Source organism: Taudactylus pleione, unplaced genomic scaffold (assembly GCF_031769625.1).
Source record: "Taudactylus pleione unplaced genomic scaffold, aTauple2 ptg000251l, whole genome shotgun sequence".
Lineage (NCBI taxonomy): Eukaryota > Metazoa > Chordata > Amphibia > Anura > Myobatrachidae > Taudactylus > Taudactylus pleione.
In genome coordinates, this window is record NW_028284653.1 from 684,536 (window position 1) to 972,893 (window position 288,358).

At 43.0% G+C, this 288,358-nt stretch overlaps 2 protein-coding genes across 2 annotated transcripts; one reads left to right on the forward strand and one right to left on the reverse strand.

The window, feature by feature from the left end:
- Positions 1 to 50,216: 50,216 nt before the first annotated feature.
- GRAMD4 (GRAM domain containing 4) lies at positions 50,217 to 224,817 on the reverse strand. The gene is made up of 19 exons (XM_088480161.1): positions 224,479 to 224,817; positions 184,684 to 184,891; positions 169,040 to 169,160; positions 133,344 to 133,464; positions 130,170 to 130,228; positions 124,053 to 124,188; positions 122,844 to 122,869; positions 122,119 to 122,210; positions 120,268 to 120,359; positions 86,085 to 86,133; positions 75,982 to 76,053; positions 74,926 to 74,969; positions 74,720 to 74,829; positions 74,228 to 74,382; positions 66,625 to 66,772; positions 65,244 to 65,337; positions 64,798 to 64,882; positions 59,911 to 59,979; positions 50,217 to 56,795 (listed from the first exon to the last, which is right to left on the reverse strand). Exons 1-19 carry the CDS (start codon positions 224,505 to 224,507, stop codon positions 56,694 to 56,696), a joined length of 1,812 nt encoding a protein of 603 aa, XP_088336287.1. The 5' UTR covers positions 224,508 to 224,817; the 3' UTR covers positions 50,217 to 56,693.
- Positions 137,766 to 141,983, forward strand: LOC148515239 (uncharacterized). The gene is made up of 4 exons (XM_088480246.1): positions 137,766 to 137,775; positions 139,194 to 139,600; positions 140,276 to 140,449; positions 141,972 to 141,983. The coding sequence occupies exons 1-4, from the start codon at positions 137,766 to 137,768 to the stop codon at positions 141,981 to 141,983; spliced, it is 603 nt and encodes a 200-aa protein (XP_088336372.1).
- Positions 224,818 to 288,358: the final 63,541 nt, after the last annotated feature.

The following is a 288,358-nucleotide window of genomic DNA, read 5'->3' on the forward strand; positions in this document are numbered from 1 at the left end:
GAGATGCTGTGGTTGCTAAGTTACCAGGAAACTTGGCACTTTCGCATGCATCCCAAACACATGTCACACAGACACAATAATTAACTGTGTGTGTGCTTACTAGCCACCAAACCTCCAACATCAAATGTGTGAAAGTGATACTTAAATACATTTAATAAATGAGAGTAAATATGAAGTGTCTTGCCATGCAAACAAGTTAATAATTTTATTATTACTAATATTATATCCCTCAAATTAGGGCTTCTTCATATATTCTTCATCAATTAATTTAATTCCATAGTTTATTTTTTATGGCACTTGCAGATATACTCTGCAGGTAGGGTATGCTTTGTTGATAAATAACAACATATGTGCCACAAATTATCTATGGGTTATGTCTCTACGTTTCCAATTTCTTTAACCAGGATACAGTATTTCATCTGTTGCCTGTACTATGTAGATTAGAAGATTCTCCCCTTGTGCATAAATCAGCATAATGTGGACCATTTACTTGAACTCATGATCATAAAATAAGAAATCTAATGTTAAAATAGCAACACCCAGATATCACACAAGCCTTCTGGTATAGTCAGGAAAGCCACATAAGCTGAGACAGGTAGGTTACAGGGACAGCTTTCTTCTCACTTTGCACAGCATCCTTTTAATTATTGTTATTTTATAAATTAACAACTTAGTATTTGTATATTATTAATATCCATGTAACCAGTGTGAGATCATCCTCAGATGTTGGTGGGTTTTTGCATATACTTACGGACTCTGCTGCTTAAGTGTTACGCAGGTGGCAGGCAGTGATAAATGACATCTGCTCTGTTAATTCCAGCAGCCAAGCAACGCGCTCTAAGTCACTGAGTCTGTAACGGACAGGCTGTGCGGTGCACGTCATCACGTTCAGTGCTGTGCGCACAAATCGGATCTGTTCTGCTTGTCTTTATGAGAGTAACAGACATGTATGTAAATCACAAGGCCAACAGGCAGGTGTTTGCTGGTAAATTTGAGTGTGCACACACCACTGGCTCATAGTGCATAAGCAGCAGCCACCTAATAAGATCATTTTAGGTACCTAGAAAATTACAGTTCTACTTAAGTATATTTTAAGGCTGGTTGTATGCCACTTAAACCCATGGCACTCCAGCTGTTTTTGAACTAAAAGTTGCAGTGGCATCGCTTAGTAGTTCCAGAATGTTGTAAACCAAAAGGTACAGCAAAAATTAAGCATCACTGTTTGAAGGTTCACCCACCTTGCAACTTGTAATCTGACCTGGCTACTCCAGAGAAGTGCAGATTAGTGGAGTCATTCCAGGCAGGAAGTTTGCATTGCTATCCAAATATGGAGAGCCAGGATGGAAGCTGAGGGTGGCCATGGAGAGACACAGGGGTGAGCTAAGGAAGGCCATAGAGAGACACTGTGGGAGCTGAAAGAGGCCATGGAGAGACACAGGGTGGGAGCTGAAGGATGCCATGTAGAGACACAGCTTGGGAGCTGATGAAAGGCATGGAGAGACATAGGGAGGGAGCTGAGAGGCCATGGAGAGACACAGCGTGGAAGCTGAGGGAGGCCATGGAGAGACACAGGGAGGGAGCTGAGTGAGGCTATGGAGAGGCACATGGTGGGAGCTGAGGAAGGCCATGTAGAAACACAGGGTGGGAGCTGAGGGAGGCCATTTAAAGACACAGAAAGGGAGCTGAGGGATGCCATGGATGAGACACAGGGGGAGCTGAGGCCATGGAGAGTCAAGGGGAGGGGCGAGATAAGGATGCTTGAGAGGCAACAGGGGGAAGCTGAGGCAGCTGGAGAGACATGGTGGGATGAGAAATGGGGAAAGTGGGGGGCTGGTAGAAAAGTGGGGGACACTTGATTGCATTTTCCACCCAGGCTAAAAGTTGCCAACCAGTCCCAGGACATATTCCTTGCTTTGTTCAGCCACTGTCTGAACAAAATCTTACAGTCAAATCAAACAGTAAATGTAAAAATGCTTAACTGCTTTTCAAAACCCAAAAGACTCTGTATGGAGAGTATAAAAACCATTCTCTTTCTACTAGACCAGAATGGGTTCTGTGTACAAGTAGACCTCCAGGATCTTCAGAAGGTTATAATTTTATTGGAAAGACCTACTGCACCAGTGTTCTGTAATGTTATCTTGACTCTCAAACATGCCTAGTACATTCTCCAGTGTAACCAAAGTCCCAAGCAACTCTGCTAGCATCGGACGACTTTTTTTGCTGAAAAAGTTGCGGCTTTGAAGCACCAGGAGACTGTTTATTAATTTGATATGTGACACTTGTATGGTAAGCCTGGACAATTTGCTAATAGCAACTTTGCAACTACAAACCTTAATATACCACAGGGTCATAATCTTATTTCTCTTCTCAATAGTTTCTTTTATTTTTTTTTTCCATAAACAGCCTCTAGATGCAAGATCTATCAGTTTGAATCCTGACAGAGATGTCCCTTCTTTCTCTAAAGGCACTTCTCCAGAGAAATGCAAAATAATAGAGAGTTTAGCTTTGACTTTCTTGAAAAGCCCCCTTTTTCTACTAATACTTTAGTGGCATTAATTGAGACAACTATACCCCTTTATTCCATGTTCCAATTCTATGCAAGAACTCACAAGCTCTCCTTATATCTTTTCTCTAAAGATTTGTAAGAAAATTCTAAGTAGTACACATTGTGCATTAAAAAAGACACAGCAAGCCTGGGAACACTCCTCAGGCCCCAATGGACCCACAGTTAGAAACAATATAGAAATATAGAAAGTAGGTGGGAGCGTGCACTTGGCACTATAGGAATATAGGGGTTAAAGTGGTGCATATTCGGACATCCATTGCCGTTTATGGTCCACATCCCCAGGGTGGACACCATGAGAAAAAAAAAACAGCCAGATGGGACTAACACATTTTTTAGATGACACCTTTGGATACAAGGTAAAAAGAACCTAACACTTGATATTCAAAGGTAAGTCTCCTTTTCTACATCCCTCTGTGTGCTATATTCCTATAGTGCCAAGTGCATACGTCTACCTACTTTTTATATTTTTTCTTACAAACCTGTCACAGCTGTCCTCCCATGTCATAAGAAGTTTCCATTTGCGCTTCACTGCCTATTCCCACTTACAAGCCTGTGTTAGACCCCATTAATAGCATCTGATGGATCTTCCCTAGTTTGGGAAGCTTTCTCCCAACACAGCGCTATATGAGATAAATGTTCAGAGGAGGAATCTCTTCTTCCTGAGAAACACAATGATCCGGTTCTTATCTGTTTGGACAATATAGTAGCTATGTATAGGCTTACCATACTGTCTCTTTAAACTGGGACACTTATGAATTCCAGTACCGTGCGGTGAGGTCAATGGCTGGGGAAGCACACATGGAGATTGGTCAGAGTGCTGGGATCCTGTATCACCCCATACTCACTGTAACTATCCTCTCACTACACTAAGCTTCAGTGTCCATTGATTCTCCTACCTGCATCACTGCGTCTTCTCTTGCTGCTGCTAACTGAGGTCCGATCTTTAAACACTGCAGTGCACTTCCTGGTCACATGCCTCATCTCTCATCTCCCTGCAGTCCCAGGGAGCTCCATAAAGCTGTTGAGAGTTTACTATAAAAAGATTACAATAAACAAAGATGATGTTTATAAAAGTTATAAATATCTGCTTTGTATTATTATAATAATTTTTATATCACATCTCAAGAGTATGACAGGGGAAGCTCTGCCTACCCTGACTCCATGTCCCTGATGAATTTTACAGGTTCTGTAGTTTGCTGATTTCAAGCCTTCATTTTACCTGGATTTAATCAGCCACAAAACCTGTGGAATTCATGTGCATCCTGGTTTAAAAGGATAGTATGGTAAGCCTAGCTATGTACTACATGAACAGTATAGAAAAAGGGTTAATTTCCAGCTCCTACCTCTATACGGATTGACTTTATACCTTACGGCTTACTATTACATCCTACTACCTAGGAGATCCTGGTAATTGACTCGGGCCCTGAGTCTACCCAATACAAAGGCATCAAGGTGGGTGGAAGCCTGCAGCGGTGTGATACAAACAGCCAGTACAGCGGACACACGAGGGGGGCAGTACGCCATGGTCTCCACTCACTGCAGAGAACCGGCATCCTTAACAGCCGTAGCACCACTGCTGAAACACAAGGTTCTCCACAACCAGCTGCACACCATGGTCCCCAGATACAGTATACCAGAGGACCGGCGCACTACAATTACCATACTGCCGCTGTCATAATATAAGGCTGTTTGTCTACATCGGGCAGGTTTTTTATGAACCAGTTCATATGGGACTGACTTTTTGATTATTAATCAGTAGTACAAGCTCTACAAGGGCAGCAGTGTGCTGCTTATATTGTAACAATAATATACCTCATGAGTTGTCAGATACATTTTATCTATTTATATGCAATGTATATTGTGTTTGTGGTTCAATAAATAACCTTCTTTGATTTAGAGAAGCCTATTTATTAAGATCAAACAATCATCCATATTTATTTATATTCACCATCAGCACTAGCGCAGTCTTTCTTCTATATAGATCTCCTTTGGTGTATGAGTGTCAGCTTGGCAACTGACCTAGACTAGCAGCACTGCTGAATTGTTAGTATTACATAATTTCTATGAACTTCTATTTTTTTACTTACACAAGCGCCAGGATTTATAGCTACCAGTGTTTCACTGAATAGCTATAGTTATTTTCTTTATAGTTAATTATAAAGAACCAAATTATTACTTTGTCTCCTGTTCATCTACAGCAATGGCCAAAAGTTTTAAGAATGACACAAGTATTAGTTTTCACAAAGTCTGTTGCTTCAGTTTTTATGATGGCAATTTGCATATACTCCAGAATGTCATGAAGAGTGATCAGATGAATTGCAATTAATTGCAAAGTCCCTCTTTGCCATGACAATGAATTTACAGTAATCACTGTATCATGCTGATTGAGTTAGAATAACAGACCGGAAGCTCTAAAAGGAGGGTGGAGCTTGAAATCATAGTTCTTCCTCTGTTAACCATGGTTACCTGCAAGGAAACACGTGCAGTCATCATTGCTTTGCACAAAAAGGGCTTCACAGGCAAGGATATTGCTGCTAGCAAAATTGCACCTAAATCAACCATTATCGGATCATCAAGAACTTCAAGGAGAAAGGTTCAATAGTTGTGAAGAAGGCTTCAGAGCACCCAAGAACATCCAGCAAATGCCATGACTATCTCCTAAAGTTGATTCAGCTGTGGTATCGGGGCACCACCAGTGCAGAGCTTGCTCAGGAATGGCAGCAGGCAGGTGTGAGTGCATCTTCACGCACAGTGAGGCGAAGACTTTTGGAGGATGGACTGGTGTCAAGAAGGGCAGCAAAGAAGCCACTTCTCTCCAAGAAAAACATCAGGGACAGACTGATATTCTGCTGAGGACTGGGGTAAAGTTATTTACTCTGATGAATCCCCTTTGCAAGGTGCTAGTAGCTGCTGCTGATTGATCCGACTGGGGAGAATTGCAGATACAGTATCTCCTTCAGGAACAACCTGATGCTAGCAAACAGCTGCTATCGTGACGAGAGAACTGATCAAGAGGATCAAAGATAAACAACACTTCTGCCAGTATCCAGTTGTCAATGTCTGGCTCCTAGTTGTCACAATCTAAGATCTGTGTGCAGTTTGGCATTGAAGTGCAGTAAACTATACCGTGACAAGACCAGTTTTTCATATATATATACTGAGAAATTTAACTGCACGGAAGGAGGGCCAGTTCGAAGAATAACCACTAGGAGAATTGAAGTAACCAGATATCCTCAGAAAGAACGCAGACTTTTAATACAGAAGTATTTTGGACAAATTGACAAATATCTGTATGGTTTGAGAACTGTCGGTATTTAATACACATACAAAAAATGTTTGACTATTGAAGTTTATATCCTGTTGTTTGGAGCGCTTTGGATTATTCTCTTTTTTCTTGGTTCTAAGTGATTGGTGAAGATCACTATCAGTCTTCAGCTGCCCGACTGTGTGTCGATCGCAATTGTTTTATTTTCATACCCCTTTCAGATTGTTTGGGGCATCTGGAAAAACGCTTGCCCGGAGAAGGAAAGGTGAGCGCTACCATCAGTCCTGTGTCATGCCAACAGTAAAGCATCCTGAGACCATTCATGTGTGGGTTCGCTTCTCAGCCAAGGGAGTGGGCTCTCTCACAATTTTGCCTAAGAACACAGCCATGATTAAACAATGGTACCAAAACATCCTCTAAGAGAAACTTCTCCCAACCATCCAAGAACAGTTTGGTGACGAACAATGCCTTGCCCAGCATGATGGAGTACCTTGCCATAAGGCAAAAGTGATAACTAAGTGGCTCAGGGAGCAAATCATAGAAATTTTGGGTCCATGGCCAGAAAACTCCCCAGACCTTAATCCCATTGAGAATCTGTGGTCAATCCTCAAGAGGCCGGTGGTCAAACAATAACCCACAAATTTTGACAAACTCCAAGCATTGATTAGGCAAGAATGGGCGACCATCAGTCAATATGTGGCCCAGAAATTGATTGACAGCATGTCAGGGCAAATAGCAGAGGTCCTGAAAAAGAAGGGTCAGCACTGCAAATATTGACTCTCTGCATAAACTTAATGTAATTGTCAATAAAAGCCTTTGACACTTATGAAATAATTGTAATTTTACTTCAGTATACCATAGTATCATCTGACAAAAAGGTCTAAAACCACTGAAGCAGCAAACTTTGTGAAAACCAATACTTGTGTCATTCTCACAACTTTTGGCCATGGCTGTATTTACCTTGCACATACCCCACTTGTAATTATTCATTATCTGTAGAAAATCTTACCGTCCTGTGAGGCTCTCTACCCTCTAGATGATGGCTTGTTTATTGCATGACAGAGGCTGGTATTGATATTTCTCAATTTAAGGCATCTCCTTACAGGGTGCTGTTATATGCTGCATCTAAAGCTGCCTCAAAATGTTACCTCTTAAAACTATCAGGTATGCGGCAAGTTGGTCGTCTGCACATACATTTGCAAAAATTTACTGGAGACAAGTAGATATGAAGCTTCCTGCTTAAATCCTAAAATGGACAGAAAGAAAATGTTACCTCAGACTCTTATATATCCATATCTTTTAGAGACTAAAATATTGTGTTTGCAATAAGAATCTAAGGGGTAAATTTACCAAAGTGAGAGTTTTTAGAAGAGCGTTTTAAAAGTGATGTTGCCCATAGCAACCAATCAGATTCTACTTAACATTTAACTAGCACCTTCTAGTAGAAAATAGCTAGAATCTGATTGGTTGCTATGGGCAACATCACTTTTAAAACTTTCTTCTAAAAACTCTCACTTTAGTAAATTTACCCCTAAGTATTCAAGAAAAGACCAGGTTTCTCAGAGCAGCTTCCAAGTGTGTGGTAGTCTGCCCACCCGCTTTTGCTAGGTGGCAATCTCCTGAAGTAAAGGTAAAAAATGGGGTATTCCTGGGCGCTAAACTCCCACAGCAGCTAGTGCACTGCCACAAATCCTGTTCACCTCAGGATCAGAATTAATAATATAGTTAAAGAATACACTGGGCTAAGAGCAATCTGCCTCACATTTTTTAACTATACTATTAATCTCCTGAAGTAGTTTGCAGGAATCTGCCATCTGCAAACTTTTTTTGTTCTAGGGCAGTGGTTATCAACTCCAGTTCTCAAGTACCATCATGCAGAGGTGAGATAATCTTTGTTGCTGGATCAGTAATTATCCCACCTGCTTCTACAGACAGGAATTCTCAAAACATTACCTGTTGGGAAAACTTGAGGGTTAAGGTTGAGAGCCACTGTTCTAGGGAATAGGATTGCCACCTAGGAGCAACACCCAACCCTTCCCTCCCAAAAATTATAAAGTAACCGTTATTTACTGAGGGTTACTCTTCCAAGACACTTAGGGCTCTATTTACTACAATCTGCATTAAAACGAAGATTGTAGTGCAATATTACAGATTGAATTCACATTGCAAATTCAGGCAATATCACTAGGAATTTATAAAAATCCCTTGCAGGGACAGAGCTTACGATAAAGCTCTGACCCTACAAATCCCCTCCACAGCCTTATCACTGTTTTTTTCAGAAAAAATACAGTGACAAGGTTCCATGCATGTGCAACCGACGATCCCCCCCCCCTTAATTTCACTTACCTCCGGTGATCAGCTGACCGGTCACAGTGCAGGATGGAAGACCAGCTGACCAGAGCCACGGAGGGCATGACCGGAGCACCGACCACCGGCCCTGGACTCAGGTAAGTTTTCTATTTTTTTCTGCAGTGATCAGCTTGTGGACCACACAGCTGATCACTGGGGCCGGTTCCGGGCTCTGCTCTGCCTGTTAGAGCGGAGCAGGAGTCCAGTAACCGGGGTAAAGCCAGGTGTAACGCCACCTCCAGGTGGCTTTATTATCACAGGGCTTCCCCTGGTATTTTTTACCAATTTATTATTAGTAAATATCAGGCAGATCACATTTCCAATTACAATTATGGAAAATGCAATCTGCTTACTAAAAATATGTCATAATTAGGGGTTGGAGTAGAATTTTACGAATTGCACTCCAATTGCCCTTTAGTAAATTTAGATGAAACTAAAATAATGTGAAAAGGTTGTGAAAACAACATTTTTCATTTTATTTTAGTAAAAATAATGTTAATAAATAGAACCCTATGTGCAATATTTACTGTCCGTCATTTTGTAAAAAAACTCCAGTCGTCAACAGCTTTTATGGATAGTTTTAATATAAGGATAGGAATGAATGCTAAACTATCCTGATTTAGCACTCATTCCTATTGCCATATCAATACTATTGATTAAAACCATCAACGATCAGTGGCTTTGACAAACTGAGGGTGCCCCCATAGGGCTAGATGCATCAAGCATCACATTTTGGATGCAATGCATCCGACCCCTGATTGCATGCATAACGGCATTTAGTAATGCAGTTTGCATGTGCATTTAAGAAAAGGCAGATCTTCCTAGACCCAGGAGTCCTTCTGCGTATGCACGGTCATCGGCTAGCACATGCATGAGCCTTTGGGGGACTGCTGATGGAGCCTACCAAAAATATGGCAACTGCGAGTTTCATTACATACTGCATGTTTGATATGAAACCATTGCCATTGGCCCATAAAGCCCACTATAACAATTATTTTGTGCATATTTTTTTCTGGTTTTGGAAGCTGATAGTTGTATGAGAGCGCAGAGGCGAGAGCAATGTAGTATTTGGAGTTCAGTGGTTGGCTTTTGGCGAGTGTTCAATTGATACCTAACTGATTTGTATTGTCTTTGTGGATTTGTGTGCCTTGTTTCTTATATTTTTGTCCTTGTCCATTACTAACTGTTTATCTGTCCTGTCATATTTGTGTGTGTTAGGTGTGTTGTGAAGGGTGGTAGTTTCTGTTTGTTCTGTGTTTATTTTGTCAGTGTTATGTGTTATTTATCATTGGTGTGGTGGAGGATGGCGCACTCTCCATCCCAAATTTGTCAGTAACACACATTATTTTAAAGTATAGTTTTATTTTGATATACACATGCTAGCATTTTTTGTTATTTTTTATTTTAAAATATAACAATAGAGTCAGTTTTAAATAATGGGACATAATAAATTAATGTCATCATAGCACATAAAATGTGTACATTTGTACAATGATATCTTCTATAAGAACACTTTTTTTGGACAAAAAATTAAAACCCAACATCAAATATGACATACTGCTTTGATGTTGGAATATGTGTATTGTTCTGAAGGCTCTTCATTGGCCAAACACTAGAGTATTTTAGAAAAACATTCTTTATATAATATTGGCTTGTATGTGGTTCAATAAGCAAGGTAACAAAACCTCTCACGTGTGTAATGGTCTCTATTTTATTCTAATTTCCCATCAGACCAGAGCAGGTAGACCACTGCTTCCCCTTACAGCCAGTAGACTGCACCTCATATCAGTCATACTGTCCCAACATCAGTTGTAAGATGGCGGGGCTGGCAAAAACATGGTCATACATTGAGGTGTATAGTGTGAACAGATTTCTGCATCTAAAGCGCACATCATCAACTTGTCAAGGTGTACGGTGATAACATCATGTCACAGAAACAAGTTTGGGTTTGGTGCGCTGCCTTTGCTAATGACAGGACAGATATTCGAGATGAGCAGCGATCCAGCCGCCCAAACACGTCCACCATAGATGACATTTAGTACCACATTGAAGGTCTGATTCAGAAGTACAGGTGCATATATATATATACACACATACATATGAAGGAGAAGAGTAAGTAGTTACCAGGGTGCACTCGGACTGGATTCATTAATAAAAGTCAAACACTTTATTGGTATACGCTAAAAAATATTAATGACAATTTTTATTTTAAAATGTGAGGTATAAAATAAAGAATTGTGAAAAAGAATGAAAATAAGTGTAATAAAATTTGTTCTACACAAACTGGTCATTGTCTTTTTGTCGTTCTTATAATTAATATGAATTCTGATGGCATAATAGCCCGATTCTAATGATGTGCTTATTCACTGCCTTCAATTTACCAATTGTCGGTGTTACTTAACAGGTGATCTCAGTTTATATACATAATGTTTCAATTGCCCACCAGGACACTGTTACAGTGATGTGTCAGTTGTTAGACACTTTTGTAGCAGAATATTATATTGTAACAATCATAACACATTCTATTGGTCTAGGAGGGGGAGTGGAATGGTTGCCATAAAATATTGTTTAGATTAGGGGTGGGCAATGAGCGGCCCCCCAGCTGTTGTAGAACTACACACCCCTGCATACCTTGCCATAGTTTTGCTATTTGGCCATGCTAAAACTCGTGCAAGGCATTCTGGGATTTGTAGTTCAACAGCAGCTGAAGGGCCACTTATTGCCCACCCCTTGTTTAGATAGTTTTAAAGTAAGAAAATGCTTAGTGGTACTATAACACAGTCTTGGCATAGCAAATATTCAAATATTTTATTTATAAAGCATTCATCTCCAACATTATTTTTTTAAAGCACCCAATATTACTGTGTAAATGTTACATAAATCATTAGCCACATTCACTATTGTGTGATAATATCATATTCTATTTTTAGCTTAGTCTCCCCCGTCGTGTATATACTTAGTTCGCGCTGTGATACAGCCACATGTACAGGCCTATCAGTGATTTTCCTCAAAAAGTAATATGTAATGATGACAGTCACTGTTAGATGGAATCAGTTCGAGATTGTCCTGATGGTACTGAACATTGCGCTATATTTTACAGAGACAGCTTAACTATTCTCCAAAGGTAAGTACTGTATAGCGTCCATCCTGGCTGCTGTTTGGGAGCCGCACTGTGCCGTACTCACACTGCTGCACTAGTCCTCATAGACGCTTATATAATACAATGTACAAATTATTATTCAGATGGCACTTTGGGCAGTTTTTGAGTAAGCAATGCAGTAACAAGTCACATACATTGAAACACAGACAGCGGCCATTGGAGAACCCCAAAGGTAAGTATTGCATCCATCACAGCTGCTATCTGGGAGCTGCACTGTACTTTTTTAATGCTGCTGCACTCTATCCTCATACATGCATATACAATGCAATAATGTGTACCAGTACTTTTACTCAGAATACATTCATATAGTGCTTTGGGCAGTTTGTGCATAAACAGTGCAGTAACAAGTCACATCATAATCAATACATTAGAACCTGTACAACGGCCATTGAAGAAGCACCTGGGTGGTAGGCGATTTGCAACAGACTGAAGTTCAGCAAGCGCTATGTCCTGACACTGATTTCTTCTATGCCGGGATAGATGCCTTAGTGTACCGCTGGAACAAATGCTCAGACAAGTATGTGGAAAATAAACCGTACCAAGACTATACTATAGATTATACATATATGTACGAGTTGAATACATTTATGCAATGAGAGGTCTTGTTACCTTATTTTTTGAACGACCCTCATATATTACTACTGCTACACAAAAGAAAAGCTTCAGACAAAAGCCCCCGTCTGACAATCAATGATGGTGAAGCTGCTGGTGAGTCCTAAAATACAATACATAATACAATGGATACAACCAACTTAATGGTATGATTCAACGTGAGCAAAATAAAAAATGTAATTGAAACTAATGCATAACTTACTCCCCTAATATATTTTACAGCCTGTTCTCTATATCTCTGTTTTCAGCCTGTTCACTGAGACACAGAGAACAGGCTGAAAAGTCATCACAGTTATCACATTTCAAACTCCATCACCTTTCTGCAGGTATGCAGACCAGAGACAGAGGTGGTAACCAGAATTGCAGCCAAAGTTCAGAGGCAACTGGAGGATCACAGTTTACAGGTCTTGTCGGTCTGTGATAAAAAACAATTTGCTGCTTGAAAGAGAGTGTCAAACTCCAAATGCGTTGCCGGCTGTTGGAGGAGTGACTGACTGATTGACATTTAAGGGACCAGATCATTGCAACACGTGAAGTCGTGAAGGGGATTCCGCAAACCCTGATTTTATTACACGCCTGAGTGAAGCTAATTTCTAGTATAGTTCCCATTACTTAAAACATTCACATCCGCTGAAACGGATAACATATTTAAGCTTTCATTTTTATGTAGAGTCATTATTAAACTCATTTTATGTGGTAATGCACTATTATTTGTTATATGTTTGTTATATGTGAAAGTACCATGGATGCACAGACATTTAGTGCAGAGAGAGCAGTGACTCAGATAGAAGATGGACAAGAGGATCCCCACTTTTTAACAGAGGGAAGTTAGACATTCGTTTTAACTATTTTTCTCACTTTGAATCATACCATTAAGTTGGTTGTATTTATTGGGCTACGTACCTGTACCAGGATTGTCTAACTTTTTTATTTCCATTTATTTTTGTGGCTCGAAGGGTGGTGCCAAAAGAATAACCTGGCAGTGTGGTACTTGAAGCACCATATAGTGTTCATCCATTTCTATTATATAATATATAATACAGTTATTTAAAATCAGGTAATTTTTACTAATGGCATTAGAGGTTTACGATATTGAAGTCTAACATATACACAAATATTGTTAAATATTCTAATTCATCATCCATACTCCAATTTAATGTTGTCACAAATTTAACTGGCAAAGTATTGATTTACAATGTCACCCACTTTTGCAGCATCATAAAGCAGTATACCACCCAATTAATCTAGACACCTGAACCTGCTCTTCAATAGGCCAAAGGTGCGTTCTATCACATTCTGGGAGGCTATGTGAGCCTCATTGTATTTATGCTGAGCATGACCATGTGGGGGTCAACAGAGATGTCATTAGCTAGGATTGACACCCATATCCTAAAATTAAAAAAATTAAAAGTACAATAAAACAAAGACAACATTGTTGATGTAATACAGTATATATCAGCGTTGTTTAAGTTTGAACGGCAAGGAGCACTAACGGGTTATTTTTAGCTAACTCACATAAGATGGCGGGACCTCTCTAACTGTATAAAAATTTGCGGAGGCTCAATAGGGCACGCCCAGATACCGGTCCTGATGTGCCTGCATTTTTATAGCCAACTCCAGGTGCCTCCCCCAAATGCTGACTACTTGTCACTCACTTTGCTAAATTAATCCACACTGTGCCAACTAAACCCATTGCCAGAAGTGTGCAGTGTGGACAAAAATCATTCCACTGCTTCTTACATTAACTTTGCATCCACCTCTGAATCAAGCCAAAAGTTTTTTCCTGGGCATCAGTGGCTGTCGATACTTCTTTCCTTGATATTGCAGTGTACTAACTCTATCACTGCCAAATTCAAATAAGGGAGTGGGGATCTCACTAGGTTTAAAGAGGAGAGTAATCGGTTGACAAGAAAAATCTTACTTTCTTTGAGCTTTCAAAAAATGCTGCAGGTGCCATAATAGATTTGACACAAAAGATTGCCTGGCTTTCAATGGAAGTCCCAACCTTTCCAATACTTAGAACTATATATATATATATATATATATATATATATATATATATATATATATATATACACACCGTAGTGTTTGACATAATGGTATTTTAAAAAATATTTGAGCCAAGTACTGATAGCATTCTTCTGGCACTCCAGGTAAATACTTGGATACAATTGTATTACAGGAATGTGAACAAATTGATATTAATTACTTAATATTAATCATCCTCATGGCAGGAAACTTACACATTATAATCCATACTATTATACATATTTACAGTTTCAGCATTGTTTCCATAGTAACCAAATAATTTGAAATTCTTTGCATGGGTTTACTGTGTAAGTATGAATTTATATTTGTTATTTGTAATAATGTCATGAGCCAGGCAAGCAGCATTATAAATGATCAAGAATTACCTCCCTTACGTTTGAATATACAAGCACCTGCAATTGCTAATTTACACCTCTGCATCATATTCATCAAAACAATATTAAAAGGTTTTTTTGTGCTCTATGTACAGTAAGCCTGTAACAGGCAGATTATGTTCTGACAACTTGAACATTTTAGTTAAATAAAAAGTCTGATCCGAAAATGTATCGTGTCCCTAATGCCAGGAAATGATCCTACAGTCTCACCTGTAACATAATGTTGTGCATACAAACACACAAAGGTTTACAAATGGGAAGAATTGTCCCTGTAGAAAAGCAATACTGTTCAGAATATACAGTAATGTGGTTACACCGTCATGCATGTGTGTTTGTATATATATATATATATATATATATATATATATATATACACACACACACACACACACATACATACACATACACATACATACACACACAAATAAAATGATGGTTTTAGAACACCTCCATTCTTCCAGTTTTCTCTTTTGATCTGCAGATGTTAATGTTGCATTGTACACTTAAATGGTAACATAGAAGAAAATTGGAGAAAAAAAATAGAATTTTGTTCAACAAACTTTCATCTAAGTTTTGGACTCATCACAGTAGTTACCTACGGCAGATATAACCAACAAACACATTTGTGTCATTCTTTCTACTATGGAAATGAAATGTTGGGAAAGTTGTTACCAACACTGGGCATGATTCAGAGCTGGGCGCTAATGCCATCGCTGCTGCGGCTTTACAGGAGTATGCAAATGTTACAGCTTCCAGGATTTGTATTGAGATGCCCACCACAGCATGGGACGCAGATCAGTCAGTGATTGAATTTCAGAGTAACCCTATGGTTATTCAGAATGGCCGTCAAAACGGAGATGGCGGAGTCTTCGTAACGGCGTACAGGATCGCAGTTGCAGGCTGAGTTGCCACCCCCCGTTGCAGCCTACAAAAGGTCCCTGCCTATCAATCACTTTTCAAATAAATCCCCTCACTGTGACCTTCATTGCAGGATCATTGTGGCACCTGTGTAGTGTTACTTATACACATGCGCAGTAGAAAAAAAAAAAATCAACATTTCCAAAATAGGCATTGCATCCTTCTCTGAATCGAGAGGGGGGAAGGTTGCAATGAGCAATTGGGGAGCTGTCACTGTAAAGCAATGGGCAATGAATCCTGAGGCTGCCTGTTTCTGAATGGTGTTCTGCAATGTAGTGCATTGTGAGATATCAGACAGGAGGTGTCTGATCTGATCTACTGTAATGCTGATGATCACAACTAAAGGTAAGTAAGGGGGGGGACATGAAGAGGGGCAAATGGAGAGGGCAACGGGAGAGAAATGGAGGAGCAAAGGGAGAGACATGGAAAGGGCAAGTGGAGAGGGCAAAGAGAGAGACATGGAGAGGGCAAAGGGAGAGACATGGAGAGGGCAAAGGGAGAGACATGGAGAAGGGCAAAGGGAGAGACATGGAGAGGGCAAAGGGAGAGACATGGAGAAGGGCAAAGGGAGAGACATAGTGGGGGAAAAGGGAGAGACATGGAGGGGGGAAAAGGGAGAGACATGGAGAGGGGCAAAGGGAGAGACACGCTGGGGGCAAAGGGAGAGAGACAGAGGGGGCAAAGGGAGAGAGTCAGAGGGGGAAATGGGAGAAAGGTAGTGGGGACAATGGGAGAAACACAGAGGGCCCAAAGGGAGAGAGACGGAGGAGGCAATGGGAGAGAGATGGAGGGGTTTAAATACTTAATACGTTATTTTGTCCCAACTATTTTAAAAACGGGACTGCTCAGTAATTATTTTGCCTCAGGGATGCCTTTAAAAAATGATGGAGACCTGAAGGGTACCTTGAAATGAGTACGTTTGTGGACCACTGCATTAAATGATATGTGGTTAAAATGTTAAACATTTGTATTTTTTAGAGGCTATTCTGGTTGTGATTAGGGATATTTGTGAGACCAGATATGTTTTGAAGAAAAACAAACAATCTGTTATTAATAATGAATATGATTATTTTATATAGAGAAACAAGCACCACCTAGATGAAAGGGACCATGAAAGGGATCTGTGTTTGTTCCAATACTGATTTCTCAAGCCTGCAGAAAAGATGCTTTGCTCAAAGGCAGAGGAGCAATTCAAGGATTCTGGAGAAAAAAAAAAAAAGATATCACAAAATAGACAACCACAGATTAATATAGCACATCTCTAACATAAGTAGCTAGGTAGGTCTCAGAAATTGGAACACACTTACAATACCTTAAAACGCTAACCTCTACTTTGCCTCCCAGATTAAATGGTGCTTGTAGTGAGATGAGCCAGTCCAAGGCAAATTATTTAATTCAGCCTTTTAATCCAACAATTATAAATCTGATTTCAGCAATGCTTGTAATATCCTGTTATGGAAGGATACTGTAAAATCGCTTGGACAAAATTCTCTGTCAGTGTGACAAATTATCTGGATCACTGCTTAAAGTCAAAGACTCAGGAGTTACTATATACGGAATTATAATACAATCTAATTTTATATTTTATATATAATGGTAGCAGACACTGCGCCTTAGCATACGTGAGCGTAGGTCTGGACACACACAGACACATAACAGAAAAGAAGCAAACAACATAAAAGTAAATGTCTCACTCCCTGTGCTAATGTCTGTGGACCCTCCAGGTCCTGGCACCCTAATGTTAACCGCCACCCCCAGCCTATCGTCTGGCCAGTTTGTCCGGCATCAGGAGCAAGGAGCATCATGTGTGTGGGAGTTTTAAAACCTTCCTGTGCTCCAGTGATTATTCCAGCAGGGTCTGTGTAAATACCTGTATGAAAACCTGGAATTTCACATCTCCTCTGCTAATGCAGAGAGCACAGGTTTCACCCCAGCCTCCCTTAGAGGGGGAGGGGGAGGGGGAGGGGGGAGAGAGAGAGAGAGAGAGAGAGAGAGAGAGAGAGAGAGAGAGAGAGAGAGAGAGAGAGAGAGAGAGAGAGAGAGAGAGAGAGAGAGAGAGAGAGAGAGAGAGAGAGAGAGAAGATCCAAACTGCACTCCTGGGCTTTAACAAGTGTCAACTGGAAACTCTCCCTCTATTCCAACGTTTCAGAAATGTATTATTTCTTTTATCAAGGATAATACATAAAACAACGAGCTTACCTTAAATAGCCTCTCACCCAAGTGAAGAATCAGCCAAATGGTGTCCCCGCTACTTCCGGGGATGTACATGATGATATCACATCACACATCCACCTTCAGTTGTCAGGGAAACAAACAATCAACAAGGACGTGACATGAACCCACCACCTCAATAACAATACACGGCATCACATGACACAAATAAAACAGGTAATAATATAGACAGATCAAATGACATCAAAATACACTGACAATGGCTACAACAAGCAACAAGCCTGAACTTAGGGTATCAGCTGCCAATACTACGTACATGCAAAAGACCTAAAGAAAAAAACGCCAATTCATGTACTCCAGAGGGCAATTATGATATTATACGTGAAAGGGGATAAATTATCACACACATTGCGAATAATACAAATGAACAATGCAAACTAACCACCAAAATATATATATAACGATAAAGATGATGTAATAGAGCATGCCTGGAATGATATGTTACAACACTCAAATAAGACAAATCAATCACGACTCTCTAACACATAAAATGATGTTAATATACTTAGGGGTCTATGTACTAAGCAGAGATAAGTGACAGTGTGAAAAGTGATAAGTCTGTGATAAGTGCCAATCAGCTTCCAACTGCCATCTCACAGGCTGTGTTTGAAAAATGACAGTTGGGAGCTGATTGACTGGCACTTATCACTTTTCACTCTGTCACAGCTTAGTACATAGACCCCTTAATAACATATTCACCCAAAACACGAAAGCGACAGTTGTTCATTTAAACCATAGGGTGCAATTGTGTTGAATTTAAATATCCAGCGAGCCTCTAACTGCAATAACTTTCTAGCTGTCACCACCTCAAACTAAACAGACGTAGTATTGGCAGCTGATACCCTAAGTTCGGGCTTGTCGCTTGTTGTAGCCATTGTCAGTGTATTTTGATGTCACTTGATCTGTGTATATTATTACCTGTTTTATTTGTGTCATGTGATGCCGTGCATTGTTATTGAGGTGGTGGGTTCATGTCATGTCCTTGTTCTTTGTTTCTGTTTCCCTGAAGGTGGATGCATGGTGTGATGTCATCACGTACATCCCCGGAAGTAGCAGGGACGCCATTCGGCTGATTCTTCACTTGGATGAGAGGCTATTTAAGGTAAGCTCGTTGTTTTATGTATTATCCTTGATAAAATAAATACATTTCTGAAACGTTGCAATAGAGGGAGAGTGTCCAGTTTATATATTTTAAAGCCCAGGAGTGCCGCTTGGATTTCTTTGTGTGCATTAGTCGGATTGTCAGCACTTGGTGAGCACCCGGTAGTCTGCCTTATTGAAATGGAGTGCCGGTCCGATTGTGGTATATATATATCTATACAGACACACAAAAATATACAATCAAATGTCCTAACTAACTGACTGACTCACTGACTCATCAACGCCGAGCAGAAAACCCCTGGACCTACGAACATGAATATTAGGGAGAATATTCCTTTCATGACATAGAAGTACCCAATAAGAAGAGATTTTTTAAATTTGGCTCTTAAAGGGGGTGAAAAAAGCTAAAATGTTTCCTCCCCCTGTGCAATGTCCTGCCTGACTGAGTCATCGTGGCTGCAGCACAGTTCAATATTCAAACACGAACTGTCATCCCAAGTGCTGCCAAACATCACTGGCAGTTGGTGTGGCTCCCCTATTTGACTAGTGAGGGAAGGGAATGTGTTACTACAGAGGTGAGAGGAAAATGTGTAAAGCTGGGCACACACCTGAAAGATATATCTGCAGATGATGATTGTTCATACACACTGAACAACTATCACTGCCTTCTGGCCGGGGGTCGTGCCCCCTTCCCAGACGGCCTCTCCTGAAAGTGTACGGGCAGTCAGCTTACTGCCTGTACACAAAGTACGATGTGCAGATATATCTGCCATCGGCTGTGCTGCATAGTTGACGCGATATGTCTGTGATGACGTACACACTGGCCGTACACGATTTATGAGGTACAATGATGCACACAATTTATCGGCAATTCAATCGAACAGCAGTGAGAGGGCAATGTGTTACTATAGAAATGAGGGAGGGGAATGTATTACTATAGAGGTAAGGGAAGGGAATTTGTTACTACAAAGGTGAGGGAGAGGAATGTCAAATGTGTTACTACGGGGTGAGAGAAGGGATTGTGTTACAACATGGGTGAGTGAATGGAGTGTGTTACTACAGGGGTGAGCAGGGGTAATGTGTTACTACAGGGGTGAGCAGGGATAATTGTATTTCGGTACAGGTGAGAGAGGGGAATGTTGAATGTGTTACAAATGTGTTACTACAGAGGGGAGGGAGTGGAATGTATTAGTACACAGGTGAGGGAGGGTAATGTCTTACTATAGCAGTGAGGGAGGGGATGCATTACTATAGAGGTGAAGGATTAATGTTTTACTGGAGTTCACAGATGAAAATGTAAATATCTAAGGTCTACCTGGGTGAAACCGGGTACATCTACTAGTGTTACATATAATTGCGATAAGTGCAGAATTCGTGCTGGATCCTAAAGAGTCGGTGGAATCTTTGAGAATTCAGGCTCCCCGCTATAGCGCACATGGGGCAGTGTTGGAAATCCACCGCTGCTAATCCTGCAGGAATTGACGGACTCTGTTGCTATGGCAGACGGGGACTTGATCCTCCAGGATCCAGGACCGCCACCACGCCCACGGCCAGTGGCAAACGCAGGATTTCTAAAGGGGGGTTTCCAAATGCTTAATTTTACAAGTGTGGCCAGTCCATGAAGAGGGTATAATTAGCACTTATCCAGCTTTAATATGCATCATACAAAGTGTTTTGAACTTTTGAGTGTCATAACTCCAGCATATACAGGATCAGTGATCACACTAAGCCAATAAATGCAGCAGTAGGACCATCCTGCCTGAGCTGAATGTTTTTGATTCAGATGTAGGCTCCATTCCAGAGTATGGGAGCAAATCCTGGAGTCTGGGGGAGAAGCAGCAGAAGAACCTAGCACTGCCCTGGACATATACTGTATGTACATATTGGTCTTGTTATGCGCTGGATAGTGTATTATTATATGGTATTAATAATTAAGCCTATTGATGGTCTATAGCAGTGCACCCCTAACAGTACATGTTTTCTAGATCTCCTAGTTGATGCACAGGTGTATTTATTACTGGCTAACACATGTTAAAAGATCCACAGGTTGTGTTAATTATTTAATTTGTGATACTTAGAAGATCATGCAGCATTAGTAATATTCTACTATATTACTATTTCTATTGTGGTCATGGTGTGGGCTGGGATGGGGGGTTTCCAGGCAACCGGAAACCCCCCCTGCATTTGCCTATGACGGCCATTGCCAGGCCCCACCGCATCAGTACACAGTACCAGGATCCCTCTGGATCCAGACGCATTGTCATAACTGGGGCCCCTTGTCGACCCCAACACCCCCAACCCAGGGTGCACAGCAGCAGGGCCAGTTACTGCACAAGTACACGGCACCCTGCTACAGTGGGCGTGCTTATGTAAAACTATATGCCTTCTGATCATTCAGAAAGATAGTGAGGATTGGAAGAAACAATTGTCTACTGTACGCATGAAATCGGATGTTTCCTCACAAGGAAAACCATGAGTTACATTGCTTCTTAAGTTGAGCATTGCATAGTGTGTACCCAGCTTATGATCTAAATATCAATGAAATACAGTTAATAGCATATACAGCCATGGCCAAAAGTTTTGAGAATTAGAAGTAGGGATGTGCAGGCTCGGTTTTACTCGGATTTACACGGTTCTTATCGCCACTTTACCGCAAATTCGGATTTATTATATTGGCTATCCAAAACACATGATAGGCGATAGCCAATAAAATGCCGTTTAAAGATCCGAGTAAATCCGAGTAAAACCGAACCCGCTCACCCCTAATTAGTATTGGTTTTCACAATGTTTGCTGCTTCACTGTTTTTAGACCTTTTTGTCAGATGTTACTATGGTATACTGAAGTAACATTACAAGCATTTCATAAGTGTCAAAGGCTTTTACTGACAATTACATTAAGTTTATGCAAAGAGTCAATATTTGCAGTGTTGAGTCTTCTGTTTCAAGATCTCTGCAATTCGCCCTGGCATGCTGTCCATCAACTTCTGGGCCACATACTGACTGATGGCCGCCCATTCTTGCCTAATCAAAACTTTGTGAAAACCAATACTTATGTCATTCTCAAAGCTTTTGGCCATGGCTGTACACTCACAATGAAGGAGGCTAAAATGTGACAATAAGGTTGAATTTCAAACCAGATCCATAAAACCCTTTGAAAACTGGCCAAACCTGTATTTGCAAGTGTGTTCATAAGCGTATTAGCTTTGGACAGAAAGAACCCTTCCAAAAGAGTAACCATTACTGTGAATAGTTCAATGGTTGTTGTAGTGGGAATGAACACACAATCAAGGAATTAAACTACATGATACAAATAGAAACAATATATAATTTTACTTATATGTGCTGTGGACAGGAGGTGGAGCACATGTAAGAAAATATGTTGATGAAGCAATTTGAATGAAATAGCTCAGATCTGAGTAAAGCGTGAGCGTGGAGCTGACTTTTATTCTACTCATGTTTTTCATCTCTTGGTGAAAGATTGCAATTTATGTTTAATAGTGATATACAATGCAAAACAGTGCCTAACTGGTTTATTCCTCTTGGTTGCTCGTTAAAACTTAATATGTAAAATTATATTAATCTGCTTTTGGAAAATAGAGTAGGATTAACTCATATTGAAAAGAATTGGAATCACGTATCCAGTAAATGAAATAAGGAATAAAGCATGTCTGCGGAGACGTATTCTGCTAATCAGAGTTTTGTCTGCTTTCTCCCAGCATAGCATATCACAAAACTAAATATTCACTATGAAATCCACCAGCAGTTATTGGGTAGAGAAAAATATTAATGTACAGACTTAGATTTCTTAGGGCGGAATTCAATTCTTTATAGCCGCTATCGCGCCCGATGGAGCTATTCAATTCTTGCTCCTGTCGTGCACAATGAGCTGCCAGCGCTACATTTCAGCTCGCAGCCCCTGGGGGATGAGAGCTGAAATGTGCAAAAAGTGACATGTTTGTGCGCCCAAACATCACTTTTCGCGATCACGCCCAGCACTTTGGTCGGGTTTAGCTGCTTTACGTGGCTAAACCTTACCTCTAAGGGCGCGATCAGCGCGAACATCTTGGACAATTGTATAGCGGCCCGTGATCTCCTGTCACTTTAGACGGGAGATGCGGGCCGCGAATACAATTGAATTCCGCCCTTAGAGGTCTGAATTTTAATACAATGGTGATCACTGTCATCTTTTAATTACAGGTACATCTAACATCACTCAGATATTTGTTATTTGCTGCCTGTAATCTTCCTCCATATACTGTATAAGCATTCTTATTTAGAAACAAAAGTGTAATGATAAATTAACCAACCCATTGATCACTGCAAAAAACTCTGCCAGCAGTTGACCAATCTAAGATGGACTGTTCTATAGACACCTAGGGGAGTTTTTTTTAAAAGTGGAGATGTTGCCCATAGCAACCAATCAGAATCTACTTAACATGTAACTAGCACCTTGTGGAAGATAATAGCTAGAAACTGATTGGTTGCTATGGGCAACATCTCCAACTCTCACTTTAGTAAATTTACCCCTAGAGGTAACTGAAAAGGAACAAACTTCTCTGTCACTGCCTTTAAGTCATTAAGTAATAAATACAAAATAATTGATTGGGTGGTGGGAAGAGTTATTCAATACTAAGGGTGCAATTCAATTAGCCACGATAAGCGGTTTTTCTGTGAAAAGTGGCTTATCGTGCAAATTTGTACTCATCACACAATCCTATTAGCCATGACTTTTCGTGGGTGCAAATTGTCCATACCATTTGCTGCGAAAGTTTTCACCACCTACTAGAGTAGGTAAAAAGTTTTGCAAAAGCCCTATTTTTGGCTAAAAATGTTGGGACTTGGTTCAGAACCACTGGGACACTCCCCTAATGACTAATTAGGCAAAACATTTTTCTAATTAGTTTATTTGGCCAATAATGACATGTAATTTTTGGGGTGAAAAAGTACAAACTGGAGGGGGTTAATTGATGGTGGACAGGTATATGGGCATGCTGTATGAATGGGACAGGGGTTTTTAAGATTGCAGATGGGTATAATATATACTGTGTTTATAGGTTTTTTATGCACCCCCAATTTAAAAAGAACATTTATGTTGACAAAAAACACTTGCTTTTTATCATTATTTCACTGTTTTAGAAACATGCATATAATAGCCATTTGATACATTTTAAGAACTCCAAATACTTGTATTAGGGCCACTTTTACACTTATATTATTAACCTATAGCAATTTTGCTTTTTTTTTTTGGGTACAGGCAGATTTCCCCAAATTTACCTATAATTATCGCTGGTACCTTCACATCTTTTGCAATAGGATTGCATGAAAAATATTGCCAACGTGCACAACCGCAATAAGTGAAAATAATCTGCAATAACTTAAGGAGCAAGACTTGCATATTTACTGTTGAATGCAAATATGGCGATTATATATATATATATATATATATATATATATATATATCCAAATCCAGAGTGTTTCCCAATATAGGAAAAAACAGAGGGCACTCACCAAAGTAGTAACACTTTTTCATATAATCATATAGCGACAATCCAAGCAACATCATAGTATCGTCATCAACGTTTCAGTCCTGTAAGACCTTTGTCAAGATTGCAGCATATTATGCATCATATAGCATCATATAGCCAACAGCAGCACACATGCAGCATGCTTGTCACACATACAGTATTATACTGCCGGATGTGTGCTGCTGTTGGCTATATGATGCATAATATGCTGCAATCTTGACAAAGGTCTTCAAGATTCAAACTCCAAAAATATAAAGCTTTTTGGAGCAGGTTTCCCCGCACCGGAGCAATGCTGAATGCTGACCCCCGATGATGAATAGACCCCCAAGAAAGAAACCTAACATATACTGTATTTCTATTAACAAAAGCAGTTACTTAAAGTACATGCTGATCGGCAGTAGAGAGGCTAATAGAGAGGCAAAAAGGCAAATGACTATGTAATAACTCTTTCATTAACAACTTGAAAAGGTAGTTCCCATTTTAATCGAAGGAAAACAATTTCTTTTCTTCTCAGAATTAACTCTGTTAGACGTTGTAGCACTATAAAGCATCAGACACACTAGCAGATATCTTAACTGTGGGACAATCATGCACACAATGGGCCTGACGCAAAGTTGGATTGAAATTGGGTGAATATACTCCCGAACTGCATGCAGGAAAAAAAATAGTGTACTTGCCGATATACAGAGTTGTATTTTGCAGCACGCCTGCACCCTAGGTGTATACTTGGTTTGCTACTTACCATTATCATTGTGTAGTTGCACATCGACACATACATCCAAATCTGCAAAGACCGCAGTTCCATCTTCATGCCTTCAATGAACTTCGCCTACTTGAGAACATCCAGTTATGCTTCTTTGGTCATTAGTGTAGATGAAATATGTACAACATTGCATTATACACACTTGTGAGAGTTCAGGTTTGGTAAATGTACAAGTGGTATTCGGTGTGGTAAGTGGATCAGTGTACTAGTGTGAATACAGGTCAGAGTTACCTTGGTGAAATACAGCACTGGCATTCCTTATTCTGTGGCAGCTCTTCACTGTACCATGCCTCAGTAGATAGGCAAGGGATTCAGACACAAATAAATGCAGAGATAGTTTTGCATAGGCCTAGGGCATTTGGAATGCCTAGGGACATGCATAGGGCCAGCACAAGTTTGGAGCACTTCGTGGAGACCTGCTGGATGCAGACGGCTGGGAGACACTCTGCTCTGGAGGGCGTGGCTACCTTGCCAGGCTGCGGCTACTGTAATCGGAGCTCTGAGCTCAGATTGGGCAGCTCAAACAGGCCAGAGAGAAGAGACAGTCAGCGGGGGCAGCAGGTAACAACAAAAATGGTCGCTGGAGGAGGCCTGCTGCGCAAGCCCAGCCACAGCAGCTCCTCCTCCCATGGGCCTTTACAGAGTCCAGCAGGCAGAGCACCTGCACTGACTCCTCTCCCTGCAGCCTGCCAGTGCCGGCCACCCCCACAAAGCGCTGCCCACCGGACTGGACACAGTGCACAGCCAGCCAGGTGATGTGCTGTGCTGGATCAAGGGTGATGGGTGCTGTGCAGGGAGAGAGGTGCTGAGTGAGGTGTAATGGGTGTTGTGCTGAGAGAGGGGTGCTGGAAGAAGGGTGCTGTGCTGGGTGAAAGGTGCTGTGCTGGGTGATGGGTGCTGGATGAGGGATGCTTTGCTAGGAGAGGGTTTCTGGATGAGGGGAGCTGTGTAAGGGGTGATGTGCTGGAAGAGGGGTGCTGTGCTGTGAGGGAAGAAGAGTGCTGGGAGAGGAGTGCTGGTTGAGGAGTGCTGGGGACTCTGCAGTGAAGGGAGTGGGGTGCTGTGAGGGGAGAACAGTAGTGTTAATCTACATTAAATTACTTTATTTTCAAACTTGTTGGGTTTGAAAGGAAATACTAAGGAATTTATTGGAGTGCAAATTTTCATATTGAATGCAACATTAAGCTTGTTGGTGTGATTATCTGCTAGGGGGACCCAGTAAAAATCTCGCCTAGGGCACCAAATTGGTTAGGGCCAGCTATGCATAAAAGGATAACTGTATTTATTCCACAACATGGAATTTTGAGGAATTGCTACAAGATCGCAGCACCGATGGGCAGGGCTATGTATGAATGGTTTGCCTGACCATTCCGCACTCTGCAGCCATCGATATCGACAGCTGCAGATGACGATGCCCTATCTCCAAAGCAGGGACAGTGCTTTCCGTGCTGCAGTGGCTGCTGGGAGAGAGAGACAGCACATCAGCACTAGGCTGATGCATTATGGTCTCTAGCAGGGATCGCTGGAGCGGGGGGGTTTTCACTCCTGCGATCTGGCTGATGAGATGTGAATATATCGCATCGTTAGCGCTTCCTGCTTCGCCTCGGTAAAGAGGCGAAGTTGGAAGCATTATAGTGGCACGATAAGTGCCGCTATAATACATCCACCCTTCTATGCATTGATACATCTCTCTCTATATCACTGCCCATAAGGAGTGGCTTCTATGGTTTGTCATAGAGGTGGTAGAGAAGGACTCCTGAACCCTTAAACTCTGCTTGCCCATATGGCTGTCCTCTTTGCTCCTTCTCACAGGACCCCTCAGCAGCACAGGTCCACTCCAGCACTCAGGTACCTCAGACTCTGCCTCAACCAACTGCCACTACTTCCCACTGTCACTTTCCTTCCTTTCTACCTGACACTGCTCATGTGACTTGCTTCTGACCTTTTGACTAGCTGCTGAGGCTGCTGGGAATTATCTGCCTGTGTAATCACATGCACTGTAGCGTGATGCACAGTGTCAGATGTAATACCTTGCACTGGGCCCAGGCGCCATGGAGATGTGCTCAGCTGCAGCCAAAGGTTTGGGAAAAGCTGAGGCACCACTGCAAGATAGCTCATGATGAGGTATCACACACACAACAGTATACTATATAATTATATATATATATATATATATATATATATATATATATATATATATATACATATACACACACACACACACATATACACATACACGCATGGAGTTCAGGAAAGTCCCTCCGCAGTGACTGTGTTCTAGGTGTGTGACAGTCCAAAATTCAAATAGAGGAGCCACACCAACTGCCAATAAATCCCAGTATGCGATGTTTGGTAGCATTTAGGGTGGCAGTTGGTGTGGCTCCCCTATTTGAATTTTGAACTATATTGCAGACCCACCTCTGGAACCGCTACTGGATAGATTCCTAAGTACTGGAAATAGAGATCCTCATTGATATGTAAATTGTGCTCAACCCTTACAGTTGTATAAATGTACTAGAGATGTGCACAGACCCCGTGTTTTGGTTTTGGTTCTAAATCGTTGTCGTGTTTTGGTTTTGACAAATCACCCTCAAGTGTTTTGATTCGGTAAAATCATGTCATTTGGACCTCTTTTGTTCCTTTAGTATTATCAACATCAATAACATTAATTTCCAGTAAATTTTATCCACCTCACAGCACCTGAAATCATGAGGGAGGGACTAAAATGCAGTTAAAAACACGCAAGAGCCGATTTTTAAATCCAAATTCTGAATTGCGAGAAGAGCAGAGTTAGGACTTGGTTCTACTCTGAGCCCCAAAGTGATTCCGAAGTGGGACTTGATTCAAACCCCTAAGTTTGTGTGTGTTTGGTTTTCTGAAAAACCGAACCACTCATCTCTAAAATGTACAAATGCATACCAGTTGTTTTCCATATGACATAGGGAGGAGATATACATGTACAAAAGAGGCAACACACCCTTATGGTGCATACACACGATCAGATTTTTTCTTCAGATATGGACGATAACGATTTAAAAATCGTTCAGTCGTTCATATCTGATGGAAAATCGTTCATATCTGACATGCCTGAACGATGGACGATCAACGATGCGCGTTCCCGTTTGTCAGATAACGATATCTGACATCTGATGGGTTTGCAGTCAGACTTGGACGATTCCATTCATTTTAATGCAGTCAAAAATCGTTCAATCGTTCAAATCGTTCAAAACTTTGGTCAAATCGTCCAAATCGTTCAAATCGTTTAATCGTTCAGTCGTTCATCTGACAAATCTGACAAGTCTGACAAATCTGACCGTGTGTACGCTCCATTAGACTGCACATTTGTTCTCATTTCCCCCTCACAACAAAGCTACTGTATCCTGAGCAGAGCTGGTTTAAGCCCCCTCACCCTCAACCCCTGCTCCAAACCCAATACATAACCTGGTGTCCTCACAGAAGAAGATTAAAATATCAATGGCGCAGCAGTCAAGGCATAAAATGACAGCCACAAATGATATTTTGCATTTGTGAACATCACTTTATGCATGAGTGCAGCACCATTGCCAATACATTATATATGTGTAGCAGAGCGCATTATTCTGCAAATAGATGCTACTGTCATCAGGGAACACCATTGCCATGAAAGGGTTTACTTAATATGCAACAATGTTTAGGTAAGTGTTATGTGTCAGTAACATCCACATGAACGCCAGGACCCAAAGTTTCCGAGCACAACATTGGCCAGAGTTTCACACTGCCTCAGTCAGCCTTCTTCCTATAGTGAATCCTGGTACCATCTGTCCCCCAGGTAAATGATGCTCACGCACCTGATCGTCCACATGATGTAATAGAGACCATGATCCATCAGTCCAGGCCACCATCTTCCATTGTTCCAAGGTCCAGTTCTGACACTTATGTGCCCATTGTAGGCACTTTCGGCAGTGGACAGGGCTCAGCATGGGCACTCTGACTGTTCTGACACCTTTCTATCATAGCCAGCATTAACCTTTTCTGCAATTTGCGCTAGAGTAGTTCTTCTGTGGGATAAGACCTGATGGCCTAGCCTTTGCTCCCCAAATGCATCAATGAGCCTTGGGTGCCCATGACCCTTCACCGGTTCACCTTTGACCACTTTTGGTAGGTACTAACTACTGTATACTGGGAACACCCCACAAGACCGGCCGTTTTGGAGATGATCTGACCCAGTCATCTAGCCGTCACAATTTGGTCTATATCAAAGTCGCTCAAGATCCTTTACACTTCTCCATTTCTCCTGCTTCCAACACATCATCTTCAAGAACTGACTGTTCACTTGCTGCCTAGTATATACCACCCCTTGACAGGTGCCATTGAAACAAGATAATCAATGTTATTCACTTCTTCTGTCAGTGGTGTTAATGTTATGGATGATCAGTGTATATAGGTCAGAGTAGCCTGTACCACTCAGTCTCAGTCACTACTGGGCAGTAGGCTGAAGCATGATCCAGCTGTGATCCTGAGGAGAGCAGTGTTGTCTCATAAATACAATTCATTTTCAGCAAAATGTTCATATGTACTGAATGATCTCTTTCACCTCCAGTTAACCCCCAGCCTCCACAGACAGAAACAGGACCAAGAAAACTAAATTTTCATGCTTTAGGAGTCCGAAAAAAAATTCACCATTTTTTGGATACACTACATTTATTAATAGACAACTAACTGCATAGTTAACGTTAAGACACTAAAACCAAATGTCTGATTTGTTGCTATATTTTGGTACAGATTTGTACTTTTGATCAATATTAAAAAATAACACTCACTGAGGTAAAAATTGGTCATGTGCTAACAGATGGTATTTTAAAAAATATTAACTTCAATATCTCACCAGATACAAAATTAATTTTATTAGTATACCTGTAATTAAATAAACAGGGAATGCCCCCACCAGATCTGATCCTGAAGAGAACAAGATGTAAGAGCTACAGAGGAGAAAGGAAACAGCTCACTGTAATAGATTGATAGCCACGTTCTGTTCAGCAGTCTAGAATGGAGGTGTGAGATAAGATTACAGCACGACTTACTCCATCTTACAATAAATAATGGCTTTTCTTTACAGGGTACAGCAGACAGGCAATTATTTGTTTTGCTTTCAAAAATATTTTGTTGCCTCGTGCAGTCTATATTGGATTACAGGTTCATAATAATGTGCCTTTAAGGGGGAAAATATATTTCCAATGTTATACTAATCTAAATGGATAGCAAATCACAACATCACTAAGTTTTAATGATAAAAAAATACAATGCAATACACCCATGCATTCTACACTAAAGAAAACCTCTACAATTCCACCCTGGATTATTTCTCAGAGAACATTTGCACAAGTCAATGCACAACTGACTTAAGTAAAGTTGTCTTTGTTCTGACACCATAGGAGCAAAACAAAATAGTGGTCATTAGTCAGAGAAACACAGAAAACTAGTCAAGTGTCACTTCTATAGCAAACCTTTTATTTTCTATCAACAACACATTTATCATGGTTATATCAGGGCTGGTAGGAAATGAAACAGATGCCGCACTGTGTCATACTGGCACCTTCAGTTTACTACAGAATAGGAACATTTAGCAAAACTCATAAGAAGCAAAGATTTCAAAGCAGCAATTTTCCTATCATTTGTACGGTAAGATTTATGCAGTGATACTACTATAATATTTAATCTTTCGGTGTTAACATCACCCACAATACTTATCTTGTCTGTACATGCATTTATTATTAAAGCCAAAGTATTGCATATGTATGTTAAACTTTGACATTTAGAAGATAAATTAATATATACCTCTATCAGTGCATGAAAGAGTCTGCCTCCTCCAGGGCCATGGATGAGTCTTTTCACAATTGGAAGTGTGATTAGGGTGTCAGGAAGTCACTAGAGAGATTCCTAAGCCCAGCTAACTGGTTTGATGGGGGCAGGGGACTATGGCCTAAATACAGATATGTCCTTATTCACCTAATGTTTTTGCATCATAGACGCTTACAGATAATTCATTTCAGATTTATGCATTTTAGCGTTTATTTCATACCACATTCATACTGACCATATGGCCTATTGGTATTGAACCTAGGTGGTCAACAATAGGCACCAGTGGATTTGTGAAATGAGTGAAGGCCACACACTGGGCCTGATTACACACTGGGCCTGATTCAGCATGGATCGCTATTGCGATCGCAGCTCCGTAATTGCACGGAGGTCTGCTGCAAAAATATGCTAATGAATGCAATCGCAGAGCCATCGCACAGCCAGCATAGAGACGCCCACTACTACTATCTCACATTCGTAATACCGCTCAGTCCTGCATATACATCATAACATCGAGTAATATCGCCCCACACGCAGAATTACTGCAAGTCTTGTTGCACGCAGTGAGTACTCAAGCTGCATGTGCCATCTCAGGGGCTAATTTATGCACGCCCAGGAAATGGCGTCACCACCCCCAAGCGCTCACGGCCTGTCAATCACTCTGCAATGGCTCTCTGGTCTCCGTGATCGCAGTGCAATTGCAATAATACCTTCGTGCACTGTGATGCATATGCATGCGCAGTACGCAACAATCTTCTGCGTATGCTTTAGAATTTGCGATCCATGCTGAATCAGGGTCAGTGACCCTTAAGCAGACTTGCGGGTTTATTGAGGAACAGCGGTAACAAAGGTAACATAAAGAGCAGTGTTGTGACTATGCAGTGTTGGTGATATCAGTGGTAATAGCTGCTAACACCCCTAAGGAGCTAAGTGCTGCATGTCCGTGCAGCTCTGCAACACTCAACACCGTAAAGATGGAGCGGCTGAGCATGCGCAGTAACACAACTGGTCGCCATCTTGGTAAAGGTGTCTGGCTGGCTTCACTGCAACAGAGCCGCCCTAGAGGTACTGTGATGGGTGAGGAGTGCTGTGATGGGTGCTATGCTTGAAGAGGGGTGCTGTGATGTGTAAGGAATGCTGTGATAAGTGCTATGCAGGGAGAGGGATACTGCGCAGTGAGGGGAGAAGGGTGCTGTGCTGGTTGAGGAGTGCTACATAAGGGGTGCTGTGCTGGGTGATGGATGCTATGCTAGGAGAGGGGTGCTGTGCAGTGAGGGAAGAGGGGTGATGAGCTGGGTAAGGGGTCTTGGGAAAGGGGGTGATGGGGACATTGCAGTGAGGGGAGGGGGGTACTGTGGAGAGGGGTGCTGTGCTGGGAGAGGGCTGCTGGATGAGGGGTGCTGTGCAGTGAGGGGTGATGTGTGTTGTGCCAGTAGAGGGGTGCTGGATAAGGGGCACTGTCCTAGGTGAGGAGTGCTGTGCTGGGTGCTGTACTGGGAGAGGGGTGCTGTGCAGTGAGGGGACAGGGTGATGTGTTGGATGAGGGGTGCTGCATAAGGAGTGCTGTGCTGGGAGAGGGGTACTGTGCAGTGAGGGGAATGGGGGGATGTGCTGGGTGAGGGGTGCTGTGATGGGTGAGGGGTGCTGTCGAAGGAGGTGCTGGGGACTGCAGGGAGTAGAGGGGGTGCTGTGAGGGGAGAGGGGTGCTGTGCTGGGAGAGGGGTGCTAGATGAGGGGTGCTCTGCAGTGAGGGGTGATGTGCTGGGTGAGGGGTGCTGGATAAGGGGTGCTGTGCTTGGTGATGGGTGCTGTGCTGTGAGGGATGAGGGGTGCTGTACTGGGTGAGGGGAGAGGGGTGCTGTTGTGTGAGAGGGTTGCTGGATGAGGATTGCTGTGCTGGGTGAAGGGTGCTGTGCTGAGAGCGGGGTGCTATTCTGGGAGAGGGGTGCTGGATGAGGATTGCTGTGCTGGGTGATGGGTCCTGTGCTGGGAGAGGAGTTCTGGATGAGGGGTGCTGAGGACAATGCAGTGAGGGGAGGGGGGTGCTGTGAGGGGAGAGCATGGTGCACTGTGAGTGGAAAACAGTTGTGTTAATAAAAATTTATTTATATTCAATTTGTTTGGGTTTAAAAGGAAATACTAAGGAATTCATTGGCATGCAAATTTTCATATTGATTGCAATATTAAGCTTGGTGGTTGGATTATCTCTTAGGGGGCAGCAGCCAATATCTTGCCGAGGGCACCAAATTGGTTAAAGTCAGCTCTGCACTACAAGGGTATAGGAGACAATGCAGACCACACTCTTCTCCAACACCCAGGGCTATCTCTGGTTACATAAAACATACTTACCAGTCAAATACATTTTGATAAAGTTCTCCTGTAACAGAAAACATAAGGTTAGGTTTCAATTTCAAATAAAACAAGCAATGAAACATATCAACACAACATGTATATTCCAGTCCATATTACCTTAGGAAAAGGCTAGCAATTGTAATGTCAGTCCCTTCAACACCATATCAGCAGGATTAGCTACACTTGCTACAAAGGTTACACTAATAGACTTCTCCACTAGCTCATGAATGAACTAGTGACTAATAGCAATGTGCTTGGACTGTTCATGTTACTTGATGCTCAAGGACAAGTCATTTGTTCCATTGTTGTCACACTCCATGCCCAGCTGACGGCTGCACAAACAGATATCCTGTGTATGAACAACAGTTCTGCTCATCTGATCCCCAGTCGGCATCACAGAAAGATTTTAATGTAGAATTCCCAGATTTGGAAATATAATTTAACAGGAAGCTGAATCCTTCAGTCATTTAAGGATTATTTTAAGTGCAGTCCAGTATTGTTTCCCAGGGATATTGGCAAATTGGCTAACCACATGTGTAATGTGTGGACGAGTTCCTATACTTACATTAAACTTCCAGTAGTGATCAGATAAGTAACCTTTTTCATGTCCTTTATCTCAACATCGCTTTTTGGCAACATGGCTTCAGTTAGTTTAGTGCCTTTGTCAATGGGAGTATTCACTGGTATTGCATCGGACATTCTATACTTTGTAAGTATTGCTTCAATGTATATCTATTGATCAATAATGACAGTTCCTATCTCCACTTTTTTGTAAGATACTCAAGCCTAACAGGTGACATGCAGGCCTTAGGTCTTCTAACTTGAATTTCTGCTCTAGCAACTGCTTGATACTTGTTATGTGCTACTCCTATTGTTTATGGTAGAGATCATGATCAGTTATCTAGCTTAATGTACCCACAATGACCATTCTGCTTTAAACTGTACACAGGGCTATCAAGAGCAGTGACCAGTCCATGTACCGGGAGGGAAAGTGGCCAAACAAAGGAGGCATAGTCACGCCTCTCCCAATTTTTTGTTTTTCCAAAAAGTATAATACGTGTCGCTGGGAAGGGGGGTGGATTTGTTCCTCTTGTCTAGTGGACAGATCTGAGGGGGGCAATCAACCCCCATAACACTTGCATGAAGAAAGAGGATCCTTTTTGGACCCTCTACAGCCCAGTAGGAAGCAATGTGTGCTGGGATATGGAGAGAGACTGCTGCCACTGCACAGCAGCAGTCTCCTCTCTCTCCCTGCCCAATGTGCTACTTATCCAGGCCACTCCAGTCAGCCAGGGCCTGGGTAAGTAGTATCCACTTATCCACCCCATCTCATATTGACTGCCATGCAAAGCTTTCTTCAGACAGACTTCTCCCTCTTGGAACATATTTCAACAGTAACGCTGAGGGGATTCTATGTAAATCTCTCCCAACAATTCTCAATTTAAGAAAGTTAAGTCAATGTCTAATTGGTATAGTAACAAACCATGCATGGCAGATATGGCAATGACTAAACAATGTACTGTACCTTGGATTTCTGTGTATATCCTTTTGTGACAAGACAGTCTTTATAACGAGCAATTGTTCTGTCTGCAGTCTCACTCAACTTGTTAACAACAGTTTGTGTATTGTTGTCATTCTATGATGCCATTTATTTATCTATTGTTGATTTCCAAACCTCCCAGTCATTGTTTCTTGGATATTTTGGGGTTCACAGATGACGATATTTGCAAACTCTTTATAATGTGGAACTCCTGCTCTGTGATTGGGTATCCATACTGGCAGTCTCTAACTGCTGGCATATCCAGTGTAACAACTTGTTTTGCCATTCTTGTCCCAGCCTTATTTTAGGCGGTGCAGTTTCATGAAATATAACATCCCTCGACCTTATAAGCTTTTTATTTGTAATGTCCCAGAGTCTGTGTACTTTACTTTTTTGGCAGTATCCAAAAAATGATACATTCCACTGATTTGGGATCCAGCTCAAGTCTTTTTTTCTTTAGGTATGTGAGCATATAGTTTGCCTCCAAACACTCTGAGATGATTGATGCATGGCTTACTTGCAGACCATGAATCTAATGGTGTTTTTACTTTCACAGCAACTGTGGGTGCACGACTCTGTAGATATACTACCGTAGACCATACTTTTGCCCAAAAACATTTTTCTAGGCCTGTGTCACTTAGCATAGTCCTCGCTCTTTCCACAACGTACAACACACTTGCCCTCTGTGAACTTGACCTTGAATCATTTTTCATCCAGGATACTTATGGCAGTGAGGGTTGTCCCTATAACTGGTACAAATAAACACATCTTGGATGTCTGTGACTATGGTTTCACCTCTTAATTGTAGGCATAATGTAATTGTTCTGACTTTTGTGGCTGTTAAGGACTTTGTCTCCAATCCCTCTGTTATAGGGTTCCACGTGCTTAGCAATGTAAACCATTCTGGATTGCAGCTGAAATGCCTTGTGCTATCCATACACTTGTTCAAATAGCAGGCATCGTTATCAGTGCACACTTGCACCAGAATTATTGAAAATCAGACAGATGCCTGCATATGTACAACTCAGCATAGACCATAATGCGAATGCCCCATAATCATCCAGATATGCCCATTCAGTCACAAGTAGAGATGAGATGTTTATGACTCTGCATGGCCTGTAGATGCATACACTCGGCTATGGGACATGCACAGTGCTAAAAATAGAAAGATCTGGGGCAACTGTGAATTATCCCCAATGTGTAGATCTATGCTTAAGGAGTTTGAAGGAATCAGTGTCAAAATAACAATTTTTTTTTTTAAGTTATTTTTTGCTATAATAAATAGATTCTTCCCACACAAGCATTACAAAATCAGTAAAACAAGGAAACATTGCAAGTGTATAAGACTGAAAAATACACCAGAAATTAAATAGATTTGCAGTAAACAAGAGGAGACCCATTCAATATAGTCCCAAAAAAACCTGCAGCTTCCATACTAGAAGATGCTGCTTCTCCTAGTTGTTTTCTAGTGCTCTAACAAGAAAGCCTCAGTAAATCCAGGAGAATTTAATGGTAATGAAATGTCACATTAAACATATATACAGTTTAATACATTTTGCAGCAGCAAAACAAGCTGCATTTAGGAAAAGCACCAATTATCATATGTACTAATGTTTCTATGATTTTGTACATTGCTTATTCTAACACTGTAAATAGTTAAATGCACGTTTTAAATGATAACAAATACACCAGCTTTGATGTCCAAATAAAATGTGATGCTAATGTAACACGGCTAACTCAGAAAATTAATTCTGGTTTTGAAAATAGGACTAATCAGCCCAAAAAGGCTTCCAGGTGATCTTTCCTGTGTAAAGATTGCCATCTAGTGGATTTCACTTTTCCTACTAGATAACAAATCTCTTGATGTGGTTATTATAGTGATGGATTACATAGAAGAGGCTGTAATAGCGTATAAAAAAAACATTGGTAATTCCTCTAAACAAATTCATATAAACACAAATCAGGCATGACTGTGAATGTGCCCATCAGAGCTCTACATTATACATGTTTACACACAAGAATAAATATTCAGAATTTATGCCAGCACTAGTTTTATGTTTACAGATGATGTGGAAATAGGATAATACATTATTATTAAAATGACGTCTCAAGGAAAATAGAAAATTCTGTACTAAACAACTGATATAGAATGTGCTGTCTATGCCAAAGATGTACATCTCAAACTATAACATCCCATTAATGTCTATATTGATGAACAATACCCATTGCCTGTCACGAGAATTCAATCACATTACATAAAAGGATTCTACCACTATGGTTTAGGACAGGTTCAATGAATTAAGCAACAGAATATTGCGCTGCACACACAGGAGTTTATAGTGGGAGAGAAAGCCTCGCTAATATAAGATGCATATTAGTAGCATGTTAAGCTGGGTACACACTTACCGATGTGTGCACCCTGCGATGCGACGCCCGACATATCGGGCGGCCGATACACATTACACAATCCGGTGTCCGACCAGCTTCATTCACCTGCCTGGTGTCGGCAGCTGGGTCATTCCATCGGTTCCACGGTATGTACCTAGAATATGGCAAAGGAAGGCTCTCCCGATAAGAGCTGTCCTTTGTAATGGCTCCAGAGAGAGGGACTTCTGGGTTTAACACCCAGAAGTCCCTCTGGTGACCTGCTGTGCATGTGCACAAGAAATCACTGGCTGCGCATGTGGGGGGGGGGTAATGGGAGCACAGGCTTCTATTGGGTAACGCCACCTGAAGATGGCGTTACCCATCAGGATGAAGTACCGGAATGCATCGCACTCTGGTGTTTAGTACATATGGTGTATGCAGTAAAACCCCCGAATATGCGGTTTTACAGCATATTTGCATTTAGAACATCCCACCCTGAAAGTGATAATCCAAAAATTTCCATATATATTAACCATTGGGCATGTAAAGGATAACTGAAGTTCATGTTCAGCGAATTTGCGGCTAGTTAACCTTTTATTTAGAAGGTGCTATTTTCTGGGATAAATATGTAATCACTTAGCTTGTAAAGTGCACTAGTGGTAGAAAGGATCTTGCTTACGAAACTTGCTTACATAGCCAGCTGTAGGTGTATGAGTCCCTCCAGTATATATGGCTGACGACCCTCAGTATTGGCACCAACAGAAAGGTTGAATCTAGGAGCAGCAACATGGTAATGAGAGTTGTCCATAGACTACACCTGAAAGGTAAGTAAAGGAAATTGGGGACAGCTCTCCCCTACTGATGTATTTCAGTATCAATTGACTCTTATCACATATATCAAATAATAAACTCATCAATTGACGCAGAAACACGTGAGAAAAGGAGCACGGTTTTTGTATTTATGGTCTATAATAGAATTTTTTTTTCATCCACTTACCATGGACGTGCAGTCAGGGTATGCAGGGGAGACAGAGCCTCTCGTCATACTCCTGATATTGATATAAAAATTATTAGAATAATACAAAGATGATATTAATAGCTTATAAACATAATCTTTGTTTATTGTAATCGGTTTTATAGTTAACACTTGCCAGCTTTGTGGAGCCCCCTGGGACTGCAGGGAGATGAGAGATGAGACAGTAACCTTGCTTCTGTATAGCCAGACACTGTTTGCAGAGCTGTGTGTGGGGCCACACCACAGGCAGTAAGCTGCACAGAACGAGAGCTAATTGAGGCATACCTCTGAGTATGGGTGTCGTGCCTTGAGCACTGATGGACACCTTGGATGTATCATGTGACCAGGAAGTGCACTGCAGTGTTTAGAGATTGGAGCTCAGTCAGCAGCAGCAAGAGAAGACACAGTGATGCAGGTAGGAGAATCAATGGACACTGAAGCTTAGTGTAGTGAGGGGAGCGTTACAGTGAGTAGGGGGTGAGACAGGCTCCCAGCACTCAGACCCACCTCCACCTATACCATTGTTAATATATTGTTTTTATCATCTCAAGCAAATATTCTAATCAGTGGCGGCTCCAGAGGTGGGGCTGCAGCGCAGTCCAAAATTCAAATAGGGGAACCAGGACAACAGCCACCACAAACATCGCTGGCCAGGACTCACTGGCAGTTGGTGTGGCTCCCCTATTTGAATTTTAGACTGCTCTGCAGCCCCACCTCTGGTGCCACCACTGATTATAATTATTCTTTAATCAAGGAATACACTGCATCAAGGTCAATTTTAGAAATTTTTTATACAATGCATCCGGAAAGTATTGACAATGCTTCACTTTTTCCACATTTTGTTATGTTATAGCCTTATTCCAAAATGGAATAAATTCATTTTTGTTCTACACACAATATCCCATAATGACGTGTACAAATTTTCTTTGCGATTTTTGCAAATTTAAAAAAAAAAAAAAATCACATGTACATAAGTATTCACAGCCTTTGCTCAATACTTTGTTGATGCACCTCTGGCAGCTATTACAGCCTCAAGTCTTTTTGAATATGATGCCACATCTATCTTTGGCCAGTTTCGCCCATTCCTCTTTGCAGCACCTCTCAAGCTCCATCAGGTTGGATGGGAAGCGTCGGTGCACAGCCATTTTCAGATCTCTCCAGAGATGTTCAATCGGATTCAAGTCTGGGCTCTGGCTGGGCCACTCAAGGACATTCACAGAGTTGTCCTGAAGCCACTCCTTTGATATCTTGGCTGTGTGCTTAGGGTCGTTGTCCTGCTGAAAAATGAACCTTCAAGAGTGCTATGAAGCAGGTCTTCATCCAGGATGTCTCTGTACATTGCTGCATTCATCTTTCCCTCTATCCTGACTAGTCTCCCAGTTCCTGCCACTGAAAAACATCCCCACAGCATGATGCTGCCACCACCATGCTTTATTGTAGGGATGGTATTGGCCTGGTGATGAGCGGTGCTTGGTTTGCTCCAAACATAATGCCTGGCATTCACGCAAAAAGTGTTCAATCTTTGTCACATCAGACCAGAGAGTCCTTCAGGTGCATTTTGGCAAACTCCAGGTGGGCTGCCATGTGCTTTTTACTAAGGAGTGGCTTCCGTCTGGCCACTCTACCATGCAGGCCTGATTGGTGGATTGCTGCAGAGATGGTTGTCCTTCTTGAAGGTTCTCCGCTCTCCACAGAGGAATGCTGTAGCTCTGACAGAGTGACCATTGGGTTCTTGGTCACATCCCTAACTAGGGCCCTTCTGCCACGATCGCTGAGTTTAGACAGCTGGCCAACTCTAGGAAGAGTCCTGGTGGTTCTGAACTTCTTCCAATTATGGATGATGGAGGCCACTGTGCTCATTGCGACCTTCAAAGCAGCAGATATATTTCTGTACCCTTCCCCAGATTTGTGCCTCAAGACAATTCCTTGGACTTCATGCTTGGTTTGTGCTCTGACATGCACTGTCAAGTGTGGAAACTTATATAGACGGGTGAATGCCTTTCAAAATCATGTCCAATCAACTGAATTTACCACAGGTGGACTCCAATTAAGCTGTAGGAACATCTCAAGGAGGATCAGTGGAAACAGGATGCACCTGAGTTCAATTTTGAGCTTCATGGCAAAGGCCGTGAATACTTATGTACATGTGATTTCTTAGTAGTTTGTTGTTGTTTTTTTATTCAATTTGCAAAAATAAAAAATAAAAATTTTTACACATTGTCATTATGGGGTATTGTGTGTAGAATTTTGAGGACAAAAATGAACTTATTCCATTTTGGAATAAGGCTGTAACATAATAATAATGTGGAAAAGGTGAAGTGTTGTGAATGCTCTACAGATGCACTGTATACCAAATTTCTAGTTTAACGTATAGAGGCTGTTGCAGAGTGAGTACCATCTCAGTGTGCATAGCATGTGTGTGTGATATTGCTCAGCACATGCCCAGAAAGAGAGCATACACATCTGACACTTATTATTCCATATGACTGAAGAGGTGTAATGGGGGATTAAAATAAGCCAAGTACTTAAAGGCATACAGTATTTATGTAAATGCATATCATACAGAAACAAGCATATATACTTGTCATTGAACATATTTTGCACCAGCTATAGAACATAATGATAATGATAAGTTATAAACAAGGTGCATACACTGATCATAGCATTAAAAAACCACCTGCCTATTATTGTGAATGTGCCCCTCGTGCCGCCAAAACAGCCATACCCGCTGAGACATGGACTCCACAAGACCTTTGAAGGTGTCATGTGGTATCTGGCACCAATATCTTTAAAGTCCTGTAAGTTGTGAGGTGGGACCTTCATGGCTCGGACTTATTTTTCCTGCACATCCTACAGGTGGTTTATTAGACTGGGAAATTTGGAGGCCAAGTCAACAACTTGAATTCTTTATAGTGTTCCTCAAACCATTCCTGAACGTTTTTTGCAGTGTGGCAGGGCGCATTATGCTGAAAGAGGCCACTGCCATCAGGGAATACCGTTGCCATTGAGGGGTGTATTTGGTCTGCCACAATGTTTAGATAGGTGGTACATGCCAAAGTAACATTCACATGAATGCCAGAACCAAAGGTTTGCCAGCATCACATTGCCTCCGCCGGCTTGCCTTCTTCCCATAATGTATCCTGGTGCCTTCGCTTCTCCAGCTAAATGATGCAAATGCACCCAGCCATCCACATGATGTAAAAGAAAACATGATTCATCAGACCAGGCTACCTTCTTCCATTGCTCCATTTCGGACGATCACATACCCATTTTAGGCACCTTCAGCGGTGGACAAGGTTCAGCACTCTGACCAGCCTGCAGCTACACAGCAAGCTGAAATGAACTGTGTGTTCTGAAAGCTATCATAATCACCATTAACTTTTTCAGCAATTTGTGCTACAGTAGTTCTTCTGTGGGATTAGACTCAGATGGGGCTAGCCTTCACTCCCCACACGCATCAATGTGCCTTGGCCAACCATGACCCTGTTGCTGGTTTACCGGTTGGCCGTTCCTTGGACCACTTGTGGTAGGTACTAACTACTGCATATCTTGAACACCCCCACAAGACTTGCTGTTGTTGAGATGCTCTGACCCAGTAATCTAGCCATCACAATGTGGTTCTAGTCAAAGTCATTCAGATCCTTACACTTGACCATTATTCCTGCTTCCATATACATCATCTTGAAGAACGGACTTCATTTGCTGCCTAATATATTCCACCCCTCGACAGGTGCTATTGTAACAAGATATTACCTTCACCTGTATGGGATTTTAATGTTATGGATGATCGGTGTATATTATTGATACATCTTGTACTGCTCTATATATGAGCGCAAATACAGTATTTTTCCATGCTGTTTTTTGTTTGTTAGTAAGAAAAACAAACTCATCTTACCAACAAGTTTACATGAGTCCCATAGTGAACATTTAGTAAAAAAGAAACCTCAACCCAAGTTTAAAAAAAAAAAAAAAGTGGTTGGCTTCTATGGATTTAAATGAAATCAGCTGACTTCCGCACAGAGGAGAGAAAAGCATGAGACGATTGCATATGTTGAGGATACTGGCAAAAATGTATATAACTTTGTGAGAGATGTTGCCATTCTAAATTTAACTAAATTAAAATTAGTCGTCTTTTATTTTTGGTGCAAGTCTACTACAAAACCAGAGCAGATGAAGCGATTATTGATAGATTAATTGGCACATTGGAGGAGGAAATGGAACTTTTGTGCAAGAGCATTTCTCTGTCCATTTTGACCAATGTAATAAAAACACACAGGGGCAGAACTATGGGAGACAATGGAGGCGCTTGCCGCCGGGCTCCAGCTCTGAAGGGGCACCTCCTCCATTGTCCACAATATATTCACCCCACTTAGGGCTGTAACTATGTACCTGGAGTGTACCGTCACGGCTGCCTAATACATGGCACTCCTTCCTTAGATAGATAGAAAGATATGCACCATATTTATTTTCCTTTTTTGGGGGGGGGGGGGTGCACCAAATTATAACTTGCCTCCGGGCGTCTGAGATGAACTTACGCCACTGAAAACACACATTAAAGTGACACATAGCACCAGTTCTTGGAATATACTGTAGTTATTAGGCAGTTGCCTTAGTTACCAGGATCTGGTGGGAGCCACTGAGTGTACCCACACTGTTTTCAGCAGGGATATCCCACCACACCTATAGAGTTAAATGATCAGGCCATTGCCTGGTGAGCACATTTGGGCTGAAGTTGATGGCTACAGTAATGAGGACAATGTCATGTGACTGCTGCAGTCACATGATACACTGTCATACTGCAGAGTGCAGCCTTGGTAGAGAATCAAGTAGTTAGAAGAGGCAATTTGAAAGAAAAGCTGCTGGGTAGGTGGGCATATAAAGGAATTTGAGAAAAAAAAATCTAGTGAGCATTAGACAGTATGTGACATGATAGTGGGCAGATATTGCTATGTGAGAGAAAAGTGGGTCGACGAAGCAGCAATAGGAAAAAGCTGGTGTGCAAAGGGATATGCAAGAGAAGCTAGTGTACAAATATACATCTGAGAGAAAATCAGGTGGATAGAAATGGTATGTGAGAGAAAAAGATCATGGGTGTCACACTCTGCACAATTGTGTGACTTACCTTGCCATTAGCTGAAAGGTCAGGATTTCTGCCTGACCTTGTTCAGGAACCATGCAGTGACATCACCATCATGCACGATATCAGCTGATAGCATTCTTCCAGTGAGAGTGCTCCTGCCTCAGCTGACCTGAGCAGCCTATCAGGGACTTGCAGCAGAGTCATATCCCTGTGAGAACTCCCACTGGTGCCTGAGCAAAGTGTTGCTTCCTAGAGTTCAGTTCTAACCTGTGGCTCCTTTGTGCAGAAAACCATCACTGCTATCAGGCTCATTTACCAGACTCCAGCGTTCCTGTGATATTCCGTTACCTGTTCATGATCTTGGCTTCGTTTGTGACCCTGATATCGCCTGACTCCTGGTACTGCATCTGATATCTGGTTTTGACTTTGGCTATCCCCTGTAACCTGTTTACACCTGCTCCCTGGTACCGTCTAAGTCCATTTGGTTCTGACCGGGCCTCTCGACTAAGCTATAAGTCTTCTCTGCTTCATCCAAAGTTTACCAGCACCTGTATAAGGGAACCTATCTTGAGGGCTGCGACCTGTGTCGGACGCAGCCAAGCCCATACCTTCTTGCGAGGGTCCCTGGTGAACACTGCCGGCACATTAAACTGAGTTTCCCTCAGCCCAAGCTGGCAGAAGCTGAATGTCAGCGGTGCAAGGAATTTCAACTGTGTCTTTACTGTGGGGGTCCTGATCATTTTATAAAAGACTGCTCTCTCTATAAATCAAGGAAGGGTGACAAGCCTTATAGGGGTATTCAATATGGGAGCGAAAACATAGTTTTTGCGTTAATATTGCACTTTTGACATCATTATCGCAGGTTTGACTTTTACACCGTATTCAATTTAAAATTTCAATTTCAAAGACTTATCGCAGGTTCGAAAAGTCTTTGATAAAAAACGGAGATAAGTTTTCACCATTGAATGTGTCGAAAAAAAGTGCAGAATTGGGGTTTAGGGGTGCAGACTTAAAAAAAAAATAGCCTGCACCCCTGAGAATGACATTTAAAAAAAAAAAAAGTTTAAAAAAAATAGGGACACCCCAAAAAATTAATTTCAAAATTAGGGTGAAAAAAGAAAATTGGGAAAAAATTAACAATAGGGAAATAGGTTCAGGGCTATTCTACAAGTATGCGGCAGGTGTTTTCTAGAATAGATTTATAGCGGCAGGTGCACAATTGCAGAATTTTTTAAAACTTACTTTAGGGACATCAAAATATGCTAGTACCCATTTTCATGTACTCCAAATTTGATGGGACCACTTAAAAAAACGAAAAAAAAAACCTAAGTGCTCTTCTGCACACTTCGTCAATGTTGGGAAAAAACACCTGCTGCGGCTATTTAAATCCCCGACTTTCAATTACAGGCTAAAACGGGGGTACCCATAGTGATCCCCCATGTTTTTACAACTTTAGGGGGGTCCTACAATTTTTTTAAGGAAAAATTCGTAACTTTACGCAAATCCAACTTCGGAGTCTCCCGTTTTCGTTAATTTCATATTGAATACGAGGATAAGTGGGCGCGCGCCCGATACTTTAACGCAGGTAAAAACTCCGATATGAAACGTAAATTTCGACAGCGAAGTTTATGTTTCATATTGAATACCCCTCTTAGTGTCACAGCGTTAATGCCAACAAACTATCTAGATGGTCACCTTCAGTTCCAGTTTCCACTACTCCAAATAGGAGTGCTGAGGAAGTTGCCCAAAAAGGAACTTCAGTTCAAGATTGGGGTCCTGTGATAAGAGCACCCAATTCCAGCTCTGGAAATCAAGAGAGAGTGTTAAAATCTCCCACCGTCAGTGAGAAGTCTGTTCCGGCATCTCAGTAGGAGTATCCGATATTGAAACTCCAGCAGGAGTATCTGATGTCCAGACCTCAGCAAGGGTATCCGATGCTTCAGTCCAAGCAGAGATATTCAATGCTTCAGTGCCAGTGGAGGTATCCGATAATTCAATTCCAACAAGGGTATCCGATGCTCAGACTCCAGAAGGATTATTCGATGTACAGACCCCAGCAGGGGTATCTGATGTTCTACCTGTAAGCAAGGTGTCCAATATTCCAACCCCAATGGGGGTATCCAATATTCCAGCTGCAAGAGAGGGATTCGATATTCAAGCCACAGCAGGGGTATCCAATGTTTCTCCTCCAACAAGGGTATCTGATGTTCCAATAGAAGCAGGGGTGTCCAATGGTTCAGTTCCAGCAAGGGAATCCTTTGTTTCAGCCACAAGAGACATACCCGATGTTTCACTCTCAAGAGAGGTATTCAACTGTTCAACCCCACAGGAGGGGTATCCGATGTGTTAACCCCAGCAGGGGCAGCCGATGTTTCGGCCTCAAGAGCAGTGACCGATGTGCTAGCATCAGAAGGGGTATATGACTTTCCAGCCCCAGAGGTGGCATCCAATTCTCTAGCCCCAGAGGGGGCATCTGATTCTGTAGCCCTAGTAAGGGAATCTGACTTCATAGCCCCAGAGGGGGCATCTGATTCTGTAGCCCTAGGAAGGGCATCTGAATTTGTAACCCCAGGAGGGTTGTCTGATTTTACAGCTCCAGGAAGGGCATGTGAGCCTCCAGCTCTAGGAAAAATGTCTGAGTTGCCAGCCCCAGGAGGGGTCTCCAGTGCCTCAGCCCCAGGGGGGTCTTCCAGTGCCTCAGCCCCAGGGGGGGGTCTCCAGTGCCTCAGCCCCAGGAGGGTCTTCCAGTGCCTCAGCCCGTTACCTGTTCCTAAACTTGGCTTCGTTTGTGGCCCTGATTTCGCCTGACCCCTGCTACTGCATCTGATATCTGGTTTTAACTTTGGCTATTCCCTGTGACCTGTTTATGCCTCCCCCCTGGTACTGTCTCAGTCCGTTTGGTTCTGACCCGGCCGGTCGACTAAGCTATACGTCTTCTCTGCTTCATCCGGAGTTTACCAGCACCTTTATAAGGGAACCTATCCTGAAGGCCGCGACCTGTGTGTCAGACGCAGCCAAGCCCATACCGCCTTGCGAGGGTCCCTTGTGAATACCGCCGGCACATTAGACTCCACGCATCAGGCCTAGGTCTAGCCAACTCCCTAATATGGGCCACATCCATAACCATCTGGGAGTTGTGACAGTTGCCAGTGAGGCATGTGAAGAAAAAGTCAGGTAGAGGGGTATGCAAGAAGCTGGTTGACAGATGGGCATCTCAGAGAAAAGCAATAGGGTAGGGACAGTATGTGAGGGACAAGATAGCGGGCAGTGGGGCATGTGAGAAAAGTTGGCAGACGGGGGTGAGGGGAAAGCTAGCGGGCAGAAAGGCATTTGAGGAAAAAGCTGCTGGGTAGAAGGGCATTTGCTGAAAAAAAGCTAATGGCAGAGGGGCATGTAAGAGAAAACTGTGGAGCAAAAGGGCAATTGAGGGAAAAACCTGCTTGGCAGAGGGGGATGTGAGGGAAAAGCTGCTGGGTAGAGGGGTATGCAATCAAAAGGAGCATGCAAGGGTAAAACTGGCTTCATGTTTTCAATATTTTTTATACAGACATATCACAGTGAAATTAGCTAGTTCTCAAAACTGCTGTTTTATTAAAAGGTAAAACTGTACGTTAGGATTGAAAACCTAGTTTTTGCACCGATTTTCAGCATTTCTTACTTTAAAAAGCCCATTCTTGGTAACCTGAAAGAAAAAAAAAAGGATAAAACTCAAGATCTTGAAAAGTAATTTTAACAATGTATGAGGGGAGCAGGTGGAGAGGTAGCAGAACAGAAACATTCTGAACTCTGAGTAGCATCTTGCAAAGCCTACATAAGAGGTTAAGGAGAGGTTAATTAAATCATGAGGTCCAGGATGGTCCAAAGTTTGACAAGGAATACAGCAGAGTTCCACAGAATGCTCGTGATATATTTAATGAAATAAATATACCACACACGATTGCAAACGGAGGAAAACAGAACAAGGAGATGGGTTCTCTCAAGATGCCGCTATCAAACAGGTCGCAGCACACATGTTGATATAATTGTAGACATGCTTGAGAACTCTGGAATAGGTATAGTGAGCATAATATATTTGGGGTCATGTGGGGTCTGCAAGTGGAGTGTTTGAAATGACCTCCTTCCAGAATGATTGTAGTTTAGGGCAGCTCCACCATATACAATATGCAGAAATAAGACAAGCTGAACACAATTCCCCCATCAAGGATCCAAGGCATCTGGGAAAAAGATGGATATATGATTTGAACTGTATAGCACCGGCAAGGTTAAATGAAGAACTCAATTTTTCTTGCCTTGTTTAATTCATCAATTATTTTTTTTACATTAATCTCCAGTTTATCAATAGGTGTTTTAGGTTTTGTGTATGTTTTGTTGTATGCATTATTGTTTATTTTTATTGTATATTCACAAACCCAGTGCGACACCATTACATTGCTTTCTCCCCATACATTGGTTCATAAAAAAATATGTGCTTAGTTTAGTACGCTTCTAGTTAGTGCACCATCGGACTTAATTTTCCAGTTGGTGGAATGCATAGACAGCATAACTTTGAGGCATATCATTTTTTATTTTTTTTATACCAAAGCACAGCAGAAAAGTAAGACATTTCAAAATTATCTTGAGTAAACAATAATTAAAAAGAAAGTGAAATTTCCCTTTTAAGTACTTGGTCCAGAATATCCCTGCGAGAAAAAAAGAGGGTGGGGAGGGGGGGCAAAATCAAACTCTATATAATATCTAGAGTATGACTTCAGTTGTGGGGAAAACATTTGGAGTTATTCAGAAATACATTACTGAAAATTATTACAGAAAATTGGATTATTACAGTTTCCAAAAAATAGCTTGTAAACTGGATCTTGGTAATTAAGTTCAAATCAATTATCTGGATTTTTGTAAAATTGTACAACCATGAATGCACATTATAAATGTGGTAGTACATATACTAGTATCGCGTGAGAAAATGCATTTTTAAGTATAACAACATACAATGGTTTTTAATCTTTTTGGGACCTGGATGTCCATCACCAAGTACCGGCTTGAATTCCTCTCAAATATTGATGTACCATTATTACTACATTTTCAATAGAGACCAGAGTTGTCATGCTAGAAGTCCATTCTTCAACGTAGCAATTCGACTTATCAACAGTACTGGCAGGACAGCATTTACCAACAATGGTTTGATTGTATGGTCCAATGAGACTGTTACATAAAAGAGAAGTGTCTCTATGCACAGTTGTTCAGCCCCAACACATTTTGCCACCCTTCTCCTACACAAACAGACTAAAGGGCAGTAGTAAACAGGATAAGAAATCATAAGGAGATCACAAAAAGTACATAAATGTCTGTACAAACTGTAAAAGAGGGGACCTGGGAGAGGAATGAGTGTTAAAGCTAGGTACACACTGGAGCGACGTCGTTACAATTTGGCCAAATTGTACAGACATACACCGTGTGTATGCACAATATGCGCGCTCCCGCAGTCGCTTGCGGCATTGTCAGGTTTGATGTGCTGCACATTAATCCTGATGATATTGCAAGCATCCCCATTCAGGTTAATGAAGGCCAGAACAAGATGTTGTTCCATTGTTCATAATATCGCTCTAATGTGTACCCGCGGTACGATACCGTATGTCAGCCCAACATATCGTCCCAGTACACATGGTCCAGTGTGTACCTAGCTTTAGTATTTACCTTCTACATTGTTCCAGGGTAAGTAAAGAACATTTATAGCAAAAGGATATGGAGAATTAGTAGGAGCCTTTATTCTCATGAGTTTATTGATACTCATTACACATACACAGGGTGATGTTGTTGCTTTTATTCCACACAGGACTTAACACAATAAAAGAAAAATAGATATAGAGTCCATCTATTCTCGTTTCCATGTTCCTATTACTGAAAATCAATTATAGAGTTGGTGGTAGAATAAATCAGTTTTCAAAACCAGGCATGCAAAGATGCAAAAAGAAAAAAAAAAATCTTTGTGGGGCACACTTTTAGGTATTTGATATTATTGTTAGATTAAGGGGGGGGATTAGTTAGGCGCAGTAATATACCATGGGCGAATTGAACCCCTGGGACTATTGAATTAACCCCGAAGGCAGCCAGCAGACTGCAGTTAATGGGACTGATCAGACTTGAAAAGAAATCTCTGATTAATAGCCTGTTAACAGGGGCTACAACTATGTTAACACACAGAATATGGGATAAGTTCCTGGACCTATGTGTTCATGGCCATTACCAGGGTAATTTAATCGGCTAGAAAAAGGTGCTTTAATTGAATAGCCCCAGGTGTTAAAGCCCAAGACCATCACCCTTTTTCATACCCATTAAAATAACAGGGCAATTTTTTTTTCCCCTAAAGTGTAACATTTATTAAATACTAACTCAAATATAATTTAAAATAGGATATTTTTTATTTGAACAAGAACACATTCGATTGTTTAAGACACAACAAAAAAACAATGATTAGATCCTTTAGGGCATGGTTCCCAAGCTTTTTCGAATCACGGCGCCCTAGAGTATCAACATTTTTTTCACGGCACCCCTGGGCCAAAAGTTTCTTATTGAGAAATTCAGCAAAAATTAAATGAAATAAATTGTGCTTATATATCACCCTTAGGTACAGTTATGTGGTGGTCGGCAGGGCTGCGCTTCTTTTTGTCCACATTTTTTGCATGGCAGCCATTAGCAGTGGTTTTGCCTATCACACTGACTAAATATTTATTTGGTACTGGACCACCAAGCCGAGGCACCCCTGCAAGTGTAATGAGGCACCCCAGCAGCACCCAGTTTGGAAAATATGCTGGTCATCCCTTGCGAACACCTATTTAAATTTATGCGCCTTTGTTTTGCATTTTACTTATTACACCCATCACCCCCTGAAAGTACAAAAAAATGTTTTTTCCCTTTTTAGGGATCACCACTTATTCTGGTTTGTTTCACGCCCTGAAGCTACAGTTTTAAGTCATTGTTATGTAAACTTAGTTTATTTGGATATATGTAGGTTTTTTTTTTAGTATGTATAGCCTATATAAAAAAAAAAAAAAATCCTTGAATATTTAAACCATGTAATAATAAGAAAAGGAAAACAACTTTCTTCCACATTCGTTGAAATTAGGTTTTATTTGTTTGTTTTTTTTAACAAGACTTTTTTTTGTTAAACAATAAAGATTCTTCTAAAAAAAATGTACAGGGTAAGTTTGTTACATACAAGTTTCTTGTTAGGAGATATAATTATTCACAAATTCAAAAATAGACTCTCAGACCTCAGACATAGAAATGGTAGCATCATTCTAATGCAGCCTCGGTACAAGAGATAACTGACCCAAATTTACAGAGTTTAGTAAAAACTAACAGTTCTATACAGAGCAGACAAATGTCAAAAATATAAATACAATTCTTTAAGTTTCAATAAACTTACATCTGTGATGCCCCTTCTCTTAATAATGTAGAAATTGAGGTTTGCCAATGTGTCCTTTCAATAATCAGCCAAATAATATGCTAAGAATAATGTAGTGCAGGACTATACATGTACCTTTACACTACTTTCACTTAGCTTACTTGAAGAGTAATTAAATAAATGTACAGAAAGAAATTATTTTATCAAATCTTGGTCAAAATTACATATTTTTACACCTTCCAGAACAAAGTTGTCTTTTCACCATTTGCTGAATCACCAGCCCAGCCACAGCAAAGTGTCTGAAAGACTTTCCCTATCTCGGCTGAATGATGGCCAGTACCTGGGGGTATCAGATAAACACCATACCACTGCTGAAATATAAAATACAGCATAGCCTCGTGAATGACCACATATTCTAGTTTATAAAATGCACTCCTTCATTTGGAGGGGGAAATCAGTTTAGCAGCATTACTCATCATAGTACAATAATGCTCACTTCATGTCCGGTTAGCCAAAGTGCACTTCATAAGTGATAAAGCTATGAGAGAATATAGTGCTTTAATCCAGTACATGTGCATCAAATGCAAAATCCACATTACATTCAACTCAGACAAACAATTCTACAGTTACAGCAAATTGTCAGCCTACCCAGTTGTTTAGCATAAATTGGAGACAAAATGCCAGGGTTTTCATGTGATCACTACATTTCATTTTAATCTACAGATCTATAGTAATAGTTTAGTCTAACTATGAACAAAGAAGCTCTCTGCCACCAACAGTATGTCTTAAATATACTCCCTTTTTTGGAAGTTTGCCACTTTGGTAAATATATTAAAACTGTTTTATACACAACAGGGCTTATTAAATAAAGGTGTAAAGGACTAACAGCACAATGTAATTTATACAACATATCAAATGAGCTTTCAGCAGTGAAAAATAAACTAAAAGCCAATATCTGATTGGTTCTTAATGTGCTTTATTGCTCTTTGCACCATGTTATTTAATAGGTTCCAAAGTCTGGCCTGCTCATTTCCATTCTGAAGTGCACTATGGTAAACAAAACAAATACAAAATGTGTCTACCGAGAGTGTATGAACAAGACTTCATGGAGATCATTAAGTCTGTTTGTCTGTGTTCATCCCCATGTTCCTTTGCCATTGCCAACCTTGAAATCACCCTACAGCCAGGAGAGAGTAGCAAAAGTAGTATTAAAATCAGGCTGTTTTCATTTCCCCTTACAATTGTAAAGGAACTCCAACAGGCCAGTGTGATTGCAAAGACACAAACTGCAATTAACAATACATTACAAAAACCTCCCATATAAAAAAAAAAAAAACCCAAAACGGCAAAGCAATATAAACAGAAATTCACATTTCACAGTTAAAAGTCAGCACTGCAAACAACCACACTGCTCATTTCTCCACATTGCTTTCTCTTAAACGTAAAATTGATGCAATTCCAGTGTCTTGGAAAATTTGGTCGAGATAAAGTTTCAAAACACAGGTCACAAAGCACTAGAAGTAAACACATAAGTTCCTTTAAAGTATCAAGTAGTTTCTTTTGTACAAAATGAATGCAGACACACAGATAAAGGTCTCCACTCTCCAACATTAAGTGAGATTTCTACATAAAGAGTACCAATTCAACGACCGCCACATCCCATCAAATTATATTAGAATAGGACTCCAAAGATTAGTAACACTGTAAAGTAACAAAGTGTAAACAAAAAATAGTTCCAAAAGGACAAAAATATAAATTGTATATAGATATGCATCCTTGAATGACAGGTGATCAAACCTCCTTCCCAAAACATGTAAAGTGCACATCACTCAGTACAGAGGAGGCAGTCATATTCATAACATTGATCATCTTGACAATGCAGCTTAAAGCTAGGTACACACTGGCAAATATTCTGGCCGATCAATTGATCGGCCAATATATTGTGTGCCCGTTGGCTAGTGCGTACCAGCGATAGGTCTGTGAACTAAATCTTTATAGAAATATTGCGTTGGCTGAGCTGCACAGCCGATTGCAGATTTATCTGTCCGCCAGCGGGACCCACGGCCAGATGATGGTTGTTCAGTGTGTATGAACAACCATCATCTGCAGATATATTTTTAAGGTGTGTACCCAGCTTTAGCATGTATGATGGCTGTTTCTGCCATGTCCAAGTGACAGTTGCAATTTAAAAAGACCTCATCATTTTGGTGGTGCAATTAGTCTGCCAACTACTGACATCTAACACAATTTTTAATGAACAGTGTGTTATTGTAGTTTACACTTAAACATTTAAATTTATACAGTTTAAATCTAATTACTTAAAAACCAGTTGGCCAGGAATGAGACAAAAAAGATCTCAAATTTCCAAAAAAAACAAAAACAAAAAAGTCTACCAAAATTTGTTGAATATGGAGATGTTAGAAAGCCTCAGTACCTGGGCCACTGATAATGTTACAGTTATGTTATTCTTCAAGATCTGGAAAACACACACCCAACACTTAATGCACAAATGATACCTGTGATCTAAGACACATTGTACCCTAAATAAATATGTGAATAGAAATGAGTGAGTGAGGTGACCTTGTGAAGTGTTTTAGCGCTGGTTTCCACTATTCTCTCTTTTCACGTTAATAAATGCATGGAAAACGCATTCAAAATAGATAAAGTATGTTAACTGTGCCGTTCCCACTATTGTTTTCTAAAATTTCAACAGAGGTTTACATGTAGACTACAGTACAATGTATCTCAAATGTTAAATAACGCTTCCAGTACAAAATATAGTATTGGGAAAACAGAAACAGAATCTGTGTTTTTACTCATTTATACTTCCTATGTATGAACCATACACTAAACCATTCATAATGCTCTGAAGTTTTTAGCCTAGTTACACACCTCTGTATAAAATCTAGCCATATGTTCACAATCCATGACCACAATTAGGGGAACATTTAAATCTTGTCTAAGTTCAGTTAATGCGTGTTTCAGGCATTTCTAGTACAATTAATTCTGGCATTTGATCTCATTTAAAGCAGTACAACTTCAATTCTTGTCATGAAATGGTCTCAACTCCAAATGGGTTGTGTCTTGTGACATGCATTACAAGCAGCTCAGGCATCTTACAGAGAAAGCTAATTCACCAACCAAAAGTCTAGAATTCCAGTCTGGAAAACACCATTATCACCAAAATGAATACATATGCGAATGACAATTGCTTTTTGCAAACAGAGCCAGCAGAAATGGATCTAAAAATAATAAAAAAAAAAAAAAAAAAACACCACACTAATTTTGACACTCATTAATCGAGAGCTTTGGTCACTTGGGATACAACGATCCTACTGCTACCTGTAATGATAAAAAATGTGAACTAAGTAATTAACCTGTTCTCAGATCATTCAATAATACCAGGGAAAACAATTTAAGGACTTGAACAGCTGTTGGGTAATTCTGCAAACAAAGTATTTTATAATTCCAACAAACACAATCAGATCATTAGGCTAAAAATCTAACAAGGTAACTAAAACCTAATTTCTGCCACTGGGCCAGCAAACTAAAGTCATGTGGGTTTATCATATCTAACATGTGTATATGCACTTGCAAGGACAGAGGAGAGGCATTATACACATATATTCCCAACAGTCTTATTCTTAGCAAGTCACCTTTAGAACGTCTTTCCACTTTCTGATCATGAGTAACAATTATAGAGAACGTTCTACACAAACAGGTTTTGTAATTATAGAAACATACAGTAGTAAGCTATTACTTGTACTGTAATATAAATGCATCCTGTAAGTGTGCACACCGATTCATATAATTCACTTAGAAGCTGTAACTGCTATAAGAAAACAATTGCTCTGGTGACCTGATCACTGGTCAGTAAAAGCCTTTATGTGGCATAGACAATACTTGTAATAATATTCCTATTAGGTTGACTACAGATCTGCTGCTATGAATATTTATTTGCATGTAATGTTCACATTGCAACAGTTTTACTTTTTAGTACTCTGCAGTCAAGACTGAAAATCAAAGAACTTCATAAAGCTGCATTAATCACACTCAAAATGCTGACAAGGTTGCAAAAAATGAATTACTAATGTATGTGAAGGCTTTAGTCAAAGACCTCTGTAATATGCAGGTATGGAAGGTATTGGCTTCAGCCTGACAATGAATAATATAAAATATCAATTTTAAATTTGCAATAATTTCATAATAAAATACATGTACTGCATATTTGGGAACAGACTTACAACAGGATGATTTGATCAGGATGAAATCAACAAGTTTCCTACTTCAGAACAAGACACCATGAAAATAAATTTATCAGAGCATAAGTCAAGTTGCTTTTCAATAATTTAAGGTGAAGATGGAACTTTCATACATAGTCTGCACAATTGAACGGACACTGAAAATACTTTATTAAACTGTGGAGTAATTTATTGGGGACACGGTAAAACATATGCAGTCTAGTGTTAAATTGACTTTTGTAAGCTTTTCAATGGTCAATCAGGAGTTATTTTTTAGCAGTGTGTAACCACAGAGCAAGCGTTGATAATTAAGAGCTGCATTTTGCAAATGGTTGCGATCCGAGGAGAAGGTCTCCCACCTGTGTATTAGCTTGGAGGAAAGAGTGGATAGTGTAAATTCCCCAACTCCAAAAAAATATTAAACCCATTTAACCTTATCAGAGTTGCGGAATCCTGCGGAGATTCACACTTAGGAAAACTTCAACCCCAACGTCTATTTTACCAAGAAATGTGTTCATCGGTGAATCTGACCCTTAATATTTTAGTGGCTCACACCCGAGACCTGGCAGTAGAGATGCTGAATTAAAGTAATTGGCTAAAGTGTATCAACAGGGCAGTGCCAGCAGACATATATAAACCGTTCATGCCATTGAGGCTACAAAATATTTTGCAGATTGACTTGTCTTCGGGAACTGAAAGGTTTTGTCAGCATTGGTAACTTCAGACATCAAAGCACGCTGTATAAAATACATATTGTTTATATTTTTTGTACTCTGTCAGACAAAGCTAAGTACTAGTTATTCTGGCCTTAAATTCGTTTGTGCAGATAACCTAAGATGCATTTAATAATCAATGTTTAGAGTCAGGCATTCTAAATACAATCTGTGTAACAGTGTGCTTGCAATAGCTTTAATTATTGGTTCAACAGGTTACTCATTAGGTTAAGACACAGCAGTAATATTTTTAACGGGTGACTAATAGGAATTAGAGGGACCCACGGCAACATTTTGAATAGGCAACCAAGAGCCATGGAGATAAACTCTTCTCTCCACCACTTTCCCCTATGCTGCTCACTGACCTGCATTTACTGCTCACAGAGGAAATTAACAGATAATTTCCCATGAGTCAATTTATCTTTGCAGCCTTAGAATACTGGCAAGTGCTTACACCATTCTGGATGTTCACATGCTTTGTCGAGTCAGTGATCAAACAGCTCATTAACCTCCCTGCTAACTCCAGACACTGCACTATTCTCAGCTGAGCGAAATGCCCAGAGGAGATGGCAGTGTAGTACAGGGCCCGGAGCCGCAGGTGTGGCACCTACACCTTGTGCGGCAGCTGAGTGGCACCGATAAGGGTCCTCAGTTGCTACCTCTGCATTTAGACCCATGTATTTTAGCAGTATTTCTAAGCAGAATATCTTCCAGAGCCTTTAAACTTCATTATTCCATACAGAAACATTAAATTATAGGAGAACAAAAAGTGCAGTTAATTATTTGGCAGTTCACTTTAGGGAATAATTAAGGTTATCGAACATTTTCCTCACTTAATGCACCCCACCAAAAAATAAAGTGTCCTACTGCCCTATGTAACAAGTTTAAAAAATGTCACAACTGTACGATTTTATCAGTATCGGTACTGAAAACCAATAGATCTCTTGATTTTCAATGTATGCACATTAAAAAATATGTATAAAAATAATAAATATATGTTGAGGGCACCACTGGATGGATTCACAAAGATGAATCACTATTTCATGTGTATTTTCAGTTTTAAAAAAATGGGGAGGACTGATGCTTTAAAATAACAGACAATTATATAAAACAAACCAACTGCTTCCAGTAACAGAAAAATATAACCCTCTATTCAGTAACATTATTGCAAAATAGACTTAAGAAGTGGAATGCAAAATGATGTTGTAAAGCTGGGACGATAGATGAATAATTAGCCTAGGTGTCACTGATCGTCACTGCAGATGTAATTTTGACATACTGGCTGAAGATGGTCTCAAATGCTTCATCTCTATGTACCATGGCACCAAAGATTAGTGGCTACAAAAGAAGCAAACATGTTGTATGAGATTACTAAGCAATGACACGATGAGAACATTTATTTATAAAAGTAAAAAAAAAGTAAAATACGTTTTAAAAGAGACATTTGCTCAGACTTTTAATGAGATTGCAGTGCACGCCTCCCTAACATCACCATTTTAAAGTGAATACTGTAAATAAACTTCAAATGGAGTTGATATGAGCAGCACCCAGGGCTCTGGCTAAGGGAAAAGCATGTTAGCAAAACTTTATAATCGGTGGCAGTGGAGCTTTCAGAAATGTAAAACAAATCAGACATTTTAATGTGAACCAAATTTTTAAAAAGTGTTTTATTCTCAGTAATGAACGTCATTGGCTTTAAAAGACTGCAACTGATGTAGATATGCGGAAAGAATTTGGAGAGGCAATGAAGCAGGTAGGCACACCATTCCTTCCACTTCATTCGCTGTACATGGTAAATAGAATGTGTAATAAAGTATCCCTACTTAAAGTACTGGATTACGTTCTAAGGTTTGTAATGATGTGAAATTTGGGCAACAGGTAGTTTAGAGGATGCGCTAGCCGTTTATTGATCAAAAAATATTAGTCAGAAATTGTCACCAGGTGGCAAAAAAAAACCCACTTAAATTGTGAAACATTTGTTTAACGAGTCCTCCATTGTGGTCATCAATAGTTTCCATTTGAAGAACAGCCTTCTCTATAGCAGAACAAAACATGTCAGGTGGAAAAGCCAGCACATATATCTAATGTAATCTTTCAGATCTGATAGGGTAGGATCTCTCTTCCTGACGCACCTGATTCTTCCAAAACCCCATAACCAAAAGTCACATAGGGCGAGGTCCGGATGGCCAAGATGTATGAAAGTAGAAGCCGATAATGTATTCTTCAGTAAAGTGTTGCTACAGCAATTATTGTACTATTCAAGAGAGACTGTTATTGCCACCTGGTGACAAAGTTACAAACATATATTTTTTCCTAATAAATAGCTAGTACATACTCTGAGCTACCTCACATCATTATGAGCCTGATAACTTGCTCCAGAGTGCACTAAGTAATGTTATTTTAAGTTTAACAAGTCTATTTCTGAAGGTATTTGGAACAAATAAAAACATTTTTCCTGTAGATATCAGATTCTTTTTGCTTATGTATTCTGTGTCGTCTTTGGAACACACCTGAAGTGTTTATATATTATTATAATATATACAACACTTTGTTTAGTTCCATTAAAATAACATTCCAGCACAATTTCAGTAACTTTATGTTAAAAATATTTTTTTAAAAGCGCTGATGCCAGTGTGAACATAAAAGGCCAACATTTATAGAAAAAAAAAAAAATCAATCCAAAACTCATCCTATTTTATTTGTCCCATCAGCCTACTATAATTCATCAAATAATGATCTTATTCTCATGTAGCCACTGCTGATAGGCCTGTCGCAGACAATGGACAATTGACAGTGGATAATTGGGAGGTATGTCAAGACATTAACCTCTTAGAGTGTTTAAAAGTCCATGATTAATAGAAGACATTTAGAAACTGTCTGCAGAGGCGAGGTTAGGGGGGGCAGTGAGGTGACAAGGAACAGTTGTGTTCAGTCCCTGGCTCCACAATCTCTAATTAGATGTTTTAGTAACCTCACTAAATATTTCCCCATGGGGGCATAGGCCAGGGAAGAGCAGAGGAAACGTGTATTGGTGTCAATTCCTACCCACAAAACAGTACTCTGGGTCTCATAGGCCCTTACTGAGTACACACCTTTTTGATCAGCTGCTGATTGGGTTAAACTCTCCCGACCAAATGAATGCTGTGGCCCCATCAGCCGCTTGTGAGCATTGTACACACAGTGCAGACATAGCACAATGTGTACGGGCTTCTATGCGATCGTGAGGTCCTGCCAACTAATATTAAGCTTATAAAATGCTACCTCACGATCGCTGCAGGAGCATTATAACCAGTTAAGCTGGCCACACACTAGAACAACTTACATCCAACTTGTTGATTGGTTGGAATGAAAATCTGGTAAGGAATTGGAGTAAATGATGGTCAGAAATTTACTCCTAAATGCCAGAAAACAGATGAAAATGGTCATCAGACAAGTTTGTTAAATGTTTGATTTAAACTATTTGTTTATACAACAGTTTTGGTCCATTTTTCAGCGTCTGGGAGCAAGTTGCTGATTGTATTCCTTACCAAATTTTAATTCCAACCAATCTACTAGTTGGCTGGTTGGACAGATAATCTTTAGATGTGTGGCCAGCTTTAGTCTGCTAATGCTCCTGCAACAGTATAGCATACACACCTATACAATCGTCGGCCCTATCACCTGATATCGGGTGATTGGGCAGAGGATTGTATAGGTGTGTATCCAGCTTAAGTCTCCAAACCCCAACTGGATAAGCTTAGCCTCCGGTTGTCACTGGAGACACACCTAATCAATAGCAAAGGTGTGACACTAGAGTCACTGGACTAAATTATTCTGACCAGAGGAATAACTTCAGCAGAGTTCATGTAAGCCTTTACAGTTCTTCATGGCAAAAAAACTACACAATTTACTTGTGGTTCCATATATGATAGAAATGTATAGTACCATTGGTGGACAAAAGGGGGAATTCAATTAGACCCATTAATTTAACAGGTTCGAAAAAGTGTGTTAGCCTCGGGCTTTAATGCCCGGAGCTATTCAATTAGAGCCCCTTTTTCACTCGAGACCCTTTTTAACACACGTTAAAATAACATGTTAACGGGCGTTAACACATAGAATACATGATAAATACCCGAACCTATTAGTTAACAGGGTCTTAGAACCCATTAACAGGCCATTTATCGGGATTTCTTTTCGGGTCTGCTTAGACCTGTATAAAAAAAATCTATGTTAAGTGAAGCCTGCGGTCTGCTTCTAATCGTATAGCCCTGGGGGATCAACTAGCCCACGGTAAATTACTGTGACTAATTGAATTCCTCTTGAAGTATCTTAAATCTGGTGATCATGTCATGTGTATGATCTCCGTATAAATATTGCACAAACAAATTCCAGGTGAAACGGCTATATTACAAAAGGGGAAATGTAAAATATTAAATTCAAACTGATATGTGTACAAGAGATATAGGATACATACCTTTTGTGTAGCAGGGGTTGAAACTGCAATGCCCATCCCAGATCCTGGGAGAACTGACAGAACCTTATACTGCAAAACACAAAAATATTATATGATTAATATACATTTCAGTATTATTATATAGATTATTAATAAAAAATAAATCTATTTCAATAACAACATTTTCAATATACATAAAATAAAGTCCCTGGTAGGCATCTGTCTGTTTGTTCAGGCTTATCTCGAGAACCACTGGATCCAGTTTTCACTATTCTATAGAGCATTTGTTGAGGAAGGTTTAGGTGTATGACACATTAATGTATGACAAAAGGGAGCCGAGCAGTGACAATTTTAGTGGTACAAGTTAATTTAAAAAAAAAACAGAAGTCAGAGTGCTTTCTTGGCTTCTGCTGCCTAAACCGATATATCACAACAATGGACTTTATTTTATATATGTAGAGATTGATTCATAATATCCAGTTTCACCAGAAAAATTGATGGAAGCTCTGCTAACTGATACAAAATTAAAGTTTTTCCCTTTTTACTGCTGCCATTTAATTTACGTGAAAAACTATTCTTTAATTTCAAATGAGTCCAATTCCCGTTAAGAGTCTGCCGAGGTGTCGTACGTTTTCAAATCGCCCCGTGTATGGCCGGCATTAGTTCTTTGTAAGGATATTATTATATCTATCCCAAGCATGTTTAAATTGCTATATTGTATTAGCCTCTACCACCGCTGATGGGAGACTATTCCACTCATCCTCTACCCTTCCTATTAAGTAATTTTCCTAAAATTTCCCCTGAACTTACTTCCCTCCAGTTTCAGTGCATGTCCTTGTGTTCTAGTACTTATCTTTGATATATCTGAAGGTTTTTATCATTTATTTGTATATTTCTGGAGATATGTCCTCCAGAACTGAACACCGTATTCTAGATGAGGCCGTATCAATGACCTACACAGTTGGCATTATTACTTCTTTCTCTGCCTATGCAATCAAGCATCTTACTTTCTTATAGCTTTGTCACATTGCTTACCGTATATACTCGAGTATAAGTCGACCCGAATAAGCCGAGGTACCTACTTTTACCACAAAAAACTGGGAAACCTTATTGACTCGAGTATAAGCCTAGGGTGGGAAATGGCAGCAGCTGGTAGTGCCCCCAGTAGTAATTCCCTCTGGTTGTGCCCCCAGTAGTAATCCTTCCTGGTAGTGCCCCCAGTGGTAATCCCCCCTTTCAGTGCCTCCAGTAGTAATCCCCCCTGGTAGTTCTCCAGTGGTAATCCCCCCTTTTAGTGCCCCCCATAGTAATCACCTCCTGGTAGTGCCCCCTGTAGTAATCGCCTCCTGGTAGTGCCCCCTGTAGTAATCGCCTCCTGGTAGTGCCCCCTGTAGTAATCGCCCCCTGGTAGTGCCCCCTGTAGTCCCCCCCCCAGTAGAGAGAGACGTAATAAGAATATAAAAAAAAAAATCACTTACCTGAAACTCCCGCTCCTGGTCCCGCGGCTAAAAGCTCCTCCAGCCGCTCCCGCAGTGGGAGCAGCAGCAGCCGATGAGAGTCTGACAGACTCTCAGCGGCTGCTGATTACAACAAACACACAGCTGCCGGTTCCGGCGGCTGTGTGTTTGTGCTGTGTAGCGCTGACCGAACTCCGTCCGGTCAACGCTACACTTCACTCGAGTATAAGCCAAGGGGGTACTTTTTCAGCACAAAAAATGTGCTGAAAAACTCGACTTATACTCGAGTATATACGGTACTTACCTTTAAAGTCACCTGAAATACTGACTCCTAGGGGTCAATCCAATTCGGAGCAAAGGGGAATGAATTGCCTTTGGAACGTCATTGAAACTCCTGCAATGGCATGGCAATTTGCCCCCCTTGCAGCCTGATCTTAGCATGGACTCTCATTTTTTGCGCACAGCCCTATGGGTCTGCGAACAGAGATGTGAGAGTCTAAAGATACTTTATGTGCTGCATAGAGCCACACTTACTCACAGAAGCATCTATTACAGTGCCAATACTATAATTTGTATAAAGGGCCAAAACGCTGTCTGAGAGCAGCTGGTAAAAGGGGTGTCAGCCCCTAAAGTAACTATGAATAAGAAAATGATGGGATATTAGCGCTAACACAACACTAAACTCTAATTAGAGTAGTCAAAATGGACGGTGTCTAAAAGGCTATATGTATTTATTTACAACAAATTAGAAAAGACATAAATTAATACCAATTAAAATAATCCAATTGGGTATAGAATAGATTGCATAGGACATCCAGATAAGAAACTGTTAAGTCTCAATAGTAATCAGTCATACTCCTTTGTAAGAATATGACCCAAATGAGCAGCAGAATGTTACCGGTTCAGGAATCACAAAGTTCATTCAGTCCTTAGCAGTGTTTACCGCAGAAGATTAGGCTGATGTAGATCCCCCGGATGTTCTTTATAGCTGTCAATAACTAGGGTAATTCAGTCCAAAGTCACGAATGTAGATCCAAACTGAGTTTAAAGTGGTATGTCCAAATGGCAATCGTGATATTGCGTTCAGGAGCATATATGCTCCTAAGGAAGCTGGACTTTAATCTACCCAGCGAAACGCGTTGAGCGAAACGCGTTGAGCGCAATATCACATGATTGCCACAATTTTATCTCACATCAAGCTTTGATACATATGCCCTTATATTTTAAATTGACTGTGGAGATCCATGTGGAAAAAAAATGGCCGTGCAGTGTGATGGAATCAACTGGGGAATCGGACTGCGTGCTGTGATTTAAAATTGCTGTGGAAAGAGTTAATATTTCCTTTTCCTTGGAATAAAATGCCTAAAGACTGTGCTCTAAATTGTAGATACAGGATGGTGCAGATAAAATATGCAGAATAACCCCACACTGTATAAAAGGGCTGTTACACAAGAATCCACTTTTTTAGATTGCTACTTGTGTAACAACTAGTGTAAGAATACCAATTACTGCGAAACAGTTACAAATTGAACCTGTTGTTACTATGTGTATTTTTTAAAGAGATTACAGCTGTGATTGTTACTCATAGATAATAGCCTGTTATGGGTTCTACAATAATAAGGATCTTGTGGTTATAAATATCAAGGAGGTTATTATCTTTTGAAGGTATAATATAAAACAGCAAATATTCTTCAGGTGTATTTTTTTCCTGATCTGTTTTTATAAATGGTGAATGTATGTTTTTTCAAATTACTTTGGCTCAGTAATAATTGCTAAATAGCTGGTAATATCCTTTCATTGTGGGAAGCTATCAATAAATTTATTTTTTGCGCTTTCTTTCTTCACCCCTTTCTTTATATATAAGAAAAAAAACATTTATTGATAGCTTTCCTCAATGAAAAGATATGTTTTCCAAAAACTGCTCAAAGATTGTCTTTTTTTAGGACAGAATTAGTTCAAGAACAACTTTTTAAAAACGTATGCAACACAATTTTAGGAAATTGCAATTTTTATGGTATGCTGTAATAATGGCCGATGGGTTCAACCATCAATAGAAACCATTGATTGTTTGAGGTCACAGCCACCATTGTTTCCTTAACATCGGTTTGCAAACCATCGATGGTCCCACACCCCTGCCATGGACGCCGCTGAACCCCTGCAATGCAAGCCGGACCACCAGGTATTGTAAATACTGAAAAAAATCCCATATTCGATATGCTCCTGGTCCCGAGCATTTCGGATATGGAAAACACTCGAGTATGTATGTATGTATGTATGTGTATACACATACATACACATATGTGTGCATATGTGTGGAAGCTGCTGCTTCTTTTACTCAGTGTTCGCTGTTGCTCCGGAGCTGCAGTGGGGAGGGTGTCCCGCTGGCGGCCTGGGTACATAGCAGCAGCCGCAGCTACTGCTTCCTACTGAAAGGGGGGTGAGGCCGGCTGCCTGATCACTGCTGACCACAGTGATCAGGTCACAGCAGCAGCTTCAATGGAAGTGCGCCGAGAGGAAGGTGCCGTCGGTGCCTGATCACTGTGGCCAGCAGTGATCAGGACATAAGGGAGGAGGATCCGCAGGTGTAGAGGTCCCTCTGATATAGGTGGCTACAGGAAGATTAGCTTCCTGTAGCCGCCTAGTGGGCATTTCTGACTGGTCGCAACCTTCTGAGGAGCTGAAAGCGGAGGTCTCGGGTTGAGGAACGAATCGGAGGCAAAGAGCCTGGATGTATATCCTTCTCTTATCCACAAGTACCGGATGTTGACTAGACCCAACCAAAGGTGCAGGGGATGCAGTCAGGAAGCCGGTGGTCGAAATGCCGACCGCTGGCTTCCGACTGTCTAAACACGGCAGGGGTCTAATGACAGGCGTCAAAATCCTGTGGCTCTGTCCACATTTTCCATATGTACTAAGCACCAGAATACATTGCTTTGTGCCGGTGGATAACTCAATCTTCAGATGGCATTACCCAATAGAAGTATATGGGCTTCTTATAGGGACGCCCCACCATGAAAGAGATCCAATCGGATCCCTCCCATCTTCCCCTGCGGCCTTCCACGTGTCAGAGGGACTTCTGGGCATTAAACCCAGAAGTCCCTCTATCCTAGGGCTTAGGAAAGGAAAGCTCTAATTGGGAGGGCTGTCCTTTGCAATTTTCATCGCATTTCTAAGTACATACCACAGTAATCAATCACGGTATGTACCCGATGAGAGGCTGGATGTACCGCATTGCGGATGCCATGCTTATACATCCTGCTCTAGCTATGCAAAGTATGAACATAAAACCACTTCTACTCTTGCAACTGTGTTCCATCCTTCCCTACTTAAAAAAGGCATGCAGGAAATTGCATCAGTGGAGAAAGGCTTTTGATATAACGCAGTGATAAAATAGACTGCATAACCTTGGATAAGTTTGTACAATAATCAGAAACCGCAGCTTTAACAATACCTTCTGAACATCCGTTATATCTGTTAGTTTTATGACTTTGTTTCTCTTTGATGACCCAGACTTCGAACTTTCAAAACATAAATAGCTGAAAAAGTAATGGTGATAAATAGAGCATTAGATAAAGCAAATTCCAGTAAATGCAATACAAAATGATTTTTCTTTTAATAAATAACTTTTATTTCAGTGAATTCAGGCTGACGCTTAATGCTTTACATTCATCCTGCAGCACCAGGCAAATTAATTAACCCTTAAAGAGTGTAAAACAGACAAGACTGTTTCATAAATTGCCCTAAAATGGCATATTAATCATCAGGTGACGCATGAAATCAGGGAGAACAGTCAGACAGCGGAAGAAGATAATATACAACTATTGTTATGCAATTTAATCATTAATCAACTTAAAGCATGTTTAACTATGAGAACAAACAAGAGGGAGCACTACTTACTTTTCTGTAACATAAAGCACACCATTTCGGATGTAGTCCGTAGGCATTTTCCTATCTCTGTTAATTAAGCAGCAACGCCAACCAGTGTCACAAGCTACAAGTGACAGGCAGAGGAAGAAACAAAGAAGTTACAATAGTGTTTACTATGCATTCTGCAGCTCCCATGTGCCCAGTTGTTGAGACTTGAAAATCTAAATCATAATTCTCCTTTCCTTAACTTTAGGTAAGGATACATTGTGTGATGAGATATTTGTTTTGCACACCCCCCCCCCCCAAAAAAAAATAATTGAAAATCACACAAGTGTCCCAGTTACCAATGTCACAGCTCTGTGCTGTATCTGTTATAGAACAGGTATGTCATTGTATGTTACATACAGTCCTTTGGGGAAAGAACATGTGGGCCTTTTTAATATGTCCGCGGACAATGGCTTATACCCCAAAGTAACAAACGTAATCAACAGTAAAACTAGGGATCATTAAAATCCAAAAGAAATGTGCCTCCTTTTCTGACACTTAACGAACCAAGAACATGGTAAAATATACTGTTGAATATTAATGCCAGCGTCTTTATACAGCTGTATACCGCCCATATCTCCATGTGGCAGATCGTCAGGGTAAATATTATAAGTGTAATGGAGACCAAGATTTATACGTCTTTATGTACACAGTACTTGCAAACATGACTGCATGTAACAAATAGTGAGAACACTGTATAACCAAGTAACACATTCAATCTATCTAAACCACAGGTTCTCAAACTCGCTCCTCAGGACCTCAAACAGTGCATGTTTTGCCTGTCTCCTCACAGAATCACAAGTGAAATAACCTGTGGATCTTTTAAACTGTCAGTGAGTAATGACTACACCTGTGCACCTGATCGGTGACCTGGAAAATGTGACCTGTGTGGGGTCCTGAGGACAGAGTTTGAGAACCACTGATCTAAACTATTGGCATGAAGATGGGAATACTACCATTGTACTTAGTATGACAAAAGTCATGACATAGGAAAGGCTACATTATAATAGGAATACTGTAGCTTTATAATCATACACATTTTACTATTTTTGCTATGGGCTGGAGAAAATAAACAGATTCTTTAAGGATTCAAATATATAAAAAAAAATTTTTTTTGTAACATAAGATTTTTAATTCGTTATTTTTTAGAGCTATACAACGTATACAAAAGTAAAATCATAAATAAATAAATGTAAAATGTACTATTGTGTCTGGCATCAAACCTTCGCTAAAGTGCATATGTTGGGTAAGCCAATACTCATTTATTTCCCCTGTATTTTCCTTTTTATGCAGTTAGTGCAAATCCAGAAATGTTTTCAGAAAATCTAAATTCTAAGAATATATGATTATGAACTAATACATTTACCTGGCAAAGGCCTTTCTGTTTCTGATAAATTGAAGACCTCGTGAAAACTGCTCTTTTTTGTGTTATGGTAGCGTCCTCCCTCTTCCTCCCTGCTCACTCCCTGCGGAGCTCCACTACACACGTTACTTCTGGATGATGTGGTTTGTACCTGAAAGGAAACACAAGAGATGCATGGTTTTATTTTTAAGTGCAGCTATGCTTATGTTTGCATGAACATTAAAAATAATACACTAACTAAAAATATGTAGAGTCTATAGTAGAAAGCCTGATGTTAGCCAAACAAAAACAAAACACTTCCTGCTTAGAAAACTTTCCATTTTTTGAAAGGCGAATGGAGGAGAGAAGGGTACTCAAACACATCAGATTTCTCTTAAGAAATATACAGTGCACTAGGGCTCCTAAATAAAGATGAATGCCAAGTGCCCAATCCTAAAGGCCTGCACACGTCAGATAGAGCATGGCGTTGTAACTGGAATTTGAACTTAAGGTGGGTGCACACTGACAGATATATAGGCTGATCAATTGATCGGCCAATAAATCTGGTGCCAGTCGGCCAGTGTGTACCAGCGATATGTCTGTTAACGACATAGTTCACAGACATATTGTGCCGGCTGTGCTGCACAGCCGATGGCAGACATATCTGTCCATTGGGCAGTGTACAGGCAGTCTGCTGACCGCCTGTACACATGCAGCAGAGGATGCCCCCCAGCCAGAAGCAGATGGCCGTTCAGTGTGTATGAATGACCATCATCTGCAGATATATCTATGCAGTATGTACCTACCTTTAGATCTAACCTCAAATTAAGCAATTTCTCTAACACTGCACCTCAGGAATGCTACTACTCTACCATCCTGCAACTTCCCCTGGTAATTCTACCCATAATGCCTAAAATTGTGTTTTACTATTTTGTGCAATTGGTCTTCACTTATTTTTTATTAGGTCACCTTTGTTATAATCGGTTGTTACCTAGTACTTAGCCCTGCAATATGCTGACTGCTTTCCATATGTATCCATACCACTACAACATGGTCCTTTCCCTGTGTTGATATTCATATTTTCTTTTTCCTATATTTCCCCATTGTATGTTATATTTATACTAAATGCTCATTCTGCCAACTGTAACCTATGTAGTTCACCCCACCTGGCTGCCTCTGTTGGTACTTTCATGGACATGATGAACAACACGTGGAACTATTCATGCAGTGCGTATCATATTAGACACCTCATTTACTTTTCTATGTCTTAATGCCACGTATTGCTTATCGCACATTATAACCTCTGTATTGCCCCCAACGGCTGCCTCACATGGCACTCTTGTGGGTGGAATGAACAATACATGGGTCTGATGATTTTTAAAAAAAATTTTTAAGGATCCTGCATTTCCCTTTAGTATTCTGTAGCTTCCCCATTTTGTCTCATCTCTGGCATTGCCTATTATGCCTAGTGTAACCTATGTGGTGCGCCCAAGATGCCTGACTTGTCTGTATTTTTGTGGTTAGGATAAATAATCCTTGGAATTAATGATACAAAATGGCTGCATCAACCCTGTAATAATAATAATAATAATAATAATAAATAATATTATTATTCAATTGTGTGAATCCATATCTACAGATTGATCCAATCATTGTAATGATAGGATTTACCTTTCCTCCGTTCGCTCTTCAAAAAACACAGCATGTACTTTATAACTTTTCCCCCTCCAGCAGCACCCATACTGCTCTGTGATGCTTTGCAGAATGGAATTCTATATCAGAACACGGATATATTATAAAAGGACACTCTGGGAAAGCATCTCTATCTGCCATTGGCTCTCAGTGGTCAGTACAGAAACACATACAGCAACAAACACAGTGATGGTAAATGGCAGATAAACATGTCCATGATGAATATTTGGATTTCTGTTCCAGAAATCATACCTGCACTGATATGGGACTCCAACTATTGTTATTTAAAGTAGATCAGATATGTATACCTAGGGGCAATCCAATTAGATGAGAGTTGGCTTAGCAAGCTGTTTTCAGGTCTAACTCGCATGGCGAATTGCATTCGCAATGCAATTCCAAACTCGTGATTACTTGTGCGCACCTCCCCTGGGGTAGGGAAAAAATCTACTGTATATTTTAGGGTAAAAAATGTCAGGACGCAGTGCAGAACCCCTTAGACAGTGCCACTAAGGACTAATTAGGCATTTAGAAGTTTTCAATTCGCTTAATTGACCCAATAGTAATATGACATTTGTGGGTGTTTAAAAAAATATCCTCAAATTACCCTCAAAAATCAAACTTTTTCGTTAGTTTAGGCACCCCAACTTTGATTACAGTATTTTTTGATTGGAAAAAAAATTCTTTATTTACATTTATAAAATAAATAAAATGAAAGTGGCATCATATTACTCCAAAATCACCTTTTTTGCATTTTTCATTTGAGATTAAACAAAAAAAAGTTTGCTGTTTATCTCTTATTTTGCAAAAAAATGCACAAATCAGCCATTTGACACCATCTAAAAACCTCCAGTACTTTCCTTATGCCCACTAACAGCCTTCTATATGGACCTGCTAACAAAAGTATCAGTTTTTGGAGGTCCAGTATTGTCTCCCCACATTTTTATGCACTTGTCCCATGTCGCATGCTATGGGAATTCGCACGCCCTCACTGAGATTAGTGAGAGTTGGCCTTTCTAATTGGATTGCAAGATTCTCAGGAGAGAGCACTCGTGCGGAGTGTGAGAGTTTCAGGAGATAAACTCGCACTTGCAAACTCGCTCCTAATTGGACTGACCCCTTAGACTACAACATGATCCATTACTATGTTCAACAGTCATCATGGGGGAAATAAACCTTGAAAAGTGATCAAATGGAGAAAGTACCAACCAATCAGCTCCTGTCACTTTACAGGCTGTTTGAAAAATGACAGTTTGGAGCTGATTGGTTGGTACTTTATCACTCTCCACTTTATCACTCTTTATGGCTACTCCCCGAGTATGTCCAACACATACTATGATCACAGATGTACTTCATTGTTTGAAGTACATCAAATACTTTCTTCAACATGGTTATACCTGGGCAGCATTACCTAGAAGTCATAATCGCCATGTACAATTGCCTACTAAATAAATGACTGATGCTTTGCCTGATTTGTACTAGATACAAGTTACTTAATTTAATAATTTTAGTAAATTTTAAGCATTTTTAATATTTCTAATCGGGACGCGGTCAATATTCCAGCAAAGGGTATGCTGGCACTTAGGAAACTGGCGCCGGAATCTCGCCACCTGTCAGAATCTCGATGCAGTCATCCCGAAGGTAAGTAGCGGGGTTAGGGGGAGGGTTATGCGCTAGGGAGAGGGTTAGGTTTAGGGTGCGGGAAGGGGGAGGGGGAGGTTAGGTTTAGGCACCAGGTAGGGAGGGTAAGGGTTAAGATACCCACCGACAGGTGTCGTCGGGATTTTGGCAGCCGGGATCCTTGTCAAAGTAAGATGGCAATATGAGCCTAAATGGCTAGTATTTTACATAGTATATTGTGACATTATGGAAAAACAATACAGCCTTGCAACTGCAACACATCAAAGTTGATTTAATTAATTCCAATTAAATCAAAGATCACCCTTTACAAATAGTAGGTTTTCTAAGAGCAGCAATTCTTATCCCGTATTTGATAAGTTGGAAATTAAGGAAAGGGATGTAAATAAAGTGTTTTCATGGCTACCCCTTTGTGGTGGACACTGATCCATTAAGTTATAATACACTTACTGCAAGTATCTCTGTGTGACTAAACCTGCTGAATAAATCAAGGTCCTAAAAAATAAACATGACGGTTATTTATCTTGAATCATGTAGAGGAGTAGGTACTACCAATCATCTACCACACAGGTTATTACATTTATAACTCTTCAATTCATGGTCTTCAGTTTCATGATTTTATGTTCCAATTTAAGACCCACTAAACGGTTTGGTTTAATACTATGGGCCAAATGTAATAGGGTGACAGTTCAGAAAATGAGAGTTCACACTTTTTAAACTCAGCCAATGTAATAGTCTGAGAAGATGCAAACTCACAATTTTAACTCTCATCCAGATGTTTTCCCATTTTGAAGATACAACTCGACCAATGGTAAGTATGAAAGATTACTGTTAAACTCTCCCATTATCTAAACTATCACCCTATTACATTTGGCCCAATATTTCACAGTGATTTTGTCCCCTTGACTCTATGCGCTAACAAATACGATAGGGGCTTGTATCATCTGCAGAAACCTGCAATCATCTGGCAGTGTGAACAGCCTCATGTCGCTCAATAGAAACTATATTTAGGACATGCTGTTGGAAAAAAATTAAAATTGGAGGTAGCAGTTAGTGTGGATAGAACAAATAGCTAGTAAATGAATGCAGAGTTTAGAGGAAGGGGTACAAGGCAAAATATACCAAACAGGTCTTATAACACAGAATGAATTAAGTGGTTAATATATACACAAGATGCCAAAACAAAACCATTTGCACTCTAAGATCCATACCTTGTCATGCCCTGACAGCTAGCAGGAAAGGAAACAAACACATATGTGACAGTGACAAAAAGAAAAGGTGACGTCTATTTTACAGCATTATCCTCACATTACACACAGAAAGTGAGTGAAAAAAAAATCTACAAACACAACGGATATGCACAATTACACTATGAACACTCTGCTACTATCTACTGCTGGAATTTTTTAATACTGACTAAAAAAACCCAAAAAAAACAAACATAGTTTGATGTATACCCACCATTACATCACCTCCTCCCCATTCCTACACCTCGGCTGAAGACGGCACAGTAGCGGATGATAAACTATACTGAAATTTCTATAGCTCCACCATATAACACTGCGCTGTACGGAGAATATTTATCATTATCAGCCTCTTTCCCCGTGGTGTTTACAGTTTAAAGTCACACACAAAAAACACCTGTGCGCACACATATGGGTACATTATAGTCTACATCTAATTAACCTACCAGTATGGATTTTTTTGGCAGTGTGTGAGAAAAATGGAGCACTCAGGGGAGATAAACACAGGGAGAACAAACAAATACCAGCTTAGGAAAAACTCCTGACCCCAGCGCCATGAAGCAGCATACCCTACTATCCAGCATTTAGTTAACCACATGTCAAACCAAGTTTTAGTCCATGATAGCATGTGAAAATTTCCAAATAACATGACATTGACTTGTGATGCTTTGTCTAATGAGTGCCCACAAGCCTAGACTTACATTTTAGGCTAAAGTTGGGATCTTCTGGCACTACATGTTTGTAACTTGTGGCATGTTTACTATGGACATTACAAAGACTATGATCAGTTTAGCAAGTATGTTTCATCACAGCCATACCCTTGAAAAGCCAAAAGAAATGTACAAGTATACCTCAGAGCATAACTCCTGTCTCCCAAGGGTACTGTGCCACTGTGGTGGAAGGCGAGTGACATATCTATCCCAAGCTATCATATCCTTGCTATCTTTGTTTGTGTGTGTGGTGGGGGGGGGGGATTTAATGGCCAAACACACACATAATAAAAATATTATAATAGATATAGAGATATATAGATAGATATATATCTATGTAACAGAGGGAGACATACACTGCATTGGACTGAAAAGAGTTACATTTATCGGTTGAAAAATATCCATCTAATTGTACCGGTAAAATCGTTACAAGAACTACTTAGCTTCTAAGAGCCTTCCTAGGAATTTCTCCCTAACAAGGGATGGAAATTAAGCTTATACCACTGAGTGTTCTAACCAGTTCCATATCATCGAGTGTTTATTCAGACCAGTTCCATTCTTGTATTTACCCCTGATGAAGTCCCGTATGTGGACGAAACGCATAGGGTCACCGCTTTGAAAAACCTGCACCTACCACATGAGAGGTCCACCTAAAAGCTCACACCCATAAGGGTGTAGGTGGCAGATAATATCCTTCTGTACTGGGGCAGGTTTACTAAAAGTTGTTTTATGCTATTTGTATTGATTTGTATTGTAAGTTGTTTTATACGTATAATTTTACCTCTGCTGATCTACCAAGAATAAACTATTTAGGTATAAGAATTATGGGCTGCCATAGGGCTTTTATTTTAAGAAAAATATCCAAAACATAAACAAATGGTGATTTGAAGAGTAACTAGAAGGTAGTGTTTGACTAACAGCTAATATTGCAATAAATCCCCCTAAGTGGTGGAAATTTCTACTAATCAATTAATAATCAAAGTTGTAGTGTACCAAAAGGTGTATGTGTGTGTATAAAAAATATATATATATATATATATATATATATATATATATATATATATATATATATATATATATGGAAATAGTAGTTCTTGGATCGCGCACAGTGTATTTAACCTGATTGTGACATTAAAGTGCAGGTGTCATATATATGAAAAGTTAATCGACCACTTGAATCCTTCAAATAAGAGGAGGCAGCAGTCCCTTCCGTAGGTCTGTATGGCAATCAGATGAAATAGTGATCTGGAAAATGGGGTGGAAAGGACAAGCGCCAAATAGTGTGATAAATTAAAAAATAATTGTGCCCGTGCTCAAATAATAATTTGCGTACCAAAATATAAATCTTTAAGGCTTATCTGTAAATCTTGTCAGTCGATTGAGTATACAAAGCTGGACCCGGGTTACTGGTGCCAGATAGGACCTTAGTAGGGAAAGGCTCTTGACAGAGCCAGGTGAAGAAGAAAAATAATATAGTGTAGTAATTTCAGAATACTGAGTCTCGTAATAAATGGTTATGCGTACCCGATAGATTCTTGTGTAGATGCATATAGTGTTAACCTTTGGTAACTTTATCCAGGTTTCTTCCTTATTTTTCAGCCCCAAAAGTACCCACATAAAGTGGTGATGGTCTGCTCACTCCCCTTGATATGCGGTCTGTCACCCTTGTCAATATACGAGCCAGAGAGGAGGACTTCATATATTATTTCATCTACTTATTATACAATCCAGGAACCACTTCTCCTTTGTTGCAGCACAGGACACAGCCAGACACAGTCTCTCTCCCAACCCAGTGTGTGTGCAATCAGGACATATATATATATATATATATATATATATATATATATATATATTTTACACACACACACACACAATATGACCCTGTGTAATCCTGGTTCCTCTACCTATGTTTTGGTTTCTTATAATAGTACGGAATAGTTATTTAGCAGCAATGTGTAGTCAGATTATATAGTCTGAGTTTCTTCTGCTTCCGGGATTTTGGAATCATAGGAGACAAGTAATGTTATAACGCCCCCTCTATTAAAAAGTCAATGCTAGAAGGTTAAAAAGCAACACTGAATAATGTCTTTTCCCAGATTTTTATGTGAAATGTTTAATTCTCCCACCTGATTAACTGTGGACTGTATTATAACCCTATACAAAAGAGTTACTAGAGGGGGAAGAATCCTTGTCTAGATTATAATTACTAGGTAAAATGTCACAGTGTTTTGGTGTGCATTGTTGATTGCAGTAGTGTTCATGGTCTGTTTTAAGTTCAAAGAGCAATGGTATCTTCTGCTACTAGTAAAATATGTATGGATATCTAAACTTAACACAAAGGCTTACCCTTCTAGACACTGTAGCATTTGTCCGCTCTTTGAGTTGTGGGTCTGTAGGCAGGTTAGTCCAGATAATATACGGAGTGTCGTACTTGGCTCGTAATCTTGGGCAACGTTTGAAAACAAAATCAATGAGGAAAAACTTAATGCCTGCATAAAGTCCTACGAGAAGAAAAATACAACAAGGTGATTATGGGGAACTAAGACACTAAATATTGGGGAGATTAAACATTTTATTGGTCTTTAGATGATGTACTTATTTCATTACTGACAATAGGACTATTGGCAAAAGGATAATTCTAATATCTGTATAAGTATTAGAAAATAATGGATTTACCAATTAATAAAAAATAGCAAATGGGCATTTCACAAAATGAGGATTTTACAAAAATGTGTGTAAAAATATTCTTTATAAATAAATGGGGGATCAAGAGATAGTCAAGCTGAACATATAACTATGAATAAAACACCCCAAAACACCAGAAACACAGGCGCTTACCCATGCAGAGTCCAATTAGTTTGTACGGAAAGAAGCATGATGCTATGAAGGCCGCCCATAAGCAAATATACAATTTTTGAGTAATTTCTGGCTGGACCCACATAAATAAACTAAAATTGAAATTAAACAAGAGAAGCATTGGTTACTTTGAGTTGAGTGTTTTTTATTTCCTTATCACACACAAAAAAACAAAACCACAAACCTACTTTTTAATTTTTTCCAGTATGTCTGCCATCTTTCCAAACAGGTTCTGTATTGAAAGAAAGAGTCCATTCAGAACCTACTTGTTTTTGGAATACTTGGTAATATGTTAAGTGGTTCCTACCAATGACAAACGTCCCAGCGGCAAACAGATGGTTACGTTTAACTGCATTATGACTGCTATAACAGTTATCTAAAATAAACACAAGGATAACTGATGTGGCATCAAAAATTTACCAGCTTTTTTACTTAAAAATATCATGAATAAACTATATATGGTGAAGACAGAAACATACAGCCGGCAGGGCCATGGCCTACTAGCAGATGACAACAAAACACCTTCGGGGCCTTCATTCAAAGGCAATAGGTCTCCAGCTCTACTACCAATACATTACAGGCCCAGTTAGAAAACAGAGGCTGCTGCCCCCTAAAGGGAAATCCTCCTAAACTGTGCATTGAAGGGGAGTGCACTTGTCAACAGTCAACAATGAAAAAAAAGGGAAGGAATTCACAGCCTGGAAACAGTACAGTATATAAAAGCCTAAAACCCACCCTTGAAACCGCCCATATCCCAAACCATTGGCTAATAGCATAACTAAAATTAACCATCTGACCAGCTTGCATTAGACGCTCAATCTGTCCCTAGCTCACACAAGGTGCCCTCTGTCATTATATCCTTTAGATACTGTAATTGTCATGGCTACATACTAGCATCATTAATTAATAGGTATATGTAGAAAATGCCTTCACATTGTGGTGTTTGTGAAGCTATGAAAGTAAAGGTTTTTAATATGGATGAGCTTCATAAATCATACTTAAAGAATTGTTGTGGTGTGCACTTTGGAAAATAGCAATTAATGTTATGTGCACTCTCATTAATGCGACTTTATTTTAGCTATATATTCTTATTACTCTTTCAATTGTCTACAGAAAACAAAAGGATAGCCTTAATTGCAAGAATGCAGTAATCCCTCATCTTACTTTTTAGGATCCATTATTATAATAAATCTTGTTTGCTCTTGGAGTGAAACAGCAGGGAGCAGATTTAAGCAGGGACAGACCTGTGCCTTTTGTGCTACATCAAGGACCAACTGGAACTTCTCAGAAACAGTAAGGTCTTCTTTTGGAGGCTCCTAAAAATAAAAAAAATATATATATATAAGCAGACTAGGCCACACATCTCTATTTTTATTGTCAGAGTTCTCTACTTATTAACCCTGACTTAGATTTAAAAAAAATATATTCAGAAATGGCATGACATGCAATGTAGGATGTTTGTAGGTAAATGATCTGCAAAACTCTGATTAGTGAAACATCCAATCACTTACAAATACTGTGGTTGGGCTCTTTGCCCATTAAAATTTATGTTACATGCAAAATTTTAATTAATGTAAAAACTTTATCAAAACAGTAGCTTTAAGTAGAAAAGCCTTTGAAAAGAGAGCAGGTAGAATAGAATATGTTAGGTGAATTAAAACATACTCAAGACAGATAACAGGCTACTTAAATTTGACAGCTGAAAATCACGACGCCTGAGGACTTTGGTAATATGTGCAAATAAGACGTGTGTGGTTTTTTTTTAATCAAGTTTCAGATTTTTGTAAAGAAAAAAAATGTATATATATATATATATATATATATATGCATATACATATATATACATATACACACACACATTTTCCATAGACAATGAAACCTTACGGTTTCATATGTCATATGAGGCTGCTCAGGCATGATCTGAAAATTCAGAAAACCTATTGATTTTCTGCCAAACTCCAAAATGCAATGAAATTACGATAATTAAGGCTGACGCCTTAATGGACGTGTTCCTTGCGCAATACAGATATGGTATGCCATCAAACCCTGTGGTATTCAGCACTCTCACAGAATGAGATAGCTGTCACTCACAAAATGGTGGAGCTGCTAATTCACAAAATTGTGTGCTCATGGAGAGACCAGCTGAAGAATGAAGATGACGGGAAGCCCTGGAAGTGCGGGGGCCGCGCAAAAGAGCTTACTGGCCACCGCGCTCCAGGTGAAGACGCAGTAGAAGTCCTGGATGGGCGACGGCCATGTAAAAGAGCTTAAAGGCAGTCGCCCTCCAGGTGAAGGTGAGGCATAATAAAATACTTTTAAAAACGGTGTTTGTTTGTTTTATTTAAATATTTTGCAGGGGTTCTATAGGTGCCAGCAGGCCCTTAATACCCCGCCTGCTGGTACTTGTAGTACTATTGCAGAAGACAATATTTACAATTTGTTATGCACCACACTATACATAATAAACCTGGCACCCACCACCCAGGGTGCCGGGGATAGCCCCGGGCTATCAGCCTGGGCCTGGGGTGCCCTGAGGAGGGGGACCCCATTATTGGGGGGTCCCCACCTCCCCAGGGATCCCCTGCCTGGGCTGACTAGCGGTCAGGGTTGAGGCTGCGGCTGGAGGACCCGGTGAAAGGGCCCTGGCTGTGGCATCACACCCCCCCCCCCCCCCCCCCCGCGCGCGCTAGACGGAGTCCGGTGCTGGTTCTGGGAAATACAGGGGGAGCCCTATGCATTTTTCCCCCTGTATTTCCAGAACAGGACCGGCTCAGAGCCCTGTGCTGGTTGCGCTAAATACGGGGGACCCCTACGTCATTTGTTACCTGTATTTTGGCAACCAGGACAGGTTCTCAAAAGCCTGGTGCTGGTTGTGCTTAATACAGAGGACCCCTACGTCGTTTGTCCCCTGTAATTAGCACAACCAATACTGGGACTCCAAAGCCCGGGGCTGGTTGTTTACTGGGGGGTGGGGCTATGCCATTTTTTTTTCTTTAAACACAGGCAGCCAGTCATGGTTGTGCTTAAATGCAGGGAAAAAATGACATAGGGTTACCCCATATTTAGGCACAACCAGCACCGGGCTAGTCAGAACCAGCCCTGGTTGCCAAAATAAGGGGGACAAGTGACGTAGGGGTCCACCATAGGTTATGCAACCAGCACTGGGCTCTGATCCGGTCCTGGTTCTGGAAATACAGGGGGGAAAAATGAGTAGGTTCCCCCCGTATTGTCCAGGACCAGCACCGGCCTATTTCTAACGGGGGGCTGATGCCCCAGCCAGGGGAGCCCTTTCACCGGGCCCCCCAGCCACAGCATGAACCCTGACCGCTAGTCAGTCCAGGCAGGGGATCCCTGAGGAGCTGGGGACCCCCTACTCAGGGCACCCCAGGTTGATAGCCCGGGGCTATCCACAGCACCCCTGGGCCGGTGGGTGCTGGGTTGATTGTGTTGTGTGGTGCATTTTAAAGAATATTTTCTTTTGCAGGTGAACTATAGGTCCCAGCACGTCCCAGCACGTCTCCCTGCATGCTGGTACCACTGCCACCTGTAAAAAAAAAAATATTAAAATAACACAACACACTTAAATATTGTAATATTTTATTTTACAGGTCTTCACCTGGGGGACGGCGGCCTTTAAGCTCTTTTGCATGGCCGCCGCCCCAGGACTTAGGCATGTTTGCCTGGCGGGCACCCACCCACCAGGGCTTCGACGACTTCACCTAGTGGACGGCAGCCTGTGATCGCTTTTTCGTGGCCGCCACCCACTAGGACTTTCGGTGTATTTGTCCGGCGGGCGCCAACCCGCCAGGGCTTCAGCGTCTTCACCTGGCGGGCGCCCACCTGCCAGGGCTTCTGACGTCTTCACCTGGGGGCTGGCTGCCACCTCCCCAGGGCTTCTATGGTCCTCTGCAGGTTCCGCCGCCTCCAATGACGTCACGAGTCGCGATTGGCTCGCGGCAGCCATCTTTGAAAATCAAAGATGGCCGCAGCGAGCCAATCACGGCTCGCAACATCATCAGCGGTGGCAGCTGCGGTACCGACCCGTTCGGGTGTCGGCGGCGGGCCTGGATCTGAGAAGATCTTGTCCCCGCCAGCCATTCTGCAGAGTACGGCAGCTGCGCCCATTTTAAAATTCAAAGATGGCCGCCGCGAGCCGTGATTGGCTAGCGGCGGCCATCTTTGATTTATAAAAATAGCGCTGAGGCGCCATTTTTGAAATGGGCGCCGCTGCCGTATTCGGCATAATGGCTGTAGGAGTCTGAATCCTCTCCGGTCCAGGCCCGCCGCCAACGCCCTCACCGTCGCTGGACCCTCCGCCGCCGCCGGACCCTCCGCTACCAACACCCGCGCCCCCGCCAACACCCACGTCCCCCGCCAACAACCGCGACCCGCCGCTGCTTTGACCGCTACCGCCTGCAAACGACGGCCATCTTGCTGCACCCAAGTGAAGCCACTATTACTACACCTGCTGGAAGCTCCTACTGCGGCTGCGCAACAAGTTGAAAAGTCCTATCTTTATAATGGCGCATTCTTGAGGTAATAATTTTAAAACTGTCACTTTCTAATTTACCTGAACCTCAAAAGCATGTACCCTGGCACAATAGCTACCTACTAAAACAAACCCAAAGTCTAAATTCCACCCCTACCCTGAGTTTTGCCTTCCCCCAAAAAAACCCCATAGACTACTGCACAAAAGTGTTCCTAATTGACAATGTCAGAATAACTGACAGTTGGAGCATTTAGATTACTCCCAAATCCTCATTTTTTATGTTTTTGCCCTGAAATTTGCCATCAGTTCTACCCGGCCATGCCAAGTTTCAGATCCATAACTCCTATAGCTTTTGAGGTGTAGCCCCTTGAACACCCTGCCCCCCCCCCCCCTTTCAGAATTCTCTATGGAGAAATCCGTTTTTTTTAGATGCAGCCTTAATATAATAAATAAATATATATTTATATTTAATATATATTATACATACACACACAGGGAAATTTGTATATCGCCATGCGCAGATGTTGGTGCACATAATTTGATTAAGTTAGTAGAAGAGAGTTAAAATCCCTTGAAACAGCATTTCTCCTCCTCGGGAGTCACTTCCAAATTTTCTATGCCAAAGAAAAGCACAAGGTGCACACCAAAGTGAATAATAAATCTAAATATTTATAGCAGTACACATAAAAACCTGCATCAAGGTGAAAAATAAGCATCATCAGCTTAGCATGCCAATTGGGGTGTGATGTCCACTCCAGGATATGTTCATTATACCGTCGCAGGGGAAGCCGGCGCTTAGAATACCAGCTCCAGAACCCCGGCGCTGGCATCCCGAAGGTAAGTAGTGGGGTTGGGTAGAGGGTTCAGGTTAGGCACTAAGAGGGAAGGGTTGGGCTTATGGTTAGGCACTAGGGGGGGCAGGGCGAGGTTAGGTTCAGGCATTGGAGAGGGAGAGGGTTAGAATACACCTACCGACAGGTGTCTGTATCCTAACTCTGTTGGGATGCCGGCATCTGGATTTTGACCACCGGCATCCCGTACCCATCCCTCCACTCCTCTATAGTGACGTCACCTATCAAAGGAAGTGAGAGTTATCTGCGGGGACTGGAGTGAGGAGGCGGCCGTTTCCAAGATCAAGCACTACAATATAACACTTTTGGACCGCTCTGTTTGAAAGCCACTATAGAGGAGATCCAGTAGCGTATCTATAATGGGTAATGGGTGCAGTGTGTGCGGGGCACATGGGCCTCCGTTTCCAGGGGGCCGCGCACCGCACACCCTGCACCCATATTACTTTAAACTTACCTGTACGTGGTCCCACGTCGGGTGTCAGCGCTGCTCAGAACACAGGAAAATGGCCGCCGTGGCCAGGTGGGGAGTTTGACTGGGGCGGTACACCTGTCAAACCGTAACGCAGGTGTCCTAAGGCGAGGACAGAAACCTCCCGTGGAGCAGAAGGGCAAAAGCTTTGACCACCGGTGTTCTGCGCATGTGCAGTAGACTCCGGAGTCTACTGCGCATGCACAGAACACCGGAAAATGGCCGCCGCGGCCTAAACCGAAGTGCCTAACCCTAAGTCCCCCCCGGGGGTGCCTAACCCTAACCCTCCCTCCCCCTAGCCTAACCCTTACCATCCCGGGGGGGGGGTGCCTAACCCTAACCCTCCCCGCGGCTGTCCGCTCGCGGCGCCCGGCATCCCTTCGATCGGGATGCCAGGCGCCTGTCTCCTGGCATCGGGGAAGTGACAGGCATCTAGATATAGACGTCCCGGCCTTTCACCCTCGCCGGGATATGACAGTCGGGAAGCCAGCTGCCGGTATTAAGGCAGCCGGTTTCCCGATTGTATACCGCGCAGTCTAGTGCCCGGTGTCTACTAAGGCTCCGGTGGTTGGCTAGCCGTGTCAGTCGGCTGCTGGCCACTGGGGAGAGAGGAGGGGGCACCACACGGAAAGTGCACATGGGGCCCCTCCTCTCTTAAGACGCCCCTGGATCAGATTCCAATTGGCAGGCTAAGCTGATGCTGCTTATTTTTAACCTTGATGCAAGTTTTTGTGTGTGCTGCTACTAAATATTTTGATTTATTATTAACTTTGGTGCGCACCTTGTGCTTTTCTTTGGCATAGTAAATTTTTAAATGACTCTTGAGGAGGGGAAACGCTGTTTCAAGGGAGCTGCAAAAAGTGATTATGAACCTAGTGCTAATTTGAACTCGCTACTACTAACCTAATCAAATTATGTGGACTAACATCTGCACATAGCGATATACAATCTCCCTATATATATATATATATATATATATATATACACACATATAATAACATACATACACACACACACACACACACACACTGTATGCATATCTCAAAACGGACACTCGTCTACCATCGTTCTTTTCCTCCCAATAGTGTCAGGGCATGACGTGTGCGTTCTTCCACCTAGATGCTTGGTTCCCATGACAATGCGCACTTGGTGGAACGCAGTTCAGTCTGCTCCACTCCTCCCTGGCATGCCGCCCCGTGGTGGAACACCCACCACTCCCGGGTATGCAATGAACAGCCGGCTGACCATTTCCGCTATCACTACACTTAAATACCAGTCATGGAGAGCTATTCATGTATGCCAGGTTACTGCGGGCTTGGAGACGTGGCTGAGACACAATTAGACGGCTGTATACACTGGCTGACACGTTACGAGATAGGAGCTCTGTTAAAAATTCAGCTTTGTTAGCAACTGTTCAGTTATTTGTCTGATCTTGAATCACGATGTCACATTTATTTGCATTATCACATATGTTGATTAACTGTGCCTCATGAACGAACGCTGCGGGGTAGGCTCTGACATTTAGATCGTGCCTTCATACGAAATTTGTGACATACGAGTGTAATGCCGTGTGGCTATTTAGAGTGGTATGTATGATTCTCTCGATACTAATGGTGATATTTTGTATGATACTGGTCAGTATTTTGTGATTGCACTATATACCTCGTATGACTTCCATCAGATATATAGTTGCCAGTTAGGAGAGTTAGACTCTTTTGGCTGTATTGAGATCATGGTACTTAGAGTTAGTTGTTCACCATGAGATCAGGACAACTTGTGAAGCCTGTGAGACATTTTTTTTTTTTTTTTCATCCACACATGTGTTTCCTCTACTTGTAAAAGCAAGTGTTGCTCTTTGTAGTCTGTCTTGAAAAAGGTACGAGATATAATATTAGCTGAAGCACCCGGCGTCGCTCATGTTTAAACCTTAAAGTTATTAAGTTTTATTATGTGATGTCGTCCAAATCCATCCAGTGGAAGGCCCAGAACAGGCTCCCTAGGTCAAAAGTTCTGCCTGGCGCACTCTGCCATGAGGTCTGACCGGGACCACCACCACTCCAGAAGGGATCCCAGACCAATTGAGACCGATCTGTGAAGTATTCATCCAAATCCATCCAGTGGAAGCCCAGAAAAGGCTCCCCGGGTCAAAGTTCTGCCCAGCATACACCAGCGGGAGGTCCGACCGGGTCCTTAACCCCCCTTAAAACCAGGCCAGGACCCAACTGGACCACCTCACGTTGGTTTCATCCTAATCGGTGCATGGGTGTCTGAATGCATAACCGGACAAACAAACAGACCAATGAATTATTTATATCTAGCAGTATAGTGAGGCAGAATCTGTAAACATTAACTAAAAATACATTAGCTAGGATATATTTTGTATTTAGCTAGACACTGCTTCAATTTCACAAAGATTTGAGATTAACACTACAATGTTGTAATACTTTTCTGTAGATGCTTTAAAAAACACAAAAAAAACAAATGTGTGGCAAGGTTAACTTAAAGATGAAATTAATGAGTTTTAGATTGCGCCACCTAATAAACCAATTTTATGAAATATATATATATTATATATGGTATACAATCGGGAAACCAGCTACCTTAATACCGACAGCCGGCTTCCTGACTGTCATATCACGGCGAGGGTGAAATGCCGGGCGTCTATATCTAGACACCTGTCATTTCCCCGACGCCAGGAGGCAGGCGCCCGGCATCCAGATCGAAGGTATGCCGGACGCCGCGAGCGGACAGCCGCGGGGGGGGAGGGTTAGGTTTAGGGCACCCGGGGGGGGGGACTTAGGGTGAGGCACCCCCCCAGGAGGGTTAGGTTCAAGCTAGGGGGAGGGAGGGTTAGGGTTAGGCACCCCCGGGGGGAACTTAGGGCTAGGCACCCCCCGGGAGACTTGGGTTTAGGTAGAGGGGAACGGGGGGGTTAGGGTTAAGCACCCCTAAGGAGGGTTAGGGGTAGGGGGTTAGGTTAGTTTATACTTACCTTAGCGACGATCGGGATTTCCAGCACTGTCAGGCTTCCGCTGTCGGGAACTCTGCTTTTGTCGGCCAGGCGCTGCCGATAATCGAACCATGCGGCCGGCGGTATTTCATAGCGATTCCTTATATATACACATACATACCCAGAATAAATAAATATATATATATATATATATATATATATATATATATATATACACACACACACACACACACACACACACACACGTACACATAGATATACACACATTCATACACAGTATATATATATTTATATAATAACACATACACACAATACTGTGCAAAAGTATTAGGCAGGTGTGGGCAAAATGCTGCAAAGTAGGAATGGTTTCAAAAATAGAAGTGTTAGTTTTTTTTATCAATTAACAAAATGCTATTAAGTGGTTGAACAGAAGAGAAATCTATATCAAATCAATCTTTGGTGTGACCAACCTTTGCCTTCAAAACAGCATCATTTCTTCCAGGTACACTTGCACAAAGTCAGGGATTTTTTAGGATTACAGTCAGGTTTATGATTAACCAATCATACCAAACAGGTGATAATGATCATCATTTTCATATGTAGGTTGAAACACAGTCATTAACTGAAACAGCTGTGTAGGAGGCTTAAAACTGGGTGAGGAACAGCCAAACTCTGCAACAAAGGTTAAGTTGTGGAAGACAGTTTCATGTCACATGTCAAACACCATGGCAAGACTGAGCACAGCAATAAGACACACGGTAGTTTATACTGCATCAGCAAGGTCTCCCCCCCAGGCATAGATTTCAAAGCAGACTGGGGTTTCCAGATGTGCTTCTTCAAAAACTTGAACAGCACAAGGAAACTGGCAACATTGAGGACAGTAGACGCAAGGTCGGCCAAGGAAACTTTGTGCATCAGATGAAAGACACATCATGCTTACTTCCCTTCGAAATTCTGAAGATGTCCACCAGTGTCATCAGCTCAGAACTGGCAGAAACCAGTGGGACCCAGGTACACCCATCTACTGTTCAGAGAAGTCTGGCCAGGAGTGGTCTTCATGGAAGAATTAAGGGCAAAAAGCCATACCGACGTGGAAACCAGGCCTAGCGACTCAACTATGCACGAATACATAGAAACTGGGGTGCAGAAAATGGCATCAGGTGCTCTGGACTGATGAGTCAAAATTTTAAATAAATATTTGGCTGTAACAGAAGGCATTTTTTTTGCCGAAGGGCTGGAGAGGGGTATAATAATGTGCAACAGTGAAGCATGGTGGGAGGTTCCTTGCAAGTTTGAGACTGCATTTCAGCAAATGGTTTTAGGCATTTGGTCATGATTAATGGTGTCCTCAATGCGGAGAAATACAGGCAGGTACTTATCCATCATGCAATACTATCAGGGAGGCGTCTGATTGGCTTCAGGTTTATACTGCAGCAGGACAACGACCCCAAACATACAGCTAATGTGATTAAGAACTATCTTCAGCATAAAGAAGAACAAGGAGTCCTGGAAGTAATGCTATGGCCCCCACAGAGCCCTGATCTCAACATCACCGAGTCTGTCTGGGTTTACATAAGAGACAGAAGGATATGAACAAGCCTACATCCACTGAACATCTTTAAGATGTTTGTAACAACCTCCCTGCAGAGTTCCTTCAAAAACTGTGTGCAAGTGTACCTATAGAATTGATGCAAAGGGTGGTCACACCAAATATTGATTTGATTTAGATTTCTCTTCTGTTCAGTCAATTTGTCAATCAATAAAAAAAAAACATTTATGTGTACACACACACACACATTATGTTTAATATGTTCTATCACACCTGAACATTTGCATTTAAAAATTAACTTGGATAACAGGACATTATCCATTGCTTATGAGCTAAAATCTCAATGACTACGGTAATCACATTGCAAGTTAAACGGATTGCTTGCACTTACGGCATTTTAGCACTGTACCAGGAGGTGGCAGTACAATCACAATAAACATTACACACAAAAAAATTATATAATATAGCTATAATAAGCATGTATTTAGATAGTTAGTATCATTAAACACAAGTGGAACAAAATATTGAAATACAAGTTAAAAATGCAAGTAAATACAGTTAGTCACCATAAACAAATATCATAGACAAAATCATACAGGAAATTACATTTCACAGGATTTAACACTGAACGCGTGGCTTTGGTTACAGATCTATCTTAGAAAGACAAATAAGTTCTACACAAAGTCTGACAATGGATTTTACTGGGCAATTACAGGGGTAACAATCTTTACATGCAAATAATTTCCCATTTAATTTCACCAACACAGATGAATAGTTTCAATCCATAACCCTAAAGTACATACTTGTTTTTTTCTTTGGTTCTATGGGATAATGCTAGGAGCTTTTATTGGATATAAAGCCAAAATATTCATAAACACATTACTTCCCAACTGGTACACCAGGACGCATTCTATTCTAATCAATTTTTATTTATTTATTTATTTTAAATCAGACCTGGAAGCCTCCAAAATTCTGCAGCAAATGGAATCAATATAAACAGACCTGCTACAGGACTTACTATAGGCTCTGAAACTTGAGGCACAATGCTCCACTGTATTCTCCAACCCCTATGTACAGATAGACAGACAAAAAAATTGTAAATATGACAAACTGCATAAGTACTGTTAGAAAAATTACACATAATTCCCCAACACAATGAACATAAATTATTTGCATGCCACTTTAATTTGCCCAGTTTGACAACAGTGTGGAATGCAATTTACAAATATACTGTTCTTTGATAAACCCTTACATGCAGACATGGTAACAATAGACTTAACACAAAATGAAAAACACACAAACTAGCAAGTAAAATAAGTACACAAAACTGAAAAAAAATGTTCATTTTCATATTTATTAAATGCAAGGGTTTAAGAAATGCTTGCAGCTTTGTAAAAGGATACACATTTTAAACCTTATGGCATTTATAACATTATAAACTGAGGCCTCCTTATGAACAGTCATTTTACGAAGGGGAAGAGGGCAAATCTTTACCAACATGCAACACCCAAATTTGTCAAAATGTAAGGAAAGGTGCACAATCATGGTGACTGACATTACAGAGTACAGAAGTGCACTTTACAGATAAAAGACACTAAATCACAATCAAACATTTGTGTATTAGACTCACTAATATTGCTGTAATATTAGTTCTAAAACAATGGGTCACAACCCCAAATTGGGTCTCGAGCACCATCTCATGGAGTTGTAGGGGCCTTTGGGAAAATCCAGACAAAATCAGTTAACAAGTTTTCCCTCCCTTCTCCATGAGTGCTATGTGATGGAGCTCAAAGAGAAGGGCTGTGATGTATTGGGGCAGAGGTACGCTCAGTAACACACTGTTGTGACAGTGTCTCTGAATGCCAAATACAAAAGTGCACTTAAGTGAACTGAAGGTTCTCGAAGCAGAATGCCAAATGCTATACTGCGCTGCATGTATGGGAGGGTCATTTTAGTTTGGTTAATAATACTACAGGGTTGGGGTAATGTTATAGTGGACATCATTGGCAAGAGTGATGAAGGGGGTAGGGGGGGTAAGGTGCGCTCTTCCTGCTTACCCCCCCTACCCCCATACGTTTTCAGTGCGGGAAAGGTACTCCCACACAAAGGTGCAGCACCCCGAAACCACAACACACCACTCCCTGGTCAACGAGAGCGCAGATCTACCGCCCATCTTCAAGAGTGATGAAGGGACCTATGTCCATAGAGGGTTGGGTACAAGATCCCGGCGGTCAGGATCCCGACCCAATTCGGTAAGTGTCCTTACCCTAACCCAGCTTCCCCACAGCCAAAGCAAAACCCTAACCCCCCTTCATAGTACACAGACAATATACACAAGGAGTAGCCCAAGAGCAAAGACATTTGATAATCTCTCTGCTATATGAAAACACTTACGAGTTTCTCCTTAGCAACCAATTGTTAGAATTAGGTCACCTTGTTGCAGTAGATAGATATTCACAATTTGATCAGAATGTGCACTAATCACAATTTTCAGTTATTATATAATGTAGCAATATTACAGCAGAGAACATTAAACATGAAAATAGCAACTTACAGATGTACAAGAACAAAAAGTTTAAGGTCACAAAACCTCTAGAGGGCAGCTTGGGCATTTTCCTGGACATTATACATTCTTGCATTGGACAACATATGTACAATATGGTGGTGATCCAGTATTGAGTAACAACTGAGTCACTATAACACATCACTGCTGTGTGTGAGTCATCCTGACTAATTAAATCTTTATGACAAAAGCTGTTTGCAGCACCTAAAAGTACACAGTATAATTTCACTGCATCTCTCAAGATCTTTGCCTTAAACAATATCTACAAAAACCACACAACTTTATCTTTACAGGAAAGGGGAGATTAGTTTCCTACTATATATGACTATTTTTAAACTTGCAACTTTTACTAAATACATTGCTACTCCACATGGTACTTCTATATATTAGTAAGTAGCTGAAGTACCCGGCATTGCCAGAGTTAAAATCTTCAAGTTACTAAGTTTCATCATGTGAAGTCATCCCCAGAACAGGCTCCCTGGGTCAAAGTTCTGCCCGGTGCACTGTGTTGTGAGGTCCGACCAGGACCCAAACCACATCATTAGACATCCCGGACCAATTGTCACCCTTTTGAAGTTTTCATCCAAATCCATCCAGTGGAAGGCCCAGAACAGGCTCCCTAGGTCAAAGTTCTGCCCAGCGTACACCAACGGGAAGTCCGACCGGTACCTCAACCCCCTCTAGTATGTCTTCTGGGATCCAATGTTACCACTCTGAAGTTTTCATCCAAATACATCCAGTGGAAGACTCAGAACAGGATCCCCGGGTCAAAATTCTGCCCAGCGTACAGCAACGGGAGGTCCAACCTGGACCCTAATCCTCCTAAAACCTAGCCCTCCTCGCGTTTTTTTCATCCCAATCGGTACATGAGGCTTCAAATGCATAACCAGACAAAAACAAACAGACCAATGAATTTTATAAATAAGATTAAACTTTGAAGTCTTGTTATAGGACACAAATCCTCTCTGAAAATAAATGAAATTTAAAATAAACTAGGAAAATACAAAATAAACAACGCTGATTTTTATAGATACAGCATGAAAAAGCACAGAAGACACGATGGCGAACTAATGACATTAACAGCTTTCGCGGGAGTGCAAACAGGTCACTAAAGTCAGGTCAGGTAAAGGTAGATGATGCTTTTATTTCAGGCAGCTCTGAGTTGTCTGTTCAGAGGCTTAACCCTTTCTTCTGTAATCACATTGATCTGTATTTCCTTTTGTTATAATGTATGTGCAATGTGCTTTCTGCTGTTTAAGGTAGCTGAAGGCAGCATATGCCTGATGCTACATAAGACTCTGTATATGGGGGTTAGAGAAGCTCATTGGGTGTTTTTCGTATCAATCTGCCTTATGATTGACAGGTCTAGGCTGGTTAAAACAGCCTATCACAAGTTCTGGTGGGGAGGGCCTTAGCTCACATACTTAAAAAAGGGGAAGCAGGGTTTACTTCCTCTTTGTGACTTGCAAATTGAAAGTTAAGTGCATTCATCATCTGTCGGCCATCTTGTTTTTCACTCTCATTAATTTAATTCTTTATATTCCTTTATTCATCCCTGACACTCAACACTACAATCTTCCTGCTATCACTTCCTTTTTCACCACTTTCTTCCCTGTCAATTCTTTCCATTCCCTCACCATGTATTTTCCCAGGCATTCCCCCCCTCCCCCCCTCTGTCCTGGCTGAACTTTCTCACCCACTTTCATCGTCCCCCCCCCCTCTGTCCTGGCTGAACTTTCTCACCCACTTTCATCGTCCCCCAGCCTCCCCCCTCCTTCCCGCATACCAGTTTTGAACAGCGCGGGCTCACGACCCCCCTTTGCCCATTCCTCTGCCCGAAGCGATAGCTGCGCTGTCCCCGCGCCGGGCGCCTCCAGCGGCCCGGTCGCACGCGGCCTGCCGGCTCCCTCTCCCCGCCAGCAGCGTGTGCTGCCGGGCGCTGCACTGACTCCCGGCCAGCCCGCCCCTGCTCTCCCGGCTCGCGGTTCACATGACCCCCGCCTCAGCCACGCCGATTCTCGGCGCAGCGTTCAGCGGGCTGCGCCCTCCCCCTCCAGCTCCTATGTTAGGCGCCCAGGCCCGGGCGCAGGTCCCCCACACGCAGGCCCCCCTCCCCCCTCACACCAGGCAGTCTCCACAGACGATGAGGGAGACTGCCTGGCGGCTGTCCCCTATCAGGCCCCCCCACAGCTCAGGCCTCAGGGGGGCAGCTCACATGACTCGCTGCCCCCTACTCCTGATCCGCAGCCCCCCCTGCAGGCGAACATTTTCCCTGCTCTCGCTGGTCTGGCCACGGTGCAGGCTCCTGCACTGTCACAGGTCAGTTATTCTAATACTAGCTTCGCGCCAGCTGCAACTTCCGCAATCGCACACCCGGCTTTCGTCCCTAACGCTCCCGCATTTTCGCCCGCAGTAGGTGTTGGGGCCCACCCTGGCCTTAGTGGGTCGGATGTTCCGCACACTTCACAGGTCACATCCCCATGGATGCATACACCCATGCCAGCCTCCTTTTTGCACGCACCGCAACACTCATTTTACCAGCCCACATTTTACCAGCCTTTGGTGCAAGGGTCTGCTGCGACGGGTCCTTACCCCTATTGGGCTCCTCCAGGTTGGGGGTCTACTACGCCGCCAAGTTCTAACCAACCCCCTCTCGTCGGCTTACACCCTGCTTCAGAGGGCGGGTCGTTAAATATGATTGAACAACCACAATCTGTAGGGACAGTTCCAGTTGCTAATACGACACACGGTGTTGGGCTTGTTGATACTGCTGATCCTCTTTCTTTTACAGCCCCTTCCGAAAATCCGGAGAACAGAGTGGAGAACTCGCTCGGGACCCCGCAGACACAAGCAACAGATAAAGACGGAAGAGCTACGACCGCGGTCGCCGGCGTTGGTGAGGAGGGTTATGATGATATTGTACCTGGCAGTGATAGCTCAAGCACCAGCGATTCTAGTTCTACCTCGGGTTCGCCTAGGAGGCCGCGCAAGCTCATGCGCATGCTAGAGCGGCATTTTAAAGGAAAGGACGCAGGAGTAGGGGTTAAGCCAGCCAGGGCGCCAGCAGCCTCTGCGGCTTCGGAGGCCGATTTAGTACATTGCTCCAATACGGCTATCACTAGAGGTGTTAGGAAGCGTATTAAGGAGAAGATTAACAAAGGTCGCTATGAAGACATCTTTACAATTACGGAGTTAGGCAGGAAAGGCTTAGCGTCAGCTAAAGCCGCGGGGGGAATGGGCGAAGAAGCGTACCGTTCTTATGACAATTGGATGACTGGCATGCTGGTTTTCGGTGCTTGTTACCTAGAGACAAGGCCGGCGGAGCACATTAATGTACTTAGGTACATTCATCTCATTCATGGCATGCAGGTTAAGGCCCGCGGCACAACCTGGCGTTCCTACGATGAAGATTTTCGTAGGAAGCAGGACGGTAAAAAAACCATGACTTTGGGTTTCAAGGACGTCGAAGTATGGCTCGACGTTACGCAGCAACGAAAATTTGTGGGTGACAGCGCCCCAAAGCGTAAGAATCCGGTCACAGGCAAATCGCAGGCCATTCCTTTCGTTAAAGGGAAATGTTTTGCCTTTAACAGTGGACAATGCGACAGGGGTGCGAAGTGTCGTTTTCGGCACTCCTGTACTAGCTGCAGCGGAAACCACTCCGCCAAAGATTGCACCAAGACAGTCGGGTCTTCAAGCACCCCTCGCGGTGACAGCGCCAAGTAGTCTGGAGTTAGCTCCGTCCCAGATTCGTTTGCCGGCATTGAGCAGATGGTTAAGTTTTTACCCGAATAGGGCATCCGCAGAGATTTTATTTCACGGTTTTTCATTCGGTTTTCGCATCCAGATTGTAGCACCTGTTACAGCTGTAGCTTCTCGCAACCTGCGCTCGGCCAGAATGTACCCTGATGTAGTCAGAGCAAAAGTGGGTGCAGAGCTGAGATTGGGTCGCATGGTCAGTCCTTTTTCTGAACCTCCCATTCCCAATTTGTGCGTATCGCCACTGGGTGTAGTCCCCAAAAAAGGTCACGGGTAAGTTCAGGCTCATACAACACTTGTCGTACCCTGTCGGCCGGTCTGTTAACGACGCCATCGAGACTAACATTTGTAGCGTGAGTTAGCAATCTTTTGACGATGCACTACGGCTAGTTAGAAGTTTTGGGCTCTGGGCACTAATGGCGAAGGTGGATAACAAATCGGCCTTCCGTTTGTTGCCATTACACCCCGAATCTTTCCGGCTGCTGGGTTTTAAGTTCGACGGTTCTTATTACGTGGATCGCTGTTTGCCTATGGGCTGCGCAGTCTCTTGCGCGTTCTTCGAGAAGCTTAATACTTTTCTTCAATGGTGCATTCAGACGGGTTCCGGTCATGCAGGTATTACACATTACCTGGATGACTTTTTAGTTGTGGGAACAGCGGGTCAGACCACGTGCGGCGATGTGCTTTTTTCAGTTAACTCATTGTTCCATACCCTTGGGGTGCCCATCGCGCAGGAGAAAACAGAAGGTCCAACGACGTGCTTATCCTACTTGGGCATACAGATAGACACATCGGCCGGTTGTTGTCACTTACCTGGGGACAAGGTTCAGCGGTTGAGAGAGCAGATTAGTCATTGCATAGCAGCAAATAAGGTTTCGTTACGGGAAGTGCAATCCTTGTTAGGGTTGTTGCATTTTTCATGCCGTGTGATACCAATTGGGAGAGTTTTTTGTAGGAAGCTGAAGAGGGCCACTTCGGTTATATATTTACCCCATTACAAATTGCGACTGCCTAGGGAAATCAAGGACGATCTGACTTTGTGGTTGTCGTTCTTGGACAAGTTCAATGGAGTTAGGATTTGGCCCTCCCCGCCCGTCGATAGCAAGTGTCTCCAGCTGTTCACAGATGCGTCCGGGGCATTCGGTTTTGGCGCTTATTTTGATGGCGATTGGTGCACCAAGCCTTGGCCGGAGGCTTGGCATGCCTCGGGTTTGACGGCTAATATGCTTCTATTGGAGCTTTTTCCAATAATTGTTGCCGTTGAGCTCTGGACCCACAAATTGAGTAATCGGAACATTGTGTTCTGGTGCGACAATTTGGGGGTTGTGCAAGCCATCAATAACCAAAAGTCGTCTTTCATGCCTGCTTTGCGCTTAGTCAGGCATTTGGTCCTCCGTTGTTTAGAGGCGAATATTGGTTTTAGGGCGTGCCACGTCCCGGGGACTGACAACTGTATAGCAGATGCATTGTCACGTTTCCAGTGGTTGAGGTTTAGGGGCTTAGCTCCGAAGGAGAGTTTGCAAGGTTTAATTTGACCTCCTGTGTGTCAGATGGTCGAGCCAGCATAGAAGGGCTGGCGACCATGGCCTTAGCGCCGTCTACGCGTCGCGCATACCTTGCGGCCTGGAGGGATTGGGAGCACTTCCTCGGGTCAGAGGTTGCTTCAGGTAAGACAGAAGAGCAATGTCTTAGCGCTTTTGTCTGGGGCTGTTACGAAGGAGGCAGATCCAGGCCATCCACTAGCACGGCCCTAGCGGGGATTGCTTATTTTTCAAAATTATATGGCAGAGCAGATCCAACTAAATCCTTTTTAGTTTCTAAAGCCATGAAAGGATGGGCTCGTTGCGACAAGCCCAAGGAGGATAGGAGGCGGCCCATTGACCTTTCGTTGTTGCGTTCGCTAGTTGAAATAGTCCCGACGGTAGCTGCGGATCCACACGAGGAAGCCTTGTTCCAGGTTGCTTTTTCAATGGCTTTTTACGGGGCATTTAGAATTTGCAAGCTGGTTGCGTCAACCAAAGGATCGTTGGATTCTGGAATGTTAGCGGAGAATGTAGTCATTAAGGCAGATTCCCTGTTGTGCAAAATTCACCGCTCAAAAACCGATCAGCTGGGCCGGGGACGATGGATCACCCTCAAGGAGCAGCATCAGTCAACAGCATGCCCCATTTCGTTGGCAGTTAAGTTCGCCAGTTTACGCCCCGACGGCTGTTCACACTGGCTGGCGCACGCTAATGCCTCTCCCCTCACAAAATTCCAATTTTCAGCTGTATTTAAGAGTTGTTTAATGGCCTTAAAATTGGATACGTCTGCGTACGGCACTCATTCTTTCAGGATAGGGGCTGCCACTTGCGCTGCGGAGGAGGGCATGTCAGTTAGCAGCCTTCAGTCGCTTGGCCGCTGGAAATCGTCCGCTTACAAGCGGTACATCCGGCCTAACACCAGCAGCTAGGAATGCGCTCCCTGCGGGGCTGACCCAGACTTTTACTCGTCACTATTGTGGGGGTGTGAAGGGATTTGGCCGAAAGTAATTTTTTTTACCTCGGGGGAAAGAAAGAAAGAAATGAAAATAAAATGAATTAATAAAGAAATATATAAAAAAAAAAAAAAACCACAAAGAAATGACAAAGAATTTATACCCCCGAGGGTTTTTTTAGATGGTTTTACCTTCGCCTGGGTCGCCTGCTCCTTTCTTCATTATCGCGCTACCCCTCCTTTCCTCCCTCCTTTCCCTCGGCTGCCCAATTTTGTTTCATATTGGTGTTGTTTGTTTGAAATTGTTGTATTGGCCTGTATGTCCTTGTTAATGGATTAGCATTAACTGTTTTGGGATTAATCTGATTACAGATACATCTCAAGACGGCTCGCCTATTTGGTTTATCGGGCAATCCTTCATTTACTGGGCGGGGCAAACTCATTTATCCACCAGGGCAGCAGATCTATTGGGCGGTCGGGAGGTTAGGTGGTTAGGTGTCAGGGGGCTTAGATGGGAGGGAATCATTCCACTCGTCACTGAGTCCATTGCAAAATGGGGGACACCCGGGTGCTTGGTTTTGCATGCCGGTGGCAACGATCTGGGGAGAGGAACAGGTATCAGCCTTATACTTCGTATTAAAGCTGATTTAGAAGAGGTGCAGTCTCGGTGGGGTCCCATTAGAATAATATGGTCTGACATCACCCAACGTCAAGTGTGGCGATGCCCTTACAGCGCAGCGGTCTTAGACCGGACGAGGAAGAAAGTCAATGCTTCTGTTGGTAACTTCGTTACAGCAAGAGGGGGTTCTGTCATTAAACACCCTTATGTCAAATATGATGACCCCAGTTTGTTTCGTTCTGACGGGGTGCACCTTAATGAAGCGGTATGCCTCTGTTTTTGCGTAGCATTTTATCCGCATTTGGGGTGGAATTGTAGTTTTGGTGGCGTGCTGCGGTTCTTTTAGACCTAGCTTTGGCGGAAAAGCATTGCTTCTCAGCGGCCCAACAGGGCACAAGTGGTAGTTGCTGGGCGCCTGCCTTTCCCAGGGCAAGTTGGCTCTGCCCTTAAGGGGGGACCTGGGCTTCTTCCTAGAGGTGGGGCTCAGTAGTACTAAGCCAAATGAAGGGGGTGTAGCCTATCGTAACTCAGGTTGCGTCAGAGGCCTTCAGGTAGCCTCATTTATAGTTTATTCGTGGGCTAGAGCTCGGAAAGCAATGCTTTTATTCGCCACCAAAGAGATGTGTATTTTAATAAATATTTGTTAAATTTTTGATTCCACTACAGTTGTCCGTGTCTTCATTAAGGTCAATTAAGACAATAACACCTGTGTAAGGATCTAACGCCTCAGGGCATAGAGGGCTTATTGTCCAAGACACTGCTCATCCTGTTATTTATCTTGGACACTAAGCTCTTGTTCCTTAGTTCAGAGGTCACAATTTCTCGGCTCTAGACAGCTCCTTAGCCTTTTATATTTGCTTAATTATCCAAGTTCCAGGTCTATTATGTGAGAACATACTACTCCACACTGCCACCTAATCATCTGCTACAGACAAACTTTACACAATGGGAGAAAGTCTTCTACTTGGTTCTGGCAGGTGTCCTCGATATAGGACGTTAAATTAAATCTACCAATTCATTTGTCAATATCTCCAAAACACTCTTCGACCCTGTAAGTCTCCAGCACATACAGTAACCTAGAATTCCATTATGCCATGGACTTTCCACATCACAATCTTGGATTAGGATACTATAACATTATTCAATGTCTATTTACTAGGTATCTGTACTGCTGAAGAAACTATTGCTAGAAAATTTGTGCATATAAAAGTAAGAAATTATTTGCAAATATTATACAATACTCAAGTCAAGAAGGTGTTAAACAAAAACAGGCGCATTACACATCTTTAGTGAGCCACTGCTGAAACAAATGACATTTAACATGATCACTGTTGATTTTTAATCGAATCCAAATAGAAGATCAAAACAAAAATACTTAAAGCCTCATTTTATATCTCCATCAGTTTCTCTCGGGGGATCTTATTTTATTACAAATTCACATATCTGTAGTTATTTTAAAGACTAGGTCATGTAAAATGCCACAAGTAACCTTAAGGAACCACTTAACCAAAACTATACATTGGCTTTTGTAAAAGCACTATAAATAAAATACATTTTTTGTTGACACAACTGGAGAGTACCACCACCACTGGTGTAGATTCACCATGCAAGTTACCAAACTCCAATTTCTGTAGTTAGACTTATTTTTACCATAATGAATATTGAGTATTGGTCTGTTTTCTACCCATAATGTCATATCTAAATAAACAGAGTCACTAAGGCAACTACATATATATTTTATAGATATAAATTACCAATGTTGTCGTCATCATATCACATTCTCCTCTTCTCCATTCCCTTTCTCAGACAAAGTGTCTGAGAAGGAATACACAGAAGAGAAGAATGTGATGATGACAACATTGGTAAGTCACATACAAACATCCATTTAGCTCATGATGGTCTGGCTATTAATGCCTACTTCCAAATTTCCATCTTTTGACCCAATTTCGAATCAACTTCATCATTAATAAATACTCAAGAGGCTAAACACAAATGTATTGCTTTATTCCTTTCCTATAAAGTAGACCATCCGTTTCAACTTGCTTTCATTTCATAAAATAAAAACTGTACAGCCTTCAGTCCTTTTACTAATAATCTGAAAAAGGCAACATTTGATTATCATGGCTAACAAATACATGAAAATAAACTATGAAGCAGTGTCCCTCGAGGACATAATCAACTCTGGAAAATCCATCTACTTTCTAAATTGTGCAGCATAGACAGCCTGCAAAAGAGACATTTTGTATATACAGTATATTAGAAATAAAGAACTGTTTGAATATAAACTATCAATAACTTTAATATCCATATTTAAAAAAATTTATCCAAATAGAAGATCAAAACAAATAAATAAATACTTGATTTTAGAATCTCATGCACCACAAACTATCTGTAGAAACATCAGAATATGGGCAAAATACTGTTAAAAAAAAAAAAAGTCAATAAGGAAAACAATGCCCCAACCAAAAAATATTGTGTTCCGGAGACACTGTAGAAATAAGGAAGAACTTTCCCCACCAAAATTTCTACAAATATTATAAAACCATAGAATGATACAGAGCAAAGAACACATGCATAACATAATAAGTGTGCCACCTTGACTCTATTAGAGGTCCTCTTTCTTCATTAATTATATGGTAGAGATAAATGTTATAAGGGATTGGTCACTTCCCTAAATAACTTAATAGTCAAATAGGGTTGCACTACAAAAACTCAATACACCTTTTTCAGAGGGGTGAATTGTTGATTTCTAGCTCCAAACTTTTCAAATGCAAATAATTACTTGTAATTAATCAAAATTACAAACCATATAGTATCATAAAAACTCCAAGTCAGTGGTGGAAACAGACAATTCTTTCCTTAGAAGACATTATACAGTCAGGTGCATAAATATTGGGACATTGACAGAAATTTCATATTTTGGCCTCTATTCACCACAATGGTTTTGAAATGAAACAAACAAGATGTGCTTTAACTGCAAACTTTCAGATTTAATTTGAGGTTAATTACATCCAAATCAGGTGAACAGTGTAGGAATTACAACGGTTTCTATATGTGCCTCCCACTTTTTAAGGGGCCAAAAGTAATGGGACAAACTAAACAATCCTAAATCTAACTTTCACTTTTTAATACTTTGTTGCAAATCCTTTGCAGGCAATTACAGCCTGAAGTCTGGAAGGCATAGACATCACCAGGTGCTGGGTTTCATCCCTGGTGATGCTCTGCCAGGCCTCTACTGCAAAAGTCTTCAGTTCCTGCATGTTCTTGGGGCATTTTCCCTTCAGTTTTGTCTTCATCAAGTGAAATGCATGCTCAATCGGATTCAGGTCAGGGGATTGACTTGGCCATTGCATAACATTCCACTTTTTAGCCTTAAAAAACTCTTTGGTTGCTTTTGCAGTATGCTTCGGGTCATTGTCCATCTACACTGTGAAGCGCCGTCCAATGAGTTCTGAAGCATTTGACTGAATATGAGCATATAATATTGCCTGAAACACTTCAGAATTCATTCTGTTGCTTTTGTCAGCAGTCACATCATCAATAAATACAAGGGAACCAGTTCCATTGGCAGCCATACATGCCCACGCCATGACACTACCACCACCATGCTTCACTGATGAGGTGGTATGTTTTGGATCATGAGCAGTTCCTTTCCTTCTCCATACTCTTCTCTTCCCATCACTGGGGTACAAGTTGATCTTTATCTCATCTGTCCATAGGATGTTGTTCCAGAACTGTAATGGCTTTTTTAGATGTTGTTTGGCAAACTCTAATCTGGTCTTCCTGTTTTTGTGGCTCACCAATGGTTTACATCTTGTGGTGAACCCTCTATATTCACTCTTGTGAAGTCTTCTCTTGATTGTTGACTTTGACACATATACACCTACCTCCTGGAGAGTGTTCTTGATTTGGCCAACTGTTGTGAAGGGGTTTTTCTTCACCAGGGAAATAATTCTTCTGTCATCCATCACAGTTGTTTTCGTGGTCTTCCGGGTCTTTTGGTGTTGCTGAGTACTCCGATGCGTTCTTTCTTTTTAAGAATGTTCCAAACAGTTGATTTGGCCACACCTAATGTTTTTGCTATCTCTGATGGGTTTGTTTTGATTTTTCAGCCTAATGATGGCTTGCTTCACTGATAGTGACAGCTCTTTGGATCTCATATTGAGTCGACAGCAACTGATTCCAAATGCAAATGTCACGCCTAGAATCAACTCCAGACCTTTTACCTGCTTAACTGATAATGAAATAATGAGGGAATAGCCCACACCTGTCCATGAAATAGCTTTTGAGTTGATAGTCCCATTACTTTTGGCCCCTTAAAAAGTGGGAGGGCACATATAAAAAACCATTGTAATTCCTACACCATTCACCTGATTTGGATGTAATTACCCTCAAATTAAATCTGAAAGTCTGCAGTTAAAGCACTTGTTTCATTTTAAAGCCATTGTGATGGTGAATAGAGGCCAAAATATGAAAATTCTGTCAATGTCCCAATATTTATGCACCTGACTGTATATTTTGAGTATTTTGATAACTGAAGCATAATCCATGAATTACATGACGTTATAATTGGCCTAACCTAGAAGGTTTCTCATTGGAAGCAGGCCTTGGAAACTTGACAATGACTTTTATTCTTCCAGCAAAGAGGGAGCATTCCCTTGCTGAAATGGCTTGCCCTAAATAGTTCAATTTAAATTACACAAGGTTCAGGCTTTTCCCCGGAAGCCTAGGGGTATGTTTACTAAAGGTCGATTTTAAAATAGATCTAAATTGATGTTTTTCAGGGGCTAAAATCACATATCTACTATCCCCTAGTGTTCCCTCTGAATGGGAGAGCCAAGACTGAACTGGCCATCTGGCATTTCTGGCAAATGCTAGCAGGGTCAATGTCCTGATGGGCTGCTGTTATCCGGAAGCCTGCCCGCGCAGCTCCGCCTCCCTGTCATCATGAAGAGAGATGGGGGTGTGCAATTAGGTCATGCACCTGTGACTCACTGCAAGCCGCCATGCCCATTTTCCGTATGAGTGCACACATGTGGATCCCGGGTTGTTCTACAGCCCCAGTCCATTCCGGGGACAGCAAACAGATGCAAATAAAACCAGTTAGAAAGCTTCCAAAGATGGCAAGTTAACTAAATGATCTAAATACGGCACAAGAACAGAACCTGCTGGAAAAATAATGCAATTTAGGTCTTTCTGTAAGGTGTGCAAGAAGAGGGAGCCTTTAGTGTAGATTTGCTGCATGCTGGTCCATGTATACAGGCATCCCTTGTTAGTGAATGCAAGTTGGCTGTCTGGGTGAACAGGTATAAAAAAAAAAATGTAGCACAGGTCAACCATCATGAAATAAGTGGACAGGATGAAGTAGTTGCTGTATTTGAAACAGGAAAAGCAGGTAGTACAAGTTTGTTAACAACTGTTCAGATATGAATAATTACAGGTTTGCTAAATAAGAGATCTAGGGGATGTTACAAGGAGATACCTGGCACCAAATGTAATAGGGTGCGAGTTCTTTAAAAGTGTGCTATGCTCGCACTTTTTCAGAACTCACCCAATGTTGTGTAATTCAAGAACATGCAAACTTGTATGTTACTCGGATTTCCACAACTGGCAATGCCGAAACTTTTCCCATGGAAAACATATAACTCGACCAATGTAATAGAGCAGTGGTTCTCAAACTCGGTCCTCAGGACTCTACACAGTTCATAGTTTTCCAGATCAGGTGCACAGGTGTATTCATTACTCACTTACACAATTAAAAAGATTCAAAGGTGGAGCAAATTATTTCACTTGTGATTCTGTAAGGAGACATGGAAAACATACACTGTTTGGGGGTCCTGAGGACAGAGTTTGAGAACCTGTGTAATAGAGTGCAAGTTTTTAATTTGCACAAAATTACTTACTTAAAACACGCAAAATAATAGACCTGCTTCAGGCTAGCGAGTATAGCCTGAGCAGGTATGAATTAGACAGAAGCCTTCTGTGTGAAAAAGCTTTGAAATGATTATTAAAAAAAACAAAAATCTTCAAAAAGTGATGTGGGATCCCTCCCTAAAAGCACAACCAGCACCGGGCTTTTTTGAACCAGTCCTGGGTGTGAAAATACAGGGGGGGGGGGGGAAAGACGGAGACATAAGGTTGGGGGAAGACTTAGGGGTTTACCGTATTTTCAACAACCAGCACAAGGCCCAGTGAGCCAGTCCTAGTTGTTGAAATACAGGGACTAATTGAGTAGGAGTCCCCCGTATTAGCTAAAACCAGCACCGGACTTTTGCTAGCGGGGGTGTAATGTCGCAGCCATGAGACGCTCTTCGTGGGGTGCCCCGACCAAAGCATTTGTACCCCACACTAGTCAGCCAAGGCCTGGGATCTCTGGGGAGCTGTGGACTCCCTAATAAAGGAGTCTCCCCTCTCCAGGTCACGAGAGGCCTGGGTTGAAATCAACCAGTCCCCCAACCAGCGCCTCTGAGTAGTGGGGGGCTGGTTGATTGTGTAAAAAATATATAAAGTAGAATTGTTCTTTACAGGAGAACTAGAGGTCCGACCAAGCCTACCCCGCATGGTGAACTACAAGTACCAGCATGCAGGGCATTAAGGGCCCGCTGGTACCTCTAATTCACCAGCGAGATAAATATTTAAAAAAAAAAAAAAAAAAAGATAGGACACACACTCAGTAACAATATTGGTCAATGATGGCACTCAATACAGAAATAAGTCTAACCAAAACAAGTGTGATGACCAACGTTTCAATGTTATTTCAACATTACCCTGACAAATGTGTGGAAATTTTTTTTTAACGTTGGTATCACACTTGGTTGGAGTGGACTTATTTCTGGATTGAGTGCCGCCATTGGAGGGGTAATATATTATATTGTATAGTAGCGACCCATCCCAGCTTCACACGGGAGCAATTTCATCACGCCCCTGTATCTCATAACAAATCCTCCTACTTTTTACTCCTATACCCTGCATCTCAAAAAAGCCTCCTGCTTCTCAATACTTCCCCCTGCATTTCACCACAGCAAACTATATTTCACCAAGGCACCTTGCATTTCACCACAAGCCCTTGCTTCTCACTCCTGCCAATGGTTCTTACCACAACCCCCCTGCATCTCACTCCTGCACCCTGCATCTCACCAGTGTCACCACAACCTCCCCTACTGCTGCCCTTGGATGTTCTGGGGAGGGCAGGAAGCTATGTAATGCAACAACCAATAGCATTATCAGCAGCATGTCTCTGGGGCACCTGTGCATATTTTCGCAGCCTCCATGTCCACCCCTCCCAGGCTGCCAAACATGGCGATTAGCAATATCCACTTTGCACAATGTACCATGTATTTCCTGGTCTTTCTGCTGAGCTTCCTCGCTGTGCTGCCCATCTGAGAACAATGGTAACTTCCATGGAAGGTGCCCCCTGTTCACTGAGGGCATGTGGCTCAGAAGGATCACCACGCTGGAGAGAGCGCACTTCACGGTGTAGGAGTGGTGGCCAGAGACTGCCTGCAGGTTCAGTGTAGAAGAGACATCGGAATCCGATGGTTACGAACCATCGATGTTTGTTTCCGATGGTAGTGTTTTTACCATTTTATGCTGGGCAGCTGTTTGCCACCATTGAATGGAAATCATTCGGTGGTGTTCCAATGGTTGGTTGTTTTTTTCCTGATAGCTATGCCTTCCCTAGCTCCTTTCTGTCTACTGTGTCTGCATCAGAACATCTTCATGGGTTTGTTGGAGGCCGTCTCTCACTCAGTCTGCCTCAGATATGACCCTACTCAGCCCCCAACTCCCTCCCCTCTCTAGGTTGCTGCTAAGCAACAGGGCACATTGCCGTCTCTTATTGGCTTTCACTGTCTCTTGCCGATTCAGCACCCTGGACAGCAGCTTGGTGCAAGATTTGTGTGTGTGACTTCACACTACTAAAATCATCACTGCTCGGCTTCCTTTTGTCACAGATGAATGGTTCAACCAAAGCTGTATCGAATAGTAAAAACCCCATCAAAATCCATCCATTGGTTCAAAATATATGTGTGTGGAAAAATGTATGGAGCAGCACCAAATAAATGACCTCATCCCTAAAAATGCATATACAATTCAAATAAAAAAGGCTAGAGTTTGCCTATAGATAAATACAATAAACTGCAGTGCCCCAAAGTGAGGGCGTCAGCTCACATCAATAGGAATAAAGTAATGGTGATTTACTAACTATGAAAGTGCATATAGTGGAATTGATAAATAGCGACAAGCGTGTTTCTTTAAAATTGAAATAAATGTGTAGTCATTGAAAGTGCAAAAATGATGTGCAGAGCATAAATGTTCGTAGAACATTTTAATCTATTACAATAATGACACACAAATTAAATAAAATAGATAAATAGCAATAAAAAAGTTCATCAAATAATTGTCTACTCCAATCAATCATAAAAGGACACAGTATAGGCAAGAAAAAATTCCCCTTGATGGTCCTGCTGAGACGAAACGCGTTTGGAGCTCCAATTTCTTGCCACATGAACTAATCTATTTCCTAAACTCAGATAAGCACTGGAAACCTTTATTGCTATTTATTTAATTATCTATTTTATTTATCCTTTTCTTGTGCGTCATTATTGTAATAAATGTAAATTTTATTCTACTAACATTTATGCTCTGCACGTCAGTTTTGTACTTTCAAAGACTACACATTTATTTCACCAAGACAAATTCTACATAGAGTCGGTGCTCATGTTACTTGCAAACTTTCAGTGTTACTGTAGGTTAAGTGGCTTGCTCACGAGTTAGTAGCCCCAAGGATCTTTTTGCGTTCATCCATGAAGGAAAGACATTTTGTGATCAATGTCTACAATATAAAATATACATCACAATATTAGACTCCACTACTATCTTTGTAAAATTAGTTCCACTGAGCAATAACAAACATCCATGTGAGCGAAGTTGCGGGCAAATACTACTTTTGAAATACATTTCCAAAATTCCCACAACTACCATACCAAACTAAGATACAATATGTCAAAATGCTATCAATAACAGCGATAAAACTTCAAAGTTACTGGTCGATAAATTTACTGTTAGTAACGTTCTAAGAAAATATATAGTCGCTGTTGTGCCTTTTTAACTATTGCGACAATATTTGAGGACTATGACGTCCTCAAATATAGTAACACCTATGAACTTAAAATCAATTACTCTCTCTACATCTAAGTTAATAGTTGCAGATTCAGCTTGGTTGATATTCTAAAATAAATAATTATCTCTTTAGGGTTTTTTGTGGATTTAGGACTAGATAATTATTATAACTCCATCTAATCAACTGACTAACTTCATCCCGATACGCCTTCTCATCACCATTAGTAATGAGACCCATTATAGCTGTATCATCAACAAACAATTGAATTAGATTTAAACTGTGGGACACAATCCTATGTAAAAAGAGAAAATACAATTGGACTTAAAAAACACACCTTACAGGGCAGTACTAATCCTAGCTACAGACAGACAGAGGGCCCTGCTTGCAACCTTACAATCTATGAGGAAAGATACATTGATACATAAGAATAAGTGTGACATATTGCATATTGATTCAGCAAGATTGCAGTGATTCTTCGTGGGCTGTATGATCCAGTCACACAGCAATGTTGGCCTGGTATCAGCGGGATGCGAGAGTGCACAAAGAAAATATTTAAAGCTATGTTTGGACAGTGTAGAGGGGAGGTAATTAGTCAAATAGTTTAGGGAAGTTATATGGGTGTTTCTGGAATTTGATAAGCTTGCGGAGGGGAGTTTCCAAGGAAGGTTTGGAGACTAGAAGAAAGTCTTGTTGTGCCTGGAAGGGCATTCATTGAATGGGTACAGAGTGAATGAGAGATGCAGATCTTGTGCAGAGCGGAGACGTCGAGCTGGAAGATATTTTGAGATAACTGAAGAGATAAATGTTGGTGTAGTTTAGTCAAAAATCTTATATATGCAAGTAGAAGTATTTTATATTGAATTTGGTAAAAACAAATGACCAATGTAGGGACTTGCAGCAAAGGATAAACATTTTACCAAGATGATCAGCCTAGTAGATGCATTCAAAATAGATGATAAAGTCTGTTTTGGGGAAGACCAGTAAGGAGACTACTGAGTGGATGAATTAAGTTTTTGCAGTGTCTTGTGTAAGATTTGGACATATTCTGGGTATGTTTCTCTGGGGAGCAAAGGACAGTTCAAAGACATGTATAACACCTAGGCGGTGAGCTTGAGGGGTAAGGGATTGTAGTGTTATCAATACCAACATAAAAAATATGGTTACTGACTAAAATACAGAGTTTGACATTTTATTTTTCCCAACCAAAAAAACACCACCATGCCCCAGGACTTCCACTATAAAAAAATATTATGCTGTGCATCCTACCCCCTGCCAGCCCTCAGTGTGCAACTTATTTTTGTAGAAAAATAGCACTTTTTCTGCTCTTTTGGTTTCCTGCACAGGCTATGTACATGCCAGGAACCCATTTTTGTCCACCATAGTTTGTTCCCAATTGTTTGGCTACATAAGTCCCTCCTTTCAATTTATATAGCTTGTATCAGTAAAGAAGGGCATCCACTATACAATTTTCTGTCAGATATCTGTCCACTCTGGCTGGTTGGAATGAAAACCTGGTAATGTATGGGAGCAAATGACAGTCGATCATATGGTTTTAAACACTGAAAAAAGGACAAAAAAAATAGTTCCAATTGGTTAAATTTGTGTTTTAGCCAATTTGTCTGAACAACCATTTTTGGCCATTTTTCAGTGTGTGTGAGCAAATGGACGATTGTCATTTGCTCCCATACATTACCAGGTTCAGTTCAACCAGCCAGATTGGACAGATATCTGACAGAAAATTGTATAGTGGATGGCCTACTTAAGTTTCCTCAGTATAAGTCCTAGATCTGGTCAGTGAGAACACTACTTTCATTCAGCACAGTACTTTTCTCATGTCACCACAAGCATGCATTTGCCAACATGTTTTCTATTACTCTGTAGTAGCAATCTGTACTGAATATCAATAATATCCAATTCCTAGCAGAAAGCCAACTTCAAAATCTTAACAAATGTGAGTCCGGACAGCCCAGACAAAAATGAAATGTAGCCAACTGTAGTACCAAGAGGAAATTGCAGGTCCGGCCCCAGGTTTAAAGATAAGGATTTGAAAAAGGTCCTTTACATTTTTTCTGGTTCTGGTATACCCAGCAATATTCCAGCTGTACTTATCCCACCTTTACCCAGTGGAGTAAGTTCATCCCAGGAACCCTGAGGCAGGGCCGCCATCAGGGGGGGGGGACTGTCGGTACTGGAGTAGCGGGCCCGAACAGTCGGGGGGGCCTGTCCGGCGCCTGCTACATACTGCCCGCTACTAACCCCCTGGCCGTAAGTGGCAGGCCTGGATGCATCCTCTACTATACCAACGGCCCCGCCACTGCCGCACATAAACACAGTTAAGTGACTTGTGAGTCACCTCACCCAGCCGGACCCGGCAGCCGTCGTCCCGCTCCGCCTCCCATCTTACTGGATTGGCCAAACAGCAGTGTGCCTCCTGCTGTCAATAAAGTTTTTCTAATATCCCTGAAGCCGGCATGCGTGACTTAATTCCACGCCCGCTGAGTACAAGAGGAGCTGCAGAGGGAGAGTGGTGTGAGGACTGAGGAGCCACCCGGAGCATGAAGACTGACAGAAGAAGTATGGAGCGAGCGAGGTAAGGTAAGTTGAAGTGTGTGTACCTTGACTTCGCTAAAACATGCACAGTAAAAATATATATATTATAAATATATTTTTTTAGTATGAATCCGGCACTCACAATTGATGTAACAGCCACTTGTGTGCCTCTGCTATAACATATATAAAGCTGACCTACTGTGCTACAAGGACCAGTAAAGATACACGGCACTCCAGGGTTTTAGCCAAAGAAAAGATGATATTTATAGGTTCATCATGTGCATTAAAAATACATCGTAATCCTCATATAAATGTGTCAACGTTTCTAGGCCGATCCAGGCCCCGTCATCAGACAGAGAAGATGTATAGGGAAAACCCACAACATCTCCTCCGTCCTGATGACGGGGCCTGGAACGGCCCAGAAACGTTGACACATTTATATGAGGATTACGATGTATTTTTAATGCACATGATGAACCTATAAGCACGTTTAAAAATGTAATGCATATGATGAACCTATGCATTTTAAAAATGTAATGCACATGATGAACCTATATATATATATATATATATATATATATATACACACACACACACACACATATATATATACACATACATATATAAGCAGGGGAAGGGGGTTGTGGAAAGTGGTGGGGGTTTGTGAAGGTTGAGGGGGGCCCTGCCTATTATGACAGTCAATGGGCCCAACAATTTCTGATGGCAGCCCTGTCCGGAGGCAAATTATAATTTGGAGCCCCCCTTTCGTCACAGCTGCTGACACTAATGTAGCATTTAGCATGCAGATACACACACAGTTGCATACAGGATATAGGCATGCCACATATAAGTTTAATCAGAAGCTGCTTGTGCATTCTATTCACATCACTGTACGAATAAGACACATTTGAAGGGAAAACTTTGCACAAAAAGATGCTCGCGCTACAGAGTGCCTCTGCGCTCCCACGTTAGGTGTCACACAGAGGATAGATGTACTGTATGTGGACACATCTGTGTGCATTAGTCACAGATAAGATAGTTGACCTGTACAGTGCAATTAGCATGAGGCTCAGAGTCCTCCTGATGGAGACGAAAGCCTTCTGATGTGGGGTGAGGAGCCCTTCTGATAACCCTCAGAGGGGAAAATCACCTGATGTGGTGGTTTTGAGGACTGAGTTTAAGTCAAAATACTGCAAAACTGCCACTGTGGTGGGACTACAAATCACAAAATGCCCAGTCTACTGCCGACTGCATCATATGCCGGGAAGTTGCACCACCAAAGATCTGTCCCCCAGACTCAGTCGCTGGTGCTCCAGGCCCCCACCTCCCATGCCCTCTTACCCACAGCTCCAGTTCTATGCATCCTTGTTGACAGACCCCCAGGACTCCGCTGCACAGGTCCACGGCTAGGGCTGCCGCCATGGAGGAATGGAACGCACAGTTGTGGGTGTTGAGGGCGCCGGGACTGTTGCACGGGTCCACGGCTAGGGCTGTCACCAGGGATGAGTGGGATGGGAAATTGTTGGTGAGGGGATGCGCCAGGACTGCTGCACGGGTCCGAGCCAAGGCTAGTGCTGCCACCAGGGAGTAGTGAGGCAGATAGTTCTGGGTGAGGGGGGCGCTGGACGTGTCACACTGACATAAGAAGCTTCGACTTCAATGAGTAAGTACAGCCTATAGATGGACGGAGGCGGCAGCTGATGGTCTGACATGGAGCTCTCCACTAGTGTATGGTGGCTTCTCAGGTGTCGGGAAGAGGTGCCATGCATTGGGTGGCCGTGACGGTACACTCTGGGTTAGGGATGTGCAGGCTCGGATAGGTTCGAGTTTGCACGTGGAGTTCGGATTTTTCCCTCCAAAAAAACGGAACTCACAACGAGGCAAAACGTCATCTTACATGGACGAACATCATCATTCCTGGTCTTTTGTCCAGGAATGATGATGTTCGTCCATGTAAGATGACGTTTTGCCTCGTTCTGAGTTCCGTTTTTTTGGAGGGAAAAATCCGAACTCCACGTGCAAACTCGAACCTATCCGAGCCTGCACATCCCTACTCTGGGTACATAGTTGCAGCGCTGGAGCCCGGTGGCAGGCATTTCCGTTGTCTCCCATAGTTATGCCCTTGCCTTTACCAGTCTACATCCCACATCTAACACACTGTGGAATAGATTAAGAGGAAGAAAAAAAAAAGGAAGGAAGAAAGAAGATAATAAAGGACCAACTGTGATAACATTCGTACTTGTTTCCCCAAGATATTATACCAGTTTATCGCACATCTGAAAATCAAGAGTGTTTGGCAAATTAAATGTGCCCCCAACTTTGGGGGGACCCTGGGAAGTTAAAACTGGGAGCTCCTATGGTTTGAAAAAGTGTGTATATTTACAGACATACATGCATACAAACATACATACATACTCGTACATATCCAGATAATGGGCACTCCAATTCAATTAATTTAGGTCCAATTACTACAAGAAAATTATAAAACAAAAAGAGAAGCAGCGGCACTCTGGAAATTCTATGAACACTGAAAATTATTAAAAGCAAGTTAAATTACGTTATTGCATTTTGTGCCAACTTGACCCTTTCTTAAAGTTACGCACGTACGTACGTGAGAAATGGCAATTTTTGCGTGAATCATTGTATAATTTGATTCATTTTTAAAGTCTGGTGAGTGTCTCCTGCTTGCCCTTTTTTTATTCTAAATATTATATTAAAGGTGTATAATTAAAAAATGGTATATTTAAAAAACTAAGCAATGTTAAAAGCGGCAGTTTGGTCTGCTACAGATAGTGGTTCCTATCTTAACATTAAGTTTAAATTCACAGGAGTGCACTCATTGGGGTAGTAGTTAGGTACACCGTAAAGGTATTTGTAAAATAGTCTGTGCACTTAAATTAATAGCAGGCTTATTTTAGTACAGAATGGCCACCTTAGAAATGTATTTCCCAGATAATATAAAGGATATTTTATTTATTTTAATACTCTTTGCACACCAAGGGCCAAATGTAATAGGGTGAGAGTTTAGAAAATGTGAGTTTAGCAGTAAACTCACACTATTACATTGGTCTAGCTGTATCTTCAAAATGGGAAAACATCTGTCTGAGAGTTTAAATCATTAGAGATTTGTGAGTCTCAAAAACACGCAAGTTTGCAAGTTCACAGACTATTATATTGGGAGAGGTTAAAATGTGTGAAAAAACTCTAACCCCATTACATTTGGCCCCAAGTATGGACCGATAAAATGCAAACTGGATTCACATATTTGTAAAATAATTTTCCTCAGATCAGTTATACCAAGATTAAAGAAAGTATTTTTGAAGGCCCTCAGAAAGCTGCATTTCAAAAGTTTCTGCACAAACTTTGGGGAATTGCAAGCAGGCCCATAGACAGCAAGGCCCTGGTACTTTTCTGGTGTTTTCAGGGAGGCGTTATCGACAGTGGGTAGGTGTTCCTGAGGATCACCCATAACTGCTGCAGTGATGCCTGGGAGAGGGGCCGCTGGGAGCTGTGCAGAGCCGTGGCTACTGTGAGCAGATGCACTGTGACTGCTGAGCTAGGTGAGGGTGCCGTGGGCTTCCCGGTCACTGTGGTCAGCAGTGATCAGAACACATTGGGGATAGAGCCGCGGGTGCAGAGGGACCGGAAGGTCGCTCGGATATTGACGGCTGCTGAAACATTATCTTCCAGCAGCCGCCTAGTGGGCTTTTCTGAATGGTCACATCAGACTCAACCATGTTAGAAAAAGTCCAGCCTGGCTTGGTCACATCTGATGAAACCACACCAGGCAAGTGGTTAAAAAGGTTCATTTCTTGGATACTTACTTGGATTTTGTTTTTGTTTTTACAGAAACATGGGTGCGGTGAGTGACTAACACATTTAGCATTTTAATCAGGAAATTTCTAACATAGAAAAGTATTAATAAGGCAAGTACAGCAGAATACCCAAATTTTACTTTTTAAACTACACTTTTGACTTTTTGATCAGATTTTATTGAGAATGTAAATCCACCAAATCAGACATAACTTTAAAACCACTGACAGTGAACACTCAGTCTTGCTGTTGGAAAAAATTGGCAAGTGTAAGGATCTGAGAGACCAAATTGTGAGGGCTTGAAGATTTGGTCAGAAAAGTTAATGCTGGCTATGGTAGAAAGGTGTAAGACCAATCAGAGTACCCATGCTGACCTCTGTTCACCGCCGAAAGTGCCTACAATAAGCACGTGCGTGTCGGAACTGGACCATGAAGCAACGGAAGAAGGTGGCCTGGTCTGAAGAATCACGTGTTTTTACCTCATGTGGACAGCTGGGTGCGTGTGCATCATTTACCTGAGGAGAAGATGGTACCAGGATGCACGGTGTTAAGAAGGCAGGCCGGCGGAGGCAGTGTGATGCTCTGGGCAATGTTCTGCTGGGAAACCTTGAGTCCTGCCATTCATGTGGATGTTTATTTGACATGTACCACCTAACTAATCATTGCTGCAGACCAACTATGCATATTCAGTATAGTTCATCATTATAGGATAATTGTGTGTACATATTTCAATATGATGATTTGCATTTTGAGCTGACGACAATGTTATTTACATCACATTGGCTATTTACAGTTTACCAATCCCAACCAATTACATGCACATAGCTATGTTTACATCAGATGAACAACTGGCTAACAGACTGCGGCTCAGATCATGTGCTGTCTATCACATGACCATCTCTGACAGCCGGAAAGATATATTCTCCATGCTGTCATTGGTGCAGCACAACCTGTACTGGGTTTTAGTCAGCCGCACAGACCTGGAAACATTCATGCCAGGTACTCATTCTTATATATTTTTCTACATAATGACCATTATGTCTTTATTTTAGGACTGCCTCTCTGTATTCAATTAATTAGTATCACATACAGCTTGAAATTTTAATCTCTATGATGTACACAAGTGTTTTCTGTTTCCAAATATGGGTATACAAGACCGCTATAATGGGGGACTCCTCAATATGCTTCGGAATCTGCAACAACCTACCGCACCAAAACGCATCTAGATTTGAACTTAAAGACTGATATTATTTGGACCAAATTTACCGCCCATCCAAAACCAATTCACTGCAGACTCCATCAGCCAGCAAGAGGATTCCGACAGTTTCACATAAGTATCTCTGCCTATAGACTGTACCTCATTACGTCTGGTAAACCATTTTATGCTTATTACTGGGAAAATTAGAGTTATGGTATAACGTACCTTCGTTAACTCTTTATTCGAGGTCCATGGGGTCCACAGCCAATACGTTGGGGTATGAATCCCGGTCACCAAACAGTTAAACAAACGAGCTCTCTGCTCCCAGGATGCACAGTGTCCCTCCTTCATATACCCCGCCTCCGGCCCCAGGTAGCCAGTTCGTTACCAAGCTCAAGCAGGTGAAGAAAAAAAAAAAGACAAGAAAGAATAACCCATGCTCTCTAGACCAGTCTCTCAGAGAAAGGAAATTCTAGAGATACCCAAAACCACAGATGCGTTAGGGTGGGTGTCCTGTGGACCCCATGGACCTCAAAGAAAAAGAAAAAGAGTTAACCAAGGTATGTTATACCATAACTCTTATTTTCTTCTTCAGGGTCCATAGGGTCCACAGCCAATACATTGGGGATATCCCAAAGCAATAACCTTTAGGGCGGGACTGCTCCTGTGTCTCAGAAGAGAGGAGAATCCTGCGCCCGAAGGAGGCATCCTGAGAGGCAAAAGTGTCAAATGCATAGAACTTGACAAAAGTATGGACGGAAGACCATGTGGCTGCCCTGCACAACTATTCAGCAGAGGCGCCCCAGCAAGCCACCCACGAAGGTCCCACTGACCGTGTGGATGTACCTTACTGAATCCGGCACCACCAGACAAGCCTGTGTGTATGCCTGAGAAATTGTCATACGAATCCATCTGTCCAGCTTCTGCTAATCAGCTAGCCATCCACGCTTATGACAGCCATACACTACAAAAAGGGAATCAGACTTCCTCATGCTGTTGGTGCGATCCACATGAATATGCAGCGCACGGACAACATCCAATGGAAGCCTCACCTACCGAGAGGCTTGTAGTCTGAAAGCTGGGACCACAGTTTCTTCATTTATATGGAAACATGATACCCCTTTTGGAAGGTATCCCGCCCTAGTATGAAGTACCGCTCTATCCCGATGAATTATTAAATGGGCAAGCAGAAGGAAAGTGCTGCCAGATCAGAGACCCTACGGCCGAAGCAATAGCTAGGAGAAACTGTCTTTGCTGTCAACCACGTTAGGTCTACTGATTTCAGGAGTTTGAATAAAGGAGCCTGCAAACCAATGTCAGACCCCACGGGCTATCGGGGAGACAGAGGGAGGCTGACCCTCGGAACACCCTGAAAAAAATGTTCTAACATCAAGCCATGGGATGATCCTTCGCTAAACCAACCGAAAGTGCAGGAGCCTGAACTCTCAGGGTGGCCAGATGGAGACGCCAGTCTACACCAGTCTGACGAAAAGAACACACTCAAGAGACCCTAACCACCCTAGGGTCACATTTTCTCAGTTCACCCCGCTGAACATATGAGTGCCAAGTTTTGTAATAAATGCAGCCAGAGGTAGGTTTCTTGTCCTCTGAATTACAGCAATCCTTTCCCTTTAAGACGGAGGTCTGAAGAACCCTGCCGTCCAAAATAGATGAGGAAGGTCTGGATACAGACAAAAATGGCACTACTAGAACCTAGGTCTGGATACAGGAAGGGACCTTGTATTAACAGGTCCGACCTTAGCAGAGGAGGCCACGCAGTGTCTATGGAGAGACTCTGCAGGTTGGTGAACCAACAGCGTCTGCCCGTACCTGGGTACCCTGTGGTTGTGACTCAAGGCCATGAGGTCTACCTCTGGAAGACCCCATCAATCCACAAGGCTCTGAAATACCTGTGGCTGAAGAGCCCACACTCTCTGGCAAGTATATCCTGCTGGCTTAGGAAGTCCACTTCAAAATTGAGGACTCCTGGTATGAACACAGCCGATCCCGCTGGAAAATGACATTCTGCCCAAACAGAATGTCTGCCACTTCCGCCATAGTAGCCAGGCTCCCTGTGCCTCCCTGATGGATGAGGCAATCTACTGCGGTGGAGTTGTTAGATTGTACCTAGACCGGCCTGCCCCTTTAGCATTTCCTGAGCTTGAACAAGCGCTCCTGAATACTGTCCTTAGTTCCAGGACGATTTATGGACTGTTCCGTTGTCCTCCATTTTCCTTGAAAATGTGTGTCGACCTTTCTCTGCTACCCACCCGCGGAGGCTGGTATCATCCAGATCCAGAACGGACGACCCCTGTTGCGACAGTACTTCTTCGACGGATAGTCGCTCTTCTGGCGAGAGACAGATTGTCCTTGCTTTTATTTGGAACCCCGGCCGTACCATGGCCAGGCAAATAAAACCTCCTGACAGAGAAAGACTGCCTTGAGACTGGCTTCAAGTCTCTCATCAGTGGAACCCTTAAAGGCGAATGCCGATGGTACCGTAAAGGGATATAAGGCCTGAACCTTTCTGGTAAAATGGATTTTCCTGTCCGGAGAACTCTATACTTCCTCAAGTTCAGATCAGTTGCTCAGATTTGGGAAATTGAGCATTCACAACTTTCTGGCGTTAGAATACTGGAGCCTTTCCTTATACCGGCTCCACAAGCACAGCTTTGACCCCTCTGATCAGGGAGGAGACGTACTGTTGTAAGACGGTCTTCCTCTCTTGAGAGAGTGACTCTTGGGAGGAGACCCATGTATCCCCCTAAAAACCAGAAGATGTACCAGAATCTGAGGGCTGGACGGAGCGTGAGACCGACCGGCTATTGAATTTTTTTGGCTGTACTAGCCTAGCTGCTTGCCGTAGTTGCTGAAAAGCTGCTGAGGACGAAGTCACATTCTGACCCGAGTGAGCGCACACGTCCCTCCAGGACAGCCATAGGGGGCCTAAACATGGTAGGTTGCAGCTGCTGAAGGTACCCAATTATCAGGGCCGGCGTAGGAGCTGCCAATCTGTCCGCAACCTGCGCCATGATCTGATAGATTTGACTACTGTGGTGACTCTTTAGAACAGTGACCACAACATCCCACCTGTATTAAATCCTGTGAGGACACCCCCATCGCCCCTCTCTGTGGCCTGGTCCGCGTGAGGGGCCGACACAGTCTGGTCTTGGCTGCATAGATCTAGCAGCTTGTAGCGATTGTTGAACGGCTACTGAAGATGATGCCCTGCCTCGACCAGCACACATGTCCATCCATAATGGAACATAGAGGGCATAACCCTAGGGGGCTGCTGCTACAGGTCATACATGACACCAGCCCAGGGGCTCCAGCCAACTGTCTTACAGTTTCATTGGACATAACGTTATCCAATGTCTGAGTATCAACGTGACCATCGTTTCACACCCACTATATCCCACACATCTTTGTAGGGGGTTAAATGAGGAGAAACAGCAGTGATAGGTTATGCTGACAAGGCAGCATAGCCCAGCAGATTTCATAAGCCACATGCAATGCACACGGATATATAATTTGAGATATACATCTATAAACACATATCCACATGTACATACACACTAACCTCTCTAGTCAACTACCAAAACACCAGGTAGGACCTAGAGCTCTGTATGACCTCATCACCGCAGGGGAGGCATATAGGGACTGCCCCCACCTCCTGAGCAAATAGCCTCCACAAGCAGTGGCGGGCTGGGCCGGGGGGCAGGGTGCCATGTGCCCCCCGGGCCGCAGCGTCATACGGGCCGTGGGCACCACGTGTGTAGCGCTGACCGGACGGAGTTCGGTCAGCGCTACACAGCACAAACACACAGCCGCCGGAGCCAGCAGCTGTGTGTTTGACAGACTCTCAGCAGCTGCTGCTGCTCCCACTGCGGGAGCCATCTTCCGGCTCCCGCAGTGGGTAATGGGAGAGACGTCATGAGTAATGACGTCTCTCCCATACAAAGCGGCCGGAGGAGCTGTTAGCGGCGGGACCGGGAGTTTCAGGGAAGTGATTTTTTTTTTTTTTTTTTTTTACTAAGTCTCTCTCTACTGGGGGGGGGGGGGGGGAGAAGACTACTGGGGGCACTGCCAGGGGGGGGGGGATTACTATGTGGGCACTACCAGGGGGGGTTAATACTGGGGGCGCTACCAGGGGGGTGGATTACTACTGGGGGCACTACAAGGGGGGGGGGGGGGACTACTACTTATGGGGGCACTACAAGGGGGGGACTACTACTACTGGGGCAACTACAAGGGGGGACTACTACTACTGGCACTACAAGGGGGGCTACTACTACTGGGGGCACTACAAGGGGGGGCTACTACTACTGGGGGCACTACAAGGGGGGGACTACTACTAGGGGCACTACAAGGGGAGGGGACTACTACTAGGTGCACTACATAGGGGGAGGGGACTACTACTAGGTGAACTACATAGGGGGAGGGGACTACCACTGGGGGCACTGCATCGAGGGACCACTGCTGGGGGCTCTATATAAAGGGCAATACTGGGGGTACTGCATAGGGGGGAGACTACAACTGGGGCCACTATTTAAGGGGCATTGCATAAGGGTTACCACTATTGGGGGCACTGCATGGGGTGTGGACTGCTACTGGGGGCACTATATAAGGGGCACTGCATAGGGGCTACCACTATTGGGGGCACTATATAAGGGGCTTACTACTGGGGGCACAAGGGGCACGGCACAGGGGGGGACCACTACTGGGGGCACTATATAAGGGGCTTACTACTGGGGGCACTGCATAGGGGGGGGAACACTACTGGGGGCACTACTGGAGGCCTGCATAAGGGCGTTCTCTCCTGTAGCACACGGGGGCACTGCATATGGGCACTACGACAGGGGGCTGCCCCTAATCTTTATTTTTACCTTACATTAATCCCATATGGACCCACCTCCTCCCTGAAACATTTGAGGGGGGGGCGCCGTAGCACGCACGTTCTTCGGGCACCCTGGCTACACGCTACTCGTCTGCCAGGGCCGCCTGCATGCATTTGCCCCCCAGGCTAAAAGTTGCCAGCCAGCCCCTGTCCACAAACATCAGAGAGTGGTCTCTGGCTGACTCATATAAAGGGAGGTTCTCCCCTTTTACATATATTCACACACACACACACACATATATATATATATATATATATATATATATATATATACACACATACATACACACAACAAGTTTTTACTCAACTACTAACAGCTCCAAGGCTAAGTAGGACATCAAGCTCTGTATATGGCCATCCAAGGAGAGGTATACAGGGAGATGAACCAAGACTCCTGAAAACATTTGCAAGTAACCCACAACAAGTGTAGGGTTAAAACTGCCAAGTGACCACTTTCACAGAAACATGTGAAGAACTCTCTAACCCCTAACACTGCAGTTTAGGGGTTTAGGAAGAAAAAAGTAACACTTTCAATAGTAGCATAAGTCACCTAAAATCCCTGCCTAACCAATCAGTTTGGCAAGATCTACATGCACATTTTTGCTTCAAATATGTACTGAATCACAAGCAACAAAAGTTGGTAGGATTCCAATGTTCTACACCTTTCTAGTAATAAGGCATAATCAGGGATAGGCCAATTTCCCGCGCCCATCAGTACTGCAGCTGAGTCTTCCTAATTAGGAGAGAGTGGGGATGGACAAAGCTCTCACCAGTACATGTGAATTACAATTTAGCCCCTATACCCTGCAGCTGGGGGCCAGTTGGAGCACTTCCTTTACAATGGTAACAATGTAATGTGCTCACCTTCACATATATCTAGTAAATGTACCCTAGAAAACAAAGGCAGCATAACTCAGCAAAACTTAAAGCATTTAAGCAATATATTTGCCATAGGCTCTTAATCAACTACAAAAAGCACATCAGCTTAGTGTTGAGCTCTGTACAACCTGGCCACTAAGCAGAGGCATTTTAGTCCATAATCTGGGAAAAGGAAACCCAAGGGAGTTCCTGTCCAGAAGCTGGAAGGTTTGCCTGCTTACCACAGTGACCACATAATTCAGATTGTATGAAATCCTGTGGAGGAACCTCCGCTATGCAGGCCATACAAAACACCAGCACAGGCGCTTTTGCCACCTGTCTTTCATACTCTTTAGACATAATAATGACAAATTCTGAGTACACACGTGATTTTGTTTTGTTTCCCAAAATACCCACACACCTGTAGTAGAGGGTTATAGGGAGAAAACAGCAGTGATAGGTTACAAACTGACAGTTATTCAGGTATAAAAGGTAGTACCACACACAGCAAATTCAAAATCACATGCAATGCATAAAATACACCTTGTGAGCATATGCAATTTTAAGCTCGTCACTACGAACAGCCTTAGGCTTAGTAGGATAAAGAGCTCTGTATAACCTGATCCAGCAGTAGGAGAGGTATACAGGGAGACTGATCCAGCCGGAATACATACGAATTACCGCCAGACACAAGTCCGGCGGTTCAAATCCCGACAGCAGCAGGCCGACACGGCTGAAAATACCAATCGTCCCCAGGTAAGTATGAACTAACCTAACCCCCCCTAACCCTATTTAGGGGTGCCTAACCCTAACCTTCCCCCCCAGTGACTAAACCTAACCCCTCCTTCCCCGCCGCCTAAACCTAAGTCCCCCAGGGAGGTGCCTAACCTTAACCCTCCCTCCCCGTAGCCTAACCCTAACCTCCCGGGGGGGGTGCCTAACCCTAAGTCCCCCCCCGGGAGCCCTAAACCTAACCCCCCCCCCTGCGGCTGTCCGCAGCGGCGCCCGGCATCACTTCGATCGGGATGTCGGGCGCCGGTCTCCCGGCATCGGTAAAATGACCGGCGTCTACATCTATCCTCTATCCTCGCCGGGATATGACAGTCGGGAAGCCGGCTGTCGGTATAATGTCAGCCGGCTGCCCGATTGCATACCGATCCAGCCTCCTGAGTGTGCTGCAATTGAGAGCACCCGAGAGTGGTCTCTGGCTGACTCATATAGGGGAAGCTGGTAGGAGCAACCCACAATCGCTCTGAACTCTAGCTGAGCCAGCATGTGGATCGGGGAGGGGCCGCCGGGGAGAGCGAGCCTCCCCTATGCTGCCTGGCCGCCACCAACTAACCCCCGGCTTGTCAGGACCTCCTCTGTCATGTTCAGGTGGTCTAGTGTAGGACACAGGCTGTTCTGCCCTCCCGACTGCAGCGCACCTCCAGCCAGTCTCCACCACCTCATTTCATTCACAGAACATGCCTGCAACTGCGGCAATTACAGCTGCAAGTCGCTTTGGATAAGTCTCTATGAGCTTGCCACATCTGCCCCTGGGACTTTTGCCCATTCCTCAAGGCAAAACTGCTCCAGCTCCTTCATGTTGGATGGTTTCCGCTTGTGAACAGCAAACTTCAAGTCTGACCACAGATTCTCAATTGGATTGAGATCTGGGCTTTGACTAGGCCATTCCAACACATTTAAATGTTTCCAATAAACCACTCGAGTGTAGCTTTAGCAGTATGCTTCGGGTCATTGTCCTGCTGGAAGGTGAACCTCCGTCCCAGTCTCAAATCACAGGCAGACTGAAACAGGTTTTGCTCAAGAATATCCCTGTATTTAGCTCCATCCATCTTTCCCTCGACTCAAATCAGTTTCCCAGTCCTTGCTGCTGAAAAACATCCCCACAGCATGAAGTTGCCACCACCAAGTTTCACTGTGGGGATGGTGTACTTGGGGTGATAGGATGTGTTGGGTTTGCGCCAGACATAGCGTTTTCCTTGGTGGCCGAAAAGTTAAATTTTAGTCTCATTTGACCAGAGCACCTTCCTCCATACATTTGGGGAGTTGACCACATGCCTTTTGGCAAACTCAAATCGTGTCTTCTTATTTTTATCACTAAGTAATGGCTTTTTTCTGGCCACTCTTCCATAAAGCCCAGCTCTATGAAGTGTACGGCTTTTTGTGGTCACATGCACACATACACCAGTCTCTGCTGTGGAACTCTGCAGCTCCTTCAGGGTTACCTTTGGTCTCTGTGCTGTCTCTCTGATTAATGCCCTCCTTGCCCGGTCTGTGAGTTTTGGTGGGCGGCCCTCTCTTGGCAGGTTTGTTGTAGTACCATGTTCTTTCCATTTGATGATGATGGATTTGATGGTGCTCCGGGGGATCATCAAAGATTGGAATTTTTTTTTTTATAACCCAACCCAGAAGTGTACTTCTCAACAACTTTGTCCCTGACTTGTTTGGAGAGCTCCTTGGTCTTCATGGTGTGATGCCTCTTGCTTAGTGGTGTTGCAGCCTCTGGGGCCTTTCAGAAAAGGTGTGTTTATACTGACAGATCATGTGACACTTACATTTCACACAGGTGGACTTCATTTCGCTAATTCTGTGACTTCTGAAGGTAATTGGTTGCACCAGAACTTTTGAGGGGCTTCACAGCAAAGGGGGTGATTACATATGCACATGCCAATTTTCAGAATTTAATTTATAAAGATTCTTTTTTATATATATTTTTCTCATTTCACTTCACCAAATTAGACTATTTTGTGCAGATCCATCACATAAAATTCAGATAAAAAAATAAATAAAAAAAATTACAGGTTGTAATGTAACAAAAAAGGTAAAAAGCCAAGGGGGTTGAATACTTTTGCAAGGCACTGTATATTCCCTATCACATGCACACTAGGATGAATTTTTCTTGGAAGCCAATTAGTCTGCTTGCATGGGTTTCCTCCCACACTCCAAAAATATACTGGCACAGTGAGAATATACAAACTCCACACAGATAGGTTGTGGGTTCAATTCCCATCACTGCCCAAAGTGCTGTGAGGCAGTAATGCCAACCATTACACAGTCTGTGCTGCCCCACAGATGGTGTAATGGTTAGCATTACTCCACCATTGCCTTTATATTAGAAAGGGCTTTGACGGAGCAGCACATGGCCATGATTTGCTATTCGCATACAGGAAGGGAGGACACACAATTTTTTTCCCCCGCACTTAAGAGCAATCTGTCACGTGGTATTTTTTACTCAATAAAGACCACTGTCACTTGTGACAGTCCTCCTCTTTAAAACACATAACGTGCATTCCCATTTCAAAGAGTAGCAACAGAAATGAAATAGTTAACAATCATAGTTACCTGGCAATGAGGTAATTTAGAGACAACCTCAAAATAGCTAAAAATAAAAACATGGGAATGGCCCAGCCATGCCACACAGCATTCATGTAAATCTGAAAATAAAGGAAACATATTATAAATAAAGCAAGAAGAAAAATGTAAACATTGCATATGTAAACAATTTAACAATTAAACATACCCATAATATTATTGTATATATTTGTTGACACATTTATTTGTGGGAAATTTAAATGCAAATCAAGTTATTTGCAAGAAAAGATCCAAGTAGAACATTGCATATTGTATGCTGTAGAGCAGCGGTTTTCAACCGGTGTGCAGCGGCACACTAGTGTGCCGTGGCCGGTTGTGAAGTGTGCCGCGGGGCTGTCAGAGCCACCGGGCACATTTTACTGTACTTCAGCATCCCGGGCCGCTGAGCTCCTCTGGGAGACTCAGGCGTGACCGGGTAGTGACCTGCAAAGATGCGGCGGCGTGACATCACAGGTCATGCACGCCGCGTTGTCCACTGCCCTCCAGCCCGCTCTGCCAGCCAACGCCCTGCGCCAATCAGCCAGCCCGCGCTCTGTCCAGGCAGGCTCTGTAGCCTGCCTGGAAGCCCGCCCGCACGCGATCCTGCTGCAGTGTGAGTGACAAGGGGGGAAGAAATGTGGGTTTTGTGGGGACCAGACATTTTTTTTCTTCTTCGTGGGTACCAGCCATAGTTTATTTTTTTCGTGGGAACCAGTCATGTCACTTTTTTTAGTGAGAACCAGCCATATGTTATCCAGCCATATATTTGCCTATTTAGTGGGGAACAATGTGTTTTGTTTTGTTTTTTGTTTCTGTGGGGCCAGCCATAGGTTTCTTTTTCTGTGGGGAGCAATTCTGTGGGGCGCAATGTGGTATGGTTGTTTTTTTTGTGGGGAGCAATGTGTTTTTTTTTCTGTTAGGCCAGCCAATGGGATTGTTTTATTCTTGTGGGGGCCAATGTAGTGTGTTTTTTATTCTTGTGGGGGTCAATGTAGTGTGTTTTGTTCCTGTGGGAACTAATGTAGTGTGTTTTTTCATGGTCCGCGCACACCGCATCGCCGGATAGTGTGCCTTGGCAATTTTAAAATCTTGTGTAGTGTGCCGCGAGTTAAAAAAGGTTGAAAATCACTGCTGTAGAGACTAATTCCAAGAGGCAAGCCATCATAATTGCTTAATATACACATACAATCGGAACAGACCTTTCATGACTTGCCATCATGTTTGATCAGCAGTGGCAGCTGATCAAATCCTAGATGTGCGCGTACTGTATGTTGTGTGTATCAGCAATAATTTCTTCCTTATGAGTGACAAGTGAAACAGAAAAATGCAAATACAGATTCGATTTCAGCTTAGATAGCAGGTAAAGATACCATTGGATATCAATATATACCACTTTTGTAAATTAGCATTACAAATTGGGCGGGATGCATGACGGATAGCAATTTGCTATGAGTCATGCATCCTGCCACTCATCGCATGCATGCCAGCATTAATTATGCAGGTACGCATGACGAGAAATGCAAAGGACAGTTCTCCCCATAAGAGCTGTCCTCTGGCATCCTTCTGTGCACAAGGAAGCACGCGCCACGGGGGGTAATAGGAGGGATCTGATTGGATCCCTCCCAGGGAATAGTTGCCCAATAGAAGTCCGTAGGCTTCTATTGGGCAACACTATCTGAAGATTGTGTTGCCCATCTCATCTAAGCCCCGGAATGTATTGCATTCCGGAGCTTGCTGCATATGAGAAATGCAGTCAACCCCCTGAAAAGTGCATTTTCAGGTGTTTGACTGCATTTCTGATGTTGGTGCATCCTATATTTGGAGAACAATGTATATACTTACAATAAAGGCAATAGCAGATGTGTAGATAGAATGCCAGTCTGATAAGGCAGAAAGGTTCTTCACAAAATTTGTGACAGGTTTGGCACCTCTCTCTAGTAAGAAAATAAGAGGATTTAAACAAAGTACAAACACTGAATGACCAAGCATCAGGTATCCATCCTGTAATTACTGTGGTATAAATTGTTTATTTATTATTCCATTATTTTTAAATGGAACAGTACACAATCAAACAAATATTGACACGATTCAATTCACTGCTACAGGCAGACTATGATAGAGAATGGATGAATAAACTCACTATTTTCCTGGTGTGTGTGTGTGTGTGTGTCATGTGCTCTTATAAAGTGGTAGTTAGTTCATGTTAGGAGGCAAGATATACCATGCAAGTGCTCCCTACAAAAATGGAGTGGTACCACCAAGTTAATGCATCATGTTAACAGAATACTACATCAAATTAACATTTTGCTCACTACACTCTACTTCCAGAACAATACTGTATAAAATAAAAAAAGTTAATCGATTCTAATTAAGACGACCTTGTTACATATTGTAACAAGGTCTTCTTAATTAGATTTCATAGGTTCTGAAGCTGCATAATCATATTACATTTCTGATATATAAACTAATTGAATACAACATTGAACAAGTAGCCCTGGTCTTATTAAAATGAAAACATCAGAAAATATGCATACAAGAGGCAAACAACGCGAATGCTGAATACTCACTTAATCGTCTCATATTTTCCGTCAGCCTGCATAGAAATAAAAGCATACAGTATGTTGCATTATATTTATTAACAGGAAGTGTGTATCCTATAGGAAAGGTACAGTTTGATATTGTACCATGTATAAAGCATACTATAACAGATAAATAAAAGTGGAACTTCAATGCTTAATGTTATTGTAAAATATAAGCGGGATCGAAAAAGCGGATTCAGGTGTTAAAAAGTGTGAATTAATGGCACATGCATTAGTGATAAAACCGTTTGTATCTTGGACAGTGGTAAAACGCTTTACACAACAACTGTAAAGGAGAATACATCCCAGAACTAATGTAGACTTGCTTGGAATGCACCTGCTATCATTTCTATTTTAATGTGTATAATAATGTAACAGAAAGATCAATATTTTGTTTAATTGTATGCCATTTAACCATTTTAGTTATTGACTGATGATCACCAGACAATAACAACCTATACTACAGAAAAAGTGTTAAGTAGTCCAGATTGGGGGGTACAGATATACCACATCCTGGATTCAATAAGGCTATAGTGTGTTTTTCAAAATGGTAAGGCTTGTTGGGCTACTATATTATCCCAGTAGATTTTGTGTTTAAGTTAAAACTAGCAATATAAAAGCTTGTGTGTAAATTCTGTTTTGTTTTGTTTTTTAAAACGTGAATTAATGCTAAAGCAAGAACCTTTCTGGGTTCTGTTAGAAGAAAAACAAAATGTTTTTCCCTTTCTTTTAATAAGTTGCAATTTAAAAAATAAATATACATTTCTTATACTTAGTACGATATATCGTTCATACAGCTGATAAACGATATATCACTCGGTCGGCCAGCTGCTGCATTGGTCAAGTGTGTACCCCACATAACTGCAGTAATAATATGTGATAAAGATAAATGAATAAATATGTGCTGGCTTTGAAAAAGGAAATTCTGTTATGCACATTTGCAGACTGCCAAGCAATTCCCACCAATGTTTCACCAAATTCAAAGGTTTTGGATGTGATGGGCGAAGAGAAGCATTTTATTTAACTGCATAATTAATTCAATATTAACATTTATAGGTAATTGAAATGTGTATTACTCTTTTGATAATAACTTTCTAAACATAACAGTGAAAAGATTAGCAATAAACATCTGATCTACAACGTAATACAGACACTTTGCCAATAAATCGTAGATGTAGATGTAGGACATGAAATTACCTTCTAGCACTCAGTGGCTCTTCTGTTTCCACAGTGCTCTCTTCCGGCTGAAATCGGAAATCCTCAATGTACTCCCCAAACCGGTCATAAAACCATTTTTGAACTCTGGAGCATACACTTTTCTTTACGTGTTTATCTTAGGGAGGAGAGAGTCATATGCAAGCCTGATTAGTCATAGCACACAAATGATACAAGCAGCTTTCAGTCATAACACAAAACAGCCTGCATAAACTATTTAGAAAATGAGCATCTGGTTAAAAAGAAATTTAACATTTTATTAAAAGTACATTTAGATCAAAAAGTAGTTCAAAATTGGCGTGCCTTAAGAGAAAGACAATTTTTTGTGTTTGTAGCGCAGGTTCATTTTTTAGAGACCTCAAAATCCACGAGATGTGACAGTCTTCACAAATACATTGACCAAACAGGATATTAGGGGTCAAACCGTTCACAAGCAATGAGACATATGTACTATAGCGGCACTTATGGTGCATCTATAGCTCTTCCTGCTGTGCCTCTTATGGAGTCAAAGCAGGAAGCGATAACGCCAATATATCTTAAATCCGCCAGTGTCCTCCAGCCCTGCGCCGGAGGGAGACTCCAAGCCGGACACCCGCTGAGATTGTATTACCAGCGGGCGCCCGGCTCTTCCCTGCAGAGCCGTAGTAGCCGGAGTTCTCTCCTGAACTCCAGCTTCCGGGCTCTCCCCACGAGAACTATGGGAGAGAGACGTCATGGCGTCTCTCCCATAGTTCCGAGGAGCAGCCGGGCAGACCAGACGACGGCGCGGGGTTTAAGGCAAGTAATTTTTTTTCTGTAAGCAGTACTACAGGGGCATTACCATATGGGCACTATTACAGGGGCATTACTATGAGGGAGCCAAATTACTTATCTTGCCCCGGATGACAAAAATCCTAGTTTCGACCCTGGTGTGTATATATAATTAAAAGTACAAGGAGGCATCTCATAGTGCATTAAAAGACAATTTTATTATGCAGTCATACAAACAGGTCAAAGACTTGCGTACCAACGTTGGCAGTCAAAACACCACGGATTCAACAGCAGAAAACATCATACATAAAATGACAATGCAGCGATCTCCTTCACATCAGACCAGGAATACGCCAGACCACCCTCCCTATGCGTTTCGTCATCCAGACTGTCAGAGGGCTGGCCCAGAGTCATACCACATTCATTAAAATTGGAGTGAGAAGCCAATCAAATAATTATGTATTCAATCTAACATAATATCCAGAATGATGATACAAAGTTAACATTGTTATGCTGCTCTCCAAACTACAATTCAGACTATTAATAAAAGCAACTGTTTAAAACATTTCAAGAAATATTTAATAACAAAATAATTTAAATATTTAAGTCCCTAATGTGACTTGTGGAGAGGTAAGTAACAATCAGTCCTTCATATATTAGCTATAGCACCACAAACGTGACAATCTCAATGAGGCACAAGTTTCATAAAACAGATCCATATAGGCGTTTTACCCCAGAAAAGGGGAAATCTCAAACCCCTCATTCAATCCTTGTGGATACAATGTATTAAGGGTAATAATCCAGAATGTCTCACGTTTAGACAGGAGATTTCATCTCTCTCCTCCCCTCTGGATAAGGATAAGATGTTCCAAGCCAACAAATTTAAGTTTGTAGGGATTGGCCAGCTTGACACTGTTTAAAGTGTCTCGGCACTTGATGACTATGATTCTCCACTGCATTTTTAATGTTTCTTAAATAATAATAATAATAATAATAATAATCTATTTATATGGCGCCACAAGGTTTCCGCAGCGCCTTACAAAGTACATGAACAAATAAGTAACCAGTGACTTCCAATACAATACAAAGCAGGACATGTATAATAAACATTGCTATATTAGCATCCTTTACACCCACATAAGCAGCCGAGTGTTGGTTGCCCTAGTGGGGAGTAAGAGATAAATTAAATTACAGTAGGGAGAAGCACAAGAGGGTAGAGGGCCCTGCTCGAAAGAGCTTACATTCTTTAAGGGAGGGTCAGACGAACAGGAGTAACACATATGGGGTAGGCGGGGAGGAAGGAAGATGTAGCAGCAAGTTAGGATGAGAGCTGGAAGGCTTTAATGAAGTAGTGGGTCTTAAGCGCTAGTTTGAAAGATTGTAGAGAGGTGCAGAGTCTGATGGGGAGAGGGAGGGAGTTCCAAAGGTGGGGAGCAGCGCGGGCAAAATCTTGGAGGCGGGAGTGGGAGGAAGTAATCAATTGGCATGAAAGGCGGCGTGTATTAAGTGAATGAAGAAGGCGGACAGAAGAGTGAAGGGAGATGAGATCAGAGATGCAAATGGGAGAGGAATTGGTGAGGGCTTTGAAAGTGAGTGTGAGAACCTTGAATTGGGTTCTGAAAGGGAAGGGGAGCCAGTGGAAAGCTAGTAAGAAAGGGGAGGTAGATGTAGAGCGTTTGGAGAGGAAGATGAACCGAGAAGCAGCATTGAGCACAGACTGGAGAGGAGAGAGATGGGATTTGGGGAGGCCAGATAGGAGGAGGATACAGTAGTCCAATCTGGAGATGACCAGTGAATGTGTGAGGGTTTTGGTGGCATCCTGGGTGAGAAAGGGTCTGATCTTGGAAATATTCTTGAGATGGAAATGACAGGACTGCGAGAGGTTCTGAATATGTGGTTTGAAGGAGAGGGAAGAGTCCAGGATGACTCCAAGACAACACACTTTGGGACTAGATGAGATAGTTATACCATCTATTGATAAATAAATAGTGGGACTAGATGTTATGTGGGAGGGTGGGAAGACGATCAGCTCAGTCTCCAGGATTCTCATTTTTAACATTCTCCCAAGTACCTTTTCCCACACCCGCATTCCAACATATAAACTACAAAGTTGTATTGCAGTTAATTGCCCTTTAATTCCAAATTCTTCTTTTAGTGCTTTACCACCTTGAAAAACTTTTTCATCCCTTTCATATCATGGAGCAAACTCAGCAATTTCCACAGGTGTAGAAACCTTCAGTTACATGTGTCTGTTACCTATGGCAACAAGCTTGGGGCTAGATAATTCTTCAGACTTCAAGCTCATTTAAAAAAAACCTCTGGTTTAGCAGTTATATGTGGTGATAAAACACAATCCATTTTAATAATATACCAGTACTAATTCAATATTCTCCTTAGTTCTTCATTAAAGGCATATTACCGACTTATAAAATGGCAATTTACCTTCTCTCGCCAATCTCTTACAGTCATTTGGAGCTTTGTATTTAATTAACTCCTTCCTATCCAAACCTAGACACTGTTCTAGTGCACTGACTTTTTATTTACATCTCCTGGGAGACAGATGAGCGTGTGAGGGAGGTGCAATATCAGCAGACAAGCACTGGGAAGGGCTATATATAGTGTACATAAAAATATATACACTATATATACTGTGAAGAGATGTGGGATCAGCATCCGTATGCCCGACCTGCAGTTGGTGCATGCGCAGTACTATACAGAGCAGGATAGTCTCTTCAGCTTAACGAAAAGACCGACTGTAGGGACATCATAGGGACAGTGTGTTTACCCAAACACCATTCCCTAAAACGATTTCTGGAAGGGCAAGTAAAAGCTAATAATCACAACTATATTTGCAGAAAATATTCAGGACAATATTGCGATTATTAATAAATAGACCTTTAGGTATAATACACACATCAGCCCTGAATGATACTAAAAAAAAGCGACTCTAAGAAGTATATTTACTAGAGTGCAGGTTTTTAGAAGTGGAGTTGTTGTCCATAGCAGATTCATTATCGTCTAGAAGGTGCTAGATAAATGTTAAGTAGAATCTGATTGGTTGCTATGGGCAACATCTCCACTTCTAAAAATCTGCACTTTAGTAAATGTACCCCTAATAATTTAAATAATAATGGGGAGGTAACATGGTGCTGCAGAAAGTACATGGAGACTAACTGGCAGCTGCCATCTTTACAGATGTTCCTTAACTGAACAGAACAGTAAACAGTACCAGGAGGAGGGGAAGATAGATGGGCCGGAATGTTAGAGAATAGTAGGAGGCCTGGGGTAAAGAACTTATAGAATATATACAGGAGCCATTTAAATATATGATGAGCAATTGAGCAAATTTGAAGATTCTACATGCTCCTTTCCACCATGATCCAGAGAATATCAGTTCCACTAAACAACGCAAGTCATCTTCTAGATCTATTAATGCGTTAAATTAGTTAGTTACATTTCACAATACACAGGTCATCTATTTGAACCCTAGTGTTTGTGAAGATTAACATTAAACTATTAAATTTAATTATGTTTGAATACAATTTGAAAAATATAGCTAAGCAATTAAATGTTTAGCCACAATTTTTGAACGTAAATTTGGAATTAAATGGTATCTATTCAAAAGAAAAATATATAAATTGGGCTAAAGCCACGCAGCCAATACTCCAATACCAGTCTTCCGCCTAATACAAATAATTCCAATCAGTGCCGAGCACGGCAGGGCAAAGTTGTCACAGTGGGCCACTGTATGGTGGATAACATTACACATAGGATGGCTAAGACTCGCCTAATAAAGAACATCGCTGCACTGAAGCTGGTGTAGTCATGTAGTCAACGCTTTAGAAGCGTTACAAAGAAAAGGACCAGATAATATTTATACACAACTAGCGACCCGCCCCGGCTTCATACGGAAAGCAATTTTGAATTTACGGCAATAGTCTTTTTTTAACCAAGGTCTTATAATAATGCCTTATAGACTACATTAGTCATTTTTCTTCCTGGCGTCAAAGATTATGGGACAGATGTACCAAGCTCTGGAAAGTGATAAACTGGAGAGTGATAAACTGCCAACCAATCAGCTCCTAACTGTAATTTTTCAAACACAGCCTGTAACATGAAAGTTGGGAGCCAATTGGTTGGCAGTTTAACACTTTCCAATTTATCACTTTCTAGAGCTTAGTACATCTCCCCCTTAGTTTTGATGAGACACGCAAATGGCCACGTAAAGTTGTCCATGAGAAAAACACTGTCTCCACTTAGGTCAACTCCAGCCACTGTGCTTTATTTATTGCCATGCCAAAGCAGAGACACTTACTGGGAATTGGACTAGTTTGAAACCACATAAATGAAATAGGAACAGAAAAAAAAAAAAAAAAACTGAAATTTTGTATCAGTAAACAGGGCTTACATATATTTTTCTGGAGAAACAGGATAATACTGTGCGTATCCATCTCTACATAAAATAAAGTCAATCATTGTGATATATCTTTAATGGTTTAGGCAGCGTAAAAGCGCCCATCCACTAGGCGATATTAATGAGCTATTGAACGATAACGACATCATTATCATTCAATCGCTCATTAATCGTGCACTATAATGTCGAAACGACCAGCGATGCGCGCTCCAGCTGGTCGTTTCTGACATCAATCATCGCCTGAACATGCTGGTCAATCTGCCAATAACGACAGATTGACCATGTTCAGGGATGAGGGAGCGTGCCTACACTGAACTACATATCGTTCAGTGTAGGCACTGCAGGGGAAGAGGAACGACTGTACAATTACAATGTTGTAATCATACTGTCGTTCCACTATCTGCTAGTGGATGTGTCTCTTAAGCCAAGAAAGTGCTCGGACGTCCGTTTTTTTCATTGACTTGCTTCACTAAAATGGACACTGCTCGGCTCTCTTTTGTCAAACATGAATGTTTCATACACCTAAACCTTCCTCAACAAATGCTCTATAGTATAGTGAAAACTGCATCAAAATCAGACCAGTGGTTCTCGAAATTAGCACCGACAGACGCCTACCAGGGACTTTATTTTATGCTATATATAGAAGATCTAGCAAAGAATCCTCGCGGGAGAATTGTAACTAAGTATTTCTAATAAGACAAAGTGCAATTTATTTTACCATCCATAAAAATTTAATATTTGCAACATTGTAAATAAAACTGGAATCTTCTCACAGCTGTAAACTAAAAAGCAAATACAGACATGCACACAGCAATCTTCCACAACACACACTAATAAAAGAAGACATCAAACCAGTACCATGATATCTCCTAAGCAAACCTCTATTTCAGTGTGAATGAATGAGACCTCATCTGAAAGTTTTTCTGCAGAATTACCTAATCCATTGTTCTGAGACTGTCCTTTTGAAGGTTGCGGTGCTACAGGTTCTTCCGTTCTAATAGAAACAATAAACATATACAGAATAAATAACAATGTCATAACAGATAAAACAATCATGGCAATACACTTGCTCAATTTTCTTTAATGAAACAATAGCTTCAACCATTTTCTTCATGCATTAGCCACGCTTCAACTAATGAGAAAAGCACCAGACAGCCATAATATTGTGAACGCCTGCTACAGGGCTTTTCCTCTTACTGGGCTGAAACACAACAGTGGCTGTGGCACAAGCAAGGTCATGATTCCTAAACTTCCTAAGTTCTGCCTGCCATGGGCAGATTATATTTATGAATACTGTAACAGGGATAGCTTTGTTTCAGAGACCATTATATTGTCATTTTATTTCATGATCACAAAACTGCTATTTGCTTTTGAAACAGTTCAATACATCCAGCATAGGTAGGTCAAACTAATGAAAATCTTCCTATTATTCTGAAGCAGCAAGTTTTTTATGAGGTCCCTAGAATTAAAAGCTGCCATCCCTATACTAGTTAAATGCTTTTAGTAATGTTAAAAAAATCGTGGTAAAATATTGTTTTATTTTTTACTTGCTTACAACAGTCGTTAAACAGCATTTGGAATAATGTTTGCAGTAGTTTATCTATACATTGTTATAACACATACAAGTTATTTACAGAAGAACATGACATCTGGCACCTTTTATTTAATTTCATCCACCCAATGCTGCAGCATTTGACCCTCTCCTGGCATGGATGTGAACAGCTGCAGCTGAATCCTCAGTCTCAAAGTTTGTTAGGTCATCAAGACTTGGAGTCACTGCTCTAAGAAACTATATGACTGCCAGCAAACCTGGTCACCACACCGCACACGCCACTGTGCTCCCAGGAGCACAACACACTCGGAGAACTACTATGTTGTGTGATGAAAAAAAATTCTGCAGTTGCTAGCTATATATAAATCATCAAAGTACATGTGTATGCAGTGGAAAGGGGAAAATGGTGAAGGGGCAGTTTAACATGTACAACTATAGTCAGGTATATTTGGTAGTTTGCCAAGCTGCCCAGAGCTAAACCAGCCATCAGCAATACATCAACTGTGTACTAATCAACTAAAAAACATCAATATTTAAAAACAATAAATGATTACCCCTGTACTCAATCCTTCTACTAGTGTGATTCCCAGAGCTTGCCTTGGTCAGTCAACTGCATCGCAGCTAAACAAAAATGAGTGAATGCTGTCAGATCACCAGTGACACCTAGCTGAAAACTAAATGTGCATTAGCACAGATGTTCAGCCGATTCCCACATTTCTGAATGCATCTCGTAACAGAATAAAAACGGAAACATTTAACACATGACCACATGGTGCAACAGGGTGAATGCCCTAGTGGCCATACACATAGCTTGCAGTAGTATTTTCCCAAGAATTAATCCTGTGCTGATCAGAGCATTTGTTTCAATGGCTGCTCACTAGTATAGTATATTTTTTTGTCAGTGCTACAGCTTGGACGCAATGGCGCACAGTGCAGCCTTTGGAAACACTATTGAATTTAGTGTACTACAACTTCTATATACAGTCAGGTGCATAAATATTGGGACATTGACAGAATTTTAATATTTTGGCCTCTATTCACCACCACAATGGCTTTGACATGAAACAAACAAGATGTGCTTTAACTGCAGACTTTCAGATTTAATTTGAGGGTAATTACATCCAAATCAGGTGAACGGTGTAGGAATTACAACGGTTTCTATATGTGCCTCCCACTTTTAATTTTTATATAGTCAACATAAAAATAAATACATTTTAAGCGCAGACTATATATGGCGCATCGCAGCTACTCAAAAAGTGCATAAAAGAAAAAAAAAAAGGGAAATATACAGAATTTAAGTTTCCAAAGACCATATGAAAAGCAATTGAATATAAGAGTGTAATGTGTACAGCTGCATTTGGAGCAGGTCATTTGCAATGGCTTATGTCTTGTCTGCCCCTGTGGAAAACACAGTAGTGCTGAGCCAAGTTATTAGCAAGCAGATCTATTTTTACAGTGGATGTCTGACAAGGGGAGGTTATGAAGGAGAGATTGCATGAACTGTGATAACGGCTAGATGTTTTTGTTTCCTTGCTTCACAATCGCTCCCATCTATTCAATGTTGCATAATTTGCAATTGATGAAACATCCATTGGACAGGCCTAAAATTAACACACCATTTTTATTTATTTACTTATTAATTTTAAATACCTCATCTTTTGCGTTCAACAATGACAACTACTTAAAAGCCTTTTAAAGTTTATTATTGGGATCAGCTTACAATTTATTACTCATTAGCATGTTGGTCACTTCAAAGCCAGGGTAAATGCATACACTACCATTTAGTACCATTAAGTACATATTCAAAATAGGACATGGACACATGAGCAATACTAAGTTGTTCCTTCTGGGATGGCCAGCTCTGTCACATGAGAGTGCCAAAACATGGCATGAGGCCTGTGTAAATCCCCCCATACAGGATGTAGTCAGGAAGCAGACGGCCGCCAGCTTCCCGACACCCCCAGTGCCTAAACCTAACCACCCCTTCCCCGCTGCCTAATCCTAAGTCTCCCGGGGGGGGGGGGGGGGGGGGGTGTGCCTAAGCCTAACCTCGCCCCGGGGGTGCCTACCGCTAAACCGCCCCTTCCCCTAACCAACCCTAACCTCCCGGGGGGGTGCCTAGCCCTAAGTGCCCCCTGGGAGCACCCTAACCTAACCTTCCCCACACCTTTGATTGGTATTTGGTAAGACGGGTGTCGGGCTCCCGGCGTAGGTAAAATGACAGGCGTCAGGATTTATCCCTTGCCGGGATTAGACAGTCGGGAAGCCGGCTGCCGGGATTCCGTCCGTCGGCTTCCCGTTTGCTTCCCATCACAACACATCCCTTCTGCTATTCTGCACAGCAAATGGGACGATGCACTGAATGACCTGGTGCAGTTACATGCAGCATAAAACGATACATTGCAGTGTCAGACATCGAATCGTGCAATGTGTAGGGCACACGTGATGTAATGTCACATAATATTGCACCATCGCATTGTGTGTACCCATCTTTAAAGCTATTTAGCAAATGTTCTAAATTATCACTGAATAGTTTATAACCTGGTATTTCGGTTACCTTGTTTTCACTACTTCAGTAATTTTCTGTTCCAGCTCTACTCTCTTCTGTCTTTCTTTTTCCAGCTCCTGCTTTAATGTTTCAATGTTAGTCTCTTCCCGTAGCTTTCTGAGCTCTTCCTCTGACAGAAAAAGAAAATGAAGAATAAATATTCAGAATATAAGCACTAATATACCCAGTTACAGTATTACTAACGGTTATCCCAATTACACTACCCTGGTGAACCAACAATAAATAGACACTATCAAAATTAGTGGAAATAATTAAAGCAAAGTACATACACAGGAACTCTGCGCAAATTGTTTATGATGTGCAGGTGCTCCTGTGATCCTGATTGCCTAGGCTAACTGGCAAAAAGAAACCCATATTCAGAGTAACTAAAACACAGTAGCTTCATTACCACCTAGCTAAGTGTTTTCCTAAGGTAGACTGGGCCAGAAAGAGGAAGGGCCTTCTTAGGATATTTTTTCTAGGTGGTAATGCTTAAGAAAATATACTGGGTATGTATTGGCCCAAGGTAAGTTTATACATGTTATTAAGCTTCCACATGCATGGATACTGTGGCCTGGCCCCATTTATTTAAGGTTCTGGAGACTCGAGACTTTCACACTTCTTTTGTTGAACTTATTTGCTTCTTTTATTCTCAGCCTTAGACTACTTTATTGGTGAACGGGGTCAGGAGTGCTTTAGTCATAATGCAACAGGGAATGAGGCAAGGGATGCCCACTGTCACAACTTATTTTTTATTTATCTATTGATCAAATATTTAGACATCTACAATCTTGGTCAATGCTTTGTGGTATATCTGTAGGCACTGCCGAAGTAAAACTCAGCATTCGCCAATTCTATTCTCTTATAATATATAGCTCTTCATAGCTGATATTGCAGCAACTGCAGGACTATGGCAGCGTCTCAGGGTTTCCAGTGAACATCGCAAAGCCCACTGGTCTATATCTGCTTCCTAGGATCATAAGACCTGCATGGAGTGCTTCATTAGATTTAAAATGCGCAAAGAACCACATCACTTAATTAGGTTTTCAACTTTTAATCGACTTAATATAACTAGACCTATTTCTGTCATCTCAGCAGAGCCAGGTAAGTGGAGCCGTATACTTCTATAGTTTCTGGGTAGAGCCAGTCAAATTAAAATGGTTACATTTCCATGCTTTATGTACTTAATGTAATGGTTACCTGCTTACACTAGCGGATGAGCAGATATGCAATGCCCTTTTTCAAAAATGTATTCGGAAGGGTAGGCGCCCACGTGTTGCCTTGGTGAAACTGCAACAGTCTAAATCTGATGGGGGTATTATCATCCTTTATTTATATGGCGCCACAAGTGTTCCGCAGCGCCTTACAAAGTACATAAACAAATAAATTGACAGGTGACTTACAGTACAAAATAGGACAAGGACATGGATAATATACATTGCTACATTAGTGACCATAACACCCAGATATGCAACAGAGCATAAGCAACCAAGTGTTAGGTGCCCTGGTAGGGGTAAAGAAGTAGATGAAAGTAAAGTAAGGAGAAGCTCAAGAGGGTAGAGGCCCTGCTCGTAAGAGCTTACATTCTACAGGATATAGCAAGGGGTAGCAATTTCCCACAGGTGCTTCATTATAACCATGCTGTTATAAGGTGGAGGAAGGTGACAGGAAGGATGAGGAGGAAGACTAGGCTGACAAAGGTAGGGAGGTGGGGTAATGCAGGTTGTCTGTGACATATGTGAACCCTTTTCCTGTGTCTGGCAGTGCCGACAGTGGGGCACAGAAAAAGGAGGGTGTGGGGTAGACTGGGGTATATCTATGTCCTCTGTGTCACATGGGAAGAGAGTCTGGAATCGACAATGCAGTAAAGTGATGTGTGTTTGACTTTATATAATTTTATATTTGAGTTTTATATAAATTTTAATATATATATTTTATTCACTATTTTCCATTTGTATATTAACATTTATAGAACACACGATTATTGTAGATTTTTTTTGCCAATTTTTTTATTTATTTATTTTATTTTTTAAGATCAATGAGTTATTCCTTTAGATATAATTATTATTTCAGTGTTTATTCTTAATATCTGCATTCAAGTCTCCTCAGCAGTCTTTAATAAGTTTCTTAATAGGTTATTTGTACATTTTATATTTAGAAGCGGATGAAAAATTTGTGTTTTTTTTATTTATTGGTTAGTGATTTAACTTGCTAACAGCCATATAAATTGAAACACTGGTAGATGAGGTTATTAGTAGATGTTTATCACTGCCTTCTGAAGAAACCTTGCTATTCAAGGGGAAATGTGTGAAGGTTACTATACATCAGTCCTTCCCAACACTCTACTGTGAGCTGCTGGTTAAGGCTCTGAATAATTTTCACGTAACACTCTTTGGCTCATTATCAGGAGATGTTTCTCAACCTATTTCACAAAGGTTATTTTTTTTTCTAACAGACAATTTCTAGCAGTGCCGATTTATTAAACTACCTCTGAGGCTGCCCACTTTTGATGTACTCCAAAGATGTGCTCCAAACCAGGGGCAGACTGGGCCGGGGGGCTGGGTGCCATCTGCCCCCCGGGCCGGCACAATTTAAGCACTGGGAGGCCGCCAGCTGACTGCAGCCGTACGCTGCATTCACATGGCGGGCCGGTATAAGTGGCTGTAACCTCATCACCGAGGGGGAGGACTGGAAAGGTGGAAAGGAGAACCGCGGCTCAGCCTCCCCTCCTGGATGTTCCGACTCAGAGTTGCATCCCTAGGCCCGCCCCAAAACCACATACCCCTCTCCCTCCCGCATCCAGAATGGATTATGGGATTTTCGGAGCCTAGGGTCCACCTCTAGGGGGGCACCATGGCACGTGCCCACCGTTTAGGGAGGGGGAGGTTAGGTTTAGACACTAGGGGGCATGTTAGGTTTAAGTACTGGGGAAGTAGGGTTAGAGTTAGGGTAGAGAGAGGGGGAAGGTTGAGTCACTACTCATGGGCTGGTGCTGTGTGCTTGCCCCCCAGGCTAAAATTCACCAGCCAGTCCTTGCTCCAAACCTGGATTAGCACTGCCACACCAACTTTTAAAAGGAAAGTTGTTTCACATACATGGGAATAGTCAATTCCCGGCAAAATGTACTGTACTTCTTGCATGCTGGACTTTGACTACTTCACCTGTTTTCAATGCAAAAAAGCATAGCGTGCGTGCTCGCTTTTCGCCGTATTCAATTAGAAATCAGAGAAAAATCGGAGCCAGCGACATTAACATGCGAAAAGTCCTGATCAGCCCAACACCCCCCAAAAGATGCACTGACATTGGGGATCACCATAGATCCCCCGAAATAGGTCTGCTAATAGTATTTGGGGTACTTAAATGATCTCAACAGCTGCTAATTAGCGTCTTTGCAGAAGTGGTAAAGAATAGCATTTAGCAGGTTTTCTTTGCAGAAAGTAAGTAGCCCCAGCAAATTTGGTGTACCTGAAAATTGGTGCTAGCATATTTTGAAGTTGCTAGAGTGTACTTTCAAAAAAAACTCCACCTGCCGCAAGCGCCTGCAAATTTAAAAACACCTGGGGTATACTTGGGGACCCCCGTGGAGTCTATTTCGGTAGTTTTTAAGTTTTGTCCCCCAACTTTTGGACTGTTTCGCCCCCAAAACAAAAGTACTTTTTTGGGGAAGACTTTTTAAACTTTGACGCAGTTTACCTTTGGGGGACTGTCCCAAGGGAGCAGGGGGGTTCCAGCAGCTTTGCACCCCAAAACCCCAATTCTGCATTTTTTTTCGACACCTATTCATAGGCGAATCTTTTTCGAAGGTCCCATTGCAATGAGTTTCCGCACCGGCAAAAAGTCTTTGGAATTGAATATGGAGGAAACTTATTGCATGGCGAAATAACATCACTCGCGATACTTTTCAGCAGAAATTGACTTATCACGGCTTTTTGAATACGGCCCACAGTATTTAATATGGATTGGCTGGAGACCACATTGGATTGGATAAGGAGAGGCTAGTGTTGAGTTTTATTTTAAACCTTGGCAAGTTAGAGAGACATTCGTCCACCAGGGTTTAAGATCCCAATCTGCGGGATCCCAGGATTTAGCCTCCAAAAGCCCAAGACTTCACGATTAGTTAATACGCCACTGCAGTGTGCAATTAACTGAAGTCACAAACTCACAGCACTAACTTGTTCTTCTGGCTCGGGCAGCACTGAGCTCTTTCAGCGGCTCTGACACAGCCCAGCCATGACTTATAACAGCAATGCGCCAGTGTGACATCATAAGCCACGTAGCCGCATGTCAGTCCAGACTCAAGCCCACACCATGCACAAAGAAGTTCTGCAGAGTGCAGACACTGAACATGAAGTGGCTGAGATGGGCGAGGGAGCTCCTCTTTTCTTCCACTGATTCACGTCCATTAAAGTGGCTGAGCCTGAGAGAGACACCATGACTGAAGGTGAGGTCAGAGCCATTCTTCAGTGGAGAGCTTGGGAGTGATTAATGTGTATAATTATTATTATAATAATAATAATAATAATAATAATAATATTATTATTTTATGAATGTGTCTTTTGTTGTACAACTCAATTCCGGGAATCCCAGGCTTCTGGATTCTCCTGTCCCCCACCCAGGGAATCTGAGTGTTCCTCTGAAGCCACATGCCTGGAAGTGGCATGAGAAGGAGCAAAGAACTGGCCAACACAGCCAGCTGATTTTTTTTTCTGGGAGCTCCAAAGAGCTTCCCCTCGGCAGCCAGGACCTCTCTGCCTGGGGATCTTGCCTGGCTGTCCATGGAGCTCGGATTTTGGGAAAAGGAGTTTTCAAGGTCACCTAGCAGAATCCTGGAAGGTTTGGAGAGTACCATCTCTTCCCCGATCCCCCCAGATGTGCCAGCACTTTGGAGTCGATTATCTCTTATGGGGGGCATCCACTAAACGATTTTAGCAGGCGATTGAACGATAACGATATCGTTATCGTTCAATCGTTTACAAATCGTTTACACATTGTGCAGAAATAGTTTCTCACGATGCACGATGTGCGCTCCCGCTGGTCGTGTGATCGTCTCCTCCATCGAGTGAACATGCAGGTCAATTTCACTTGATCGCTTCTATATCGCTTGTAAATCGTTTGCACATTGTTTGCACATCGTTCAGGGTGAACGATCAAACGATGAACCACTCCCTGACACTCCCACACCACCATTTTGTTTATTATTCTGCCCTGACGGAGCGTCTGACAAGAGGCAGCATTTGGAGGACCACGCGGATCCCAAATAGAAGATCGGTAAGTATTTATTTGTACACCACTGTCCACCAATGTAGCACTCCCTGGGGACTGGCACTGGGAAGGGGTAAAAGAGGGGGCACACAAACGGGGTGTGGCACTTGGAGGGTGCTGCATAGAGGTACTTGGGGGTGTGCAGTGTAAAGGGCATACTGTGGGGGGGTGCTGGAGAAAGGGCATGGGGGTGCTGCATAAAGGGCATAGGGGGAGGCTGCATAAAGGGCATTTGGGTGCTGCATAAAGGGCATAGGGGGAGAGGCTGCATAAAGGGCATAGGGGTGCTGCATAAAGGGCATAGGGGGAGAGGCTGCATACAGGGCATAGGGGGGAGAGGCTGCATACAGGGCATAGGGGGAGGCTGCATAAAGGGCATGGGGGGAGAGGCTGCATAAAGGGCATAGGGGGAGAGGCTGCATACAGGGCATAGGGGGAGAGGCTGCATACAGGGCATAGGGGGGAGAGGCTGCATAAAGGGCATAGGGGGGAGAGGCTGCATACAGGGCATAGGGGAGAGGCTGCATAAAGGGCATATTGGGGAGGCTGCATAGGATAATGCATTTTTTTTATTTATTTATTTTTTCTCACTTGCAGACATGACTGGAACTCAATCCAGAGCGTTTGTGACCGGGTTCATTGAGATCTACCAGGCCAATGAGTGCCTTTGGAAGCACGCAGATCGGGACTACTCCAATCGTGACGTCAAGCTTCAGGCACTGAAGAAGTTGTTAGCATACAGTCGGGAGTGCGACAGCGATGTTGGCATAGACTGGGTGAAGAACAAGATCCAGGGGTTGAGAACAGTGTTCCTGAAGGAGCACAAGAAGTATGAAGATTCAAAACATTCGGGAGCAGGTGCAGATGAAGTCGTAAAGCCAAAATTATGGTACTATGACTTGCTCAAATTCGTCCTTGACCAAGAGCCAAAGACACGGGCGCGGTCTTCGCTGGTTCCCGAGGAAGAAGAGACCCTCGTGGAGAATGTGGAGGGGCAGGACCAGGTATGCCATTAAACTATTGTATTTTTTAATTGGACATTGGCCATGATTCAGAGCCGCTTGCTGCGACAGATTGCTAGCTCTGAATCAGGACCACTATAGCGAGCTGCCATGATGATGGTCACGATGGTCAAGACCATCGCGACCATCGGGCTTGCGATGAGACCCTTGTGGTAGGGTCTCTTGGCCGCAAGCACCAGAGAGATTTCGGCTCTAACAGAGCCAAAATCTCTCCCACTGACATAACTCGTGATGTCAGTGGGGCGGCACAAAACGGTAGGCGTTCACATGGGAACGCCTCCGTTTGGGCAGTAACCCCCTTGGCCCGCCCACCAAAGGGGACGTGGTGTCACTCAACATCGATAGCACGACCCCTTTGTTGAGAGACCCGGAGCGACTGAGTGGCCGTCGCTGTCCGGGTCTCGCGCATGCGCACGACGGAGCTGGCTGTCGTGCGCATGCGCTCTGGGCCACCATCGACCCCGTTGCGAGCGCTCACCACTTGCGTCCGGGTCTGATTCAGGCCCATAGTGTATAATTTTTTGCTAGGATGGACAGGATGGTGATGCTCCAAATGTTGTGATTTTTTAATTAAAAAACAACTTGTAAGGCACTGTATGTATGTTTATTTTGTTAATAGCTAAATACTTTTATTATTTGTTTGTCATTTTTCCAAAGGCGGAAGTCCTGGATGTGAATCCTGTCCCTTCAACCAGCGAGACCACAGAGGTTATGGAGTCTAGAATCGAGAGGCCGGCAGTGGCAGCACCCGCCAAGAAGCGGAGGACGGCTTCCAGGACTCCATCCTCTGGCTCGTCAAGAAGTGACAGATTTTTGAGTCACGCGGAGGAGGTATTACATGCACCCCCCGGTCCAAATCAAACTTTTGCAGCTCACATCGGCAACGAAATGGACAGCATGGCTCATAACCAGCTGCATCATTTCAAGCGTCTTCTATATAACGCTCTGTTACTAGCTCACAATGGAAATTTGGACGAGCATAGTAACATAGGGTCATATATGATGGCGCAGCCCACCCCATTGTCTTCTGACAATTTCCCTATCCCACCTCATAGACCCGCGTCCCAACTAAGGCCAATTCCTCCTCCGTCACATCCCCTCACCTATCATGCGTCGGGCGCCCCACAGACACCAGTTCCCATTCCCACCACATCCAGCAGTGAAGTGCGCTCATCATGGATGAGTGCACATGCCACGCTGGAGGCCGATGATGAGATTTATTTTAATTATTAGATATTTTTTAATGTTCGGTTTTTTTAAGTGATTCAAAAATGTGACACTTCTTTTTCTTTGGTTCTTTGTCAAGGCTGAATTTGAGCATGTACATAGTGCCTTAACTTTGGCAAATGTACTACATTTGCACCTGTTTTCCGAATGTTTTGATTTCTGCATACTTCTTGTGCTCCCATGGACACTGTTTTTGAACCCTATTTCTTGTTCTTCACCCTGCTTATGTTGACATCACTGTTTAGCTCCCGACTGTATATTACACTTATTTCAGTGCCTGAAGCTTCTCATGTTTGGAGTAGTCCCTGCTGAGGAGGCACTCATTGGCCTGGTAATATTCAATGAATCCGGTCCATTTTTTATTTTTTTTTATACTTATAAAAATTGTCAACTTCAATACTCTGGTCTTGTGGTTTACTTTATTGATGGTACATTCATGTAGAATAAATGTTTGGTTGTGAGTGTGATTTTCATTAACCTATGTGTGTGAATTGAATATGTGTACCATTCATTCTATGTATACTAACCCTGAATAATTTGTGAATTCAGGGCCTGATTCTGACAAGGTCGCAAGCACTGAACGCTCGCAACGGGGTCGATGGTTGACCACTGGGCATGCGCACCACGGAGCCGGCTCCATCGTGCGCAAATGCGCCAGACCCGGCTAGCGACGGGCAATCCGTCGCTCCGGGTCTCACACCAAAGGGGTCGTGCTGTCGATGTTGAGTGACAGCACGCCCCCCTTTGGCGGGCGGGCCGGGGGGGTGGAAGCCCAAACGGAAGCTTTCCTGCCGGAACGCCTGCCGTCTGGGGGCGGCCCCACTGACATCACTTGTGAAATTCCGGCTCTGTTAATGCCGAAAGTTCTCTGGGGCTTGCGATGGCCGAGACCCTACCACAAAGGTCTCATTGCAAGCGGGATGGTCGCCATGGCGACCATCATCCTGGCCGCTCGCATTAGTTGTGGGTGGTCACCCACAGCTATGCTAGGGGCCAGGAGGCCACTTAATTAAAAAAAATAAAAAAAAACCTGATTCTGATCGAGCGCTCTATCAGAGCGCCCGTATATGAATCAAGGCCACAATTTTCACACCTAATCATTGCTTTATACCCATATTATATCCAGATGTTGTTGTAAAACCAAAACAAAATCTTATTAAAAAAAAAACACTTTATAATATTTAAAAAAAAAAACACAATAATTAAAAATGAATTTATCTAAAAGCATAAGCAACTTTAAATTAGGAACATTTTGGTACATGATCTAATGACATTTTAGTAAATTTAATTCAAATAAGTATCCAAAAAGTCTGTTTGAAAAAACTTTTATTGTCATTTTGCAAATATTAAGTATGGGTAAAATAAACAATTATATGTAATTATCTTGCCATTCCACGGCACCCACACCATTGAAGAAATGGAGGTATTCCTCCCTTATTGCTTTTGCACGCCCTGACGCAACCTGAGGGACTCTGGATTGGGATACTGATGGCAAGAGTTCATTGTTCACCATTTGTTCGGGCCGCTCCAAAACAGAGGTAGGTAAGTGTGTTTGCGATGTAGCTTTACGCCGTAACAAGTTGTGTAGAGCACAGCACGCCATTACTACCCATTCAATTTTAGAAATTTCCAGATTAATAGGTGTATAGAAAATTCTAAACCTGCTGCACATGATGCCAAACGAATTTTCCACAGTACGCCTAGCCCTTGAAAGGCGATAATTAAAGATACGCCGCTCTTTGGTTAAACCCCTTTGGGGATAGGGTTTCATTACATTCTCCTTTAAGGCAAAGGCCGCATCAGCTACGAACACAAAGTTCAATTGATGCTTGCAATGTGAAACAGGCGGTAAATTGAGGGCTCCAGATATCATACGATGGTAAAATTCAGTGTCCTTAAATGATCCACCATCTGATGCACAGCCATTTTTACCCACATCTATAAAAATGAATTCGTAGTTGGCGTTGACAATGGCCATCAACACAAGGCTAAAATAACCTTTATAATTGTAGTAGAGCGAGCCACTATTAGCTGGTGGGACAATGCGCACATGCTTCCCATCAATTGCCCCGCCACAATTTGGAAAGTTCCACTTATCTTCAAATTGCTGAGCTATTGTTTGCCATTCTTCCACGGTAGATGGAAACTAAAACAAAATAATATAAATAAAAAAAATTAAAAAATGCAAAAAGAGATTTAAACACTTTGGGGTAGATGTATGATAGCGGCACTTACCGTGCCCTTTTCCGCTTCATGCTTCGCCTCTTTTCCGAGGCGAAGCAGGAAGCACTACCAATGAGACGTAAGAACATCTCATGGGACGGAAAGGGGGAGCCTTAAATCCCCCCTCCGGCACTAACCGCTGGAGAGCAGAGCGCATCAGCCTAGTGCTGATGCACTGTGTCTGTCCAGGCCGGCTCTTGCCAGTATCGCGAGATCCCCATGTGCAGCCCTAGAGCCGGCAGCAGCCCCAGAAGGGACAGTGCTGTCCCTGTTGTGGGCATAGGCTAGCGCCAGGCTGTAGCTGACCATAACGCCAGCTACAGCCAGACGAATGGTCATGCGGTATGGCCCTTATGCTCGGCGCTGCTATCTTGTAGATAGCAGCACCAATAATGACAGAGGCACATAGCGCCCCTATCAATTACCGTCCAGACCCCCCGATCATACATCGGGGAGAAGCGGTATCAGCGCACATAACATGCGCTGATACTGGTTTTGGGCTTCATACATCAACCCCATTATATTCCAATTTAAAACAGATTTTTAAAATAGGGTATGTGAAGTGTTTTTTAGCAAATAAAATATATCCTGCACATACACATCTCAGGTGGGGGGGGATAGTGGGGTCCTGCACTTACACATTTCAGGGGGGGGAATAGTGGAGTCCTGCAGCACATGATGTGTGACAGATTAGGGCAGACTGCGGGGACCTGCAAGTGTATACTAGGAGTCCTGCACATACACATTTGGGGGGGGGAATACTGGGGTCCTGCAGCATATAGTAGAGGGGCAGCACATGTGAGAGAGATTAGGGCAGACTGCGGGGACCTGCATGTGTATACTAGGAGTCCTGCACATACACATTTCTGAAGGGAGAGGGGGGTAATGGGTTCCTGGATCACTTAATAAATGAACAGTATAAAATGTGATTACCTTAAAATACTCAGCCTTCAAAACCATAAATATGGCTCGACAGGTTTCCGGAATGATGCGACCTAAAGTTTGCGCAGAGATGAGGGCGCCAAACTTTAAGTCAGCAAGGGATCTGCCAGTCGCCAGGAACCGCAGGGTAGCGATCAGCCTCTCCTCAGGGGGTATGGCCCTTCGCATCCTCGTATCCTGCCTCTCGATATAGGGCGTCACCAAACTCAATAACTCCTGGAAGGTGACGTCATCCATCCTCAGATAGTTTCGGAAGTCATCAGGGTTGTTCTCACGTAGTCCCATCAGCAGTGGCATGTGCGACAGAGTATCCCTCTGCAGCAACCACTCCCTGGTCCAGCATGAGTGCACCCTTCTCCGTCTCTCAGACCTCTCCCTATCAGCTAAAAGCACGACTCCAGCATATGCTGTCATCACACGATAGCGATAAGAAGGATCCATGAGGAAGAGAAATAAGTACAGTTTGTTTAAAGACAAGCCAAAAACAAACCACAGCAAATGAGCAATGCAACAGCGTTCAGCAGGTATAAACCAAACCAAACTAGCCACAGAGCATAAATGCAATGAGTAAAATGGCTGCCAGCTATTTATTCCCTCAGTATAGCCACGCCTACCCCTTTAAAATATCTGCCCACTATAGCTGAGAGCTGTCAATCACAGTTTGAAACGACATCGTTTATCCGCACATCGTTTGCACATCGTTTGCACATCGTTTGCACATCGTTTGCACATCGTTTGCACATCGTTTGCACATCGTTTGCACATCGTTTAGAGTGGAAGATCAAATTTCAAGGGAAAATTCAAGGGAAAATCGTTTAGAGGTTGGACAGGGCTAAAATCGTTTAGTGGATGTGCACCTTTAGCAAGTTACACACCCACTGTGCAGTGGGATGAGACAGTTACAGGCGGTTACTGGCAGTTATTCCAAGATCCAGGGGGATCAAAAATAATCAGTGATCGCCTGATGAGGCAAGGTCATCTGGTCACAAAGTATTTTAGATTTAATTTAGTAAAGTACAGAAAACAGAGCGCAGTTGCCAAAACAGAAAGTTTTGTAAAGACAATTAGTCTAGCTGCAGCATTTAAATTAGATTGTAGGGTGAAAGTATGCCTAGGGGAAAACCAGTAGGAAGGTATCACAATAATACACGCATTTATAATATCCTGCATTGGCTAAAGTTTATGTAGCATTTTGAGAGATCTGTGCACATGCTGAAAATGTTTTTTTGGAAGTATGTAACAGACTATGGATACAGAATAGATGTGGAAAAAAAATATACAGTTCTGAGTAAAACCTAGGCAGCAAGCTTGAGGGGTATGATTCATGGTCGTGTTGTCCACATATATAGCGATATCTGGTAGACAGTTTGTTGACTGGTGGGAATTTTATGAACTCCGTTATTGTAAGATTGAGTTTGAGGTGGTGCAAGTCTATCCAAGATGAAATGGCAGAAAGACATTCAGTAACATGGGCCTAAACAGTGCTGAATTCCAGGGAGGGTAGACAGATTTGTGTACCATCTGCATAAAGAGAATTGTAAAATCCAAAAAATGTTATTACATTTTTAAGAGAAGTAACATAAGGCCTGATTCAGCATGGATCGCAATTGCAAATGCGTACGCAGACCAGACGATAATGCGTACTGCGCATGTACCGCAGACCACATCAACAGCATCGCACTATGATCACGCATGCACACAGAAAGTCATCGCAGAGTGAGTGACGGGACATCAGCATTTGGGGGTGTTGATGGGGGAGTGGTCGGAGCAACTTAGGCATCTGTCAGTTTGAACGGCGTTGAATGGGTGTGCATAAATTAACCACAGTGACGGCCTACGCAGCTTGAGTACTCACTGCGTGCGACGAGACTTGCAATTTCTGAGACAGGTCAGAGCTGCCGTTGTGCGTGAGGGTCCGATGTTACCGATGTGTATGCAGGACTGCGAGGTATTACGGATGTGAGAAAGCAGTAGTGGGCGTCTATGCTGGCTGAGCGATTGCAAACATTAGCATATTTTGCAGCAGAACTGGGTGCTATTACGCAGCCGCGATCGCAATAAAGATCCGTGCTGAAGCAGGCTTGAAGCTATGAGTGTAGTAGCATACTTGTAGATACAATATACACTATACTGCTAGATGTAATCCACAAATACAGAATGATGGTCCGTGTAATTCATAAATTGTTTGAGGATTTTAATCAACATACCAATAGAACCCAATACTATGAACTTTACAAAGCTATGCACATTTCATCCGTTTAGTGATGCTGTGAATATCCATCAAAAGGACAACAGCAAATAAACTATACAAAGCTTTCAACACATGGTTTACCAATGTGCCAATTTCCAGAATAAATCAGGTCAATGAAGACATGAAAAAAAGAATATAACTTCCTTCCAACACTCTGTAATATTATTATTATTAATATGGCGCCACAAGTGTTCCGCAGCGCCTTACAAAGTACATAAACAAGTTGTAGACAAGCGACTTACAGAACAATACAATACAGGACATGGATAATATATATTGCTACATTAGCGACCATATCACCCAGATAAGCAACAGAGCATTAGCAACCAAGTGTTAGGTGCCCTAGTGGTGAGTAAGAAGTAAATTACACTAAAGTAAGGAGAAGCACAAGAGGGTAGATGGCCCTGCTCGTGAGAGCCTACATTCTAAAAAGGTGGGGGAAGACAAACTGGTTTGACACAGATGTGGTAGTTGGGGAGGAAGGAGCATGTAGCAGGGAGTTAGAATGATAGTTGGAAGGCTTTGATGAAGTAGTGGGTCTTGAGAGCCTGTTTGAAGAATTGCAAAGAGGTGGAGAGTCTGATGGGGAGTGGGAGAAAGTTCCAGAGGTGGGGAGCAGTGCGGAAAAAATCTTGGAGGCGGGAGTGGGAGGAAGTAATCAGCTGGCATGAAAGGTGGCGTGCATTAGTCGAACTAAGAGAGCGGAGATGAGCATGAAGGGAGATGAGATCAGAGATGTATATGGGAGAAGATTGGGTGAGGGCTTTGTGAGCGAGCGTGAGAACCTTAAATTGGGTTCTAAAAGGGAAGGGGAGCCAATGGAGGCAGATGTACAGCGTTTGGAGAGAAAGATAAGCCATGCAGCAGCATTAAGGACAGGCTGGAGAGGAGAAAGATGGGATTTGGGGAGGCCAGATAGGAGGAGGTTACAGTAGCCCAATCTGGAGATGACCAGTGAGTGTATGAGTGTTTTAGTAGCATCCTGGGTGAGATAGGCTCTGATTTTAGAAATATTTTTGAGATGGAAACGACAGGTCTGTGAAAGATTCTGGATATGTGGTTTGAAGGAGAGGGATGAGTCCAGGATAACTCCAAGACAGCGCACCTTGGGACTAGATGAGATAGTTATTCCATCAATTGATAAAGAAATAGTGGGAAGTGAGGTGATGTGGGAGGGTGGGTAGAATATCAGCTCTGTCTTGGACATATTAAGTTTAAAAAATCGCTGGGACATCCAGGAAGAGATAGCAGAGAGACAGTTGGAGATACGAGTCAGAAGAAAGGTGGAGAGATCAGGGGAGGAATTGTAGATTTGAGTATCATCAGCATAGAGATGATAATGGAGGTCAAAAGAGCTGATGAGTTCACCTAGAGAGGAAGTATAGAAGGAGAATAGGAGAGGACCAAGAACAGAACTTTGGGGAACATCTACTGTAAGAGGCTGTGGGGGGGGGGGGGTTGAAGAGGAGTCATGAGAGAAAACTGAGAAAGATCTGTCAGAGAGGTAGGACGACAGCCAGGAGAGGGCAGTTTCACGTAGACCAAGGGAGTGAAGGATATGCAGCAGGAGAGGGAGGTCCACAGTGTCAAAAGCAGCAGAGAGATCAAGGAGAATTAGAAGAGAGTAGTGGCCTTGGGATTTGGCAGCAAGGAGGTCATTGCTGGCTTTTGTGAGGGCAGTTTCAGTGGAGTGGAGAGAACGGAAGCCAGACTGAAAAGAGTCAAGGAGGAAGTGGGAGGAGAGAAAAGCGGTAAGGCGGTTGTAGACAATCCGCTCAAGGAGTTTGGAGGCAAAGGGGAGGAGAGAGATGGGTCGGTAGACAAGTAATAGACAAGTATCTTTGTAATACAAGCAGTTACAGCAGAAACATAAAAGGAAGAGTGGACAAGGATAAATGTGTGTGTTGAACAATTTGCTTAAGAACATTAAATTATAACAATCTGGCAACAATAATTCTGTAGAGAAACTGCACAATTAATCCATTTTGTTTCTTTATACCCAAAAGTGAACTACATTGACTAGTGGTGGCGAGGATCTGTTCTACTTCTGTGAAAATCTACCTCACCGTTCTGTTCCTTTTTACACACCAGGGGAAATTGGTCATTTGAATCCATTACGATACTACACGTCTCTTGTTGTTTCTCCTTTTTTTTTGTCATGTATTGACCATTATTAAATTTGGATCAAGTTAACAGAATCATTGCATGTGAAAACCCATGGTATAAGTATAATTTGTTTTAATTAGGATTGTGTTCCACTCTCTATATGTCATAGGGCTAGAATTAATTATCCTTTCTTTGTTCAATTATCTGCATCGCCTTTGATCCTTTTCTCTTTTCAAATGTATACCTATGAACGCGTGTTAAAGTGGACGTGTACTGCTACATCTGAGAGACGGGTCATAAAATTGATTTACATCCAAGTGTAAATGAGCCCCAAAGCAGTTCGTAAGAACTATTTATTGATGAAAACACAATAATACTTTACAGAAAATGCATGTAGCCTTTTAACCAATGCAGGCAAATTATTCTCATTATTTATTTCAATGTTTCCAGTTATTTATATAGCGCACACATACTCCGCAGTGCTTTACAGATAATATTTTGGCCATTCCCATCAGTCCCTGCCCCAGTGGAGCTTACAATCTATGTTTCCTCTTACTGCCGTAGTGCATACACATACACACTAGGGTTCAATTTTGTTTGGAGCCAATTAACCTACCAGTATATTTTTAGAGTGTGGGAGGAAACCGGAGCACCCGGAGGAAACCCATGCAAGCACAGGGAGAATATACAAACTCCACACAGGTAGGGCCGTGGTGGGAATCGAACCCACGACCTCAGTGCTGCGAGGCCGTAAAGCTAACCATTACACAGTCTGTGCTGACCATTACCCCATTTGAATGTATATATCTCTGTATTTTTTAATTTTTTTTTAAATAACAGCATCACAATGGGTGCAATCAGGGAGACTCCCTGAAATACTAGCAGAGTTGGCAAGTATGGTATAGTGGTTAACACACTTACCATTCGCTAATTATTTAAAATGAGCAGAGTTTGGAAGCAAATGTTCTAGTGGCAATTTATGTATATTAAAAAAAAAAATAATTCTATTACATACATGTGTGTGTGTGTGTATATATATATATATATATATATATATATATATATATATATATATATATATATATATATATATATATATATATATATATATATATACATACATACACACACACACACACACAGGAAGCTGCAAGAGAGAATGATAATAAACAGACATTTGACAGGCCAAACAGCGCCCCCTGAACTGTGGTGCCCTGTGCGATGGCACCAGCCGCACTACCCTAGCTACGGCCCTGGCATATACACACACACACACACACACACACACACACACACAGTGGGGCAAAAAAGTATTTGGACAGCCACAGATTGTGCAAGTTGTTGCACTTTAAAAGATGAGAGAGGTCTGTAATTTCCATCATAGGTACACTTTCACTGTGAAAGACAGAATCAGAACACAAAATTCTGGAAATGACATTGTATGATTTTTAAACAATTTGTATACTCTTGCGGAAAATAAATATTTGGACACCTACCAACCACCAAGAATTCTGGCTTTCATAGACCTGTTTTTAGGAAGCGCATCTATCCTCCACTCGTTACCTGTATTAATGGCACCTGTTTGAACTGGTTAACTGTATAAAAGACCCCTGTCCACACCCTCAAACAGTCAGACTGCAACCTCTCCACCATGGCCAAGACCAGAGAGCTATCTAAGGACACTTGGGACAAAATTGTAGACTTGCATAAGGCTGGGATGAGCTACTCGACAATAGGCAAGCAGCTTGGTGAGAAGAGATCAACTGTTGGAGCAATTATTAAAAAATGAAAGAAATACAAGATCACTGACAATCTCCCTCGACCAGGGGCTCCATGCAAGATCTCACCTCGTGGGGTATCAATGATCTTGGGAACGGTGAGGGATCAGCCCAGAACTACACATGGGGACCTGGTCAATGACCTTAAGAGAGCTGGGACCACAGTCACAAAGGTTACCATTAGTAACACACTACGTCGTCATGGATTCAAAGCCTGCAGCGGCCAAAAGGTCCCCCTGCTTAAGCCGGTACATGTCCAGGCCCGTCTAAAGTTTGCCCGTGACCATTTGGATGATCCAGAGGAAGATTGGGAGAATGTCATGTGGTCAGATGAGACCAAAATAGAACTTTTTTGTATAAACTCCCCACACCGTGTTTGGAGGGAGAAGAATGATGAGTGGCATCCCAAAAACACCATACCCACTGTGAAGCATGGGGGTGGAAACATCATGCTTTGGAGATGCTTTTCTGCAAAGGGGACAGGACGAATGATCCATATTACGGAGAAGATGAATGGGGACATGTAACGTGACATTTTGGGCAAAAACCTCCTTCCCTCAGTAAGAGCATTGAAGATGCAACGTGGCTGGGTCTTCCAGCATGACAATGACCCCAAATACACCGCCCGGGCAACTAAGGAGTGGCTCCGTAAGAAGAATTTCAAGGTCCTGGATTGGCCTAGCCAGTCTCCAGACCTCAACCCAATAGAAAATCTGTGGAGGGAGTTGAAAGTCCATGTTGCCCGGCGACAGCCCCAAAACATGACACATCTAGAGAAGATCTGCACTGAAGAGTGGGCCAAAATACCTGCTGCAGTGTGTGCAAACCTGGTCAAGAACTACAGGAAACGTTTGACCTCTGTAATTGCCAACCGAGGTTACTTTACAAAGTATTGAGTTAAACTTTTTGATTGTCCAAATATTTATTTTCCGCAAGAATATACAAATAAATGGTTTAAAAAACATACAATGTGATTTCCGGAATTTTTTGTTCTGATTCTCTCAGTTAAAAGTTAAAGTGTATCTATGATGGAAATTACAGACCTCTCCCATCTTTAAAAGTGGAACAACTTGCACAATCGGTGGCTGTCCAAATACTTTTTTGCCCCAGAGAGTGAGTGAGTGTGTGTGTATATATTTTTTTTTATTAGTGTATAAAAGAGGTGCACTGATTATAATGTGACACTCCGATTTACATAAAATAAATATTTAAATAACAAGAGATATGGTAAGAACTTACCTTTGTTATCTCTGTTTCTACGAAGTCCATAGGGTCCACATTGTGACCTTGGGGGTATAGCTGGATCCTGGATCCTCGGGCACCACGGAGTTAAAGCTTTCAGCTGCTCCCAGAATGCACTTGGGTCCAACCTCCCCTATACCCCGCCCCCGAGCCACAGGCACCTCAGTTGGTAAGCAGCCCAGGCCGGAGGAGGAGACGAAACAGAGAGAAGGAAGACTGGAACACACAAGAACCATACTCACAGAAATGGAAGATGGAAAACCGGTGACCAGTCACAGAGCCCATATGAAGCCAGGTGCGTCAGGGCGGGTGCCCTGTGGACCCTATGGACTTCGTAGAAACAGAGATAACAAAGGTAAGTTCTTACCATATCTCTTGTTTTCTACTTCAGGGTCCATAGGGGTCCACAGGGTGACCTTGGGGATGTCCCAAAGCAGTCCAACTAAGGGCGGGGACGCTCCTGTGCTGATAGGAGAACCCGGCGCCCAAAGGATGCATCCTGAGAGGCAAAGGTGTCAAACGCATAGAACCTCAAAAAGGTCTGAATGGAAGACCAGGTGGCCGCCTTACAGAGCTGAACAGCAGAGGCGCCACGGCTAGCAGCCCAAGAAGGGCCCACAGACCGAGTGGAATGAGCCTTAACAGAGGCTGGAACAGGTAAACCCTCCTGCATATAAGCCTCAATAATAACAGAACGAAGCCAACGGGCTAGAGTCTGTTTGTTGGCAGGCCAACCCCTCTTGTGAAAACCAAAGAGGATAAACAAAGAAACCGATTTCCTCACAGAACTAGTCCGGTCCACATAAACCTTGAGTGCACGGACAACGTCTAAGGAAGCCTCCCCAGCCGAAAGATCAGGCGACTGAAAGGCTGGTACAACAATTTCCTGATTAATGTGGAACCTGGAAACCACCTTAGGCAGGAACTCAGGACGAGTGCGAAGCACCGCTCTGTCCTGATGAAAAATCAGAAAAGAGGGACGACAAGAAAGCGCCCCCAAATCTGAAACCCTCCTGGCAGAAGCAATTGCCAAGAGGAAAACAGTTTTAAAAGTTAGCCACTTGAGCTCCACTGACTCCAAGGGCTCAAAAGGCGGACCCTGTAAGGCCCGAAGAACCACCGCCAAATCCCACGGGGCCACAGGTGGCACAAAGGGAGGCTGGATTCTCAAAACTCCCTGGAAAAAGGTGCATACGTCCGGCATAGCAGCGATCCTGCGCTGGAACCACACCGACAGAGCAGACACGTGCACCTTCAGCGAGGAAAGACGTAATCCTAAGTCCAAACCCGACTGAAGGAAAGCCAGAATACGCGAAACCCGGAACACCTGGGGATCATAGTTTCTGGCCTCGCACCACTGAAAGAAAGTGTGCCACACTCAGTGATAGATCCTCGCGGAAGCAGGCTTGCGCGCCCTCAGCATGGTGGTAATAACGGAGCTAGAAGAGCCCCGAGACCTCAGGACGGCTGTCTCAAGAGCCACGCCGTCAAAGATAGTCGACCCAGATCCGGGTGAAGACAGGGCCCCTGAGACAACAGGTCCCGCCGTTGAGGTAGGAGGTACGGAGCGTCGATGGACAGGCTCCGCAGATCGGAGTACCACGGCCTTCTGGGCCACGCTGGGGCCACCAGGATCAGTGTGCCTCCGTCCTGTTTGAACTTGCGCAGGACCCGAGGCAGCAGAGATATCGGAGGGAACAAGTAAGCCAGTTGAAACAGCCATTTCACCGACAGCGCATCTATCAGACTTGCGCCTGCTTCCTTGTCCTTGACCCGTACACAGGCAGCTTGTGATTGTGACGGGACGCCATCAGGTCCAGCTCTGGCAGCCCCCACTTGTCCACGAGTAGTTGGAATACCTCTGGATGAAGCGACCATTCCCCGGGATGCACGTCGTAACGGCTGAGGAAGTCTGCCTCCCAACTGAGGACTCCTGGGATGAAAACTGCCGAGAGAGCTGGAAGATAGCGCTCCGCCCAAGCCAGGATGCGGGACACCTCCGACATCGCAGCTCGACTGCGAGTCCCTCCCTGGTGATTGATGTACGCCACCGTGGTGGCGTTGTCTGACTGCACCTGAACGGCCCTTCCGTGAAGAGCGGTGCCGGACAACTGCAGGGCTCTGTATACTGCCCGCAGTTCCAGGATGTTGATGGGAAGAAGCGCTTCCTCCGCCGACCAACGACCCTGAAGTGACAAGGAGCCTGTCACCGCCCCCCAACCCCGGAGACTGGCATCTGTCGTGAGCAGAACCCATTCCGGGATCCAAAAGGGGCGCCCCTCTAGGAGATGAGCCGTCTGCAGCCACCAGGCTAGGGACAGACGCACCTCCGAGGACAACACCAGCATCTGAGAGCGGATCCTGTGTGGCAATCCGTTCCATTCCGAAAGAATCAGCCCCTGCAGGGGCCTGGAATGGAACTGGGCAAACTCCACCATGTCGAATGCCGACACCATGGACCCCAAAACTCTCATCGCTGAGTGCACCGACACTCTGCCAGTGCTCAGACAACTGTGAATCCGCAGCTGTAAGGAGGAGACCTTCTCTGGAGTCAGAAAAATCTGTTGCTGACGAGAGTCCAGCAGGGCCCCCAAATGAACCATCCGCTGTGATGGGATGAGGGAGGACTTCTTCCAGTTGATCAACCAGCCGTGCGCCTGTAGACAAGCGACCGTCAGGTGGAGATGCTGGATCAGTACCTCCGGGGAGCTAGCCAGCAAGAGGAGGTCGTCTAGATACGGTAGCAACCGTATTCCCTGGCTCCGAAGATGAGCCGCCATGACCGCCATCACCTTGGTAAATACCCTTGGTGCCGTGGAGAGACCAAAGGGTAGAGCCCTGAATTGGTAGTGGTTGTGGAGAATAGCAAACCGCAGAAACCGTTGGTGCGATGTTGCTATAGGCACATGGAGGTAGGCGTCCTGGATATCCAGGGAGACCATATAGTCCCCTGGTTCCATCGCCAGAATGATGGAACGCAAAGTTTCCATCCTGAATTTGGGAACCCTGAGAAACCTGTTCAGGGACTTCAAATTGAGGCTGGGGCGATGAGAGCCATTGGGTTTCTGCACCAGAAACAGCGTAGAGTAATACCCCATCCCACGTTGAGACTGTGGCACGGGTATAATGACCCCCGCCGTCAGCAAGGCCTTGGTTTTGTCCTGAGAAGGACTTGTGCAAAAAAACTGGCCAGGCGGCCTGTGCCGAAAAGACAGGGCGTACCCCTGGGAGACCACTTCTCGCACCCAGGCATCCGTGGTGGTATTGTGCCAGCACAGGGCGAATTGAAGAAGTCGGCCTCCCACTCTGGGGTCCCCCAGAGGAAGGCCCGTCCCATCACGCAGAAGGCTTATCTTCTTGCTTGGAAGAAGGGCGCCTAGCACTCCAGGCTTGCTTCTTTGGCTTTGAGGCGGTCTTGGGTGCGGACTGCCTCGGGAAGGACTGACCCTTTGCCTTGCCCTGAACCCGAAAGGAACGAAAGGCCGAGCTCCGGACCTTAGCAGGTGTAGTAGCTGAAGGGAGGAAGGCTGACTTGGATTTTGCCAGGGTATCTACTATTTTGTCCAGGTCCGGACCAAATAGTAATTCTCCATTAAAAGGTAAGGCCTCCAAGCCTTTCTTTGAATCCGCGTCTGCTCTCCAAGACCGCAACCACAAGGATCTACGAGCAGACACTGCTGCCGCCGAAACCCTAGAGGTCAACAGGCTAGCATCCAACGATGCTTCTCCAATGTAGGAGGCGTCCCTCTGGACGTCCGGAGCTTCATCCGTAAACGTGTCCTCCAAGGCGTTGGCCCACCCCTCAATGGCCTTGGCCACCCAGGAGATGGCCATGGACGGCCGGGCTACAGCTCCTGAGAGAGAATAAATAGACTTTAGACACGTCTCCACCTTCCTGTCCGTAGGATCCTTCAGCGAGGATATAGACGGCAATGGCAAAGTAGCACTCCTGATGAGGCGTGTTACATGGGAATCGACTGCAGGCGGAGTTTCCCATTTCTTACAATGCGCTTCCGGGAATGGATAATTGGACGCCAAGCGTTTCTGTGGCAGGAAACGCTTACTGGGTGTCTGCCAGGCCACCGCCATGTGATCAGTCAACTGATCAGACAAGGGGAACGCTGCAGAAGTAACCTTAGCTTTTTTAAAACTAGGATACCTCGACTTGGGAGCGGGTGCCTCATCCTCAATCAGAAGAATGGCCAGCACCGCCTTAACCAGAGCCCGCACATTGATGGAAGACTTAGTGTCTACCTCCTGGACTGAGGCATCTGAGGCTGAGTCATCCTGCACCTCACCATCATCCGAGGACCCCTCAGAATCCGAAAGATGCGCAGCCTGCGCCATGACTGAGCGTTTAGACGCCCTGGAGGGCACGTCACTGCGCAACATCGACTGAAAAGCCGAAGATGCTGTCGCCAAATCTTGGACAGTGTGGAAAAGCACATCCACCCAGGGTGGAGGAGCTGCCACAGGAGCCTGAAACGGCACCACAGCCTGCTGTGCCACAGGGGTGGACTGAATATACATTGGCAACCCCGCATAGGGACCAACAGGCTGAGACCCCGGGGGAGTCTGCAATAATTGTGGGACACCCGGGGAATGGGGGATGGCAGGCAGGGGCAACGCCCTAGTAGGGGCGGCAGTCGGGACCGACAGACGGTCCGCGATGGACACCAGCACCTGGGAAAACATCGCCCATGGTGGCTCCTGCGACATGGGAGGTTTAGGCATACCAGGGAGCGCCTGGCACTGTCCGCACAGGCCGTCCTGTGACAAATCCTCCCTATCCACTCCTGCAGAACAGCGCCTGCAGGAGAACAATACCGGAGCCCCGGAGTGCTCAATCTCCTCCTCAGACATGACTTAGGAAGAAAACGTGCGCACTCACCAGTGTGCTGAACAACAGCCCACAATATGGTACTGTGTAGCACACAACTGTATGTGACGGACCTCACAAATACGTGATTTATATAGGTGAGGCAAATTATTCTCATTATTTATTTCAATGTTTCCAGTTATTTATATAGCGCACACATACTCCGCAGTGCTTTACAGATAATATTTTGGCCATTCCCATCAGTCCCTGCCCCAGTGGAGCTTACAATCTATGTTTCCTCTTACTGCCGTAGTGCATACACATACACACTAGGGTTCAATTTTGTTTGGAGCCAATTAACCTACCAGTATATTTTTAGAGTGTGGGAGGAAACCGGAGCACCCGAAGGAAACCCATGCAAGCACAGGGAGAATATACAAACTCCACACAGGTAGGGCCGTGGTGGGAATCGAACCCACGACCTCAGTGCTGCGAGGCCGTAAAGCTAACCATTACACAGTCTGTGCTGACCATTACCCCATTTGAATGTATATATCTCTGTATTTTTTAATTTTTTTTTAAATAACAGCATCACAATGGGTGCAATCAGGGAGACTCCCTGAAATACTAGCAGAGTTGGCAAGTATGGTATAGTGGTTAACACACTTACCATTCGCTAATTATTTAAAATGAGCAGAGTTTGGAAGCAAATGTTCTAGTGGCAATTTATGTATATTAAAAAAAAAAATAATTCTATTACATACATGTGTGTGTGTGTGTATATATATATATATATATATATATATATATATATATATATATATATATATATATATATATATATATATATATATATATACATACACACACACACACACACAGGAAGCTGCAAGAGAGAATGATAATAAACAGACATTTGACAGGCCAAACAGCGCCCCCTGAACTGTGGTGCCCTGTGCGATGGCACCAGCCGCACTACCCTAGCTACGGCCCTGGCATATACACACACACACACACACACACACACACACACAGTGGGGCAAAAAAGTATTTGGACAGCCACAGATTGTGCAAGTTGTTGCACTTTAAAAGATGAGAGAGGTCTGTAATTTCCATCATAGGTACACTTTCACTGTGAAAGACAGAATCAGAACACAAAATTCTGGAAATGACATTGTATGATTTTTAAACAATTTGTATACTCTTGCGGAAAATAAATATTTGGACACCTACCAACCACCAAGAATTCTGGCTTTCATAGACCTGTTTTTAGGAAGCGCATCTATCCTCCACTCGTTACCTGTATTAATGGCACCTGTTTGAACTGGTTAACTGTATAAAAGACCCCTGTCCACACCCTCAAACAGTCAGACTGCAACCTCTCCACCATGGCCAAGACCAGAGAGCTATCTAAGGACACTTGGGACAAAATTGTAGACTTGCATAAGGCTGGGATGAGCTACTCGACAATAGGCAAGCAGCTTGGTGAGAAGAGATCAACTGTTGGAGCAATTATTAAAAAATGAAAGAAATACAAGATCACTGACAATCTCCCTCGACCAGGGGCTCCATGCAAGATCTCACCTCGTGGGGTATCAATGATCTTGGGAACGGTGAGGGATCAGCCCAGAACTACACATGGGGACCTGGTCAATGACCTTAAGAGAGCTGGGACCACAGTCACAAAGGTTACCATTAGTAACACACTACGTCGTCATGGATTCAAAGCCTGCAGCGGCCAAAAGGTCCCCCTGCTTAAGCCGGTACATGTCCAGGCCCGTCTAAAGTTTGCCCGTGACCATTTGGATGATCCAGAGGAAGATTGGGAGAATGTCATGTGGTCAGATGAGACCAAAATAGAACTTTTTTGTATAAACTCCCCACACCGTGTTTGGAGGGAGAAGAATGATGAGTGGCATCCCAAAAACACCATACCCACTGTGAAGCATGGGGGTGGAAACATCATGCTTTGGAGATGCTTTTCTGCAAAGGGGACAGGACGAATGATCCATATTACGGAGAAGATGAATGGGGACATGTAACGTGACATTTTGGGCAAAAACCTCCTTCCCTCAGTAAGAGCATTGAAGATGCAACGTGGCTGGGTCTTCCAGCATGACAATGACCCCAAATACACCGCCCGGGCAACTAAGGAGTGGCTCCGTAAGAAGAATTTCAAGGTCCTGGATTGGCCTAGCCAGTCTCCAGACCTCAACCCAATAGAAAATCTGTGGAGGGAGTTGAAAGTCCATGTTGCCCGGCGACAGCCCCAAAACATGACACATCTAGAGAAGATCTGCACTGAAGAGTGGGCCAAAATACCTGCTGCAGTGTGTGCAAACCTGGTCAAGAACTACAGGAAACGTTTGACCTCTGTAATTGCCAACCGAGGTTACTTTACAAAGTATTGAGTTAAACTTTTTGATTGTCCAAATATTTATTTTCCGCAAGAATATACAAATAAATGGTTTAAAAAACATACAATGTGATTTCCGGAATTTTTTGTTCTGATTCTCTCAGTTAAAAGTTAAAGTGTATCTATGATGGAAATTACAGACCTCTCCCATCTTTAAAAGTGGAACAACTTGCACAATCGGTGGCTGTCCAAATACTTTTTTGCCCCAGAGAGTGAGTGAGTGTGTGTGTATATATTTTTTTTTATTAGTGTATAAAAGAGGTGCACTGATTATAATGTGACACTCCGATTTACATAAAATAAATATTTAAATAACAAGAGATATGGTAAGAACTTACCTTTGTTATCTCTGTTTCTACGAAGTCCATAGGGTCCACATTGTGACCTTGGGGGTATAGCTGGATCCTGGATCCTCGGGCACCACGGAGTTAAAGCTTTCAGCTGCTCCCAGAATGCACTTGGGTCCAACCTCCCCTATACCCCGCCCCCGAGCCACAGGCACCTCAGTTGGTAAGCAGCCCAGGCCGGAGGAGGAGACGAAACAGAGAGAAGGAAGACTGGAACACACAAGAACCATACTCACAGAAATGGAAGATGGAAAACCGGTGACCAGTCACAGAGCCCATATGAAGCCAGGTGCGTCAGGGCGGGTGCCCTGTGGACCCTATGGACTTCGTAGAAACAGAGATAACAAAGGTAAGTTCTTACCATATCTCTTGTTTTCTACTTCAGGGTCCATAGGGGTCCACAGGGTGACCTTGGGGATGTCCCAAAGCAGTCCAACTAAGGGCGGGGACGCTCCTGTGCTGATAGGAGAACCCGGCGCCCAAAGGATGCATCCTGAGAGGCAAAGGTGTCAAACGCATAGAACCTCAAAAAGGTCTGAATGGAAGACCAGGTGGCCGCCTTACAGAGCTGAACAGCAGAGGCGCCACGGCTAGCAGCCCAAGAAGGGCCCACAGACCGAGTGGAATGAGCCTTAACAGAGGCTGGAACAGGTAAACCCTCCTGCATATAAGCCTCAATAATAACAGAACGAAGCCAACGGGCTAGAGTCTGTTTGTTGGCAGGCCAACCCCTCTTGTGAAAACCAAAGAGGATAAACAAAGAAACCGATTTCCTCACAGAACTAGTCCGGTCCACATAAACCTTGAGTGCACGGACAACGTCTAAGGAAGCCTCCCCAGCCGAAAGATCAGGCGACTGAAAGGCTGGTACAACAATTTCCTGATTAATGTGGAACCTGGAAACCACCTTAGGCAGGAACTCAGGACGAGTGCGAAGCACCGCTCTGTCCTGATGAAAAATCAGAAAAGAGGGACGACAAGAAAGCGCCCCCAAATCTGAAACCCTCCTGGCAGAAGCAATTGCCAAGAGGAAAACAGTTTTAAAAGTTAGCCACTTGAGCTCCACTGACTCCAAGGGCTCAAAAGGCGGACCCTGTAAGGCCCGAAGAACCACCGCCAAATCCCACGGGGCCACAGGTGGCACAAAGGGAGGCTGGATTCTCAAAACTCCCTGGAAAAAGGTGCATACGTCCGGCATAGCAGCGATCCTGCGCTGGAACCACACCGACAGAGCAGACACGTGCACCTTCAGCGAGGAAAGACGTAATCCTAAGTCCAAACCCGACTGAAGGAAAGCCAGAATACGCGAAACCCGGAACACCTGGGGATCATAGTTTCTGGCCTCGCACCACTGAAAGAAAGTGTGCCACACTCAGTGATAGATCCTCGCGGAAGCAGGCTTGCGCGCCCTCAGCATGGTGGTAATAACGGAGCTAGAAGAGCCCCGAGACCTCAGGACGGCTGTCTCAAGAGCCACGCCGTCAAAGATAGTCGACCCAGATCCGGGTGAAGACAGGGCCCCTGAGACAACAGGTCCCGCCGTTGAGGTAGGAGGTACGGAGCGTCGATGGACAGGCTCCGCAGATCGGAGTACCACGGCCTTCTGGGCCACGCTGGGGCCACCAGGATCAGTGTGCCTCCGTCCTGTTTGAACTTGCGCAGGACCCGAGGCAGCAGAGATATCGGAGGGAACAAGTAAGCCAGTTGAAACAGCCATTTCACCGACAGCGCATCTATCAGACTTGCGCCTGCTTCCTTGTCCTTGACCCGTACACAGGCAGCTTGTGATTGTGACGGGACGCCATCAGGTCCAGCTCTGGCAGCCCCCACTTGTCCACGAGTAGTTGGAATACCTCTGGATGAAGCGACCATTCCCCGGGATGCACGTCGTAACGGCTGAGGAAGTCTGCCTCCCAACTGAGGACTCCTGGGATGAAAACTGCCGAGAGAGCTGGAAGATAGCGCTCCGCCCAAGCCAGGATGCGGGACACCTCCGACATCGCAGCTCGACTGCGAGTCCCTCCCTGGTGATTGATGTACGCCACCGTGGTGGCGTTGTCTGACTGCACCTGAACGGCCCTTCCGTGAAGAGCGGTGCCGGACAACTGCAGGGCTCTGTATACTGCCCGCAGTTCCAGGATGTTGATGGGAAGAAGCGCTTCCTCCGCCGACCAACGACCCTGAAGTGACAAGGAGCCTGTCACCGCCCCCCAACCCCGGAGACTGGCATCTGTCGTGAGCAGAACCCATTCCGGGATCCAAAAGGGGCGCCCCTCTAGGAGATGAGCCGTCTGCAGCCACCAGGCTAGGGACAGACGCACCTCCGAGGACAACACCAGCATCTGAGAGCGGATCCTGTGTGGCAATCCGTTCCATTCCGAAAGAATCAGCCCCTGCAGGGGCCTGGAATGGAACTGGGCAAACTCCACCATGTCGAATGCCGACACCATGGACCCCAAAACTCTCATCGCTGAGTGCACCGACACTCTGCCAGTGCTCAGACAACTGTGAATCCGCAGCTGTAAGGAGGAGACCTTCTCTGGAGTCAGAAAAATCTGTTGCTGACGAGAGTCCAGCAGGGCCCCCAAATGAACCATCCGCTGTGATGGGATGAGGGAGGACTTCTTCCAGTTGATCAACCAGCCGTGCGCCTGTAGACAAGCGACCGTCAGGTGGAGATGCTGGATCAGTACCTCCGGGGAGCTAGCCAGCAAGAGGAGGTCGTCTAGATACGGTAGCAACCGTATTCCCTGGCTCCGAAGATGAGCCGCCATGACCGCCATCACCTTGGTAAATACCCTTGGTGCCGTGGAGAGACCAAAGGGTAGAGCCCTGAATTGGTAGTGGTTGTGGAGAATAGCAAACCGCAGAAACCGTTGGTGCGATGTTGCTATAGGCACATGGAGGTAGGCGTCCTGGATATCCAGGGAGACCATATAGTCCCCTGGTTCCATCGCCAGAATGATGGAACGCAAAGTTTCCATCCTGAATTTGGGAACCCTGAGAAACCTGTTCAGGGACTTCAAATTGAGGCTGGGGCGATGAGAGCCATTGGGTTTCTGCACCAGAAACAGCGTAGAGTAATACCCCATCCCACGTTGAGACTGTGGCACGGGTATAATGACCCCCGCCGTCAGCAAGGCCTTGGTTTTGTCCTGAGAAGGACTTGTGCAAAAAAACTGGCCAGGCGGCCTGTGCCGAAAAGACAGGGCGTACCCCTGGGAGACCACTTCTCGCACCCAGGCATCCGTGGTGGTATTGTGCCAGCACAGGGCGAATTGAAGAAGTCGGCCTCCCACTCTGGGGTCCCCCAGAGGAAGGCCCGTCCCATCACGCAGAAGGCTTATCTTCTTGCTTGGAAGAAGGGCGCCTAGCACTCCAGGCTTGCTTCTTTGGCTTTGAGGCGGTCTTGGGTGCGGACTGCCTCGGGAAGGACTGACCCTTTGCCTTGCCCTGAACCCGAAAGGAACGAAAGGCCGAGCTCCGGACCTTAGCAGGTGTAGTAGCTGAAGGGAGGAAGGCTGACTTGGATTTTGCCAGGGTATCTACTATTTTGTCCAGGTCCGGACCAAATAGTAATTCTCCATTAAAAGGTAAGGCCTCCAAGCCTTTCTTTGAATCCGCGTCTGCTCTCCAAGACCGCAACCACAAGGATCTACGAGCAGACACTGCTGCCGCCGAAACCCTAGAGGTCAACAGGCTAGCATCCAACGATGCTTCTCCAATGTAGGAGGCGTCCCTCTGGACGTCCGGAGCTTCATCCGTAAACGTGTCCTCCAAGGCGTTGGCCCACCCCTCAATGGCCTTGGCCACCCAGGAGATGGCCATGGACGGCCGGGCTACAGCTCCTGAGAGAGAATAAATAGACTTTAGACACGTCTCCACCTTCCTGTCCGTAGGATCCTTCAGCGAGGATATAGACGGCAATGGCAAAGTAGCACTCCTGATGAGGCGTGTTACATGGGAATCGACTGCAGGCGGAGTTTCCCATTTCTTACAATGCGCTTCCGGGAATGGATAATTGGACGCCAAGCGTTTCTGTGGCAGGAAACGCTTACTGGGTGTCTGCCAGGCCACCGCCATGTGATCAGTCAACTGATCAGACAAGGGGAACGCTGCAGAAGTAACCTTAGCTTTTTTAAAACTAGGATACCTCGACTTGGGAGCGGGTGCCTCATCCTCAATCAGAAGAATGGCCAGCACCGCCTTAACCAGAGCCCGCACATTGATGGAAGACTTAGTGTCTACCTCCTGGACTGAGGCATCTGAGGCTGAGTCATCCTGCACCTCACCATCATCCGAGGACCCCTCAGAATCCGAAAGATGCGCAGCCTGCGCCATGACTGAGCGTTTAGACGCCCTGGAGGGCACGTCACTGCGCAACATCGACTGAAAAGCCGAAGATGCTGTCGCCAAATCTTGGACAGTGTGGAAAAGCACATCCACCCAGGGTGGAGGAGCTGCCACAGGAGCCTGAAACGGCACCACAGCCTGCTGTGCCACAGGGGTGGACTGAATATACATTGGCAACCCCGCATAGGGACCAACAGGCTGAGACCCCGGGGGAGTCTGCAATAATTGTGGGACACCCGGGGAATGGGGGATGGCAGGCAGGGGCAACGCCCTAGTAGGGGCGGCAGTCGGGACCGACAGACGGTCCGCGATGGACACCAGCACCTGGGAAAACATCGCCCATGGTGGCTCCTGCGACATGGGAGGTTTAGGCATACCAGGGAGCGCCTGGCACTGTCCGCACAGGCCGTCCTGTGACAAATCCTCCCTATCCACTCCTGCAGAACAGCGCCTGCAGGAGAACAATACCGGAGCCCCGGAGTGCTCAATCTCCTCCTCAGACATGACTTAGGAAGAAAACGTGCGCACTCACCAGTGTGCTGAACAACAGCCCACAATATGGTACTGTGTAGCACACAACTGTATGTGACGGACCTCACAAATACGTGATTTATATAGGTGAGGTCTGTAGAAACACCCTTCCCCCGCACACCTGTAGGGCTTGTAGGAGAAGGAAAGGGATAGGTATAGGCTGACAGTAAGTAGAAAAAAAGACACAGACAGGAAGCACTAGCAAAAGTCACATACCATGCAGGAAGATATACTCACTGCACCTTTCTACTACAATCAACCTCCCAGATTCAGTGTCTGGGAGGGATATAGTGCTGTGTACACTGTCCTTTTGCAGGGGAGAGGTACACAGGGGGACCGGTCCGCGTGCTCCCTGAGAGTATCCGCGCTGCCACAGAGAAAATGGCCGCTGGAGACCTCAGAGGAGGAGTGGCCGAGTAGCTGCAGCTCAGCGACGCCAGACTCCGTGCTGAAAGGCGCGCTGAGCTGAGGGGGGGAGCCGCTAGACAGGGAAGGCTTCCTCCCCTGGCTAGCATATTTAACCCCCGGGTTGCCGGCATCCCGCTTGCCGCATAATTTACCCTGGTGGTCTAGTGGTCTGGCGGGGTATGCCTCCGCTGGAGGGGGGGCCGCCGCCACCGCTAGCGCCCCCGGTCTGTCCCCTAGACCGGGGGCATGGGACTGCAATTACAAGGAACCCGCGCACCGCCGCTAATCAGCGGTGCGCGGCTTACCTTAATCTCCCCGGCGTCTTCCGGCAGCAGTCCCGGGGGAAGCCAGAGTCCGGCTAGTACAGACTCTGGCTTCCCCCGCCGCGATCCCCAGTTCAGTGCTGGCATCGCGGCGCCAGCAGGGAGATGGAGCGGCAGCGTGGGCGTCTGTACAGACAGCCCATCGCTGCCGCTCTGGAGAAAAAAAACTAAAAGTAAAAAATAAATTTAACCTAGTTAAATAAAAAGCTTTAGGGGGCTGCTCCTGCAGCCCCCCCCCCCCCGCAGGGTGACCCGACTCCGGCCGGGCACCATCTTAAACTGAGGTGCCTGTGACTCGGGGGCGGGGTATATGGGAGGTTGGACCCAAGTGCATCCTGGGAGCAGCTGAAAGCTTTAACTCCGTGGTGCCCGAGGATCCAGGATCCAGCTATACCCCCAAGGTCACCCTGTGGACCCCTATGGACCCTGAAGTAGAAAATTGAATTACCATACGTGACACCTCAAAAAATCATTGAGTGGCTGCTACAAAATAGTGATAGGGTATGGCACCCAATAAATAAACTCTAATAAAGTGAAAAAGAAGCGCCTTCTAGTGTCTAGAAAACTTTAGAAAACAAACACTGAAAGTGAAAAAAGTCATGATAAATCTACTACTTATCTGGTGAGATGTTCTTCGGTCAAATGACTATTAGGGAGGGATATGGAAAGGAAAAAACAAAACATAAAACATAGTGTGTACCATCCTGTACTGTGTATTACTAATAATCAAACTGACCCTTTTAGGGATAATTACTTTCCCAAAGGGAATTTTCCAAGACACATGCCAGGGTCAAAAAAGGATTATTTTTAAAAAACAAAATTTTAATGACAGTATCCAACAATGGTAAAAAAAAAACACATACAAGAAATTTGGGAAAGAAATTATCCCTAAAAGGTTCAGTTTGATTATTAGACAGTATATAATACACAGTACAGGATGGTACACACTGTTTTTCTTTTCCGTATCCCTCCCTAATGGTTATTTGACCAAAGAACATCTCACCAGATAAGTAGTGGATTTATCACAAGTTTTTTCACTTTCCGTGTTTGTTTTATAAAGTTTTCTAGACACTAGTAGGCGCTTCTTTTTTCACTTTATTACATACACTCATATATACAGTATCAGTCAAAAGTTTAGACACCTTCTCATTCAATGGTTTTTGTTTATTTAAATTATTTTCAGCATAGTAGATTAATACTGAAGACATCAAAACTATGAAAGAACACATATGGAAGTATGTTGTAAACAAAAAAAAGTGTTAAATCAAAATAGGTTTTATATTTTAGATTCCTCAAAGTAGCACCCTTTTGCTTGGATGACAGCTTTGCACACTCTTGGCATTCTCTCAATCAGCTTCATGAGGTAGTCTCCTGGAATGGTTTTCCAACAGTCTTGAAGGAGTTCCCAGAGGTGATGAGCACTTGTTGGCTGCTTTTCCTTCACTCTTCTGTCCAATTCATCCCGACCCAAACCAGCTCAATTGGGTTTAGGTCTGGTGATTGTGGAGGCCAGGTCATCTGATGCAGCACTCCATCACTTTCCTTCTTGGTCAAGTAGCCTTTACATAGCCTGGAGGTGTGTTTGGGATCATTGTCTTGTTGAAAAACAAATGATGGTCCCAGTAAGCACAAACCAGATGGGATGGCATGGTGCTGCAGAATGCTGTGGTAGCCATGCTGGTTAAGTGTGCCTTGAATTTTGAATAAATCACCAACAGTGTCACAAGCAAAGCACCCCTACACCATCACACCTCCTCCTCCATGCTTCACAGTGGGAACCACACATGCAGAAACCATCTGCTCACCTTCTCTGCGTCTCACAAAGACACGGCGGTTGGAACCAAAAATCTCAAATTTGGACTCATCAGACCAAAGTACAGATTTCCACTGGTCTAATGTCCATTCCTTGTGTTTCTTGGCCCAAACAATTCTCTTCTTCTTGTTATTCATCTTCAGTAGTGGCTTCTTCACAGCTATACGACCAGGAAGGCCTGATACTCAAAGTAATAATGGACTGTCGTTTCTCTTTACTGAGTTAAGTGGTTGGTGCCATAATATGGATAACAACAGTAGTCAAATAGTGGTGTCCACTGTGTACTAACCCTACCTCTGCACAACACAACTGATGGTCTCAAACACAACTGTTAATTCAAAACCATTCCAGGAGACTACCTCATGAAGCTGATTGAGAGAATGCCAAGAGTGTGCAAAGCTGTCATCCAAGCAAAAGGGGGCCACTTTGAGGAATCTAAAATAGAAAACATATTTTGCTTTGTTTTACACTGTTTTGTTTACAACATAATTCCATATGTATTCTTTCATAGTTTTGATGTCCTCAGCAGATTTAAAGGTTATACCATGGGTTAACCGTTTTAACACTAACAGTACTGCAACTACTAAGATTGTGAAAGATCTTTGGTCTGTAGTAAACACTGATAATGAATTACCGACTTTAATGACTACTAAGGTAATGCCTTGTTACACTAGGCCGAGGAACCTTAAGGATCGGTTGGTCAAATTAGATGTGGCCAAAATAAAAGGAAAAGGGAAAGAAAAAACCTGTACATTTTTTGTCCCAAAAAAATGGGTACCACCGATGCTTGGGGTGCATCACCTGCCGATCGGTTATTTTGTGTGATACTTTTCACCATCCCTATACAGGGAGGAAATTTTTGATTACTTCACCTGTTACATGTAACACTATGTTTGTGGTATATCTGCTGTCTTGCCCATGTGGCCTTTGCTATGTGGGCAAGACGGAACGTCAGATTAAAGAACGTATGGCCTTACATCGTTCAGCCATACGTATTGGCCTGAGTACAGGTTGTAGTGAACAACCAGTAGCTAAACATTGGATTGCCTTGAAGCATGCAGTAACCGATTTGAGGTTTAGAATTATTGAACATATCCCTCAGAGTATTCGAGGGGGGAATAGGGCTAAGAGATTGTTGCAGGCAGAGCGTCGATGGATTTATAAATTAGATATGTTGGCCCCCAAGGGGTTAAATGAATCTCTTGGTCTACATTGTCTTTTGTAGAATGTTCTTGGTAGAATATATTTATTTATTCACATCTTGTATTAATGTATTATGATGTCCTTTATGCATTTTAGCACTATGTGTTAGAGATATGTTAATTATGCATTTAATGATAAGCGATGTATCTAATGTAGACATTATTAATGTGTCATTTGTAAAAGGATATCGTAATATGTTATGTGTAGTTGCTATGGCAACGGAGAATGCTCAGGTGACTAGGTGACGCTGTTGTCTCAGCCCTATGATGTCACGCAGGCTGCGACTCTCTGTGATGGACGCATGCTGTGTGGGGCGGATGTGAGGTCCCACAGGCTGCGACTGATCCCGATGAGTGTGCGCCGGGTGAGACGGATAGGGGCGGACACCAGTGAACGGAAGCACCTGAGTGAGGTAATGTTAATCATATGTGTATATATTTGTTTGTATGCACTTGTGGTGTTTGTATCCCAGACGAAGGGCGTTTGCCCGAAACGTTGGATTGGATTATGTATTCAATTTCTTGTGAAATTCATTGTCAGTCATCGAGTGCTGCCACTTTTTCCTGAGAGAGAGAGATATATATGATAGATTATATATATATATATATATATATATATATATATAATCTATCATACGGTATGAAAGTGACTCATTCATTAAAGTACTCATTGATTAAGTATAGTGGCGAAGATTTCAATATAAGAGGATAAAAAACATGATTTAACTTTTATGTCCTGGCACGAGTGACTTTGCTAGGTGGGCAACATTTGATGCAGCTGTTAGCACATTTATTGACTACACTAACGCTTGAGAGATATACAGTGGCGGAACTCCCGGAGACAATGGAGTCATTTGCCGCCGGGCTCCAGCCCTTAAGGGGGCACCTGGCTCCATTGTCCCCTGGGCCGTTCCGGGCACTGCTATGGAGATGGAGCGCCGCTGATATATATCTATATCTATATCTATACATACACAGACACACACACACACAGGTTTGTCTCTGCATACACACACAAAAAAATAAAAAATTAAAAGCCACAGTGCCTGCCAGAGTGCACATGATGAGATGTTGACTCCATTTAAATTGGAATGAAGAAACAAAAACATGCTATATGGAGGACAACAGATTCACTTTTGTGACATTTGAAAATAACAAATAAGGAAGTCGAGTTACTTTCACCTCTACTAAAAATGATGTCACAACACAGCCATAGGCAGGGTAATGCTGCAAATACACTTTGTAATCGCCTTTCCCTGTGCCGATTCTTGTCACAGCACACATCACATTATAAATTTTAGAAACAATTACTTCTATAAAGGCCACTTGGGATCTACAATAAATGCCAAACAAATCTACTAACCAGGATGGAGAAATCCCCCACAATTTGCCAACATACATAAAAACTCAGTATGTATTTCAAGAATAAATTGTACTTACGTAGAAAATGTTTTTCTAATAACGCAATTTCTAGATGCCCCTTCACCTCGTTCAATCGGTCAGCGTCTGTCCGGTTAAAATCCGGTATTCCAGAAGCCATGATGATGGTCCCTGAACCAGCCTAAGAAGGAGTTAAACAGTAACATAAGCCACTCCGAAAATATCAGGCCACACACTGCAGTGTGAATGCATTAACAACGCAAACTCTCCATGTGTACGCAGTAAAATAATCATTTTCTTCTGTATACAACTATTCAAATCATGAAAATGTGCTGTCTCCTCTAAACAAACCAGGGCTGACGCTCCTACAGCAAATTCGTAATAAGGCAGTATTAACCTTATTCCTTGAGCGGTGGTCAAAGCACAAAACCTGCAGTATCAGATAAATAATGGAAAGTAGAACAGCAGCATTCTGTTGAGGTTTGAACTACTGCACAAAGCCTTTTTTTTTTTTTAAAGAACCTGGAGAGTGAGAGAAATAGGACTCCTGAGTGTACGCAGGCGTAGACCTATACAGTCAGCATTCCTGCAGTAGTAAGAGAAGCTGCAACGTCACTGAGGCCTTAAAAAAAAAAAATTAAGATAGGGAGGGAGCCAAACACACTGCAGGGTTTCACATTTTCTCATAAAAGGTATTAAAAGAGCAAAAACCAATTCAATGGAATAAGAGATGCTCATTAAATCAGATGACCATTTTACACATATATTAAAATAATGAGTTTTTTTATTCAGATTGGGAAAATCAGTATGTAATCCTCATATTATAGATGGAAGCAATGTACAATCTGCCCCCTGACAGTGCTAAAGACGACAAAAAAAAAAAAAAACCACTGGGCTTTAGGCAACAAATTAGAGTAAAATAGGTTTATTTGTTTTAGTCATTGTGTTTGTTAGATTATTTTATTTTTTTTCCATTTCTTACACATAAATGTAATAAGTACATGTGGCAAGTTTCATTCAAACATATACTGTATACAGCTTTAAGTTCATACTGCATAGTTAACTGCGGGAGACTGACGAGTTTTCGGAGAGTCCCCCAGACCACCGGAAGAGCCAGTAGATCTCCTGCAACACGCACACTTCTTAATAAATTGGCTGGATGTAGAGAGAATACCACAAATTGCGGGTCCATGGGAAAGGGGGTGGTTAATTGCGCTTCTTTTTAGCCTTGTCCCTTCCCCACAGACCTGCAACTCACACCATTTTTATACACCAGGTGCGGTGCCCAATGATGTGAAGAGCACGGCCCCGCCCCCATAGTGGTCAGCTGCATCTCCTCTCCAAGCTTTGAGGAAAGGAGAAATATATTCAGCAAGTACACCCATCAGCCATAGCATCAAAACCACTGACAGGTGAAGTGAATAACATTGATTATCTTGCTACAATGACAACTGTCAAGGGGTGAGATCTTAAGCAGTTGATGTGTTGGATGCAGGAAAAATGATCAAGCGTAAGTATCTGACAGACTATGGCAAGGGCCATATTGTGATGGCTAGACGACTGGGTCAGAGCAGGTCTTGTGGGGTGCTCCCGGTACACAGTGGTTAGTACCTACCAAAAGTGGTCTGGGAAACAACAACCAGAAAACCAGCGACAGGATCATTGGCGGCCAGGGCTCATTTGCTGCTAGCCTGTCTGGTCCGATACCAAAGAACTACTGTAGCACAAGTTGCTGAGAAAGTTAATGCTGGCTATGATACAAAGGTACAACATGTATTTGCAAATGCATGCAACTAATATCTCTGAATTTCTATGACCATATAGTCTTCATATATTGTTGCAAGTACTATTCAGTGTGCTGAGGAACAATAGGGGGTTAAATCCCCCTCCTTTTTCTACTTATGATACAAAGGTGTCAGAACACACAGTGCTTGCTGAGTAGTCACAGACCAGTCAAAGTGCCCATGCTGACACCAGTCCCACACCGAAAGCGCCTACAATGGGCGTGCGAGCATTGGACCTGGACCATGGAGAAATGATAGAAGGTGGCCTGGTCTGATGAATCAAGTTTTATTTTACATCATGTGGACAGCTGGGCGTGTGTGTCATTCACATGGGGAAGATATGGCACCAGGTTGCAGTATGGGAAGAAGGCAAGCCAGCGGAGGCAGTGTGAGTGTCAGTCTCTACATCTTTTCATGACAGCAGTATTCCCTGATGGCAGTGGCTTCTTTCAGCGGGATAATGCGCCCTGCCATACTGCAAAAAAAGTCCAGGAATGGTTTCCAGAACAAATTCTAAGTCCTCCAATTTCTCCAGATCTCAATTGGAATGAACATCTATGGGATGTGCGGGAAAAAAAAAAAAGTCTGACAGGAGCCATGAAAGCCCCACCTCAAAGCTTATAGGACTTACAGGATCTGCTGCTGAAGTCTAGGTGCCAGATACCACAGGACTCTGTCCGCACCAGCAGTCATGGACACCACTGGCCTGCCACCAACACTCAGCAGGCTAATGGTTGCTGGTCTTCCCAATTAAAATCGCTAACAGTACAGAGCTGGGATCGCCTAGAGATGGTATAACACTTCTCTCCGGTGTATACACTAAACTCCAACACCCTGGGGCCTTTTAAGAGAGGAGGGGGCGCATGTGCAGCCTTCGTTTGGGCCCTTACCTCTCTGGCAGTGGAGTAGATTCTGGATTAATGTCAGAACCTACTGCAAATGCGTGGATCTCTGGGAAAATGGCACCGACACCTTATTCCCAGGGACATCTCTACTCATGCGCGAGACACCGGGAAACTGGCCACCACCATTTTCCCTGTGATTTTTGCCACTTTGGAACGACGACCCAGCACTGAACAGCAGCACTCGGAAGACTGTGGAAAGGGGAGCATAAATTAAATATGGGTGTGCGTTGTGGGCCTCCCTGGACTCAGGGGCCCATGTGCACCGCACTCCCTGCACCCTACATCAATATGCTCCAGCACAGATGACACAAGCAGGGAATCACCCATCAGCCAGCCACTATAAAAACCTGCTCAGTGCACTCCTCCAGTACCATAGTATCTATTGTGTTGTATATAGGTGCACCCACTCAAGAAATATATTTTTTCCTCCAGTGTTTAAACTCCAGGGCTCAGTTTCCTCAACAGCACATCCTAACCTGCTTTTCCATCTGTAGCATTTGCAGGCAGAGTCCTCACACCAGCTAAGTACTGGGAACCAACTACACTGGGACACAACCTGGGCCTTCACTGAGTAAAGTCTATATCGTTTTGCAGAGTTTCCTGGTGAAGTCCAGTGGGGTCTTTGGTTGAGCCAATTCCTCTGGTTTGCATTTATCTGCTGTTCGTGTGTGTACTGTTATACTTGCTGTTTGTTTTGAGCTCCAGTGTTATTGCTATATACTCCATGTATCTCTCTCTGCATGCTACACGCTGTTCCCACAGTGCCAACACATCTGTGCCACTCATTGCATGCCATGTGATTGTTCCACAGTGCCAACGCATGTATTTTGGTACACACTACACACTGTCCAAACAGTGCCAACACCCTTGTATACCCTATTACACGCTACGCACTTTGCAAACAGTGCTAATGCATCAGTGTATCTCGTGGCACGCTGCAAAAATCCCACACACTTTGCGTACTCAGTTGTAGTGTCAAAATTTGTACCTACTGTGTTAAACACCTCAGGTATAGTATATCCTGGCTACCACCTCTCAGTGTATTGTAGCTATACCTCTACAGACACCTTCAGAGGTCTTGCCGAGTCCATGCCTCGACGGGTCAGCTGTTTTGGTGGCACGAGGGGGGGGGGAAGCAACATAATATTAGGCAGGTGGTTTTAATATTATGGCACATCAGTGTATGTCATACAGTAAGCGTGTATTACAGCTAGTGTGTAAATAGTTGTAAAGGTGTAGTACAAATAAATAAAAAAATTTAAAAAAAAGCAACAAACTTCAAGACTAATTACCAGCAACACTTCAGCTACTGAACCACACATATTTAGGTACAGATTCAATTAGCCGTGAGCTGCCAACATATTTATGCGCCTTTAAAGTAAGCGGATTATGCTAGTACTTCCATAGGCTGCCAGCAAAATAGGCTTTCTGTAGTTTAGGTGCGAAAGCTTCCAGAGAACCCGTCCACATGGCTTCCACAGCCAATTCGATCGTCCCCTGCCTGTAGTAAATATATAAAATTATTATCTCTAATAACTGCACAAAATTGAACTCTCAAAACGATTTATGGAGCAGCAATATGAATGGCATAGCTATCTAGAAAAGCATAGTTTACAAGTAGTCCTGGTCCTTGCATGCCCCACTTTAAAGAGCTTCAGGGTACCTTCAAGGATACCAGGGGTAATGTCAAGCTCTCTTCAATCTGCCAACTAGTAGATCTGCAACATAACACTGCCCTGGTCTTCCCCATCACTCAACATTGTTCAAAACAAATAATTGGTAAAACACACCACCTTATATGTATCCATATATAAATACACAGCACATAACAGGAAAATGTAGACAACATGTGGGAGTTAAAAAAAAAAAAAAATACAAAGTACATACTTCTATAGGCTACCCCACAAGTTTCTTTGTCCCTTTCACTTTGTGGTGCAAATCTAAAACCACACGTCACTCCTTTAATAACACAGTAGGCAAGGAGCTTAATGGGATTTGGTATGAAATACCGGTTCAAATCCCGGCAGCTCCAGCCCGACGTGGAAGGAAATCCAGATCGTCTGAAAAGGTAAGTATGAACTAACCTAACTGTACCCCCTAACCCTCCTTTAGGGTGCCTAACCCTGACCTCCACCCCCTGTGCCTAAACCTAACCCCCCCACCCCTTTCCCCGCTGTCTAAACCCCCGGGGGGGGGTGCCTAACCGTAACCCTCCCCCCCCACTAGCCTAACCCTAACCTCCTGGGGGGTGCGTAACCCTAAACCTGCCCCCCCCCGCACAGCTGTCCGCGCTCAGGGCCCTGCATCCCTTTATTCGGAATGCCGGGTGCCGGTCTCCAGGCGTAGGTTAGTTAACTCACGCCGGGATTCTGTAGTCTAGATTCCGGCAGTCAGCATAGTGACTGCCAGCATCTTAAACGTACACCGCTTAATGTACCTCTACTTTTGGCTGGTACACAAAGAAAGCACACTTTATGGATGTTTCACTGTCACACAAGAACAATCTTGGACCAGTACAACAGGAGTAGTAAGGATTAAATCAACACTCACGCAATACGAGAGACAACCAGGGCCGTAACACGGGGTGTGCAAGCAGTGACACTGTACAGAGCACAAGGCTCCATGGGCGGCACCGTTGCTGCCCTGCAGCATTGCTTCTGGCTAGCATGGTGCCTAGAACAGCACCCTGCAGCAAGGAGTGCTGCCTGAAACAACCTTTAGACGATCCAGACATGCACCCTGCAGCCTGAACAGTCGATCGGAACATCCTGTAGCCCTGCCCCCTATGTGCAATGCACCATAATTATACCATGCGATCAGAGGTCGGTGCAGTCACAGATCTTAGTTAAGCTATATTACGGCACTGGAGACACCCTCTACTATGCATCAATTTTTTTCTTTAACCCTCAGACTCCCTGCAATATGTGGCTAAAGCAAGCAGGATGCAACTCAATGGGACTCTTTCTACCTGCATATACAGTGCCTTGCAAAAGTATTCAACCCCCTTTGCATTTTTCATGTTTTGTTGCCCCACAACCTGGAATTAAAATGGATTGTTTGAAGGGGTGCATCATTTAATTCACAGAACATGCCCACAACTGTGACGTTGTTTTTTTTTATATTGTGAATCAAACATTTACGACGACATAACAGAAAAATTTAGCGTGAATATCTATTCACCCCTCTAAAGTCAGTATTTGTCGAGCCAATGCGGCAATTACAGCTGCAAGTCGCTTTGGATAAGTCTCTATGAGCTTGCCACATCTTGCCCCTGGGATTTTTGCCCATTCCTCAAGGCAAAACTGCTCCAGCTCCTTCATGTTAGATGGTTTCCGCTTGAGAACAGCAATCTTCCAAGTCTGACCACAGATTCTCAATTGGATTGAGATCTGGGCTTTGACTAGGCCATTCCAACACATTTAAAGGTTTCCCCTTAAACCACTCGAGTGTAGCTTTAGCAGTATGCTTCGGGTCACTGTCCTGCTGGAAGGTGAACCTCCGTCCCACTCTCAAATCACAGGCAGACAAACAGATTTTGCTCAAGAATATCCCTTTATATAGCACCATCCATCTTTCCCTCGACTCAAATCAGTTTCCAAGTCCCTGCTGCTGAAAAACATCCCACAGCATGATGCTGCCACCACCATGTTTCACTGTGGGGATGGTGTTCTTGGGGTGATGGGATGAGTTAGGTTTGCGCCAGACATAGCTGTTTCCTTGGTGGCCAAAACGTTAAATTTTAGTCTCATCTGACCAGAGCACCTTCCCCCATACATTTGGGGAGTTGCCCACATGCCTTTTGGCAAACTCAAATCGTGTCTTCTTATTTTTATCACTAAGTAATGGCTTTTTTCTGGCCATTCTTCCATAAAGCCCAGCTCTATGGAGTGTTTGGCTTATTGTGGTCACATGCACAGATACACCAGTCTCTGCTGTTGAACTCTGCAGCTCCTTCAGGGTTACCTTTGGTCTCTGTGCTGCCTCTCTGATTAATGACCTCCTTGCCCGGTCTGTGAGTTTTGATGGGCAGCCCTCTCTTGGCAGGTTTGTTGTGGTACCATGTTCTTTCCATTTGATGATGATGGATTTGATGGTGCTCCGGGGGATCATCAACGATTTGGATATTTTTTTTTTTATAACCCAACCCAGAATTGTACTTCTCAACAACTTTGTCCCTGACTTGTTTGGAGAGCTCCTTGGTCTTCATGGTGTGATGCCTCTTGCTTAGTGGTGTTGCAGCCTCTGGGGCCTTTCAGAAAAGGGGTGTTTATACTGACAGATCATGTGACACTTACATTTCACACAGGTGGACTTCATTTCGCTAATTAAGTGACTTCTGAAGGTAATTGTTTGCACAAGAACTTTTGAGGGGCTTCATAGCAAAGGGTATGATTACATACGCACATGCCAAATTTCAGAATTTTATTTATAAAGAATCTTTTTTTATATAAATTTTTCTCATTTCACTTCACCAAATTAGACTACTTTGTGCAGATCTATCACATAAAATTCAGATAAAAAAAAAAATACAGGTTTGTACTGTAACAAAAAAGGTAAAAAGCCAAGGGGTGAATACTTTTTGCAAGGCACTATAGAGAGGCAGCTGCCAGGGAGTATATTACAATATGCAAAAAAAGGCATAACTACACAATAGAAGCAAACCACCATATAAGAAATCTACAATGGACTAAAAATAAATATACACATTGTTGGAACAAAACAATACAAGCAATTTTAAACACAGTTTGGAAAAGAGGGTTATACAGCAGGCAAAACCCCTAATTTTCAAGGTCTTCACATCCCCATCTTATTACAATATCTCATGGCATTTTAGCTCTTAATTTAAAAACATAACACAAGTACTCCCACTGGTTATACTTAAGGTCACCCTATTAGTAAAATTACCATAAAGTGCTGGATGCCTTATAATATTCGGAAGTGTGTGTAAATCAGCTTACTGAATTGTGTACACAAAAAAGTTAAAAAGTAGTATTCCAAGTGAAGGCACTCATAAGAGGTAGGTGCCTTAAAAATTAAGTTTTATTGGTAGGCATGAAAATTTAATCCCCAGGTAAGAAGGTGAAATATTTTATAAAAGTAAAATAATTACGTATGCAAGTATAGTTTAAAATAGACTGTACAAAAGATTTTTTTTTTTATATCTATATTAGTCTAGAGCAGGGGTGAGGAACCTTTTTTCTGCTGAGGGCATTTGGATATACAGTACATCCGGAAAGTATTCACAGCGCTTCACTTTTTCCACATTTTGTTATGTTACAGCCTTATTTCAAAATTGAATAAATTAATTTTTGTCCTCAAAATTCTACACACAATACCCCATAATGATGTGTAAAAAGTTTTTTTTGAGATTTTTGCTAATTTAAATTAAAAAAAACACTAAGAAAACACATGTACACAAGTATTCACAGTCTTTGCCATGAAGCTCAAAATTGAGCTCAGGTGCATCCCGTTTCCACTGATAATCATTGAGATGTTCCTACAGTTTAATTGGAGTCCACCTGTGGTAATTCAGTTGATTAGACATGATTTTGAAAGGCATACACCTGTCTATACAAGGTCCCACACTTGACAGTGCATGCCAGAGCACACATCAAGCATGAAGTCCAAGGAATTGTCTGTAGGCCTCCGAGACAGGACTATCTCGAGGCACAAATCTGGGGAAGGGTACAGAAAATTTCTGCTGCTTTGAAGGTCCCAATTAGCACAGTGGCCTCCATTCATAAATGGAAGAAGTTCGGAATCACCAGGACTCTTCCTAGAGTTGGCCGCCCATCTAAACTAAGCGATCAAGGGAGAAGGGCCCTAGTCTGGGAGGTGACCAAGAACCCAATGGTCACTCAGTGAGAGCTACAGCATTCCTCTGTGGAGAGAGGAGAACCTTCCAGGACGACAACCGTCTCTGCAGCAATCCACCAATCAGGCCTGTATGAGAGTGGCCAGACGGAAGCCACACCTTAGTAAAAAGCATGTGGCAGCCCACCTGGAGTTTGCCAAAATGCACCTGAAGGACTCTCAGACCATGAGAAACAAAATTCTCTGGTCTGATGAGACAAAGATTGAACTCTTTGGCATGAATGTCAGGTGTTTGGAGGAAACCAGGCACCGATCACCAGGCCAATACCATCCCTACAGTGAAGCATGGTGGTGACAGCATCATGCTGGGAGGATGTTTTTCAGTGGCAGGAACTGGGAGACTAGTCAGGATAGAGGGAAAGATGAATGCAGCAATGTACAGAGACATCCTGGATGAAAACCTGCTCCAGAGCATTCTTGACCTCAGACTGGTGTGATGGTTCATCTTTCAGCAGGACAACGACCCTAAGCACACAGCCAAGATATCAAAGGAGTGGCTTCAGGACAACTCTGTGAAGGTCCTTGAGTGGCCCAGCCAGAGCCCAGACTTGAATCCAATTGAACAGCTCTGGAGAGATCTGAAAATGACTGTGCACCGACGCTCCCCATCCAACCTGATGGAGCTTGAGAGGTGCTGCTAAGAGGAATGGGCCAAACTGCCCAAAGATAGGTGTGCCAAGCTTGTGGTATCATATTCAAAAAGACTTGAGGCTGTAATTGCTGCCAAAGGTGTATCAACAAAGTATTGAGCAAAGGTTGTGAATACTTAGGTGGCACAGACGAAGGATTTAGAGGCTGTGTTCCCGGGCTGGGTCTTGTATCAGTTTCGTTAGATCCGGATGCTCTCTGAAGGAGACTGGGTTTAAGGAAATTCCTAAGCATGAAAAGAGTACTTGATTAAAGAGAGATCGTTGAGAGAATGTAGAAGAATGATTGGTACACTGGTTAGGACCAGGAGATAACTGGACTCCAGATAATTGGAGGACGGCTGGTTCACTGGTTAGGACTGGGAGGTGACTATACAGTAACGTTTAGGGAGTGCAGGAGAGAGAGACACAGAAATCATACAATGTGATTTCCGGAATTTTTTTGTTCTGATTCTGCCTCTCACATTTGAAGTGTACCTATGATGGAAATTACAGACCTCTCGCATCTTTTAAAGTGCAACAACTTGCACAATAAGTGGCTGTCCAAATACTTTTTTGCCCCACTGTACATCTGTTATTTTGGCGTATCTTATGCACATGAGAATTCTTATACATTAATACTATAGATTCATGAATGAGTTTGGCTTTGTGTGTTATTATAACACATTCTTATTCAGCAGGAATACTCCCTACTTTATATACAATGAGGAATAAGAAGTTTTAAATCATTGTCAACTACTAGCAAATATATAATTTGCACCGATCTAAACATAGCAGGTGAACATAGTTTTTTTTTTTTATAAATTGCAACATGGGGTATAGAATTGAGGACTCCAGACAGGTACTAGGTAAAGCAGTGGCTTTTTAATAGCAGCAAACACTGAACCTTAGCATACGTGAAGTTAGGCCTGGACACATACAGGCACATAACATAAAATAAACAAACATAAAAGTCTCAGCACACCTTGTGCTAATCAGTAAGCAGTGGCTTGCAGCCACAATTTGGGCATACTCTCCCAGAATAGCCCTTGGACCCTCCAGGCCCTGGCACCCTAATTCTAACCATGCTAACCACCACTCCCAGCCTATCGCCTGGCTAGCTTATCCAGCATCAGGAGTGTGGGAGTTTTAAACCCTTCCTGCGCTGCTGACTTCCTGCTGGCTATGGGCGACCTGGAAAACAAGGAGTTCCATCTCTTTACTTTGAGCTTTACAGCACAGAAAACCCCGAATTCTAAACTTCTATTGTAACTGCAGAATGTGCTGCTCTTGTTTTCCTCTCCCTTGGAGGGAGCTTATCCCACCAGAATGTGGGCAATTCAGATGAGACAACCCCTCTCACCACACATTTCCCCCCCCCCCCCTTCGCTTTCCAAGCTTGGGGAAGCGCCCCTTTCCTTTCGCGACAGCAGAGACAATTCAGCCTTCTGAACCACCTTTCAAGGCATGTCTTCTTCATACCTCCTGAACATGGTGTGTTCTGCTAGAGGAGCAACCATACTTCTTATCTTGTGGAGACCAGGGTTATGCTAATTTCTACTGTCCTGCAGACAAAGTATCCTTCAAAAAGCCCGTGCGACTTCCGAGCAGTCTAGTGAGAAGTACAGGTACCAGACTTTCTTCTTGCTGGAAAGCTAGTCACCGTGCCTCAGGAATGCGATACGGTCGCTGCTTTCAGCCCACTCCTTCAGGTGTAGTTATCCCGTGCTGTATTAAGGCAGTGCTTCCTGGTAGAGAAGAAAACACATCCTAATTTTTGCAAATTAAGGATTTTGCTTCTTTTCGCCATTTTGCTGCAAGGTGTCCGCCAGCGGAACTTCTGTAGGGACAAGCGAACTACAGTGGCAACATATGTATTGGGTATGACACCTCTGCAAATACTTCTGTCTGGCCGTAACTGAGCATTTTGTTGCGGATTTCTTTCCTCAGACATTAATTGCGGAGAGGACTGGCTGTGCTTTTCCACTCTTCTCCCTTTTCGGAGGTAAGGTCTTGGAGACTTTACATTGGCGTTGTCTCTGTGGTTCTTTAAGAGCTCAACAAATCCTGGGAAATTGCATCCCAATATGATAGGGGAGCTAAGGACCAACCACAGCGACCACCTCATAAGCGTGCCCCATTATGGTGATGCTCACTTGCACTTGACAAAAGTTTTCTATGGATCCATGAACGCAGAGTACTTCAACTAACCCTGCCCTGGGCAAGACAGCCTCTGAGATCAGGGTTAGCTCACTCCCTGAGTCTATAATAAGCTGGGAGTTCTCAGCCATTCAGCACCAGTTTCCCACATTAACGGGGGTCTGGAATCCAGGGGTACCATCGTGCAAAAAAAAGTGTACATAGCGCTCATACTAGCAACCCCACACTTCATAGGCTCTATTTTTCTGGGACAGTCCAGTCTTATATGACCTGGCTCTCTGCACTCATTGCAAACGACCCTGGCATCTCCAGTGTAGTTTCCTTGAGGAGGGGGCGACAGTCAGGGGGTCACAGACCAATGGGTACCCATCTTAACGGGTCGCTCATTCTCTGGTTTCTTTTCTGGCATTTTTGTCATATTTCCTGCGGTCTCATACTGCTCCAACACTATTTATTTCCTCTAGATTTTGAGGATCAGTGTGTATGACCCAGCGCTGCATATTCTGCCCTAAAGTTCTTTTACACCGGCCAACAACCACCATCTCTACAATCTGAGCGGCAGTGCGGGCTTCTGGCTGGAGCCAACTCCGCCACTGTCTGGCAAGTTCTGCAACCTGCTTCCGAATAGGGACCCCTGGTATTAGGTCCAGTTCATGAAAACGCTGCGCTTTCCCAGAAGGAGTGTGACCTGCCTGGCCAGAATAGCACTTTTGACTAGGTCATATTTTTCTGTATCAGCAGATGATAAATCAGCATAGGTTTTCTGAGCCTCACCAGTGAGATAGACTTGCTGTGCCACCTTCTCAAATATCAGCAAAATACGCCTCTGGGTCATCTGAGGCAGACATTTTCTTCAGATGCCCAGTACCTGTTGTGTCCACTGACTGGGTCAGCAGCTTCAACATTTGTTCCTCTGTCTTTTGATGATAGGCCAGCAAAGTTACTAAAGAGGTGTACGCAAGTACTTAGCGGCTTTTAAATAAAGGGAAATGACAAGCCAGTTTACACAAATAAATCTTATAATTAACGTTTAAACACAGATATTATATATATTATATCTTTTCTGCAATGCAGGGGTTAAACAGAACACATGAAAAAAAATGGCTTTTTCTCTTCTACATAGACCTCAGTAATATGTGTGTGTCTTGTTCAGTCAACAGGTGAACTTAATTAGACAACATACTAGGTGGTGAAGATACTAATCAGCATTTGTAAAAACAAAGTAAATTAACTTTTTTCTCAGTACACAAACAGCTTTTACACAATGCATGGCAAGTTACAGTGTCCTTAATATAACTGCGTATACCGAACGTTCTGCCTTGTTAGTTAGTTTCTTTGCCACACTAGAAGCGGCTGGCGTATGTGCTGCGACAAACTAGCGCAGAAGTCCCCATACGGGCCACCACATGTAATACTGGGTATAGAAATGAGGACTCCAGACAGGCAGGTACTTGGCAAAGCAGTGGATTTTTAATAGCAGCAAACACTGCACCTTAGCATACGTGAGGTTAGGCCTGGACACATACAGGCACATAACATAAAATAAACAAACATACATAAGAGTCTCAGCACGCCTTGTGCTAATCAGTCAGCAGTGGCTTGCAGACACAATTTTGGCATGCTCTCCCAGCATAGCCCTTGGACCCCCCAGGTCCTAGCACCCTAATGCTAACCACCACCCCCAGCCTATCGCCTGGCTAGCTTATCCAGCATCAGGAGCATCAGGTGTGTGGAAGTTTTAAACCCTTCCTGTGTTGCTGACTTTCTACTGGCTCTGGGCGATCTGGGAAACAAGTAGTTCCATATCTCCACTTTGAGCTGTGTAGCCCAGAAAACCCAAAGTTACAAACTTCTATTGTAACTGGAGAATGTGCTGGTCTTGTTTTCATCTACCTTGAAGGGAGCTTATCCCACCAGAATGTGGGCAATTCAGGTGAGAGACAACCCCACTCACCATAATTATAGTATATTATATTAATATAAAGTCACAGACTATACATAGAGATAAAGGCACTCGCCAGAATGTTGAAGTCAGAAACCTAGTTTAAACTGTATTAGCATATACATAATCCATAGTTGCCAATGTTTCGGTTCCACACCAGAACCTTTGTCAATGCTTCATAAGAATACAAAAGACTAAAACAGAAAGAGATAATAACAAAGAAGTGTCACTTAAGGCACAGTAATGCCTCCCAGGCCCTTATCTGGTTATATATTAGAATTTAAATGTCAGTATGCAACATAAATTGTGTTATGCTGTAACTAAAATACTACATCAAATCACATTTACCAAATATCAAAAAAATGCAAATGAGATGAAAGACATCCTGTATCTGGTCTAGAGAATCAGTAAATCAATGCTGAACTTCCCTCATGTAGCAAATGCTTAAATAGCATATATCGGGATATGTTAGCCAGAGTGCAAACTCATTTATGTAGCAAAGGCATGTATGAGTATATGCTAGCCAGAGGGCCTGATTCAGACCCGCTCCTAAGCGGGTCGATGGTGGCCCAGTGCGCACGTGTGGCATGCACAAGCCCTGGAGCGAGCGCAAAAAGCACTCGCTCCGTGGCTCACTACAAAAGGGGGGCCGGGGGGTGGCTTCACAAACTGAGGCATTCCCAAGCGAACGCCTGCCGTTTGTGGGCAGCCCCACTGTTACCTGCCCCCAGCACTGTCCCAACTGCTTTCTGCACTTACCTCTGTCCCTACCCCCAGCACTGGCAGCCCTTACCCCCAGCTACCTCAGCTCTACCCCAACTGCTACCTGTCCCCAGCACTGTTCCAATTGCTGCCTGCCCTCCGTACTGTCAAATATGAGACTTCACATGGCGTATGTGTAGGGTATGTGGTGTGGTCTGATGCTATATGGGAGCTCAAAACAGAGGAGTAAGACACCAAATTTTTTAAAGTGAGGGGTCCTTAACCCAAATTTTTTTTAGCTGAGCGTGATCACACACACACATATATATATGTTGGGTATGGGGTGCCAGCACTCAGGATCCAGACTAGGTGAGAATTCAATACCTGCAGCCTAACCCTTCACTTAGTGCTTAACTCTAACCCCTAGCCCTCCCCCTAATACTTACCGTCAGGATGCTGGCACCGAGATTCTGACTGGTGACGGGATGCCGACACTGTGCACCGGTAACCCAACCGCCGGAATGCCAACTACATCCATTTATCCACACACATACACACTTAATATAATAGATATGCCACTCTTGGGTGTATCGTCACGCTTTGATATATATGCATGCCATGGTGTATGTTCAAACACCCAAGGCATGCATAGATCAGTGTGCGACCGCACACCCAAGAGTGGTATAGCTTATAAAATTGTCCCGTTCAAGTTATTTGAAAAGATCATTGTACCAGTCATCTTTGGTGAGGATTAATGTCAGATCCTTTGAGGTATGTGGTAATTCGGTCAGATATTTGTATTTTTGTCAGTGAGGCAGTGACGTGCTGCTATTCTTTGAGTAGCCTCTCTGTGAGTGATTTTATGGATTTACACTTTAGTGATACTGTTAAGGCTTTGATCAGGTTTGAGTCACAGTGGAAAGTAGATCAGGTGTGCGGTCATGCTGGAAGGTGTGTGGTCATTGGGAAATGATGCACGGTCATGTGATTTAGGGTGTCCAATCATGTTCATGGGATTTCTGTAATTTTAACACACCATTTTAGAATATAACACACACACACACACACACACAGAGTTACTGTCATTGTTTAAAGATCGACCTGTCCAACCATACACACCGTCTAGATCTGCTCAGGTAGGCTAATGTATATTTTTTCTGAAATCTATAAATTGCATTTAAGAATATAAAATCTATTTAATATAAGAGAAATAAAAATATTTTGCTCATTAATTTACCTCAAGAGGTTATTATTATCATCATCCTTTATTTATATGGCGCCACAAGTGTTCCGCAGCACCTTACATAGTACATAGAACTAATAAGTGAACAAGAAACAAGTAACTTACAGTACATTACAGTGCAAGACAAGGACATGATTTATATACATTGCTGCAATAGTGATTAAACACTCACAATAAGCAGCAGGGAGTTGGCAGCCATGTGTTAGGTACCCTAATGGGGAGTAAGGAGTAGAAGAAAATGTAAAGAGAAGCACATGAGGGAAGAGGTCCCTGCTCGTGAGAGGTTAAAACAGAATGCAAAAAACCCAAACACTTTTTAAACTGTGGATACTTCAAAAGACCCTAAATCACCCCTAATTCTGAGCTACCATAATAGTTAATTTCAACCTGTTCTAGAGAAAAATCTGTAAAATTGAATTTGAAGAAACAAAAGTGATTAACTATAATTTACAAAAAATGAGCACTCACAGGGTCCTTTAACTCTTCATTATCTTTTGTTGTCCGAGGCATTTTCAGAGGGATTTCATCTCCACATTCTGTATCGGAAGCATTTGGAGACTCTGCCAAGTCGGGGAATTCGTCTCGTTTCTGACCTCTGAACCTTATCTTGTCTAGCCTCCTTAGCATGTTCAGCACGGCACCTTTCTGCTTTACTTTAACATGACTGTTTTTGTCCCTGCAAGGTGGGAAGTAGGAAGACATTTAGCAAACAAAGCTACAGAATTTCACAGAGTCTTGGCAATACATACTCAACTTTCTAAACAACGCACCCAAGTAAAGCATGTGATAGATTAACATTGTCTGCAACTGTTAAAGAGCCAGTTTCTTTAATCCACAGAACGGTGCCATATAACAGAGGTAATGGGTAGGCAACTTGGCTTCATCAAATTACTGGTGCAACATGGTGACAGTTTAGCTTTTTATGTGCACACAGATTGCAGGTTTAAATGTACAGAATTTGCTTCTTTACAAAAATACATTAGGCATTATAATGCAGGTCTTTAGTCAACATACAGAGAACCCAATTGCATTACAATAATTTTCTTGTATCAAGTCATTTGGCCAGCTGGTCTATCTTGCACCGTGTTGTCATGTACATGTATGCAGAAATTCCCAGCTAGTGTGTTGCACAATCTTTTATTAAGATTACAAACAATAACTAATCTGGAGGAGTTTTCATGCACAGGCAATCTGCATGCTGCAATCCCCAAATAAAGCAGTCCTCTGGATACCACCCATGACAGAACTACAATTGTGCTACAGAATATGCTGCCACTATACAAATAGTCATAATAAACTATGCAATTGGATCACTTGTAGAACATTACAATCTTTGCATAATCCTTTACTAGACTAGTAGCATTCCTTCCAGCATTACGCATCATTTAAATCCATATGAACTTTAGTACACTTTTCAAGGGGAACATATTGAGAAATGCCAGAATGTTGAAATTACAAGGATTCCTGGTTTTAAAGACAACCGCAAATATAAAGCAAAATAAAATATTTATCTATGTTGTTCCCTTCATTATATGGTACTTCTAAAGTTATGACCGTGCTGGGATCTGCCAAATGCTTTAGTGTTATGGACCGTATTCAATTAGAAGCGAAAAGCCATGATCCGTGAAAAAAATATCGCCAATTGCGACTTTGCGCCTGTCAGAAACTTCTTAGTATTCAATTCCACCCGCTTTTCAAGTACACGGAAAGTCAATGTAATGTAATAGGGGAAAAAGATTAGTCTCTGAATAGCAGGAGAAAAGAAGTACAACATTTTTACTTTGGGGTGCAAAGGTGTGGAAACCACTCAGAACCCTTGGGACAGCCCCACAAAGGACAATTGCATCAAAGAGTTCCAGGAAAAAAGTAAACACCCCAAAAAAGTTCTTTGAATTTGGGGGCAGAAAAGCACAAAGTAGGGGGGGGGGGGGGGACTTCACAAACTAGCGAAATAAGGTTCTGGGGGTGCTTTAAGAAGGGGTCAAGTGTTTTTGGGATTGCAGGTGCTTTTATGAGGGAGGAATTTCACTTATATAAAAACTGCACTTTAGATACATTAAAAGATGCTTGCACCCATTTTCAGGTACCCCAAATTTGCCAGGACTACTTTTCACCAAAAAATACTGCTTTATGCCATTCTTCACCACTTGTGCAAAGATGCAAATTAGAGGCAATTGTACCAACTTAAGTACCCCAAACAGTTTTATTAGTGCTAATCAGGCACTACTACATTGATCCCCAATGTTACTGCATCTCTTTGGGGGGGTTCAGGCTGATTTCCACGTTTCTGACACCACTTTCAACCTGTTCTGTCTTCGTGTGTCGCAGTTTGAGTCTTTTGGAATTGAATAGGGCGAATAGCGGGTGCGTGCATGATAAGTTTCCCCTGCCAAAATATGAGATGTAGGCGAAAAGCCCGGCATGCAAAACTTTATCGCGGGTGCAAAACTAATTGAATACTGCCCTAAGTGTCTTTCCCTTGTCAAAGTAAACAACCGTCAGGGAAACACAAACAGAATACCATAGCCAGCTACACCTCACTTTCATTGAGACAATGCACTAAAATTTAAATTTTATTCAACACTACCAAAAAGGTGATTTTAACATGGAGAACCTAAGCAATGTGTCTGAAAAGTAAGCAATAGGCCAAAAATTTATTAATATCATCTTTCTCCTAATAAGACTCATATCTACTAGGCAGGCATATACAGCATGCTTCTCTTGCACCTTTTATTTTTTTTTATTTCTCTTACCTTTAAGATTACTATAACATACCATGCATAATAGTATAAATTATTGTATACATTGAAGAGTGAGGTTGATCAGCAAAACAGTGGAACAGGGGCTAATTAACACTCCCTTGCCAGCAGCCAAAATCTGGCTGGGCAGCATAAAGTGTACGGAGGACAGCTTCTTTATACATCACCTGACCAAAGAGCCACCAGTCCCTCACACAGGCCAGCCAATGAGAAAGGGCTTCAGCAGCTAAGAGCTCAAGCTGCGGCTTTGTACTATAAAAGAGCCAAGTCACAAAATGTCTACAAATGAGACGTTCTTTCTTAATTGAAGCTAGGATAGTGAGGAAATGTAGTCCTGTGTGGTGCACAAACAATTATCTTAAAATATAATGTATGAATTACTTTTAATATCAATATTAAAACCTGCAAAAAAAAATAAAGGGTATAAAAAGTGTGTGAACAGCTAGAAAATGTAATTAAAAATGCTCCGCACAGGGTGTCCGTTCAGGAATTTTCAGAATAAATCAGTTTTTGGGTTTTTTTGTACAAAAATTGTCCCATGTGTTAATTATATACATGTATGATTCCGCATGCGTGAAAACAGATTTTCTCTGTTCAGCAGTAAAAAAAAAAAGCCACTTACTTTTAATGGAGGCCAGAAGTGATATACAATAAACATAATGGGCCAAATGTAATAGGGTGTCTGTTTTGGTAAATTGCGAGTTTGGTGCTAAACTCGCAATTTTTCACAACTCTCCAATGTAAGAGAGTGTCTGTTCACTAAAACTCGCATTTTTCAGAGTTACTAAGACTCTCCATTCTCAAACTCGCATCCAGATGTTTTCACATTGAAAATAATCAACTCGCCCAATGTAATAGAGTGTCTGTTTCAGACTCGCAAAAAAAAAAGATTACCAAAAGTCCCCAAATAATAGACCTGCTTCAGGCTAGCGAGTACATCCTGAGCAGGTCAGATTAAGACAGAAACATGCACATATCCATGAGATATGTACATGTTTCTGTGTGTACTTATGTAAAATGTGTTTAAATAAAAAAAATAAAAATGATGTGCACCCCCTCCCCAAAAGCATAACCAGCCCCGGGCTTTATAAAGCCTGTTCTGGTTCTAAAAATACAGGGGCCAAAATGCGTAGGGGGCCCCTGTATATTAAGAACCAGCACAGGGCTTTGTTGAGCTGGTCCTGGTTCTGGAAAATCAGGGGCCAAAACGAGTAGGGGTCCCCTGAAAATTCCAGAACCAGCACCGAACTCTTTCTAGCAGGGGGGATAATGCCACAGCCAGGGAAAACCTTTCACCGGTTTCCCCGGCCAAAGCATTATCCCTGACCGCTAGTCAGTCCAGGCTGGGGATCCCTGGGGAGTTGGGTACCCCCCCAATAAAGGGGTACCCCCCTCCAGGGCACCCCAGGCCTAGACTGATAGCCCGGGGCTATCCCCGGCACCCTAGGGCGGTGGGTGCCGGGTTGATAGTGTAAAGTGTAAAAATAAGTTTTCCATATTGTCTTTAGTTGTAGAATCACAAGTACCAGCAAGCCTTCCCTGCATGCTGGTATTTGGAGAACCACAAATACCAGCATGCAGGGCATTACGGGCCCGCTGGCACTTGTAGTTCCACAACTAAAGAAATACGTAAATAAACAAACATACCCCGTCAAAGTAAAATTTTAATAAAACATACATGCACACTCACACATACTCACCTAGTATCCGAAGTAATCCATAGGGGTGTACCTGAAAAAAAAAATCCATATTCACCTCTCCTATGCGTTGATCACGTCCTCGTCTCCAAGTAGGCAATCCAGGGGTTAAAATTAAAAAACGCAAAAAAACCCGATCCATACGGACTGAGCAAAGGCATGTGTGTACACATACCTTTGCTCCGCGTAAGTGACCGGGGCACACGTGTCCCATTGATGTAACCACAAGATTAATCTCAATTAATCTTGCGGCTACGATGTAGCGGTTCCCACAATAGACGGCTATGGGGATTTCTCACCATAGACGTCTATGGGAGACACAGGCTGGCCGCATTCAGCCAATCAGGGAGCTGCTCCGACGGAGATGCTCCCTGATTGGCTGGCGGCCCCTTCACTGACGGGGCACACGTGTGCCCCGGTCACTTACGCGGAGCAAAGGTATGTGTACACACATGCCTTTGCTCAGTCCGTATGGATCGGGTTTTTTTGCGTTTTTTTATTTTAACCCCTGGATTGCCTACTTGGAGAAGAGAACGTGATCTACGTATAGGAGAGGTGAGTATGGATTTTTTTTTCAGGTACACCCCTATGGATTACTTCGGATACTAGGGGAGTATGTGTGAGTGTGAATGTATGTTTTATTAAAATTTTACTTTGACGGGGTATGTTTGTTTATTTACGTATTTCTTTAGTTGTGGAACTACAAGTGCCAGCGGGCCCGTAATGCCCCGCATGCTGGTATTTGTGGTTCTCCAAATACCAGCATGCAGGGAAGGCTTGCTGGTACTTGTGGTTCTACAACTAAAGACAATATGGAAAACTTATTTTTACACTTTACACTATCAACCCGGCACCCACCGCCCTAGGGTGCCGGGGATAGCCCCAGGCTATCAGTCTAGGCCTGGGGTGCCCTGGAGAGGGGTACCCCTTTATTGGGGGGGTACCCAACTACCCAGGGATCCCCGGGCCTGGACTGACTAGCGGTCAGGGATAATGCTTTGGCCGGGGAAACCGGTGAAAGGTTTTCCCTGGCTGTGGCATTATCCCCCGCTAGACAGAGTTCGGTGCTGGTTCAGGAAACTTCAGGGGACCCCTACTCGTTTTGTCCCCTGATTTTCCAGAACCAGGACCAGCTCAACAAAGCCCTGTGCTGGTTCTTAATATACAGGGGCCCCCTACACACTTTGGCCCCTGTATTTTTAGAACCAGAACAGGCTTTATAAAGCCCGGGGCTGGTTATGCTTTTGGGGAGGGGGTGCACGCTTTTTTTTTTTTTTTTTTTACACACACCCAGAAGCCATCACGGATCTCACTGATCTGTGATGGCTTCTCTAAAACTCGCACCTTTTAATGCTACTCGCATTAAAAAGTGTCAGTTTACATGCAGTAGCCTCGAGCTGAAAAGTTCGCAGGCTATTGAATTTGCGAGTTTCAGTACAAACTCACACTTTTTAAAAGTGCGAGTTTGTACTGTTACTAAAACTGACACCCTATTACATTTGGCCCAATATTTCTATATCAAATTCACCATAAATTCATATATTAAAAGTAGGGATGTGCAGGCTCGGTTCTACTCGGTTCCGTTCGTTTTTTTTTACCGAATCTTACTGGCTATCCAAAACTCGTGACAGCTGATACCCAGTAAGATTCGGTAAAAACAAACGAACGGAACCGAGTAGAACCGAGCCTGCACATCCCTAATTAAAAGCATATATCCTACTATAGACTATCCAAAAGATAAATATCTGTTAAACAGTATTAATGTTCCATATACCCACAATGAGGTCACTTCCGGTTCTCTAATGCTATTGCTAGTGCTGGTGACAGTCATCCTTAATCTAGATTGTAAGCGCTTACGAGCAGAGATCTCTTCCTTTATGCAATGTACACTCTAGGATTGTTTTAGGGCAAGATGCTGATTATTGAGGAGGGCAGGGCATATTTTACATTTGAAGGACACATTTTTGATGTGATGATTTGTGTCACTAAAGCTACAAGTACTAGTCAAGCGCACAAAGAACAGCACACATGTTCATAGTTTTTATACATATTCTTTTCCCTTAGTGTATCAAATACCCCTACGTACATATAGGACACCCATATAACACCAAACGTCTCTACCAAGAAAAATACTGTATATGTCTAGTCTTTATAGATCGGCATATAAATGTGTACTCTATTGCTAGAGACCAGAGTTAAAAATAGATCAATAGTTCCTGTTTTTTCAGGAGGAAGTGTTCAAATACTACAGTCATTAGGATTAGTGCAAAATGAAATGTTCTTCTACTAGGGAAATCCTGTAAGCAGTACTGTTCACTCTTCAGCAGAGTGCGGTGCTATGCAGGCAGTCACACAGAGTGCTGTGCTGCAAGTTACAGTCCCTCCTCGGCAATCCCATTTGCAGAGGATAGAAATTGTGTTCTGTATTCTTTACAAAAGAGAGTGACTAATGATCCTGCAGGGTGCTTTTTACATTTCAAATATGGACAGGGTGAGGCACCCTGCTGAAACTGAAGAAACAAGAGTAAACAGTGCTCTAGTGACAAATATAAAACAAATTTAATAAATAAATGCAATAATCATAACCTCTATAGGCAAATAAAAGAAAAATAAGAAAACAATGCCACACAAATCACTCCTAAAAAGTCTCGTAATGATCCCATCTCATGGGAAACAATGAATCCATATATACTGAAAAACTGTTGTAGAGAAAATGGGTCATGTCGAATAATTACCCAGTCCTGTTGATGACAGAAAAAATTGATCCACTTCACAATGTGGATGGAAGTTGGCACATTGGCGCCCCGACAGTATCTTTACTGGTTTTTTTTGTACCCTGCTGAAAACAGCTTAGTAGAAACCCTACTTATGTGGTTCTCTCTCCCTCAATTACAGATGTGTCCTTATGCAATAATGCCGAAGTGACGTCAAACAGCCTTTCTCGGCGCACCAGGTCCAATGCAACGCGGCTTGCTCAAGCGTATTTTTCGCTCGAAAATGTGCATCGTAGTCACACAAATGAAACAATGGAATGTGACAAAACTGCTCAATGAGAATGCACCGAATAATCTGATGATAAGCGACACTTGTACATCTGTGTGTGAATAACTCTGAATTTGTATGTGATGCGCTACAATCGCTGCTCTTTTTCATGCCAAGTCCTGCTGTGCTTCATCTGTGACTTTGTACATATTTATAACAAATTCCTGTGTACTTAAAGTAGCAGCCTGAATGTTGTGCTATTCGCTGCTTTTGTGTGAATAAGATGCAATTTATTTTTATTTTTTTTAAAAAGGACGCACCACATGTGGCATTTTCAGGTTTGGTGTTGAGAACACATCTGTATATTATCATCTCCTTCCCAGTGCCATCAATAACTCTGACCCTCTGGCTTCAGCCAGCACAAATTTGCAGATTAGTGACCGCATGCGCAGCACTGGTTATACAGCTAGTATCCCATGTTCTGCAATATTTCATACTGATAAGCTGGGTACAGACTGAACAAATATCTACAGATCGAGTGATCTGCATATATATCGGATGATGATTATCACTCACACACTGAATGACCATCTGTCTCTGGCCGCGGGTCCCGCTGGCCGGGAGGTGCGTCCCGTCCCCCTCCCAGTGGCCTCTGCTGCATGTGTATGGGAGATCAGTAGATCACCCATACACAATGCCCGATGGACTGATATGTGCATATATATCCATCCATCGGCTGTGCAGCAGAGCTGACGCAATATGTCTGAATGACGTCGTTCACAGACACATCGCTGGTACACGCTGGCCGATGGGTACCCGATAAATTGGTTGATCAATGGATCGGCCAATATATCTGTCAGTGTGTACCCAGCTTAAGTCTTTTGCACTCTTTTTCTGGTTTGGTTTGCTCTGCTTCTATTTATGTAATAAGTAAAGTGCTGTGGACCCATTGTGGCACCATATCATTAAAGATAATAAAAAAATACTTTGCACTTGACAACCTAAAAATCATGTGACTTTCTTATATGTATAAACGAGTCGGTGTCCCAAGCTGTATCTGCACGCAAATAGACAAAACGCGCCTTAACTGCTGTACATGGCCTAAATTAGAATGCACTGTACTTCCCACGCCCTGCACCTCAAAGCGCTGGCGGGACTAAGGGCCTGATTAGGAGATGGACGCTAATAGACTTTCACACAGATCGAGCGATTGATTGCCATCGCGCATGCATATATGCTGCACTGTTCATGCGCAGCAATCGCATTGCAATTACGGATGCACAGAGATTCCCATCACAAAGTGACTGACAGGTTGTCAGCGTTTGGGGGTGGTAACGGGGAGTGGTCAGATAACCGCAGGCGTGCCGGTCTGTTTAAACGCAGTTACATGGGCATACATAACTTAGCCACTGCAAGTGCATGTGCAGCTCTGCGTGTCAGAAGAGCTCCCAAGGCTGTGGGAGGTCAGACCTGAAGGAAGGGTAAGATGGCCGTCGATGTTACTGATGTTTACGAAGTTATGAGTTATCATACGCAGGTAAGAAGGCAGCAGTGGGCGTCTTTATGTTCAGGTGATCTATGCTAACATTAGCATATTTTCGCTGCAGCCGTGCATATGAAGTCGCAGCTGTGATCACATTAGCGTCCATCTCTGAATCAGGCCCTAGATGCCTGCATAGATGGACAATCACACTTCTGCAGACTTCAAAGGAGCATTAATTATGAAGCAGTGCTCAACATTGACGGCGGATGCAACCAGTCAGGAAGAAGCGGCTGCTTCTTAAATAAATCCCAGGATCTTCTATGCAAACTGACAGTACTCTATACCTCAGCTATGTGAATAAATATAAATGCCACCTTCTAAAAACCAGAATTATTATTTTTTTTTTTAATGGCCTGGTAATAAACCTTACAGATGACTAATTAACACCCCTCTATTGAACAGCTACAATTGACACTCTTCCCATGTTACATAAACACAAAAAACAGGAGTGGTACTATGCTACAAGAAAAAGGTGTAAGCTTATGGGTGGTGCAGCTGTGGCCTTTGAACTTCTTGCATTAACTCCTCTCCAATTACAGATATTGCTATTTTTACGTAAATACTGTACATGAGATTTTATACTACATGGTTAGACCATATCTTGCACCCAACACTGGGCAGGAAGCACTCTGAACTGACATGTATCCAGCAAGACGTGTTAGACAAGACTGCAGCCACTCCTGTTTTGCAGAACAGAAAGCAAAAGCCAGACCTGACTGTACACTCACATAAGAGGCAGAGAGAACCTTTTTTTTGCCATTTTTGAATCTGCAATATGAAATGTAAAATATGCTCACTGTAAGTGGATGTCCAGTAAGGGGGGGGGCATATATTTATATATACACACACACTTACTGTTACTAGTTTACACTTACTCACTAATACTGTACACATACATACTGTACTCAATAAAGCCACCTTTCACTAGGCTGAAGTGAATATACTGTAAAGCTTCCGTCAGTCTATAGCTTTTACCTCTTTTAAAATGCCATGACCTATCATATATAGAAAATTCATTGGTCTGTCTGTTTATGCATTTGGACACCCCTGCACCAATTGGGATGAAACCAACACAAGGTGGTCCAGTTGGAGCCTGGCCAGGTTTTTGGTAGTCTGCACTACCACTAAATATTATCCCACCGCAATTTCAACCCTTAATGGGTATGATGAATTAGTACAAGATACACAATGTATAGTGTACAAGAGCTGGTCCAAAATAAAAAGGATAGGACAGTAAGAAATGTATTTAAAATCAACCCATGTAGATTACCCAACAAATCACTTAAAAATAAACAATGAACATAAAATAAATACAGTTTCATCTGTATAATATAAATGAGAATGTTGCATATTAAACTATTTAGTAATGTCGCTGATCTCTAAAATCCATTCACTGGTTAATAACAGAAGCAATTCCTTTGCGCATGTTCTAAATAGAACGTCTCTAGGATAATAACAATCACCACAATAAGTCTGGCAGAAAATGTAATATACTGACCCTTCCCAAAATGTAAGGCTTAGATCAATATGATCAAAGGGTCACTCCAACGTATGTATTGACAGCATTCACATTTGGTATTGTTTGACGTCAATATCCAGATATATGCACACTGATTGACCTTCATAAGTGTGTACATCAAATATTCAGAGTGCTCTCAAACCTCTCTTTGACCTGTGGCAATAAGCAAAGCTTCGATGCCGAATGTAAAATAGCCGATCGATCAGGCATGCAACTTCAGCCACACTCAGTACATGTGTCTCCGATATCAAGACAGTGTTCGTCTGCTGTTTTGCATTGTACTCACAGGAAACTTGTAGGACGTTGTGGGGGCCCCCATTTGTTTTAGTATCCAGAGTCCCGTTTAGTTAGCCAGTGTGTTTGAGGCTGGCCGGAATCATTGTGAATGAGGCATAGATCAATGCAGCATTGCAGTAGTGTCAGAATAGCTTCCCTACTAACGCGTTTCATCACAGACCATGTCTCTTTTTCAAACAGATATAGTATTAAGCCTTGACGAGTTTCTCTCGGTCAAACAGCTCCCAATTTCCTCATAAGGCACAAGGCTAAATACTAGATCTGTTCTGGATCCAGCAAAAAGCCACTTTGTATTGCTGCAATACTGCTGTTCATGGGATTTAATCCTACTACCGGGTGTCTGTTACCTTCTGCCACGGCTGTTACAGCGCCGCACTCCAATATTTGGAGAGATACAGCCAATTTAGAGACCACGTGGGACTGGTCTCGCTGTTAGAACTGTTCCGGCGCGCTGTTACCTCATGCGGCTTGGGGATTAAAGCACTGCAGGAGGGTCTATCCGGGTCTCTGATTACAGTATGAGTACCACCTCCGTTCCATGGGCATCTTTACAAGCAGCCCCTGTGCAATCACATTCATTTACAACATGAAATTTGAACTTTTGCTTCTTTAAAAGCCACCCTGGTAGCGGTTCGCTTTAAGCGAACCACTACCTATTTATGTTACTGCAGCCTGAATGGCTACATTCTTGCTAACTTTTATACACTGTATACTTATGTGGCTTGCTGGCCCATTATTTTGATATTCATTTATTGATTACTTTTTCTTGTGTCATTGCAATTGCTTTATCAGTATTAAAAATATATATATTTTTTTAATACTCATCCGAGGTTTTGGTTTATTTTTATTTATTTTATGTTGATTGTTTATTTAACTGGTTTGTTGGATAATCTAACTGGGTCGATTAAATTAAAAAAATTTTACTGTCATATCCTCTTTATTTTGGACCAGCTCTTATACACTATACATTGTATATCTTGTACTAATTCATCATACCCATTAAGGGTCGCAATTGCGGTGGAATATTTAGTGGTAGTGCAGACTATTGTTTATGTTCATTGATGCGGAGATTGCAAACCTACACAGTTTGTTCATAGTTTATGCTGCAACCATTAATAACCCCTACACGAGAGGATTGATATTGGGTACTGGTGCCGGATTACAAGTTATTAGCTCTCCCTGTTCCCATCTTGCCCTCCTCTTTCAATTTCTCCCTCACATCAGACACAGTTGCCTCTGCTTTCAAGCATGCCCTTGTCGCAACAATTCTTAAAAAACCCATCTTAAATCCTAACACTAAATTACCGTCCCATCTCTCTCCTCCTATTTTCCTCCAAACTTCTATGGAAATGTATCGCGTGCGTGCCCGCGTATCCAATTTCAAAGTACTCGAAAACGGGACCCAGCAAAACTCAAAGAGAAAAGTCCTGTCAGATTTGGGGAAATTAGCCTGACACCCCCCAAAAGATGCTCTGACATGGGGGTTAGCTATGGTTACCCCCGATTTGGCTTGCTGAAGGTATTTTGTGTTTTTAAACGAGCTCAATAGCTGCTAAATAGTGTTTTTGTATAAGTAGTGCAGAATAGTATTCAGGAGGGGGTTTTTTTAGAAAAAAACTTATCCCAGCAAATTTGGGGTACTTGAAAATGGGGGCCAGCATATTTTAAAGTTGCTAAAGTTAAGTTTAAAAAATCGTGAAAAATCCACCTGCTGTAAGCCCCTGCAATGAAAAAAAAAAAAAACACATGGGGCATACTTGGGGACCTCCCCAGAGTCTAGTTCGCTAGTTTTTAACTTTGTACCCAAACATTTTTTTTTTCCGCCCCCAAAATGAAAGTGATTTTTTTGGGTGTTAAGTGTTTTTGAAACAATTTTGATGCAGTTTACCTTTGGGGGACTGTCCCGCAATGTTGCACCCCAAAACCACAATTCTGCACTTTCCCACCTGCTATTCATAGGCAAAACTTTTCCGCCTATTACATTGCACTGAGGCGGAAAGTCTTTCAAATTGAATACGGCGATACTTTCCCGCCTGGCAAAAGGACGTCATCGGAGAAACTTTTTCTTCGATTCCGGCTTTTCGCTTCAAATGGAATACGGGCCTTAGGCCCTCATTCAGATCCACTCGCGAGCGGCTGTCCGTTCGCAAGTGGGTCGATGGTCTGCACTGCGCATGCGCGAGACGCGACGAGCGAAGGACTTTCCTTCGCTCGTAGTGTCTCATCAAAGGGGGCGTGCTGTCGATGGTGACTGACAGCACGCCCCCTTTGGTGGGCGTGCCTGCCAGACGGAGGCATTCCCAAGGGAACGCCTACCGTCTGAAGCCGGCACCACTGACATCCCTAGTGATGTCAGTGGGAGTGATTTTGGCTCTGATAGAGCCAAAATCAATCCTGGCCTTGCGGTTGAAAAACTCAACCGCAGGCTTTTGCTCGCAGTGGCGATGGTCACGATGGTCAAGACCATCGTGACCATCATCCTGCACGCTCGTATATGCTGTGGGTGGCGACCCACAGCTATACGAGCGTCCAGGAGGACGCTCCATATTAATGGAGGTGGGCCCTGATTCAGAGCGAGCGCTCTGGTCACAGCGTCCGGCTCTGAATCAGGGCCTTAGTGTCTTATTTTCCTCCCACTCCCTGCTCACATTTCAGTCTGGCTTCTGTCCTCTCCACTGAAACTGCCCTCACAAAATTCAGCACTGATCTGCTGCTTTTGACACTGGTCTGCGGATTACTGCCCTCTCTTTTCTGTCCTCCTACCATTCTGACATTTCTTTCTCCATCTCCCCCTCATGACTCCACTTCACCCTCTCTTTCACTAACAGTAGGTGTCCCCCAAAGTTCTGTTCTGGGACCTCTCCTATTCTCCCTTTATACGTCCTCATCACTTCTTTTGGTCTCAAATATCGTCTCTAAGCGGATGACACTCAGATCTACCTTTTCACCCACCCCCTCTTTCCTCACTCGTACTTTCAACTGTCTCTCTGCTATTTCTTCATGGATGTCCCAGCGCATTCTTAAACTTAACATGTCTAAGATTGAGCAGAATATTGTCCCACCCTCCTGCATAACCTCACCTCTCTCAATTTCATCATCTATTGGCAGCACAACCATCCCCATCTCAAAGTGCGTGGTCTTGGAGTTATTGTCAACTCCTCCTCCCCCTCTTTCAAACACACATTCAGTACAGTTTGCGGTCCTGCCATTCCATCTCAGAAATATTTGTAGGATAGGACCCTCTCTCATTCTGGAAGAAACGAGGCACAGCAGTGTGAAGAAAACCATGCAAGCCATTGTTAATAAATGGAGAGGAGCTTGGACAGTGGACAATGTAATGAGTATAGGGACTTCTTTAGGATTTAAAAAAAAAAAAGTAATGCTAGTTGGTTCATAGCATACTGTAAACCAAGATCCATAAGGACTTGGACACTAGCAAGTCTGAAATGTGGTAAAGTGAACTTACATGGCTTCTGGAAACAGACATGCCTTAATCCAGGCATATATTCAGAGGAGTATGGAGTATGGCTGACTACTGAGTGAACGGTGTCAATTATAAGCAGTATGGAAACAGTCAATTAACTCAAAATGAACTTAAAATACACAGGGGACTTCAATTAGAAGGAAAACATTAACATCTGAGAAGTTTTCGCACACTTCGTGTCCTGGTGCGATATTTTTGCGTCTTTTGTCTATGTGCGCTCCCGTTTTTCGCACTACCCAATTACAAAAGATGCGAAAACACATTTGCATGAAAAAAGTTTGGAGTAACCAGCAAAAAGTACAGCACCTTTTGTGGAAATCTGTACTCTATAAAGAGGCCAACTGACATAGGAAAACAATTTAGAAGTGTATTTGTGGCCCTAATAAAAGTATTTTGTGTTCAATGGCTGTTATGTAAATTTGTATAACATTTGAAAAATTATATAATGACCAATAAATGCTGAAGTAAAATTTGGGGTATATTAAAATGGGTGCAAGTATATTTTTCAGTTACAAAAATGCACATTTAAACAAGGTTAAAAATACAACAGGTACAGCCACCTCCAACGTTTCAAACACATGTACCATCCATACAGCCCTCAAAATACCTGACCCACTACTTTAAGCCCATTTTCCAACACTTCATTTTTTTCACCCCCCAAAACTGACATGTCATTATTGGGCAAGTTAAGCCAAGCAAAAAAATGTTGTCAAATTTGTCATTAGGGGGAGTATTCAAGGGGTTCTAAACCAAGTCCCCACATTTTTAGCCTAAAAATAGGGAATTTGCACAACTTCACCGGCTCTGAGATGGTGAAAACTTCTGCAAAAGAATTGCAGGATAAGCATTTTGCACAAAGTTAGCACATGCAAAAACAGCGTGGCTAATTGAACCAATGATCGTGGGTCCCTATAGTAACCTGGTCGATATCGACCAGGTTGACCTACATGCACGGGCGATGGATGATATAGTTATCGCCCATACATACCCGCGCATCGCAGGTCGTTGGGCACCAAAAAATGCACGATATGAATAACTATATAATTTAATCATCGTTCATATTATCCATTTTAATCGTAGAGTGTGTATGCACCATAAATCGCAGAATGGAATCTTAGACCATGTCATACTGTTAAAACCTGTCAATGCAGTTGGAATGTACTGGTATGGAAGAATGTACGATGTTTTTAGCAGTTTCTAGTTTGTTAAAAAAGGGATTAACATTAAATATATTTTCATATATTGCTTAAAACATAGCGATACAAATAAGCAAAAGTATTTACTTAAAAAAATAAAAAAAAACACAATCTAGTGTCACACAGGTATGATAATAGCAGACTTACTAAAGAGACTTGCATGTAAAAAAGTTAGTCAAGTAATTCTCTTTACGTTAATACAAAGTGACAGTTTATTACACCAAGAACAGAGACCATAGACCACAAATAGTAAAAGAGGATTCTACAGCTACATCAAGGACAGGGTTATTTGAGCACTGAAACCTGACAGTCAGAAAATACACATTATTCTGCATAAACCATTCGGGTCTATATTAAGATGAACCAGCAGATCCATTACTACATGCTTATTGATAACTGAAAAAGGCTCTACAGTTGTTCTACAACACTTTAAATGGTTTTCTAACTATTCATTATGCAATATTAGACAGATAGTCATTGCACCCTCTGCTATAGATACTTAAATAAGTGTGTCATAAAAATGCTGACACTAATGCTGGCCATACACGCTGCAATTATCGGGACGATCCGCCCGATATCGGCGGATCGCCGCGATAATTGTAGCGTGGGGGGGGTGACCGAGGGTTAAATATTGCTCGGTCGGGCATGCTGGATTGTCCAGCATGCCCGTCAGATGCGATATTTACCCGGTAACTGTCGGCCGCATCGGGCAGTGTATGCGCAGCGCGGCCGACAGACAGACATTTCCTGTGTTCCTTCCTACGGAAGGAACAGGGAAATGTCTCCTCCCCCGGGGGCGGAGCGCAGATGTCGGGCTATACACTGAGATTTCTCTCACAGTGTATGCCGCGGACATCTGCGGCTGACAGCCGGCCAAATAAAATGTCTGTCGTTCTGACAGACATTTTATCTTGCCGTGTATGCCCAGCATAAGGGGTACATTTACTAAAGTGAGTTTTTAGAAGTGAGTTTTGGAAGAGATGTTGCCCATAGCAACCAATCAGTTTCTACTTAACATTTAACTAGCACCATCTACAAGATAATAGCTAGAATATGATTGGTTGCTATGGGCAACATCTCTTCTAAACTCACTTCTAAAAACTCTCACTTTAGTAAATTTACCCCTAAATATGGCTAAGTCAGTTTAAAATGTAAGTAAATCAAACTGAAAGAAAGCATGCAGCTGCTGTACTGTTACTTTGTACAGCTTTAGCAAAAATATATCCAGCCTCAATAAGGTATATAAGGAGGAAAATAGTCATACAAGTTCCATAAAACAGACCTGTGGCATTAAAAGTTTGAGCAACCCCCCCTCGTCCCTTAATACATCTGAAGTTTAGAAGTATTTCTGGGAGGGAATTCAATTAGGTGCAAAGTTTTTGCACTTTTCTAGCGCAAATTCCACTTATCGCATCTATGTGTTCTTCACACAATGCAATCACAAAAATCACAAAGTTTGCAATTGCACAAAAATTCTTCCTGATTTTACTGGCGAGAAGTATAGGTGAAAATGAGGAAATCTGCCTGTACCCCCCAAAAAAGGCAAAGTGATATAAGATAACAATATAGAAGTGTATTAGTGGCCCTAATAAAAGTATTTGGGGTTCTTAAATTGTGTCAAATAGCTGTTTTATGCATATTTCTAAAACAGTCAAATGATAGAAAGCGGGTTTTTTTTTTTTCAAAATAAATGTTCTACTTAAAATGGGGGTGCATTAATTGGCCTAATTATATATGTCATTTAAAGACACTTAAAATAACCTTCAGAACACCTGTCCCATTCACACAGCACCCCCATATACCTGTCCACTATCCATTAACCCATTTTCCTGCACTTTGTACTTTTAGACTCCAAAAATTACATATTATTGGCCAAATTAAGCTAATTAAAAAATAATTGCCTAGTCGTTAAAGAGTGTTCCAGTGGTTCTGAACCACATTTTTTGCCAAAAAAAACTTTTCGCAGCAAATGGTATAAAGAATTTGCACCCACGAAGACACGTCTAATAGGATTGCGCGATAAGTTAATATTTGCATAAGCTATTTTTCGGGGAATAGTGGCTTATCGCACCTATTTGAGTTTCCCCTTTATGTCCTTGTGTAGTGTTTCTGTTCACAAACTCACAAGGTGATTTCTTCCCTCATTGCTAAAGTATTTATTGCTCCTGCTTCCCCAACAGAACCCTGCTTGGTGTGATGATAATATTATTGTGCCACAAGTGATGAGGACAATGATAAATCAAACAAAGAGCCTTAACATCCATTATTTAGTTTTAAGTGATGATAATAAGTCAGACTCTGCATCAGGAGATAGTGATGATATAGAGCTGTTAGTGACATCTGGATTGATAGATGTAGGGAGGATATGATGAGAACAAACAGTTGTAAGTGCAAATTATACAATGAATGTTCTTTAAAATGAAAAGAGAACAATAGAAAATAAATAAAAAAAAAACAAAACAACAAGAATGTGTTTCACAGAGTGAGTCAGGTATTTCCAAATCCAAACACGAATAACACCCTCCGAGAATCAACTCACCAAGTGTGGGTGCATGGACATATACGCAAAATTTTTATTGGAATTTTTAGCCTTCCATTTTTCAGACTATTATTTCATACTATTATAATGCTTTATAGAGTTCCACAAGTGCTCTGCAGTGCCTTACAGAGTGATACATAATCTGTGCATATATCAATCAGCCATAACATTAAAACCACTGACAGGTGAAGTGAGTAACATTGATTATCTCATTACAATGGCATCTGTTAAGGGGTGGGAAATATATTACAGCAACACTCAGTTCTTGAAGTTGTGGCTTGGAAGTGGGAAAAATTGGGTAAGCGCAAAGATGAGTGATTTTGACAAAGGCCAAATTGTGATGGCTAGGATCAGAGCATCTCCAAAATGGTAGGTCTTGTGGGGAAGAAGGAAAGTCAGTGCGGTGCTCTACGCAATGTTCTGCTGTAAAAACCTGGGTCCTGGCATTAATGTTGATTTTACTTTGACCCATATCACCTACCTAAAAATTGTTGCAGACAAAGTACACTACTTTAAGGCAACGGTATTCCCTGATGGCAGTGGCCTCTTTCAGCAAGCTAATGCTCCCGGGTACACTGCAAAAATTGTTCACGAATGGTTTGAGGAACATGACTAAGATTTCAAGGTGTTGACTTGGCCTTCAAATTCCCCAGATCTCAATCTGATCGAGTATCTGTGGGAAGTGCTAGAAATACAAATCCAAGCCATGGAGGACCCACCTCACAACTTACAGGACTTAATGCTGGTACACACTAGACGCTGCTAATGTCTTGGTGCCAGATACCACAGGAAACCTTCAAAAGGTCTTGAATCCATGGCCCGACAGATCAGAGCTGTTTAAAGCAGCATGAGGGGGACCTACACAATACCACTGGAACACTCTCCCTCTGCCTATCCGACTCCATCCAACTCCACGTTCTACAAAATTTAAATGGGCTCTCAAGACCAACTTCTTTATCAAAGCCTTCCAGCTCTCATCTTAACTTACTGCCCTATGCCCTTGCTCATTGTTTGTCCACTCTGCGTCTTCCCGGTCTGTCTGCCCCCTCCTTTACACCTTTAGCTCTCACAAGCAGGGCCCTCTTCCCTCATTTGCTTTTCCTTCTACCACCATATCCTGCCCACTGTCTACAACAGCACCAAACATTTGGGTTCTGACACCCCGCTGCCTATTTGAGTTCTATGACTGCTGATGCAGCAATGTTTATAAACAATGTCCATGTTCTGCAATGTTCTGTATTGTAGGTCACTTTCATTCAGGTGTTTTTTGTTCATACTGTTCCTGTACTTGTGGCGCCATATAAAGGATAATATTAGGCAGGTGGTTTTAAGGTTATGGCTGATCTTTGTATTTTCATTGTATAGCAAGTGCATTTCGCTAGTATTCTAACAAATTTGTTAGAAAGAAAAATTAATATACCTAGTTACATTAAGGGTCTGATGCAGAGTTGGAAGAAAATTGTGTGCATGCTGCTCCTGAACCATGTGCATGGAAAAACATGTGTATTCGTTCACATGCAGCGTTGTACACATCTTATGGTGCTGTCACCCCTCCATAAACATTTGGGACTCTACTCATCATAAGTGCGAACTTGCACATACCATATTCTAGATGCAGAAGATATTCATGGAAAAGCGTAGGTGCCATATACATTTCACGCACATCACTAGCGTTAACCCGCTCCTGGTTTGACCTGTACTCTATGTACCCGCACTGCATTAACCCTGTGTTGACTCCATCCTGTGTTTGACTAGAAAAAAACAAAAAACAGTAGGCGTTTGAAATATCTGGACAGTAGGTAAAAAAAGAAACAGTTTAGACTAAGGAGTCAATCCAAGTATGTGCGAATTGCGAGTTTCTTGACACTCAGAATTCTCCAATCCAATTAAATGCCTATTCACACTACTCGCAGGGGAAGTTTGTGAATTGACTGCCAAATGGGCTGCGAGAGAAGTGCATGAAAGAGTGGGGAGACCATCCTGGATCCCCTAAAATTGATCATTTCGTTAGCAGGACTGTATAGAAGGCTGTTTATGGACATTAGGAAGGTACTGTAGGTTGTAAATGGTGTCAAATGGATGATTTGTGCTTTTTTTAAAAAAAAAAACGCAAGAAAATTATTCAACTTTTTTCATTTCATCTCAAACGAAAAATGCAAAAAAAAGCAGGAAAAGAGGTGTATTTGGGGTCATTTGAGGGCACCTTGAAGAAAGAAAATAATTATTCTTCAATTAAAATTATTGTAATTAAGTTTGGGGTGGCTAAACTAACGAAAATTTGATTTTGGGATAATTTGAGGACTTTTTTTACCCCCAAAAAATGACATGTAATTATTGGACTAATTAAGCTAATTGGAAACTACCAATTGCCTAATTATGATTAGGGGGTGTCCAAGGGGTTCAGCACAGGGTTCCAACATTTTAACCTTAAAATTAAGATTTTCCTTTCCATCTCTCACCCTCAGACAGGTTCGAATGGAACGATGCAAATTCAGTCAGACTGATTCAGTGCAAGTTGCTAATTTGATTGCAAAATTAATTTGCTGTACGAATTCGAAGAAACAATAGCAACTCACATCTAATTGGATTTATCCCCTTAGTGGAAGCTCTCTCTTTTAGGGAGATGTGGGCTCTCAGCATAAGATAAACCGTGTAGAACGAATAAAGTGAAGCGCTCAAAAAGTCTAGTTTCTACAATGATGGACAGATGGTATAGAAGAAAAAAAATTTAGATTGTTACACTATTACCAATCAACACATCGTAGGACACAAAAATTCAGTAGAAAAAACAGAATAGCAGATTCTTGTATAAAAGCAGTATTGTCACAGGACACCTCCTTGTGACCAATTTTTTAAAAACATAGGTTATATATAGCAGGAAAAAAAAAAAATCATATATAGTCAGTTTATAAAGACAATTTAATTGGCCACAAAAAATCCAGGTCACATTAGCAAGTCTGTTGTATATTGGTTCTATTGTCAGTGCTCTTCGTGTTCAAGCAAGGCAGCAAGTATAAAAAGTATCCAATGCTTCTGACGTGTAACATCCAGATTGAAATAAGGGAAACAAAGTGTCAGTGTATGGATAAAATAAAAATAAAAAGTTTATATATCTCTCTCCCCGCACTAAAAAAAGGGGGACATGTGTATGACCATAATTTAATTTACTGTACTGGGTTAAAATCGGGGTTCTGATGATTATCGCAGGCTTTTATAAAGCCCACTGTTCTTTAAACCAGTGTCTGTAAAAAAGGGCTTAACTTGCCTGTATCTTGTCCCACTTTCGTTATACCCGCATTAGTGTAAACTTGACGGGCAGCGATGCTCCGCCTGCAGTCTGTTACGAGGGAGGTAATGACTGATGTGTTCAGATGTTGCTGAACCTCTAATGCCAGCGTTGGTGTAGATGGCTTTGCAGAGTCGTCAGATATCAAGCAGCGGCTAGAGTATAATGAGGAGAGATTAATGCTTCATGTCGCGTGCCGTGGACACGGAACAGGACTTATCGATGACATTTTGTCACAGGATCATGGACAGGATACCTCTAAGGCAGTCACAGGTTCATTGCTTTGACGCGTTTCTCTGCCTTCTTAACTGAGAGTTTCTCAGACTGTTTTAGTAACCTGTGGCTTGCCAATTATCTATTTGTATTCCTATGAGAGCAGGTGTATCTTGTTCCACCCTTAGCAGACAAATCGTGGACATGTTAAAAGGCGTAGGAGATATGTTAAACTTTTTACTTGCCACATGATTGACCTACCAAAAAATGGTGAATAAAACTTCATCTTGTATTTTGCCCAGGAGTTTTTTCTACATCAAATATAGTAGTTCCATCCCCAGTAGCATATTTAGAATTAAGGCTATATCTAAAAAGTTATTTCCTCATGATAAGTGCTAGTAAAAGATAGGTTGTATTTGTTATTGTTTAAGTGAGCGATACATTTGAGAATTAACCAGATTTGCTCCAAAGTCACTGCCCCAAACATGTTCCTCCTCAAAGTCGCCAATGTATACGTTGGCTCGACTTGGAGCAAACCTGGTCCCCATCGCTGTTCCGAGAATTAGCAAATTGTATTTACCATTAAATATGAAGTAATTATGTGGTGTTAGTATGAACTGAATACAACTAATAATGAAGTTCCATTGTGTCTCTACAATCGCATCATCTTGGGAACTGTCTCAACTCCCTTCTGGTGGGGGATGTTTGTATCAGGGATGTGTAGACAGGGGAGGCAGAGCCTCCCATCTCATACTCATGAGATTTGATATAAAAAAACACAACAACTTACCTTTGTCAACACTTTCTTCGAAGTCCATAGGGTCCACAGGGATACAATGGGGTGTAGGTGGGGCTTTGGAGGACTGGACACCAACAGCAAGCTTTTCAATCTCAGGATGCTTCGGTCCTTCCCTCTTTACCCCACCCACAGCCAGAGGGCAAACAAGCCCAAGGCAGCAGCAAGAGAGGAGAGAAGGAAAACTGGTACACTGAAGAATCACACTCACACTGAGAAGGGAACAAGTGACCAAGAGAAGAAACCTGTAGAAGCCAGGAGCATCAGGGCGGGTGCCCTGTGGACTTCGAAGAAAGCGTTAACAAGGGTAAGTTTTACCATAACTTTCCTTTTCCTCTTCAGGGTCCATTAGGGCTCCACAGGGAGACAATGGGGATGTCCCAAAGCAGCTGTTCAAAGGCAAAAATGCTCCTGAGCCGATAGGAGTACCCTACGCCAGAAGGAAGCATCCCAAGAGGCAAATGTAGCAAAGGCATAAAACCTAAGAAATGTGTGGAAAGACTACCAGGTGGCCACCCTGCATAGCTGTTCAGCTGAGGTGCCACGACATGCTGCCCACGCGGGTCCCACAGAGAGTAGAATGAGCAGATACTGTAGCCGGCACAGGAAGGCCAGACTGCGTGTAAGCCTGTGAGGTAGACAGACAGACTCTGGCAGACTGTTCTATGGATTCCACAAGAAGGAGGAATTGCCAGCTAGGATGAAGAGGGAGTCACATTTCCTGATGGAAGTAGTAAAAAAAGGGGGAGACACATGAAAGTGCCTGATTCCATAGGTTCGAATGGAGGTTCTTCAAGTGCTTGGAGCACCACTGCCAAATCCCAGGAGGAACATAGGGATGCTGTATACATAGAACACCTGCAGGAAGGTGTGAACATCTGGTAAAGGAACAAGTCTGTGCTAGAACTAGATGGATAAAGCGGAGACCTGCACTTTTAGAGAAGCTAGACGGAGGCCTAGATCCAATCCAGCCTGAAGAAAGGCAAGAATTCTAGATACCTTTAAAAACTTGGTCATAGTTTCATGGAGCACACCATTGGAAATATGTATACATATTCTGTGATAAATCATGGCTGAGGCCAGTTTATGGGCCCTGAGCATGTTCTGGACCACAGAGCTTGAAAATCCCTTAGCCATTAGAAGGGATGTCTCAAAAGCCAATCCATTGAAGACGGATGGGCCAGGTCCAGATGTAGACATGGACCCCGAGACAACAGGCCCACTCAGAGGGAGTTGAAGAGGAACGTCTATGGAGACTTTGAAGACCGGAGTACAAATGTCGTCTGGGCCAAGCCGGAGCTATCAACAGGACTGTTCCCCCTTCCTGCTTGAACTTCTGAAGAACTCGAGGAAGCAGGGATATTTGGGGGAAAGAGGTATGCCATATGGAAGGTCCGTTTCACTGACAATGCGCCAACGAAGGCTGCGTCGGGGTCCCTTATCCTGGAAGTTTGTTGTTGCGTCTTGAGGCCATGAAATTCACAACCGGCAGACCCCATTTGTCCACCAAGACTTGAAAAACTTCTGGATGTAGAGATCACTCCCCTGTATGCACATCATGTTGGCTGAGGTAATCTGCTTCCCAATTGAGAACTCCCGGGATGAATACTGTGGAGATGGCGTTCGGTCCATGTGAGAATGTGGGACATTTTTGCAATTGCTGCCCAACTCAGAGTGCATCCTTGGTGAATGAGGTAGGCCACTGCCGTGGCGTTGTCAGACTGTACTTGTACTGGCTGCCCTGAAGATTTTCCTGAGCCAGAGCTCTGCAGATGGCTCGAAGTTCTAAGACATTGACTGGTAACTTTGCCTCGACTGGGGTCCAGTGGCCGTGGAAGGAGTGCTGCTCAGTCACTGCACAACACCCTTGGAGGTTTGCATCCGTGGTGAGAGCCCAATCTGGGATCCAAAAGGAGAGACACTTGTCTAAATGGAATGTCTGTTGCCACCAGGCTAGGGACAGGTGAACCTCTGGGGGGAGGCCCATCATCTGGGATCGAAGTAGATAGGGTAGCCCATTCTACCTGGAGAGGATCAGGTATTGTAGGGACCTGGATTGAAACTGAGTGAACTCCACCATGTCGAATGCGGACACCATTGATCCCAATGTCTGCATTGCAGCATGAATTGACACACTGCGCACTCGGTGTTGTATTGATACTAATAATTTTTTTAATTATGCGAGTTGTCACCATATTAAATGGAAAGAAAACATTCCAAAAGGGTCAATATCTTAGGCTGAAAAGGAATTGTTCTAATGACTATTTTCAGAAACAGGCAGATAAGTTGACAAGAGCTTTCCTGGACCAGGATCAGATAGATCTTCTGAAAAGCTGTAGGGAAGAGGTTAATTTTATTGATCAAGAAACTATTACAACAGAATAATACGACTGATACGAGGAGAGATACACGTGACAACATTGTTTTACCATTTGTGACAAAATATAACGTGTCCAAATGACATTAGGAAGATCATTAAAAAAAAATAAAAAAAAAAAAAACTTTATAGGGTTCTCTTACCATGTCTAGATGAGAATGTGGTCATTATATTGTTAGTTCATTATTCTGTAGAATTAGAAAAGGGTTGTCAGGATCTGCAGTTAAGGAGATCATATTGGTTGCAGTTTCCAGCCTGAGGCACTGCATTAATTACTGCCCGTCTGTGTGCATAGTCAGGTGCACACTAATTGATTCTGCTGTTTGTGCACACTGGTCTTTCGTTATGGGAGACTTGCTCTGGTTGGGCCCCATTTCTGTTAAATTCCACCCAGCCCTTCACTCCATGCCGGTGAGAGTTCTTTGTGCTTCTGGTTATTCCAGTCTCCTGTCTGTCAGTCGAGTTCCAGAGTCCTGTCTGTTGAGTTATATCACTACAGTTTGTTTCACCCAGGCGGCACGGTCCGCACACCATCTGCCACGTGCTGCTTGAGTCATCGAGGTTGCACAGTGCGCATCTCTGCCGTAGTCCTGTGTGTCATCTCAGCAGTGCAGAGTGCTCTCCATCCAGGAAGCAGGTCAGCGTCAGGCGGCTTGTGTCAACCCGGTGACACTGGTCGCATCCCTGCGTCCCAAGTGTGCAATCCAGCACACAGTCGCCAGTGTCATCCTGGCGGCACTGGTCGCATCTCAGCGTCGCAAGTGCGCAATCCAGCGCACCGTCGCCAGTGTCATCCCGGCGGCACTGGTGGCATCTCAAGTGCGCAATCCGGCGCATCACCATTAGTGTCAACCCGGCGACCTTGGTAACTGCTTCCTGCCTTGTTCACATTACATCAAAGACTTATCAGCCCAAAGGCTGCATCCCAACCTTGGCTAGGCTACAACTAGCCAAGACAGACCAGCCCTCAAGGCTGCATCCAAAGCCCAAAGGCCACGACTAGCAAAGACTAATCAGCCCTCAAGGCTGCGTCAACAGCCCCAAGACTGCATCACATGCTTAACCCTTGGCCACGACTAGTCACTGCATTCCAGCCCTCAAGGCTGGCACCAGACATTCACCTGCCGATCCCACTTTAACCATTAACACTGCAGCAACGAAAGACCACTCAAAGGGGTACCCCCATTAACTTCCTACTCAAATCTCCACTCTACACTATCTTAGTCGATTCCAGCATGGAATCGCAACAAGGGTTTGGAGAGAAGAGAAATAATTTTATTACTGACTCAGCAAGATTTGAACTCTGGTTGGGCTGTATGCCAGTCTAGAGCACTACCACTGATCTATTGCTCTTTATAAGTAGGAGTGCCTATTTAGCAATATTTCTCTAGCAGATTTCACCCCTTTTCTGAAGAGATTGCATTCGTGTATTTGTTTATTAACACCCTTGAATGCCATATGTGTGTATTTTAATTGATTTTTGTTAAACTTATCTATGTAGGATTCTAAAATTCTATGATGTCAACATCTTATTTTATGTGATTAAGACAATGTTACAGAGAACCACACACAGGTGGAGTTTTAATTCAAATTAACTGTTTAGTTTATATTGAATTGTGAAAGCTATTGGTCAAGTCCGGTATATAACCACCCTTCTGGAGAGTGACTACTTCCTCTGACGAAACCGCTGCTACAAACTAGTGGAGAAATGCTTAAGGACTGGATAGTGACAGGCTACAAATGTTATTTACCTTGGAGCGCTGTCCTGGGAATCTTCCTGTGTACACAGACACTTTGGAAGCAGATACAAAGTACTGGTGACTGCGGCTAGCTACGCTGCATGTCAGAATACATCCTCCGCTCGATTGAGACAAACTGTGGAATTGAAAGGTATTCTCGACAAGCAACAGATCCCTACAAAGTACCCAGCGGCTTTAAAAGAACCAATGTGTCTTTTTCCACAGATGATGCCTCATCCCTATTTGTGGACACCTACTGCAGAAGGATTAGAGTGCCAATATTAGGAGATTTTTCATATGCTTGTGATCATTTAGCCATATGTGGATTATGATTGATTTAAAATTTTCATTTTTGTGAGCCTGTCCTGATCAACTTGACTATTTATTCATTTTATTATTTGGTTTTATATATTAATTGTATGTGGAATTTAGATGTAAGCAGAAAAAAGGCTGCCGCGCATCTGTGGGACGGAGGAGCAGCTCAGGGAACGGCTAGACCGCAGTAGAATGGCGCCCTGAGCTGGGGGATGGGCTGCAGGGAGAGCACCTTCTCCCTGTGTCAACATTAACCACCGGATCCCCTGGCTGTTAATTTTGCCTCTGCGCCAGTATATTAATGCTCCGGTGGTCTAGTGGAGTCGTGGGTGCACCAGTGTCCACATCAGCACCTCCGGTCCATCTCCTGAGTCCTGAGGCTAGACTGCATAAAGACGCAGGTCCCCCTTACCTGTCCCCTGGATTCCGGGCTGGGGTCTGGGGAGCTTGCTAGCATGTCGTCGTCCCCAAGAGCCCCGCCAGGAGTACCTAGCCAGCACTTGGTGTCACGGCACCACAGAGGGATGATGTAGCAGCAGCGCAGACGTCCAAGGGATAGTCTTCTGCTGCTGCTGAGTTTTAAAACACTAGAAATAAAAATCATACAAATAAGCTTGGGCTGCTTGAAGCAGCCTTAATGTTAAAAATGGTGACCTAGCTCATGCTGAACACCAACAAAACTGAGCTGTCCTCAGGCTGTGGGCAGGGTATAAGGGGGGGGGGGACCGGAGCATCCTGGGATTGAAAAGCTTTGCTGTTGGTGTCTGGTCCTCCAAGGTCCCACCTACACCCCATTGTCTCCCTGTGGAGCCCTATGGACTCTGAAGAAATTATCATCATAATTTATTTATATGGCGCCACAAGTGTTCCACAGGGCCTTACAAAGTACATAAACAAATAGGTAACCAGTGACTTACAGTACAGTACAATACAATGCAGGACAAGGACATGGAAAATATACATTGCTACATTAGCGACAATAACACCCACATAAGCAGCAAAGCATAAACAACCAAGTGTTAGGTGCCCTAGTGGGGAGTAAGAAGTAGATGAAAGTAGGGAGAAGAGGGAAGAGGGCCCTGCTTGTAAGAGCTTACTTTCTAAAATTGAGGGGCAGATAAACAGGTGACACACAGATGGGGCAAACGGGAAGGAAGGAACATGTAGCAGCATTATATAATCACATATTTATATTTCCAATATATGTCTAGTTAATAAACCAGCTAAAATATGAATATAAAACATTGCACATAAAATGTCTTCCAAAGGTATCATAGCATGTAACCAGCTCATTTGGAGACCTCAGTTCTGACTGTTGAATTGTCAAAATGATGACTAAAAAAATAGTTCAGAAGTGTGCAGAGACACTCCCTAATATAACAGCCTAGGTAATTTCTGGGTGGCACCCCACCACCAATATCAAATAAAGAGTTTTAAAAAGACCCTTGGCGCTATTAGTGTTTCATCGGTTCTAAGTAGGGGAAAATCACAAGTTCCTAATTGAAGTCTCCCATGTGATTGGTATATCCAGATGAAATCCTATCAGCTGTGAGATAATATTCTTAATCCAAATAGTTAGAGACTCACATGGGATTTCATAAAAAATAAAGAAAATAGCTCATATAGTGTAGTAATTTTTTAACATTTATTATATCAATTTATTCACATATCTAAAAAAATCAAAGCATACATGTAAATAGAATTATTGTCCTGGAATGTCTCTCTCCAGCTGGTTTGAATAAAGGGCCTGATTCAGACCTGCTTGCGAGCGCTGAGCGCTCACAAGCGGGTCGATGTTGGGCCAGTGCGCATGCGCACGACGGAGCCAACTCCGTCTTGCGCATGCGCAAGACACTGATACCGACGGGCAAACCATCGCTATGGGTCTCGCTACAAAGGGGGCATGCTGTCGATGGTGACAGCACGCCCCCTTTGGTGGGCGTGCTGAGGGCGTGCAGATGAGAATATCCAGCCCTGAGGAAAAATCCACAGATTCGAAACGCGTTGGTTGTTTGGACACATCTGCTAAACCACATAGGGGACACCCGGTGAATGCCCCAGCGACGTGCCACTAAGGGGAGAAGAAGGATTCCGGAAACTTCCTATTTTGACACTCACCTTGTTGCTCCTCGTTAGGAGCTGTACACGGTCCCTCATATTAACAAAAGATTCCAGGACAATTATTCTATTTTCATGTATGCTTGTTTTTTCAGAAATGTGAAAAAATTTATATCAAATAAAAAAAAAAAATGGACTACACTATGAGCCATTTTCTTTCATTTTTATGAAATCCCATGCGAGTCTCTAACCATTTGGATTAAGAATATCTCACAATGATAGAGGATTTCATATGGATATACCAATCATGTGGGAGACTTCAATAAACTCTATTTGAAAAATGATGACTAAGCCTAGCCCGCATAATCACAAATAATCTTCGGAAAGGTACATGCTAGATTTGGTATGTGTACATAGCAAACAATTAGACTTCGACATGGATCTACATTAATAAACATTTACCATTTGTCTTTATAACATTTAACTTGGGTCACTAATCTTGAATGCCAGTGGATTTAATAAAAACATCTTGTGCCATTTATAAAAGTTGCCATAGTCTGAGTTAAGGATTTCACATTTTGCATTTATGTGATCTGAGACCGAAGCAACAGTTGTGTTTGATTATCAATCATGTTGGGCTTTTAGTGCCTGCCTCCATTAACCTTCAATAAGCTTTCAGACAGGAAATGTATATCAAATAAATAAATAAATGATATGCCAGTTTATTACTATAATTCAGTATTGACACAATGCCAACACAGCTCACTGACTTATTCACCAGTATTATGGGACATTCACAAAGAATAGTACAGTGAAACACAGAAATAGAACTGTCCTTGCCCCATGAATACAGACTAAAAAAAAAGTAAAAAAACGACATGAAAAGGGAAGAATGTGAGTGGGATAGGTCTTCCCTTTATAAACCTACTTCAATTAAAACGCCAAACGTTCTAGAACATCATGGCTGCCAGGTAACATTTCAAAGCTTCTTAGCATGCCGGTTGTGAAGTCAGCAGACTGAAGCAGTTTAACTAAGCAACAAACGGGCCTGATAATACTCACCTTCAGTCTGCTAAACAGATTAAGGGGAAATCAATTAGCCGTGGTATGTTACCACAGGCTTATTGACCGCCCACGGCTATCCAATAAGGCCCGAAGCCAGGATTTTTTTTTTCTTACCTGCCTCAGTGGGTTGGAAAACAAATCCCAAATAACTCAGGGGTTAACAGGTGCTGCAACCCTATTAACGCACAAATCCATGAACTTTTCACAGATTCTGTGACTTAACCTGGGTTAAAGTACTGTGTTAACGGGCATTAACAAGGTTAAAAGGGGAAGTTGGGAGGCTAATTGAATAGCCCCATGCATTAAAGCCTGAAGTCACCTCCTGTTATTACCCGCAGTAATAAGATATTGAATTCCCCACTAATTCTGGGTACGCACTTGGCCAAATCAGTGGCCGACTTGGCAATTTGGCAAGCTATACACACTTACCAATTGGCCGTTTGATATGTCTGGACAAACATCACAACTGGGTGGGCATTTAAACTGCCTGCCCAGTTGTGATGTCAGTGTCGGTGTTTCCTGCAGCCAGTGTACGGGTTAGTTGTCGGGTTGCCCGTGCACACAGGCAGATGATCTGATATATCGGCAAGAGATATTCGCATTGGCTGTGCTGCAGGGCCAACTTGATATGTCTGAATGGCATTGTTCACAGATGTATCTTCTGTATACACTGACAGAATCAATTCGCAATATGTCGTTCGACGGCTGTACAAACGACATTGTATGGTGTGTACCCAGCTTAAGACCAGTTTTATTACAGATTCTCATGGTGTGAAACTAGTGGCCACAAGGTTTGAAAATACCATTAGTTCTTTTGCTCCTAACACACCAAATGAAATTTACCCAAAATAGCTAAAGTGCTTATTGAAATTGGGAAAAAAGTGAACTAAAAGCACATTTACGGAGAGACATAGGAGTCAATTCAATTAGGAATGAGTTTGAAAAAGTGAATTTGCATTAAAAAAAAAAAAAAAAAAAAAACTTTCACACATTGCTTGAATGTGCGTATCTGAGAAATACGCGGAAGTTGTGTCAAAGTTGGGTGTCTGTTCTACAAAAAGTGACCTTGAAGAAGGGTAGGATAAAGTAGGAAAACCATTCTGGACTGAAAAAAATTAAACTGAGATAGCAGGACCATATAGAATGCATAAGGAAAGTGCTGGAGGTTTTTAAGATGTGTAAATTTGGAGTTTTCAGCATTTTTTTTTTCAGCAAATTAAGTCTACAATATTGTGAGGTACACAGAAATGTACGTAAAGTGATTGTGTTTTTATACAAGTTTTAATAAGTTTGAAAAAAGCTCCCATTTTCAATCTAAAAAACAAATCCATTCCCACCAATACAATACCTCAATATAGCCATCCCATATTATTTACCCATTATTGAGCGGTTTAGAAATATTCACATGAAAACGGACATGACTTTATTGGCCAAATTATGCAATTTAAACTCCTCCAAATGCATGATTTATTGAGGTGCACCAGAGGCTATGCACTGTGTCCTGATATTTTTACCTTAAAATGAAGATTTGCCCTATGTTTTCACCTGCTCGGGGGCTCCCCACAGAAAAAAAAACAAACAAACAAAAAACATGAATTTCATTGCAAAATGCAATGAGAGTTTGGAATTGCATTACAAATGCAATTTGTGATGCGAATTTGATTTGAGAGGTCCCAACTCGCTCCTAATTGAGACAACCCCATAGTTACATTAGTTTTCCTATAACGGAAAAAAAACGAAACAGATACTCTATGGTTCTTGCTTTGACGTTACGCTACCTTTCCAAAACAGCAAAAAGTAGTATTCTATACATAGGTTTTCAGAATAAGATCTGCACATAAGTTACAATGCATATTTTTCTGATCGTATTAATGAACTGGGAAAAAAAAAAAATTATATATTATAATATATATATATATATATATATATATATATATATATATATATTTAAGTTATTTATATAGTGAACACATTCAGTACACATTACAGAGATTGTTTGTCATTCACAGCAGTTCCTGCTGCAGAAGAGTTTACAATCCATATAACCCATCACGTGGGCAATGTAGACTTAAGCATGGACATCCTTAAAACCTGGACTGTAATGGCTGAGTTTGGGAAACTCTGGCCTAATGCATCAGCAGCCTGTGGTTATTTAAACAGAATTAGAGAGGTCTGGGTATTACAACGCCACCATCTCTGTACTTTATAATACTTTGTAGTGAAGAGTGTGATCACCACACAATACTTACTAAGGGGCACTTGAAATGCTAAAGACATTTTTCCTTATTCAATTGAGGATGCCCCAGAGTATATTGGCTCTAGTATGGGAGAAAGTGGGCAAATGAGTGCCCCTACCCATCCCCTTGCTTAGCTAGCTTTTATCTCTACATAGAAATTCCCCAAAACTAAAGGTCGTATTTACCTAAATGGTAGCATTGATTTCTTTACCAAAAGCATTCTATTTTGTTTCCAAATACTGCTCAATGCTGTCTTAACAGTTGTCCAATCGTTTTAAAGCTATTTTGGTTGTGGTTTATAAATCATCCCTTTGACACTTATTATTCTCTCTATATGTGAGGTGAGAGCATTTGCTTTTAACTGTATTTGTTATGAATGTGTTGTTTGAAGCACAGATGTTAGTGGAGGACATGCAAACAATGAGGATCTGTGATGTTGGTTGCAGGCTTAAATATTTTACTCAAATTATGAATACCTCAAACTTTCATTTTACTAAATACATTCAGATTACCAATAGATAGAACAAGCGCTGACAGCTGTTTTTTGTTTGTATACATATAGGGCATTCATATTGTCATACAGGTGTCAGCTGGTACCCTGGACAGCGTGTGATTAAACTAGCAGCTTGTTTATTTTAGATTTTGTTTCTAGCCTTACATTTATGTAAGGAGGACACTAATATAATCATGACCTCTACATTGTGCTCTGGCCTTGCTGAGTTTTTTTTTTTTTTTATTCTGTCTCCATAGTCTCCTGAGCTCTGCTATGAAAGTTGGCAGTGGAAAGGCAATACAAGTGGTTAAGCAGTAACCAGATACAGAGCAATTGGAGGTCCTTAGAGGCCTAAAAGGATGGTAGAAGCTGAAATAGCAATGCTTGAGGCAAAGGGGGACCAGTATGGATGGCCTCAAAAGCATTTCTGCCAAGTGATTATAGTAGGTTTTATTTGTATTGCTATTTAAAAAAAAAAAAGGAGTTTAGTTTAAAATCAACAATCTTATAAGAAAATAAATATTTTGTATAAGCGCTAGATATCATTTGTTAAGCTGCAATGCTTTACCTGGTCACAAGAGGACAGACTTCCCAAAAATGTTACAGGGATAGGTGCATTTAGCATGAGAAAAAAAAAAAAAAATAGTTCGAAATTACTTTAATTAATTGCAAGTTTAATTTAAAGGGGTGAATCCACCTAAAAAAAAAAAAACAATTGGGTCGAATAAATAAGATATGTTACATAAGAGAATGCCACTTGGCTGTGCTCCTTCAATTTGATAGGTCCCTTTAATGCCTCCAATGGTCGGTCATGACCAAAATTACTGATATATTGGTATGAAAGAATGAATCAAAACAAAAACTACCTAATGTCTTAAAAGGATTCAAATTTCTCATAATTCTATATCAAACTCATTAGACCTATTACCACATGAGCAGAAACTCTTAAAAATTGCCTAGTTATTTCCTGATAGGCTGTGATTCTAGTTTAAAACCAATCTTAAATCAGAGTATGTACATGTAGCATTATTAAATAAAATAATAATTGTTTAATGGACTATATGACAGTCACAATGCTTATTCAATAAAAAAAACAACTGACATACAAAAAATATGCAAAACAATTTTCTTCAAATTAAACAAGAGGAATAACAGAAACAGCCAAAACACAAAGTCCCGTTGTGTTGCCTGGGAAAGACTAGAAGATATAGACAAATTTATCAGAAGAAATCCCATTACCTTTTAAATAGTCTTCCTTTATCAACCTATTCCTTTCTTCTGTTAGATCATGGAAGCAGTGTGCTCATTTGCTAATCAGTATTGCAACTTCATTATTGCTTTTTTGTTCAAAAACATTTCTAGTCAATAATAGAACAAATTGTTAGAATATGGAAAAGATTTAATAAGTTCTCTAAACTGGTTATAATTTTCAGCACAGTCATTACTTATTTATGGGTTCCATGGGAAGATACATTATCTCAATAGCTTCCTTACAGTTTAGGTATTGATGGATGACATTTACGTGGCTGGTTCCACTGGCTGCAAATTGGTAGAGTAGTCTTTCCTAAACAGGTTTATTGCTTTGAGATATTTTTCCCTATTTAAAAAAGGCACTTTGATTGTTCACAACTCGTCATCTAAGCAACTATAGGGTTCATTCTAGCTCCCTGCACCTGTCACAATCTGTGCAGTTCCTCATTCCTGCCTGGGCTGCTCTGGTGCTTCTAGCACATTGGTCTATCAGCAATTTTTTGCATCAGCTAAGAGCGCTAGAAACAAGAGCAGAGAGCAAAACCCCAGGTAAGAAACAGGCAGTGCACAGGTTTGACAGGTGCAGGGTGCTAGAATGAACACTACAACTACAGCTGTGCAATAAACTATAACGGACTCTGGTCATCAGTGACCACAGGAATCTCTACATAAACAATCCAGGATACAGGACAGAAACAGGCTTCTGAAGCAACTATCTACATACCTTAACCCGTGGTTAGTTACATAGTGATCCCGGGAACAATTTTATCTAAAAACCCATATTTGGGACTGATCATATCAACATTTAGATATCATTTTCCTTAAATATCCTGATAAGGCCATAATCAAGACATGGTCCAAGAGGCAAAAACTCTGTCCCTCGCTAAACACAGACTGCTATGGAAATGCAACAGCATCATAAAAGGTCCATGCTCCATGAGCACACTATGGAAGACTGTAAATTACACAGAAGTTATTGACTCATGTACATGAAATTAGGATGTTTTTACCCAAATGAGGTCTCATTTTGATACTCAATTGTCAATAAGTAATGGCTACTGTAAGCACACATTCAGAATCATGTTGTAACATTTGTTAATTTAGATAGGTCAATCCTAAATAAAATCACAATGGGGTAAGCAAATTCTCAAAGGAACCCTTCTAATCTACCATAATAAAATTGATAAATAAATCTATATTTGCATCCGTTCTATATTTCCTACAGATTCAGCAGATGAACTGACTAAAACATGAAGTAATGATCAAATGATTTTCACCATTATTAAATCAATCAAACGTCACATACTACTGCATTTTTGGCAATTCATAAATGAGTCAATCCTTGTTAGTGTATTGAATGGAGACAACAATGTTTTCCAGGGAATGGGTATGAAGTCCCGGCAGCTGAATAGTCCATTCATATCCCGACGCCAGCAGCCCAAAGGGAGAAGATCCCGACAGGGCAAGTAAATACTCCCTTAGTGGTGCCTAACCTCCCCCCTAGTGCCTAAACCTCACCTCCCCCGGGGGTGCCTAAACCCCTCTTACCACTCCTTAAACCTAACCCTCCCAGGGGGTGCCTGACCCTAACCTCCCCCCGGGGGTGCCTAACCCTAACCCTCCACCCCTGCGGCTAACGCTAAGGGCGCCCCAGACTTACCTCTTTCGGACTGGCGTCCTGGCATCGGGATTAAGATAGGAGTCGGTATTTTGATGCCTATCTTAAATCCCTTGCCGGGATTCCGATGTCGGAACTACATCCAGTTTTTCAGATTCAACATGACAAGAACAACCACTAACTGGGATTTGGGTTTTAATGCTGAAGTAGATAAAGGGAAAGAATAGCATAGTTCCTGTTTGCTGTGAAAACATTCCACATTTACTAAATTCAACGGAATACACAATAGTAATAAAAAAAAAATATAAAAAACTATAACTTAATAGTAAACATTCTCAATTATTTAACAAATACAGTAAACACTAGTGTAATGATTCCAAGACTGACAATGACACTGCTATAGGTCCAACCAGTTAAGTCCCATCATAAAGGATACTTCACTTAATTTCTTAAAATCATATTACTTACAAAACAAAAACACAAGAGACTAACAGTACTTGAGAACCACATGGCTAAACGGGTGTAGTAGGTATTACCGCCGGCCACATGGTTCAAATTGCGACAGCGAAAGCCGGGTATGGGTGAAGATCCTGATCGCTAATTAAGTTAAGTACAGCTAACCTAATTCCCTACCCTTACCCTCCTTTAGGGGTGCCTAACCCTAACCTCCCCCCCTAGTGTCTAACCCTAACCCCCCCCTTCCCCTAGCCTAAACCTAACCCTCCCAGGGGGTGCCTCACCCAAAGTCCCCCCTGGACCCTAAAACCTAACCCTCCCCCCACCCCCACGGCTATCTGCGCCTGGCTTACCTTCATTCGGTATGCCAGGCATCGGGCTCCCGGCGTAGGACTAATGACAGGCGTCATGATTTCGACGCCTGTCATTAAAACTTTGCCGGGATTAGAAAGTCGGGAATTCGGCGGTCGGCATTTAGAAGATCGGCTTCCCGACTACATCCCGGCTAATCTAAACTGCCAATATTTAGCCTAATAAAAAAAAAAAACCCAGGCCATATTTGATAGCATTATATCTATCCTAAGTATGTTTAAATTATACTGCCAGACTAGTATCCAGTAGCGCTGTTGGAAAGCTATTCAACCTAGACCCACTACCCTTCAGTTGTTATCTTGTTCCTATTAAGTCTTTTTTTTTTTTTTTTTTTTTTTTTACTTTTAAAACATTTGATAACCCCCCATATCTGCTCCACGCTACACATATTGAGGACCATGAGTATGATCTGGTAATTGTGTGAAGTAAACCATGCTCCAATTTAGTTGCCCTTCTTTGCACAGTCTTACTTATGTCCTTCAGACAACGGGCTACATTTCACATGTTTAAATCAGACCAATCCCAAGACTGCTGATGCCTTACACAGCTTAACATGATTTCCAAACGTGCAATTAGATTTAATTACAAAATTAATAGTTGTGGGAAGTGGATCACTAATAGCAGATTACCTTGATGAGTTTGTGTAACAAATATTTTAAAGCTACCACTAAGCAGACGAAGGCCTATCAATTGCTCCATGTAGATTAGGAGGCTATTTACTAAACAGTATGTATGTCTGTGTCACTGAATGAGTGACAGTCATTTATACAGTTTTCATTATCACTGAGAACTGGCCACAAAACATTCTCGAAGGGAAGAGGAGGTGTGAAAGCATTGCTAGGCTCTTCTCTGTAATTTCGTACTTTGCACAGGAGGTGGCCAGAGGAGCGAATTACCTCAAGCCACTGATTTTCAGAGTCTGTGATAGGGTGGGAGCAGTGGCATCAAACACCATACTACTAGCCTTACCCCTCAGGTAAAAAAGTAGTGCCTGAGGGGATGGAAACCACTGACAGAAGGTAAAGTCTAGAAAGCACTGTTCAATAGCACCGACCTTAAGCATACACACTAGACAATGTGCTGAAAGATATTGGTGAAAGATATTGGGTGTACACACTAAACATTTTCATTAACGATATTCAGTGATGTCATCCTGCCACATCCCTGAACAGGTACTTTCTGACGATATCGTCAGATTGGCATGCTTGTTTGCATTACAACAAATAAAGCTAGCGACCCACGGGAGCTCGAATCGTTGGTCGTTTGGTGCTAACAGACTCAATGGTATGAACGATATATCGTTAAATGATATCTTTATCATTCACTTTTATCGTCTAGTGTGTATGCCCCATTAGTTTAGGTCATTAATTACACGCTAACAAGAAGACTAGCCCTTAAGGTGGGTACACACCTGACAGATATATTTGCAGATGATGGTCGTTCACACACATTGAACGGCCTGGGTGGTGGGCATGTCCCGCCCCCCTTCTCACGGCTGCCGCTGTGAGTGTATGGGCGGTCTGCAAACTGCCCGTACACACTTGCCGATAGACAGATGTCTGCAGTCATATCTGTACATCGGCTGTGCAGCACAGCCAATGCGATATGTCGGTGAACGACGACATTCACCGACATATCGCGGGCACCCACTGGCCGACGGACAGCAGATATATTGGCTGATCAATTGATCGGCCAATGTATCCGTCAGTATGTACCCAGCATTACTTATACATTAAACAAGTTTACAATAACTTATTACCCCAGAATCCAGTTACCCCTACACTGAAAAACCATGCTTTCACTTTTGTTTCTAGCGCTGATAAATGCATGTAGATGGGCAAGAATATTAAACAAACTGGTTACAATGGCACCTTACCCATCATAGCCTCCTGTCTAGGGGGCAGCATATTTTGGATACTATATGCTCCATTGTAAGCAATGTACCCAGAAGCAGGTGTAAGTGCTAGTTTACACACCACATACCATACAAAAAAGGTATAGAAACCTACTACTTGGAGATATTTTTCCCACCAGGAACAAAAGTACATTGGTTAAGCAAGATAATAAAATAAAAAAAATGAAAAAAAAAAAAACCACAACAGGTCATAAATGTATTTAAGCATCTAATGTCTGCACTTCACAATACCATAATATCAACCTGGCTGTTACAAAAATTGTAAACTACAAACTTTGTTGCAAATTTTTACTCCAATCACTATTATTATATATATATGTCCAATTTTTACTCCAATCACTATTATTATATATATATATATATATATATATGTCCTCTCCATCTTTTCCACTTTGACAACAAACATGTGCACACATCGCAACTTATGACGTGGCGCGCGCGCATGCGCCGCAGCACGCGGCAGTGTTCCCACCATGCAATTCTATGTCTCATGAGTGTGAATGCAGCGGGCGTACCCAGTTTCAGGCACGCAACTCACTCCAAACAGCTGTATGCTTGACAGTGAACTCTATATCATCCTCCATGCAGAAAGACATTTTAAGACAATTGCTGTAATCTCTTTATAGACAAATGTCAACAAAACTTTTTAATCTACCAAATAATTAAAGGTCACATAAAACTTGAGAACTCTCACATAGGAAAATGATTTCCCCACATTAATACTGCATTCTCAAAGCTGCTGAAACTAGCATTCCAAACAAAAAAAAATTTAACAAATTTTAGCAGCCTACAAGTAACATCAGCACCTCCCCAACAACCTTAGGGTCAGTCACCAGTTTGCTGCTAGTCAAATGTGAAATGTAATCTCTTGATTTCTAGTATATATCTGACCTAACACTCAGATAATATAACGAATATTACTAAATGCTTTCTTGCCCACTCTGGAAACTACTGACATTATTTGCAGCATAACGGAAAATAAGCATGTACCAAACAATTCATTAATTTACCCCACCTATTTCCTGCCAGTTGTGAAACCTTTGGTTTCCATCATAGACCTGTACCATCAAGTCTTAAAGCAACAGGACATAAACTACAAGAAATATACATTTGTATGCACTATAAGCTTATGTTTCAGTGATGATGTAGTTAGGTTTGTCATCAGCACATGCTTCAACACAAAATGTAACAGTCATAGAAAAATAAGGGATAATGCAATACAAAATATATAAAATGTTCATAATGGGTTTTCTGAACAATTAAGACACAAACTTGAACAGCAGAACTAAAATGTTAACTATGGCCCATACCCTGTGGTAGCTAAAATTTTATATATATATATATATATATATATATATATATATATATATATATATATATATGGGGAATGTATGTATATGTCAACTGTGTTCTGCATCATTCGCAAAAACAAGTCACTGATGAAGGGACCACCCTGCACATATTCTTTGCAGTACATGATTATCTAATCCACTAACAGTACCAATTACTAGATATATAGACAAGTGTTTGCTACAAGCACATTTAATTCAAAATGAGGATGTTGGCTGTATCAGAGACAGACACTGCTATACACGAATAAATATTTGTCACTTGTTTTGCTACTTCAACAAGTTCAATAAATGTTTCCATTGCATATGCCAAACAGTGAGATGAATGCTCAGCATCCCAGTGCTGGTATGTGTGGTGGCTGATGACAGTGGGAGCAGCTCTCACAATGGATTCTATTATCACTGATCTGTCAGAGACAGGCAGCAGCAGTACCTGCACAGGTGAACAAAGGTTCTGCGTCTACAAGCATACCCTGAGCCAGTCCCCTGATCTACTACAACACTGGGACACACATTAGCAATGCTCGGGCAGGAGCACCGTTGCTACAAGTGTGAATTATTTAATAACACAGTCCGGCGTCCACTGTTATAGGTAGTAGACAGGTGGCATGACCAGGGCTAGCTGTGGTACAGTGATAGCGGGACCCATGCACAGGGTAGAAGGCTTGTCCTGCCAGAGAGGAGGGGAAGGTGAAGGCCTTACGTACCCTGCACCGAAATCCGAGCAAACTTTCATCCAAGCAGCAAGCTCCTGAGCTCCCGGCACGGTGCACAGTCCGCTGCCGCTGCTCTCTATGCGACCCACAGGCGGAGTGCTAGCATGGAGGTCCTGGCGGATGACTGAGATACGATAATCCAGCCCCTCGGCCCCCGTCTCGCACACAGATGAGCCGCTTTCTCTCCTCTTAACCCCGGCTCCGTCGCCTCCCTCTGTCTGCTGCTGGCCTCGCCGCCTACTGCCGGAGCTGGGTACCGAGCCCTCTGTTGCCGCTGCTGCCTGTGCCAGGGGTGACGTCACTAGGCCACGCAAACCAGCAGCAGCGCCAGACACGCGCCCCGCCCCCGCAGCCTGCACCGGCTGCTATTTATAATGCATCACCAGTCCCGGACCGTGCTGCCTTTACCATTAACTGCAGCTCACTGACTGCCCCCCGCAGCTGAGCTCAGCTGCGGCGGCGGCTGGGAGAGTATTGCTGCCCGTTGGCGTTCATTGAACGAACAGAGGACAGAGCACTGGGAGCTGAGCTATAGCAGACACGTAATAGCAACCTTACCGCCTATAGAGGTCCTGTGCACTGAGATGCTGCATTTTATATTTACTCCCTAACTCACTGTTATTTTCCAGACTTTTTATTATTATTATTATTATTATTATTATTATTATTATTATATAGAATACTTTTTTTTAACCCCCTAACACTACAGGCATCAGTGGGTACGGACAGTACAGAGGGTACTGTCAGCTAGGAGTATGAGGTGAGGATCCCTTGCTGCCCTCTAAGCTATTGTCTCACCTGTACTGTTGTCTGGTGACTAATGGTACCCATGCCACTCATTTATTAGGCTTCTGGCATCAAGTAACAAGAAAGCCTTTATTAACCTTTGAGACAAATAATTATAGTGTTCCAGATCAGGAATGTGTTAAGTTGGCTAAGATAGGACACCATTTAACAACGATATATAAGCCCTTTAGCACTTGCTAAAGGGGTTATGTCATCCTTTCAATATTTAACAAACAGCGGTAATCTAAGATAACACCTGTTTGTCACACGATGCGGTCCCATTGCTGGCTTCAGTGAAGCTTTACAGGCACTGCCAGGTACCCGCCAGGTTAAACAGTGATGCACATGCACAGACTGAGTATCGCGCATACGCATGACTAGAGAAGCACATTGCTGGCAGCAGCTTAGCGGAGGAACCCGTGGACGAGGAGGATGTTGCTGGACCTTGCCAATGGCATATTCATTTGTATCACTGCTATCGATTCCTACCTATCTATACACTCTAAAATTGTCGCTGTTTAGCGTTATGAGTCGCACAAGAAATAATTGCTTTCAGACTTTGATTGTGGTTCCAAAGCACAAAAAGTTATTCACCATAAAAACAGATAGTTACACGCTGTGATCTAAATACAATTAGCGCAAACAAATTATACAGTCACAAGATACAGTCGTTACATATGCATGCGCTCTGGATCCAGATCCCGGCATCAAAGATGAAACCTCCGTCAACAGCAAAGCAAGATGACTCCCATCTAGTTTCAGAGAGTATGCATATATACTCTTACAGGGATAGGCAATACAATAGAACAGTTTGGCATGATTCCATTGGTTCTTCTTCCTGGTTCTTCTGTTACAGTACAGTTCATAGGTCAATTTGTATGGTCACATAGCAGCCTCCAACAGCTCTTTGTGTCCATTTTCCCGCTGCATAACAATTAGACTAGATGCATTACAGGATATATTTTAATGCCTAACTCTCTATGATCCATAATTTGCAGACACATGTTGCGATTTCTTCACCGATGGATCCGGAAATCTGCAAAGACAGTGGTTTAGAATGACACCAAACACAGTCTGCTTATCATGCATTAAACCTTAGATATCAAATAACATGTACTTAACATTACTGATAATAAATAAAACCTTAAATATTAACCTTAATGTTAGGGAACCTTTTTATGTAAGTGTGCAGTGTGTAAGTATTGGGGTATTAAGAAAAGACGCTAGTTAGCGTGCGACTACGTGTTTTGTGGAGTACACCTAGGTACGGGTTTTGCAGGGTTGATCATATATGTTTTAGTAACTATCTGTATTTATATAATGAGGACTTTTAACATCTTTCTATTGTGTGGGAACCGCACAACGCTAAATAATAGCATCACCGTATGTACTTCTAATGGGTGAGATTCGCTAAAATGGTGCTAGGCGGCCAGTTGCAAAATGGCATCTTGTTGCCATTCCCAAAATGGCGTTGTGCAGATTTAATTTTAAACAGAATCTGTCTCAGCCAATTATCCAGCTTCGACAGTCCACCCTTTGATAGCAAACAATATGCTATCACACTCTGATTTTACAATTAATTTAGGCTTACACATGACATATTATTTAATGTTATATTATGGGATGGCACAAGGTGGTTCTTAAACCATCAATAATGTGTCTCTGGGAGGAACATAAAACTACCCTTATATGCACACCGCGGATCTTGGGAGATCATGGGAAAGATGTGGGGATGCACCAATCCTATAAAGGAAGTCTTGAAGTGGATAGGGACTTACATTATTTAAGATGTTTTAAATAAACATTTTAATAACACATTTCCTGCATGGCTATATTTATACATCATCTGATGCTACAGATTCAGGGTTGTAATGCAGTCCTACATTTACCTCAGTATTCACCTTGTTACTTCTAACCATCATCAGAATTTAATTCTTTTGGTTTACCTTATCTTTACATTTTCCATATTTCAACACAGTAGGAACACACCTGACACATAAGCCAATTACTATGATGACAACCAGTATGAGGATCAGGAGTTTACCTATACTAGCAACTATTTCCTGGACCCAGTCTCCTAGACCAGAGAACCATTTCACTGGGTTTAGCCATGAAACCCATTCCTCTACTTTCTCCTCTACTTCAGCCACTGAAGCATTATGGTTCTTCCGAAATTCCCGTTTCAGCTGCAGAATTTCATCCATCTTCCGGTCTGTCACCTCCTTGGGGTCACTAGTATTATTTGTAATATATGTGCAACATTTTACACCAAATTGGGTGGCCAAAGTTACACAATACCCTCCAGTGACAGCTGTTAAATAATTTAACACTAGTCTATGTTGCACCAGTTCTTTCTTGTAAGCTTGCAACTCCCTACCTGTATACCTAAACATGTCATCATACATCTCGGTGATATTATCTATTAATTTAGCAAGATCTTGGATCTAAGTTTTTGTGTACCCCGAGCGATCCTGGTGGGATCCAATGCAACTAAAACTTGAAAGCCAGTTGTTTCACTAATTAACTGTGTGGCTTTATGTAAGTCACCAAGTATCACATTTCTTTTGACTCTATGTTCATACTGTGTGTGAAGATTTGGTGATGGTGTGTTTTTGTGAATACCAAGCATTTCACCATGTGTAAGAGTCATAACCTCTGGGACTACTCTTCCCAGATAACACAAACCTTCGGAACTCGGAGAGAGACACTTATTCGCTTTCCTTCTGCATATAAAATATACATCATCAGGGAGAACATAAGGAATATAATGCATCATTATCATCCAACACATTTCCCTAACAAATGAGCCTATCTCAGGTTCTCTCATCCGGCTAATACACATTTCTGGCTGTATCACCCTAGCACAGTACCCTTCTGGTACTCTGCCAACCATTTCTTTGATGTTACTTAGTGTATATTTATACCGGAAGTGTCTTCCGCCCAACCTAGTCTCATGATCAGCTCTTAATGATAAGGTCATCATCTGGTTATTCCCGTCACTTCCCAACTTCCTGGGTCATTGGAGTTGGTGATGTTCAAACATAAAAGTGATTTATCTACTTGGTACTGGTGGAGTTTAAAATGGGGTGGTTTGGTGTAAGAAATTTTCCATTAAGTGTCTTCCCTTTTTGTAGTTCTAAAATCTCAGAGACATTTAATGGAAATGGCACTAACCCTACATTATGCTGTCCTTGAGGCATGTGAGAGCACACCCAACAGTCGGTTTGGTTTAAAACTTTGCCCACCATGGTATGACAATCCTGTAAAGGATACCCACCCCAATACTGGTTATACTTAGGTTGGCACTGTTGGATGCATCTCTCATCGACTACGGACCCACAGAACTCACACATAGAATAATCCTCAGACGATAGACCTTCACACTGTCTTCGAGTATCCAGAATAGCAGATCTCTTAGCAATTACTGTACTGGGTTTGGTCAGAAACTCCCCCAGTTGGCTTAGCACTCCTTCTCCCGACTCTACTCCATTGATATCACCGTCAACTTCCCTCTCCGTCCTCTGTCCTCCGTCACAGAAACCAGAGATCCCGAAACAACCCAAGATAATGAGAACTCTGGGAGATAACACAAAGATAACCACAGCAGACCAATCCATTGCTGAAAACAAGGATCTACAAATTTCTTTTAGCTAAGGTATCTCACTGTAACTTTTAACCCTCCCGGAACAGGCTTGCGATTGACAGGTCTACGTTATGACAGGTCTATGTTATCTGCCTCGATTCCCCCTTGTCTCTCCACCGGTTGATTGACCTTATTACAGTGAGTGGAATGGACCCAGGTATCTCTCTCCACCACCTTCAATGAAGTTGTACTCATCAGCAACACCTGATATGGACCTTCCCACCGATCTGCCAAACAACCTGAACGCAAGAAATTTCTGATCATAATAAATTCTCCAGGTTCAACATCATGACAGTTTGTTTCAGGCATATCATGTGACAACAATTTCAGTTTCTGCTGTTGCTGTTTTAACTGTTTAATCATTGTTATAAGATACCTTACAGTTACCTCGTTGTTACTTTTCAAATCCTCCTGTGGGCGTACAATCAAATGAGTTTGTCTACCAAACAGTGGCCCTGATTCAGAGCCGGATGCTCTAACAGAGCGCTCGCTCTGAATCAGGGCCGTCCCTCCTCCTTTTTGGAGCGGCCTCCTGGCCGCTCGCATAGCTGTGGGTGACCAAAATGATGGTCGCGATGGTCAAGACCAATGATGGCTTGCGATGAGACCCTTGCGGTAGAGAGTGCTTTTGGCTCTATCAGAGCCAAAAGCACTCCCACTGACACCACTAGTGATGTCAGTGGGGCCGGCCCCAGACAGTAGGCGTTCCCATGGGTCTGAATTAGGCCCAGTATTTCAAAGGGACAGATTGAGAGGGGGTCTATCAGTTGTCCTGATACTATGAAGGACAAGTGGTAGTGCTTCTGGCCAATCCAGTCCAGTTTCCGCCATTATTTTACTTAATTTGCTTTTAATAGTACCGTTCATCCTCTCCACCTAGGCACTGGCTTTTGATCGGTAGTGGGTGTGAAGTCTACTATTATTACCCATCAACTTACACATGATTTGGAAGACATCCCCTGTGAAATGAGTACCCCTATCACTTTAAATAATTCTAGGGATACCGTATCTGCATACAAACTCCTGAACAATCTTTTTAGCAGTAAATGCAGCAGCATTAGTGGCAGCTGGGTATGCCTCAACCCAATTAGAAAACACATCAGTGCACACTAATACATACTTGAGATTCCTGCAGGGTGGTAATTGGATGAAATCAATTTGTATTACCTGAAAAGGTCTGTCAGTCGGAGGAATGTGGGATGGTTAGGTAGGGATCGTTTTCCCAATGTTTTTCCTCCAGCAGGTCAGACAGGACATTGCATCTCTTTTCCGCTTGAGAAGAAAAACCTGGTGCACACCAGTATGCTCTCACCAATTTGCACATACCTTGTTTTCCCAAGTGAGTCAGACCGTGCGCTGCCTCAGCCAGGCTTGGGTAGTACGCCTTGGGAGCCACTGGCTTACCTTGTCCATCTCTCCAGAGTCCAGAGGACTCTTGCCCACATCCCTTGGACCTCCAGACTGCCTTTTCCTGTATGGAATACAAATTTTGCATCTCAATTAAGTTCTGCATGTCAATCATTTGGAACATCGTTTGGTTAATTGGCACATTTACTTTTAACCCTGCCGCCCATTTGGCAACTTCGTCTGCCCTGTTGTTGCCCAGTGCCATCGGATCATCCTCACATGTATGGGCTTTACACTTAATTACCGCCACTGTCTTAGGCAATTGGATCGCTGTCAGTAGTCCTTTTATATGTCTGGAATGTGCGATTGGTGTGCCTGCTGCTGTCATAAAATTTCTCAGACGCCATAGAGCCCCGAAATCGTGTATGACCCCGAAGGCGTACCTAGAGTCAGTGTAGATATTAGCAGATTTACCTTCTGCTAATCCACACGCTCTCCAGCTCCTCCACTTGGGCTGAATGAAGTGGACCTAAAGGTTCGGCCTCTATGATATATTCGTCATTTACCACAGCATAACCTGTACATAACTCTTCAGTGTCAGTTTGTCTATGACAACTCCCATCTGTGTAAAATGTCACATCTACATTTTCTAAAGGTATATCCCGAATGTCACATCTTGCAGTAAAGGTTTGATTCAGATATTCCATACAATCATGTGCATCAATACACCTGCAGAACTCACCTTTCGCCAGTGACTCACCTCTTTCCACCCTTTGTGCATCATGTTGCACATATTGTAAATACGTTGCTGGATTTAACGTACTGCACCTTTTGATGGAGATGTTTGTAGGTGCTATTAGGGCTAGTTCCCATTTTGTGAATCTAGCTGAGGAGACATGTCTGGTTTGGGCAGAGTTTAGCAAAGCAGATACAGCATGGGGAGTATAGACAATCATATCATGGCCTAATACCACATCCTCACTCTTACTGACCAATAGAGCAGTTGCTGCTACACTTCTTAAGCACATTGGGAGTGATCTTGCCACAGTGTCCAATTGTGCACTGTAGTATGCTACGGGCCTACTGGCATCACCATGTTGTTGTGTGAGGACACCTGCTGCACAAACATTAGCTTCCATACAATACAAATCAAAAGGTTTTTCGTAATCAGGTATTCCCAATGCAGGTGCTCTTGTCAGACTATCCTTAAGGTTAAGGAAAGCCTGCTCTGTTTCCTATGTGTGTATGACACGATCGGGCTTTGAGGAAGAGACTAAGGACCTCATTCAGAGTCAGTCGCAAGCACTGAGCGCTCGCAACTGACTTGATGTTTTGGTCCTGCGCATGCGCAGCGGCTGCACTGCGCGTGGGAAAGCCCCGGAGCGAGAGAGAAACTCTCTTGCTCCGGAGCTCACTACAAAAGGGGCGGCTGTCGATGTTGATCGACAGCTCGCCCCATTTTGTAGGCGGGGCGGGGGGGTGGTTACAAATACGGAGGCGTTCCTAATGGAACGTTTGCTGTTTTGTGGGCGGCCGCACTGACATCAGCAGTGATGTCAGTGGGGAGTTTCCTGCTCGATCAGAGCAGGAAGCTCTCTGGTGCTTGCGGGTGCCGAGACCCAACCTTAGGGTCTCGTCGCAAGCCCCGATGGTCGCGATGGTCTTGACCATCGCGACCATCACCCTGGTCGGTCACTAAGCTGTGGATGGTAACCCACAGCTTAGCTAGCAACCAGGAGGCCGCACAAAGAAAAAAAGAAGCGCCTGCCCTCATTCAGAGAGCGATCGCTTCTTGCGACCACCTCTGAATGAAGGCCTAAGTCCTGTAATGGTAAGGCCAAAATAGAAAAACCTGGGATCCACATTCTGCAGTATCCACACATTCCGAAGAAGGTACGGATTTGCTGTTGGTTCTGCGGCAGTGTCATGGTCTGTATGGCTTGGATTCTGTCATTTGTCAGATGTCATAATCCCTGGGTTAGGCAATGTCCCAAATATGTAACCCTGGACTGGCATGGCTGTAGTTTGTCCTTAGCAACCTTGTGTCCTGTTTGCAAGAGATGAAGCAACAAAAGTTTAGTATCATTTAAATATGACATAAACAAATCAGAACATAACAATAAATCGTCCACATATTGTATTAGAACAGATCCATTGGCAGGTTGAAAAGATTGTAAACAGTCATGTAAGGCCTGGGAGAAGATACTGGGGCTGTCTATTAAGCCCTGGGGAAATCGTGTCCATGTGTATTGTACACCCCTGTATGTAAAAGCGAATAGGTACTGACAGGATGAAGAGGTACAGAGGTCAATGACAGTGAAACGGGTTGCATTTGTTGGGATCTGCATAACAATGACAGCCGGATTTGGCTATATGGGAAATTGGCTCTCTACTATCTTATTAACCCCTTTAAGGTCTTGTACCAGCCTATAACCCCTCCCATAACTCTTTTTCACAGGAAAGATGGGACTGTTGGCTACACTTGCTGTACGGACTAAAATTCCCTGCTGTAATAATCGCTCAATTATGGGATAAACCCCTATCTCTACCTCCGGAATTTTTGGAGCTTGCCTACCTCTTTTTACATTTACCATTACGGGAGTTACATTTGCCATTAATCCAGTGTCCTGTCCATCTTTGGTCCAAAGTGAATCTGGAATTTGGGATAACATTTGAACTACCTGAGGTGGATTTTTACCTGAACCAGTAGAGTGATACATTAACTTTGGGGAGTGTCCAACATATACCTCACCTCATTCGCAACTCTTTCTGGGATACCTAAGAATATACCATCAGGGGTACAATATATGACACATCCCATGTTACATAACAAATCCTTCCCAGTAGGTTAGTAGGAGCCGCTGCTGCCAGAAGAAAAGAATGCCTGGTATGCAATGGCCCGATAGTGACCTCTGTGGATCTAGTTACAGGATAATATTGCACTTTACCCATTACACCCATTGCTGGTACTGTCTCGCTGGTCACCTGTAAATTAGCTGGAGATTTTATCACTGATCTGGTCGCCCCTGTGTCTAGAAAAAGATGTTTAATACCAGCTACATCAACCATCATCATCGGTTCTTCCCTAGTACTTCCAGTTAATCTGACTATCTGCAGACTACAGGTATGACCTGACTCCTAGCGTTGACTCTCACTCTGCAATACAGCATTTAAGGCCACAATTGGAGCTGGTGACTGTGGGAAATTTCCTGCACTCTGTGTATATCCCTTATGTGGATATCCAGGTAGTCCCTGATTAGGGGGTCCTACCCTCTTCACCTTACAGTTCCTACTTACATGTCCCACTTGGTTGCAGTTAAAGCACCTTCGTGAGTGGGGTGGGTGAAAGGGTTGCTGTGTGGGTTGAGCGGTAGGGAAAGATTGTGGGTGTGGATAGGGATTTTGAGGGTAATATGGTTGTTGTGGATAGTATGGGTTTTGTGGCTGTGGGGAAGGGCTGTGTTTGTGGCTGAACAGGATTTGTGAGGGTGTTTAGCTGTGCAGGTGTATGTGTGTTGGGTGGCTGTGATGTTACATTCATTCCTTCTAGAGCTTGAATACTAATAGCCATTAGCTGCTCGCTCTGGGTCTCTCTCTTCTTGAGGATGTGTTCATCATGGTCAATAGCGGACTCCCTAAGTGTGTCTACAGTAACTCCTTTCCAGCCAGGTAGAGAGGTCTGGACTCGGGTTTTAGATTGTCTTTAAGACCATCCATAAGCACCGTGATGACCATTTCCCTATGATGAGTGCTATCTTTAATATCTTTTATCCCAGTGTACTGGGTGATAGCCTGCAGAGCTCGGGTACAGTAATCGTCTACAGATTCATTCTCTTTTTGTTTTATGGTGAAAATTTTACTCCAGCTAACTACTACTGGAAAATATACACCCAATTGAGTTATTATGTTACCTTGGTTACCCTCGTATGTTAAGGGACCAACTCCCTCCAATACGCAATCCGTGATAAACTTTTTCACGTCGGTATTGTGTGGAAGATACGCCCTTAACACCACTCGCCAATCCTTATTGGTTGCCTCGTGAGCATTACCCACATTTTTCAAAGATCTTTCGCATTTTGCTCATTCCTTCTTAGGGTCAGGGAAGTCAATCATTATGGAATTTAGCTCAGCTCTTGTCCAAGGACAATGCTTTGCTACCTCCCTTGTGGGCACTATACCATTCGCATCCGCATTCCCATTTGGAACAGTTATTGTCCGGGTGGGATAGATACCAGCCACACTGTTACCTTTGACCTTGTTACCTGGCTGGGGATTTAGCCTATTACTGCTACGTATAGGGTTACCAAATTCCTCTATGGGTCCAGTGGATGTTAACACTTCCCATACTACCACTGATGAAGATGGGGCCACTACTCGTGCTTGTTGTGATGGAGCATCTAACGTGTACAGCATGGGAAATGGCAGACATAACAGGTTCATCATCAGCATCAGAAACATTTTCCTTGTGATTACTCAAGAAAGGGTACAAGTTACCTGTTACATTTTTATGAGTTTTTACATTGACTGTACCTCCACCCCCATCTGCATAGGGCGGTGGTGGTGCACGTGAACCACTGACATTACCTTCTGCAACGCTACCTTGCTGTGCGTGCGCGCTATTTCGCGGCACACACATACCGCAGTGTAGCACTGCATGCTCACTCCCCTGTATCGTGCACGCTACACTGGTTTGCGTCGCATGCACAACCCTGAGCCACGTATCTACTTCATGCTGCCATAGTTTTAAACAATCGTTATACTTTATCTTTTTCATTCGAGAGTGCACCATACTGATGCTATCTCGGACATTGTTCAACACCTCCTTATCAAAGCTGCCAATTCAGGGAAACGGTTTCACACTTTTCCTCGTCATTTTAAACCATACATCACAGTACCTAGTTGCATAGGCACCGTACCTAGTATGCATAATATGCCGTGCCGACCCAAGCGGCGCTTCCAACAGCAGCACATCATCTAACATCTCTACCGTTTGCTTGGCTCCTTCCTTTGGGAAAATAACGCTAAACTTTTCAATAGAGATTTAGATTGGTGAAAGAACGTCAAGGCTACTTTCACTTACCTGTGGACGATATTAACAGGATGTGCCCACACACCTATGGAAGAATAACCAGGCTGCTTCCACGCACCTAATCCCTTTTTGACTACCTTTCACTGCTAGCATTTAGGTATTCCAATAACACCTACCCTTTTCAGTGATTTTGTCCACCCTCTGCTCAGTTCACAATCACAATTTGCCACAACTGTGCGATTCAATTACAATGCTCAAAAACCCTAACTGATCACTGAATACTGCAATCACACTGAGAGCCGATACCTACAACAAAGACAACAACTACACCTGCTTATGTGTATAGACTGCGGTATCTACTACCAAGCCACTAGGCTGACACCAGGCGCCTTGCACTTAAGGGTCCTACGATACCCTTAACTAGGGAACATGTTACCCCTACCAACAAACGTTCACTGTTACACACTCTTTTCCTGCGCAGAAAAATAAACGTTCTCCCAGATTTTGACAACACTGACTAAGATATTTACAACAATGCTATCTATCAATATTACAATGCCATCTCAACGGCTTTGTTTAAAACACGTGGCACCAATACAGGAAATACGTATACGCTATTGTGCGACTAATCGCATACATAATAATGCGACTGCTACACAAAACTTATTAAAACCCTTATGCTATTGTGCGACTTCCCCTTTTAACATGAAGTTCTATCAACAAAGGAGAACAAACTTTTTCCTCCCCTGTCCCTGGATTCTAATCAGCGCTCCTTGAACTCACACAATAACGGATCAGCAACAAAGTGGTAGCAGGTATTCGAAAGCACAATGCGTTCTTTCCTGCTTATGGTGCCTCCACCCTTGTGCTGAGAGGTCGCTGAGCGAGTGTTACCGTGTGACCGGTAGCATGATTTCACACTGCGAGCCCCCAACTATAGATTCCTACCTATCTATACACTCTAAAATTGTCGCTATTTAGCGTTATGAGTCGCACAAGAAATAATTGCTTTCAGACTTTGATTGTGGTTCCAAAGCACAAAAAGTTATTATTCACCATAAAAACAGATAGCTACACGCTGTGATCTAAATACAATTAGTGCAAACAAATTATACAGTCACAAGGTACAGTCATTACATAGGCACGCGCTCAGGATCCAGATCCCGGCATCAAAGATGAAACCTCCGTCAACAGCAAAGCAAGATGACTACCATCTAGTTTCAGAGAGCCTGCATATATACTCTTACAGGGATAGGCAATACAGTAGAACAGTTTGGCATGATTCCATTGGTTCTTCTTCCTGGTTCTTCTGTTACAGTACAGTTCATAGGTCAATTCGTATGGTCACAGTCCAGCCTCCAACAGCTCTTTGTGTCCATTTTCCCGCTGCATAACAATTAGACTGGATGCATTACAGGATACATTTTAATGCCTAACTCTCTATGATCCATAATTTGCAGACACATGTTGCGATTTCTTCACCAATGGAACCGGAAATCTGCAAAGACACAGTGGTTTAGAATGACACCAAACACGTTCTGCTTATCATGCACTAAACCTTAGATATCAAATAACATGTATTTCACAACATTACTGATAATAAATAAAACCTTAAATATTAACCTTAATGTTAGGGAACCTTTTTATGTAAGTGTGCAGTGTGTAAGTATTGGGGTATTAAGAAAAGACGCTAGTTAGCGTTGTGCGACTACGTGTTTTGTGGAGTACACCGTGGTACGTGTTTTGCAGGGTTGATCATATAAGTTTTAGTAACTGTCTGTATTTATATAATGAGGACTTTTAACAGCTTTCTATTGCGTGGGAATCCCACGATGTTAAATAATAGCATCGCCGTATGTACTTATAATGGGTGAGATTCGCTAAAATGGTGCTAGGCAGCCAGTCGCAAAATGGCATCTTGTTGCCATTTCCAAATTGGTGTCGTGCAGATTTAATTTTAAACAGATTCTGTCTCAGCCAATTATCCAGCTTCGACACTGCGATACTAAACGAAATATGGGTTTAGGTCCGTCAATAAAAGGGACCCATAGTTCACAGTTATATAGCATCTTATTGTTAAAGTGCTGAAATAACAGCTATAAATGGATAATTCCAATAGGTCTGCTGCTAACCAGTATGTAAGCATGTGGATGTTGTATTTTGTGTAGAGGGAGAGAGAATGGGGGACTCCTGTGTGTGAAACAATGGCTGATTTCTGTGTGAGAGAGAATGGATGACTGATGTGTGTGACAATGTCTGAATGTTGTATGTGTGCATGTGAGACAATAGCATCAAGCCAAGAACTAATGCCCTAAAAATACAAATACAAATATATACATACACTGAGGGCCCAAATTATGACCACCAGACAATTTTATGCAAAGTAGCTATTCTGCAGATAATGCTGATGTAGGATGTCTGAATCAGTATAAAAACATGAAGACGGAGGTATATGTACAGTATGCCGCATTCAGTATGACATGGATTGCCTCCACCATCCTGAAGAGTCGTGAGGATGCAAGGAAGATTCATGCTGTTGTCTCCATATCCTCACCCTACAATCTGCGTAGTGTAATTGAAAATGTGATTTGTCAGACCACATGACCCGGTTGCAATCAATTACTGTTAAAGTTCTGTGCTCCTGAGCAAACTGGAGACATTTCACCCTGTTTGCACCAGATCGCAATGACGTACAGGAAAGCCTGCTTCTGTAGCCCATACAATGTAATGTGCAGAGTAGTGTTCGTCAAGAAGCCATCTGAACTGGTCCCTGCTTTACATTATCTGTAATTTGATTCACTCTTGCCCATCTCTGGGACTGCACAAGTCTTCTTACTCTCCCTTCCGGTCGAACATGAAGCAGCCGTTTACAAACTCTTGCACTCGGAGTCAGGTCCGTGACACCAGCCGGCAAAAATCTGGGTCTAAGATAAACCAATCTCTAATCGCTGTCTATTACTTTCTCGAGATAAGCACTCACTTGAGTCTTTGTGATGTATGTCTGACACAAAGTTAACAAAAAAAACAACACTTGTTCTTTCTATAGAAATGTTTACACTCCCCAGTATCTCTCCCACTCACTACTTATTTCCCACTAATTGCCACCACGGAAAGGATATAAGCAGTAAGACACTCCAAGTAGGAAGTTTCCAATCACCCTACGCAATTACCATTAAGTCCCATATATCATTACCTAAATAATAACCTGTAGTACAGGTATGGAGCATGGATTAGTCAAATCCACAGGCAAAATGGATCCAAAAGAAGTTTAATATGAAAAAGATACAATGCTTAAATTATATACAAAAACAATAAGATATAAAATAAAAAAACAGCACTAGTAGGTATCCAATAGCTAATCTATTATAAGTAATGTATATATATACGGCTTGGTTAATGTAAAACATACACATTTAGTATTAAAACATAATAATACAACACCTCTCAGTCAAAAAACTGAGGAACATTTGCATGAAGTAATGCTTGTTAGTATGCATAAAACCTTTTAAGGAAGCAGCAATATGCAGGTGATACAATAAAGTGGTTAATCAGATAGCCTCCCAAATAAGCCTGTAAGAGTCACTCATTCCAAGGTAGAAATTGAACTGAAATATTTACTGAAAGTCCCGGTTTATTAGCCAGTAAGTCGAAGATGTTAGTATTACCCAGTATGATGTTTCCAAATAGGCAGCAATTAGCAAGGCATCCGCACAATGGGCCTCATTCAGACCCGGACGCAAGTGGCCATTCGTACGTTCGGCGTACGTACCGAAATATGTTCATTTAAGCGCTCGCTCGTAATTTTCGAACGCAGCTAAACTTCCTCCCCAAAGTCTACCGACCCCTCCTCTAGCTAACGAGCGTGCCAAATAGCGAGCGTACATCCCCAATGTGGCTTGCAGGGAACGCACGCACAAGTACAAACCGGAAGTGGGCCTGTCAGATTCCGATTACCTGCTCGTTTATTCGGCCTACCTCCCTCAATCGTATCATGCCAATCAATATATCAATGAGCTTAATTGCTCGTCACAAGTTTGTTTTGTTTTTTTTGACATGCAATAAACTTTACTCTTGTCCGTGTTTGTGTTTACCCACAGAATACGTACGGCTTAAACATTCGCTTTTATTTGTCAAAATACATGTTTGAGGCAATTATCCATTTGTTTTCTGTGTTTTTACCCACGCATATTCTTTTCTTTATTTAAATTAGCTTACGCATGTCACTGCATCAAGCCTATCATAACTCTCAATAGATTTGTGGCCCTGTCGAACACATGACTCATACACTAACCAATAGAATTGGTCCTGTTAATTGCCCAAATACATTAGCCAATCCAAATTTTTTTCTGGTCTTTATTAAAATAGTTTTATTAAAAATACACCATTGCCATCATGAGAGCCTCGGCATTCACCAAGCGCGAGCTCCTGGTATTAACCGAGGTGATGGACAGGCGGATCACCAGCCAGCCTCCCCCCATCACCAATCGGGAAAAGCGTTCCGCATATGCGGAGGTACGTGGCCGCCTGCGTTCCTTCGGCTCACGCCGCCAGATCGGCCAGCTGGAGCGCAGGTGGTCCGACCTGCAACGGCGGACGCCCCGCTTGCTGGCATGCTTTCGCATGCAGATAGCGGAAAGTAAGTTTATTTGACTTTGTTTTTCATGTTTATCTTTGTGGCCCTAACGGCGTGTGCATGTTTTCTTGTATGGCCTGTTTATTCTTTGTACTCATATCTGCATGTGCATGTTTTCATGTATGGCCTGTTTATTCTTTGTACTCATATCTGCATGTGCATGTTTTCATGTATGGCCTGTTTATTCTTTGTACTCATATCTGCATGTGCATGTTTTCATGTATGGCCTGTTTATTCTTTGTACTCATATCTGCATGTGCATGTTTTCATGTATGGCCTGTTTATTCTTTGTACTCATATCTGCATGTGCATGTTTTCATGTATGGCCTGTTTATTCTTTGTACTCATATCTGCATGTGCATGTTTTCATGTATGGCCTGTTTGTTCTTTGTACTCATATCTGCATGTGCATGTTTTCATTTTTTGGGGTTCAACAATTAGCGTTTAACAAGGTGATGTTCTAAACTAACCTCAATTTGTTTTCCATCATTTAGGGGCAGAGCGAAGACAACGGCGTCATCGCTGTCAAAGACGGCGCACTCGGCCCCTCTCCCCAACCCCCAGCCAAACATCCTCTCCCCAAAATACCCTAAATTCCCCCTCCTCCCCAGCCTGCCCCGACCCTGTCGCACATCCCTCTGTGATACTTCCCCTCCATCCCAATTCCCCCTCCCCTCCAACCACCCCTCTCGTGACTACCCCCTCGCCGGAATCCGTCATCACCCCTCCCACCTCGTTGGGGAATTTGGCCACCTCCGAGGAGGACGAGGGAGTTGGTTCTGGGCCAGCCGTCATTCTGAACGGTATGTTTCCCTTTTATCCTTTTTTGTGGTTTAAAATGTTTTGATCTAATCCTGTGTCTGTGCCTTTTCCTTTTTTTGGTTTGTCAAAAGTTTTGGTATATCTCTGTTTGTCTTTACCTTTTACTGCTGATTTCCCCATACACATATCCCACATGGCAAAACAGTCAAACTTGTCTGTCTTTTTTTTTTTTTTTTGGTGTCCATTTTTGGGGCCTCTGGTTTTTTTGGTTAAATGTGCTTTTGGTCACACTATTGTCATTTTTGGATAGCTCTGTTTTGCTTGTTTTTTCTGGGTGATTCTTAAATTATGTATTAAGCCCCACAATTTTCTAACCCACAGAGGACCAGAGGCGTTTGGCGGACCTAGCCGGGTGCGTCCAAGTGATGCGGGGCCACGTGATCGGCCTGCTGGTGGTCCTTGATCGTATGGCAGGGATCCTGCGCCCATAATTTTTTTATTTTATAGCCAAATTATTTTTCATAATAAAAAAGTTAAATTTTGAGTTCAGTCTCATTCCTTGTCTCCAAATCTTAGATTGTTTACACTTACATAGGTAGACTCTTGCAGCAAGTATTTGCAACTAATGTCACTAAGATTGTGTGTTGTTGATTTTTAGAAAACAGGCACATGAAACAGCTAACAGTAACAATCAGCTTGGGGCATTTTTTGGTTTTACATTTTTTCAATTAGTACATTTTACATGTTCCAATTTTGGGGGCAACCTGCTTAGACCGAGATTCCAAAGCATACTGATTCTACATAATACCTTTTGGTGTTGGTTTTGACCCAGAAAGCATATTTAAATATTGTGCAAATTGCGACATTACAGGATTAACCCTTAAGCAATTTTATGTGGGTGAACCTGGTTACACTTGCTTGTAATGTTCAAGAAAACTTTGGAAATTACAAAATCAAAAAATGTATTCACCACATAACTAAAAAACCAAAGTGTTGGCTCACAAACAATACACACAGTGATAACAAAATGTACAAACCATCAAACACCATATGAAAAAAGTAAAGAAAAATCAAGAACTAGTTGACGAATGAGCATGCCAACATGATTCCACAAATGTGGCGTTGCAATATTGGGTCCAGAATATATATCCAATGTGTCCCCATGAAGGTTTGTTTTGGGTAGCAGGAAGTAGTCATCGTTTCAGTCCAAAAGATTATGAAATCAAACAGAAGATGGGAAATAATAAACAAATTAATTAGATGGTCTCCCAAAATCCTTACCACACTGTGTCAAAGAACTTCTTTTGTGCCAATAATTACCTAAAATATCTGGCCACCACATCATCGCGTATGGCCCCACCACATACTGACCTCCGACCAACCTCGGGGGGGCCATCCTCAGGCAAGGCATCCTCTGGCTGCATTGGGACACCACTCCTTATGGCGATGTTGTGAAATATCCCACACAGGACCACAATTTTCGAAACCATATCCGGCAAATACATGAGCTCGGCACCAGAGCGGTGGAGGCATCTGAATCGGCCTTTTAAAAGGCCGATACAGTGCTCCACCACTTGCCTGGTGGCTGTAAGTGCGGAATTAAAATCACTTTGTGGCCCTGGTGTGGGAGCCAAATAAGGAGTGAGCAGCCAGGGCGTGCAAGGGTAGCCACTGTCTCCTGTGAAAAAAAAGTGACAACATCAGGATCACTGTGTATCAAGCTTAACATTGTTATGTACTAAAGGTCTCCACTTACCCAGAAGCCACGCATCACCAGCTTGTAGGTTGTCTAATTTTTGCCATATCCCTGATTGCCGGATGACGAATGAGTCATGTGCACTCCCGGGTAATTTTGCATTCAGGGACAGGATCTGGAGGGAGGCATCACATACCACCATTACATTCAGGGAGTGATAGTGTTTGCGGTTCCCAAAAATGGCCTCCAGCCGTGCTGGAGGCTGAAGTGGTATGTGAGTACCATCCACAACCCCTATGATGTGTGGGAAGCCAGCTATTTGGTAAAAATTGGCCTTGGCCACACTAAGGGCACCCATATCCAAAGGCATTTGAATAAAATGGTGGAGGTGCTTGAAAAGGGCCTCCATCACTGCCCTCAGGATCCTGGAAAAGGAGGATTGGGAGATTCCCGCAACTATTCCCACCGTGGTTTGAAACGATCCTGAGGCACAGAAATGTAACACCGCCATAAATTGCGTAAGTGGTGGTATTGCTGTAGGACTGTCAATTTGCCGCTCAAGATCACTCTCTATTAATGAGAGAGTGTCTATGATAATTTGGGGCGGAAGATGGTAGCGTCTTAACACCTCATCATTGGGCATTCCAAAAAGGGTGACACGTGTTCGATATATCTGGGGCCTTGCACGCCTACGATGCCTACGCCTGGGACGAGATTGAGGTTGGTCGGCTTCCGGGAGCATGGCCACAACAATCCGACCAAGATCAACCTGAAATGGCAAGAATTGAATGTAAGTTTTTTGGCCCCCAAAAAATTGAAAAAATACTTATCTTTACGATACAATCCAATGATGCTTACATGCCGGGGTATTGTCATGATTTACCAAGCCTAAAAAAAATTAAAAAAAGCAATGCAAAAATTTAGGGTGGCCATTTAGGATTCTAAATTGGGTACAATACAAAACATAAAAGGGGATAAACACACATTTTGCCAAAGAGCAAAATGACAGTGTGCAGACTACCACAATTTGGGCCCCAAATTAAAGAAAAATTGCTAACGGTAAATCTCAACCAATTTAACTACAGAAAATAACCAGCCAAAAATGCACTAATTAGTTCGCAATTACAATACAGAAATTAACCAGCCAAAAATGCGCTAATTAGTTCGCAATTACAATACAGAAAATAACCAGCAAAAAATGCGCTAATTAGTTCGCAATTACAATACAGGAAATAACCAGCCAAAAATGCGCAAATTAGTTCAGACATTTAGGAATCACAAAACCAAAGGTAAAAACTGTAAGGTGAAACAAAGTTGCGTTAAAAATGACATGAACATTTAATAAACAAGTGAAAATCCAAACTTACCAATACAGAATATATAAGTCACCGGATAAAAAGGTCGTTGGGGCAGAGCCAAAAGAAACCTACCAAAGGATAATTGTTAAAAAATTAGAGAACAAAATTTACAAAAAGAAGGATACACAAAGTGAACAAAAGGAAGACGGCCAAAAACTTACCAAAAAAAGACACGACAAATAAAAGAACCACACCAAAAAAAGCAAACGGAAAGATAAACTCCAAAAAACACACAGAAAAAAACGCCAAACACTGCCAAATACAATTCCCGCCAACAATCCACTCCGACCAACGTAACCTCCAACAACCAACACCCGCCACCTCGACTCGAGACGCCCAAAGCCATAAATAGTGTTTATTTTCCCGCTCAAATTAAGGAGGGATCATAGGAACACACAATCAATGATGCGGACGAAAAATAAGGACGCATGTATAAAAAAGTCACGACCCAAAAAAAACGGTCTGGTGTATTTCTTGTTTTGCTCTAAGAAATGGCTACAGACCAGGCAAACAATGGCCAAGAGGCGGCCGGTAAGTTTTTCAGGCATTTCCAAACAAGGATTATTTTGAAACATAATATAGTGAATGTTTGCAAGCTAAAATTTCTCAACGTTTAAAAAAATAGGTGTGGAGGATGACATGGAAGAGGCTGCTGGGCCCAGTATTCCGGGCAAAGCAAGGAAAAAGAAAAGGCAGCCACAATTCACAAGAAAGGAGATGGAGGTTTTGGTTCAGAAGTGTGTGGACATCCTGCCACAGGCAGACAGGAATATGGGCGTAAGCCAGAAGTGGAAAATGTGGGAGGAGATAGCCAGTGCTGTCAATAGGGTGGGTGATTATGTCCGTGTAGCCCGGGATGTCAAACGGCGGTAAGTAAAAACTTGACCCCCCTAAAACCAAAAAAAAAACAAAATGCAGGAATAATGGTTACTTTTTCACCCACAGATGGCAAGACTTCAAATATCGCCTGAAACAAAAAATGGCGGACAGGGCTAGGCATGCAAGGGGGACAGGTGGGGGTCCCACCCCTGTGTCATAGGAGTTGAATGATTTGGAAGAGCTGGCACAGGGGTGTGTGCAGGCTGTGGAGGTGTTTGGCGTCTCCAACATGGATACGGACATTCCAGACTTTGCGGCTCCTCATGTTGTCCCAGGTAAATGTTGTGATGTAACCAACTCTGAAATGTTATTGTGACAATATGTAGATTGTAATGTTCCTCTTTTCTCTTTTTTCTCACAGAGACACAGGCGGATGAGTCTGCTCCAGAGGGGAGCCTTGGCCGGCGAATTTCTGCTGGCTCTGCAGGGGAGGAACCAGTACATCCGGCTGAGGACCCTGCAGAAGCCAGTCCTGGGCAATCCTCCTCGCAGGCAGTGGCACTCCTCACAGAACTCAATTTTAAATCGGATTCCCATACGGATATTCTGCAGAGGATGGACGCCAGTCTGCTACGGGTGGCTGAGGCCCTGGAGCAAAATGCGGCGGCCAACGTGACCATTGGTCAGGCCCTGGCTGAAAATACCAGGGCCAACATCCGAATCGCCAATGCCCTGGAGCAGCTCATTCGCCAGCACATGGAGGAGCCGACCTCCCTTCCTACCGGAACATCTGGATCCTCCAGCTCTGGCACAACAACAGCGATTCTGCCAAATGTGCCTAGCCCTGTGCCTAGTCCTGAGGCCACAACATCTGCCTCTGGACAGGCCAGCCAGAGGACATCCCGGAGCCGGTCTGGCACCCACCCTACCCCAGCCAAACGGGGAAAGAAACGATGACAGCACTGGCTACTTTGCCCACACACCTTCTGTGCTTGCCCCATATTCCTTTCTGGCCAAAACTTCCCTCTCCTTTCTTGTGAATTGTTTTTTTTTTTTATTCGATTGTGTGTCAAAAATATAATTTCTTTTGAAAAAATGTGTCCAATATTAGTGGGTAACAAGGAGCCCAAAAATGTACATGACAATGCACATGATTTGTGTAAAAATGTGTTTGGCAAATAAAACAGACAAATTGTTCACAACTGTATTGTGACATTAATTGACAATTGTTTTATAGTTAATTCTGGCACACAAGGTAAAAACGAATTCGGAGTTTGGGACTTGCAAAAAATCAAGGGTTAAAAAAAACTGTTACTTTAAAAAACACTTTGGAATAAATGTATTTAAAAAAAGCCAAAAGGTTACAATACACAGAAAGATGAATACAATTTTGTTACAAAATGCAAAAATACTAACCAAATTGTAAAATACATTACTACCAAAAAACGCTAATTGATTGTGTAATCCAGAAATTAGCAGCCGACATTTTCAGCTGCGTACGGTTTTGTGCTATTACAAAGTGAAACCCCCCCAAAAAAACAAGCTGGTTTTCAATCCAAAGTTGATTGTTTATCTGACAAGCCGTGATAAATCGATGAAACATCGTGGAGGCCCGGGCAAAAGGACAAGGCCATCGCCATTGTGGTCGAGTAATCCAGACCCTAAGCTGTGCGAGCAGTTTGAACGGAAAGAGGATCAGCCAGTGACGTATGAGTTGGTACGAGCACATTGGACGTTCGCATGAGCTAATTTATGTACGCCCCAAAAACGCCTCGCCACGCCTGCGTTTTTCCATCTCCACCCCCATCACCGCCCAAAAACGACCTGTTCTGTCAATCACATTTGACATGTCACTTCCTGTTCGCAATTTGGCGAACAAGTGAAAAAAAGCTTGCAATCTGCCGTACGCACATGCGCAGTGTTACACCGGCTGCCGGTATTTAGGCAGTCGGCTTCCCGATTGCTTCCCAACAATAAGAATGACATACAAAATAGTTTTATGCAAATAACTTTTATAAACAAAAGGAAAAATAATAATAGTCTCACGTGAATCTGCAGGGAGAACAATTCCCAATGCCAGATTGTCTCCCACATGTGGGATATGTGGGACATCCGTGGGACATCCTATCTGGGTGTCAGGATGCCCCCTCCTGCCGTCTTTGGCTTTCTGTGCAAATTATCCAAGGTCCTGCTTGTCAGCACAGCATTCTTATGGCAGAGAGTAGGGTGGCACTCCTCAGGTTAACCTCATGTTGAGATATGTATAAGACGTCATCATCTCACTGTTGGATCATTTGCTGGCAGTCCTAATGGGTTATACATAGCCTCTCCTTCATCTGGCATCTTCTCAGACAAATTATTAACCCTGCAGCTGGACAGTGTACATCAAGGATCAATTGCGGGTCACCATGCTGGTGGTTAAAAACCACAAGGTTACATGTTGCCTAATATGTTGTGATCCATAAAATAATCACCACAGCTGGTCCACTATGTGTACACTTTAACAACTGCTGCCATCTAACAACTGACCAGTACAGCTATTTTGCTAATGCAAATGGGTGCCAACAATCATTCTAGGTTCAAAGGGACTGATTCAGAAATTGTCACAATGCCGAAGTTTTCATAAATGGCCAAAGGTTTTCTACTGTTCATGTTCCACAATGGTCCTATGCTGGCCGCCGCAGTTAGGATTTATTCTAAAAAGGATTGACAGGCCGGGACTTTTTGAGGGTGGTAATAGTGGGGAGCAACTCAAATGCAGGCCTGTCATAACCTTTTGCAGGGCTTGTCACAGCCTGTGTCCCTGTATGCAGTTGCAGAGTCTACAGCATCTCAGTTCCGACAGCCATAAGCTTTTGTGTGGATGGTATGTAACAAGCTTTGCTGGAGCTTGTTTGTTTAAGCGAAAGCCAATTTCAGATGGCATTAGCCCACTAATCTCAATGGAGCAGCCATACCGGTGGGACTGAAGCTGGTCGAGATGCCTATTGCAACTATTTTCTCTGGTGCAGCTGGGTCCAATTCCAAAAGTAAAGTAATGGCATAAGCGATCACTTTACTTCTTTCTGATTACCAGACGGTCTTGGAGACTGAAGCTTCATGCATTTCCCCAAAAAAATATTCCTTATTGCTACAATATGTAGTGATAGGGAATGGTTTCAGGGGCACGTTGCAAATGTTAATAAGTATGCCCCAAAGAATACTTTGATCATTTAAAATGTTGTAAATGTCATAAGAATTAATTTATAGATGTATGGTTTGTACTTGTTTTGTAAATATTGTTTTGTAAATATCCCAATAGTTACAACGGAATCCAGTAAAAATTCTGACCGGATGCCGGGTGCTTAGAATACCAGCGCCGAAATCTTGACATCCATACTGGGGTTAGTGGGAGGGTTAGGGTAAGGAACTAGGGGGAGGTTAGGCACTTAGGGCCTGATTCAGAGCTGCTTGCTGCTGGCGAGCTTTGGCTCTGATTCAGGGCGTTTTTTTTTGTTTTGTTTTTTTCTTCAGGCCACTGACTAAGCTGTGGGTGATCACCCACAGCTTTTGTGAGCGGCCTGAAGCCCGTCACGATTATCGCGACAATTGGGCTTGCGAGGAGACCCTGTGGTAGGGTCTCAGCTCTCGCAAGCCCGAGTGGACTCCCTGCTCTAATAGAGCAGTAAGTCCACTACTGACATCACTAGTGATGTCAGTAGGGCTGCCCACAAATGCCAGGCGTTCCTAAGGGAACGCCTGCGTTTGTGCAGCCACCCCCCCTTCCTCAGCCTACAAAATGGGGCGAGCTGTCAATCAACATCTTGTAGCGAGACCCGTAGCGACAGAGCAGCCATCGCTGGATGGGTTTCGCGCATGCGCACGCTGGAGGCGGCACATGCGCAGTGGGGGACCATCGACCCGCTTGCGAGCGCTGTGCGCTTGTGAGCGGGTCTGAATCAGGACCTTCGTTTTTACCTGTCACCATGTAAAAGCTAATGGAAAATGAAAACTCAAACTAACATAGCGTAAACCAACAGATAATAATAAATTGTCTTAAATGCTGCTGTACTTTAAAAGCCTTTTTGAGTCCCAAAATGTATATTTTAGTAAATGATACTGCTCACATTTTTCTCCTGTTACTAAAGGTAGACTTCAATGTGCATTATAGATCTGTATTTATAAAATAGTAAATGACAATTCACAGAACTAGTAAATAGCTAATCCATGGGGCAAAACTATCCTTCAAAGGACAAGTTTAGTTATCTTTATTGATTTTGATAACATTACTGAAAGTGCTGTATTAATTAAAGATCGCTAATGATTTTGCTGTGATGGTGCTCATGTGGCTCAGTAAATATTGTGGGTCAAAAGCTACTGCAGTTCTGAGGTTGACTAGGGCCATGGGCACTGGCATAGGAGGATGTCTGCTCATTACCAGCAGGATGAATAAAAAAATGTCTAGAGTAGCCTCACTGATCCAGGACTGCTTTATAAAACATATAGTACAGCTCAATCACTGGCTATCGGCCCTTCTGGTATTTGCCAGATGGCCAGTCCTGCCCCGTGTACAACCAAATTATTGATTTCAGTAATCACTAGATGGTGGAAAGAGATATGCAGAAGTTATAACTCATTGCTTATGCTGGGCATACACTGTACAATTATCTGTGCAATCCACCTAATATTAGCCAGATAATTGTATTGGATGTATTAGGCATCCCAACAGTCAGGATACTGAAGGTCACAATACTGACAGGGCATACCGACTGTCAGAAATCTGACAGATTGTGGAGGTAAGTATTAGGGTTAGGGGGAAGGTTTGGGGTTAGGCACTAGGGGGAGAGTTAGGCTGCGGGAGGGGAAGGTTAAGTTTAGGTTGCGGGAGGGGAGGGGAGAACTGTGGGAGGGGTGGGTTAGATTAAGAGTTATAATACCGTACAGAAATGTATAGTGATTCTGACTGTCGGGATCCTGTTATATTGTGTTTGTGCACAAATGAAAATATCGGTCAGGCATTTCAGATCGTCCAGCATATATGTTCGATGCAAAATTTTTAAGTTACAAGACGGCTGCAACGGGCAGTGTATGCGCTGCCCACTGACGGACATTTCCACTGTTCTTTCGCAGGGGCGGTACGGAGAAATGCCTCCTCCCCAGGGGAGGAAAGCAGATATTGTAGTGAAAACACTGTGACATATCTCACAGTGTATGGCCATGATATTTGCTGGGTGTCAGTCTGTCGGTCTGACGCACATTTTATCTGTCAGTGTATGGCCATCATTAGAATTAAGGTGCATATCCACTACACTTCTAATGAACGACTGAACGATAATGACATCGTTATTGTTCAATTGTTTATTATACTGTGCAGTGGACATTGTGCCCACAATGAACGATGTGTCTCGTTCAATGCAGGCACCCTCCCTCATCCCCGACCATGGAGAACCTGATGTTATCGTCAGGTTGGGCAGTGTGTTCAGGCGATGACAGTTCCCGGGAGAACACATTGCTGGTCTTTGCTGGCATATTCACGGCATGATTAATGAACACTAATGATGTCATTATCGATCAATCGTCCATTTATATCGTGTAGTGGATATGTGCCTTTAGGATGCCAGAAGACTTTGCACTCATTTTCTGTATTAAACAACAAAATACATTATATTTGCATATGAAGCACAATATAATTTTAGTTAACCTATTGTGGTAAGTGGGCTTAGAGTTCTAAGAACACAGCTTTTGCTGATTTCTAGGCAGGCCCACCTTCTTACGTTGATATTGAGACAGTTAAGTTACAATTGCACTCATGTATTTTTCTTAATCCCTCTGGCAGTTGTTAAAGCACTGAATCTGTCGTACATCACTAACAATGTAACAAGTCCTCTTACATGTTCCTTCTGCTAATATAGAAGCAAGACATTTAATTCAGAAATGGTTTACATGAAAGACAAGTTATCTCCTCATTCATATTGAAAAATATTTTGCAATTATCAGTGAATCACATTATGTTTTATTGGGAACAGTCTCCTATATGTCTGTACTGTATGTCTTTTGTTGATCTCTGCCTGCAGGCTCTATTGTTATATAATACAAGAAAAATCAATTAGTGTCCTGCATACACTGTTGATTGCATATGTACAGCATTGTGTTTGTCGGAATTTCAGATCCCAGACATGAGATGGTTAGAAACTTTTTTTTGTAATTATATTTTAATTGCTAGTAGGTTTATAATAATAAAAAAATAAAATGGCATAATTCTTTCTGTCAGTGTTATCTTTCTCCACTATTTAGTTAGAGGGGTCTGCTAAAATGTGTATATAGATGATCAAATAAATAATTACATTTTATTTGGGCGGGGAACATTTGTTATGTGATGATATTTACTACGATAATAATTAGTTGTTGCCTTATGTACAAATACTACACTAATATAATGCTGAAATAACTAACACTATAGGAACATAATCTCATTTGGTGGAATTTTTCAAACATAGAGTTAGAAATACTGACAGTGCACATAACTAGCAAGGTGCCAAAATATATACTGTATATATATGTTGTGCATATGTTTCCTAGTTGAGGATCTTAGTTTCTTCATTTGTTTCTTGTTTGATCATTTCATAAAGGGGACATTCAATCGGCCACGACGCTTGTGTGCTTGCGTGGTTTAAGAGACAAAAGCTATTGGATTAGCTTGTTTCCTTGTTGCACTTGGGATTTTCAACTGTAATACTCAATTGAGATACAAGTCCAAATGCAATAGCCTACGAGATGCGAGCAGTGATGCGATTTCATCAATGTAGCCGCTAGATTTAAAACAGCATCTTAAAGGACTATTGAATCTAAAATCCATGTTGTGTTACGTAAATGAGCTACTAGTAAAATTAACATATATGTATGCAAATGTTGTCATCCTTTACACAACTTTATGATTTCATTACTTTTGACATTCTGCAGCATTCCCATTGGCTATGCAGCTAAATGCACACTATTGTTTTGTGATATCATTCATTTTCAGCAAAAGGTTAGTTTTATATATTCAACTATTAATCTATAGATTTTTAATGTGTGTATAACTGTAAGAACACTGTGTATCTGTGAGTACAATGAGTGATACAAATGTCCATGATGTGCTTCAATGCTTATCACAAGTAGGCTTCTTCACAAATGATTTCTTTCACAGGGCTCAGTTAAATAGATGTTCTGATAGTTGCCTAATACCTTTACATCCCAGCTAGATCAGACTTTATTGTGTAAAGTAGAAGATGAAACCAATAATGAGTCAGCAAGTGACAGATGCATGACATGAAAACACAAGGTCAGGCTACAATTACCTTTCCTTACTGGAGCTGGGAATTGAGGTGAGACAATAATATCCTTGGAAATTTCCAGCTCAGTTGTGACCTCTTGTTAACCCTTACACTGAGAAACATGCCTTTCATGCAGACGTTTGTAGGGGCGCAGATAAAGCGCTTTGTATTCACCCATTACCTCAAATTATTTTACTATTTGCTGCAGATCAGAGGTATTCAGACCCATCATCAGAAATCCCAAAGACTGCACTTTTTCTGATGCATGACTCAATGTATAGAGGTGGTCGCAGTGTTGATGTTGGACGCAAGCGGCCAATGTTTTCAGTGTACGCATGCATCCGAGTTGCACTACACATGCATCCTGATGGCTGCAGAACAAATTTGGACACTGAAAGAGGCAATTTCAGTGGGCGTTCCTGGGTGGTAACAGGGATGTGGCTAGCCAGACACTGGCATGTCGTGGTCAGCACAGTTGAACGTATTCCAGCAGCCGTGTTCATATGGGTAATCTGTGCCTCCATAGGTCTGGGGTAATGTTCAATGGTTCAATGTGCGGCCGATGGCGCATCTTAATAATCAAAGTGGTGGTTTAGCATTGTAGTCAGTGGGCATCTCTGTACGAATCCCATCGGCTGCGGCATTAGATGCAGTGGCAGCTGCAATAGCATCCACCACTGAATCAGTACCATAGTCAGCAAGTAAACACCATACGTAGCTTGTGTAGTATTCAACTTAAAGGACCGTGAAGCATCTTTATAGGCAGTAAATACAACTGTATGATATGCAATGTCTCATGGTTGTTTTGTTTCTTCTACTTAAAGAATGATTAAAAAACAATGTAACATAAAACAGAGTAGTATTGAGTTTAAGGGGTCCTCGGAGTATAATGCCTACTTCAATCCTCCCTCTCCTAATTTACTTTCATAGGTATGGTGACAATTTTATTTCCCCCTCCCTTCCTTCTTTTTTTTCTTTCATTTTTTCTAAGATTTTTATTTTCTATTTTTGTTTTATGTGGATTTGAATCAGGCTGAATAATTGTTAATATGCTATTTACTTTATCTCTATGTATACATTTTATTTAGTTAAATTTGTTTACTGTGATGGTATACTGTATATGAATTTTTCAGTATATGTTACTGATTGTTCTCAATAAAAATAGATTTCACAAAAAAAAACAGAGTAGTAACATTATGACCCCGTTCTGAAAGCGGATTCCAGGTGCCTTAGGGAATACTCTTTTTTTTCTATTTTTTTTTAGGCAGAACCTCACAACCAGAGATGTAGGCAAACAGAACCTCACACACAGAGATGCTGGCAAACAGGTTAGCTGCCGGCTAGATGGCATACATGTAGGTGATTAGCCCCCCTTGGGCAACAGTCATTGGACACATGATCTATGCAGCAGTCACTGGGCACGAGCTTGGCAGTGGTCACTGGACACATGAGCCGGACAGCGTTCACTGGATAAATGAGCTGGGCAGTGGTCACTAGACACGTGAGCTGGGCAGCCATCACTAGACACGTGAGCTGGGCAGCCATCACCACATATGTGAGCTTGCATCTCAAGCAGATAACTCAAACTGGATTCTGAAGGCGAGAACTAGAATCTGAGGCTGAAGATTAAGCACCATTGCTTGACATGGCTCACAGGGTTGGAAAAAGCCACAGAGACTCAGAACTGAAACTAACTACAAGAAATTCAGCAATGGAACCTACCACCGGAGATTAAGAATTGGAGCCAGCTGCAGGACACTCAGAACTGAAATTTGAAGCAGGAACCTCAGAACTGGAATCTAAAGTAAATAACTCAGGACTGGATCCTATGGGGTAAATTTACTGAAGTGAGAGTTTTTAGAAGTGGAGATGTTGCCCGAGGCAACCAATCAGATTCAAGCTATTATCTTCTAGAACGTGCTAATTAAATGTTAAGTAGAATCTGATTGGTTGCTATGGGCAACATCTTCACTTCTAAATACTCTCACTTTAGTAAATATACCCCTTAAGCTCAGAACCGGAACTGTCATGGAAGGATGAGGACTTGGACCCGGAGTGGAACTAGGAGAGGTTTTCAAGGCAGATTGCTGGTACTGGAAGGATGCAGTTTAAGAGGGGTGTTATTCATGAGTGGTCGCTGGCAGGTGGAGACCCAGACAGAGGTATACCAGATAGGTACGTAGGGAACGAACAACTGGTAACCGGGTGACCGGGGAGGAGCATATTGTTCAGTGTGGGCACCTACAGAATGAGGAACGACTGAACAATTACGATGTTGTAATCGTTCAAATTTTGCTTAGTCGGCAAGTGGATACGCACCTTAACTCAGCTGAAATGAAGTTCCCAGCTGCTCTGGAATCTAGAAGAGAAAGGACAATTTTAGATCCTTCAGACAGCTCCAGGGCAACAAGGATAATAGATTCAGATTTAGTTGGAGACAGTGACATTACTCCCAACCTAGGTTCTCCATGGCTGGTTAGGAGCGATAGTTTCCAGAACGACAGGTACATGAGGCTACCAGATGACCGGCCTCTCCACAATACATGTAGACATTCTTCCGGCGATGTTTCTGTCATTCTATTTGGGTAAGTCATACCCGATTGATCTGCATAGGTTCTTCAGTGGTGATCTCAGTAGGAGCAGCAAGAGAAGGCCGTGGAGTAGGCCAAAACCTAAAGTGATCTGTTTTACTCTTCTCTGCCTGTCGCTCATGGTAGCGTAGATCCACCTTATTGCATAACGGGATATGGTCATCCAACTTTTGTGGTAAATCACATGTCGCTAAATCATCCTTGAGGTGATCAGAAAGTCCACTCCAAAAAGCTGAATTCAGAGCCTCCTCGTTCCACTGCAGCTCCGAACCCAATGTTTGGAACTGGATAACATATTGGCCTACTGTCATGTTCCCCTGATGGAGGTGCATGATTTCAGTGGATGCTGAAGTCGCCCTCCCAGGCTCACCAAAGATCCTTCAAAATGTCAATAGAAATTTTATACAATCTGTCAATGGGGATTGAAGCTTCCCACAGTGGTGAGACCCATTCCAGGGCTGGACCAGAGAGGAGTGATACAATATAAGCGACTTTAGTTTTGGAAGAAGGAAAGTTAGCGGCTGGAGTGAAAAATGCCCATCACACTGATTTATGAATCTGTGGCACATTTTTGGATTTCCATTGAATTTGTTTTGGGCAACAGGTGGTAATTATGGTAGGACTGATAGGAGAACCAGGATGAGGACTGGGTGTAGCAGGCATGCTGACCGTGACAAGGGAGGCTTGCAGAATGTCCTATCAGTGAGACATCTCTTGTATAAATTGACCCAGCTGATGGTGAGATTGTTCAAGACCCTCTAACCGATTGGCAATACTCTGCAACAGGTCTGCTCTGGAATACTGACCACTAGCCGAATCCATGGGGTTAGTGCAAACTGTCAAATCCGAAGTGGGAAGTGGACCCGGCCTCGGTACAGGTAAGTCCTTGTGAGCAGTTTCCTGATATTGGAATGAGGCTGGATGCAGGGGGGTACTTGTTCATGAATGTCTCTGCCCTTTCTAGATGATGCGGAGGACGCAGATCAAAGGGAAAAGGGAACTAAACCCCACCGGGTATGCAGAGCACAGCTCTGGAGACGCTGAGGTATGGGAACCTGGTATCGGTGTAGACTGGGAATGCTGGTGGAGGAGGCTCGGTAATGTAGCGCAGGTAGTGGCAGATTACTGGAACTGAGATAAGCAGAGCACTAGCAGTGGCACTATGAACTGGAGCTGCAGCAAACAAATTCACCAACTAAGCACTGCAACTGGAACACTGGAGGTAAACGAGACAAGAAGCACAGAGAACTAGCACACGGATTAGCTGTGTAAGACGTTGCACTGGCAACCTGAAAACTCCCAGGAAGCCCTTAAGTACCCAAGGCTGGAGCTGGATTGGCTGTCAAAGCCCATGTGAATCATTCAGACTGGATTGGCTCCTTCCTGACATGTGACCAAATCCAAGATGGTGCTGCCCAGTTGTTGCACAGACTCCCAGCCACAGCAGCTCCAACATGCCAGAGACCCATTGCTTCTTCTCAGGGACCTGGCCGCACATCGCACTAACCGCCAGTAGCCTGCAGGAAGCTCACTACTGACATCACGAGAGATGCGGGCCATTAAGGGCACCATGGGTTTACCATCTTGCTGCACTACTGGCTCCAGTATCCGGTTCCATCCTCGTCATCCTGCACCATTGGTTCCAGTCCGATCTCCTTCACCATTGGTTCCAGTCAGATATCCTGCACCATTTGTTTCAGTCTGATATCCTTCACCATTGCTTCCAGTCCGATATCCTGCACCATTGGTTCCAGTCCGATCTCCTGCACCATCGGTTCCAGTCAGATATCTTGACCATTTGTTTCAGTCTGATATCCTTCACCATCGGTTCCAGTCCGATATCCTGCACCATCGGTTCCAGTCCAATATCCTGCATCATTGGTCTCAATATCTAATACAATCAGCTACAGTCCGATACCTGACACAATCGTCCCCAGTCCGATTTCTGATACCAACGGTTCCAGTCTGATACCTGATATGATCGGTTCCAGTCTTATATCCTGTATCATCTATTCCAATCCGATAACCAACACTATCAGTTCGAATCCAATTACGAGCACTATCAGTTCCAGTTCAATACCTGATACAGGGCCTGATTCAGACCCACTCGCGAGCGGCTGTCCGCTCGCAAGTGGGTCGATGTTCTGGTCTGAGCATGCGCACGACGGAGGGAGCTCCGTCATGCGCATGCGCCAGACGCGACGAGCGAAGGAAAGTCCTTCGCTCGTTGTGTCTGATCAAAGGGGGCGTGCTGTCGATGTTGATTGACAGCACGCCCCCTTTGGTAGGCGTGCCGGGGGTGTGCCTCCCTGACGGGGGCGTTCCCACAGGAACGCCTCCCGTCAGAAGCCGGCCCACTGACATCACTAGTGATGTCAGTGGGAGTGATTTTGGCTCTGATAGAGCCAAAATCACTCCGGAGCTTGCGGTTGAAAACCTCAACCGCAGGCTCCGGCTCGCAGTTTCGATGGTCGCGATGGTCAAGACCATCGCGGCCATCAAAATGCACGCTCGTATAGCCTGTGGGTGGTGACCCACAGCTATACAAGCGTCCAGGAGGACGCTCCATTTTCATGGAGGCCGGCCCTCATTCAGAGCGTGCGCTCTGCTCAGAGCGTACGGCTCTGAATGAGGGCCACAATCCATTCTGGTGTTCAAGCCAATCCGGTCTCATTCCTGTGTTCAAGCAGTCTGGTACCATTTCAGCTATCCAGCATCTGGTCTCATTCCGGTGATCCAGTGTTCCAGTCCAGAGCTTTTCCCAGAGATTCCTGTATATGAGCAGATCGCATCTCAAGTCAGCCAACTTCACTCACTCTGACTCCCATCCAGTTCATAGCCCAAGTCTGGATACACAAACAAATCCAAGCACAAGCGTGACAGTTTGCACTGGCCACATGGATCCGGCCAAAATGCTAGTTCCTGCAGGAACTAGCAAGTCGTCTGGAGGGTCTGGGGATATCACAAAATCAGCTGTTTCAGTGCTCACAAGATATTTCTGCCAGACAAGATAACCTCCAAGTTACTCTTTAAGGACTTGGGGCTCCATCCCATCCTGAACATTCTGCTAAAAGAACTCTGACTTCTCAGACTCCCCGTGTAGTAAATCCTGATCGACTGAGGATTCTTCATCTAATGCTAGTACAGTTACAAGGTCTTCAATATTATCTCAGTAATACCTGAATTCCTGGAGAATCCTTCAGACACAGTAAAGACTGTTACTACATATCCAGTGCCTAAAGAGCTCTCTGATTTAGGCTTCTTTGGAACCAAGTACAAATATACAAATCTAATGCGCTGTCCTGAAGCTGATGGTACAAGGGGTTGTCATTCCCAATGATAAACACAATAGATAAAAAACAAATAGAAGACCAGCGCTAAATATATCAATAAATATAAATGATGGATGGTTTAAATTACAAAACAGTATTTATTAATTGATTAAATTCTGCACTCTTATGCAGGTAAGTATGTCATAAAATACTCATAAAAATGTGTAAATATATAAACACATAACTTCAGCAAAACATATAGAAGTCATTAATTAAAATCCACTCCTGTAATAGTATATGTTGGAGTTAGGACTCACTCCTCTGTATCCCAAATAAGGTGTATTTTAGCAGCAAGACTTTACCGATCATAAATATTCAGGAAGTCCTTTGGCATCCAGCACATAGCATTAGTGTGTTGAAGCGCAATCCACAAGGTATTCCCCAAAGCTGCAACAGGTTTCATGTGGAGATAAAAGAGTCCAATATCGATCCAACAGATTCCAGGTATCCGGATAAGAAAATTCCAACCTCAACGCGCTTCGCTGAGCAATGAGCGCTCAGCTTCCTCAGGAGTGTATGTTGTGGGTCAAAAGTTTGTCCTTGATATACCCACTGTGATTAAAAAATTCAAAACACTTGTAGTTAATTAAAAGAAACCGTCCATCAATTTAGACCTATCATTAAAGGGAGATAATCTCACTCTACATAGTCACGTGATGCGGAGTTTGGTTACATCGGCAGGGGTGATCATTACATGGGTAAATCCCATAGTGGCAAAATGTTAATGATTACTATTATACAACCAGAATGAGTCAGAAGATTGTGGTGCTAGATAATAATCATTAGAGGCTCAGTAGGAACCAAAAGAATAAATAATGAATTGGGCAATAATACACATTATTGTAATTGGGTATTCTTCAAGAACCAAATTCATAACAATAATAATAATACAATAAAGCAAATAATACAATATAGATAATGTTGCATGTGGAATAAGTCCAAGGAGGACTGGCAGCTACAGAGCCCAGTGTGCATGGGGGCCAGGGGGCCTGAGTCGAGACCTGCAGGAGGCAGAGAGGATCAAAAAACTCCAAAAACTGTATATATTGAAGCAGCTGAGCTGCAGGCTGATCTAGCCAGAGCCTATACCTGGAAGAGACAGGGAAGGCCACCAAGACTGACTTTTTTGTGTAGCTGTGGCAGCCAAGCCAGTTTGGAGCCAGCGATAGACCTGCAGAGAAGCAGGCAGAGACTTTATTTAAAGACTAGCTGCCCAAAGGTAGCCAGGGGTCAAGAAGTGAGTTAGACTCCCTAAATAGGGGCTAAGCTGTTTGTTGTTTCCATTTTGATTCTTGCTGACAAGTAAAGCTCCATTTATTTGATTTTAACATGGAAGCTGTGTGAGTGGACCCTCATTCAAGCACCTAAACACTGCACCAATTCACCCACCTACCGAGCTAATTACCCAATATGGGGGAGAATGCGGGCATAAAGATTCTATGAAAGCACAGTTCTACACATGAAAGGTCAATGCAAGACAGATATGTGCAAAAGTGGATTACAGCAAGTAAATGGAAATATGGATGCTTACTGCACTTGCATAGTGGTCTCAACAGAAAAAGTGTTGTGTTGGCACAGCTGGTAATTGTAGTGCCACATGAAGAAAAAATGTGTATTTAAAATATTAAGTGACAGATACCCAATTGGTTTGGGAGAGAAGCAGGTTCCTGTGTTTGTGCTGTGTGGAGATAAATATGGGGGGAAAGCATCAAGCTCAGAGAAAAGGCAGGTTGCCTACAGTTGAAGCTGTAGAGATGCAAATCCAGGACTGGAGTGTGCGGTCTGAATGTGAAGCAAGTGTCTTGAAAGAAGTGATTTAAAGTTGTTTGAAATTCTCTGTGGTGACTCTTGAAAATACAGGGGTTCCAAGTAATGTTTCAGAGAAAAAGAAATTTAAATTGCCAAAGCAGAATAAGAATGTCAGTGTGTATGGTCAGTGTATGGTGCCAGGTCCACCAGGAGAGGACTATGGCCCTCATTCAGAGGCGGTCGCAAGAAGCGATCGCTATCTCTGAATGAGGGCGGCCGCTTCTTTTTTTTAGTGCGGCCTCCTGGTCGCTAGCTAAGCTGTGGGTTATCACCCACAGCTTAGCGACTGACCATGGTGATGGTCGCGATGGTCAAGACCATCCTGACCATCTGGGCTTGTGACGAGACCCTAAGGTTGGGTCTCTGCAAGCACAAGCCCCAGGGAGCTTCCTGCTTCCTGCTCTCATCGCCCCCAAACAGCAAGCATTCTGTTGGGAACGCCTCCATTTGACCGACCACCCTCCCCTGCCCGCCTCCTAAACGGGGCGAGCTTTCAATCACCATCGACAGCTCGCCCCCTTTGGTGCGAGACCCGTAGTGACGGAGCACGCATCGCTAGCTGGGTCTCGCGCATGCGCACGTTGGAGCCGGCTCCAACGTGCGCATGCCCAGTGGGCAAACATCGACCCGGTTGTGAGCACTCAGCGCTTGCAACCGGGTCTGATAAGGCCCTATATCAGCATAAAAAAATTTGACTCTCTGTAAAGTTTGGCGTGAAACACTTTTATGCTATTGTGACCAGATAAGTGACTTAGAGAAAAAGTCAACGAAAGAGAAGCTTTTGCATGCGCAAATTGAAAAAACGTTACAGAGTGAGTTGTCCTCTTTGTAGCATTTTTTTGTAGGAGGAAATAAAAAGACTAAAAATTCTTAAAGAGACAGACCTCAAATTAGTGGTTATGTCTAAACGCTTTGAGGAGGCTGAAGCATTCAAATGTATTACAAAGTATGAGATTGATATGCTGCTAGCAAAGAATGACGTACTAAAGCAAGGCATTGTTGATTTGAATCAAAAGTGTGTAGTCCTTCAGCATGAAGTGGAGAGATTGAAAGTATGTGTACAGAGACATCAGAGTGATGCAGAGCGCATACAAGTGAAAGTGGCAGATCTGACTCTAAAAGAAAAAGACTCTTTAATTGTGTCCACACAAGTAAAGCTTAAAGATTGTGAATTGGAGAAAAGTTCTCAGGCTGAAAAGTTTTGTGAAGTAAAAGAGAAATATCTCCAGATGCTGCAGACTTGCACTCAGTGGGAGACAGACCATGAAGGAAAATAAATGGAGATTGTCCATCTTGAAGTCAGCTGTAAGGAGCAAGTACAAACTCTCCAATCCAATTTAGCTGCAGTTAGAGCAGTTTCAGAGGGTCTGATGAAAAGAAATGTATTTCTGGAGGAAAGGCTGCATGACACAGTGGAGCACAGTGAAGCTTTGGAGGGAAGGGCTTGTAAGTTGCAAGAACAGAGGGCCTGATTCAGACCCGCTCGCGAGTGCTATGTGCTCGCAAAGTGGGTCAATGGTGGTCCATTGCGCATGAGCATGACGGAGCCGGCTCTGTCGTGGGCATGCGCGAGACCCGGATAGCGACGGGTAAACCGTCACTCCGGGTCTCGTACCAAAGGGGGCGTGCTGTCGATGTTGAGTGACAGCACGCCCCCTTTGGTGGGTGGGCCGGGGGAGTGGCTGCCCAAATGGAGGCGTTCCCATGTGAACGCCTCAATTTGGGGGCGGCCCCACTGACATCATGAGTGATGTCAGTGGGAGAGATTTCGGTTCTGTTTGAGCCAAAATCTCTCTTGGGCTTGTCGCAATGAGACCCTACCACAAGGGTCTCGTCGCAAGCCCGAGGGTCGCAATGGTCTTGACCATCGCGACCATCTTCCTGGCCGCTTGCTATAGCTGTGGGTGGTCACCTACACAGTTATGCGAGCGGCAAGGAGGCCGCTCTAAAAAACAAGAAGGCCGGCTCTGATTCAGAGCGAGCGCTCTGTCAGAGCGTCCGGCTCTGAATCAGGCCCAGAGTGAGAACCTTGAGAAGTGTCTGCTAAGTACACAGGACCAGTTGCAAAGATTCCAAGTGGAGAGGAATACCAAAGAACTGGAGTTGCAATGTGAATTAAATGTGGCAGAGTCTCAAATAGCTGTACAAAAATTGAGACTTGCTGAACTTGAATTTGTGGAGAGCAATCTTCTGCAGTCGGAGAGCAAGTTGGAAGGCGCCATGGCAAAAATTGCCCAGCTAGAAGAGCAGCTGTCTGCGGCTCAGAAAAAGTTCCACTTGGTAGTGGGAAAAGCAGAAAAACTGAATGGCACTCTAAGTGGATTCTGGACCCAAAATGGCATCCGATGTATTTGCTGAACGCAGTGTGCCAGAAGTACATAAACACAAGCAGCAATTAATACAGGTTGATCCCGAAAAGCTTGGTGCAGAGTGTCTTGTGTGATGAGCAGTTGACGAGCAGTGAGATGCTTAAACAAAGTAAGATGTTCCAGGAGAATGATGTTTGTCAGCAGCAAGTTGACAATGAAGATGTCCCCATTAAATGTCACAGTGTCCAAGATGGGACCAAAGTATCAAAGTTGGGAACCTTCCTAAAAGACTGTCTTATAAAAGTGGATGAGCTTCCTTTCAGTGTCTTTCAACTTACAGTGATAGCTGAGGGTGTGAAGTCCTCCAAAATGGACACAGGTCCAGATTGCAAAACCGTGTCTGAAATTGATGATAAAGAAGTGACGTATACAGATGATGATCGCAAATCCGTGAAGCAAAGGTACAGAAGTCTACAGAGATAGTGATGGCTTCAAAGCATGAGACTCTCTTGTTGCCGTGTGTTCAGAGTGATATGAATGTGACTCAATCACACAGTTTTGCAGTGCAAATCAGAACCTTAAAGAAAGTTAATACTTAAAGTCTTGTGAAAAGTAATTCTCATGTACATGAAACAATGCCTTTGTGCAAGCAGGATGGAACTTGCAATGCTGCTGAATTTGTCTGTGGAGTAGTGGAGTGGTCTCGCATTAAAAAGCTTGAAGAAAGTAGTCCGGCTAAACAGTATTTGAAAATGAAGTCCTCTGTGGAGAGTGAACTTCAACCTGTGTTGGTGGAACATGTGGAAGTTCATCATATTTTCAAGGCTCAAAAAGCGGAAGCACAAAAAAATCCAAGAGGTGTATGCTTTATTGAAGTAGTAGATGAAAGTCCTGAAATGAAATTTAAAGAGCAGTGGAATAAATATTCAAGTATTTTCCACGGACATGAGAGTCCAGAATTTGATGGTGGCAGTGTCAATACATGCTCTGATGATATACAGCTTGGAAACTGTGATGCCAGTAACTCTCAGGATGTTGAGTTGCCAGTGAAGTATGCCAATAGCCAATACAGTATTTCAAGGCTGAAGGTTAAAGTTGTCACAAACAGAAGTTGACCAAAAGGTGTGTCTTTAAGAGGTTTAAGCAAGAGAAACCTATATCTGGTGGAAAATAGACAAAGGAAAAGCTGTTCTTTGTATGAACCAGAAGATTCTGAGGGAAAGAACTTGCTGGGTTTTGCTGAAGTTGACAAGGGTGAAGATGAAGTATGTCACTTTGGGAAAAGTAACTTCAAGTTCTTGATGCCTGACGTGTTACCCAGGGATGAATCTCAAGGACTGCATAAAGAAAACAAAGAGTACAAATGGTATCATAAAGTGAGAAAAAAGTTAGGAAAATAAATGCTATGTTCACTGTATGACCGTGGATTTGGTGGATTTCCATTATGAGGAGAGTGAAGAGGGACATCATCATGAAAATGCCTCGTCCCATGTCGCTGAACCCTGGTGTTTCAAGCTGGGGAGGGGAATATGTGGCAGTATCACCAGAGGTGGCGCTGTTTAACAGCAGTTTCTGTGTGGAGCAGGAGAGATCCACCCACACAGGGTAGAAATACTGAGTTTTGCCACACCTAATGGCTGCCTTGCGGAGAGAGCTCAGATGAGGGCTAACGAGGCAGACTTACAGTCAGGCTGCATGTTGAATCAGTCCAAGGAGGACTGGCAGCTACAGAGCCCAGTGTGCCTTGAGGCCATTGGGGGGCAGGGAGACTGAGTCCAGACCTCCAGGAGGCAGGGAGGACCAAAAAACTCCAAAGACTATATACATTGAAGCAGCCAAGCTGCAGGCTGAGGAAGCCAGATCGTATACCTGGAGGAGACAGGGAAGGCCACCAAGACTGACTGTGTTTTTGTGTAGCTATGGCAGCCAAGCCAAACCAGGCTGAAGCCAGCGATAGACCTGCAGAGAAGCAGGCAGATACTTTATTTGCAGACTAGCTGCCCAAAGGTAGCCAGGGGTCAAGAAGTGAGTTAGACGCGCTAAATAGGAGCTAAGCTGTTTGTTGTTTTCCATTTTGATTCTTGCTGACAAGTAAAGCTCCATTTATTTGATTTTACCACAGAAGCTGTGTGTGTGGACCCTCATTCAAGCACCTAAACACTGTACCAATCCACCCACCTACCGAGCTAATTACTCTTTGTCATCACAATAATAACAATCTAAACCAATGAATTGCTGAACTAATAAATTGTCTATCAGGAAGGTTTAAATATACATATTGCTGTAAAAGAAGGTCTTAGTCGATCACAGAATTAAGCTCCATTGATCAGTTTAGTCCTTTCGGATGTAAAGAGTTAAAATTCAACATCCAATAAACCTCTCTACTGCACAGCTTGTTGAATCTATTTCCACCTCTAGAGGTTGAGGCAATCACCTCTAGTCCTGTTATCCCAAGGCATATTTGATCGCCATTGTGTTTAACATTAAAATGTCTAGGAACACTATGTAGACTACTTCGATTAATTATGTTCCTTCGGTGTTCCATAAGACAGGTCCGAAGGGGTCTAATTGTATGACCCACATACAAAAATCCACAATCACATGAAAGTAAATAAACAATGAACTTAGAATCACAGTTCATAAAGGAATGTGGTACATATTTTCCCCAGAGAATGTTACATTGATTTCAGTGGTTCTCCTAGCCATGTGGGAACACATAGTACATTTAGGTTTTAGTACATCTATAAAATCCACAAGGTTTGGGGGCCAGCCAATTTAGGTTTGTTAAGTCTTTAGTTTTATCTTTTGTACCCTCTAAGTGACTAGGTGTTAAAATAGATTTAAGTGACCTATTTTTATGAAAGGTGACTCGAGGATTAGACAGTAGAAGGTCATGAAGAATCTTATCCTGTTTTGATATCATATAGTTCCGGGATATGATTTCCCTGATTTCTTGGAAACCATTATTGAACTTACAAATAAAGGCCAAGTCTCTATCTTTCCTCTACTCTATTTTGATGACCTAATGGTCAATTGGTCTCTTTGGACATAAAAGTACATCTCTGTCCATATGTAGGACTTCTATATAGGCTTTCTCTAATAGTGTCTCAGGATAACTCCGTTGTTTCAAGGTGTTAAGCATATCCCTAGCTTCGCTTGAAAATGCTTCTACTGTGGAACAGTTGCGCCAGAGATGCATAAACGGCCCCTTTGGTCTGTTGCGCTTCCAAGGTTCATGATGGGCACTTTTATAATGCAAATAGGCATTTGTGTTAACAGGTTTCATAAAATTAGAGGGTATTTATTCTATCATCCTTAATCTCGAGGGTCAAGTCCAGGAAGTTCACCTGGCTCCTATCATAAGTGTGGGTAAATTGAAGATTATAGGAATTAGGGCCTGATTCAGAGCCGGACGCTCTGACCAGAGCGCTCGCTCTGAATCAGGGCCCTCCTACATGAAAATGGAGTGGACTCTTGGACGCTCGCATTGCTGTGGGTGACCACCCACAGCTATAGCGAGTGTCCATGATGATGGTCGCAATGGTCAAGACCATCGCGACCATCGGGCTTGCAACGGAGACCCTGCGGTAGGGTCTCGCTGCCGCAAGCCCTGGAGTGATTTTGGCTCTATCAGAGCTAAAATCACTCCCACTGACATCACTAGTGATGTCAGTGGGGCCGGCTTCAGACGGTAGGCGTTCCCATGGGAACGCCTCCGTCTGGCAGCCACGCCCCTGGCACACCCACCAAAGGGGGCGTGCTGTCAATCAACATCGACAGCACGCCCCCTTTGATGCGAGACCCGGAGCGACGGCTATCCCGTCGCTAGCCGGATCTCGCGCATGTGCACGACGGAGCTCCCTCCGTCGTGCGCATGCGCAGTAGCTTACCATCAACCCACTTGCGAGCATCCTGCGCTCGCGAATGGGTCTGAATGACCCCCTTAGTGTTAAGAAAGGTGAAAAAGAGAGAGCAGTAGAAGGATCCCCATCCCAAATAAAAAATAGAAAATCAAGTGTGCTACCCAGTTGCCTCCCCATACATGGGTCTCTTCAAAATCACCCTTGTATAGGTTAGCATAACTGGGCGTGACCTGGTTCCCAGGGCCGTTCCAATCACCTGTAAATATTAAGGGGTATATTTATCAAAATTCGATTTTACTTTCATTTTGATGTGCGAATTAGCTCACCTCAAACCAAATCAAATCGAAAGTTCAAATCCCTCTTCAAAACCCTAATTTACTAACATTCGATTTTAAAAGTATTATCTAAATCGAATTCATTTTGGTTCAGTTTTGAACAGTGATTTGCTGTTCAATTTGGCATGTTCATTTACAAATCGAATGGCAAATCCCACTTCAAAATGAACTGCAAATCCCCGACTGAATAGAACCGCTTCATGCTTTCCCTTTCAGAATGAGCAGTTCGTTTTCACACAGATACATGCATGCATCTCACTGATGTATGCATGTATCTGATTGTAACAAGCATAGAAACAGTTAATTTTTTTGAAAAAATGACGTGGGGTCCCCCCCTAAAACAAAACCAGCCCCAGACTTTTCATAGCCAGTCCTTGTTGTCTAAGTAGAGGAGAAAAATTGGCACAACCAGCACTGGGCTCTTATCCAGTCCTGGTTCTGGAATTACAGGGGAAAAAATTGCGTAGGGTTTCCCTGTAATCTCCAGAACCAGCTGCAGACCTTTTCTAGCAGGGGTGCTGATGCCACAGCCAGGGGAGCCCTATCACCGGGCCCCCCCAGCCACAGCACCAGCTCTGACCACTAGTCATCCCAGGCCAGGGATCTATGGGGAGTTGGGGACCCCTCCAATAAAGAGGTCCCCATCTCCAGGGCACCCATAGCCTAGGCCGATAGCTGGGGCTATCCACTCCACCCCTAGGCAGTGGGTGGCGGGTTGATAGTGTTGATGCAGTGCATTTGAAAAAGTATTAAATATTGTCTTTTGCTGTGGTACTGCAGGTCCCAGCAAGCCTGCCCCACATGCTGGTACTTGGAGAACCACAAGTACCAACATTCGGGGCATTATGGGCCCGCTGGTACCTGTAGTTCCATTGCAAAAGCAATATTAAAAAAACACAGGACACACACACTGTAGACAGTATAAGTTTATTAAACATACATGCACTCACACTTGTACACATGTACACTTACTCACCTATGTATCCCTGTAGCATCGGTCCCCTTGTCCAGTAGATTGTCCATAGGGTACCTGTGTGAAAAAAAACATACTCACCTTCTCCTATGCATGATTCGGCCCTCTGTGGTCCAAGGCAGGCATCCATGGTCTTCTTAAAATTAAAAAAAATGAATAAAACAGAGCTGCGCAACAGATAACAACCACGATGGTTGTTATCTCCAGATTGAAGAGCTCAGATGTGGTTCTAGCCTTTGTAGAGACGCATCTGAGCGTTCATTGGTTGAGAGAGGTCAGCCTCCGCCTCTCTCAGCCAATGAACAGCTCCCTCCATTGAAGTCAATGGAGAGCTGCAGGGTAACTAAAGTTTATTTTGCAGTTCCCACCATTGACTTAAATGGAGGGAGCCACTCATTGGCTGAGAGAGGCGGGGGCTGACCTCTTTCAGCCAATGAACGCTCAGATATGGCTCTACAAAGGCAGAAGCAGCGTATGAGGACTTAATTCGGGAAGTAACAACAATCGTGGTTGTTACTTAGTGCGTGGCTCGGTTTTATTTGTTTTTTTATTTTAAGAAGGCAATGGCTGCCTACAGGGACAAGTGGACCACTCCAGGTAATGTAGGTGAGTATGTGTGAGTGTGTATGTATGTATTAAAACTTTAATTTCATGGTGTGTGTGTCCTGTGTTTATTTAAACATTTCTTTACAGGTGAAGTACAGGTACCAGCGGGCCCTTAATGCCCCGCATGCTGGTACTTGTGGTTCCTCAAGTACCAGCATGCGGGGGAAGCTTGCTGGGACCTGCAGTTCTACTGTAAAGAAACTGCTTTTAATCTTCTTTTTTTACACTAGACCTACACTATCAACCCACCACCCACCGCCCAGGGGTGGCGGGGATAGCTTAGGCTATCAGCTTAGGCTAGGGGTGCCCTGAAGAGGGGGACCCCTTTATTGGAGGGGTCCCCAACTCCCCAGGGATCCCTGGCCTGGGCTAACTAGTGGCCATGGCTGATGCTGCGGCTGGAGGGCCCAGTGATAGAAAGGGTCCAGTGCTAGTTCTTGAGCTTTTTTTCGCAATTTTTTTCCCCTGTAATTCCAGAACCAGGACTTGATCAGAGCCCAGTGCTGGTTGTGCAAAGTACAGTGGGACCCTACACAATTTTTCTCCTGTACTTAGACAACCAAGGCTGGCTATGAAAAGTCCGGGGCTGGTTCTGTTTTTTTTCTAAATTTAACTCTTTCTAAGCTTTTTACAGGAAGATACATGCATGCATCTCACTGATTTATGCTCATGCTCAAATCGAAAACATGAAGCAGGTCTATTCATTTGGGGATTTCAAGTTCGATTTTGTGTTGGATTTCAAATCGTATAATAGTAAATAAGGGATTTGTTTGTTGGTCTATTTAAAAGTACCAATGTTTTTCTGCTTTTCGATTTGACTGCGGTTTTAAATTCGATTTTACATTGGATTTGGCCTTTAGCAAATACCCAAATTCAAAATCAAATGCAAATCGAATGCCAAATCACTCAAAAATCTAAATCAAACTTTAGTAAATCTACCCCTAAGTGTTTAAGAAAAGAAAATAATTGTGCGTAAGAATAAAAGATATACACTTCAATAAGATAGGTCTAAACTGATGGACGGTTTATTTTAATTAACTACAAGTGTTTTGAATCTTTTAATCACTGAGTGGGTATATCAATGACAAAATTGTGACCCACAACATACACTACTGAGGAAGCTGAGAACTCATTGCTTAGCAAAATCTTCTTATCCGGACTCCTGAAATCTGTTGGATCTATATTGGAATTTTTTCTATCCACATGAAACCCGTTGTAGATACCTTGTGGATTGCGCTTCAATACAATAATGCTATGTGCTGGATGCCAAAGAACTTTTTGAATATCTATGAGCCTAATCGGCAAAGTCTTGCTGCTAAAATACTCCTTATTTGGGATACAGTGGAGTGAGTCCTAACTCCATCATATACTATTACAGGAGCAGGTTTTAATGAATGACTTTTAAATGTTTTACTGAAGTTATGTGTTCATATATTTACACAGCTTTACGAATATTTTATGAGATACTTACCTGCATAACAGTGCAGAATTTTTCAAATAATAAATACTGATTTGTAATTTTATACCGTCCATCATTTATATTTATTGATATATTTAGCGCTGGTCTTCTATTTGTTTTTTATTCTTTGGAACCAAAGTCTCTTCATTCATGCAGAGAAAAGAAATATACCAGAGCTATCCATGGTCCATGCTATTCGAAGCTAAATGTCAGCAGCACAAGGAGTTCCATTTATGTCTTTATTGTGGAAATTATGATCACTTCATTAAAGATTGCATCCTTCACAAGCCAAGAGATGGTCACAAGCCTCAGTGTCATAGTATCCATGTCTCCAAGCTATCCTATGTGTCCTCTGCAGTTTCCACTCCCACTACTCTAAATATGAGTGTCAACAAGGTTGCCCAGAAGAAGACTCAAATTTATGATTTGTGACAAGAAGACCCTATTTCAAGTTGGGTGACCAAATAAAAATATTCAAATCTCTAAAATCCAGAGATCTGATTCTACAGTCCCAGGAGGGGTGTCCAATTTTCTAGCTTCAAGAGGGGCATCTGATTCTTCAATGCCAGAAGAAATGCCTAATCTGCCAACCTCAGGAGGGGTGTCTGAGCTACCAACCCCAGGAGGAGTGTCTGAATTGCCAGCCCCAGGAGGGGTGCCTGAGTTGCCAGCCCCAAGATGGGTACTTGAATTGCCAACCCCAGGAGGGGTGCCTTAGTTGACAGCCCAAGGTGTGTCTCTGTAGCTTCAGCCCCAGAGAGGGTCTCCAGAGCCTCAGTACCAGAGGGGGTCTGTTGAGCCTCAGTCCCAGAGGGGGTCTGCTGAGCCTCAACCCCAGAGGAGATCTCCAGAGCCACAGCCCCACAGGGGATCTCCAGAGCCTAAGCCCCAGGATGGGGTCTCCAGAGACTCAGCCCTATGAGGGGTCTTCAATGCCACGATCCCAGGAGGGAATCATAGTGCCACAGATTCTGATATGGACTCCTGCCTGCCACATCCTGAGAGCACCGTGTTGACTACTAGCATGGTTCAGGCCCAAAAAGTGCCATAAGATCCTTCTGTTCCTGCTGATTCAGGTTCATCTGAACACCATCTGGTTCCATACGTATGTCCGGTTCAGTCTCTTCCGGGTCCAGCCGGTTCAAGTAAATCAGATTCCAATCCAGTTTTGTCTTTTTTTGGTTCCAGCCGATTCAAGCGAATCTGATTCCAATACAGTTTTTTGCCTCCTCCTGTTCCAGGCGTTTCAAGTAAATCCGATTCCAAACCGATTTTGTCTCCTCCGGTTCCAGCCAGTACAAGTAAATCCAATTCCAGTCCGGGTCTGTGTCTTCCAGTTCAGCCAGTTCATGTCTCCTCTGGTTCCAGGTGGTTCAAGTAAATCTGATTCCTATCCGGTTCAGTCTCCTTCAGTTCCAACTGATTCAAGCTCATCCGGATTCCATCCAGTTCCATCCGTATGTCCAGTTCAGTCTCCTTTGGTTCCAGCCGATTCAAGTTTCACCAAACCCAATCTGGTTCAATCCGTCTGTCCGAAGGCTCCTCCGGTTCCAACTGGTTTAAGTAAATCTGATTCCAATCCAGTCCCATCTCCTTCTTTTCCAACCGATTCAAGTGCCTTCCGGACCCAATCCAATTCCGTCTTTGACTGATGCCCAACCTTCCTCTACTCCTTCGTTGTCCAAGCAAGATCAGGCTCTGCTGGACCAATATATTAAAAACTACCAACAAACCTTCAAGAACAGATGCAATTCAAAATCAGTATCAAAGCCAAATTCCATGGACATGAGAATTGGGTATACTTCTGGTTCTCAGATTTCATCATCTAGTCTTCCAAGTGTTCTTCTAATACTCAGTCCTCAGGTCCTTCGAATCTTACCGTATGTGTAGGATCCCCTGCTTCATGTTATTGCAGTGAACCTCTAGAATGTTCTAATCCAAAGAAGAAGGATTCAATTCTGATGCTAGACTTGACTCTGATTATGATCCTGATCATGTTGCTACTCCCTTCCTTGAAGGTTCCATGTTTCCTGATAAAGTTTTCTCCTTGTAGGAGATTCCATTTCCTCTGGTTGGTTCTAGCCATTCTTGTAGAAAGAAGAGGAATTGTAGAAGATCTTGAGTTTGCCCTTTCAATTATCTTCATTGAAGATTTTCCTTTCCAAGTACCATGAAGTGTCCTGAGGCTACTCGTAAAAGGGGGGGTACTGTCACAAACTGCATGATCTGCTGCAGCTACTGGGTCACTTATCTGGTTTCCCACTCCATGATCCGGCTCTGTAACAGACTTTCTCCAGCTGTGGCTTCTTCTCATCACCTGCAGTCTCCCTGGCTCCCACATGCAGCATTCCCTCCAGTGCTGGCTGCTGGGCATAGCCATGACAGTCTGAGTCAGGTGACTGTCCATCCTCCAACAGTAGACCAGTATGCAGTCACATGATGCCTACAGCCAATCCCTGGCAAGCCAGCAGTGTACAAGGACTTTCGCTGCACACAGCACTTGCCAGTGCAATGTTGTCCACAGCCTAGCTGGGTGCAGATTGTTATTATTGTCCAGAGACAATAAGTGCAGTTTATCATCTTGCTGCACTACTGGCTCCAGTATCCAGTTCCATCCCGGTCATCCTGCACTCTGGTTCCAATCCGGTCATCCTGCACTCTCGTTCCATCCCAGTGATTCTGCAATCCAGTTCCACCTTGATGATCCTGCACCATCGGTTCCAGTCTGATATCCTGCATCATTGGTTCCAGTCTGATACCTGATACCATCAGCTCCAATCTGATACCTGATGCCATCGGTTCCAGTCCGATACCTGATACCATTAGTTCCAGTCCAATATCTGACACCATCGGTTCCAGTCCGATATCCAGCACCATCAGTTCCAGTCCAATAACCAGAACCATTGGTTCCAGTCCATATCCTGTATCATCGATTCCAATACGATAAGCAACACTATTGGTTCCAGTCCAATAATCAGTGCTATCGGTACCAGTCCAATACATGATTCCATCCATTCCAGTGTTCAAGCCAATCTGGTCCCACACTGGTGTTCAAGTAATCTGGTTCCATTAAAGCTATCAAGCATCCAGTTTCATTCCGGTAATCCAGTCTTCCGGTCCAGAGCTATTCCCAGAGATACCTGTACATGTGCAGCTCACATCTCAAGTCAGCCAGCTTCACAAACAAATCCAAGCACAAGCATGACAGTGCTTGGGGAAATTGTGTCTTGATTTTTTTTTATTACTCCTCCCTTACACACACCTGTGATGGGCTAATAAATTGATCATGAGCAACTTCCATTCTGTGTATCACCAGAAGCTGCTTTTTGCAGTAGAAAATTGTGGAATTGCAGCAAATATCTCCAAATTTCCAGGGAATACTTAATATTTGTAGGTATCCCCAAAAAATTGTTTTTGTGGGATATCCCAGAAATATTCTTTAAGAAATAGGCCTCTTTATCCTGTATAGTCAAATTCTTGAACAGTTGGCCAACCAGCAACCTGTTTAGTTCCTTGCCTAAACTCTCTAGCACCTTCTATTCATTTGATCCCACAAATGAAGATGTGGTATGTACACTCTTCTCATTTTCCTACTCTATTACCTCTTCTCTTGATCCTAAACCCTCACAACTCAGTAGAGCGTAGTCTCCTGTGCTCATCCCAACCTTAACTATAATTTGTAATATACATGTATATATCTTTCTCTACTGGTATCTTTCAATCATTATTCAAGAAAGCAGTGATTACTCCTATTCTGAAAATACATAATTCTGCCTAACTTTTACTCAAATTACCATCTCATCTCTCAGCTCCCATTTCCCTCTAAGCTTCTTGAGAGACTTGCTTACACCAGCCTCACACACTTTCTTCACTCACACAACTTATTAGATCCACTTCAATCAGGCTTTCCTTCCCAACACTCCACAGAGACAGCACTAAGGTAGTGAATGATCTGATAACTGATAAGTCTAAAGGCCTTACTCACTTCTTATTCTTCTAGATCTCTCTGCTGTATTTGATACTGTTGACCACTCTTTTCAAATACAAAACTATGAGCCTCATTCAGACCCACTCGCTCCGGGGCTCGCTACAAACGGGGCAGCTGTCGATGTTGTGGGCGGGGAGGGGGGTGGCTGGACAAACGGAGGCATTCCTGAAGGAACGCCTGCCGTTTGTGGGCGGCCCTACTGACATCACTCGTGATGTCAGTAGTGAGCTTCCTGCTCTATTAGAGCAGGAAGCTCACTGGGGCTTGCGGCGGACGAGACCCTACCACAAGGGTCTCGTCGCAAGCCCGATGGTCGCGATCATTGTGACCATCACCTGGCCGCTCGCAAAAGCTGTGGGTGGTTACCCACAGCTTAGCGAGTGGCTAGGAGGCTGGCTAAAAAAAAAAAAAGCAGCCGCTCTCATTCAGAGCAAGCGCTCGCTTTTTGCAAGCGGCTCTGAATGAGGTCCTATAATCCCTAGGTCTGTAGGACACAGGGCCTGATTCAGAGCCGGACGCAATCAGCCGTTCGCCCGCAGTAGGTATGACTGTCCAAATGTCAAACCAAGCGCTCGCACGTGTGGTCGCTCGTAGCGAGTCTTCCGCCCCATATTTCCCCAACCCTTCCTCTAGCTAACGAGCGTCCGAAATAGCGAGCGCACTACTCGTTTTTTGTTGAAGTGTTCGCTCGCACAAGTACTACCGGAAGTAGGCCTGTCATTTGTCCATTGCCTTGTTTCTCGTTCGGCAAACATCCGTGAATCGATTTAAGACTTTAAAATTTAAGATTTAAAATTAAGTAATCTTAATTTACTTAATTGTTGTTCGAATGTTTTCAATCTTGTTTCTATTTGGAATGTCAATAAACTTTATTGTTTGTTTTGTGTTCATTTTGGTCCGTAGTTTCCGTCCGCTTTTAACGGCAAACTTGTTTATTTTAAATCCAATTGCTGTTAGTGCGTTTTTTGGGGGGGTTTATTTAGGTTTATAATATTGATAATTTGTTTGTTTTTTTTCCAGATTGTTGCTAACGCATCAAAATGCAGCAAGCCAATCCTAAGTCACAATATATTTTTATGGGTTGTTCACATGACTCACACATTAACCAATAGAATTGTTCATGTTATTTATGAAAGTACATTAGCCAATCAAAATGTAGGGGTCCCTTTAATAAAACAGATTTGTCTTAAAAAAAAACATTGCCATCACGAGAGCCAGTGCTTTTACACAGCGTGAGCTGCTGGTGCTCACAGATGTTATGGATCGCTGTATAACGGACAGGCCGCCCCCCGTCACCAACATGGTCAAGCGGCGGGTGTACACGGAGGTGCGGCGCAGGCTGCGGACAATGGGATATCGTAGGACCATCGGACAATTGGAGTGCCAGTGGTCAGATTTACAGCACCGGTCCCCACACCTGCTTGCACATCTTAATGTGGTTTTTTTTTTATAGTTTTTTTCTTTTGGGTTAATGTTTTACATTGTAATTGTTTTTTTGAATACATAGTTGCTAATATTCAAAACTATACATCATTTAGGTGAGGAGCGGATCCAGAGATGGAGTCGGAGGCCTGCACGACCCCTCTCCCCAACTCCCACCATCTCCTCCCCTGCCCACTCTTCCCAAATTTCTCCACCCTCCCCTGACCTGGACATCCCTATTTCCCCTCCCTCTCCTGCTCCCCAAATCCAAATAACCCCTCCCTCCCCTGTCCTACCCATCCACATTCCCACACCCTCCCCTGATGCACCCACTATGGTTTATACTCCCTCCCCTTTATTATCCCCCCTGGAAATAAGCCCGCCTTATTCAGATGTCCACTGGCCCACTTCATCTGAGGATGAGGATCTGGGCCAACCTGGCCCTGAAGCTGCAGGTATTTTGTTTTTCATGTGTGCAATTAATGTGTGAAAAGGTGCCCTATATGCATACACTGTGGTATCCCTGAATACAATCTAAGGCCAGTCCATTTTTTATTTTATTTTTGGGGGGGTTAAATCATTCTTTTTTTTTTTTGTTGGGTGCTAATTATTTAAATTTTGCAACTCAAATTTTAACATTAAAATGTATTCATTTTTTATGAGGTTTTTTTGTGTTATTAAATTTTGCTGATTGTCTGCATTTTTCATAACAAAATAATTTATTAAAAATCCACATATGTCAGAGCCAAATACAAGTTTCATTGTGCTTTTTAGATTTTTGGTCTAAAATCAAAAATCAAATTGTGTAAGGATTATTTCAGATGCCAAAGTAATTGTTCAACCCACTATTCTCATGTTCATGTTGTTGTAAGTTGTTTTTTATTGCCAATTGGTAATTTAGGCAAGTTCATGTAACCACTATATTTGTGTTCAAACTTTAGCATGGTATGTTAACTAATTTTCGTTGAAAATCATACTGTTTTTATTTTTTTTGTGTATTTTATTTTACATTTTTATTAAAACACAGATTTTTCTTTCAACAGACCCGAGGAGGCGGGAGCATCACATTTTGGGCCACATTTTAGCCATGAGGGGCCATTTGGTGCAGCTACTTGTTTCAATGGACCATTTAATTTCTTTTTTGCGGCATTAATATGTTTTTCTTTTTCGTTTTTGTTAATAAAAATTATTATTTAGCAAAAATCTTATTTATTGACTCAAACATTAGCTCACAAGGTCAATCAATGTGTTTGTTTGTTTGTTTTTTTTAACTGGGTTTTTGAATTTGCATATGAAAATGCAAACAATGTTCCAGATTAAAAAATTTTTATTCTAAAAAAATTTTTAAAAAATGAGGGGTTTACCAGAAATTGTAGACATTTTTTGTCATTCCAAAAATTGGGTAAATTGACATTAACTCCATAATGTTTCGCTAGAATACCCTTATGTAATTATTTAATTATTAAAAATTTATAAATGCAACTCCCAAAATATGAAAATAAAGAGGAAAAAAGGTTGGGCAAACTATGCCAACATGTTGTTAATTTTTAGGTTCAAATTACAAAAATACCGAACCCAAAAAGTAAAAAAAAACTCGGAAATTAATTTCAAAGGTACTGTCCATTTGTGCAAGGCTTTTGTGGTTTTTACATGTCAAACAAAATTAAATGCTAAACCAAAATTGTTTCTTACACATTAGCTCACAAACCAAAAAATATACACACAAAATTTTGCAAAAGAAAATCAAGAACTGGTTGAAGATGGTGCATGCCAACATGTTGTCCAAAATCAGGTAAGAAACACATTTGTCCAGGTGTAAAGGTCATTTATGAGTCATTATTGTCACAGGCGATCAATTTCAGGAAGTAAGCAGGTTGTTGTTTGGATTTTGCCAAAAAAATAAATAAACAAAAAAGGTTAAAAAGCAAAACATAGGATAGTTAACACACATAATTTTCCTTATTCCCAATGTCAACAAATGAAAAAAAATGGAAACTCAAATACCTGAAAAAGTGTGTAACTACTTCATCACGTATGGCCCCCCCTGACACTCTCCTCCGACTAACCTCGGGAGGGCCATCCTCAGGCAAGGCATCTTCTGGCTGCATTGGGACACCACTCCTTATGGCAATGTTGTGAAATATCCCACACAGGACCACAATTTTGGAAACCATAGCTGGCAAATACATGAGGTCGCCACCAGAGCGGCCAATGCAATGCTCCACCACCTGCCTGGTGGCAGTAAGTGCAGAATTATATTGACTTTGTGGCCCTGGTGTAGGAACCAAATAAGGAGAGAGCAGCCAGGGCGTGCAAGGGTAACCACTGTCTCCTGTGAAATTAAAAAAACATTCAGTACCATTTCTAAGTCAACAGTGTTTGTTTTAAAAATTAAGGGTACCACTTACCCAGAAGCCATGCATCACCAGCTTGTAGGTTGTTTAATTTGTGCCAAAGCCCTGATTGCAGGATGACAAATGAATCATGTGCACTTCCTGGAAATTTGGCATTCAGGGACAGGATCTGGAGGGAGGCATCACATACCACCATTACATTCATTGAATGGAAATGTTTACGGTTCCTAAATATTGCTGAAGTGGTATGTGAGTGCCATCCACAACCCCTATGATGTGTGGGAAGCCTGCAATTTCGAAAAATTTCTGCTTCACCACATTAAGGGACCCCATATCCAATGGCATATTAATAAAATGATGGAGGTGCTTAAAGAGTGCATCCATTACCGCCCTCAGGATCCTTGAAAAGGAGGATTGGGAAATGCCAGCAACGATGCCAACTGTGGTCTGGAAGGATCCTGAGCTGCAAAAATGTAACACCGACATTAACTGCGTAAATGGTGGTATTGCTGTTGGATTGTTAATTTGCCTTTCAAGATCACTCTCTATTAATGAAAGAGTGTCTAGGATGATTTGGGGTGGTAGGCGATAACGCCGTAAAACCACATCATCAGGCATTCCAAAAAGGGTGACACGTGTTCTAAATATCTGGGGCCTTGCACGCCTATGATGCCTACGCCTAGGAGGATGTTCAGGTTGGTCGGGGTCGTGGACCATCGCCACTATAATTCGCCCAACATCAATCTGAAATGTTAGACAATGTAGTTATTTTTCAAACATTTAACAATGAGAAAATATACTTATCTTTTTTACACATTAAGAAGAATCTTACAGGGTTAGGCAGTGACATCTTGAAGTAAACCTACGAATTAGATTTTCCAAAAAAATAACGTAAAAATTAACACAAAATAAAGACAGGCTAAGGCTAAAATATAAAGAATGCATGCACTGCACAGATGATGTTGTTATTCTAGGATTTTACACGAAAATTAAAATGTACGCCAAAGCCACAGACAGGAGATGAGCAAAATATACGCAATAGAGGTTACAAAATAACACTAAATGGTACGCTAAAGCCACAGACAGGAGATGAGCAAAATATATGCAATAGAGGTTACAAAATAATGCTAAATGGTACGCTAAAGCCACAGACAGGAGATGAGCAAAATATACGCAATAGAGGTTACAAAATAACGCTAAATGGTACGCTAAAGCCACAGACAGGAGATGAGCAAAATATACGCAATAGAGGTTACAAAATAACGCTAAATGGTACGCTAAAGCCACAGACAGGAGATGAGCAAAATATACGCAATAGAGGTTACAAAATAACGCTAAATGGTACGCTAAAGCCACAGACAGGAGATGAGCAAAATATACGCAATACATTTCGCATTTATTATGGCAAAAAAATCATTTGCAAAAAAAAAAATACGTACACCTATCTGCATAGTGTGACCCCTTAAATAAACATGTAAAATTAATAAAAATAACAGGGTCTAATGTATGACAAAAAACACTTACCGCACAAAGACGATCACAACAAAATAAACGCGATCCATAACACGAAAGGAAAAAAAAAGTAAAGAAAAAAAAAAAGGAGACACGTATTAACATTAAAAAAGAAAAAAATATTTGCAAGTTTAAATGGACCCAAAAATCGACCCAAAAAACTTATCTCAACAAAAAAAAACTGTTAGAAAAAAATGCGAAAGAAAAAAAATAAACAACAGAAAACTCGCACCAAATCCAACAAACTCCGCAACCAACCACTACTCCGAAACAATCTCAAACTCCAACCACTTCAAACAACCCACCCCGAAACAAGGCCACAAAAAATCCTTAAATAGACCGAACTTTCCCGCTCAAATCAATGACGCACAATAGATGCGCCCGTATAATGCACACGCATCTATAAAACGTCACGAGAGCCCACAATGGGTCTGCTGAATTCAAGGGTTTAATCATGTCCACTGAACAGCAGCAAAGCCAAAATACAGGACCTCACAGTAAGTAGCTCCAAAATTAAAGTTACCACACAAAAAAAAAAAAAAAAACTATTTAAAATTTTTTTTGTCATTTTTTGGTAAGGTGTTGAGACTGACAATGAGGAGGCTGTGGGGCCTAGTACCCAGGCCAGGGCCAAACGCAAAAGGCAGCCGCAATTCACAAGAAAGGAGATGGAGGCTTTGGTGCAAAAGTGCATTGATAACCTGGCACAGGCACCCCGAAATATGGGTGCAACCCAGAGATGGAAACTGTGGGAGGAAATAGCCAGTGCTGTCAAAGGGGTTGGTGATTTTGTCCGTTCAACCAAAGAGGTCAAACGCCGGTACGTAAATGCTGTAACCTATTTCCAAATTTTTTAAAACTTAGGAAAAAATCTAACCATACATTTTTAAACAACAGATGGAGCGACTTCAAATATTGCCTAAAACAAAAAATGGCTGATAGTGCTAGGCATGCAGGGGGGACAGGTGGTGGGCCAACACCTGTATCATTGGAGCTAACAGATTTGGAGGAGCTGGCACAGGGGTGTGTGCAGGAAGAAGAGGTGTTTGGCGTGTCCAACATGGACACAGACATGCCAGACTTTGCGGCTCCATATGTTGCTGCAGGTAATTTAGTTAAAAATTATTGAAAAATTTGTTTAAGTAAATTTACAAATGTACTAATATTTTTATGATCTCTTTTTCACACAGGCACGAGTCTGCTCCAGAACTGAGGTTTGGCCGCAGTAGATCTGCTGGCTCCGCAGGGGAGGAAGCAGTATTTTTGGCTAGGGACCCTGTGGCGGACAGTCCAGGGCATTCCCCCTTGCAGGCAGTGGCCCTTCACACAGATCTCAATGATAAAACGGATAAAAACACCGAGATTCTGATGAGGATGGACGCCAATCTGCTATGGGTGGCGGATGCCCTGGAGGCAAACGCTGCGGCCAATGTCAGAATAGCTAATGCCCTGGAGCAGCTCGTCCGCCTGCGCATGCTGGAGCCGGCCTCCCTTCCTGCCGGAACATCAGGGCCCTCCACCTCTGGCGCAACATCGGCCATCCCTCCAAATGTGCCTAGCCCTATGCCTAGCCCAGAGGAAACACCAGCTACCTCTGGCCAGGCACGCCGTACAACCAGACAGACAAAGTCATGCTCCTCTCCAACGTCAAGCCAAGCGGGGGAGAAGGCGTTGACAGCACTGGATAATTTCCCCAAATTCCATCTTTGTATTTGCCCCATATTTTTGCACCACAAAACCTCCCTCTCCTCTCCTTTCTTGTGAATTGTTTTTTTTTTTTAACATTACTTTATTTTTGGGATGTAAAAAAAAACAAAAACATTTGGCTGAAAAAAAAGCCACATTTCTACCAAAATGTGAACATTTAATTTTTGAAAAATAAAAATCCCTAAAAAAAAATTGTGTGTCAAATTCATTAGCAAATGGCTAAAAGGGACTGGAACAAACATACTTAAATACATAACAAAGGTCATATACTTTAAAAAATGACCGCAATGATCCGGCCGCACATGCGCAATGATAACCGGACGCATGCGTGGTTTAAAACAATCGAATGCGTACGAGCGAACGGCTGATTGCGTCCGGCTCTGAATCAGGCCTACAGTCCTATCCTGGTTCTCATCAGTACTAATCAAATCGTTCTTTCAGTGTTTGTGTCTCTGAATTCACCTCCTCTTCACTGCCTCTATCAGTTTATCGCAAGTCTCAGACTTAGGTCCTCTGCTTTTCTCAATTTATTCCACATATCTGTGTAAATTGAACAGCTTTTTCAGATTTCAGCATGTAAATTATACTGAAATCTACATATCCTTCCCAGATTTGTCACCATCTGTAATGGGCCAATATGCAATAGGTAGCACTTATCTTTGTGTATCAGTGTCTATTTCCATATAGATTGTACGCTTGCCTCTATGTCTTTTAATACCCAGTTTTGTTTATTTCTGATTGTTCCCAATTGTAATGCTGGCTCTATATAAGTAACTGTTAATAAAGAATAATAGTAATAATAATAATAATAATAATAATAATAATAATAATAATAAATAACCAGACAGCACCACCTAGACTGTACTTACCACAAAACAATGTAAATAAATTAAGAACAAGTAGTGTGGGTTCAATTTGTGAGATATTACAACCAAATGCCTTGCTATATACTATATAACAGGAATAACCTGTTGGTATAATAAGCCTTTCTACAAGAAAGTTATCTCTAACTTTGTGACCTAAGGTTAAAGAGCAAAGGCCTGATTCTGAGTCACATGCAATTAAGAATGCAGGCCGATTGAACAATATAAGCAAACTGCAATGCATCGCAGGCTGCAGACGCAAAGAGCTTATAAGCGACTCTGAGTCGTATGCATCTCGATTGCTTCTGAATGAGCATTAGTGAGTTGCAGCATATTCTGATCTGTGGGTATGCAGAGATCCTTCAGATTCAGTCAGATGTCATGCACTAATGCTGGTCATACACTAGTACGACCAGCATAAGATGAGATTCATCTTACGATTTCCCTTGAACTTCCCAGAGTTCCCTGGCAGTTCCGTCCGTACGATTTGGTGCTCTTTTCAGACACAATTTTCATACGACCTTTTGTAAGATCACTCTTCCCTATACGACGGGTCGTGATACGAATGATCGTGTGCCTCACCAAAAACATGCGATCAACCCATAGATTGGGCCTTAATTTAAATAGAGGGCTTCACTGGGGGAGTATAAAAAACGGCAACCATTTTAGGTCTGCGCAAGTCTGTTTGCTCTGTGACTAGTGAGGCTTGGTTTTTACCCTGCTGAACGCTCCACATTGCTAGCTACTGTGCATTGCTTTGTGTTGCCTGGCTTTACAAAATGCTTTATCCTGCTCTATTTCCTGTGTTCTATCCTGCTTTTTGTGGTGATGGATCCCTGCTGTTATAGAGCTCTGCTGTCCTATGCTGTGGTCAAGCTGAGTGAGGAGAGAGGGCCTAGCCAGAGCCGGCCCTAGCCAAATTAGTGCCCTAGGCAAAATTTTGGGTGGTGCCCCCCATGGGATTCTGTAAAAGTATGTGCCCTCACAGAAGGGGTGTGGTCCCACTGTGCTGTGACCCCTTCCCCCATTGTGCTGCGCTCCCAGCAACCCTCACCAAGCACAGCATCCGTGCTAACCACTAGCCATCATCAAGGTTCAACCCGTCCCTGCAAACCACCGCTGCCCGCTCACTGTTTGCTGCTACCAGGCCTGATCTAAACTGTCAGCTGAGCTCCAATCATGGACGCTGCACAGTAGCAGCTGCCATAGTCTCTGCCCAGCCAGCAGCAGGTGCCCCGGCCGTGCCTGCCCCAAACCTGTGCTGGCCTTCAGTGCCCCTAGGCCTTCCAAATGCCCTAGGCATTTGCTTAGTTTGCCTATGCCTAGGGCCGGCTCTGGGCCTAGCATAGGAGGAGGATGAGGTCCTGCTGGACCAAGGATTGGCTACTGGAGAGGGAGAGTCGATCCTACATGCCCCTGCTGACGGAGATGAGAGAGAACAATCCAGACGACTACCGCAACTTCCTGAGGATGGGTGACACTACAGTCCAGGAATTGCTGCGTCTGGTGACCCCCTATATCTAGAAGCAGGACACCAAGTTTTGGATGGTGTGCTGGCTACGCTGAGGTACCTGGCTACGGGACGCTCCTTTGAAGATCTAGAATTTGGGACCCGCATCTCGGCTCAAGCTTTGGGATGCATTATCCCTGAGACCTGAGCTCCGGCATCCGGCTCCCCCCGCGGGTACTATGGGAGAGACGTCATGATGTCTCTCCCATAGTTCCGAGGAGCGGCAGATGGCAGCGTACGTAGGATCAGGGCTAAAGGGAAGTATTGTGTTTTTTTCTTTTTGTGAGTGTGGGCGTGGCACACTAACAGGGGGCATTACTACTGGGGGCACACTAACAGGGGGCATTACTACTGGGGGCACACTAACGGGGCATTACTACTGGGGGCACACTAACAGGGGGCATTACTACTGGGGGACACTAACAGGGGGCATTATTACTGGGGGCACACTAACAGGGGCATTACTACTGGGGGCACACTTACAGGGAGCATTACTAATTGGGGCACACTTACAGGGAGCGTTACTACTGGGGGCACACTTACAGGGGGCATTACTACTGGGGGCACACTAACAGGGGGAAATACTACTTGGGGCACACTAATTGGGCATTACTACTGGGGGCACACTAACGGGGGCATTACTACTGGGGGCACACTATCTGGGGCATTACTACTGGGGGCAGACTAACAGGGGCATTGCTACTGGGGGCACACTTACAGGAGGCATTACTACTGGGGGCACACTAACGGGCATTACTACTGGGGGCACACTTACAGGGGGCAATACTACTGGGGGCACTATATAAAGGGCAATACTGGGGGAACTACAACTGTGGCCACTATTTAAAGGGTACTGCATAAGGGGTAACCACTATTGAGGGCATTGCATGGGGGGACTATACTGTGGGCACTATATAAGGGGCACTGCACAGGGGGGACCACTACTGGGGGCACTGCATAGGGATGATCACTACTGGAGTCCAGCATAAGGGGGAGCTCTCCTGGGGCACAAGGGCACTGCATAGGGGGGACTTCTACTGGGGGACTGCATAAGGGGGACCACTCCTGGGGCACAAGGGGTACTGAACAGGGGGAACAACTACTGGGGGCACTGTATAAGGGGCACTGCATAGAGGGGATCACTACTGAGGGCACTACTGGAGTCCTGCATAAGGGGGACCTCTCTTGGGCCACAAGGGGTACTGCATAGGGGGGACTACTACTGGGGGACTGCATAGGGAGGACCACTACAGGGGGCACTGCATAGGGAGGACTACTTCTGAGGCACTATATAAGGGGCACTACTGGGGGACTGCCTAAGGGGGACCACTCCTGGGGCACATGGGGTACTGCACAGGTGGAACAACTACTGGGGGCACTGTATAAGGGGCATTGCATAGGGGGGATCACTACTGGGGGCCTGCATAAGGGCGACCACTACTGGGGGCAATGTATAAGGGGCACTACTTGGGGCCTGCATAAAAGGACTACTACTGGGGGACATTTCCTACTGGGGGTATAAGGGACACTACTGGGGGGACTGCATTAAGGTGCATATGGAATGAAAAGCACTGTTCCCAGAGTGAGGAGAAAGGGGTGTGTGTCATGGTTATGGCTTTTTCCATGAGACCACGGCCCCTTAATTTGTTTGGGCACAGGCAACAATATGCCTGGGGGCGCCAAAAAATATACTCGCTTACCAAAAAATTGGGCTAGGGCCGGCCCTGCTAATCCCTGATAAGTATGGTGTGGTATGAGTTATGGTGTTTGTGGCACAGATTTCAGGGGTGCAAACACATGCTGCAAGTGCAAACTCAGTGGTCCCAGCCCCATTGAGATGCACTTCCAGCATGTGTTCATTAACCCGCCTGAGTCTGTGTCACAAACACCATGCTGCATACAGCACCATACTTATCAGAGAGTATGAAACTTCCTCATTACTGTGCTAAACTCTGCCAACATGATGGATTTTTGGTAGAAAACAACTGTATAAAATGCAAATAGTATCATTACGAGGGGGACCCACATCACAACTGTGCAAAAGCAACATTTTCCTCATCAGCTAAAGAGAAAATACTGGGCTGGGAGGGTGGAGAACTGGGTTGGTAGGAGGAGGTGGATGGGGTAATATCTTGGATGGAGGCGGATGGGGGAAGACATTTGAAGGAGGAGGTGAGTGGGGGAGGAGTTTGGAAGGAGAAGGTGGGTGGGGGAGGAGGTTGGTAGGAGGAGGAGGATGGAGGAGGAGTTTGGAAGGAGGAGGTGGGTGGGGGAGGAGGTTGGTAGGAGGAGGTGGGTGAGGGAGCAGAATGGTAGGGTGGGTAGTTGGCCGTTGGTAGCAGGTATGTCTGTGTTGAATAGTATGTGGGTGGTGAGTGCATCAGGGGCAGGAACTGCGGGCCAGGTCACAATGGTTGTGTCAGATGTGAGTAGAGAGTTCTGAGCTTTGAATATCAGATTGGCCGTCAGTCTTTCAAACTGAATCTTTTAGTCTTGGACCATTGCTCTCAGCGCTGCGGATCACATAGGCAGCAAAGTGGTCAAATTCTTCCGGCGGTTTTAATAGGGCTTCTCTGGCCTGTCGAAGTAGTGGGTCCTCCTCCTCCTGTGTATGTTTGGTTTTCGCCGTTGCTTTTTGGATACGGGGGGGTTGGGGGTTGGAGTCGCCACACTTTCATCTCCGCTGCCAAAAAGGTCCAAGGTTGTCAGGAGTCTGTTAACAGAGACAAATAAAATAAATTTCGTATAGTATTTTTTTTTTCTATTCTTTCACAGTTCCCTACAAGCATGGAAGAGTGGCTAGCCATTGTGGATAAGTTTGAGAGCCATTGGCAGTTCCCTAACTGTAGGGGAGCTATAAACAGCAAGCATATTAGAATTACCCCCCCTGCCAACACCCAGTTACTACTGGGGGCACACTAACAGGGCATTACTACTGGGGGCACACTAACAGGGGGCACTACAACCATAAGGGGTACTTCAGCGTTGTTCTGATGGTGGTGGTGAATGCCAACTACGAGTTTCTGTTCATAGATGTGGAGAAGAACGGCCATGCTTCCGACGATGGCTCCTTTAAGAACAACGCATTCTACCAACGGCTCACCAAACAGCCCCTGCATTTGCCGTCGAGAGAGGCTACGAAACACAGCCTGAACTATGTATTTGTAGCTGACGAGGCTTTCGCCCTTCATGAGAATGTCATGAAGCCATTCCCACAGAGGGCACTGAATCATGAGAAGTGGGTGTTCAATCACCAGCTATCTCGGGCAAGGCATATTGTTGAGAACGCCTTTGGGATCTTGAGCAACCGATTCCAGATTTTGCATAACCCAATTAATTTAAAGGTGGAGAAGATTGACTGGGTGGTCACCGCTTGCTGTCTCCTGCACAACTTCCTGCGCAACAAAGCCACCCAGCAAAGGTTATTGGGCACAGTTGCAGTGGAAGACCTAGACCATCCGGAAGAGGTTGCTCAGTTCGCCTCAGTGGCTGTACCACCAGTGATGGAAACCTGGAGTGCTCTGGCCAAAAATATCAAAGAGGAAGAGGCCTACTTTAGTGGGGGTGGTGCGGAGTATATCTGAAAATGTGTTGGGGACTGAGTATTTCAAATTGCTGACATTCCACATTGCTGGGTCTGTACTTACCAAAGCTGCCTCTGCTGATCCCCTCACATCCTCTTGCTGCGCTCTGCACTCCTCTGTCTCTGCCATCACCTGCACAGATGGACGGACAGGATCCTGCTGCACCAAGAACATGAGCTGGTCATAGTACCATAGCTTGCTTTTATATATGCTGTCTGCCCCAGCTCCCGATCGCTTTGGATTTTCCACCTTCTTGTACTCTTTGATGAAGGCAGTCCGCAGATTTTGAATCTTACTGCGCATCCGTGGTATGGTTTACTATACTCAGCCAGCTCCGCATATGCCTGGTACCGTTTCTGTTTGTTGCTGTACATTTTGGATTTTGTGCGCCAAAGACATTCATGGTGCCTGTATAGCTCGACAAAGCCAGTTATAAATTCCGGTTCATGATCCAGAGACATTCCTATAAAAAAGGAAAAATATGGACATTTAAAAATCAATGGACTTATTCTGGCCACCCCCAACAGTGGGGGTGGCCGTTGAACTGCTTAATTGTGGCCCCCAAATAACGGAGGCCTTACTGGACTCTTGCTTACTTGTGGTTCAAATGTTCACTTGTTGTTAATAAAGTTGAAATGGTTACACACGTGTCACTTATTTTAGATGCATATAATTGGCTATGTACAGTACAGGAGGGGGGAGAAATAACATTCATTGACACAATGGCCTTTTCTTTAATTAAAAACGTTATACTGTTAAATTTTTTTATATAGAAGACCGTTGTGTGAATGAAATCCACACTTTATAGCTTAATGCCATATAGTTCACAGTTACAACATTATTTTGGGGTACACTGGGTGATAAATCACATTTGCACCGCATCAGGCTTAAAAAACACATTATAACAGATCTGCTTCTTCCCATATACATTGGTGGGCGGTGGGCATTGCTTGGCAAACTTTGGTGGGCAGTGGGCATTGCTGGGCAAACATTGGTGGGCAGTGGGAATTGCTGGGCAAACATTGGTGGGCAGTGGGCATTGCTGGGCAAACATTGGTGGGCAGTGTCTGCAGGGCCCAAATAACCCCCACTATGCATATACAAAACAACGGTGGGCAGTGGGCATTGCTGGGCAAACATTTTTGGGCAGTGGGCATTGCAGGGCAAGAAATATACATACCAAACTGCTGTGGAAATGCTGTGGAAATGCTGTGGAAACACCACACAATCGTGTCTGCAGAGGGGCATATCTATAATGGATGCAGGGTGTGCAGGAAACACGGGCCTCTGGGCCCAGTGGGGCCCCACACCGCACACCCTGCACCCATAGAATTACTTACCTCTCCAGAGTCCCATGTCGGCGCGGGGGTCCGGCGCTGTAAAAATTACTGGAAAATGGCCACCGCTGCCATTTTCCTGTTGTTTGCACATGTGCAGTACAGGGAAAATGGCCGCCGCGACCATTTTCCTGGCTACCAGCGCATCCTCTATAAACTCTGGCGCTGGCCGCACACAGCTCAGTGTGCTGCCAGCCGCTGGACAGAGAGGAGAGTGCCCGTATAGGAGACTGCACATGGGCCCCCTCCTCTCTAGAAATGCCTCTGTGTCTGCTGCTCCTCTCTGCTCAGATGCCGCTGCTGCTGCTGCTCCTCTATGCTCACAATGCTGCTGTTTGGAGCTTGAGCGTGGACAGGAAAATGTCACTCAAATGATGCCGGTCGGACGCACGATGCATCGTATGCACAAATACACGGCACGATCTGTATACGATTACAATAGATAATATGGGCTGCACATCTGATCATATGATACATTATAAGAGCGGCGGGAGCGCGCATCGGATCGTATCCTACCTAAATACTACACAATTTCGACACAATACATCGTACGACGCGTCTAAAATCTGGCAATCGGCCCAAAATCGCACTAGTGTATGGCCAGCATAATATTAGGGCTGGTGCAAGTGCTGATACTATTAGTTACAGCTGCTCACACAAGCTGGGGCTAGTGCAGTCACATAGTTGTGTCTGACTCAGAGTACCGGAGGATGTACTCTTCGGACTTCCGATCGCAGGAAGCAATATTCGTTCAGTGGACAATTAGTTTTGTTTTGACATTGTATTCAATCCAATAAATTAATTTAGCAAGGTCTCAGGATCATTTTGTGGGTAAAGCTTCCCTATTATCCTATGCAGATTGCAGATCTGTAATACTTTACAACCTCACTACCAGGTATCTTTTTTTTTAGAAATCCATATGAGGTCTTCCAAGGGAAATATTTTTTATTTC

Bases quoted from the DNA above. Each gene is read 5' to 3' on its own strand.
- LOC148515239 (XM_088480246.1), top strand. The intron at 139,601-140,275 runs GTATGCCATTAA...ATTTTTCCAAAG, and splicing joins ATGTGGAGGGGCAGGACCAG to GCGGAAGTCCTGGATGTGAA.
- GRAMD4 (XM_088480161.1), bottom strand. From the start codon at position 224,507: ATGAAAGTTTGCTCGGATTTCGGTGCAGG. The intron at 86,134-120,267 runs GTAACTATGATT...ATCTGTACATAG, and splicing joins CTAAATTACCTCATTGCCAG to GGGTTGGAGAATACAGTGGA. The intron at 66,773-74,227 runs GTAAGCCTTTGT...GTTTCCTTTCAG, and splicing joins ATGCTACAGTGTCTAGAAGG to GTACAAACCACATCATCCAG.